The sequence below is a fragment of the Candoia aspera genome, chromosome 4 (genome assembly GCF_035149785.1).
Source record: "Candoia aspera isolate rCanAsp1 chromosome 4, rCanAsp1.hap2, whole genome shotgun sequence".
Taxonomy (NCBI): Eukaryota; Metazoa; Chordata; class Lepidosauria; order Squamata; family Boidae; genus Candoia; species Candoia aspera.
The window spans coordinates 97,234,727-97,451,192 of record NC_086156.1 but is presented as its reverse complement, the minus strand read 5'-3'; the positions used below and the strand labels follow the sequence as shown (position 1 = coordinate 97,451,192).

The 216,466-nt window shown below is 43.1% G+C and overlaps 9 protein-coding genes, 1 long non-coding RNA gene and 1 pseudogene across 13 annotated transcripts in view; 6 read left to right on the top strand and 5 right to left on the bottom strand.

Annotated features, from left to right (window-relative positions):
- Window positions 1-23,100: 23,100 nt before the first annotated feature.
- On the top strand, window positions 23,101-36,189 carry LOC134495573 (ADP-ribosylhydrolase ARH1-like). Its single transcript, XM_063301093.1, has 8 exons — window positions 23,101-23,207; window positions 24,358-24,587; window positions 25,853-25,951; window positions 27,425-27,530; window positions 27,638-27,717; window positions 28,305-28,488; window positions 35,396-35,610; window positions 35,853-36,189. Exons 1-8 carry the CDS (start codon window positions 23,197-23,199, stop codon window positions 36,014-36,016), a joined length of 1,089 nt encoding a protein of 362 aa, XP_063157163.1. The 5' UTR covers window positions 23,101-23,196; the 3' UTR covers window positions 36,017-36,189.
- Window positions 36,190-40,910: 4,721 nt separating this feature from the next.
- LOC134496768 (ADP-ribosylhydrolase ARH1-like) lies at window positions 40,911-44,983 on the top strand (annotated as a pseudogene).
- Window positions 44,984-61,888: 16,905 nt separating this feature from the next.
- Window positions 61,889-68,725, top strand: LOC134496767 (calcium-binding protein 5-like). Its single transcript, XM_063302478.1, has 6 exons — window positions 61,889-61,987; window positions 63,233-63,263; window positions 63,991-64,134; window positions 65,105-65,214; window positions 67,679-67,826; window positions 68,700-68,725. Exons 1-6 carry the CDS (start codon window positions 61,889-61,891, stop codon window positions 68,723-68,725), a joined length of 558 nt encoding a protein of 185 aa, XP_063158548.1.
- Window positions 68,726-74,922: 6,197 nt separating this feature from the next.
- Window positions 74,923-84,180, bottom strand: PRODH2 (proline dehydrogenase 2). The gene is made up of 10 exons (XM_063303032.1): window positions 83,922-84,180; window positions 82,979-83,172; window positions 81,020-81,140; window positions 79,181-79,264; window positions 78,967-79,047; window positions 78,252-78,398; window positions 77,931-78,097; window positions 76,903-77,013; window positions 75,375-75,463; window positions 74,923-75,265 (listed from the first exon to the last, which is right to left on the bottom strand). Exons 1-10 carry the CDS (start codon window positions 84,171-84,173, stop codon window positions 75,096-75,098), a joined length of 1,416 nt encoding a protein of 471 aa, XP_063159102.1. The 5' UTR covers window positions 84,174-84,180; the 3' UTR covers window positions 74,923-75,095.
- A 10,023-nt stretch (window positions 84,181-94,203) lies between these two features.
- Window positions 94,204-112,888, bottom strand: LOC134495572 (eukaryotic translation initiation factor 3 subunit C). Its single transcript, XM_063301092.1, has 21 exons — window positions 112,771-112,888; window positions 111,702-111,843; window positions 108,960-109,025; window positions 108,532-108,721; window positions 106,857-106,982; window positions 106,566-106,620; window positions 106,336-106,445; window positions 105,959-106,086; window positions 103,465-103,618; window positions 103,262-103,365; window positions 101,966-102,107; window positions 101,679-101,804; window positions 101,249-101,342; window positions 100,133-100,320; window positions 98,576-98,800; window positions 97,817-98,180; window positions 96,723-96,882; window positions 96,399-96,464; window positions 95,969-96,056; window positions 95,322-95,484; window positions 94,204-94,385 (listed from the first exon to the last, which is right to left on the bottom strand). The coding sequence occupies exons 2-21, from the start codon at window positions 111,800-111,802 to the stop codon at window positions 94,300-94,302; spliced, it is 2,736 nt and encodes a 911-aa protein (XP_063157162.1). The 5' UTR covers window positions 111,803-111,843; window positions 112,771-112,888; the 3' UTR covers window positions 94,204-94,299.
- A 2,927-nt stretch (window positions 112,889-115,815) lies between these two features.
- CLN3 (CLN3 lysosomal/endosomal transmembrane protein, battenin) lies at window positions 115,816-132,827 on the bottom strand. 2 transcript variants are annotated; one of them, XM_063301084.1, is made up of 16 exons: window positions 132,716-132,827; window positions 132,496-132,580; window positions 132,332-132,416; window positions 131,459-131,561; window positions 129,144-129,218; window positions 128,975-129,054; window positions 128,267-128,352; window positions 127,494-127,566; window positions 125,091-125,234; window positions 123,268-123,398; window positions 122,695-122,744; window positions 121,281-121,349; window positions 121,126-121,181; window positions 120,725-120,818; window positions 118,776-118,916; window positions 115,816-116,387 (listed from the first exon to the last, which is right to left on the bottom strand). In XM_063301084.1, exons 2-16 carry the CDS (start codon window positions 132,542-132,544, stop codon window positions 116,268-116,270), a joined length of 1,356 nt encoding a protein of 451 aa, XP_063157154.1. In that variant the 5' UTR covers window positions 132,545-132,580; window positions 132,716-132,827; the 3' UTR covers window positions 115,816-116,267. The 2 variants fall into 2 exon arrangements, with proteins under 2 accessions (XP_063157154.1, XP_063157155.1); XM_063301085.1 differs by lacking the exon at window positions 132,496-132,580 and having other exon boundaries at window positions 132,716-132,826.
- Window positions 132,828-137,031: 4,204 nt separating this feature from the next.
- On the top strand, window positions 137,032-144,130 carry APOBR (apolipoprotein B receptor). The gene is made up of 8 exons (XM_063301079.1): window positions 137,032-137,364; window positions 137,509-137,698; window positions 137,830-137,963; window positions 138,099-138,153; window positions 138,232-138,370; window positions 140,918-142,545; window positions 142,625-142,812; window positions 142,920-144,130. The coding sequence occupies exons 2-8, from the start codon at window positions 137,654-137,656 to the stop codon at window positions 142,981-142,983; spliced, it is 2,253 nt and encodes a 750-aa protein (XP_063157149.1). The 5' UTR covers window positions 137,032-137,364; window positions 137,509-137,653; the 3' UTR covers window positions 142,984-144,130.
- Window positions 144,131-149,264: 5,134 nt separating this feature from the next.
- LOC134495560 (uncharacterized) lies at window positions 149,265-173,913 on the bottom strand. Of its 3 annotated transcripts, none has more exons than XM_063301075.1 (5): window positions 173,394-173,913; window positions 161,540-161,742; window positions 151,554-151,652; window positions 149,916-150,080; window positions 149,265-149,824 (listed from the first exon to the last, which is right to left on the bottom strand). In XM_063301075.1, the coding sequence occupies exons 1-5, from the start codon at window positions 173,512-173,514 to the stop codon at window positions 149,603-149,605; spliced, it is 810 nt and encodes a 269-aa protein (XP_063157145.1). In that variant the 5' UTR covers window positions 173,515-173,913; the 3' UTR covers window positions 149,265-149,602. The 3 variants fall into 3 exon arrangements, with proteins under 3 accessions (XP_063157145.1, XP_063157146.1, XP_063157147.1); XM_063301076.1 differs by having other exon boundaries at window positions 173,189-173,483; XM_063301077.1 differs by lacking the exon at window positions 151,554-151,652.
- Window positions 161,713-189,602, top strand: LOC134495563 (uncharacterized). Its single transcript, XR_010067830.1, has 4 exons — window positions 161,713-161,799; window positions 162,975-163,071; window positions 172,825-172,942; window positions 189,481-189,602. It is a non-coding gene; the product is annotated as an uncharacterized LOC134495563 (long non-coding RNA).
- Window positions 185,496-201,725, bottom strand: LOC134495561 (phosphatidylinositol transfer protein beta isoform-like). The gene is made up of 12 exons (XM_063301078.1): window positions 201,607-201,725; window positions 197,924-197,954; window positions 197,585-197,730; window positions 197,417-197,508; window positions 195,897-195,904; window positions 195,554-195,628; window positions 192,527-192,610; window positions 192,007-192,084; window positions 190,103-190,213; window positions 189,596-189,718; window positions 188,612-188,693; window positions 185,496-186,494 (listed from the first exon to the last, which is right to left on the bottom strand). The coding sequence occupies exons 1-11, from the start codon at window positions 201,624-201,626 to the stop codon at window positions 188,646-188,648; spliced, it is 816 nt and encodes a 271-aa protein (XP_063157148.1). The 5' UTR covers window positions 201,627-201,725; the 3' UTR covers window positions 185,496-186,494; window positions 188,612-188,645.
- Window positions 201,726-209,843: 8,118 nt separating this feature from the next.
- Window positions 209,844-216,466, top strand: part of LOC134495568 (sulfotransferase 1B1-like) — an 8,897-nt gene continuing 2,274 nt past the window's right edge. Inside the window, exons 1-5 of the mRNA XM_063301086.1 lie at window positions 209,844-210,213; window positions 211,445-211,573; window positions 211,669-211,766; window positions 211,863-211,989; window positions 213,434-213,528. Of these exons, the coding sequence (XP_063157156.1) occupies window positions 210,033-210,213; window positions 211,445-211,573; window positions 211,669-211,766; window positions 211,863-211,989; window positions 213,434-213,528 (630 nt within the window). The 5' untranslated portion in view covers window positions 209,844-210,032. The remainder of the gene's footprint in view (window positions 210,214-211,444; window positions 211,574-211,668; window positions 211,767-211,862; window positions 211,990-213,433; window positions 213,529-216,466) is intronic.

Sequence of the window (216,466 nt, the reverse complement as noted above, 5' to 3'; positions counted from 1 at the left end):
TGAAGTTTCAAGTCCACAAAAGTTGCTGATTCACAACATGAGTGCCCTTCTTTAAAATCTTTTCTTTAAATTGGCTTGTGTCTTTTAAAGAAATTTTTATATTGGGTAGAGATTTACTTCTACAGAAGTACCTTTATACCCAAAATATACCTATCTGCTGAAAAAATCTCCCAAAAGAAGAGTAGGAGGATGCATTTCAATATAAATTGTTACTCTCAAGTTTACAAGTGCCAGGTTTTGGTAAGTTCAGTAACGCCTCCCCACCCCTGATAAGTATCTGCCCATCTTATGCTCAAATAGGTGAAAGATTCAGGAGTCCCTAGAAACTGGTGACTGGGATGAAATAAGTTTCGAAATCACCCCTTTATGACCGTGTATATTCCTAAAACTTCTGAATATAGTGTTCTGATTCCTCTTCCCCACATGTCGTGCTTTAGCGCATCTGCCCTTTGACTTCCTGCTGGTGGCTGTAGCACTTCCTTCCTGCTGGAGTGATCAAACAGCACATCATCTCTGCCGCAGCAGACAAGACTTCATCCAGATGTGGAAATAGAGACCCTAGATGTGAGTTTGCACAAGGGGGAATTGAGAAAGGGTTGGAGGGGGGAGGAACCGCTGCTGCCAGAGTCATGTCAATTACATGTTCTATGACATCCGGCTGTAATTTCTTGGATTGTTTCGGAGAAAGTAGCACAATCTCACCAGCTGAGGCTTACAAAATGAATGCCGGCTAGGAGGTAAGAAGGTAGAAATCATGGAGGAAATGCTAAAGCGAGATACCATATAGCAGAATGGGGGAAAGGGGGTGTGTCTTTTCCATGTGGGTCTGTGTGTTTCCCTACATTTTCTCCCTTGCTACCGTCTTTTTTTCCTACTTGTATCTCATATGCTCCCTTAATTCTCTTAATCTGGTCAAGGTTTCAGAGTTGGGATATGACAGGCTGCATTACAGGAGAGGCTGAAATAAATGAATGATCCCCTTCAAATTTTAGCCTGGGTGTGGGTTTCCCAGCTATCCCTCCTATGTTATGATTCATCCCAGTTTCCCACTAACAAGCTTTCTTTGTTATGCCAGGGGTTGCCTCGGAATGGACCCCCAAGACCTAGCCACCTTGCCAGAGCTCCAGTCAAGTGCATTAAAAGCGTGGGGGCTGAGTGGGTGTTTTAAAGCATGGCATTGTATAGAGCAGTTTTTCTCAACCTCTGCCAATTTAAGACGTGTGGACTTCAACTCCCAGAAATCCCCAGCCACCATGCTGGCTGGGGATTTCTGGGAGTTGAAGTCCACACGTCTTAAAGTTGCTGAGGTTGAGAAACACTGGTATACAGTAACAGTAGTCTCCATTTCAGACGTCTTCTGTCTCTCCACACCCCCCTTCTTTTCCCCATTCCAGTTACTGAGTTCTCCCTTTTGAATAGGTTGCCTCAGTTGCTTTTAAAATTTTCTCCCAAGTAAGGCTATCTGATCTTGCAGCTGCACGGCTGTAACTGCAGTCTCTCCCACGACAGCCACAAAACTCTGCAAGACTTTCTTTGCAGGCACCCAAATCCGGTGTTGGTTCAGTATTACTGATGTGACTCACCTCTGTGCCTTCTGCTGCTCCCATACTTTTTGATTTTTGAAGTGAATAGAGAGGATAGAGATCCTTTCTAAACAAATAAGCAGTTCTGGCTTCTTCCCAGATTTTTTTAAAAAATGTTCTCTCTGTGTGGATTGGAATATTTAGTATTATGCAAACCTCTAGAAAATTAGGGAAATTACCTTGAGGGAAATAGGCAAGAACCTGTACATAAGCAAAGGGGGCTAAAACATTCCCTAAGCTTGGGAAACAAGATATTATTTGGAAGAGTGTCAGGCAGGCTCTTCCCTGATTCACTGGGATGTAAGAGAAAGGGGAGGTAAAGCACAATCAGGCTTCTGTTATTATAGCCTATCCCAATAAAATACAGCTCTAGTCTTCCTGTGGAGTTTGTTTCTTGATCTAGTTTACCTCAGAGGGCTGAGATAAATCTTGCAAGCCTCAGTGTGCTTTACCTCCCCTCCCTCTTTGCTTGTTCTTGGCTATTTCCCCCAAGGTCATATCCCTGATTCTCTACATCTTCAGCATCCTTTTGTCTTTCAGCTGTATTGACATGTAGCTATCGCTGTCCCCACCACCCTGAATCAACTTATCAGGTTTCAGAAAGCCACACACACACACATCTGGCATTTTCTTTGGGAGCTTTTATCTTCAAGCCTTGCACAATTTCATGGTTACAGGGAATAATAGTTCAACAGTAGAGCACGTAGTTTGCATGCAAAAGGTTTTAGATTCCATCCTTACCTTCTCCGGTAGAGAATATTTGGTAGTTGGTGATGCCAAAAATTCTAGAGAATAACAGCAGCCATAGTATATCATCAGATGGGTGAACCAGGCGCTTAGGAGCCTGTTTCTAAGTGCTGGTGTAGGCCTAATCAAATATAGGCAATTGTGACCATTCATACCAGCAACTGACCTTTAGGTTCATATAATGTCTTAAAACAGATAAGGTAACAGATAAGCTCAACATAGTAAAAGCATGGTTAATTGTAATCTTAATGTGTTTTTTGTGGCTTCCCCCCAAAATTCTCAGGACCCCTGATCAAGATGCAAAGCTCCATTCATAGAAAATTAGCTGTGTTCAAGTGAAGTTTTTTCCCTGAGGCTCTTACGGAATCCTCATGGAATTCTTGTGGAACCCTAATTTAGTCAACCCCTTGCCTAATGCAGGTATCCACTACTATAGACATCCAAATAGATGGTCATCCACTATTTTCTTCAATACCTCCAGCAAAGGAGAGCCCATCGTATCCTGAGGCAGTCTGTTCCATTGTTGAACAGCACTTAACCACTGGGAAATTTTCCTTGATGTCCAGTTAAAATCTATTTCCATGCAATTTAAACCATTAGGAACAATTCTGCCCATCTTCTATAAGACATCCTTTCTGTTACTTGAAAATAGCTACATACACGGCACTTTCAACTACCCTTAATAGGTTTTAATTCCAGGCCTGTTATTATCTTGGTTGTTCTCCTATGGACATGCTGCAGTTTGTCAGTGTCCTTCCCAAAATGATATGCCAAGAACTGGATTCAATATTCTTGGTGTGATCTTTTTTTTTATAGTGATTTTATTAAAAGTTATAATTGCAACAACTAATACAAACTAAAAAATAAATAAATAAAAAAACAGAAGGTGCAGAAAAGAAAAAGAAAGAAAAATAGAAAAGAAAGAAAAAGTAACATAGTAAAGAAAAAGAAAAGAAATATATAAAGAAATGCCTTCCCCCTTCATCACAAGTATAAACAATTTTAGTAACTTACTACTTTCTCTTAAAATACAACAAATGATCTCTTCTTCCCATATACCATCTCTTATCTATAAACAAATCCTTAAAGCTTCCGTCTTTCAGTCCTGATTTCAGCAAAAATCCATTAAGGGTTTCTAGAGATAACAACCTATCTATTTGAATCTCTATCAAATAAATCAGCTTTATATTCCTTCCTTTTATTTCTAAAAATCTTGATCTTTAATCCCTTCAAATAATGTCCTAGAACTTGATTTCTTTTCATTTTTTCTTTGTCCCTTCTCACAAAATTCTTCAAAGTTTTAACAAGCCTCCTTTGTAAATCCAATGTAGGAAAATTATCCAGGTCACTCTCTTGGTTTGTTATTTGTATATCCCTTTTAATTATTAAGACATCAGCCAGTTTCCTTTGTATGCCCAGTGTAACATCTTTTTCCATGTCATTCTTGTGGCTTGTAATATTTAAATACACTATCAAATCATTCTCAATCTTGTCGGGTAAAACTTGTTCCTCTTCCATAACATCTTTTAGACACAGTGTATCCATAGAGGCAGACACTCTTAAAATTAACTTCTGAGTCCATTGTTCCATAATACCTTTCAATATGTCCAATGTTGAAGTATTTTGCTCCATTCTATATTAGTAAGTCACATTTGTTCTTCTCCTTTAATTGTAATCTTCAGTTCCTTCCAGTTCCCTCTAGTGCCCAACCTTCAATGTCCCATCCTATCAAGTTTTTTTTTAAGAATTCAAAACAAAGCATTTTCCCATGGGAAAGTTTCTTTATAATTAATTCCAAAATTTTATTTCAGATTTAACTGGACTCTTAGTCTGTTTGTAACTTTCTAAAATCAAAGTTTTAATCATCCTTTTGCTGTTTATTCCAAAAAATATTTTTTTTAAGTCCATAAACTTGTATTTAAAACTTCTTTCACTAAGGATTGAAGGAAACTCACCTGGTGCTCTAAAACTTGTCAATCCAAAGGTTCCTAATAGCTGAAAAACAGTTAACAAGCAATTTCTGAAAGTGATTAGAAAAGGAAGTGTGCAAACCCAGTGTCCTTTCAAAGGTGCCAACCCTGGTTTGAGAAAGATGGCTATTCCCTCATCTCCCAGAGCTTTAAACCCGCCAGATACTGCAGAGAGCTGTCTTCAGTCTGCCATTTCTTCCCTGGAAGTCCCTTCTTGGTGTGATCTGATCATAGCAAACTGAGAGAGGATCAATGAGTTATCTTGATCTTAACACTATATTTCTGTTAATGCATCCTAAGATTCCATTTGCTTTTTTTGCAGCTGTGTCATACCATTGAGACATATTCAGCAATGATACCCCCTTCCTATTCTCCTGCCTTTGACTTTTTTTCCTGCCCAAATGTAGAACTCTGCATTTGTCTGTATTGAAATTCATCTTGCTGTTTTGCTATCCCTGCTACCTTTGTGTCCTTTGCAGTTTCATACTAACAAATCTTCCAAGACATTTAGAAATATGCAAAGAGCCTAGGACAGAGCCCTGCTGTAAGCGACACACTTCTGTCCAGCTTCATGCAGAGCCATTGATATATAGTTGTTTGGCACAATTGTACATCCAGTTCTGTATCCACTTAATGGTAGCATAATACAACCACATTTTGCCATCTTCTCTACTAGAATCTTGTGGGAGTTTTTTGTCAGATGCTTTGCTGAAGCCAAGGTTTGCTATGTCCACTACATTCTTGTGTTCAACTGAATTGGTCATTCTGTCAAAAAAAGAACAGACTGGCTTGATTTATCAGATAAACTAGGCTGGTTCCTGCCAAGCAATGCATTCTTTTCCAAATCTTCGCAAAATGTTTAATAATAAAATAATAGTTTTTCAGGCCAACCCTTTTCTACTGGGAGATGGTTGTGGAAGGAAATGGAGGGGAGCATGTGATATACATACTTTGAACTACTGGGGAAATGATGGATTGAAGTCTAGTTCTAAATTTTTTTGGGAAAACGCCAGATTGGAGAAGACTTCCTGTCTGGCAGACACATCCATGAAAATCCCTAGTTCTTGACAAAGGAGTATTAGCCCATCTACCTAGACGTATTTTGAGGATTTCTGCTTTTTTAGTGATGTTTTGCTTTCTTCCATGGAATGACAGTGGAGTACACCAAGTTATTTAGGTAGCCTCCCACCTTGTTGTAATGGAGACCCAGAGCTACTTAGCTACAGCAAGATGACTCTAATGGCCCGGAAGGACAACTGGATGTGCTTATGTGTGTGGGTGTATATCCAGGAGTAAGAATAATTATTTCTCAGCAAATTTCCCTGGAGGGGAAATGTGGCAAAGCTTTGTACTGGTAATCATGTTCATTGGCCACTATGCAAATCTAGACCAGAATACCTGTCCTTTCTTATTGAGAACTGCATTAATCATTTGTTGTCAATCCATTGTGGGGGTCTCCTCCATTTTAAATATACTCCATTTTCAAAACAGCATCTCCCGATCCGTGCCACCTGTTATTTTAGAGATACATTCTGTTGCAGAAGAAAATATTTCTTTGCTGTTTACAGTATTGTGCGGTTGGCTATGTTAGACTGTTTCAGTTGGAAAACCACTCCCTCATTCACTCTCCTCCTTTGTTGCACCTGGTTATGTGGTCTCCCTGTCTGCTGTAGATAGTGTGGGGAGCTCTATGATCTTTCAGTGATGGTGAAGTATCACCTTTTAAAGACAGCAACCCACCACTCCTTCCCAGTGTTGACTTCCTCCTCTGAAGATGAATAGCTGCAAAGCAATGTAGTGTGTGCGCTCAAGGACCCATTTGCACTTTGTGCTGTGGCGAGGCCTATTACACACTGGTGCAGCCCGACACTTCAGAACCTCATGTAGCCTTCAGAGTCCTCAGGATGCAGCCCCCCACCCCCGAGCCTCTCCAAAGCTTGCCAGTGAAATGCGCAGATGGTGGAAATTACTACATATACAGGAATGGAGCAGACTCACTGCTTTTAATTTCATTTAATTGTAGTCATATTGAAATTTTGTCTTGACTGACTATTGTACAGGTACAGTTCCCCTAGCATGCCCCTCTGAAGTCATGGTCTGCCCAAACATTGCATGCTTACAGATTTTAGTGCTGCCCTAAGAAGATAATTTCCTCAGAAATACTTCCCTAAGACTGGCCCAGACATTGGAAGAAATTAAGGAACTACATGCAGCCTTTGCCTGAGAACCATGGGGAAGAAATAATTTCTTTCAGCACTTCGAAAATTCCTCCTTTCTCCCCTCAGTTAATGCTTCTACTGGCATTTGTTCATAGGCACCCAGGAATCTGGGACTGATACTTAATAGGTTTGTGCAGTGCTTCAGATTCAAAAGCAAAAAAAAAAAAAGCTTTGAAATGCACAGGGCTGCTCACATAGCACCAGTCTGCGTCTCCTCAAACCAGCTGCATCTTCTCTCCTTCGCCACTGCAGTGCAGTCTCAGGAAAAGATACATTTGGTTTAAGAAGTGGCAGACAGATGTTATAGGGATGCTGCATGGTGCTCTGAAGTCCTTTTTTGCCTTTGAATCCAGAGCACTACCCAGCCCTGACATTTAATCTAGTTCATCTGCTTTTAGATTTGTTGAATTACAACTGCCTTCATCCATGCATGGCCAGTGGACAGGACGGGAGCTATAATGCAATGTATCTGGGAGGGACTTAGTTGGGAAAGGCTGGCAAACTGGAATGCTTTCTTATTCATCTCCAAATTAGTGCCTTGTTATTACAGAATTATTATGGGATTTTAACTGTTGAAAGCTGAAGAGTCAGGAAGACTTGATGATTTATTGTAACTTACCACCTGTGTACAAATTCCAGTTTGTCTTCTGTTGAAAATTGGCAGGGGTTTTTTCCACATTTTGAGATAAGAAATACCAAAGCAACAGGATAAGCCCTAAAGTTCTTAACATGTCTTTTGAAAAAGAATCCCTCAAAGAAACATTGCCCCTCTTCCATCCCCTCCCCTCCCCCCATCCCCCAAAATGCATACAGTCCCACTAATTTTGCATCACTGTCTCATCCTCTGAAGCCTGCATGTTCCCAGATACGTTAAGAGCATATTCTGGCCACCAAAAGATTGCCCGTCCTGCAATTAATCTGTGCTGCACTTACTGAATTAACAGTTTCTGTTAAAACTCCAAATGCTGTCCAAACTAAAATTCTGAATAAGGAATATTAAATAGACCGAATGCCAAAGAGGATATAGGAGAGAAAAATGTTTGTATTTGCTTTATCAGCTTAACCCTAATTTGGCTATTTTTCACAGGGCTGTTGACGTGTCCCACTAGTTTGCTCAATGCTGTGTTTCACTCTGGAGTCTACACCCATCCCAAGTCTACAGTATCTACTGTCCATTTGCAGGTGGCATGGATACCTTCCACATGGGTGATTTCTTCTGGATGTTGGCATTTGCAGTCCCGATCCTTGTGGTTCTACTGGTACTTTGTACTGATTGCCGTGACCCTGGCTTAGACAGTTAAGTCTTGCCCTCCCTGTTCCTAAATGTTTATTTTTGGGAGGAACCTCTGGTTCCTGAATCCTCTATTACTCCTCTCACCCCAAGGCAAATTGTAGGGATCTCCTAATTCCATTGGTGTCTCTCTTTCTCTTTCTCAACAGCACCCTCTATTGACGACTACCAATACAAGTGAGTCCATGACTATCTTACCTTGGGGAAAAATAAAGGATGGGGAACCAGAATTCAGGCAGGTTTAGAAAGCAGAAGTGAAATGTGGTCTTGGGAACAATTTCTGCCCCTGGGGAAAAATGCAGGGGGGGGGGGTTCCTAAATGTTCTCTTCTGTGCAACTAGGAAATAACCTACTTTTATATCTGCTGTCCCCCATTAAATGCACATTCCAAATGTTATCAGGCTATCCAGAACTAGGTAGCAATCAAAGAATCTAAGGTGGGAAAAAGAGAGGCCATAGCTGTTTGGTGCAGCACATGCTTTGAACATTCTGTTTGATCCTTGGCATCTCCCAATTTAAAATGGAGGAGAGGATGAGGTAGCAGGTGATAGAGAAGATAGCTGCTTGTCACCCTGAAAGCTGGTGCCATATGAACCACTAGTGTGTCTTCAGTTTTTACTTTAGCACTTCCACAGTTGAACTGGTTTGAAGATATTCTGAGTGTTCCAAATTTTGAATGCTTAAAGCTTGGTTGGCCCTGATTTAATCTGATCTTGAAGTACCTTACAGAATAAACAAACTAGACACACAAAGGCTTGGCCCATATGCAGGCTGACAAACTCAGAACTTACCTTGTCAGCCACCTGGCCAAGCTAGAATTATTGACAGTCTTCACTCTGAAAAGCAAGGTTATAAACATTATAAAATCCATACAAAGCAATATTAATTAGTTACAAAAGCAAAATGCATAATCAAACATACAATGTATAAAGCGTTTCAGTAATAATGTAACAGAGAAAACTGCAGCAGTGAATAAAACTTTATGTCAAGGTTGAATGCAGTTATGTTGGAAAAGACCCTAGAAATGCAGTTTACTATGACTGTTCTGGGAAATAGGTATTAAGGCTGTCAACTCTTATGAATTGGTTCATGTACATGCAAAGCCACAATGTGGTTTGTTTCGCTTAGCACCTTGTGTGGACCCTGTCACTGTGGTTGTGATCCATGGTTTATAGTTTAGCATGTTGTAAAAACCCACTCAATTGTTATTTAGGAAACCATATTAAGCAAGCATGGCATAACAGTATGTGTGAACCCTGTCATAAGTTGATGTATTCATACCAGCAATATAGAAGATGAGACAAGGAAGTGTTTGGGCTGTACCATTCTGTAGCATCTGTATGGAAATGCATAGTTAAATGGCTTGTCAAAGATATTACACAGAAATATCTGAGTAGGAGAGAGTTGTATTTGTCTCTCTATCCATTGTCCTTGCTTTTTCTTTTTCTTTAAATATTAGCAGCATTCTGTAATGTGATACATTAAAGTGGTACAGCAGTCTAGGAACAGTCTTCGGATGTATTCTGATGGATAAGCTGCTGTTGTAAATGTATAATTTGATTCACTTAACCATATTGCAACACCAGTAAACTTGCTCCAGGAGTGTCTTTTTCTCTTAGTTGCACAGTACTTGGAATGAATGTGTCATTATATGAGATCCCTTGTAGCAACACTTACAAGGCCTACAATGGGTCAATGTAATTCTTATCACTGGCAGCTGCAGGGTATGGCTCCTAATTTGCTATTTCAAATCAAACTACTGATATTCTGACGACATTCCTTTGAGCAATTACTGTTTGTGTGTATATGCATGCAGGGAACCAGGACTGATTTGGTTATTTGTCCTGATAAGTAAAGAACAAGATGGTTAAAATTTAACATTCTTTCAAGGACATTCAGTGCAGATACTTTTTGTACTGTAACTCTTATTTTTTTAAAAAGTTCAGAGAACTTGCAAGACCTCAGTGCACAAGCTTAAATGGTTCTTGAAGAACAGTGTTCAACAGTCATAGAGGAAAAGTGATAGCTGTGTTAAAATAGGAACATTAAAATATTAATTTAAGCAATTGACATTTCCAACTTGCTTAGCTTAGCAGCATAAGCAGTACATGTGGAAGTATTTCTCTGGCTTAGGCAGAGAGAGGCTGGATTCACATATCACATTATAGCATGATCTTATTGTATAAAATAAATCACATTGGCTGGCTTCACACAACACTCATCTATCAATCAAGGTTTATAAGTTGCAGTGGTTGCATTTATAAAACGTATGATGGGGTTTGATGATTGGGATATCTGCTTTTATTGTCTGTTTTTAATGTTTTGTTAACTGCTCAGAGTTATTCTGGGAAGCAGGCAGCTATATAAATTGATCAAAGGAATAAAAAAAACAAGCAAAACAAGCAAAATTTGCTTGTTAAGCAAAATCAAACAAACCCTATTTTGGCTCAGCATGATATATGGCCTGAGAGTGGCACCATATTAGAAGATCTATAGCTCAGCGAAATGGTGTGTGTGCTTCGCATGTAGAAGCAGCCAAGTTTATTCCTTGGCTTCTCTGGATATTGCTGGGAAGGGCTTCTATTTTAAAGCTTTTGCAAGTAGAAGCAGCAGCATTGCCAGCTCATCTGAAGGGTGTCAGGTTTGCGAAGGCTTGCTTAGGTGATATGGAGTGATGAGCCAATCATTCAACACCGTCTAAGACAGCTGGGAAAAGGAGATTCTGGTGGTGACTGCTAAGCAAGACAGTTGAAAAATGATAAATGCACCTTTCAGACATATGTCCTTTACCCTCCAGAAAATAGGCTCTGAATGGTTTATTATTTTCACAGGCCTTCAACTAATATTCATTCCCAGACTTTCAGAGTGTTGAGGCGTCCTCCCTGTAAGTAGACCTCAAGTTTGCCATATTCCAAGCCTGACTGGTTAGGAGTATTTCAATATTACCTCCTCACAGCCATTGTTCTTTTTTTAAACTTATGGTTGAAGATTTTGGGAAGTTGATCCAGCCATGTGATGGTCCATCTCAGGACTCAGTAGCCCTGCCTTAGGTTTGAACTCTGAGCTTCATCATTCTCAAGCTATGCTGTCTTCCAATTGTAGCCTTCAGCATAAGATGCCACCTATTTCATGAAAGTGGCATGTTATGCTGAAGTATACTACGTATGAGGTATGCTAAGTATACTAACTTAGTAAGCTAGTATAGCATTTGAGAGTTGAACCTGGTTTTAATTTGGACAATCTATTGCTAAGAGGTTCAATCCAACATGTAGTATCACATTGTGTGGTTCCTCTACTCATGTGTACTCTTCTTGCATGTGAGTGTATGTATATGTATACACACCCCTGTTTATACTTATCACAGGAAATGTTTTTTTTAAAATACTGGCTTAGGTCTAAGATGAACTAAGAACTGTAATTTAAATGAATGGAATCAGTTAATGCTCAGTGGCTTCCAGGTGTAGCTAATAGTTTGGATCTTGCGGCCGGCCCTACCATTAGGTGGATTGTGTTATGCAGAATGAGATGGCTGCCTGAGGCAGTGGATCTTCAGCTTGGAGAGGGCAGCAAAATGGTCGACTACTGGGTTAGTTTACCATTATTGCACTGGCTCTTTGGGGGATAACCTGAGATCCTATCTCCCTGCCCTAAACCAGGAATGGTTAGAGAAGAAGCACTTCCATCGCTCTCTGTCAGTGTCTGCAGTTGCCTTCTTTCTCTCATTTAAAAAAATATCTCTTAAGGACAGAGAGATGAATGAAATAGTGAGAGAATGTGTGAGTTGATATGTTGAAGACGTTGCTGAGCTCTTGGTAATGTTTTGTAAATAAGCCCAGATTCCTCATTTGGAAGCACCCTGGTTCCAGTTCAACTCCTACTTTCCCCAGAAGAAAAGAGTTGCGTGGCTATAAGATGAATGAATGAATGGCCATGCACAACAACACTCTCAGCTCTTAATCCGTAGCTTTTAAAAATATGGTTTAGACTTGGCTGAGCCAGGCATTCCCTCATGCTGCTTGTTGCTTTGAGCCACCAAAAGTAAAAGAGGAAGCCGGATTCTGCCCAGTCCTACCTGAGATTGTTTCTTTTTTTCCCCTATCCCTGTTTGCAGCTCCACCTTGGTCTGCCATCCAGTCCCAGCCAGATTTGCAGAGGTGAGCTGCTCTCCTTCCCACTGTTCTGTGTGTGTTACGTGTGTAAGACGCCTGCTGAAGATGAAGGACCCTGGGAGGTAGGGGGTGGCAGCAAGACATTAAAGCAGGGTTTCTCAACCTTGGCTACTTTAAGATGTGTGGACTTCAACTCCCAGAATTCCCAGCCAGCCATGCTGGCTGGGAATTCTGGGAGTTAAAGTCCACACATCTTAAAGTGGCCAAGGTTGAGAAACCCTGCTTTAAAGTGTACAGCTTTGTGTCCTTAGTCACTTGCCACATGCCCTCCTAAACTAGCTGGCTCCACTTAGCTGCACTGCAGGAAGCTGTCCTGCCTTCACAGTTGAAATTGGGTTCAGTTGTTAATGCAGGAGTTTTTGTACTTAGTACAAGGAGAAGGGCCATCTGGATTGCTTTAGATAGCAAATGCTTTGTCCCATTTCTACTGCCTCTTATTCCTCTAACTCCCTCCCCAGCTGCTTTTCCACGGGGAAATCAAGACTTCGGCCGCCTGTGGGATACACCTGCCACCTGCCAGAATAGTGAGGGATGGTCCTGTTAGAAAGTGTTGATTGCTTCCTTGTATCCAGCTTGGGTGGACTGGTGTGAGGGTTTGTAGGTTGGAACACTTGAGGGAGTGGGTGGGAAATTCATATAAGCTTCACATTGAAAGCGACGAAGTCTAGATCAGGAATGGATAATCTGGAGAATGTATATGTCCCAGCATCCCAAGGTTATGCTTTGAATTTTAGTAGCAAACCACTGATTTATGGAAGTGTGAGGGTTTTTTGCTCTTAAAGAAAAAGAGTCAGAATAGATGTACAACAACCTACATGTTTGAATTAACATTCAGTTAATAGCAAAAAAAAAAAAGAGGCCACAATTTCTCTCTTCCTCCCACTGGTGATATCACAGCATCATTCTTATTCTACTCAGTGACTCTTGGCAGTTGAAAGAAATGATTAAACATAAAAAGTTAAGAAAATAAAAAGGGGCACCCTATCCCTGTGGTAGATCACATTCTTCAGGTATTTTCACATGTATTAACCCCTTTCTTCCCCCTCCCTCCTTTGGCTTGCAGCAGAGGCCCTGCTTACAGCTTTACTAGTCAGACACCTTCGTTCATCAAAGTGGGGGACAATGGTAAGTTGTAAAGACTCGTATATTTATGTGAGCTCTTACATAGACCTAAACAATACAGTTGATCTCTGTCTTCTGCAGAGATGTGCGCAAGAAAATGAGCGACTGTCCATGTCATAGCGGCTCTAGGATTAGAAATCCTAGCTGTTGGAATAAACAGCCTTCTGAAAATCTGTTGTGAAATGGAACAAGGATAGAGGTCAAAATGTACTTTTGGGAATCCACTGTAGGCACTCTGACTTATTATTTATTACATCATATTTATATAGCCACCCATCTCATGGAGAGTGGCTCTGGGCAGTGTACAACAATCAGTTAAAAAGAAAACCAATAAATACATATAAAACAACCATCATTAAAAACTTACATAATCTCCCTTAAAAAAATTGTCTCTTTTCAGAAAGTGTTCCCAGTTATGAAAATGAAGGCGAGTAGCAGCCGTGATCAATATTCTTCTCCTCTTCCCCTTCCCACAACCTTTGCCTGGAACATGCAGCTTGCCTCACTTGTATTGAGTCATCTCTACCTTTTGATCTGGGCGTGTGTTCCGTGCACATGGCCCTTTTTTGGATTCTGGGAGCTTCCTTATAGATTCAGTGGGTTGCGTTTTCAGGATGGGGGGCGGGTAGAACTCATATCTAAAGAGGGGCATCTAACCCTTTTGGATGTTGTCTTTCCAGAACAAGCTTGCATCACTGATGATGATGAAAATTATTTCCCTGGATACATGTAAGTCTGTGGGAAGGATGGGAGACAGGGGAAGAGCCTATTTAGGTCAATATAGTGTTACTTTTAGACTCCAAATAGTTTAGTCTTCCATGATTCCCAGCTTGCACAGACAGTAGCCAGGGAATGTAGAATTATGGTACTGTAGTTGTATTGTAATGGATCTCCTTCTTTGAAATGCTCTCCCTGGCCTCCAATATTTGGGAGATGCTACCATTGTGTGTTTTAGGCATCTGGGTGAAGAAATGACACATACCTTGTGTGAAAGCTAATGCAGGATTTTTTTCCCCATTCCTCCCTGTATGTGTGTATGTGCGTAATGTTGAATTTTAATATGTAGTTATTTTCTTTGCCTCTGAACATTTTAGATGTTTTACAATATAGAGTGTAAAAAAAGATACCAAGTTGTTTTACTGTAAGAATATAATCTAGAAGAAGTTGAAATAAAACATCATGAATCATAGACATGTGGGATGGATCATAGTGGTTTCTTTATTAAAATATCTATTGTATTTATAGAATTTCTTGAATCCACACCTGGGATTTCTGTGTCCTGGATTTTTTTCATTGTATAACATTCCTTGCCAATTATTCAAGGCAGCTCACCAATTTAATAACTGTGGCATAGCAATTAAAGAGAGGTAATACAAAATGCAAATGTGAGTAAATAGGTACCGCTCTGGTGGGAAGGTAACAGCATTCTGTGACTGTCATGCTGGCCACATGACCGCGGAAGTGTCTTCGGACAACTCTGGCTCTTCGGGCATGAAACAGAGATGAGCACTGCCCCCTAGTGTCAGACACGACTAAACGGGAACCTTTACCTTTACCTTTAATACAAAAAAGAGGGAAAGAACGAGCAACAGAAATCAAGTCTAGTACTAATTTATAACTGTTAATGAAGGCAGTTCTGGGAGAGGACAAGCAATATTGATTCCCCACATTGAGGAAGTCTGATGCAAGAGCAGCTTATGTGTTAATTCTATTCTTATTGGGTCTCTCTTGTCCTCAATAGAGAGGTGTTGCCTGATGTTCCGATCACAGAACAGAGGAACAAGGACCATGCTTCTTCTGGTGAGTTGGCAACTGGGAAGATTCTCTTGTCCCTTTGTCATGGCCTCTTTAGTGTTGTTGGATTAAGCTGCCTTCCTTTGCCTTTGGTTTCTCATATTGCTCTCACATGATTTGTTGATCCACATAGTGATAGAATTAGGAGAGGCACCTCCAAACCCAGCAAGATTTAAGAAGAACTAAGTGCAAAAAGGAAGGGAACCCTTAGAAGGAAAGGAAGTTGAAGAAGGAAGCAGTCTACCCCAATACACATACATTCCTTCCATGTTTATGCGGCTGTTTTAAAGGTCTTTCTTTAAGGAATTCAGCAAACACTCTCTTCGCTTGATCTTAGGGAGACAGACAGACAGTCAGAAGCTCTATTTCGGTCATTGATCAATAAAAATACATTCTATAAAACAAAGCAAAATTATCCCCTAACATCAATAACTGTTGGCAACCATTTGTGGATGAAGCTTACACATAATGTAGCAGAACTTTGCTACTTTTAGAGAAATAAATCTATCTTGTTGGCTTAATAGGTAATGCAAATAAAAATTATCAGAGTGCCCTGGAAATTTAAATAAAAGGGGGGTCATTAACTGGTGGTGAATGTCCCTAGAACTGACAATACAAAAGAACATGGGCTGTGGTTGCTATGGCAGCCATGTCATACGTACTTGGTTGGGGAGATACCTTCATCTTAGGGATATGCAAAATGTTTTTTGGGGGGGGCTGTTGAGCATTTCAGAGGTATAACCTCACATATTACTTGAAGCAACCCTTATCATACTTGAGGCAACAGTTTTGCCCTCAGATACGGGGGTTTGGGAACGTTTTGCCCTGGAAATCAAACTACCTTTTTGATTTACCCTCCACTGTTGACATGGCATTCATAACAATGATGAGAAATGTAGGAAATCTAGATGATGTTTAAGCTTTCCCCTCTGTCAAAATATAGTTCAATAAAAATATCACTGAATGTTTGTAAATATTTGAAAGATTATTTTTTTTTTAAGATGAGAAAGCAGCAGTAGAAATAACATACAAAAACTTTTTCTGGGATCTTCAGAGAAACCATGTAAAAGCTGAGATCTCTTTCTGAGGTTCCATGAAGAGAAGGGCATAATCTCATAACTGATCTGTTTCTGCTAGATGACTGTGGAGATCTTCCACTTCTCAGAGTTTGGAGTATTTTCAGCAACTAGTATTGGGTACTTTGAGAGCTTTACTCACTTCAGGTCGGTGCCAATCATCTCAGAAGTAAATCCCACCATGTTCAAAGATTTTATATGTAGATAAGCATACAGAAGATGAAAATATTTGATGTGTTTTAAACTTTGATTTTTCTAAAGAAGATAATTTATTTTGCAATTACTGTAGAAGATTTGTATGTATATCACCAATTTAACATAATTGTTTCTTAACAACCCTGAGTAATATGTATTGCTTTATCCCTTTTAAGCACATTCTCCTCCACCCATTTTTTTTTCTTTTGTAGAGTCCATAGTGGATCAATATGAAAATGTGCCAGAGTCTCAACGGCATTCACCTGGTGAGTGGTAAAAGTGAATTGATAAGAGGGACAGGACTAGCAAAAAGAATACTTGGTACTGGAGTTGAGTCTAGTGCAGGGTTTCTCAACCAGGGTTCCGTGAGAGCTCCCTAGGGATTCCTTGGGAGATCACGATTTATTTAAAAAATTATTTCAAATTCCGATAACTTCACATTAAAGAGGCAAGTTTCATTCTTTATTTTTAGTTTAAGAACACTGTTAATGCATATATACAGGCCTACTCACGAAATGGATAGAATAATTTTGTAACTTCTGGCCTATACTTGAGCCTGAATGGGCAGGGGTTCCCCAAGGCCTGAAAAGTATTTCAAGGGTTCCTCCAGGGTCAAAGGCTGAGAAAGGCTGGGCTAGAAGATGGTATGGTTGGCATATATGACAACAAAGCATGATACAATGGTCTTCTCATCTATGAGCAAGCAAATATTCTTTGGAATACTGCCCTATAATTTTAAAAAATAGTTCTGCAAGACCCCTTTTTCCAGTTCTGCTGGTAGGGTATTTGTTTTTATTATTTTTATTTATTAAATATTTTAAAGCCACCCAATAGCCAAAGCTTTCAGGCAGTTTATAACAAAAGATATTAAAAGATGCAATTTGAAAAAAGAACATATATAATAAAATCAAATGAAATGCAAAATGAGAACACCATACAAGGTAGGCAGCAAAAAGGCATTCAGGATTAAAAACAATGCAAATTAAAAACCAATAAAATAAACCTGGTAAAATAGAAGTCTTTGCCTGGTGCTGAAATGACACTAATGGAGCAGCTAATAAAAGGGGAAAGAAAGCAAAAAAATTATCAAATGGGCCATAGTTGCTTTGTCTGCAAGACTTATTCTAGCTTTTTCCACAAACCATGCTGGTTAGGAATGTGGGTCACTAACACTTGGGAAGGCTGTTCTCCTACACTGACATCAACATGGGACTTACTGTCACTCTTTCTCATTTTTCCTTTCTCCTGCAAAGGTGAATATGTGAATGTACTAGAGCCAGAACTGATCATACTAGATCCTTGTTTTGGTGAGTGAGGGAAGCTTAAGGATGGGCAAGGGAAGAAGTCCTTATTCTCAGCAGTGCATTCATTTCCTTTGGTCTATCGGTAAACAAGCAGCCATTCTAGTTGCAAGAACAGCATGCTTTGCTGGATGGTGGGCTGGAGAGGGTGTCTTATTTCTACCCAGGAAAGTATACAGCATGTCTTGGGCCCTCTCCCCCAAGCTTTTCAAAGTAGCCATGGGCACTAGAGAAGGAAAACTAAAGTTTTTCTTATTTGTCAGTCCCTCATTGAGTTGCATTGCAGCTGCTGTTGACTTTTGGGAGAGCTGTATTCCCGTAGTATCTGTAATGGTAGTTTTCTCAGTGGCTTCTGCACTAGAGAAAACTCCATGGTCATCACATTTTGCAGAAATGATCTTTGGTTGATTGCAACATTAAGTCAGGAGAAGGTGATAGTCACCTGTGAAAGGCAGCATCAAATGACCTGGAAGGCCACTTGTGGCCCTGGGCCAGGAGTTATTGATGTCTGGTTTAGTCCCTCATTAACCAGTTATCCCCCAAGAGCTATTTAAAATATACGCATAGACCCGCACACACTTTAACCCATTTTATTGTTTCTCATGTCCCAGCAGTTGGCACCAGTGATCGGGAAAGTGAAGATGATGCTCCAGATTATGAGAATGTCTGTTCTGGACTTTGAGGTATCTAGACCCTGGGAAGGGGATTGTGGTGAAAAAGGTTTGAACTGCGATAGCAGATAATGGTGTGCACTACTCCCAGCATTGCCTTTGTTATGGCAGCACCAAGTCAACTTGGCTGACCTTGCAAAAGCTAACCTTGATTGGACTTGGTTAACACTATCCCAGAGTTGTGGGCTAGACTGGGTAGTCAGAAGAACATCTTAGAGGTTACTAAGAAAATAATATGGATGTGTCCAAACAGTTACCAGAAGTTGAGCTGACTTACAAGACTTCATTATTTTTTATACATTTAAACATTTCTAGTATATCTGTAGTAATGAGGGTAAATTGTAGTACTGAATATAAATAGGCTGCTGAGTGGAGGTGCTTGTGATACTGCTAGGCTATGCATGTTGACCTCTATTTTAAAAAAAAAAACTAAAAATGGCTGAAATCTAAAATTTGGTCATTTTTTAAAAGCTTTGATGATAATGTCTCATGGCTGCTGTATGAAGTCTAAAGTCCCATTTCCTTTTTTCTTCCTTTCTCCTAGGTTGAAGATTTCAAAGTACCATTCCTGCCTTGGTGGATCTAATCATCTTTGTGCAGGATGGATCACCATCGATCGTGTTGGCCCAAGGACACCTCCTGAGCAACCCCCAGTTTTGCCATGACCTATTTTTCCCCCTTTGCACTTTGGATGACACATCCTGAGAATTTCTACCAATCATCAGTAGCAGTACTTTGATGGACCTTCCCCAAAACAATTTGGTTTTGTCTTTGTTTTAAGTTTGGTTGGCTAATAAAGAACCAAGAATTCCATTATTATTCTACTTGAGGGATGATTATCTAGGGATTGGAGAGAGGGAGAGAGAAAATTAATTTAAATTGATTTAAATGATGATGCATATTCCTTTGCATACTTCAACACAATACAAGCTGTCCATTGCTGTTTGAGGACCTTTGTGGTCATTGTTCCTGAGTGGGCATTTTCCACTAGTCAACAGCAGCAAAAGTACATGTGAACAAAACAAGACGTCCACAAGAGAAGAGGACAGACACTAAAGGAGGGCAGTAGAAGTTAACACAGAAACATGACCAGTGAAGAACCTGCAACTTCTGGAATGCGTGGCTAGTATAATCACGGTATCTGGAGTTCTGGGAGTCGTTGGTCAATACATCAGGAGGGTACTTGGGAAAGCCTGCTAAGATCTGGCTTCTTTCAATTAAATCCCAAGGGAAGAATCATGAAGGAACTTTTTCTTTGGTGCTTTTCCAATAAAAGGGAAGGAACAAGTTAAGCGCTCCCATAATTACAGTATCATAATCCAATGCCTTACACTGTCTCTTCCTTGCCAATATAACACATGCAATTTCAGTTCTGGGGTGCCATTATTTTTACACACTTCAGTGCTGCCTGTGTCTTCTGAAGCTGAGTCCAAAGGGCACATGGAATCGCAGCACAGCAACCGAGAACCCTGGGATAGCTGATGTGCATTCTTGTGGCTAGGATATGTAGTTAGGCATCAGTGCTGTTTTCTTCTGACCCATTCAACCTCTACTTTGCCTGGGTATCAGCAGTCCTACCACAAAACAGGAAAGGCGAACTCGAGTTTCTTTTGCTAGTGCACAACAGAAAACCGAGGAGGGAGGGAAGGAGTTGATCCCATACTGAGAATGGAAATTATCTCCACATTTTGAGATTGAACAGCCCCTCTGGAAGGTGGTTAGCTGGATGATGGAAAGATGAGTTAATTAGGCTAATTATTTAAATGGCGTAAGGTTTTGACTTACACAAGTTTGGCAGACATATAAATTTCCTAAATAAACAAAATCCTGTAGTTCCTTAGGTGGTATCATTGACATCCTCAACATCTTAATTATTATTTTTAAAACTTTTAAAAAGAGATTTAAAAAAAAGTCTTGCAAAATTTCTACTCCAAAGAAATTTTTTTAAAAAGGGCCATATCTGTTACTATTCCTAAGTTTTTTAATTGATGTATCAGGAGGCACCTACCACATACAAAATTATGAGTGATGCCTACTGCCTGGGTAAACCTAGCCAGTGTTTCATAGTTTGTTATGTTCTCAAAGCCTAAATGAAATGTAGTTTCTTCAACAAACCATGGTTAAAACATGGCTTAGCACAATATGCAAAGCTAGTTTTTGCTTTTATCAAGAGAAACAGGAAAAAGGGAAGGTCTTAGCCAGTTACAGCAACCTCCCTGGCTAGTTGCAATAGGGGGAGTGAGGCATTGAGCATGACCCTCTCAGTAAGTCAGTCTCCTAGTCTGTATGTCACTATCACCTATTCATTCAGTGGTGCTCCCCAGGTTGGTGAGTCCTTGGGCAAAAGGCCCACTGAGAACCCCCATATATATTCTTGGGAGCTCCATACTCAGCAGTTTCTCTCCTTGGTAGTTCTGTATCAACTCTCTTTCTTCCATCCCAGCACTCTTGCTGTTCTTCCTCCCCTTCATGGGGTAGTGACCTTGGCATCTTTTTTCCCCTTCCCCTTTACTGCCTGGCTTGTTTGGCCAAGGAATGGGGTTGGTGTGAGGGCTGTGAGAGAAGCAGGCAGAGTTCTCTTCTCAATGCCAGTTACTGCAGGAAGACAGCACAAGAGAGCTCTTGCCCAGGCAGGCCTCTCCCAGTGGAAGCTGCAGCTGGGGATGACGTCCACCTGAAATGCATGTTTCCTGTGGGTGGGACTGTGATGGACCTTCGGCAGCTCGCAGTCCTCTGGTTCCACCAGGGCAACCAGCTGGTGGAGTCGGAAGATGATGTGGCAACCACATTCAGACTGGGTCAGGCTGAGCTTAGCTGGCTGGGGAGTTCTGGGAGTTGAAGTCCACACATCTTAAAGGTGCTAAGGTGCAGAAACACTGGTCTAAAGAGTGATGACACCAGTTACTGCCATTTTCAGGTTCGAAATCATGAAAGTACAGTGAGACCTTAAAACAAGAATACAAACTAGGGGAGGGGCATTAGCAATTCATTAGTTCCTTTGAGGGGTGGGGTCAGGGTTTTTTTACTCAGGGACCAATGATAGCTCAGGGGTGGAACTCTCTTTGCACTCTTGTATTGCTCACCTGGAGGGAAAAAGGTAAGCATTAGGGATGTGCAAAACCAGCCATTCAGGGAACAGCATACTCCAGTGGATTCTGGAAGGGTCTATTCCTCCTGGACCACACCAATCAAGCTGTTTGATGACCACCCAGCAAGTTATTTTTGGAAACCCACCAGTGCCTTTCCAGAGTAGCCAGCTCAGTGTGACCCACAGGAGGAAGGTAGATTTTCCCAATCCTTAGGGAGCACTGATTGGCTCATGAAGCTTCAGCCTTTCAAGACAGAATGCTGTAGAAGTGGCTACTATTTTCTCTTACCGTTAAATAAATAGATTTCTAGTCTTAACACTCAGCACTAATTCTCCTTGACTGCTCTGTAGGTGTCTCAGCGAAATCTGAGGATGACTCAGAAGATTTATTTTCACCTCCCTGGTGTGGGAGTATTCCAGCATCCTGAACAAACTAGATCAGATGTCAAAGAGTTGAAACAACTTGAAGCAAACCTTCAGAAGCTTGCCAACCAGACTCCCACAAAATGTTCTAATGTGGCTTCCCAACAGCCCTTGCACTATTTTTATACCACCTCATACTTACATTGGATTCAAAGCCATTCATCTGCATCTCCATTCCATTAAAGGGAAACGATGGGCATTATAGTTCTGTGACAGGACTTCAACAGCTAACAAACTATTAGCCATACAGAAATCCAGACTGGAAGAACAAAATATGATTCAGAATGTGCATAGCCATGCTTTTTAAAAAACTTATTTGTCTCAAATGTTTGCACACATCCAGGAGAGTACAAGGAACTGTAGTTTTTCAAGAATAATTTGTAAGGCTGTGCAAAGATCTGGATTCAAAAAGCAAAATATGATTCAGTGCATGCAGCATCTGTCAGGTACTCCTTAAGTCAAACATCAATTCCTGAGATTGCACATCTAGTGACTGGTGCTACATACATTCCACATTCTGAACAATTCTTTGCTCTTTGGATGCAGATCTCTGCACAACCCAACAAATTATTCTTGTAAATCTACAGTTCCCATGTTCTAATTGGTATGTGGCCATGTTATGATAATATCAAATCAGTTTTTAAAATGGCTAAAGTATGTGTTGGCAGAGTGCTTAGAAAGCATTTGACCCAGGAGAGATCAGGAAAGTCACACACCAGGCATTTCTATAAAAATAATTTTATTTACAGAAAGCAAACATATTTAAAAGCTTCTGCATTCTGACAGGCTTTCAGTGAGAGCTGCTTAACTCTCTACATGCCTACACAGAAGGGAAACAAACTAAAACAAGTCCAGGCAAGTTCTTCTCCCCCCCAGTGCAACAATTAACAACTGGAAAGGGGACAATCAAATTCAACCTCTTCACCAGGCCAAAATGATTAGTTACCATAGTAACCTTAATCTGTAGTAGAAAACATTAACAGTATGTACATAAATTTTGCATAATAGATATGATGAATGCCAACCAGGAGAGTAGAGCAGTGTTTTTCAATCTCAGCAACTTTTAAGATGTGTAGACTTTAACCCTCAGAATTCTCCAGCCAGCATGCCGGCTGGGGAATTCTAGGAGTTGAAGTCCACACATCTTAAAGTTGCTGAGGTTGAGGAACACTGACCTAGACTCTCCTTACTTCGCACCCGGCCTGAGGAATATAGAAATCCCTAGAGATCTGATAGGAAACAGACCCTTGAACCCCTTCCTCGCACATCCAACCTACAGAATGCGAAAATCAACTCCAATGCAGAAAAACCTTCCGACCAGCGAAACGAAATCTCAGCAGGCGCTGCCAGTTCGGAACGTCTCATCGCTCGGCGGGGTGGGGGGTGGGGGGTGGCAGTCGCAACACGGCTAGGCGGGGCGAATTTGTAAACTCTTTCGCTTTAAGACCCTCCCATTGGACGAGTAAGGAGGGTATGACCAGCCCGTCGCCTGGCTTTTCAAGTCGTGCGGACAGACGAGGACGGAGCGGTCCCTCTGCCCCGCAGTCATGGAAGGCTCGTAAGCAACTGCTCGCCCCTCTCTACCACGCCTATTACTAATCAATAACCAATCGACATGTAAATGTACTTGACGCCTGTGACCTTCTAGCAATCTGCAGGGCCGTTGCTTTAAGACTACGTCGTCGTCCGCCGCACCCTTCTTTTTCAAGTTTTCACCTCGTCCCCCGCCTTCCGTTTCCTTGCCTTTTTGCAGCGCGGTTCATTCGCCTGCAGTAGGAGAAAGGGCGTGAGAGAGGGTCGGCTAGTGCCTAATACCGAGGCATTCAGAGGGGACCGGAACAATAGCAGTACCGTCCGATAGCTTTCTCCGGCGGGTTGCAGTAACATTCTTCTTAGGGAGCCGTAATAGTTGTAATACAGCGGCATCCCAATAATAGCCATATTAAGCGTTTGGAAGCGGCGCTGCACATCCGTCAAATGGAGCTCCTTTTTAACCCCCTGCTGTTCAGCGGGCTCTCTCTTGCGTCAGCGTCCGTAGGCTCGCAATTGCAGACTTCCCAGATTCTAAATTTAAATTTCCCTTGGGTTAAGCTTGCCTGCTGGTTATTTTATGGATGCACCCATGGGCAACAGATCACAATATAGTTCGTTATTACAGGATCTTAATTTGGAGAGTGTTTTTATTGCAACTTTCAGTAATCAACCATAAAATTAGCTAGTAGGATTCTTACTGGGAAGTTTTTACTTCTCAGAGAAACAACCCACTTCAGTTCACGTCTAAGCCTCCTTGTATAGCAACTTTTCCATTTTTATTACAGTACTCTGATCTGTGGTTACTAATTGCTAATAAAATGTCAGTCTGATGAAGTGGCCACTGGTAATATCACAATATTGAGTCCTTTTAATCTTAATTGTAATTTTTATTTTGTGCATGTCAATATCAGGTTAACCCTGGTGAAATCTTGCTTTGTGGCAGGCAAGTATCAAAATACTAATTCATATGGACTGATCAGGCTATTGGGGAAACAAGGTAGGATATGCAATAGAAGCGAATAGATGCTAATGAATTAATACAAGTTGCAGGTTTCAGAGGGATATTTTTTATACAGTGTATTTTAATACAGTGTATTCTGCAAAGCTTGCACATGAAAGTTTTACTGTGTCGGTGCAGCCTTGTGTAATATTGACTTTGCACCATCTCACTGTAGCCACCACACTCCTTCCAAAGAAGCCTATCGTGCAGCAATGGTGCTCTCTGGAGCTGGTGATGCCCTTGGATATCGCAACCAGCGCTGGGAATACTGTACTTCAGGGCCCCAGATCCACCAAGAGCTCCAGGAAATGGGGGGGCTTGGCAAGATCTGTGTAGCCCTCCCTGATTGGCCAGTCAGTGATGACACTGTGCTGCACCTGGCAACTGCTGAGGCCCTGGCCACAGGTGAGCAGTTGGGAGTGATCAGCTGACCCACAACACTCTGGTTCCCCCCAAAATAACACTTCTCTCATGTGGTGCTTTATAGGGGTTCGTGGTTTATACAACTTAGTAAGTACTCTTGGTAAAATGTTTCCAGGTGCATCTGTCTCCTATGTTAAATGGTCCTCCCAGACTTATCCAATAGTAATAACTCCAGCTCTTAAACTAGCAGTAGGCAACAGGTCACCATTTTAATTTTCAATTGCAGCCCATGGCAGCACTTGGTTAACCTTGAAAAAGCTAAGCAGGGTCCAAGCTGGTTAGTACTCAGATGGGCAAACAGCAGGAAATAACACGGCTATAGGCTAGATGTCCAGAAGTCCAAAAAACATCTCAGAAGATGTCCAATTCAAGGTGTTGGTTATCACCTTTAAAGCCCTACATGGCATGGGTCCAGGTTACCTGAGGAACTGCCTCACCCCCACTACATTGACCCATCCCACCCAGTCAGGCAGAGAGGGCATGCCACGGAGCCTGTCCGTGAGGGATTGCTGATTGGGTGGCAGAGAAATTTGACAAAGGCAAACCATTCCTGCATTGTTGCCAAGAAATCAGCATGAACACGGGCATGAAGTCAACAGGAACAGCAGCTATCTGGGATGGATTGGCGTATCTGGATCACATGACCTAATAGATCTTCCTGGGATGTTGGCATGCAGCTGGTGCTACAAGGCTCCTCCATCTAGATTTTGCAACTAGGTTTTCATTTCTTTTAGCTCCTTGTTCAATTTCTATAGCCAGCTATCTCACATTTGTGACTCTGGGCAGCTCACGTAATTATGGGGTACTCACACCCTTGAGGTGGTTTATTCAACATGGCGTTGAGGTATGGTGGCTCACGTTCTTAGCAGGGATGGCATGAGCGTTCTCCTCAACAACCTTTCCTGATTTGATGCAGTAAAATTTGGTTGCCCTACAAGTTTTACCTCTACAGTCAGCATTGCCAACAAGATATATACTACAGGAGAAGGACTCCTTCAGAATGTCTCTGGATTAGTGTTTCTCAACCTTGGCAACTTTAAGATGTGTGGACTTCAACTCCCAGAATTCCCCAGCCAGCTGCCAAGGTTGAGAAACACTGCTCTGGACCTAGAAGTTTTGAGTAAGCTCCTATTGGTGATAAAATGAATCAACAGCAGCCCTGGGAGGAAGACAATAGCAAAATGGATTCCAGCTTCAAGTTTAAAAACAAAAATTGTCCTCTTGTGTTTCCCATCTTCTTTGTGTAGGGAAATCTGGGGAGCCCTTGTTCCAGGAGCTGGCAAGATGCTATGTAGAAGCTATGAAAGATATGGAGGGGAGGAAGCCTGGGCCCACCAGCATTCTGGGTAACACAGCATTGTTCTTTTTTGCAACTTGAATCAGATTCTGCTGCAGAAGAATTCTTTGAGGCGTGTTAGAAAATACTGCTTTTTTCCAGTTGATTTCTGCATTGGGGTGCCAAACATCTATACCTGCATAAGGAAGATTCCCCCCACCCCAGGATACTTTATCAAGGATTTTTTTTCCTGTTGATCTTTTTCTCTCTTAAGAGACTGAAAAAGTGTAATGATTGCCTGAACCCAAATAAAACGCTCAGACTCCAAATCAAAGTTTAGGTTCTGATTTTATTTAGAATAGAGTGCAAACAGAAAGAAAGCTGAGAATGAGAAAAGCGCGCCCAAAGGCAAACTAAATAGCCCCGCTTCAAACGACGTCCCACCCCCCCTTCAATCATACAATTCCACATTCCCAGGTGCTCCTAACGAGCTCTGCTGATCCACGGGCGGAAAGACCTTGACATTAAAGAGAGAACCCAAACACACTCCTCCGCGGCTGAGGCAAACAGAACTTTCTATACAAGGTTTATCAGCAGCACCCTCCCAGTCAGGAACGCGCATCAACACTCTGGCATGCGAACCGTTACGATGTTCAGCAACATTGAAACAGGGAACGTGACAAAAAGCTGCTCATTTATGGGATTAGCTCTTTGCATCTAAGTTTCCTTTTTCTCCAATCTGGTTATTTTAATCATAAAATAACATTTTGTTTTAATAGCTTTTTTTTAAAGGCCTAAACACTGCAACTTTTGGAAAGTTTAACCACCAGCCTGACGGGCAGACCACTGTTACTGTCCTCACACTGTACGTGCCACTATAAGTTGTGTTGCGCTGATGATACAAGACTAGCAGCCCTTTGAGCTACAGTGGTCTAGTTTTTTAAAAAGGCATGTTAGAGATTCCAGGAATACTCTTTATTGTAGTAAGATAGAATAACAGAATCTTGAAAACCTATCAGAGTTTCTCTCTACACCACCTTATACCAAACAAAATTAAGGTGGGTTTATTCTGAGTTTCTCACACTTCCTTCTTTCTCAGGATTGTGGTCTTTGCTGCCTTAATGACTCATTCATCCCTTCCTCCCTTAATAGCTTGCTCCTTCCTTCCCCATCTCCAAGGTCAGCTCTAAATTCCTTACAGTGAGAGTGACTGATGGCCTAAGGCTACACAGCAAGTATACAGGACAAACTATAACTAAACTACAGATTTTCTTTATCACCACTCAGTCAGAGCCACGATTTACACCAGACACATCACAATTGTATCTTGCTCACTTTCAGGAAGGGAAAAAAACAGTAGTGAAAAAAAAAGTAGTCAAATTACTTTTGCCATACACAAGTCTTCTACTTTAGATCAAAGCCTCTATTGTTTTGTTTTGCAAAACAAATGAAATGTCCAGGACAAAGGATGTGTAACTGAAAGTCCAGTGTCATTTGGCCTGTTAAACATCTCAATGTGTGCTTTTCCCCCACCTGCCTGTAGGGACATCTCAGTTACATCCAGGAGAGCCAGGTGGATATCGCATTCCCTTCAACCCTAATGCGACTGGTTGTGGTGCAGCTATGAGATCCATGTGCATTGGGCTCAGGTAGTACATGATGGGGCAGGGAGAAGAAAAAAGTGAAAAGCAGAGTTAGCAGAATGATCAAAGGCCAGCACAACACTATCCTGTTGCCCAACCAATATCTCTTCCAGGTATCCTCACCCCTCTGATCTCAACACCTTAATCCAAGTCAGCATAGAAAGTGGAAGAATGACACATCACCACCCCACAGGTAAAGGGATATATGGGGCCATTGTCACATGACTGGCTGACTTCAAGGCTTAGGGAAAGCAGAAAAGATTATGCTTATGCTGGGCAGCTTTTCTGCAATCCAGAAAAATTGTCCTGGGGCTGCAGTAATGACACATAATTGCTCTCTAGACTGGGCTGGCTTCTCTCCATGTAGCAGGATGGGGTGGTGGGATTCTGAAGCAGTAAAATGGACTTTTTTGATGTGTAAGTGGAGGATCCTGTTGGGTCATTAGAAAATTTATGGAAAAGTTTTGTGGAGAAAATCTCTGCTGTCACTAGGAGTCAAAAACAACTTGATGGCACATCAATCAATCACAGTAGCTTATGTTACACTTTTATAACAGAGACTCCTTGTTATGTTGGTTTTTTATCTCACCCATTGGATTTTACTTTTGTGTTGTATCTTTTGCTGGTCACTGACTGAATAAAGTTGTTATTCAAGCCTTATCCTTGGATAAATTTCAGTAATTCAGTCTAATCTAATTTGTCGAATGACTGAGAAGAAAAAAGAAAGGGAAGATACAGAGTCCTGAAAGACACATCCTTTCTCCACTTCCTCTGTTGTAGGCTACCTGGGGGCTTTGGCCTCAGCCCTCTTCACTGCGTATGCTGTACAGAGGCTGCCCCTGGAGTTCTGGGGATCCGGGTTGCTGAAGACGCTGCCCCTGGCCCTGGAGTACGTTCAGGCTGCTGGGGTCGAGAGTGAAGCGAGTGTGGGAGCCTGGACCTATTTCCAAGAAAAGTGGGAATGGTAAGTCGTTTGGACAAGAGGGGAACAAGGAACACAGGGCTTGTGCATCAAATCCGGAAGCAATATCAACATTAATTCAATACAGTTTGAAGAACCATTTTTTCCCCAGGATCTACTTTCCTAATTCCTGGATCTATTTCTGCCTTTCCAAGGCTGGAAGTGGTCAATTAGTCCATCAGATCCAAACTTCTCTCAGTGAGTAAAGGTAAAGGTAAAGGTTTCCCTTGACGTAAAGTCCAGTCGAGTCCGACTCTAGGGGGCGGTGCTCATCTCCGTTTCAAAGCCTTGGAGCCGGCGTTGTCCCTAGGGACACTTCCGGGTCATGTGGAAGGAATCCAAATTATAGTTAAATGTCCAACCGCTGCTTGAACTCATCCTGTGATGGGGAGCTCGCCCCCTTCCTCCATAATTGAATCAATCGGCTCCTACTGTTAGAAAGTTTGTCCCAATTTTCAGTCAAATCTATTTTCCTTGCTACTGAACAAGGACTAGTTTGCAGTAGCCAAACTCAGTAATCATAAGAGTCACTGGCTCTTACGGAGAACTTGCACTGCTAGTGTTTTCTTCAATACAAGCTTCTCCCCTTCCTCCATGCTGCACGTGCGGATGACCTCTGCATATATAGTTGTTTGGTGGGACCCAGTGTCATGTTCACTGATTCAATGTAGTTTATACATCGTAACGTTTCACATGCCGTGGTGCTGACGCGCGTTTCTGTTTGGGAGGGAGCTGCTGTGAAACCTTGTGCCAAGCTCTGTATGTGAAATCAGTACAATGGAATGTGTTTGGGTTATGTTCTCTGTTCAAGGCCTTTTCCTGCAGACCATCAGAAGCCGTTAGGAGCACCTGGGATTGTGAACTTGAGAAGATTCTACGGGGGGAGGGATTTCATTTGCACTGAGGGTTTTTAGTTTGCATTTGGTGCGCTTTCATCATTCTCAGCTTTCTCTGTGATCCTGCATACTATTCTTTAATAAATCAGATATCTTTGAATTCCTGTTCATGAGTCTGATAGTGTTTTAGAATAGGCAACCATTACATAAAGCTGGGAATCCCCAAAGTTGTACCGTTAGCTCCTACCAAGATCAGTTTCTTGCAAGGGAAAATAGTTAATGATGGCTGAGTCCAAGCTCACGATCGGGGGACTTGAGGAGACAGCTAGCTTGATGCCCGAGTCGACGGTCAAGAGTGGAGAACTGAACCTCACCCCAGAACCTTCAGACTCCTGGGATGGATCGAGTTCCAATTCTTATGTGGAGGAATCTAACAATGGGGAAGAGCCAGAGCAACCGGCACCCAGCGAATAGCTTGCAGAGTTGATCACCTTGGATGAAGTAGAGGAACCCCAGCCAGGGATGTCAGGGGCGTCCTGGAAGTATTGGTTCCCGCGAACCCCAGACAAAGGATCTACTACGGTGTCAACGGAGAGAAAGCCGAACACACGAGAGAGGGAGGACTCTCAAACCCCTGAAAGGCTAAGAGTGATGGAGGCCAAAATAGAATCGATAGAGTACATGCTAAGAAACCTGTCTCTGTCATTGGAGGGGCAGGAGAGGCGCGGAGGAGATCCCAGCTTCCCGCAACCATCCCCCATCCTCCCATCTGGACTGCCGGCAGAGCGGGGCCAGAGACTGCTCTGGGATGAATCCCCACCTCGCAGGGCTCGATCACCAGTGTCCCCACCCTGAAGAGGGAAAGCTACTGTAACCTGGGGCCCAACCACTCAAGTAGCTGCTGATTCCGCTCCAACCGGAGTGGGGGTGAGAGACTTTTCTGTCAAGTTTGATGGGGATCCAACAAAGTTATCTTTCTTTTTAACTAATGCTAAAAGTTACATGAGGCAGTTTGGAGCATACTTCCCTTCTGAAGAGGCTAAGATAACTGCCATTGCCACCAAGTTGAAGGGTCGAGCGGCTGACTGGTATGTTCAATTAAGTGATGCTGACTCCCCTGCACTTGATTATTTCGATGATTTCATGTGGGCGTTAAAGCTGCATTTTGAGAATCCTCTGGCCAAGGCAAGAGCTAAGAAGACGCTGAAGGATCTTACCCAAGGCCAAATGTCCATAGCTGATTACGCCCTAGAGTTTAAGGCTCTAGCTGGGAAAATCCTTGACTGGTCTCAGTCAACCCTAATAGAACAGTTTAAAGAGGGACTCAACCAGGACATCCTACGGTGGGCGTTGTATAGAGATGACCCAGAGTCATTGTACAACTGGATCTGTCTGGCAGGCAAGGCTGAGCATGCTCAGCATACCTTCATGCAAACTAGAAAATTTGAAAGACCACCTGCCACCATGAGGGGACCCCGAAGTGCTACAACTGCTGCCTGGCCAAGCTATAGAGCTTGGGATGAGGAGAGAGATCGGCGCTACGCGAGGGGTCAGTGTCTCCAATGCGGAAAGGAGGGTCACCGAGCAGCTGATTGCTCAAAAGCCAAAGCTGGAGAGCGAGTGGGGAAGCCGCCGGCCAAATCGCCCCCCCCACGGCGGATGACAGCAGCCAAAGGTACAGCCGACGCTGAGGAAGTAATCTACTTTTCGGAAGAGGCTGAAGATGACTCTAAGGAGCCAGCGGGAAACGCCAGACACCTGCCATGAAGAGCGCCTGCGGGCAGGTGGAGGAGGATGGGCGCGAAGATGCTATGGTGAGTGCTGACTGTCCCACTTTAGCAGTGAAAGTGAAATTGGGTTCCTGCACAAAAACTACAGAGGTATGGGCTTTAGTGGGCTCTGGGTGTTCCAGGTGTTTAATTCACCCTGATCTGGTTGCTGCTTTGGACCTGCCTAGCTTCCCCCTCCAGCAGCCTTTGATCTTCACACAGTTGGATGGTTCAACGGCGGCGGGGGTGGGGGGGGTGCAGCCCTGCAACCCATTTCACTGGAACTGTGGAAATGCAAATGGGCAGCCACCGTGAGACTTTGAAATTCATGGTGGCACCTGTTGGCAACCCCTTGGTAATCCTGGGGATCCCCTGGTTGACCTATCGAAGCCCCTATATAAAGTGGGAGCACAGAACTGTGACTTTTAAAGATGGATTTTACCAAGCTCCTACAGCGGAGATAGTTGCATGCGCGGGGGTTGGAAGGGCTGCGATTGCCACGCCGTGCTCTAACTTGGCACATTTAGAAAGCTTGCCTGATCAATACCAAGACTTTGCAGACGTATTTGGGGAGATGGAAGCAGATCAGCTACCCCCCACTGGAAAACTGACTGTGCAATAGAGTTGGTCCCCAATGCTCAATTGCCCAAGCCAAAAATTTATCCGATGACTCAGAAGGAGCTTGATGCATTACAGGACTTCATTGACAAAAATCTGTCCAGGGGATTTATTGAACCTGCTAATTCCCCAGTTGGGGCCCCTATGTTATTCCGGGAAAAGAAAGATGGCACACTTCGACTCTGTATGGACTATCGTGGGTTAAATTCCGTCTCTATTGTCAACAAGTACTCTCTCCCTCTCATGAAGGACATGTTAGTTCATTTGTCAAAGGGCAAGATTTTCTCCAAGCTCAATCTTCGTGAAGCCTATTTCCGCATTCACATAAGAGCTGGGGATGAGTGGAAAACTGCTTTTAATTGCCCACTAGGATTGTTTCAGTACAAAGCCCTCCCTTTTGGGTTAGCAGGGGCACCCGGAGTCTTCATGCAGTTGATTAATGAAGTTTTACATGCTCATTTGTTTAAAGGGCTCCTGGTTTACTTAGATGATGTTCTCATTTACACTGAAACTGAGGAGGAACACGAACGCCTCCTCAAACAGGTGTTACGCAAACTTAGAGATGCCAAACTCTCCAAATGTGAATTTCACAAAACCCAACTTGACTATCTGGGCTATCAAGTGTCTGACAAGGGCATTGAGATGGACCCTGCAAAAATTCAGGCGATTCTAAGTTGGGAATGTCCCCACACCTGGAGGCAATTGCAAAGTTTCCTAGGGTTCAGTAATTATTATCGCCAATTTATCCAGGGGTTCGCTGAGATTGCCTTGCCCCTCACTGATTTACTCCGTACCAAGGGCTTGGGGGAGACACACAAAGTAAAACACCCTGGAGCCATGCTGAGTTGGACGCCTGAATGCCAGGCAGCATTTGAAAAGTTGAAAACCCTTTTCACTGCTGAGCCTATTCTACAGCACCCCGATCCTGAATGCCCCTTTGTGGTCCAAGTTGATGCTTCTGACTCCTCAGCTGGGGCTATATTGTTACAGAGGGATTCTGAAAATCACTTAAAACCCTGTGCTTATCTGTCCAGGAAATTTTCTAAAACCGAACGCCGTTGGCATGTTTGGGAAAAGGAGGCGTTTGCTGTAAAAGCCACTTTAGAAACCTGGCGTCACCTCCCTTTTGAAAATGCCCTTTCGAGGTTTGGACCAATCACAGGAATTTGGAAGCCCTTCACACCCCCGGTGTCTCAGTCCTAAATAAATTTGCTGGGCTCAGTTTTTCAGTTGTTTTAACTTCCAGTTAAAATTTATCCCAGGAAAGAAAAATTTTCTGGCCGATGCTTTGTCATGTTTACCTCAGGACCATGACCAGGTGGCAGATGTGGTTGGGACTGTTCTCACTGAACCACAACTGGGCTTGGTTGCTGTCACTCGGAGCCAGACCCATGCACAGGCAACCCCGCCCCCAGCCCAGCCTGGGAAGCGGAAAGTGCAAGTTCCTTGTCAGTTACAGAAGGACTTTCTCCAGGCACTGAAATCTGACACTTGGTTGCTAGCTAATAGAGACACTGTTTCTTTTGAAAATGGTCTGGCATGGGTGCAACATCGCCTTTATGTGCCTGAAACATTAAGGGCTGCTATTTTGCAGCGTTCCCATGATGATAAACTTGCTGGACACTTTGGTTTTGTCAAAACCTTACATTTGGTTCGCCGCCAATTTTGGTGGCCAACACTGAGACGTGACGTAAAAGACTATGTTGCTTCCTGTCCTGTTTGCGCCATGTCAAAATGGAAAGGAGGGAAACCACAGGGGCTTTTACAGCCAGTGGCCAGTCCTACCCATCCTTGGGATGAGATTTCTATGGATTTTATTGTGGATCTTCCTCCCAGTCAGAAGAAAACTGTAATTTGGGTTGTAAAAGATTTTTTCTCCAAGCAAGCGCATTTCATTCCATGTGCATCCATCCCGTCAGCCCCACAATTGGCGCGCCTATTTCTCCTCCATATCTACCGCCTCCATGGTAGCCCCTCCTGTTTGGTCAGTGACCGCAGGACACAGTTTACTTCCCAGTTTTGGAAATCGTTTTTGAAATTGATTGGCACTAAACAAGCTCTGTCCACGGCTTCCCATCCCCAGACTGACGGCTCTACTGAGATTTTGAACTCCACTCTTGAACAGTTTCTTAGAGCATACATTAACTACCATCAGGATGACTGGGTGGAGTTATTACCTTTTGCTGAAGTTGCTTACAACAATGCTGTCCATCAAAGTACCGGACAAACCCCTTTTCGCGTGGTTTCCGGTCATGACTTTGTTCCCATCCCTGAGCTGCCACAACCCACTTCCCAAACATGTTCTGCATCTGACTGGGCTGTTAAACTGTCTGATTCCTGGCCGGTAATTCAACAAGCTTTGGCTGATGCCCAGGCTGCTTACAAGTTGCAAGCTGATAAGCATCGTTCCTTACAGCACGACTTCAAAGTTGGGGATCAGGTGTATCTATCTACTAAATTTATCAAATCACCTCAACCCTCTAAAAAACTTGCTCCCAAATTCATTGGTCCCTTTCCTATTGTTCAGCTTATCAATCGAGTTACTGCTAAATTGGACCTGCCTCACAATTTGAAACGCTTGCACCCTGTTTTCCATTGCAGCTTGCTTAAGCCTATGCACCACTCCTCACGCTGGCACCCTCAACCTCCTCCTCCTGCTCCAATCATGATTGACGGCCAACAACACTTTGAAGTCAAGGACATCGTTGATTCCCGCAAACTTCAAGGCACCCTGCAGTATCTCGTCCGATGGAAACACTTTCCTCATCCTGAATGGGTGTCTGCTCACCATGTTAACGCTCCTGATTTGGTTAACCGTTTCCACCTTGCTTATCCTTTAAAGCCTGCTGCTTAATGTAATCTTTATTTGGGGGGGGGCAGTATGTCATGTTCACTGATTCAATGTAGTTTCTACATCGTAACGTTTCACATGCCATGGCCCTGACGTGTGTTTCTGTTTGGGAGGAAGCTGCTGTGAAACCTTGTACCAAGCTCTGTATTTGTGTTCATTACCATGGAACGTGTTTGGGTTATGTTCTCTGTTCAAGGCCTTTTCCCACAGACCACCAGAAACTGTTAGGAGCACCTGGGATTGTGAACTTGAGAAGATTCTACAGGGGGAGGGATTTCATTTGCACCAAGGGTTTTTAGTTTGAATTTGGCGCGCTTTCATCATTCTCAGCTTTCTCTGTGATCCTGCATACTATTCTTTAATAAATCAGATATCTTTGAATTCCTGTTCATGAGTCTGATAGTGTTTTAGAATAGGCAACCATTACACCCAGGAAGTGGGCTTTCTCGGTTGCAGCAGCACCTGCCTTTGGAACTGCACTCTCTTTCCATCAGGATCCAGATGTCTTTGAGCCATAAGCCTTCCACACCTGTTTTTTTCCCCCCAAGCATTGGGCCAGAGTGTTGAAAGAACCTGCCTGGGAATGATTTTGGGATTGGAGTTTGTTTACAGTTTGTGCTATATTGTGCTGTGCTCTTGTGGTTCTGGTTCTTTCGTTTTCAGCCCTATGTCACCCTCCCAGAATCCCTATTTGTGAGCTGGGCAGCCATATAAAACATTTAAATAAAATTTATTTTATTATTTAAATAAAATAAATAAAATTTATTTCATTTAAATAAATTTAAATTTAAGTAAAATTTATTTAGTTAAATTTATTTAAAATGTCCCCCGTTTAGGTACCTCTCAGAAAGGGGTCTCATCGATGGTCGGGGCCCAGTTCGATTTCCTCCTGCCTACGGTCCTGCCGAGCGGGATATCATCTACAAAACCTTCAGCCTGGATGGGTGGGCTGGGCGGAGCGGCCATGATGCCCCCATGATTGCCTATGATGCCCTGCTGGGTGCTGGGAACAGCTGGGAGCAGCTCTGCGGATGGTCCATGTTCCATGGTGGTGAGTCAGGAGCCAAATGAGAACCTTCCCCTATAAAAGGCTTGATCCTAGAACAGTATTTCTCAACCTTGGCAACTTGAAGACGTGTGGACTTCAACTCCCAGAATTCCCCAGCCAGCATACTGGCTGGGGAATTCTGGGAGTTGAAGTCCACACGTCTTCAAGTTGCCAAGGTTGAGAATCATTGTCCTAGAACTAGCTGCCACTCAAGTTTTTTTCTGTACGTTTCTCTTGTCCCACAGGGGACAGTGACTCCACAGGAGTGATTGCGGCATGCTGCTGGGGCCTCGCGTATGGTCTCAGAAACGTCCCAGATGGAAACCACATGGAGCTGGAATACCGAGACAGGATGGTGTCTGCGGCCGACTCTCTCTATCACCTTGCTTGGGAGCAGGTGCCTGTTTGAGGAGCCGTTCCCATATCTAACATCCTCGATTCCTAGGAAGGTGTGAGCTGAAGACTTGTAAAAGACTGAAAACTGCTGCTTTCAAAATAAATTGAAGCTGTATTCTGCCTTGGTTTTGTGGGCTGGAGGAGGGATCTGTGTCAGATTCCTGAGATCCTGTACAGAGGTGTCCACAGGGAAGCGATAAAAAAGAAAGTGGTGGCACAATCATGTGATTGAAGCCCCATCCTTTTTGGGGGTAGAGCTTCGACCACATGGTTGTGGCTGCCATCTTGACTCTTTTGACCTATCCATGGACACCCCTGACCCTGTAGCTCAACTGTTTCCTTTGACTTGAGAGATTATCCACCAGCATTGGGATTTCACAGAGGAATGTGCATTATATATTTCTAGAAGCGGCACTATTACTTCACATGTTCTATGGCTGAGCCGAGGCATTGGGTGCAGAAATAATTCCTAGGCTTAAATCCTCAACAGTGGTTGAAGAATCGCTGAGTCCCTCCGTGCAAGACAAACCATTGTTTGTAACCACATGCTGGCTGGGGAATTCTGGGAGTTGAAGTCCACACATCTTCAAGCTGCTGAGGTTGAGAAACACTGGTCTATAGAGTATCAGGTGATGAGCATCAAACAATCTCAACATCCATTCCTATTCTGACATGGGAGTGCCAGCAACACTTAAAGAAAACCTGTAGTATGTATGTGTGTGTGCACACACACACACACACACAAAGTGATGAGCAGCTGGCTGGACATGTGTACAGCTACCCCTGCTATTATTTTTTTTACTTTAAAAATAGATCATACTGTTCTTCAACTAAATGGAGTTTTGTCCAAGAATTGCATGCAAGGGCCCAAGAAGTGGGCCAGTAAATGCAGACTGAAAGTAGAGGGCTGCTCCTCTGCCTGGACCTTTAGGACTAGGCTGTTGAGCAGACCAAGGAGGTAGCAGATCCAGCCCTGTAAAACCAAGCCCAGGCTACGGATTGGCACCTGAGCCATCTGACTGCATGGAAGTTGGATAAACCTGCATAACAACTTCCACTGGAAAGGTTTCGCTTGTGAGAGCTTCCCACCGGACTTTGGCATTGGTTGGACTCTGGCATAGTCAGGGCATTGGCTGGCATGGAAAGTGCTGAGGCAGCAGTAGGTGTGCAGAAGGGGACAGGGCAGTTGCTGCAAAAAGCTTGAAAGAGCTGGGCAGAAGATGGGAAGCCTCCAGGATGGAAGATCTGTAAAGAACAAATTGCTCACCTCTCCTTTCCAATACCATAATGCTTTATGGTCTTGAATCTGAACAGCTGTTGCTGAAGGGCATCCTAAAATTCTTTGTAAAATAAAGCAATGCCATAAAATGCAACAATTTAAAAATATTAAAAAGAAATGCTACACACCGAACCTAAGGTTTTTACAGCCTCCTTTTTAATGCCACTGCTTACCTCTGCTGTATTTAGGGGCTCCCTTGTTTATTTTTCCAGTGGTGTTTTTCTCCAAAATCCTGTTCAAATGTCACCATTGCAAACCGTTTTAATATTTTCTCCCACCGCCATCCTTCAGACTGCTTACTTTTTGCTATGCATCTCAGTGGTGTGCACAAGAATGAAGTGTACATGGCTGTAAGTTGCACCATGCAAAGTATGCCAACAAATATCAAATATTTTTTTCCTCTCCCTTCCATTGTATGAACTGTGTTTCCCAACAGCTCTTGCAATCCACATCTGTAGCCAGAGATGCAGTGGGTGGGATGGGCTCCCCCTGCCCTATTTTCTTAACTCCGCCTCAATTTTAAGGTTAGAAGTCTAGATAAGCCCTCCTTTACTAAGACAGTGTTTCTCAACTTTGGCAACTTTTAAGAAATGTGGATTTCAACTCCCAGAATTCCCATGGCTGGCTGGGGAATTCTGGGAGTCGAAGTCCATGTATCTTAAAGTTGCCAAGGTTGAGAAACACTGCTTTAAGGGATTACCTACCTTTCTTGAGCTCCTGGTTACAAGCCTTTGAATAGTGCAATGAACGTATTATGCGGGCTTCTCCCATCTACTGAAGCTAAAATGATTTTCTGGAGTGTGGGTTAAACTAGATTTCCAAATGGAGGGGAAATCAGCTCTTCCATCAGTGAAAACATGATCTACAAGGATCAGATTTATCATCTGCTCATGCTGGCAAAGCAGCCGGTTTGGTGTGGTGATTTTGGTGCTGGGCTAGAAAATGGGAGATCGTGAGTTCTAGTCCTCCCTGAGGTGTGAAAGCCGTCTGGGTGGCTTTGGGCCAGCCACTCTCTCAGCTCAACCCACATCACAGGGTTGTGGTTGTGAGGGAAATAGGAGGTAGGAGCATGATGTACACTGCCTTTTGTACAAATAAAAGTGGGATATAAATCTAATAATACATTAAAAAAATGGTACTGTTTCAAGCAAAGGCACACTTCAGTGGACAAGTTTGTTAACACTCACTGGTGGGTTAGTCATGTCAGAAATGGTGGAGAGAGTGTGGTGCATTGCCTCCCTATTTTAGTTTTTTTGATAGATTCTTGGGTCTTCAACAGATGCACAACAGGCAGCCATTCACAAGGTGCAACTTTCTGCAAGTAATGATAGCAGTGGTGGTTTTTTATTTGTTGTTGCACTTACGGTCCACCTTTCCTTTCAGAGATTACATGGAGCGTGTTTCACTTGCTTCTGAGGATAATCTTGTGAGGTCTGCCTTATATATATCTGTAAAAAGGAGAGGAGATTTATCTATGGGGAAGAAAAATGGGGCGGGGGGGAGAATAAGGACTATGGGAAAGAACATTTTGGAAATAAATGATGGACTGAGGACATTTACAACACAAGCTTTTTGTAACATGCCTATCCCACTTTAGACAAAGCATAGTTATGAGCTCCATGTGATTTACATGAAATAAATGTGGCAAAGTTTGCAACAGGTAAACCTCTGAAAATAAATTGCATTAAAGACTCCTGAGGATAAGATACACTCTTGAGCTATGTTAGCATTAAATACTACATACTGTTCTTACATCTCATCATCTGTGATTCTGTGTTTTACTTTTTTCTCCCTCTCCATACCTACTATCTATCAAACTGAGGCTGACACATCAGGCATAGGTTCTGATGCATGAAAGTAAATCTTGTAACAGGCAATGATACATTCTCCATTTTGGAATCCTTTCTGAGAAAGCACTGGCATAGAGAAACAGTTGACTATGTGTCCTTCTGATAAGCTTGTTCTTTCAAAATGGTGCCCTCACATGTGTTTGACTACTCCTCCTGTCAGTCACAGCTGACAACACAACTGCTATACAATGAAGGAAAGTGCCTTCAGAAAGGAATTGGCTGCATGGCTTTTGAGTAAGTTTCCTTAAGTGATAGGGCTGAGCAAGGTGAGGATGGGGAGAAGGCTGGGATGAAGTGGAGAGGGGGGTGAAGGCAAAACATGATTTTAATTTGTCTTCCTCTTCCTTTGCCCAGGAAAAACTGGGGAGCCTTTGTTCCAGGAACTGGCCAGATGCTATGTAGAAGTCCTGAAAAATATGGAGGGGAGGAAACCTCGGCCCACCAGCACGCTGGGTAACCAACATCAAAACTTTGGACCTTAAAAGAAATTAACTGTGTGGGAAAATAACCCTTTGAAACTTGGTATGTTTTTTAAAAGTTAGAAAGAAAGGGGGTTGGGGTGGAGGGTTGTTCAGGTATGAAACTCAATATTCTAGTATTCATACAAGAAGATTTTTCCCTGTTTTTCTTTATCAAGATTTATTTTCTTCTCTGTTGCTTCCTTTTTCCTTCTTTAATGAAAGGGTATATAAAATGAGCCTTCCTTCCCTTATCAAAATTGTCTGCATTTCTAAAATTCTTTCCTTTCCTCCCTTGGATCTCATTAAAAATAAAACCATGGAATTTAGCATTGTAATAGAAAGTGCCTATGGTTGGACTGAAAGCATGTTGAACTCTTGGTAATGTTACCAAAGATGCTCCAGAATAGGCCACTGTTATTTTCTTCAAACTAGATATCCTCCAGGAATGACTGTATATTCTCTGCGTACGTAGGTGTGTGCACCCTGACCTTCTGATGCTGAAAGAGAATAATTAGAGGCACTTGGCCTGAGAACACCGAGTGAATATATGACAAAGCTGACATTTGAGCTTAGGGCTTCCTTTTACAACTTCTACCCATATTACTAATTTAATCAGCTCTACATGGAGAAACCAAATTATAAGTGATACTCAGTGGTCTCTAGTTCACTGCCTGTTTTTTTCTTTAAGCAGAAAATCAACCAACAAAGAAAAAAGAAACCAAATTTCTTTCTTTTTTTAACACAAGTCTTTTGCTTTAGATTGCAACCTCTCACTCCACTTTGTGAAATAAATAGTATGCTACAGATAAATATGTTAAGAGCAGAGACATCACACTGACAACAAAGGCCCGCATAGTTACAGCAATGGTGTTCGCCGTAGTAACATATGGCTGCGAGAGCTGGATCATAAGGAAGGCTGAGCGAAGGAAGATCGATGCTTTTGAACTGTGGTGTTGGAGGAAAATTCTGAGAGTGCCTTGGACTGCAAGAAGATCCAACCAGTCCATCCTCCAGGAAATAAAGCCAGACTGCTCACTTGAGGGAATGATATTAAAGGCAAAACTGAAATACTTTGGCCACATAAGGAGAAGACAGGACACCCTGGAGAAGGTGCTGATGCTAGGGAGAATGGAGGGCAAAAGGAAGAGGGGCCGACCAAGGGCAAGGTGGATGGATGATATTCTAGAGGTGACGGACTCGTCCCTGGGGGAGCTGGGGGTGTTGACGACCGACAGGAAGCTCTGGCGTGGGCTGGTCCATGCAGTCACGAAGAGTCGGAAGCGACTAAATGAATAAACAACAAACAGATAAATATACATGGGGCTGAAAAGCAGATGCCATTTGGCCTGTAAACATCTCAGTGTGCTCTTTTCCCCCCACCTGCCTGTAGGAGCATCTCAGTTACATCCAGGAAAGCCAGGTGGATATCACATTCCCTTCAACCTTGACACAACCGGTTGTGGTGCAGCTATGAGATTCATTTGCATTGGACTTAGGTAATACATGATGGGGAGCAATAGAGATTGCACAGTCAGGCTAGCAAAAGGGCCAAAGACAGGGATGACTCCATTATGACTCCTGGCTGACCTCTTTCTCAGGTATCCCCATCTTTCAGTTCTCAATAGCTTGATTCATGTCAGCATCAAAAGTGGAAGAATGACAGATCACAACCCCACAGGTAAAGAAACATGGGGCAACGGTCTTTCAAGGCTTGAGGGAAGCAGAAAAAATGATGATGGGATGGAGAAGTCTTCTTCAGCACCAGTAAGCCCTATATATGCATGCAGAAGCAGCCCCCATTTTTTCTGAGGTGGTGTCTTTCTATGCAGCAGGATGAGATGATAAAATCCTGTTAGTAGACCTTGGTCGCACCACTTAAGATGAAAGATCTCATTTTTGAATGCTCCTACATCTGTAAGATTGCTTTCAATAATAAAATCAACATATCAGGCGAAGAACTTGGTTGAAATCTTCCCCCTTGATGTATTAGACTTCTCTTTGCAAATAATTTCATAGACAAGGAAGCATTTAAAAAAGCAATTTTCTGTCTCCATTTTGGGCAGATATATTCCATTCTGACACTTCATTCCTCTTGCATGGATTACACTCTGCTTTCTCAATAGAGATCTGAAAGCAGACATGACCTTTTAAGAATCAATAATGTAAGTCGTATCTATAATTGTGATTCTTTTTTTTAGATACAGTATCTATCAGCAAATGATACGCTAGTTCAGCCAGTGATTTTTCCTTTCCTTTCATGCAGGTTATCTGCTGTCATTTACATTTTATTGATTAAATCAGCATAGAAATATTTATAGATGTATGTATTTGAAATATATTATTCTTCATTTTATGGTGATATTGGCAAATATTTTCAGATAAATTGCCGAATTATTTTAAGAATATGAGGAGAGTGGTTGTGGATGTGCTGATGGCATCAGAGATACTGTGCAATAAGTTCTGTCCACAGCCACCTTCCCTGTGGTAAACTGGACCACAGTTTTAAAATGCACAGAACAGACTTTTTCAAAAGCTGCTCTCTGGACAAAGTAAGTCCTGCTTGTTTCAATCAAGTTTTCATTCAAATATTTCTTTAAACTATAGGGACTTTTGGGAAGCCTTGAGTAAATTTTAATAATTCAGACTAATTTATAGAATGAGAAGAAAAAAAAAAGGGAAGATACAGAGACCTGAAAGACAGGTCCTTTCCCCACTTCCTCTGAAGACACTGACCCTGGCCCTGGAGTACGTTCAGGCTGCTGGGGTCGAGAGTGAAGCAAGTGTGGGAGCCTGGACCTATTTCTAAGAAAAGTGGGAATGGTAAGTAATGAAGGAAGATGACCTTGATGGAGATATGCAAGCTCCATTGCCAAGGCAACAAGGAGTAAAACATATTTTAAGTCCACAACAGCCAAATAATGTTCAGAAGCGGATCAGGAAGACATCTCCCTGATTCACTAAACTATGAGGAGGAGGAGGAGGAGGGACAACACAGTCAGGCTTGCATGATTCTGTTATTATAGCCAATCTCAATAAAAGTAGTTTTGGCGTTCTTGTGGAGTTGATTTCCTGGTCTGGTCTACCTACTGGGGCTGGCATCACTCTTGCAAGTCTGATTATGTTCCACCTCTTCCTCATGTTCAGTGAATTAAGGAGATTTTTGTCTGAGTGGCTTCTGAATGTTATCTGGCTGTTGTGGACTTGAAATATGTTTAGACCTTTGTCACCTTGGCAATGGAGCTTGCATGTCTCTGTCAAGGTCATCTTCCTTAGTCTCTGAAGTAATTTCTGGGGATGAGGGGGATAGAACCTTAGAATAAAATTGATATGGGCAATTCTAAGGCTACATATACGGTTATTTTGGACTCTTATTTCTCTAGCTTCCCGTGAACCATGAGTTCTAGAAATGTACATTTTGGGGGATTCAAAGCTAATGGAACAGTCTTCAGGGGTGGGGTCAAAAAAGTCAAGATGATAGCTACAACCATGTGATTGAAACCCCGCCTCTTTTTTATGTGTGTCACAATATATGTTTGGGGGGGCTTTGACTGCATGGTTGTGGCTACCATCTCGACTTTTTTGACCCCGTTCCTTGTGAGTAATCGTAAAACAGAATGAGGGAATACAGATGGAATTTAAGAAGAATGTGGCTTTTACTCCAGACTTTTATATTATAGTTTATCCTTTAGCCCCTAACGTGTGGTTCTCATCCCCCAAATTATGCGTATTCAAGTTCTAGATCGTAGGTAAAGGTAAAAATGGTAGTTGTATATCTTCTGGACTTCACATTCTATGGATTCCAGTCACTATAGCTGGTGCAAGACATGATAGGCATTGTAGTACAAAAAATCCAGGCACAACATGATTGCGTATCTTTAATATCCTCCCACCCTATTGATTCTCTCTTGGCCCTTGAAAATACCACTTCCCTTGCAGACTACTTCTCTTCTTTCTGTGTTTAGGTACCTCTCAGAACGGGGCCTTGCTGATGGCTGAGGACCTGTTCAGTTTCCTCCTGCCTACGGTCCCACAGAGTGCAAGGATATTTACAAAACTTTCAGCCTGGATGGCTGGGCTGGGCAGAGTGGTCATGATGCCCCCCATGGTGGCCTATGATGCTTTGCTGGGTGCAGGGAACAGCTGGGAGAAATTCTGTGGATGGCCCATGTTTCATGGGGGTGAGTCAGGAGCAAACACCTCTCCTGGTAAATGTGTCACCCCAAATCTAGCCAGATCTCACTTTTTCCCTGCGGTTGCATTCACACATACTTGAATTAATCCATGTCCTGGGTTTGCACCATACACTGGACCATAAAATACAAAATAGGCTGGGTTTGCATAACACACTAAGCCGCATAGAAAACCAAGGTTAGAAATAACCAAGCTTAGGTTTTATGGAAGTCAAAGAATGCCAGGAGAAACATAAAAGTACGTAGAATGCAGTGGGAATGGGGCACTTAAGAAGTGTATTTGCTTAAGGAAGAAACAGAGTCAAGAATGAAGGGATGCTGAAAGAATGTGGTCTGAATGCAAAGTGCTGGCATGAAAGAAACATTTAAGAATGCATAAGGATCAAATTGCAAAAGAAATGTATCAAGGAAAAGGGAACAAGTCAAGAGGAAGGGGAAGACCAGGAAACAGGTAGTTCAAAAAAGTTGATGAAATCTTCAAAAAGAGAGGGGTGAGAAGCTTAAAGAAGAAAAGGCAGCATATGAAGTTGTGTTTGGACATGGAAAGCAAGGAGAGAAAGGTGTGGAGAGGTATAGTGTATGCTGTTGGTGTAAGGTAGATTTACCTTATTTCCTTTTCTTTGATCTCATGCCTTTAAAGGTAGTCCTTGTTTAGTGACTGTCTCATTTAGTGACTGTTCACAGTTACAACAGTTATGAAGTAACTTTGTGACCAATCCTCGCATTTACAACCTTCACAGGTCTGTAAAGCAAAGGAAAGCTGAAGTAAGATCGTAGGCACAGTTGTGGTTTCACTTAGTGATTGCTTTGCTTAACAACCAAGTTGCCAATCCCAATTGTGGTCACTAAATGAGGACTACCTGTAGTTTCTTTGGCTTACTATTTCTTTTTTGCACTTTGCATAACATTGCTTACACACCTGATGGGTACATCTATTTGTATGCTTAGTATGATGTGCTAATGTAGCCACTAGGTCTTTGACAGAAGAGGCTAAGTACATTGGGTGAACACAACCTGTGTGCTTGTGTGTGTCCCCTTATCCCACAAGGGACAGTGACTCCACAGGGGTGATCGTGACATGCTGCTGGGGCCTTGCGCATGGTTTCAGAGGTGTCCCAGGTGGAGCTGAAATACCGAAACAGGATGTTGTCTGCTGCTGACTCTCTCTATTGCCTTGCTCAGGAGCAGGTGCCTGCCTGAAAAGCCATTCCCATATCTAATATCTTTGAATCCTATGAAGGTATAGCTGCAAACTTCCAATAGATTGAAAACTCTTCTCTGCAAAATAAGCTGAAGTTGTCTTAGAAGTTTTTCCTTTTGCCTTGATAAGTTTTCAAAACACAAATGTCAGATGCTTGATTGTTAAGAGCGTCTCCCTCCCAGGTTAAATACTCCCTTTAATCTGGGACACCTTCTCTCTAATCCCCAAGATGTGGATGAGTGCTGTGATTACTCAAAGGGGAGGGAAATACCCAGAGGCACTGTACTGGGCATGTACTCTGCACATGCCCAGAGGCACTCTCTTCTTTATTATTGTTTCATATATGCCATGGCTTAGCCCTGCAACTGGGGGCAAAAATAATTCCTGGGAATAAAATCCTTGACCGTTTCAAGGAACTCAGGAGCCTCAGATCCCCTTTGTTGCATTCCTGTTCAAATTGATCCCATTTTCCTTCCCAAAGACACAGGAGCACTGGACACACACAAAGGCCCAGCCAAGATGTTTTAATTTGGCGCCAAGGCACTGTTTTAGGGCTGGGAGGAGGGCATGAAAAGAGAGAAAGAAAGCTTAGAAAGCTTAACCCCCAGGCAGGATGGCAACTTAAGGCAGAAGTACCACACAGACCCCTTCCCCTCCAGGGATTTGATTAGAAGGCCGTTCAGAGGAGGATGGGATTCTCTGCAATATGGGGTTATGTGAGCAATTTCAAACCCCACATGGTCCTGAGAACAGCCACTGTCACTTCAACAGGAAGTGTTCGACAGTCGTGGCCAAGCACAGGTTTGGAGCAGCAGGGCATGATGGGATTGCCTGCAGCAGCAACAGATGGAACACGCTGCAGAGCTGTGGGGATAACCCAGTTAGTCACAGTCCCAGGCAACAAAGTCTAAAGATAAGATCTCATCCATGGAAGGAAAGAATGTGGTGAGACTCCCGGAGAATTTGGCAGAAGATCAAAATGAAAGTTCTCTGCAAAAGCAAACCATGATGAGATGATTCCAGCAGAGCAATACCTCCAGACGATCATGCTGAGAAGGGATTAACCTCAGCAGAGCATGATGAGATTGGGCGCATCCAACCAAGCAGGACTCTCTCTAGCAGACCATGATTCTGTTTGTCCACAGAGAAGCAGAAGATGATGGGAAGATAGCAGGCCTATCAGGGTGACCTGGTGCATGATTTTGACAGACACTGGGGTGCTAGGAAATTGCCAGGCTGGTAAGACTCATGATGATCAAAGGCACTGGTGATATCTTGGTGGTGGCAAAAGTTCCTTTTTTTCACAGGAAGACTTCAAGGTTTTACTGGAGTCTGTGCAAGATACAGGACATTGTTGGAAGCCGCAGCTAGGACTCCACGGCAACTGATATGGGTACTATAAACACCTCCAGGCAGGTCATTAAGTACCCCCGTGCTCTGGAAAATAGAAGAAAATTGAGGATTAGAGGAGGGTTTAACACAGGGTTTTTCAAGCTTGGCAACTTTAAGTTGTGTGGACTCCAACTCCCAGAATTCCCCCAGCCACATTCTTCTTACATCCCACCCTGTCCTCCCTTGCAAATTAGCCCTTCAGCCCTTCATTTAGTCTTGTAACTGAAGGATATCAGAAGTTTTTGGGAATTCTGAAAATTCCTGCGCCAATGCATGCAGAGTGCAAAGTTGAGTGGCAGAGGCTGAAATAGACCGACAGGAACAGACTATGAGCAGAGCCATCAAACTGGTAACCTTCTGCATTCTTCAGGCCACTTACATACATGAAGTTGCCTCCTAGAGAATCAGGCCATTGACCCTTCAAACCCGGCACTGTTCTCTCTGATTGGCAAACTGTCATCTACTGACCAAAAAAGGGGGCAGAAATCAGCTGTTACCACAAGTTTCTTTTCTTTGGATGTTCCTGGGGACTAAATTTGGGGTGCAAGATGCCCTGCTACAAAGCCAAGCCCTTCCCCACTTTATTACCATGAGAATTCTTCGGTCAATGAGTCGACACAAGTTGTTCCGACTCCCACCAGCTATTAAGTAGTCAGTGCCAAGGAAGTGGCAAGTATATATCTGGGGGGGAAAAGAAGAGAAGGGTCCCTTAATTAGACTGACCAAAAAGGGACCCTAAAGGAATTGTCCTTCTTTGCCAAGAATGATCAGCTTTTAGTTGGCCAATGTGCACCAATAAAATCACATTGAGTAAGACAGACAATCCAAGTAAGCAAACAAGACCACATGTTGGGTCTACAGATAAAGAAACCATAGCTGTTGAATTCGTGGCAAAGAATAAAACTCAGGCATTATCTCACTTTCATTCCCCAATCCCTGAAAAGAGTTTTCCTGCAATCATCTCCAACCTTCCTGGTCTTGCAGGACCAAGAACCAACAGCAGGAACAGTCCCGCCCCAAGCCTACCCAGACTCTGCAGCAACAAATATCCCATTCCACACAAAAAGGAAAATAATAATAATAATAATAATAATAGCAGCATAATAATAATGGCCAAGTTCTTTTTCCAGTAGAAGAAAAGATAAAAATTGATTGGACAGTATTAACTGACCCCTGCTCATTTCTCCTGGAAAATGGAGGTAGAAATGGAAAGCCATCAAGCCAGTATTCCAGAAGCGAGGAGAAGGGGTGAGGGGACAGTTCCCTCCAAAGAGGAAATGGGCTATAAGAGCTCCACATGAAAGTTCAGAGCACTTCATCTTGCCCCACAGCTGAACCAAAAATGAATAGGCTCGTTGCTGAAGAAAGGTGATGGTGTCAGATCACAGGATTTGGAGAGCTTGAAGCTTCTTGGGTGGAAATGCTTGGAGTCTGGTTGCAGTGAGAAGATAAGAGAAGGGATTCCATGCATTTTATAGGTTTGATGGTTGTGTCTCTGATTTCAAGAAGGAGCCCCACTGAAAAATGTATGGTGGGTTACTTCCACCCTTCTCTATGCTGGCTGGAGCTTATGGGAGATAAAGTCCAACACTTCTGGAGGACAGCAGGCTTGGGGGAATGTTGGCTTTGTCTGAGGTTTGGGAATTATAAGAAATATGGTTCTTCAACCTGTGAGTGACCCCGGAAATCTTCTGGAATGTCCATTATCTTGGCACACGTTTCAGCATCCCAAATCTAAGGTAGAGGCAAAAAATAAGCACTTGTGTTTATTGGCTGGTTCATAGACTGTATTTAGCCCAGATTCTTTAGCAATGGTTTCTCAGAGAAACCTTCATGTTCTGATTACATGTAACGCTAAGCCATAAATCATGTCTTACAAAGCAAAATGGCAGGTTTTCACATCTTACTAAGCTTAGTGTGATATTTAAATCCAGTGAATGTCTGGCTCTGTAAACTATTTATTTATTTAATCCCGCCTTTATTATTTTTATAAATAACTCAAGGTGGCAAACATACCTAATACCCCTTTCCCCTCCTATTTTCCCCACAACGACAACCCTGCGAGATGAGTTGGGCTATGAAAAACTGAATTTAAAAACCCAGGGCTCAGGGAATTACCAGAAACATATGTATAAATATGTATCTTTTTAAAGGAACATTTTAATGATTCACATCATATCACACCTCATTTATCTCAAGCATTAGAGTCAACCAGCCAATTTTTTACTATATAATGCAACAATAGCAAAGTGCTCTGGGAGCATTCTAGGATTCCTTGTAAATTTGCTTCGCTCTGTGCAAGGAAATCTGCATTATCCTCCCAAATTTTACAGATAGGAATAGAAATCTGGTCTACTTCCAGATGAATACCTCAGAGCAATAACCAATGCAGAGTTGCAATGACTTTGCACAGCAGTAACAACACTGCACTTTCCCCCTGTGTATATTCTGTATTCCATCCAGAGTTGTCTGATTTCCCTGAACTATTTGGAAGTCCACACACATTTGCCATAACCTTTGCAGTGATCACAGTTTTTTTTCTGTTTCATTAGTTGTCATTCTCCTGCAATCTTTTAATTTGACTCTGAGGGACACATATCAAGCACCACTAAAAAGTTTCATTTTGGCTACAGCTTCATAGCACTACTTGCTCTAAACTCTTTAAAAACAACTTTGCCCTTTCTAAGTGCTGCCCATGACCACGTGGCCGTAAGGATGGCAATGAGAAAATCTTAACATCTACTTTTAATTAGGATTGTGACAGGCTGGTATTGTGGTGCTCTAAAGTTCTTTCTGTTAAGTGGTATGATATGAACACTGCCATGTTTTAAAAACGGGAAAAGTATAATCAAAATAAAATAAAATGGTGACAAAATCATGCCTACCACAAAAGTTTATTGTGTGCTGATTACACAATGAGCCCTCATCTGGAAATAGCCCTGGATACTCTCACTGAACAGAACAGTGTTTCTCAACCTTGGCAACTTGAAGCTGTGTGGACTTCAACTCCCAGGATTCCCCAGCCAGGTTGAGAAACACTGGGGGAATAGAAGATATTCCTAAAACATCCCACTGCTCAATTAAAACACACACACACACACACACACACACAAGCAATGCTTTTCTTCTCAGTTGGGCCATGCTCCTCTGTCAAAGGAAACAAATGGGTTTAATCCAAATTATCTGTGAAACCCCTCGATCAACCTTGGAGCTTCAGAGGTGTTTCCTTGCCAGCTCTTACCTGCAGGGTACTATGCCGCCTCCAGGATCCTGTCAGGATCTGTGACCCGGTTTTGTCTATTGACATGGCATCCCCACAGATGTGGGGCCCAGAGATACGCCTGCAAGAAGGGCAGGGTAAAGGTGGGAAACACGTAAGGACAGAAGTGTCAGAAGAAGAATCAGTATGGTTGGAGAAAGCAAAAAGCAGAAAGGGAGGAGGGTGGAGAAGGGCCCAAACAAGTGAAGTAAGAGAACTGGATGGAGAAGTAGGGGGAGATACGATACGTAGGCATACCGTTGGGAATGTGGCATTGATGCAGTCCAAAACTAGAAGGACAAAAAGGCAGAAAAATGAAGTTAGATGGGTTCACACCCTCCAACTCCCAGTTTATAACATTTCCCTTGCCTGGCCTGTCTCCTATCGAAACTATCAATGATGCCAGCAATTCTGAGATGCATTTTAGGGAGTGCCTCTTGGGACAAATCACACAATGCATAAAATACCTATCATGCAGCCACCCTTCTGATCTTTTTTTTTACTCCAGTGCAGGAGGGGGCTCCCCAAAGCTGACAAGTCCCCTGTGACCTGTAGGGATCTTCCTACCAAGATTGCAAAGCTAAACCTCAAGCTAAGTTACCTACTTTGGGCAGCATGATTTAAATAAAAACAAAAACAAAACACCTCTCTCTTTTAATAGTGTAACATGTCTGTTTGGAGCAACCCAGCCAATTCAAATCCCATCCCCAGATTGGCTGAAAAATTCAGCCTCATTCCCTTCAGGGATGGCACCACGTCACTGCCCATCTGCCTCTAACCTGCCCCTTATGCCATTCAAAGACGAAGTAAAATAAAATGTTCTAAAGGTGTGGCTCTAGTCTGAAATGTTGGCCACCCATAGCCCACAGCTTTGGACCATTAAACTGGGGGTAGGGAAGAGGGGACCTAACCTTTTCCTTCAGCCACTTCATTAAGAAAAATCCCCCCATCCTTCACCCCATTTATGGAGACAAATGCATTATTTTTTAAAAAAGGCTGGTGAAGGTGGGCAGGGGGGAGATTAAGTTCTACCAGCAAGCTTCCTATTTTGGATCAAACCACCCTGTGTTCACATGAGTGGAGGTGGAGCGGTGCCAACAGGTATTTTCTATACCTAACAGGTTCCCCTTCGGATTGTGCAAAATAGTGGTCATCCCGGTTGAGGTTCTGGGTTGCTCAAACATGCAACTTCAGAGGCAGCTCTGATATTTGGGGCTTGCAGGATAAGACACTATAAGCATTTCTCACGGGCCATTTGCTATACTGGGTCTGGAAATTTCCACTGCCAATTCTCAACCCCCACAACTAATGTTCCTCACTGAGCCCCAGAGTTTCACCTGCACTGTGTCATCCCATCCTCCAGAAATGAAACGTTCATCATTTTCTGGGAAGAAGACCAAAGCATAGACACGGGACGTATGCCCATCCATCATATGTGGAGAATCGCTGGAGGAAAAAGATGGCTGTTGTCAGCCCTTCAAGATAGATCAGTTTAGGAAACCAAAGTCATGCATGCTAATACTACTTTTATTATAAGGTTACAGTAAGAGAATCTTGCAAGTCTGAATGCGCTTCCTCCCTCCCTTTATCTTCATGAGGACTAGAGAGGGTCTTGTCTGAGATGCTTACTCAGGTTACAGTTCTAGCCCAGACTCAGATTTCTTTTATCTGACTGTTCTCCTGGTTGCAGCTCTTCCTCCTGTTCCTTCTGCCCATTACAGCGTCACTTAGAAGCCAAAAGCCATCCACAAAGTTCCCACAAAATTCAGCCCATTATACAGTTCTTACAATTTCTGACCCTGACAAGAGCCGATGTCCTAATCTCAACAGCATACCTTGGCAGAAAATTTTGCAATCTATCCCAGGTCTGAGTATCATACATGTAAATTCCAGGTCCTGATCCACCTGTGACAAACTTGGAGCCAGAAGGATTGAAACAGGCTATGAGGGTTTGGCGGTCCTCTGTTATGGTGCGCACGCAGGTGTGAGAAGAGACATGCCATAGTTTCACTTTCCCACCGGAATCTATGGTTGGGAAAGAGCCCAGAGATTTAATTACATTATACAAGGTAGATAGAAAACATTATTTTTCATGGGGCAGTAGAAGTCAAAATGGGACAAAATGATCAAGGGTCCTTTTCTGACTTGAACAACTTTGTAAAACTTCCAATGTGCGGTGAGTTTTGTTTGTTGACGCTTAAGGATGCAGCCAGATTTAGAAGATCAGAAGTACAAATGGCAATCTAAATAGCTCCATTCACGTATCAGACTAAACCAAAATGCAGTCTGTTTGGTTTTGTCATGTGCGCCGTTTCAATGTCTTTGATGCATCGTAACGTTTCGCATGTCATTAATTGGATGCGTGTTTCATTTGTCTAGGGAGGATGGGAACGCTTATATTTTGGCTTTGCTTTGGAATGTGTTTCTGTTATCTACTGCGCTCAAGGTTACTTTCCCAGGCTAGCAACTCTGACGATTGCTAGCACCTGTGCCGGGCGGGGCTGTTACGAGGGAGGCGGGATACGTTTGAAGCAAGGGTTTAAGTTTGTATTTGGCGCGCTTTTGCTCATTCTCAGCTTTCTCTGTATTTGTCTCTAGTACTTTAATAAATCAGATTTCATTCAGCATCCTCTTGTGAGTCTGAGTATTTGGGGCTAGGGCAATCATTACATAAAGCTGAGAATTGATGTTCCTAACTCCGCTGGCCCCTGTCCAGGGAAGACACGCGTCTAACCTGTGAGGGAGAGAGCCCGCGATGACCGAACCCGACATCTTGATGATGGAGGAAGGGGAACCGGACTCGACCGTGAGACAGTCCGGCCGCCCGTACCAAGGTGGAGAGCTGTCCGCCATCAGAGAGGAGGCGAGCTCCGAGTCGGAGAGCGAAGCCGGGGGGCTGGAAACGGCCCCGGAGACCACCCTCAACTATCCGGGTGAGCTGCTCACCTGGGATGAGACCCGAGGAGATGCCACAGCAGAGGGGGGCCCATCCTGGAAGCAGAGATACCCATTATCCCCCAACGTGGTGCAGGTGCAGCCAACGGAGGGCTCACCCACTCCGGATCGGATCCGAGTGTTGGAGTCCAAAATGGATTCGTTGGAGGCTATACTGAAACAGCTGAGCTTGGATGTGACCTCGTTGCGAGAGGTCCGGGAAGAGTCTAGCCAGAGGCATTCAACCCCTTCTTCCCAGGGGCTGACCCCGGAACGGCGACGGGTGGTGCGGAGGCGTGAAGGGGACCAGTCGGTCCAGATGGAAATCGCAGCATCGCCCGGGCGATCGCCCCGGGGCCCCGTGCCGCCCCGCGTCAGGGAAGCACCCGCCGCAGCAACACCGGTGGTGGGGCGCAGCCCGGCGGGAGGCGGCATGCGAGACTTCCCTGTCAAGTTTGATGGGGACCCGACCAAACTCTCGTTCTTCCTGACGAATGCGAAAGCCTATATGGAAGAATGGGGGGCGTTTTTCCAATCGGAAAAGGCAAGAATCATCACCATTGCCACCAAACTGAAGGGGAGGGCGGCAGACTGGTATGTCCAGATGTGCCAGTCGGAAGCGCCTGAACTGGAAAGTCTCGAGGAGTTCCTCTGGGCGTTGAAGCAACACTTCGAGGACCCCTTAGCCAAGGAGAGAGCAAAGCGAGCCCTGAAGGAACTCAAGCAGGGGTTCAGATCAGTGGCCGATTATGCGTTGGAGTTTAAAGCGCTCGCTGGGAAGGTCGATGACTGGTCCCAAGCAACTATAATCGAGCTCTTCAAGGATGGCTTGAATACAGAGGTGCTGCGCTGGTCCCTGGGGAGGGACGACCCATACACGTTGTATGAGTGGATCCTGCTCGCAGGGAGGGCTGAACATGCCCAGGAGATCTTTGCCCAGCGAAAGAACGCCAAGGCGGGACGGGAGGTGAAGCCCAGCCGCCCATCGACCACCGGGGGGAAACCGGGACAACGACCCTGGGACGAGGAGCGAGAGAAGCGGTACGCCAAAGGCTTGTGTCTGAGATGTGGTAAGGAGGGGCATAGAGTGGCAGCATGCCCGAAGGCAAAGGTAGAGGAACGGCCCGGAAAACCGCCGGCAAAGTCCCCTGCATTGCCGAGGAAACAGAAAGCTGCGGTGGCTGAGACCGAGGGAGACGATGTGATGTCCTACGAAATGGAGGGGGAGACCGAAATCCCGCAGCCGGCGGGAAACGCCAGCCACCTGCTCTAAAGGGCGCCGCTGGGCAGGTGGTAGAGAATGGGCGCGAGCCTCCAGCGGTGAGTGGCACTTACCGCATACTCATGGTCAAATTGAAATTGGGCTCCCAATCCAAGACTGTGGAGGTATGGGCCATGATTGATTCGGGGTGTTCCCGGTGTCTTATGCACCCCGACGTGGTGGCGGCTTTGGAGCTCCCCACTTTCCCTTTACAAAGACCCATCGCTTTTACTCAATTGGATGGGTCCCTGGCAGGGGGCAAACCGGTCACCCATTTTACAGGGCGGGTAGCCTTGCAACTGGGCAGTCACCAGGAAGGGTTGTCTTTTGTCGTGGCTCCTGTAGGGGGACCATTGGTGGTGTTGGGGGTACCCTGGTTGGTGCAGCAGAACCCCCAAATAAACTGGGTTTACCGAACCATCACGTTTAGGGATGGGTTTTATCAAGCGGCAGAGGGCAAGGGTGCCCCAGAGGAGATGGTGGGGGTTGCGGCAGCTGCGACTCCGCCTTACCCGGCCTCTCCTCTGGAAGGCTTGCCGGCCGAGTACAGGATGTTTGCTGATGTATTCGGTGAAAAGGAAGCTGACCAGTTGCCCCCTCATCGAAAGACGGACTGTGCCATAGAACTGCTGCCCAACACCCAATTGCCTAAACCAAAAATTTATTCCATGACGCAGAAGGAACTGACTCTGTTGAGGGAATTTGTGGACAAAAATCTGGCGCGCGGATTCATTGAGCCGGCGAATTCACCCGTGGGGGCGCCGGTTCTCTTTCGCCCGAAAAAGGACGGGACACTGAGACTTTGTACGGATTTCCGCGGATTAAATGCCGTCTCAATTTCCAACAAATATCCCTTGCCATTGATAAAGGACATGTTGTCACATCTGGCCAAGGGAAAAATCTTCTCTAAACTTGATTTAAGAGAAGCCTACTATCGTGTACGAATCAAGGAGGGGGATGAGTGGAAAACTGCATTCAATTGCCCGTTGGGAGCCTTCCAGTATAAGGTGTTACCGTTTGGGTTGGCTGGGGCCCCTGGGGTATTTATGCAATTAATCAATGAAGTTTTGCATGAACATCTGTTCAAAGGTGTATTGGTGTATTTGGATGATGTGTTGATTTATACTGAAACCATGCAAGAGCATGTAGCTCTGGTAAAAAAAGTCTTGTGTAAACTCAGATCTGCTGAATTGTATGCCAAGCTGTCCAAATGTGCTTTTCATCAGACCCAAATTGACTACTTGGGGTATAGGATTTCAGATAAAGGCATAGAAATGGACCCTGCCAAGGTGCAGGCTATCGTGGACTGGGAGAGTCCCCGCACCCGCAGGCAACTTCAAAGTTTCCTGGGGTTCAGCAACTATTACAGATTGTTCATAAGGGGGTTCGCTGAGATTGCCTTGCCCCTAACTGAGCTGCTTCGAACAAAAGGGGTGGGAGATACTAGGAGAGTCAAGAATCCCGGAGCGCTGTTGAGGTGGACGCCTGCTTGTCAAACGGCGTTTGAGCGGCTGAAAGCAGCGTTCGTCAAAGAGCCCATTTTACAACATCCTGATCCCTCCAAGCCTTTCGTGGTACAGGCAGATGCCTCCGATTATTCTATTGGGGCATTATTGATGCAAAAAGATGAGGCAGGATGCCTCAAACCCTGTGCCTATCTATCCCGCAAATTCTCCGAGACTGAGAGACGTTGGCATGTTTGGGAAAAGGAGGCATTTGCAGTGAAAGCTGCATTAGAAGCTTGGCGGCATCTATTGGAAGGGGCAAATCATCCCTTTGAGGTATGGACTGATCATAAAAACCTGGAGGCTCTTAGTACCCCTCGAAAACTGAGCCCTAAACAGGTTCGTTGGGCTCAATTTTTCAATCGCTTCAACTTTCAGTTCAAATTTATTCCAGGGAAAAAGAACTTCTTGGCTGATGCCTTGTCCAGGCAACCTCAGGACTCTGGGGCGGCGCCAGATGTGGTGAGCACCCTCTGGACGGCGCCCCAATTGGGCATGCAGGCTGTGACGCGAAGCCAAACGCGCGCGCAGCAACCGCCTACCACAAGCGCTGCTCAGCCAAGCACTTTGTCAATTCCCTCCCAACTACAACAAAAGTTTCTAAAAGAGCTGAAAACTGATACTTGGTTGCTTGCGAATAAAGATACTGTTACTTTTGACAGAGGCTTCGCTTGGAAATCCGACCGCCTCTACGTTCCTGAAACCCTCAGGAAAGATGTGTTAACACGTTCCCACGATGACAAACTCGCAGGTCACTTTGGGTTTGTGAAAACCCTGCACCTCGTTCGGAGGCAATTCTGGTGGCCCACATTACGCAAAGATGTCAAAGACTACATTGCTTCCTGCACTGTCTGTGCAATGTCCAAGCGCAAGGTGGGCAAGCCCCAGGGACTGCTGCAGCCGGTAGCAACCCCCTCTTCCCCTTGGGAAGAAATTTCCATGGACTTTATTGTAGAGCTCCCACCCAGCCAACGCAAAACGGTCATTTGGGTGGTCAAAGACTATTTTTCCAAACAGGCTCACTTTATTCCTTGCGTGTCCATTCCGTCGGCACGTCAATTGGCCCGCTTGTTCCTTGTACACGTGTACAGGCTACACGGATGTCCCTCCCGCTTGATTTCGGACAGGGGTACACAATTTACCTCACAGTTTTGGCGGGCTTTTCTCAAGCTGTTAGGCACGAAACAAGCCCTGTCCACGGCTTGGCATCCTCAGACGGACGGGGCCACTGAGGCTGTTAACTCTACTCTGGAGCAGTACCTTCGCGCTTTTGTGAATTATCAGCAGGACAATTGGGTAGACCTCCTACCATTTGCTGAAGTGGCTTACAACAATGCAGTGCATCAAAGCACTGGACAAACCCCGTTTCGGGTGGCTCTGGGTAAAGACTTTGTACCTATCACTGATCTCCCACAACCTCCTGCCGGTGCAGTCACTACAGATGATTGGTCAACACAACTGGCTGACTCTTGGCCAATGATTCAACAGGCATTGGCTGATGCACAAGCAGATTATAAACTGTATGCTGATCGGAAGCGTGCCCCACACCCTGCATTCCAAGTTGGGGACTCGGTCTACCTTTCTACCAAGTTTATTAAGTCTGCACAACCTTCAAAGAAACTGGCACCTAAATTTGTGGGTCCTTTCCCAATTGTTGCTCAGATTAACCCTGTGACTTTTAAACTTGACTTACCTCATAACCTAAAACGCTTACACCCTGTTTTTCATTGCAGCTTACTCAAACCGACTATTCCTTCTGATCGCTGGCATCGCCAACCTCCACCCCCCACCCCCATCATGATTGATGGTCAGCAACACTTCGAAGTTAAAGAAATCCTCGACTCTAGACGCCTTCGCAATACTTTGCAATATTTAGTTCGTTGGAAACATTTCCCTCATCCTGAGTGGGTCGCTGCACCAGATGTGGCTTCCCCGGTTCTGGTGGCCCGTTTCCACTCCGCTTATCCCTCGAAACCTGGTCCCTAGGGGTATTTTTAGGGAGGCGGTATGTCATGTGCGCCGTTTCAATGTCTTTGATGCATCGTAACGTTTCGCATGTCATTAATTGGATGCGTGTTTCATTTGTCTAGGGAGGATGGGAACGCTTATATTTTGGCTTTGCTTTGGAATGTGTTTCTGTTATCTACTGCGCTCAAGGTTACTTTCCCAGGCTAGCAACTCTGACGATTGCTAGCACCTGTGCCGGGCGGGGCTGTTACGAGGGAGGCGGGATACGTTTGAAGCAAGGGTTTAAGTTTGTATTTGGCGCGCTTTTGCTCATTCTCAGCTTTCTCTGTATTTGTCTCTAGTACTTTAATAAATCAGATTTCATTCAGCATCCTCTTGTGAGTCTGAGTATTTGGGGCTAGGGCAATCATTACAGGTTTATTAAGAAGGCTTAATAATATTCAGGGTCTTGCATACCCCAAACAAAAAGAAATAAGTACTCTGTGCCAAGAAGCTGAATTCAAACGTCATCATATCAGAAAAGCATCACTCACAGGTAGTAAGTATGACATCTCCATTGTGGGCAGGCCCACGGGGCATAAAGTGCAATGAGGTGGTGGGTAGTCCGAGAGATGTTGTCTCATTGTCAACAAGAACGTGATGAAGTGACCCATCATTGACCGAATAAACCTTGAGCACAGGGGAGAAGACAAAGAGATATTGGCACAACAGGAGGATAGCCATCTACCGGATGTTCCATTAAGCGAAACTCCATGGGAATGTAGGTGGTTCCCATGGAAAATATCATGACATGAAATTGTAGCTTTGGAGCTGAAGCTGATAATATGGCACAGAGCTCTTTGAAGAGCACTTTGACTCCATTTCTGTGCAACGTAACTCAAGTGTACAGCATATACTTTGCAAATTTCCCAAGGTATATCAGTACCCAGATTCAACCCTCACCATCTAGGGATATAGCCAGGGAACAAATTTGTCTGGAGTCCTGGAGAGCAGTTGCCACAGTCTAGGTTTAATAGCACTTTTTGTGGCTAGAGCTATCCTTTCCTTGTTTGTGTGTGTGTGTTTGTTTTAGCATATAGGTTGAGAGTTATAAGTGGAATATGTTTTAGAGGAAGGAAGGAAGGAAGGAAGGAAGGAAGGAAGGAAGGAAGGAAGGAAGGAAGGAAGGAAGGAAGGAAGGAAGGAAGGAAGGAAGGGAAGGGAAGGAAAGGAGAAAGGAAAGGAAAGGAAAGGAAAGGAAAGGAAAGGAAAGGAAAGGAAAGGATTACACTGACCAAAAATCAACAGGCGTATTGCCAAATGTTGGTGGCATAATTCAGCAATGCTATGGCAGCCACAGATTATCTATCCCTGATGAATGGAGATAAATGAATAAGTGGGGCTCCCTGATATGAGACAGCTTGTGGTATATAGTATTAGTTAGAGATCTAATTGTAATGGTAACATGAGCACGTCAGATCACCATTCACTGCAGTTCTATGTGGGTCTACCTAGATGCAAGTCCTTTGGAGCCCCATGGTTTTGCTCTTTGGTGAATATGTTTAGGACTGCAATTCTCTGATTAGTATAATTTGTTATATGTATACTCTGTCTTTCCTTTAGGATCTCAGAGTGGCATATGTGGGGATCTCCTTTCATTTTGATCCCCTGTGAGCTGGGCTGAGAGGGAGGGGCTGGCCCAAAGTCATCTAGTGAGTTTCCATACCTGAGAATGGACTTGCACCCGGTTTTCTCCATTCCTAGTCTAACATCCTAATCACTACATCACATGGGTCCTATGTTTGTTGTAGATTATCCTTTTTCTCAGTTCTGTAGATGCTTTAGTATGTCCATGATTTTATTTTGAACCAAGCCTCATACAGAATGTTTTGAGCTTACTGAAGTCTGTAATGATGGATCAGATGCTAAAAAGTAAAGGGCAAAGAATTTTGTGGTCTCCGATCCCGCTGGTCCCTTGCTTGTAAGTGATGGCCTCTTGGATTCCTGGCCTGTTGCCTTTCAGATGAACCACAACCCATCTTGCAGCCTCTTGGAGTGTAACATACCTGGGAGGGAGCCAAGTAAGGTAGGACTGCTGAACATTGAGGCCAAGGTCAGTACGGTGCCTATTTGTGGCAGGGGAGTCAAAAGAGTCAAGATGGCAGCTGCGGCTGTGCAATTGAGACCACACTCATATATGTGTAACATATAGGACACATATGAAAAAGGGGTGGGGTTTCATGGTCATGGCTGCCTTCTTGACCTTTTTGAGTGCCCCCTTGTGGACAACCTGGTTTCTGAAACTGTCCTCTTTTCCTCCCTGACACTGACCTTAATGGCTCCAGTACGCAGTCCTGCTGCAACCCGCGTCCCATCGTTATTGAACTGGCAGCAGAGAAGCTGATCTCCACAGTCTCTGTTTAGGAAGGATGATCAAAGTATCCTTATTTATTAGCTTTCCTCTTTCATAGCGGATGACAGTAATGACGATGAAACCCTGCAACTTCACATTTATAGAGCTTCAGATTGTGGATGTTGAAAATCCAACCTATTTACAAGGTACCGGGCCTTCACACCAAGTAACAGGGTCATACTTTATTAAAAGGATTCGAATAGAAAGCCAGACAGAAAACAAAAGAATACCCAAGCCATAAATATTGAAGATATAAACCAGGGAATCAGACAGGATATAGCTGGAAGTCTAACAATAATCAAGGTCAAGCTGAAAAGCCTGCCGTGTCATAGCTGTAGGAATTGCCAGGAAGAGATGTATTGTAGCTGCTTCTAAAACTGCTCTCTCACAGTAGCAGCATCCTGGTCTCTGTTGAAACATGTGAGCCAGCATCAGGCAGCTTTGTATGGGAAAATACGGTCCTTGCCATACTGACACCCCCACCCCAGCTCCACCCATCAAAAGCTTTAAACAACCAGCACTTTGAATTGGGCTCAGCCAGCCAGAAGAGCAGCTGAGCTTTTGTGGGGAGAGGGAAGCATCATCACATCTTTCACCTCCTTCCCTTGGTTACCTACATCGTGTGGATCAGCCGAAGATCACCAGATATGGAGGGGCTGCTGGTAATGCTTTCTTGGGTGCTTGTCCCTGGCACGGACAGGCGGCCCTTGCGTCCAGACTGCATGGCCTGGGGGGTGCAGGTCTTCAAGAAGGAGGGCAAAAGAGGAGGTTAGAAATTTTGGGGGTGGTGGTGGTTTACATTCCTATCTTCTTAGTTGCTTCCCAACATTCTAGGGGAGATTTAAAAGTTCAGCCTTAGAGCACACACGTTGCATGCTGGAGTCGCCATTCAAATCACAGATCTCTCCTGAGAACCTGCAATGCCACTACATTTAGTATAAAATCCTGAGTTAGATGGGCAAATGTCTAATGTGGCACCAAACAACTACTACGGTTCTTTACATTCCGTTCCCCCCAGACGACTTGCTCCAAATGCCCTTTCCCCATGCATGTCTTTAATTCCACCTCAATCACTTGCCAACTATGCAGAGTTCCTCCCACCCTACCATCCCCATATCCCACATTCCCAGCTTCCCCACAGCCTCCTGCCCCTCATCCCTGCACCAGCCTTTCTCTCTCTTCCTCTCTCTCTGGTTCTACTCTGGCTCCTAGCAACCAATGAAGGAGAAGGAAGAACCTACCTGGTTACCATGACAGCTGCAAAAGGAGGCTGAAGGCTCTCAAGGACACAAACCCCACCCTGCTGCCTTCTCCTTCCTCTATGACTGCTATCCCACATCAGGAGATCTGAGTAAGAACGTGGGCACCCTAGACTGCACTCATCTCCTTTGAGATAACTTGCTTGATCCAGATTTCCCACCTTCCTTTCCATACAAGTGTTTATGTTAACGCAGTGGTGGGCAGCCTTCTGATGGCTGGAGGCCATGTATTTACATTTTTTGGGTGGGCTGAAGGCTACAGTTGGCAAGGCAGCCATTATGCATTTAAGGCTATGTCAGTGAAGTGAGTAACACTTATTTCTGTGGGGTTTTCCCCTGAGTTTTTATTCTTTAAACCTGTTAAACTTTTAAAAATGGCTTATAGCGTGGTAGGGGTTTTTGGGTGGGGGAGGTGCCTTCAAGTCAGTGTTGACTCCTGGTGACTGCCTGGAGAAGTCCCTGCAGTTTTCTTGGCAAGGTTTTCAGAAGTGGTTTGCCATTGCCTCCTTCCTAGGTCTGAGAGAGTGGCTGGCCCAAGGTCACCCATCTGGCTTTGTGCCTAAGGCGGGACTAGAACTCACAGTGTCCGGGTTTCTAGCCTGCTGCCTTAACCACTAGGCCAAACCTGCTCTCTATCCTTTTCTACTCCATTTTAATGTTGTGGAAGCTTCAGTCCCTTCCATACTTCCTGAGAAGCCAAGCTGGTTCAGGCTGCCAACTCTTACCACGTGGCAGATGTTAATCTGGGCAGAGAAGGAGAGATTTATTCTACAGATGTCATAGCCAGGAAGAGAGCAAAAAGGCCTGGATGGAGGAGGGATCAGAAGTGAGGAGAGAGATGATCCCTTTCTCCCTCTATAAATCAACCTCTTCCTAAGATCCGTTTTTTCCGCTGATGAAAAGATTGGGTGCCAGGCAGATTCTGTCAGGGGACATGGCTACTGGACTGGGAACCACATCATTCAGCACCCTGCAGAACAGCCTGGGACCGGCTTGCATCTTCTTGCGCAAGAGCATTGCTAAGAAGCAGGGGGTATGGGCCATCTAGTGGTGGCTGGGTCATGGGCATTGGTGGTGTAGCCCTACAGGGCACGGGAAATGTGCTGGGCTGGACTTCTATTTTTTTCAGTGAAAGCAATTAATCAAAAGTGGTCCAGGGCAGGATTGTAATGTTCACAGATCTGTCTCTGCCCTAGGAAGGCTTGTTGTTTTTTTTTAAAATTCGGGATAGACAATAGAAAAGGATCAAGAGTTCAAACTCTGGGCAGAAGAGATAGAAAGTGGGGTGTGAGAGGTAGATTCCTGGGTTCTCTCCAAAAGAAATCTAGAGAAACATTCCCCAACCAGATATTTTCAACATGTATTGGGCTCCAAGGTCCAACTAGTATGCCCAGTATGATGGATATTGTAATTCAACTATACTGTAGTTCAACATCAGGAAGACAATAGGTAGGAGAAAGTTGACCTAGAGAATTAGATTTTACAAGTTGTTGTTAGATGAAGGCAGTTGAAAAAGACCTTACTGCCCGTGCTCTTATTTCCACCTTCACCTCTGGCAAATAGCACAGGTTTACAAACAGTGGCACTCAGTGTCTGTGACCCTGAGATGACAGGAATATAAGTATGCTCCATGTGAAGTGATGCCTATCTTGCAACTTCTCTTTGCCTTTCTAGCTGGAGGATTTGCTCCAGTTAGTGAGCTTGAATACCAGCAAAGTCTACAAAAGAAAAGCTGAGTCTTTTTGGCCTCTGTTGTGAGCAGCTTGGTCTAGGCTGTCTTCTCAGATGTTCTTCTGTATTAATCTTAATCAAAGCATCCATTGTCTATCTCAATCTGTTCCAGAATCAGTAGCTGGCAGGTATCTCAATTATCCATAAGACTCACTCTCTATTGTACTTACTCTTCAATTGAGGAAGGATCTCTGTGGGATCCAATGAATCAAAAAGGCCAGTGGTCTTAGCCTTTCCATCCCCAGATAGTTATTTGGGTTATAACCTGTCATTTTGGAATACTGATTTCTGGTCATTCAGTGCAATAGTTTTCACTGGCCCAGGACAAGAAAAGGCTTTGTTTAATGCTCAAGTTGAGTTGTTGTTGTTTTTGCTGGGTTCACTTGGGTGGAGAGTTAAGTTTGGAACTATGGTGACTAGGTCCTGGATTTCTCCAGTTCCAGGAAAAGCAGCAGTTTTCCCTGGGTTTGGAATGTGAGCCTTGGCTTCTGAGTTTCTTGTTTATGTCCCTGTACTGCAGTGAATGTCTTTGCCACTTTTTTTACAGCAACGTGAACTGAGTGGAGATGAAATTGAAGGTAAGTGCAAACTTCTGTTTGTACACATGTATACTGAGCAGTATATTAAGCTAGTGTTCCAAGATATTCTGAAGTCCTTTGGAAGGTTAAGAAAGTTAATTAATGGCACATCAGTAGCAGATAATCTTCCCTGAACAAGTTTGCCATCCCCTATCAATGTTCCCCTGGAGACTGCTAGAAAAGAGAAACATCAATTGTGGGCTCACTGAATTTGTTAAGAGGGATAGTGATGAAACTGCCTTTCTTGACCTGCTATTTGTAGTCCAACTTATCAACATAAAACCAGAACTGGTTTAATTGTTTTCTCAGTAAATGTAGCTTCCATGGGAGGAAACTGATATAGAATGCATGGAGCAGAAGCAAATTAACAACAACAACAACAACAACAACAACAACGTTCAAAATAATGAGACTCATTAGCTAGGTTCATACTACATGCTTGCTTGTTAATCAATCAATCAATCAATCAATCAATCAATCAATGGCATTTCTGTGCCATTCTGCTCCAAAATGGCTTCAAGCTAAATGCTAAATCCAGGTTAACAAAACACAACTGATATGCCCAAACAAGCAAATCATATTATGGCTTATGTGGTAACCTGGTTCACACAATATGCTAAGGGCTGAGCATCCACAACACACTGAAGCTTAAACTAGTCAAGCATGTTGTGGAACCCAGCCATGATTTCATTTGATTCTTCATCATCTCATCATCATGCAAAAACAGAGCTCCGGGAGGCCTTTCAGGAGTTTGACAAGGACAAAGATGGATATATCAGCTGCAAAGATTTGGGCAACCTCATGAGAACAATGGGGTACATGCCAACTGAGATGGAACTCATAGAATTGTCTCAACAGATCAACATGAACCGTAAGTGCTTGCTGGGGAGAATGTGGGAAACCTAAATCTGAGATTCTCCAGATGTCTCGGGACTCCAACCTTATCAGCCTCAGTAATCATAGCCAATAGTGAGTGATGGGAAGTATACTCCAACAACTGTTGGAGGTCTGTGGGTTCCCAGTCACTGTTTTAGCTTGGTGTTCAGTTGGCTATGAAGAGAAAGCTCCTAATTCTGAAGGAAGTTGGATCTATCATTAAGGGGAGTTACTATCAGCTTTTGGAAACCATGGTGTAAATTGGTAAAGATTTAAGAGTCTGGTTCAGATTTACTGGACAACCTTGGCCAGTGATTGCCTCTTAGGGACAAATTACACATGATGCTAAATATATCTTGTTTAATTTGGACCTTTTTTAAAATGCGCAAAGATCAGCCACTAAAGGTGAGATGATTGCAGCAGAAAGGAGAGTTTCCCCTTTGCCGCTGTACTACAATCCTAGTAAAAATCTTCTCTTTTGAAACAGCTATTTGCACTGGGAAGAAAGCTCCCTTTGTTTGGTTTCCAACTTAAAATAACAGCTAAAGGAAAATGTTTTTACAAGGAGTATAACAAGTCAAAAGGCTGATGTTAATTCCTTCTCCCCCTAGCCCTCCCCATTTTTCAGGAAAGATAATGGGAAAGGACAAGCATCCTTCTTCTGAGCTCTTTGCAGAAAAGTAGGAATTAGGACATCACATCATTTCAAAAATAAAGTATATTTATTACAATTATGCCATTCCTCCTCCTGATATAAATGATCTCATACGGTCTCCTCTCCAGATATTTACCAAATCCAGAATTAAATTATTTAAATGATGCTTTGGGACTCACCCTGGTCAACAGGTAGGAAAGGGGTGGGTGTTTCAGAAGGGAACTGAAGGGGACGCAAGATATCTAGATTCTCTTGGTAAGTTTGTTTTTCAGTCCACTTTAAGCAGTAAACTTCTCTTGTCTCATTGCAGTTGGGGGACATGTAGCTTTTGAAGACTTTGTGGAGTTGATGGCCCCAAAACTGCTGGAAGAAACAGCGGGCATGATTGGCGTTCAAGAGATGAGGGACGCCTTCAAGGAGGTAAAAACAGACGGCAGGGCACGGGAGTTGGGAGTTAGATCTAGAACAGAAAGGTGGATTAGACGGGCTGTTTTTATGTTACATTTATACCTCAATTTCTCCATCTGAGCAAAACCCTTCCGGGACCAGCATCTTCTATATGGAATTACCAGGTCCCACAAACAAAACGCAAGGACAATCTGGTTTCTGCCCAGTGTCTGGTTCTCTGTAGGATACTGCCTCCTGTAGAGAGTAAAGAAAATGACCTTGACAGAGATAAGCCAAATCCATTCCCAGAAAGACAAGGTGAGAAGCACAACTCAAGCCCAAAAGAAGCTGAGGGGAGGAGGAAATAGCTCAGACAGACGCCTCCGTAATTCACAGACGTATGGGGTGGGGGTGGGAGTGGGGCAGGAATAAAGCACAATCAGACTTGCAAGATGCTGTTACTATACCCAATCTAACAAAGTAATTTGAATCTTCCTTTGGAGTTACTTTCTTGGTCTGGTACACATAGTGGGGCTGGCATCTCCTAATGTGTTTACTGTATGTCTGTAGATATTATAAACATGGACACATGATATAGACTAAGGGTCAGGGCACATCTAAACACCCTCTGTAGATGTCTCTCTAACCATTAAGGACAGGTCTACATGATGTACAGCAATCTCCTTTTATTCCCAGACCATTGCTGAGGCTAGTTATCTGGCTATTTCTGATCCAATGTGAAAGTAATGTCTTCCATGGGGATGACTGAGCTGATGACATAGAAGGGGGTAGAATATGTCCAGCTTGTGTTGGTTGTTTTTGGCTGGTATGAACAAGCTCCTACCCTTCCAATCACTCGTGGTGGGTAGTGGCTGACAAGTCTGGATGTCATATTTACTCTCCCCTCCCAGATCCCCTGTAATGCATGTTGGCAGGTGGGATGGTGAGTCACATAGGGTGGCAGCATTGACTGAAGTGGGAGGACTCTCTTCAACCATTTCTGCAGGTCCCAGACCTTCCATGTAGCTTGTCAGCAGGTTATATGGGATGTGGCTTCCATGGAAAGCAGGAGGAAAGAATCACTTCTGTTTCCTGCAACTCTACTCCCAGGGTTTGATCCACCAAATGGGGTCATAGAGGCTGCCTTTGGTACAGGTGATGATGTGGTCACATGTGGGGGCTGTGCTGGCTGACATGGGCAACTCTTTTAATTCAGCCAGAGATGCCACTCATGATGTGTTGACAGCTGTGGTGGCACTGGCTGAAGCAGGAGGCTTTGTTGCAGCAGCCTCTTGCTATCCATCCAAACTTACCATCTTCCCTGGTCCCAACCAATGTTAGACAGAGTGATTGTTAGACCTTTTGGTCCCATCAGCACAGGAATCCTCCAATCTCTGCACATTAATTGCCCTGTAGTAAGCTGCCTTGTTATGAGAGCCAGTTTGATGTAGTGGTTAAGGCACCAGTCTAAAAACCAGGAGAATATGAGTTCTAGTCCCACCTTAGGCACAAAGCCAGCTGGGTGACCTTGGGCCAGCCACTCACTCTCAGCCTCAGGAAGGAGGCAATGGCAAACCACTTCTGAAAAACCTTGCCAAGACAACTGCAGGGACTTGTCCAGGCAGCCTCTGAGAATTGGACATGATTGAACAGATTAAAAAAAAAAGGCGTTTTAACAAGGACAAGTAGCAATTGGCTGTGTGTACCAAACAAATTAATGCTGGCATACTTTGTGCTGTCTTGTGGACTGGACAACAGTGCATTCGATTGGCTGCTGGGGTAGACATGATGCTCATGATGCCCAAAGATGCTGATAGGCCTAGCCTCCTCCTCTCTTCCTCAATAAAACCTCCTCAAAGTTCCCATTCAGAAGAAAGAGAATTCTGGGAGTTGCAGTTCCAACAGATTTGGAGGAGACTAACTGGAGAAGGATGGTCTAGCACCCTGGGAGCTACCTTGGAGGCTATAATCTTGTGGTAGTGAAATTAAATTGGCAAAATTTAAAACTTTCCCATTCAGCACAGGAAATGATCATGCTAGCTAGATGATGAGATTTGTAGTCCACACCTGGAGGGTACAAATGGTCTAAGAAAAAAACTCTTATCAGGCCTACTAGAATCTTGATAATTAAACCTGTAGTGTCACCTATGGAGAGTTGAGGCTTAGAAATTAGTGCTCTTCCAGATAGGATAAAGGCACCTATTTCCAAGTGGCATCTCTACTTTCACCTATTTATGAAAGCTGTGTCCTTTCTAAATCAAACCAAAGGGTCTTGTTGTTAATATAAGGTGGGAGATGATCACAGCCATCCATGCACTCTGGCAGGGAGTGATTCCTGCACGGGGGATTGACGGCTTGCCCCGTAATAGGTTCTGGGACCTGAGAAATGGTCCTTGCTCTCTCAAATGCCAATAGTGGTCCGCAGCTAATCCTCCCTTTTGTTCTAGAATAGAAAAGGTGCATGGATAGTCCTCATTATTCTGGGTCTTCTTTCCAGTTTGACACAAATGGGGATGGCAAGATCACTCTGGATGAGTTGCATCAGACCATGCAACGGCTGATGAGCGAGAGGCTGACCCCGCGAGAGATTGCCGATGTGGTGAAGGAAGCTGACGTTAATGGAGATGGGACTGTGGATTTTGAAGGTGGTATCTGGCAATATAAGATTGATGGAGAGAGATTACAGTTTTAGGGAAATCAGGGTGAGAGATTAAAGCATTAAAGCTCTAGGGAGATGATAGGATTTAGAAGCACAGAGTGACAAGATACAGGCTTAAATGGGTTTGGATAATAGATTTAGAAAGTTATTACATTGCTCCGGTTTCATGGAGATTGAAGCTCGACTGCAATTTTCCCCCATCCAGAGGAGATACTTGAGGTTTGAAAGGCTAAGGCAAATATTAGAATAATATTTCCCATTAAGCTGTGTATTTTCCTTTTCTTTGAAGACTTTAATGTGTTCCACCTTTAAAAGTTAAAGAACAGAGACACACTGGTGGCTCCCCAATTCATTATTTTCCCCATTCCCTTTGCACTATTATACCGACTGACATACCAATAAGATATTTGTTGCAAGAGACTGAGATAGAAAAAAAAACCTTTTGAACTGACTGCTGAATGAGGGGTGATATGAGCTGGAGATAATCAGTTTGGAAAGATTTGTGTAGCCTCTTCTAGCAGAAACCAGACAATACCATCTTAGGATGAAGACTATGCATGTGGCAGTTCCATAGTTGTATGACATGGACATGGGAAATTTTATCTGTGCCTAATCAGACAACACATTACATTTAATTTTCTGTTTTTAGAATAACATTCTAGTCCTTAACAGATGCAAAAAGAGACCTCCAACTGCCTTCTTTTCCCTGTTATCCCATTCCTGTCAGTTAAGTTCAGATCAGAGACAGAAACCAGTCCAAGCATTAAGCAAACTTCATGGATGGAGTATGGATTTGACATTAAAACAGCCAGGGCTAGCACAAGCATACTAATGCTATCTCATGAAATTTCCCTTACAGAATTTGTCTGGATGATGTCACGCTGATGCAACCATCCACCTCCCTCTGCTTCCAAGGACTGAAAATACACACTGCACTTTAAAAGAAAATGTGCGTGGATCAATTATGTTGAGTCAGTATAGTGTGGTGAAATGGCTGAACTGGGGGCTCTTCCTCACAGCCCAATCATGTGCATTCCTCCATTCCTTGAGTTGGAAAAAAAAAACATATCCTGGCATAATTTGCCCTGCCCCAATTCTAATCTGCTTCAGTAAAGAGGCTTGTGAAGATCCTGCCTTTACAGCTTAACTGGATGGGCAGCAATTAGTGGATTCCCCTGGCTTTGTCTCCCATCCCACCCAATGTCACAAGCCAGAGGGGGGAAAATTGCTCTCCTTAAAATCCAGAGAGGCAAGGTTAAGAGTGTGGGCAGGTGCTTGGCAGAGTGGCTTTAGTCACCTTTCAAGTTGCCCAAATGACGGGTCCCTTGAGTGGAGATGCTCCCTCCTGGTAACCTGACACTTGGGCTATTTTTGAACACCGGTCTACCGATCTTCTGGAAGACCAGGGGACTGGTGTTAAAAAATGGCCCAGCTGAAAGGTTGGTGGGATGGAGGAGAGGTGCAGGATGAAGTGGGAGAGAATTTGCATGGTGCATTGAGAGAGCTTCCTCCTGCTTCCTCCTGGGCCAGCTCATCCCACCCAGCTCATCCCACCCAACCAAGTTATTTTTGGACATGGCTCTACCAGTTTTCTAGAAGACCTGTAGACTGGTGTCCACAAATATCTCAGTGGACTGGTCAGTGGGACAGAGGAGGGATGTGAGTTGAAGAGGAAGGGAGCTTACAAGGCACATCAAAGGAGCTTTTTCCTAGTTCAACCATCATCCATCCCACCAACCTATCAACCAGGCTACTTTTGGATACAGGTCTACCGATCTTCCTGTCACTCAGGCTAGAAGGGGAAACTTGCAGAACTCTTCTCCATTTCACTTCAGCTACCAAATATCCCAAAGCGCTAAGTGTTGCAAGGTAACAGCAGTGCTGGCAGCATTTGGCCACTGCTGGCAGCCCCTACAAGTATCCCATAGAATACCCAAAATGGCTTTGAAGATGCAGAAGGAGGCCTCCATTCCTCAGAGGAATGAAGACAGCAGAAAGCATGGCTGTGGAAGACCCCTTATTGGCAGGAGCTGCGGAAAACCTGTAATGCATTTATTTGGAACAGCACCAGCAACCCATAACTAGCAAAACCCAGCTCTCATTTCTAGTTTAAATTGACCTTGTAGATGGTGCTAGCCCTATTTTTTTAAACAGAGATTTATCACTTTTCCCAAAGACTGATAAATATATATTAAAACAGAATCCAGTGGTGTTCCAGAAGAATGCTAAACCTGTGTATACATATAAGAAGTTCATGTAATGCCTGACTGGTACTTTGCAAAACACTGGTCTGGCATCAGTAGGCAGATTGATGCCTCTGGGGAAGCCAGGTGCCCAGTCCTTCTTTCAGCCCCAGTCAGAATGTTCAAGGAACACATTGGAAAGAGGGAGCCAGAGGAAAGGGGCCCAAGGTTGTGTTCATAGCACCTGAGAGTGACCAATAGGAACTAGGTAGATCCAGCCCCTGACACATCATCAAGGAATCATCATAGAATGTTCATACAAAAGACTTGGGTCAAAAGAATTAAAACACTACTGATAAACTGGAATTGCTAAAGACAAATGCCTTCACAGTAGGCTGGGGATGAGATGAAGACAGCATCATGAAAACATGTCCTCTGAAAATGGTTAGCAGAAATCTTCATGCCGCAGTTAATCATAATAGTATGGATGAGCCCAAAGACTGGGGAGACCAAGGTTCATCTACTTGTGGCCATGGAAATTCAGCAGGTGACTCTGGCTGTCACACTCTCTCAGCCCAACCTAAGCTGCCTTGAGCTCTATAATAAGAACAACAAACCCCATCTGAACTGGGAAGTGAGGTTAAATAACTCAGTTTATAAAGGAGACTGTCATGAGTAAGGATGGCGAGCCGCATTTCTTGGTTTTCTGAAGACATTTCCAAACGTCTCTCCTTAATTTCTTGTTCCTCCCTCTTTCAATGGGAGTAGGAGTTTGTTAGGATTGATGTCCTAACAGCCAGGAAACACGCTGAGACAAGGAAGTGGTCTCTAATGTTTTATTGCTAGTACATAACAGGAATCCTAACAAACTAAAGAAGCGTGGGAAAAACCCAGACATATAAACCCCAAAGGTTAAGGCGGTCCCGATCTGTGTCTCTTTGAATGGCTGACCAATTCCTCAGTGCTACGCATGCGCTTGACAGTCTGGATGGGAGCCCCCTGCTCGCCATCCTTACTCATGACAGAGACTAAGTAGAGGAGGAAATGGGTAGATTTCTTAAATTCTTCCCCAAATCATGGATGGACAACTTGAAATTCACATGTGCTCCCCAACCACCCTTTTTTTGTAGCTCAAGACTACTTTGCTTAAATTCAATGAAACATCGATTTTCAGAGGTGCAACTGAAAACGGGTTTTAAGTCTTCACTAAATGTAATGCAGCCATTTTCAATTAGCATCCATCCAGATCCCTACAGAAAATGGTATTTCAACATCACTGCCACGTCCCTATAACTGTTCAAAATAAAGTGCAGCCCCATCTGAAAAAGATTCCTCCTCAACTCCTGCTTTGCAAAACCTGTCAGAACTCAGGGTCCCCTTTTCTCATTTATCATCATTCATTCATCAAATCTGCCCCCGGCTCTCCCAAATAATGTACAATAAAATCTTCCCTATACAGAATTCTCTCAGGCTGTGAGTGGTAAATGTCTAACTGTCCAGCAACTGCAATCATCAGTCAACATGTGCAGAGGTCAGAAAATTAGTCCAACAGCTCAGACTTGACCCAGACCAAAGCGGTTTTGCTTTAATCACTGCCTGGAAAAAAAGCATATCGGCAGGAATAAAGAGATTAAATGGCAAACTGGCAGCTCCTGTACTTGAAAAATATGGAAACTTTGGAAAAGCTGTGCTGAGAACTGGAGCACCTGTATTTGAGTGTCACTGCCCAGGAAAGGCACGTGGGCCGGCTGAGGTGCCCAGCTTCTTGGTTGACCCAGCCTGTTCCAAGAATTACAACTCCAGGCTGGCTGGCTTCCACCAATAACCTTTTGCAGATTAAGAGATTTGGGAACCAAAACAGCTGCTGCCAGTCCTGAATGAATCACAGCGGAGGCCCAGAAGAAAAGCTGATAATATCAAGGGCAAGCCAAGGTATTTCCTGTCCCTAGAGCAGTGTTTCTCAACCTTGGCAGCTTGAAGATGTGTGGACTTCAATTCCTAGACTTCCCCAGCCAGCAGTGCTGGCTGGGGAATTCTGGGAGTTGAAGTCCACACATCTTCAAGCTGCCAAGGTTGAGAAACACTGCCGTAGAGATTCAATTATGCTCCTAAATACTTGCTTTTGAGCTTGGTCATCACTCCACTCTCAGATTATGAGGGATGCTCATGAAAAGCAAGGGAGGATTTCTCAATGACATCTTCAAGGCCTACACTCAACTCTTCTCTATATCTCCCCTTATCTCTAAAAAAAGAGCTAGGGGTTTTCAGAAAAGGAAAAGGGACATGGCCAACCTAATTTCAATACTGCTGTGGCACCCCATTCTTCCTACTCTGCAAACTGTTTTCCATTGTAGCCCACCGGCAAGAGAAAATCCCATTTGCCCTGATTGCCTTTAACCACTTTTAGCAGGACAGCTGGTTTTAATCCAGTTTAGTGCTGCCTGCCTGTGTGGCAGTCCAGTTTGCTAATACATGAACTTCATTAAGCCCATTACATAAAGCCACAGCTCCAGTGTTTCTTCCCCCTCCATTCTGCCTGCAGTTCTGCCTTGCTTAAACAGGTCAGCACACATTTAAGCTGCAATTCATGCCAGTTGGGAAGCAGCTGAAAGGAGTTGGTGACAAACATACAAACATGTTAAGTCTTCGCTGCAACTGCATAAGGTGGCCTGGGAAACTGCAAGAATCAGATGGCAGCTATCATTGCTTCATTCTCAGAGCAAAAAGAAAAGAAAAAGCAGATATAAAATGAGGAATCAGCCGTAGGATCAAGAAGACAAGGGAACAAAAGTTTTCTTGACAAATTCCACTCTCCCAAATGATACAATGTGCATCCTGTAGTAGACGGTAAAACTTATGGAAAGTTTTGGAATTTGGGAAAATGGGGAGATCAGGACGATCAGGCAAATTATTTCCTCCCTCTCTCTCTTGCGGATTGCTTCCTGTAGCACATCCGATCAGGCTGTGACCTTGGTTGTGTCACTGGCAATTAAAAATTCACCTGGAAGCCAACCTAAATGTTGTTCTTGGGAGGGGGAAATGGATGATTGCAGAATGATTGCAAGTGGGCTGTTTCCATCTCTGTGCAAGCAATGAATGGCCATCATAGAGTTTATATGTCTAAGATAGATAATCATATCTTGTAGATAGTGATTGTTAAGAAGAAAACATGCAGCTGGGTTGCATCAGCTTAGTATACAATCCTATTCAAAAGTATGGGGTACTGAAATTTACCCAAGGACTCCAGAGTTGAATGCCATGCCCAGGTAGAACCCTTGGCCAGGAAAAGGGTGAGGATTTTATTGCAATTTACCTCTTTTTCCGCTTACTTAAATGCGCATATACTCCTAAATCATGCTGGCTGGGGAATTCTGAGAGTTGAAGTCCACACATCTTAAAGTTGCCAAGTTTCAAAAACACTGATTTAAAGGAAGCAAAAAAGGGCCTAATTCTCAGGATACACCAGTGTTTTCAGAGGCTAGATTCTGTCAATGCAGATTTGCTCTCTCTAAGTTTTGGGAGGATTTTATAAAATGAAGGACTCAGTTCCTGCTGGTTTTTATTTCTTGCTGGATTGGCACTTAACCAGGGAAACTTAGGGCATTTCCTCCCTATCTCATTAATATTTAGTCTTCCTGTCCTTGAGTCAGCAGAAAAACACATTATCACAATTTGTGCTGCTCCCATGGCCAAGCTTTATTGTGCCTCAGCAACAAGGCTGAGGAGTGGTGCTGTCCCTACAGATTTAATGGAGGACAGTTTCAGCACAATGATTGGTGGATTTCCTGGCTTCCTTCCCGCCCTTCCAGCATCATCAATTGGTTGGAAAAACAACTAGCAGTGGGGCAGATCATGGTAGGAGGAGTGGTCTGTCCAGTTTCATTCCAGGCCCATTCTATGTCCCACTGGCCAGTCAAATGGATTTGATTTGATTTGATTTTAACTTTTTGCCATACAACTATCAGTCTCCTGGGAGGACAATAGTCCATGTCAAGTCTGAACAACAAAACAAAACCCAATCTCTCAACTGGGATGGATTTGGCATGCAGTTTGACAACCTCTTCCTACATCATGCCTTACATGTTCTAATGACTGATCAGCAAGAACCTTTCTTTGGCTATAGAATTATTATACTACTATAATTCTCCTGGAAGACTGATCATCTTATGGCAAAAACACACAGGCACAAGCCTCATTCCCAGCTGGCAAGTCTACTCCAACAAACTAGATGTCCAGTCTCTCTTGCAGTCCAATCCAATGTGGACATAGAGGGTAATGCCAGTTAAAGAACAGGAAATTAATATTCCTATGTTAAAAAAAAATCAGTCTTCCAGGAGATTCTAGAGCTTGGCAAATCTAGGAGTGAGTTTTGACAAAGCCTTCTGGTCCTGCCATCCATCCAAACCCAGGTCATCCCCAGCACAAACTCACATTAAGAAGAGTGATTGGTAGATGTTTTCCTGCTGTTTGGTTGATGGGAAACAAAGCTGGGGTACCCATCAATCCCCCTTTTAAGGAGTCCTGTATATGATAAATAAAGGCACCACCATTTGGTAGCATCATGCCTGTGGAAGAATAAGGATCAGCAAAGGGTTGGCAAATTCTATGCTGGTTTAGTTTCCTGCCAGTTTAAGGACTGATAGATAGCAGTTTAACCTGGCTATAAGCAACAGCCTTCAGCCATTACTGAAAATTCTTTTGAGAAAGAAAACACGAAAGGAGCTAAAAAGCCAAGATGATATAAGCTAACCTACTGAAACCCAACTGGGATTTGGAGTAGGTCATCAAGGCTTTCCAAAACCCAATAGTTTAGACTATTATTAAATAACTGCACTTAAGAAAGCTTGAGATAACCAGGAATAGACCAACGCTGACAATGAATAAAATACTAGGTACCTATTCCATCTTTCCCTTTTTAATGGATCTCCTGTGATAGTGGAAGCCCCAGTAGGAAAGCACAGGAGGTTTAACAAATGTAATACAATAATATCTAGACCTCCTGTTAGATCCTGATCTGGAAGCACCTATGATTCTGGAAAAAATGGGATGGTCTTTAATAAATGTAAATTCCATCAAGGCTGCCTTAAAATCCGCCTCCACAGCTCCATGCGAAGCAGATCTCGCTCTTTTCGGATCCCGAGTAACACACTCTGGTTCTCATGAGCACGCCGGATCAGGTAAGGGATAACCTCTTCCACAGATCCATACGGGATAGATTTGTAGATGGCATAACCTGCTTGACCTACACTTGGCCAGAGAATAAAAACCAGATAAGAGAAAGGAGGTGAATATATTACAGGAAGAAGGGAGAAAGTGGGAAAGAGTCATGAAGAGCTTGGGACAAGACTCACCTAGTGCCAAGGAAACCTGGTCACACATGCCCAGCAGCTGCCCAAAGCTAATTGATCCAGTATTTTTGTTGATGCCCAGCTCTGACATCCTTAAATGGATAAAATAAACACAGACAGCAACAGGCATAAATTTAATACAGAGTGGAAAGCATCAACTGTAAGCTAGAAGACAATTCCAGCTTAAGCATGAGTTCATTGGCAGGTGTTCATCAAGGTGATGGGCATCCTAACATTTTCCAGATATCATCATCATCATCATCATCATCATCATCCTGCCTGTTTCATATATAACTCAAGGCAGCTTACATACCTAATATTCTTGTCTCCTATTTTTCCCACAACAACAACCCTGTGAGGTGGGTTGGGCAGAGAGTGACTGGCCCAAAGTCACCCAGCAGGCTTTCATGCCTAAGAGAGGCCTAGAACTCACAGTCTCTGGTTTCTAGGCCAGCACTTTAACCACTACACCAAACTGGTCCTCATGTTCCTGAACGTCAACTCCCAGTAGCTCAGCCAGCATGGCCAAAGGTGAGAGATTCTGTGAATTGTGACTCAACAAAATCGGGGGGGGGGGGCTAGCCGCCCCTCCCCACTGCTCTGCTTTATGCAAATCACTTACCCAAAAATATCAGTTTCATTTTTTTGCCCCTTTATATCTAATCTCCCACAACTTTGGGGAAAACAAATGAACATTTGCCTATACTTGTGCACTAATTTTTCTAGGCCTCCAGTCATTTTGACCTTTCCTTCCCAGTTGTGTTAAAATGGAAAACATGCCATCTCTTGAGCATGAAGTGTGTTGGTCAACTGCATATGAAGTCTGAGACATGGATGAAGATTGTAATGCTGCTGGCTGAGTCACAAAAGTAGCAGTGTCTCCCTACAGGAGTGTTTCTCAACTTTAGCAACTTGAAGATGTGTGGACTTCAACTCCCAGAATTCTGGAAGTTGAAGTCCACACATCTTCAAGTTGCTAAGGTTGAGAAACACTGCCCTGGAGCAAGGTAAAACAGTTCTGTTCCCCTGCCCCAAGAGTGGACAGATAGGGGTTGCCAGACCCTTTCTTGCAGTCCCTAGGTTTCTCCTTAAAAAAACCCAACCAACCTGTGCCCTCTGGCGCGAAGTGTTGTCTGCTTTTCCTTTACATGTTCCATAGAGAGAAGGTATGGAAGACCTTTTATCTAAACCAGTGTTTCCCAACCTTCTCGGCCTTCAGCTGTAGAGACCAACTCCCAGAATTCTCAGCAATGTCACTATTGACTAAATGCTCAAAGTTGAAGTTTACATATCTGGAAGGTACCCAGCTTGGGAAACACTGATCTAAATGAAAGTTTGCAAGGTTCCCAGCTTATTGCCTTATAGTTTCTTCCTTCTGGGCTTTCAGGTGGCAGGTTTTTAGGTTGCACCTTCTATGTGTAACCTGGAGAGCATTTAAGGAGGTGGTAGGGATTTGTTCACAAAATCATGCAACATTTTAGTGGAGGTTTTATTACTCAGTCCCTCCTCACCCCTTTTGCACCTACTATACCTTTGCACAGCATGCGTCACAGAGTCTTCATTGTGTGTGGCCACAATCATCTCAAATCTTCCCTTGACTTGAGATACTTGGTCCAAGCCAAAATCCAGACAATGCCGGTAACTGTTTGCCAAGGAAAAGGGAAGGGGCATTACTGCGGAAGGAGATTCCCCACAGAAAGCTTACAAGTAGCACACAGCAGCACAAAGTTACAGTTTGTAGGCTCTTCTGAGTTTTCCTCCTTTGCTACTTTTCCACAGCGGCTTTCATGCCAATAGGCTGTTTTTAATTTAATGCCTGTGGATATATTAAAATAGGCACTCCTGTCAGTCCCACTAGGTGGACCAGACTGTGAAATCAACTCCTCAGGAAGGCTGAAATGACTTTTATTGAGATTGGCTATAATATCAGAATCTTGCAAGTCTGATTATGCTGTACCTCCTCCTCCTCCTCCTCCTTATAGTTTAGTGAATTAGGGAGGAGTCTGTCTGAGACGCTTCCAAATGTTATCTGGATGTTCTGGATTTAAAAAATGTTTCAGCCCCTTTTGCTTAGGCAACAGCTTCTGCCTAAGTCCATCAAGGTCATCTTCCTTATTCTCCACAACTCCATATGAACAACAGATAACAAGATAACAACAACAATAATAAAAGAGATAATAATCCAGATAGTAAGAGGATTCTTCCTGTCCTTTTATTCTATACTGCTTTCTTTCTTCCTTCTCATCCATCCACAACCAATGTCACAGACTTCTACCCAGTTATCAATAGTTGTTTTTCATTTTTGAGGTAGTCTTTCAAAGGTCCCAGCCACTAAGCCATTGGATTGTTCTGGGGATGTCCACCTGAGGTTTTATTCATCTCTACCAATCTCATGGTACCAAAATCTGCAATACCTTGGTCTCTTGGTCATGAGTGATGCAGCTGTGGCTATACATCAGTACCAGTAAAGAAAGACTTGAATGAGGAGGACTAAGCTTTCCCCGTGTCATATTCAGGGCCTTCCAAACGGAACAACAGTTCTGTTGAAAAAGTCCTCACCTTTCATTGGTAGCCTCCCAGCTGGGCTGTACAGGATCAGGGTACCCTTTTTCCTTTGCCAGTTTCCGTTCTTTGTTCAGATAAGCCCCCCGGACCAGCTTCACTCCAAAACTGACACCCAAGCGTTCTGCAAGGGCCACATCCTGTTTCAGGCGCTCCAAAGTGTCCTGGAAGAAAACAAAACTAGTCAACAACAAAACAACTGCTATGGAATATTAAGAGAGTCCCCTCAGTTGTTATGGTTAGAGTGGATTTTTTTTTTGATTCCCAGGAAGTGTGATGAATAAAATATGAGAGGGGACTCTAGGAATGAAGACCCACCTTGAGATATGCTTGATATGTGTTCCAAATCCATGGCTGTTGGGTGTTCCAAGTAGCCATCATTGTCATGGTGACTAGTGTCAGGGCAGGGTTGATATAAGTGTATTCTGCATCTACCAGAACACGGACTCCTTTTTGTACAGCATACTATATGGGGAGAAGATAGGCGACATGATTCATCAAGAAGACAGGTTAGGGATGATCTAGCCTTCAGGTACTTGGGTTGCTGAAGATTTTACTTAGTTCCATTCAGTCCTCCAGAAACCACTGAGATTTAAGAATATACTACAGTCAACAACTACAGATTCCTCAAAGTCCCTTCTCCAAATCCAGCAGTGGTACAGACATCTGTAAGGCACTTTCCCCCAACTATAGAGATGTGGAGCATTACAACTTCACATTAAAGAGGTAAGCTTCATTCTTTATTTTTAGTTTAAGAACACTGTTATGGCATACATACAGGCCTACCCATGAAACAAATATAATAATTTTGTAACTTCTCTCCTCTATTTGAGCCTGAATATGCAGGGGTTCCCCAAGGCCTGAAATATATTTCAAGGGTTCCTCCAGGGTCAAAGGTTGAGAAAAGCTGACATAGGTTATAACTTGGGACAGAAATTCAAGCTTTAACATTGTTGCCAGAACAAGTTTTATTTTCATTTCACTGCCTAAACCAATGTAAAAGTCACATGGGAAACTTCAGTTAGTTTGGTACCTGTGCTACAGAATTCAGCCGCCTCAGTGATTTTTGGAAATGCTGGTTTTCTTCTTGGGTCAAGCAGCTGAAGGACACTTTCTGGTGGTAAGGGAAGAGGACAGACAACACATACATTTAAAAAACAAATCATTCTCCATAGAGTGAGTGAAAAGGGTAGAATCAAAGCAAACACGGAAGCAGAAAGAGAGAAGGTAAAAGGGAATCTGCTCACGTGTCCTGTCATGACGGCCACAACTCTTTCTATGCTGAAGTCTGACATTCCCTCCTTCTCTTGTAAACACAGGGTAATTGTTTTCTGTGGAGAGAGAAAATAAATGTATCCCAAATAAAATCAGAGTATGTGTCCTCATTCTCATCCCAAACTGCAGAATTAGGAATCAGAAGGCTGGCTGCACTTTTTTAGACCCAAGGGAGTGTCATAGCTTTGCAGATTTTCCACTTATGCTAGACCTTCCCTGTAAGCAGAAATCTAGCACGCTTACAGCCTCTCCTTGTTTAGTGACTGCAATTCGTTCCAGCCAAATGATCACTAAGCGAAATGCTCACTAAGTGAACCATGAGACTGAGAGATGCTGCGAAGATTGCTGGCTTCTGCTGTCTCATTTAGATAAAGTTCTCTTGTGCAGCAGCACCAGCATTACTCTCTGGCGTGTGTTGTTGTTAGGCGGAGAAATTTGGGTGTAAGTGGTTGGAAAAGACTTTTTTTACTACCGTTTACTACTGTTTATTACCACCGTGTTTGCGAAAGGTCGCTGTCTGAGGTAGTTGCTAAAGATGATTGGCTGTTTTGGATTACAGGTAGACCTTGCTTGACAACTGCCCTGTTTAGCGACCATTCAAGGTCACAATGGCATTGAAAAAGTAACTTTACGACCAGTCCTCACATTTACAACTATTGCAGCATCTCCATGGTTATGTGATCAACATTCAGGCACTTTACCGCTGACTTCTGATAAGCAGAGTGAATGGAGAAGTCGGCAGCAAAATTGCAAGCCGTGGTCACATGATGTCTTACTTAATGACCCATTGTGACTTGCTTAACGACCAAATCAGAAGTGATGTCATAAGTCTGTCGTGATCATGTGATGTTTGGCTTAGCATCCACATCATTTAGTGACAGAGTTGCCAGTCTCAAATGTGGTCACTAAGCGAGGACTACATGTACTGTGGATTGAGCTAGAACAGGGCTTTTTTTTCTGAAGTTCTGTCTGAATTTAGTTTGACCAGGAAAAAAAAATTCTTTCATGAACTTTCAGAGATTGCATTCTTCACTTGCAGTGCAAAGTGGCAGTCTAGCATCATTCTATTCCATGCACAAGGTGGGTCTTATTTTACCCAGAGTCCTCCATTCTAGGCAAAGCTACGTACATATCTATCATTAGCAAAATAAGCATGCTGCATCATGTGGTGACTTCGCAACTTTATTGTAGAAATAAAGTTCATAGTTTATAGTTTATAGTAGAAATGGGAGGGCAGGGTATTTGTTAATTGTATTTTGCAGATTATGTTTTGTTTTGAGTTAGTTAGGAGAATGAACAGAGATACAGACACCATTCCCGTAACATGCTTAACCCATTTAGCTGCTAATCCTGTTAAATCTCCTTTCTGGTGGTACAGTAACTGAGTCAAAGAGCACAGTTAGGGGGAATACCATGTCCCCATCCACTTCTTTAAAGAAGTACCTAGTATCCCATGAGCCCTTGCACTACAAGAGCAGTGTCTAGGCTCCATGATAATGATAGTGCCTTCCTGGCCAACCAGGCCACAGCAGGCGTGGCTAAATTGGCAACATCAGCCAATCCATGTTTGGGAGGCAAGTTCCAGGCTGGCAAGCCTTAGCTGTGAGTGCTGCAATGGAGAATCTTGTATTTTCAGCTTTTCTTTCATTTCCGGTCATTTTCCTGGAGGGAGGAGAACAAGGTAATGCCAACTGCTTGGGTTTGGTTGTTCACACGGCACAACTAATTAGGTTGTGTTAATATTGTCCTCAAATATAAACTAACTTCTTGCTCCCAACAGTTACTGCTTGACGCCATCCCACAGTACTCACACAGAGTTCAGCTGCCATCAGTGCCGTCACCTTCAGTTGCATCATGGGATTGGGAGCACCCCCCACTGAGAGATCCAGGCAGGTAATCATGGATTGGGCATTCTTGTCATACCACCCTTCCCTGGTGAGGAGAGAGCAGAAGGATGGCATTGGAACCCTTTCATATTTGGGTTTCAGTACTTCTGAAGGACTTGTTGATTGCTCATCAGTTTTTATCTATGTGATGCCACCCTTCCCTTTGGATTCAGTTCCATATGTTTGTCATGCTAGAGTGTGATGGTATGTTTAGTAGCTGTGGAATAATGGCATCTTTCCAATGGGTCAAAACAGTAGGTCCCCAGAATTTCCAGCATGCATGCCCTGTTGGCTGACATTCTGGGAGCTGTGGTCCCATCACCACCGGGAGAGTGCCATCTTGGGGATAGTTATTTATTTATTTAGGTGCCTTCAAGTCAAGTCAAAAGACTTCTGGTGATTGCCTGGACAAGTCCCTGCAGTTATTTTGCAAGATGGGCTGAGAGAGAGTGACTGACCCAAGGTCACACGGTTGGCTTCATGCCTAAGGCAGGACTAGAACTCACGGTCTCCTGGTTTCTCGCCTAATGCCTCAACCAGGCTCTCCTTGAGGAAATGCTGGCGAGGAATTCTGGAGATGGGGCCCTCAGACCTTGAGAGGGAAGCCGGTTGGGGAAACCTGGCATATGATGATAGTGGTGATCTCAGAGGGCTTTATGTTAATTAATGGAGGATCAGACTGTGAGTAACACGTAACCAGGAAAATTCAACAGAGCCTCCAAGCTCCCAGCAAAATTCCAATTGCTGGAGGAAGACTAGGGTATTTCTGCCCAAAAGACAGACTTTACTTGGCTGGCCATCGTGGCTAGGTGGACCTTCTTTTCAGTGGACTCAGCAAAATCACTTCCTCTTCTCACTTAAAACTTTTTTCCAGGGTTCCATGTATTATATCAAATCTTGCTGCAGTTAAAGTGTGAGAAACTACCCTTAACACCTGATAACCACTTCCTCAAACCCAAAGCCAGGGCTGTAGATAGCTTTGTATTGTCTTAATACATACTGGAAACATCGGAAGAGGATGTATGAATCATGTTTCCCTTCTTAAGCTGTAAACTTGTGTGACTCTTTTCACCTTTTCAGCAGATGTGTGAGCTCTCCATATCTCTGTAACACACCCCCTCATTGATTTGCAAGCCACAAACTGCCAGCTAGCTAATTTGTTGTAAAGCGACCTTCCCCCACTCCAATGCCCACCAGATGGGTTGGAAAACGTCTGGCAACATCTCCCAGCTAGCAGATCCAGGAGATGATGACTGATAATGTTTGAAGAAGGTTGTAATACTGGGATTGAAATTCACTCTTAGTAGAATAGTTATTATACACTTAAATTAGGGGGGGGATACAGGCAAGGTTAATGCATCCATGAGCACAACTTTTAGCAACTTTAGTCAAAATGCTATGCCTGTCATAGCCTGCAAAAATTCCTAGCTGCCGTGGATACTCTTCCCATGACCAAAACATAATCCCAAAGATTCTAAAATAAATCCACATTTAGGATCACATAAAATATTCTCCTAGTCCCTTAATTTACTCTCATTCTGAAAATTTATACCCTCCCAGACACCATCTCTCTGTCCTCCAATTTTCTCCAGGATCACCTCCACTGTTAGGCAGGGTAAGATGGCTGTCTCAAGTAACATATGCTGATAAAAGCAAAATGAATAGAACTCTGTGTACCACTTCAGTTGTTATTTATCTCCCAAAGCTATATAAACCTCAGGTGTAGTGAGAAGCATATCCTGTAATAAAGTTGAAATAAGATTCAGTGGTCATCTGGTCAAGCATTGGCAGATGTGTCAGACCACTGTCTTGCACTTTTTCCATCTGTGCAAAAACTCCTCTGCTGCTAGACTATCTACCAGCCCTTCATTCACCTATACTCACCCTTCTTTTTCCTCTCCTACATCTTCCTCTATGGGGACAGCAAGGAGAGGCCGGACCCCCAAATGTTGGAGTCGTTGCAGTGTTTCTTTGATCTCTTTGTGGGTCTCACCAGCCACAAATTGCCCATACAATGTAAGACGAAGCGCAGAGCTCCAGAGACGTCGCCCCAGAATGCGTCGAGTGAGGGAAAGGAGCTTTGAGGGCAAAGAAAAATATCGGATATGTGGGCAATTTCCAGATGGGAAGCTGTATTTACTTGGAAAGAGAATCTTGAGTAGGACTACCAGATTTGGTCAGAAAAAATGCAGATGACCACTACATGGAAACAAAGAGAGTTTTCTGTATCCCTTTCCCACCATCTAGTAATTATCTGGATTTTTGTAGTCTCAATATGGTAGTCCATCTTGAGATACCTAAAAAATTAACAGATTAACTATAGATTAAAAGTTAACAAATTAATTACTACAGATTATTTCTTCCAATAAGAATACAATTCATGTATCTGAGACAATGGACTTTAGTCCACCAAAACAATGTGCCCAATTGCCATCTGTCAATCTTTACACCACAAAACCACCTATTAACCTGCAATCTATACAAGATATCAAAACTATCTTTAATCATTTGTGCGAGTGCCATAAGACTTATTTTGCATAAATTAGTCCATGATTTATTCTAAAAACTCTTATCACCTGTCCAATCAATAGTGCAGTCAGGTTAAGTTATTGGGGCAACTTCCAGGGTCAGCATGAAGATATTAGAAGGAGGCTCCCAAAACTTAATAAATTAAGATACACATTCATCATTTAAAATGACCTTCTCATGAGATCATTAAAATTACTCTCTGGCACATACTTCCAACCGAACATCATGGAAACCCAAGATCAGAGATGATGATTGAGAAGAAATGGGTTGTAGGTTATATTAGGAGTCAAAGTCTCACCTTAGGTGCTTTCTGCACCAGCCATGGAGAAGAGCAGAGAAAGAAGACCAGCAGTCCACGAGTGAGTTCCCATTTGCTCTTGAGGCGGAAAACCTTCCCATCATCCAGGTTTAGTGAACTATAAGAAGACTGGGGTTTCTCTGAAGCAGTTTGGGGGGCTGGTTTGGAAGATGAGGATTTCTGGGTTGCCACCTGGGGGGCCCAGTGGGTTACTACCCTCCGGTGCAAGAAACGAACCCCACAATGCAGCATGCCACCAGCTCGGTCTGAAGGTCACAGTGCCACCTCTGAGAATGTAGCATCTGGCGTCTGTCCCATTGTGCATGGGAGCAAGCTTGAAAGATGGGGAGGGTGGAGGAAAGAGTGCAAGTACAGGCCAGTAAGGTGCAGCTTCAGCAGATTATTGGGGGTAGATGGGAAGCAATTCACTAGGGCAGAAAACCTGCCAACAAGAAGTCATTCATTAACATCAAGATTCCTGGCATTTCGAACTCATTGGCTTATTCTATTCTTTTCTGCAATCTGGTAGTTTCCAGGTCTGTTCAATTTCAATTTCTATAATTCCCAGCCATTATGTTAGCTGGGAGACTATGGAAGGTGAAGACCAAAACATCTGAAGGCCACAGATTAGGGAAGGCTGCTCCATCCTGTAAGATTCTAGTTTCTTTAGAACAGAAGTGGGCACTGATGTTCCTCCAGATATAGCCGAACTATATTCCAGAGCATTTCTCACCATTAGCTAGGTTACCAGGGCTGCTAAGAATTGAAATCACTCCTTATGTGTTGGTCCTCACACATTTATTAGTATTATTACTAGGTTCCATTTGTTCTCCTTACACTGACTTGAACCCCACACATTTTGGATTCTGTGCTGTACCTTAGTTCCCTTAATTTCCATAACAGATGCCCCCAAACTGGTGTCCCTCCAAATATGGCAGATGAGAACTAGTGTCAGCATCTCTAGCCAGCTGGGAGGAGTGCTCAGGTACTTTTTGCAGTGCACAATTTCTATTTATCTCATTTTGCCAATTATCCATGCAAACCAAAACTGAAACTGTCATGTACACACAACCATTTAAAACTGAATATGTTTTGAACCTGAAAGAGCTGTTTTGAGTTTGAAACAGCTTGCTTTGACCTTGCTGGAAGTGTTCTGTTCTGACCATTTTTGAATTGTCCAGACCCTGTTTCAAGCTCAGAACACTTCTAGTAAGATCAAAAGAGTTGCTTTGCACTCAGAACACAAAATGTTTGAATTCAAAATGTTTTGCTCACTAATATTCAACAGAATTGCTGGGCAAAACATTTTTTTGAGAACCAGGTTGGGAAAGGCTAGCTGCAAGCAGAGAGATGCTACCTCTAAGATAATTTGCTTTGTAAGTCTTCCCTGTCCTTACAAATATGGATGTTTATGCATCTCTATTTCTCTAACAGCTTTGCTTTGTTCAGTGCCCTGACACCTCACTCCCTTTTAAAAAGATGATGTCTTTTGCAATAATTAGTACTGGAGTCTATACTTCTGGGATGCTCACTTCTACCACAGATAAATCTTAATAGGTTTGGGTCTGAACATCCCTAAAGAATCCGATCACTACATCTCCAAATCCCTTCATCTTACACCTTTGCTCTTTTATCAACTCTCTCTGTGGAGGATTTTAAAGATTAATATACAGTTGAAACCAGAGATTTTCTTTTGGGATTGATGGACAAACAGTTGGAAAAGTCTTGGAACTTTGTTTTGTATATGATAACGGCAGTGAGATTATTGTATACCCAAAGATGGAAAGATTCGGCATTACCCACAATGGAGGAATGGTTGGTGAAGATGATGGAACTTGCTAAGATGGCTAAATTGATTTCTTTGATCAGAGAAAAGACAATATTTATGTTTATTGCTGACTCTAAACCCCTTACAGACCTTTTGCATGAAACATAAAAAAGTGAACTTACAATTTATGGTTTTGATGATTAGACAGAATACAGAAAGAAGAGAGTTATGTTGTAACCATAGAGTAAGAGGTAGATTTATAATTGTATTTATACAATTATAAAGGAAATGGGAAGCCACTTCTTTGCATCTTTTTTCTATTTTTCTTTTACCTTTCCCCCCCCTTTCTTGTACTTTTAGCTTTCTCTTTGATTTCTTATTTTTTATATTAGTTTGAATTAGTTTTTATCTTTTAAAAAAAATCTTCAATAAAATTATACAACCCCGCCCCATTCCTTCTGTGCTATTACTTGAAAAATTGGAAGGCCCTGCTTGAAAATGGGGCAACACAAAACGGAGAGTGTGATTTTGATATTCCTCTATGGCTAAATGCTGTGACTTCCAAGATCTCTCAAAGACCAGCTAAGTGCAGTTCAGAGTTAGTGAGATGTTGAGTTTGTAATTGATGGGTTTTCTAAATCTCTTCTCCAGGTGTGCTGCGGCTGCAGCTCACAGAATTCTCAATCTGTAATACCCATGTTGGTTGAAGAGTCCAGGTATTGTAATCCCACTGTGTGGACGAGTGTTTTAGTTACCTTCCAAGGTTAGGAGAAAAATGTTCTCTTCCTTTAAACTAAAATGGAAGAAATGTGTTCTTAACGGACACCTCCACCCTCAAGAGGTGAAGTGGTATCCATGACAGGATGCTTTCTTGGTGGTGTCCATTAAGAAAACATATTGTCCCAAGCAGGTCACTCTGCACAGATGTTCTAGAAGTTTTTTGGCATCTGTTGAATACTGTCATTGGAGCCTCAGGTTTTTAGTAACATGATTTTAACACATTTGCTATTTTAGCTTTAATTATCCTTTCCTTTCCTTTTTAAGGTTTAAAATGTATTTTAAACAGCCTTGGCTGACTTGCCATTCGTAACATTACATAGATAATTTTTAAAAATGTTATTGGGGAATGTATTTTGGGTTTTATTGAATTCTAAGTTTGGTGACTGCTGAAGAACTTGGTTAAAGAGCAATACAAAAATGTTACAAATGATCAGAAATAAATGGCTGAAATATAGACCCACAATCTTCTCCAGGATCAGTTAGTGCAGGCCTTGGAAAGGCCTAGTGTTTGCATGGCTAGTATGGTGTGGCAAAGGCAACTGAGACAACAGGCAAGTTAGTGGCCCTTTGGAGTAGATGATAGAAATACAAAGCCTGTCACAACTTTTTTTCTGCACTGTACAAGCATGTGTGTGGAATAAATAAACTAGTGGTACTTAAAAAAGTAATGTGGATGAAGTCTAATACTCTTGACTGTTGACTTTGACTGGAGAGATTCCAGTTTAAATCCCCATATGAACGAGGAAAGTTACTGGATGACTTTTGAGTTCTACCAGCAGATGACTCCCCCCCTCACAAAGCTGTTGTGCTGTTACTGAATCAGCCACTATCACCCAAGTAACGTAAGGCTGTGAATTTCAAGGGACTTGCAGAGGGTGAATGTCTACATGATGACAAATTGCAGATGTTTTCTGAATACAGCCTTGCTGTCCTATCCATTTTATCAAGTTGGCCCTAAAACCTTGGAAAATGGTTACTGTCTTACTCATCATGTAGACACTCACCATTTTCCCAAGGTTTTAGGGCCAACTTGATAAAATGGATAGGTGTGATGGTTGCCTTATTCAGAAAAAACACAGACTCACCAGCCAGGGCTAAGGATATCTGGTTTATTAAGAATAGAATGCAGACACGGAGAAAGATGGGAATGAGCACATGGCGTGCGAGGTAGCCGGTAAATACCCGCGGTGTGGACCTGATCCTACCCCACCCCCCATTGTCCCAAAGTCCTGACCGACGGTGAACCCGGAGTCTCGATGGGCGATCAGGGGGTGGTTCCGGAGTCTCGATGGGTGATCAGGGGGATTAGCGCTGATTACCTCTGTCCTCTTCCTGTGTCCGGAGCAAGTGTGTCCCCCATGGTAATGCAGAGATGTCAGGGAGATAGGATGATGGCTTCCCGGGTCAGGGCAAAGGCTCCTTTGTCCTTTATCTGTATTGTCTTTCAGTGCTTATGGGATTAGCACTGATTCTTTCCTCCCCCCTCCCCTTCACCGGAAAGGCATGTTCCCCGTTGTGATGTATGTATACATCACAACGGGGAACATGACATACTGCCTCCCCAAAAAAACTTCAAGGCGCCAGTTTGGAAGGATACGCTGCATGGAAGCGTGTGACTAGCCATTGCGCTGAGACATCCCGGGCATGCACCCACTCAGGGTGGGGGAAATGTCTCCAGCGGATCAGGTACTGAAGGGTGCCCCGTAGCCTTCGGGAATCTAGGACCTCCTTTATTTCAAAGTGCTGCTGCCCATCGATCATGATGGGAGGAGGTGGGGGGGTTTCGTTATGCCACTTTGAGGAGGTAGCCGGTTTCAGTAAGGCACAGTGGAACACCGGGTGTATGTGTTTCAAGTTGTGTGGCAATTCTAACTTAAAAGTTACTGGGTTGATTATTTCCACTATTGGAAAAGGGCCAATCAACTTGGGGGCTAACTTCTTTGAGGGCTGCGGAGACTTAATGAATTTAGTGGAGAGGTAGACCTTATCTCCCACTTTGAAGTCTGGCTGCGCAGCCCTGTGTTTGTCCGCATAATGCTTGTAGGTTGCTTGGGCTTCGGAGAGAGCCAGCTGAATGATTGGCCAAACGTTGGCTAGCTGAGCAGCCCAGTCATCTGGGGAGCAAGGCGGGGTAGCTGGCTGTGGCAACTCCGGGATCGGGACGACGTCTCATCCATAGAGTACCCGGAAGGGGGTGTGGCCCGTGCTCTGGTGCACTGCATTGTTGTATGCCACCTCAGCAAAGGGGACTAAGTCTACCCAATTATTTTGCTGGTAGCTTATGAAGGAGCGCAAAAATTGCTCTAGGATGGAGTTAAGGATTTCCATAGAGCCGTCCGTGTGGGGGTGCCAAGCAGTGGACAATGCCTGCTTGGTGCCAATCAACTTCAAAAATGCTTTCCAGAATTGTGAAGTAAATTGTGTACCCCTATCTGTGACCAAGCGGGAGGGGGTACCGTGTAATTTGTAAATGTGATTTAAAAAGAGGCGTGCCAGCTGTTGAGCGGAGGGAATGGAGGCGCATGGAATAAAATGGGCCTGTTTCAAAAAGTAGTCCTTAACCACCCAGATGACCGTTTTCCGCTGGCTGAGTGGTAAGTCTACGATAAAATCCATCGAGATTTCCTCCCAAGGGTGGGAGGGGCTTGCCACCGGCTGCAATAGTCCCTGGGGCTTACCCACTTTTCCCTTGGCCATAGCACATGTAGGGCAAGCAGCGACATAATCTTTTACATCCCTCCTAAGTGTAGGCCACCAGAATTGTCGCCTTACCAGATGTAACATTTTTACAAAGCCAAAGTGCCCTGCCATTTTGTCATTGTGAGAACGTCTCAGAACCTCTGCTCGCAATTGCTCCGGCACGTACAGGCTATTTTGTTTCCAGGCCAAATCATTTTCAAAAGAAACATTGTTTTTATTGGTTTGCAACCATGTATCCGTTTTTAAGGCTTGTGCGAACTGCTGTTGCAATTGTGATGAAATTGACATGCGTCTCCCCCCCCTTGCGGGCGGTTGTGCCGGAGTACGCTGCGTTCCAGTTTGGCTGCGCGTGACAGCTTGGCAACCCAGCTGTGTGTCGGTCCACACAGTACCTATAATGTCTGATGCCTGACTGGCATCCTGGGGCTGCCTAGAGAGAGCGTCAGCTAAGAAGTTCTTTCTTCCCGGTATGAACTTCAGCTGAAAATTAAAGCGGCTGAAAAATTGAGCCCAGCGAACCTGCTTGTGGCTGAGGCGTTTCGGGGTACTGAGCGCTTCCAGGTTTTTGTGGTCCGTCCAAACCTCAAAGGGGCAAGTGGCCCCTTCCAGGAGGTGTCGCCATGCCTCTAAGGCAGCTTTGACAGCAAAAGCCTCTTTCTCCCATACATGCCATCTCCGTTCTGTTTCAGAGAACTTGCGGGAGAGGTACGCGCAGGGCTTCAGCTGATCATTTGGATCCCGTTGAAGCAAGAGCGCCCCAATTGAGAAGTCAGAGGCATCTACTTGGACTACAAAGGGCTTGGTGGGGTCGGGGTGTTGTAGAACTGGTTCGGCTGTGAACAGGCTTTTGAGATGATCAAAAGCCCTTTGGCATTCAGGTGTCCAGTTAAGTAGTGCTCCCGGGTTTCGTGCCTTGCGCGTGTCTCCCAAACCCTTGGTGCGGAGTAAATTAGTTAGGGGCAAAACGATTTCCGCTAGTCCCTTGATGAACCCCCTGTAAAAATTAGAAAATCCCAGAAAACTTTGTAGTTGCCTCCTAGTGTGCGGGTGCTCCCATGCCAGGATGGCCTGGACTTTCCCAGGGTCCATTTCGATGTCCCTCTCAGAGATTCTGTAACCCAGATAATCTAGCTGAGATTTATGAAACTTGCACTTAGAAAGCTTGGCAAATAGCTCGGCTTTGCGGAGTTTCCTGAGCACCTGCTTAACCAAGCGTTCGTGCTCCTCTTCAGTCTCCGAATATATCAATACATCGTCTAAATACACAAGGACCCCCTTGAACAAGTGTTCGTGCAAGACCTCATTGATCAATTGCATAAATACCCCTGGTGCCCCTGCCAAACCAAATGGTAATACTTTATATTGGAATGATCCCAGTGGGCAATTGAAAGCCGTCTTCCACTCATCCCCCTCCTGTATGCGTATGCGGAAATAGGCTTCTCGCAAGTCCAGTTTAGAGAATATTTTCCCCTTTGCCAGATGTGCTAATATGTCTTTGATTAGGGGCAAGGGATATTTGTTTGATATGGAAACCGAATTCAATCCGCGGTAGTCCGTACAGAGTCTTAATGTCCCATCCTTTTTTTCTCTGAACAACACTGGGGCTCCAACTGGCGAGTTTGCGGGCTCGATGAAGCCTCGTGCTAAGTTCTTGTCCACAAACTCCCGCAATGCTGCGAGTTCTTTCTGGGTCATTGCGTAAATTTTTGGCTTTGGCAAGGGTGTGTTGGGGACCAGTTCTATCGCAGTCAGTCTTTCTGTGGGGTGGGAGTTTGTCTGCTTTGTTCTCCCCGAACACATCTGCAAACTCAGTGTACTTGTCCGGCAAGCCTTCCAGGGCCGCTGCAGCCAGATGTGTGGTTGTAGACGCCGCCCTCCCCACCGCAGCACGGGAAATTCGGTCCCCTGTAGGTGCTTGGTAGAAGCCGTCTGCAAACGTGATCGTCCCGGTTTCCCAATTTATGTATGGGTTCCTTCGTACCAGCCACGGAATGCCTAAGATGATTAAAGGGTGGCCCACCGGTGCCACGACAAATTTCAGTCTCTCCCGGTGGCTGCCTAACTGCAGCGCCACTTCTCCAGTGAATTGGGTGACCGGGCCCTCTCCCGCTGCCAAACCATCCAATTGCATGAACACTATGTGGTGCTGAAGTGGAAAGCAGGGGAGATTTAAATCGGCACCCACGTCCGGGTGCATTAGGCACCTAGAACAGCCTGAGTCTATTAGGGCCCAGACTTCAACCGACTTCTCAGTGGAACCTAACTTAACTTTTACGTACAGGGTGGGACAGTTGGCACTCACCCAGACGTCGCTGCGCCCATTCTCCTCCTCCACCTGCCCTCTGGCGTTTCTCAGGGCAGGTGGCTGGCGTTTCCCGCCGGTTCTTCCTGGTCGCTCTCCTCCTCTTCAATGGAGTAAGGTAGTTCTTTTGCTCCGATCTCTCCACTGGCCACTGGCATCTTTTTGGGCCCTACAGGTGGTTTGCCCGGCGTTTTTCCTGGCCTGTCAACTACCTTTGTTTTTGGGCACGCCGCCGCTTTGTGGTCCTCTTTCCCGCATCGAAGGCACTGCCCCTTGGCGAACCGTCACTCCCTCTCCTCTCTCCAGGGTTGGGATGTTGTCCTCACCGGTCCTGCAGCGGTTCGGGGTCCCTTTACCGTCGCCGCTTGTTGCGCTGCCCTCTTGGCTTGTAGGAAGGTTTCCTGGGCATTTTCTGCCTTACCGGCCAGCAGTATCCACTCATGTAGAGTGTTTGGGTTGTCTCTGCATAATGCCCACCTCAGAACGTCCAAGTTCAGGCCGTCTTTGAAACGTTCAATTAGGGTAGACTGCGACCAGTCCACCACCTTTCCAGCCAGTGCTTTAAAATCCATGGCATAATCTGCTACAGATCATTGCCCTTGGCTGATTCCCCTTAGGGATCTCTTCGCTCTCTCCTTTTCTAAGCGGTCTCTGAAGTGCAGATTTAGTGCCCAGAGGAACTCGTCGAATTCATTGAGCTCTGGGGCTTCTGCCTGGCATAGCTGCACATACCAGTCAGCCGCCCTTCCTTTAAGTTTGTTCGCAATGGGATTAATTTTGCCCTTTTCTGAGCGGAAATATGGCTCAAATTCTTCCATGTAGTTCTTGGCATTTGTTAGGAAGAAGAATAATGTTGCTGGGTCCCCGTCAAATTTGACTCCGAAGTCTTTCACCCCCGCTCCTGGTGGGCTCCAAACCACATCTGGTCGTCTGGGCGTACCTCGGGCTGCTGGGGTTCTCCAGTCTCGGTGTGGGGATTCCCCAAGCCAGACTCCGGGCGGCGTTGCCTCAATGTCGTGCCAGCTCCAGCCTCTTACCAGCGGTCGCGTCTCCAGGGTGGGAGGGGGGGAAGATGACCTCCTGGCGGATTCCGCGAGGTGAACTCTGCCCGGCGCTGCCTCAGCCTCCTGCCATCTCCTTCCTCTCCCCGGCTGTCGCGTCTCAGGGGTGGGAGGAGGGGGGTGATGAACTTCTGGTACCTGGTTCCACCTCACCCCTTCCTCGGGATCCCCACGCCACCAACCATCTCAGGAACAGCTGTTCAATTGACTCCAGCCTCGCCTCCATTATCCTCAGCCTCTCAGCTGTCTGGGAGCCTTCCTCGGTTCGTCCGATCTGGCGCCTTCCCTCGGCTCTTGCGATCGTCGAGGACAGCAGGTCCTGTGGCTTCCTAGACGCCCCGAGTGTCCCTGGCAGGGATCCCGGCGTCTCGTCCAGGGTGACCCACTCACCCTGCAACTCTCTGGTGGCTTCAGGTGTCCTGCTCCTTCCGGCCTCCTCCTCCTCCGAGCTTGATCTCGAACCCTCCTGGATTTCGTACCGTCTGGGAATAGTGTTCTCACCGATCGCCTGTGCCGTGGAGTCAGGTGCCCTGTAGCCGGTCCTCTGGTAGCCACCTCGTGGGTTGAGTCTTTCCATCGCCAGCTTTGATCCCTCACAGATGAAATCTGGAATGGTGCTAGCGGAAAAAATTTTTTTGATTCCCGTCTTTATGTGATAGTTGCCTTATTCAGAAAAAACACAGACTCACCAGCCAGGGCTAAGGATATCTGGTTTATTAAGAATAGAATGCAGACACGGAGAAAGACGGGAACGAGCACATGGTGTGCAAGGTAGCCGGTAAATACCCGCAGTGCGGACCTGATCCTACCCCACCCCCCATTGTCCCAAAGTCCTGACCGACGGTGAACCCGGAGTCTCGATGGGCGATCAGGGGGTGGTTCCGGAGTCTCGATGGGTGATCAGGGGGATTAGCGCTGATTACCTCTATCCTTTTCCTGTGTCCAGAGCAGGTGTGTCCCCCGTGGTAATGCAGAGATGTCAGGGAGATAGGATGATGGCTTCCCGGGTCAGGGCAAAGGTATGGCTCCTTTGTCCTTTATCTGTATTGTCTTTCAGTGCTTATGGGATTAGCACTGATTCTTTCCTCCCCCCTCCCCTTCACCGGAAAGGCATGTTCCCCGTTGTGATGTATGTATACATCGCAACGGGGGACATGACAATAGGGCAGCAAGGCTGTATTTGAAAACATCTGCCATTTATAATATGGTTTGCCTCCCTGCTATTCCAGAATCAATGAAAGGTCGCAAAACTGTGTATTTTAAAGCCAGAAAGGCACACTTCACACAGATGCTTTATATACTTCCAGAAACATTCAACACAAGAGCTGTTTAGAATAATGCTCCAATATGGGTTACTTGGAGTTGTTTCTTCACATCTGATTTTTGAGAATACCACCCTGATTAAACCTCCTCCCAAGAGAAGTTCCTTGTTTCTGCATTTCTGGTCCTGTTAAGACTGAAAACTAAAAGAAACTTGACTCCTAAGATTTCCCAGGATCCCATGCTAGTCATTCCTCCATCTGAGGGCCGCGGGGGCCGGATAGCAACCACTGAAGGTTGGGAACGCAGCGGAGCCTAAGCTTAGCTCAGCCTGATGATTCTTGTCTTTCTCCTCTCCAGTTAATTTACCTGGACACCCTCTTTGCCTGCTCCCAAGGACACCACATGCACTTTCTTTTCATTAAGCTTTTTATTTGACATATTTAAAATATGATAACTGGATAACCTCTCCCCCTCCAAGTCAGCTGAATGGAAGCAGCTCTAGGTTTAGTAGTTGCTCTGACGTTCTTGCTGCCGATATCCTCCGCGCCGCAGGTAGCCCCCTTCGTTCTTACGGTAGCCATCTTTCTGGTCTGTAAGATAAGACGAAAGTGGATTAGGAGTCTGGTACTGGCAAAGGAGACAGCAAGCAAAACAGAAAGACGGGTTGTGCTAACAGCAAAATATGGATCAGAGAAAAGGAAACAATACATGCCACAGAATGAATATCGGTCCATTAAAGTATCATTTTGGAGTGAAATCTATGTATTTTGGTGTTGCAGAATTCATTGGCAGTGGCGGGGGAGGGGGGAGCAGTGAGAGAGCAGAAATGGCCAATTAATTGTAGTTTCCCTGGCTGGAGGGATTTTAGAACAAGATGGACTTGAATCCTGTAACAAGAAAGGCGGCTTAGTGGAGATCAGGAAAAAAGCATCAAAGTAATGGAAACTTTCAAAACACTGGCAGAGATGGTGAAACTGACTACATTGATTAAATGAAATAATTTGTCTAACTTTGTTTCTACTTGGAAACCACTTTTGGACTTTTTGCTTGAAACCGAAAAAGATGAAGCATTGATTTTGGGATCTGACGATTAGAATTGTATAAGAATACAGAAATAATGTGTTCTATAGTTAAAAATAGAATAAGAGGTTAATGTATTTTAAAGTTTTTATCTGTACTGAAGAGAATCAGAAGTCACTCTTTTTTCTGTTCCTTGTTATTCCTGCACTTTTAAGATGGTTCTTTTTTCATTCTTTCCTTCTTTAATCTCTTTCTACTCTTGTATGTTTTACTTATATTTTGAAATTTAATAAAGTTTAATTAAGAAAGAAACTTTCAAAACATTTTCAGATTTTGTTCCATAGCTACTGGTACATTTTCCCTTTTATTAAAGGGAAATACAGACATCAGCACCTCGTGTGTGTGTGTGTGTGTTGTGCCTGTATTTTAACAGTTAACAGAATGGAGGAGAAGTAAGAGGGCAGCAAAAAACAGCAAGCGCCAGAGGCAGCTGGGCTGTAACTTACCCCGAAAGTAGCCCCCGTAAGTGCCTTGTTTCTGGTCAAAGACCCTCTCATTGTTTTCCACGAGGCTGCCCAGCTTTTCAGCCAGCTGCAATGCCAGATTCTGCTGGGTGGTGGGCTCTGTTCGATGCATCACGACTGTCTGGGTTGGCTGATCTAAGGAGGCCTAGAAAGGCACAGCACAGCTTGTACACACTGAACATTTTTTAAAAGAAAGAGGTTCCCTTCCCATGTTCTATGGGACCTCCTAGTTCTACCAAGCTGAAATCTCTACACTCAGGATCAAACTGAATCCGACCTGAACCTTGTGCTCCTCCTGCCCACTACAAGGTTCTGGTTTGGTCTCTCCTGTTCATAATAATCCTGGTTTCTTCCACCTTGTTTGAAGGGCTATTTGCCAATATAACAGTTGTTACAGATGACAGAAGATTGGGCTAGATCAAGCCTGTAGGCCAGAGATTCTCTGCTTATGCTTTAACTCTTACATATCCTTGCCTTTTTGAAGTTGCTGCAAAAACTGCCTGTGGATGGCCCCCTTCCTCTTATTCTTCAAAGCTGGTCAGTGCAAGAGCAACATTCCTCCTGCCCCTTCCTGGCGGTGCAACTAATTTCTCTAGCCACTCCTGCCTGCCTTACACGAAGGTTCTCACCATCAACTCTTCATTGATGATCATCTTGCTAATGATACTGTGCACGGTGGGTAGGTCCAGCTCAAACATATCGGACAGGATCTCCATGCTAGGAAGATGGACCAGAGAAAGCAGAGGATTAATTGTGAGAGTCAGCTATTTAGGAGTGATGCATTAGCATCTTGCCAAGAAGAAAGTTTACTGAGAAAACAGTGGCTCAGAAGGCTTTGAAACTAGGGACCAGAGGAAAAGTGCACCAACCACCAAGTACAGATAAATCTATCAGTCAGATAATTCAAAGGAAATGCTGAAACCCATTATCCACAGTCAAGCCCTCAACTGTATCTATAAAATATGTGCGGTCCCATATTCAGGTCAAAACATTGCTCTGCAGGAGTATCACCACTGTTAAATGTGGGCCTCTCCTCTACAGCCACACCCCCCACAGTACCTGATTGAGTCATAAACACTGCTGTAAGTGAAGAGATAGGTTCGGAGCGATTCCTCCTGGATCTTCCTGTTGGGATGGGGTGGAGAGAAACAAAGCAGCAGCAATGAGAATGAGGCACAGGACCCTCTCTCAAATTATCCAAACTTCTGTCCCCAAGCTCTTGCTATTCAAAAGTACATGGATACATTTCACATCTCCAATTTTCCGTCATACAATTATCTTTGCTGGTCCAGTTCCAGCTATGTGCTAGAGCAAAACTGGAAATAGTCATCTTTTCTTGGCTCACCACCACTTCCCTCACAACATGCCCCCCTTGCAACTGACCGGACAAGCATGCTGCGCACTTTGTCAGCCTCAGGAAACAGATCCCAGACTTTTCCATTCATTTTCTCGTTGACAATGAAACGGTGACATGTCTTCCAGTCACCCATCTTCATCGCCTTGGATGCTGCTACTACATGCTCTCTCATCGACTCGGGGGGGCCTGAAGCAAGGAGAAAGAGAGAGGCAGGGAAGGATGGGATATTCCTCTAATCCATTAGAAAGGATTTTGATTATCCAAATGAATAAGCCACAATCCCTTAGAAAAAATGTAGTACTTCGCTATTGCAGAAAATCACAGAGTTCATCTGTTATAACAGAGCAAAACCATGTCTTTAACTAGAGGGAATAAGTGGACTGTTTTCCCGTTAAAAGAAGCAGTTGAATTCCTCAAATTTTAGTTGGTTTATAGAGATTAAATAATTTACTAGAGGAAAAAAGGTATTTTTAAAAAATCACGCTTAATTCACCAAGGTAACATATTACCAATCGAAGTGAGTATTTGCAGCTCAGGGTTGAACTACGGAGTCCTTGGTGCTCTCTGAGCCTTGTTGTTTTCTTGCAGACGCTTCATTGCCAGACTAGGCAACATCTTCAGCGCCCAATGCACGGAACATGTTGCCTAGTCTGGCAACGAAACATCTGCAACAAAACAACAAGGCTCAGAGTGCACCAAGGACAAAACATCACCAGTCAGAATGGCTAAATATTTCTTCCAGTATCAGATCATGACTGAGTTCACACATTATATTACAGTAGAATATAATTTGTTTGGTTTTGGCTTCACATACTGCATGGTAAGCTGTGGTTTATGGGCTAGCATTCTGTCTGAACTTAGCCACCCTGGTTATTCATACTGTAGTTAAGTCATAACTAGAGAACCTGTATCTCTCAGTAGTACTTGCTGGGGAACACAAACAGGATGACAATGTTGCCTTCATGCCCACCTGGTTGGTTTCTACCTGCTTCTAGCTGGCAGAACCAGATTCCCTTTAATCTCATCCAGCAGAGCTGTTGTGTTTTCTGATACCCTAGACACAGATAATGGCCAGAACTGCCTCTTTGGGGCTAAAATGAGCAAACTCTGGACCACTTACCAAGAAGAGGCTGGCGCTCACCCACCCGCAGCTGGTGGTGGAACTGCTTGCTGATCATTCGCCGACGGGCATCAAACTCGTGAGCAGCCATGTAAGGGATCTCAAGCAGCATGGCAGAAACCAGGTAGACACACTCGAGGAGTTCCAGGTTGATGTGCATGTGGAAGGGAACTTGCCGGCGCTTCTCAATCTTCTCTTGCTCCTGGTTGCGCTCTTGCATGCTGCGCATCAGGAGACCCTGCCCCAGCAACTCCTTTGCTCGTCCACTTGACTGAATGTCCAGCAAAGCATTATGGGCATCTTTGATCAAGCCCTGGCGGAAAGCACAGATCCCCAGCTGTACCATTGTCCGGTTATATAGGATCTGTGGAAAAAAAAAATCAAGAGTGTTTGAAAAGGCAGAACTACCAGCCCCTCTTTCCTTATTAACTGCTCTCAGACCCCATGAATAATGCCAGTTCAGTAACTGCCCCAAATAACTGATTATTTTTGTCATTTCACAGTACAGATAGGTCAGGCAGAACTTTAAGCTTCCCCCCCTACTAGGTTGCATAGTTGATTAACTTGGACGTCCTCCATTTTGTTTGCATGAAGCTGTGGCTTGCCCCATTGGAGGTGTAGGTTGCCTCCAAGCAGACAAAAGAGGATAGGGCAGCAGAAAGTCCAAACCTTGCACTATCATCATCATCGTCGTCTAAACAGGCAATTTAAAGTTTGTTGGTTTTCCCTGACCACCAAGCTGCTTGTTTCCTCTCTCACCTGCACTGGAGGGTCTGCATGCTGGATGTTGTCTTGGAGGTGGCTCATGAGCATGAGGTCACGGGCCTGGTACCAGCGATCGTGCAAGGCATGGTGATAAATATGGCAGAGAATGGCACAGGTGCGGATCCGGTCTGTCCGATCCTTGGCGTAGATGAATTTGCTGAGACGCTCCATCAGCACTGCAGAGTCTTCCCCCTCATTTTCTGCTTGGTCTTGTTCAGACTGAGACAAGCAGGGAGTGTAACATAAACAGCCATAAGATTAGCACCAGTATCACTAAATCACCCTGGTGTATAGCATTCAACCTACAGTCTCAAAGCTCTATGCAGCCTTTTAAAGCAGCTCTGAAGGTTCAGCCAAACTGTAATTTTTAATGTAACAGGAGAAAAAGCATCTATCTTTAATAGTGTGATCCTTGGCCAAAAAATACTGCACGGGTCTGCCCTAATGTATCAGTCTCTCCTCAACTTTTGCTATCTTCTTGAGTTCTTGGTGTTGTCTGAGCTTGTCCTGATGTTGGTACCTAGCCTGGTAATGAAACATCTGCAGGAAAACAAACAAGCTCAGAAAGTACCAAGAACCTAACAGTTCAACCCTGAGCTACGTATAAGCTCTGCTATTTGCTATCTTCTTCTGCCAGTAAATACAAATAGTGCTGTTTACAACAAACTACTTTACATCTGTTTAACCTTCTGGATTCCCAACAAAAGAAATTATTTATTGGTTTATTTTATCAATTTCTATCACCGCCCATCTCCCCCCAAAAGGAGGGACTTTGGGTGGTTTACAATAAAAGCAAAATATAAAATTCAATACAATTATAAATACCATAAATATAAATCAATAGACAATAAAAATATAAAATGTGCTAAAATCCAGATGGCTAAAGATTCTGTATCAATCCATGCGTAAAGGGCCATTGTAGGGGGCAAGCCATCCCTGGGGATGACTATTCCCCTTCCCGCCCCTGGCATGCTGGCAGAACCAGGTTTTTAGTTGTCTTCAAAAGTCCAGGAGCAAGGGGGCTTGTCTCACCTCCGGGGGAAGGATGTTCCAGGGGGCGGGGGCTACTGCAGAGATTGGAGGACTATTCTCCTCAAATGCTGGGAGTTGTGGTTTTGTAAAGGAAAGTTAAATTCTCTACACAGCTACATCTCAACAGGTGGCTGCATCTGATCAACCTTGTTTGGGTTCAGAAACTAAGCAGCACTGGATCAGATTAGCACTTGGGTGGGAGACTCCTGTAAATTTCAGGGCTGTCAGTCAGACTGGGAAGTAAAAATGCATCCTGGAAGACAGCAGCAACCTATGACATGGCTGTGTCTCCAAAGTCCCCCAGAAGTTGATTTGAAGGAGATGTTACCTTTATTTTATAAAGGTATATGCTTTGCAGATAGTAGCTCCCAAGTCCAATCCCCAGGATCTCTTAATCAGAAGGAGAAGGGGATGGTAAGGAAGCACTGGTCTAGACAGGCAAATGGTCTTTCTCTGGAGACTGAAGAGCCTTTGCAAGCCAGCTACTGATGCCCTTGACTATTAGAGGGGCCACCTTACCTTGCTATCTCCTGCTGGGCCTTGCTGGCGCTGATGAGCCTTGTAGTCAAACTTGTAATATGTATGGAGGATGCAGCGCAGGTAAATGCGGCAGATCTCCTCTGTAGTTCCCTTGTCCTGCAGATAGGTCTGCACCCGTTCTATGATCTTGCAGACTCGGGCCTCATCCTTCAGGTGATCCACATATTCTAGCAGAAACAAGCCACATATGCTTAGCTTTGTCTTTTATAAGAGATGATGGTGGGCTCCCTTGTTTGATTAGGTGGAATCTGACAATGCAGTCCTGCAACGCGTCCCTTCCCCAACAGCTTTCATTTTGGTGGTTATGGGGATGTGGTCAAAACATCTGTTGTTTCATGTCCTTACAATTACACAATTCAAAATGTAAAAACATGAAGGCCCTTGCCCACCAGGACCTGTTTTTCAGGTTGTCCTATCACTTTTTGTTATCTATACCTCTTTTGTAAAATAATGTAAAAGAGCTGAACATTATGCGTTCTTCTGTAAGCAGGCATGAAAAGATAAGTGTGAATAGGATTTCTTTAACTTTGTTTAGGCTCCAAATTTCTGAAGAAGCCAATCCTTCTCTGCCTGGCCTAAAGAGGCAATTCTGCTGGGAATAACATTCAAATAGGAGCTAAGTATTCCTATTATCAGGCAAAGTACACCCTCTCCCAACCCACTGCCCTCCATTACCTCCACCTTCAGTAGATGTCCATCTTCCCCCAACTGTACCTCTAAGACACCACTTTATGATACATGTAGGTAAAGGTAAAGGTTTCCCTTGACGTAAAGTCCAGTCGTGTCCGACTCTAGGGGGCGGTGCTCATCTCCGTTTCAAAGCCTTGGAGCCGGCGTTGTCATAGACACTTCCGGGTCATGTGGCCAGTATGACTCACGGAACGCCGTTACCTTCCCGCCGAAGCGGTACCAATTAATCTACTCACATTTGCATGTTTTCGAACTGCTTGGTGTGCAGAAGCTGGGACGAGCAACGGGAGCTCACCCCGCCGCGCGGTTTCGAACCGCCGACCTTCCGATCGACAGCTCAGCGGTTTAACCCGCAGCGCCACCGCGTCCCTTATGATACATGTACTGACATACAAACTCACTCACCTTGAGAATGGGGGTCTGTGTTCTGCATGATTTTGGTGAACTCTTCATCCATCCGCTCCACTAAGGTCAAGATGCATCCACGTATGCGAAGGGGCTGGCCATGGCAAGACAGAAAGGTAGGAGTGGGATCAAGACTAACAAACTCAGCTCAGCTTTCTCCAATGTGGGACTTGCCTAGTACACGGAGTTACAATCACCATTACGCCCAACCACGAGGATAATGGGTTGATGGGGCTGTAATGCTGTAATGTGACATTCTTGGGGTAGTGGCATAAATAAAATAAAAACACTCACACATTTTTTCTTGGCCTGCCAGTGCACCAATATCCTGTCTGATCCTTGCAGATTTCAGCCAAGCCCACCCTATAGCATGTGGCTGGATGCCTTGTTGGCAGGGAGGATCTGCAGACCCTCTATCAGGCACACTCACCTGCTCGGTGTTGGCCAGGTTTTCAGAATCCTCTGCAATGTTCTGTCCAATGAAGATGTTGGGGTGTGCAAAGAGGATGTCCAGAAGTTCATTGATGCAGTCGAGACACTTCTGCCACATCTCTGGCTACAAACAAGGAGGGGGGGAAATCATTAGCAACCTTGATATTATAGGAACGAAACAACCAATTTTCCATGCCACATATCTCACAGCCAATGCAGGGAAGGAACAGAATCTTGTGCCATGACAGAATAACCCAGCTTACCCTCCTTCTTATTACACCATACCTTCATGTATGTAGCTAAGTTGGGGTTATAGTCATATAAAGAAGCAACAATATTGAACTTGATTTTGATATCAATGGCCAGCCCCAGGTTGTTCTCTGCTGCAATTCCAACCAAAAGCTGTAGAAGATCGATCTGGGCAGCCCTGTGGACGATCATAGAAAGGGTAGAGATCAATGTGACAAGATGTGTGGAGAGATGGCAAAATATTATTCTGAGCTACTTCCTCAAACTCAGCACACTCTACTTCAGGGTTTCCCAACCTTAGCAGCTTTAAGATGTATAGACTTCAACTCCTAGAATTCCCCAGCCAACTTACTGGCTGAGGAATTCTTGGAGTTGAAGTCCACACATCTTAAAGTTGCTAAGGTTGAGAAACCCTGCTCTACTTTGTTCTAAAGCCTTTAACCACCTGTGGACCAGCCTAACCTAATTTTCATAAGCCTTGCAGGGGTCCAAGAGTAGAAGATTTCAAGCATCCTAGTCAGAGCTGCATAGGGCATCCCAGCATCCCATCTGTAGCTCCTAGAACCCCATGAGATCATGCCACCAAATGTCAATTTTTTTTTTGCTCGATTTTGAGGTTGGGGAGTAACTTTAAGACTGGACATTGGAATCCATGAAGCCAAAATTCCTGTTCGCATCCTTAAAGCTTCCAAAACTGAATGGAAAAGAGGCTAGAAATGTTTGGCCATGCCCAGTCTTGTGCAGAGGTCTTTCTCAAATCCTGTCTGACAGGTCAAAACACTGCATTACAACCTCAGCCTGGAACATGTTGCTCATTCCGGTCTAGTCTGGCCTAGATGCAAACTAGACACAGCAAACTCTAGACAAAAGCCTTTTGCCCACTTCCATGGTGTGGTGGTGAAAAGTTCTGAAGGGTCGGCTCCCCGTTTCAATTAGCCATAGTTTAGCACATCATGTGAATAACTCAAGGCTATAAGATTTACCACTGTTTCTTGAGGTAGGCTAATGGAATAAGCTGGGATCAGTCTAAACCAGAAGCAAGTGTTGCCCATTTCCTCCTTAATATCACACTGGTGAAAGAGGAGTCTGCTTCAATGCAAAAGATGCTGCATCTTGTATTAATGTCCACATGTAGTCCAGAACTGACCAGATGCTTTCAGAGGAAAAGATTTGAATCTGAGGCAAGGTGGACATTTTCTTTGAACATACTTTTACTGCTATCTCAGATTCACTTTCTTTTAGTAATGACAGCCTCCCAGAAAAGCAAGCAGTCAATCTGAGAATTCTCTCACAGTTACCCTTGCCCAGCAATTTTAATCTTATTTGTCTCACCTATCAGTGCCTTTCTTGCCACGAGCCTGTAGAATCTCATTGAGTTTCTTCACTACCACAGCGTGGTTGATCTCTGTGCCCTTAGCAAACATTTTTGGCTTTTCCTACAGGAGATAAGAAAGAAAGGATAAACTTCCAATCCTTTCCATTCCCCCTCTGGCTAATCTTCCAGCTGGAAAGAGAGGGCACCGGCAATGCCTCACCTTAACCAGAGGGACGCCCCCCTTGACTTTCTCCCACTCGCCACCTTCGTCATCATCCTCATCCTCATATTTTTTGGATTTCCGGTCTTGTTTTTTCTTCGCTTTCTCTTCTCGTTTCTTCTCCAGAACCCTCTTTTCCTCCTCTGTGCCAATTCTGATTTTGGAGGATTAAACAGATCAGTTTCTTTTTTATGCTGGGACTCTAAAATCTGAAGCTATCTATACTACTTAATCCCAGAAACACTATTGGCTTCAAATACTACAGATCAAACCTGCACTAATGAAAGCAGCTCCCCTTTTTTCCATCCCACAAATTGCATCTGAATCCAAACCTTCACAGGCAAAATTATTTTACCCAAATATACTAAGATTCCCTTGATGGCTATCTACCTTTTCACAGAACACTGGTCTGTTAAGATTGGAGTCAAACGCTAATATGCCAATTGATAACACAACTTTCTACCTACAGTATAGGGCAGTGTTTCTCTACCACGGCAACTTTAAGATGTGCGGACCTCAACTCCCAGAATTCTCCAACCAGCCATGCTGGCTGGGGAATTCTGGGAGTTGAGGTCTACACATCTTAAAGTTGCCAAGGTTGAGAAACACTGGTATAGGGCATGCACACTAGTTAACTCTAAAAGTTAAGATATAAAAACCCTGTAAAAAGAGCTAAAGTTATCAATAGTCCAGCTCATAAAGTATGGCTAAAGGTGGTGTGGATTTCTTTCTTGGAAGTAGAAAGGGTGAGAACCAAGCACAAGAGTTGCCATAGTTTGGCAACAATAAAAGCCTTTCCAGGGTGCCCAACAACCAGGTCTCTGAAAGCAGAGGCATCTTTAAGTGGGCCTCTCCTGTTGTCTGCATGATAAGAACAGGCACAATGCTGTCTGTAGAGCAGATCTACATTTTAGGTTCTCAGATGTCAAAACCATCGTCTTGCCTTGCGATCAGAGAGCAATTGTCAACCAATATGGACCTAACTCTTTCAACATAGCCATAATATGATCTTGCTTTTTTGAACCAATTAGTAGGTTAGCTGCCACCTGTGTCTTTATAAGATTTTGGATGCTCTCCAAAGGTAACTCCTGGAAAAGCAAATTACAATAGTTGGACCATGATGGAACTATGGCATAGATAACTACTGCCAGGTTTAACAGCCTAGAAATCAGAATCATAACTACTGTCTTGATCTATTGATACAAGTACCTCCGAGGTGTAAAATATCAGTCACTGAACTTGGAATTTCACATTCCATCACAGGAGAAACCCCAAAGAAACAAACAAAAACTAATTAAGCTTTTAAGATGCTTAGTTCATACATGACAGCTCAATATAAACCACTGGGGCTGCTGGTTATAACCCAGAACAAAATCTGCCCTCTAGAGCAGTAAGCACAAACACAAAGGATTAAACACAGAAGATTAAGACACAAGATAAAAATTATCTGCTTAGCCTGAAATTTGAGGATCGCAGCTATACAGGTAGTCCTTGCTTAACCACGATTCATTCAGCGACCATTCGAAGTTATGACAGTGCTGAACGAATGGCACATATGCCCAGCCCTCAAACTTATGGCCATTGCAACATCCCCATTGCCATGTGATCAAAAATTGGGCACTTCGCAGCCCTCCCACATTTACAACTGGAGGGTGCGCTTCAACTTCCCCCTGCCTATCTCCCCATCTCTGCCCTTTTGGCTGCCCTGCACTCGAATGCCCCCAGCTGACTTTCACTGTCTTCTTCCTCCTGCTGATGACAAGGTGCACCCAGCCTGGCCCTTCACAAGGCAGCTGCTGGCCATGCAAGGCCTTCTTCCCAAAGCTGCAGGTGGCCTTCTTGTGGGGCTTCAGGAAAGTTCCATGTGGCCTCGGGAAGGTGGTCTCATGTGGCCAGCAGCTGCCCCACAAAGGGCCAGACCATGCTTGCCTCGTCAGTGGTAAGAGGGAGAAGGTCAGTTGGGGGTGGCAGGGGCAGCAAAGTGCAGGGCAGCTTGCACGCCTTCCAATGCCTGGCAGCAGCTGCCCTCAGCCCAGGTGCACTTGTGCGGCACCACAGAAGCTGCTTGCATGCCGTCCTGTCCCCAGCAGCAGCTGCCCCTGGCCCAGCAACCGCTTGTGTGCCCTCTTGTCCCTGAGGGCAGCCACCCCCAGCCTGGTTGTGCTCACACCGTGGTAGTCACTTGCCTGCCTGGGACTTGCAACTTCCTGCCAGCTTCCCCACTGACTTTACTTGTTGGAAGATGGCAGGGAGTCACTTGAAGGTCCTTGCTTAACAACCTCTGGTAATTGCTTAACAACAGCAATGGGGACGGCTGTGACTGCTGTTGCGAAGCAATGCGGTCACATGACGTCATGCTTTACGACTGCATCGCTTAGCAATGGAAATTCCGGTCCCAATTACCACTGTTAACCGAGGACTACCTGTAATGCATGATGGATGGTGTTGCACAAAGGTAAGGTTCCCACCTCCCATTGCCTACAACTTTCCTTACTTCTTAAGAAATTTCGAAGCCAACGAGGTGTATTTGCCCTCATCTTCATCTGACTCTGAATCAGATTCTGAATCCGATGAGCCCCAGTCTTCATCATCATCTGACTCCTCCTCTTCCTCATCTTCATCCTGCCAGAAAAAAATTTACTCCAGCAAATCATGTGCCAGAGGAATTCTAGCTGAAAACTTCTTTGTCCCTAATAATCTGACTGCCATGGAAAATCTGGCTGAGAAAATGTGGGAAATTGCCTTACATTCACAGGGAGGCTTGGGTTCTCTACACTGAACCCTCCTGAGGAGCCCTGAGGAGGCTGGCAGTGAAATCTTTTCTGGCAGAACTTTGAAGTTGCAGAAGCACTTCTTTCCTGGAACTCTCACCTCTATCTTTTTGAGAAACTTGCTGCGACTCTCAACTACTCCCTCCTTCTTCTTCAAGAAGGCTGCTGCACTCATTCCGTCAACATCATCTTCACTTGAGGAAGAGGATCCTGAAGGCAGAAAATGGGGGGAACCACTGAAAGGGGAGATTTCACACATCGAACCATACAAACACCTACCCAGAACAGAGGACATCCTTCAATTGCCATGGCTCTTACATCATCACTCACCCTCTGAGTCATCACTTTTCTTGTCCTCATCTTCATCAGCTGACTGCTCAGGATTCTAGGAGAACAGGGCCAATATGCTGGGATCATGATACAGATATATTATCCTACCCGCCCCCCCGGGCATTACTCATATGGCCTTCCTTGGTGGTTTCAAGCCCTCCTTCAGCCTTAATCCTGCATGTATGTTTGCTGTTAGTGTTAATATGATGGACAACACAGCTAAGCCATCAATACTGCACAGCAACTGCTATAAAATATTTCTCTGCAGCCTCTCCCGTGGTAGGTCAATACCTGGCGGTAAGCAGTTATCTGGGTTTCATAGTCTCGGTTGTACTTCCGGATCTTCTGGCGGAGAGTACTCAGGGCTTTGGCATTGTTCTTGTTCATTTTTTTCTTGCCTTCCTTGTCCTCCCAAAGCTACAGAAGACAACAAGATTATATATGGTGAGCAGCATTAGTTGCCTCCTCAAACTGCACAACTGGAGGTATACAGAACACCTATTCCATTCACTAATTACTCCCTCAGGATCCAGTAAACATTGTGCATACAGCACTGGCTTACATACCCTCTTACCCTCAAGGTGCTGCAGAAATAGCAAGTACCTTGCTTAACAACCACAACTGGGACTGGAATTTTGGTTGCTAAGCAAAGTGGTCATTAAGCAAATCCAACTTGATTTTACAACCTTTTTTGCGGTGGCCGTTAAGCGAATCACCACAGGCATTAAGCAAACCATGAGGTTGTTAAGCAAATCATGTGGTTCCCCATTGATTTTGCTTGCCAGAAGCTGGCCAGGAAGGTAAAAAATGGTGATCATGTGACCACGGAACGCTTCAACAGTCATAAATGTGAATTGGTTACCAAGCGCCCAAATCATGAACAAGTGACCACAGGGACACTGCAACAGTCGTAAGTGTGAGGACCAATCATAAGCTGTTTTTTCCAGCACTGTCATAAGTCTGAACCATAACTAAATGAATGGTTGTTAAGCGAGGACTACCTGTATCAAACAATGATTAGGGAGATACATCTTCAAATTCTCACTCAGATACAAAGCACTGAGCTCGTTATACTTTTTAAGCCTCATTTTTAAGATTGGTTCTTTCAGGCCAGAACAATGACCACAAAACGCTTAAACTATGAAAAAAATCTCAGAAAACAAACAAAACTATCTACAACATACCAGTTCCAAAGTCCAGATAGTTACTGAGACTATCGTTAATGGATTAGTGTTAAATGAACATGGAGGAGGGTATGGAGCGATATAAATGAGCCATCACTACCAAAAAGGTCCCATCTCTTGTTGCAGCTACATAATCTCTGAAAGCAGACCTCAGATGATGACCTTATCTCAACCTGATGTCCATCAGATGCTTGTCTCCAAATCCCATGATTTCCAGCAGCACAGCTGATGGTCATGGTGGTTGAGGATCATACAGACAGTAGACCAAAGCATTGGTATATAAAGGGTGGAGGGACTGATAACAATAATTCGGTCCTAACGAACAGGAAGGTTCACATACAAGTTGGCAGCTATGAGCACACACCCCGTTGTACAAGAGGTCTAAAATGCTGGGAGGATCCAGCAAAGGATCTAAAGTTTGAACAGAAGAACTCTTTTTTTAAGAAAACATGCTCACCAGGAAGTTTTCCTTCCCAAGCGTTTGTGTAGAAAGGCTGGAATCATTTACCACGATTACTTTCTTGAGCGAACAAAATGCTTTATAAAAGCAGCTTTTAGCTTTAGCTTTCAAACTGTGTAGCATAATGCCCCGCCCCTTTTTACATCAACCAATGTGACTTTCAGATGCACCAGTTCCCACTCCTATGATCCCCATCAGAGGAAAAAGTGATTTGAACACTATAGTTTCTACACTTCTGGAACAGAGTGGCTGTGTAATCCTTTCTAACCAGACAAAAAAATAATCAGCAATTTTCTTGCCTATCATTCTCTACAGCTCATACCTCATTGAGATAGTCCTCAAGGTCTGCCAGGATGCGGATATAGAAGTGGGGCACCCCTTCCTTGTCAACGATACTCTTGGCCTTCCCATAAGCCTTGCCCAGCAACTCAAATTCCTCCAGACATTTGGTGACATCTCGGATCTTCATAGCATTCCGAATTGTTTTGATCAAATTGGTTAGTTCCTCAAACCTGGCACACGGAAAAGAGGACAAGGAACAATTAAACCAGGGAGCAAGGGAGAGGCAAAAGAAGGAGATCCATCTAGGCAATGAATAAAGGCTATTGCCTCAGAGAAGACAATGCCACTAAGCCCAATGGAAACCAGCCAATAGGCTAAGGAGCTTTCCAGAGATTGAAAAATTTAATTTTGGTCCCATCCTCCAAAATTTAGGTGCCCTTCTTCCTCCTGTAGCAACCTATACATCACCTTTTGTCTTTTGCACTGCGCACAACTCTCTTTGTATCTTCCTCATCCTCACTCAGCAACAGAGGCCTACAAGAAAAGAAGGGAATCGGCTGATGGATATCTTTAAGTAACTGTTAGAGGAAGCTGGAAGTCAGAGGGGAGTAGGTGCAAGAGGGAGATACTGTGTCAACAGTTATTGGAAAAAAATTACCAAGAGGATGATTTTGTAAAATATATGTATGTATCTGCACAGGAAGGCATGAACAAATAATACTAACACCTGAATGCTTTTTTCTCTAGCCTATTCTTAACTGTGGACTTGAGATTAGCTTCTAGAGTTCTGAGGCTAATGCTACTCATAGAGATTAGACAAGAAATGCAATCTGCAATATTATACATTTTCACTCGATAGCCTGAACCAATACGCAAAATTTGCATCATACAAATCCCACTCCACAGAAGTGAAGAATGAATAAATTTGGGCACAACTTCCTGAAAAGTGTTGAACAATAGTCTGAAAATAATTCAGAGAGAAGAGGCATCAAATGCAAAGAATCTCTTCACATAGTCACAGGAGTGGATTCTGCTTCTTCATGTTCTCTGCTACAGTAAAATGGAATGGCATCTCTATGATGAAACCCCTAAATACTTTGCATTAATTGGAAAAACTGGCTCTGTAAAGATAGTTTTTTTCAATAGTGTAAAGTAGAACTTATTTATCTTCTGAAACGTAAGATCTCCAGGAGTTTTTTCAATTGATGTGAAAGGTACAAATGCTGCTCTGCTCTGTGAGCTGCACTGGCCCAGTAGGCTTCAAGGTGCTGATTACCACCTATAGAGCCCTTCAGAGCACAGGGCTGGGTTATTTGTGAAACCACCTTTCTCCAATTAAATCCACCCATCCCATTAGATCCTGCAGGGTCAGTATGCTCTGGGTCCCTCCGTTAGGCAGTGTCATTTGGTGGGACCCAGGAAGGGTGTTTTCTCTATCATGGTACCTGCTCTACATAATAGCTTACCCACCGAGACTGGAATGGCCCCAGTCCTGCTGGCCTTCTCTAAGGCCTTGGTTTTGGCTTTTCCCCTGGGCATTGGGTCAGGCAAGCAGATGATCCTATCAGAAATGATTTGGTATGGAAGTATTGTGGGCTGGCCTCAACTGTGTCATGTCTTTATTTTGTACATTGATTTCACATTGGTTTTAACCCTATGTTAGCCACTCAGAGTTGCAATTTGCAAGTTGGGCCGCCATATAAATAGACAAAGAGAGAAAATGATGCCGTTTTAATTCAAGAAGTATGGCCAAGAAAGGATTCAGTTCAAGACTGGAACTTCAGGCTGTGTTTCAGTGTGCAGAGAGTGCTTGTTGCCCATAACTTATTTGTCAGAAGCAAATATTATTATTTAATATTATTATTAATTAATAATAAACTATTAGGAAGCAAAGAGTGTAGGAAGGAAAACATAGGAAAAATTGGAAAGGAGAGGAAGAAGTCATAGGATTATAAACCAACTGATGGGGGAATCCAGTGTTCTTAGGCTCATATTCCCAGCTCTATTGCATTTATGCAAAAACAGACCAGGTTTGTCGGATCCACTTTTTTGTTTGTTTTACTAAAACATCATAGACATATTTCCAAGAGCCAGTTGAACAGTATATGTGCTGATAATTAAAGAACAGGCTGTCTGACCATAGGAAATTTTTCCAGTATAAGAACTGATCTTACAAGAAATGTAAAGATACTGTCAAATGAAGCCTGAACTCCCTGGGGACCTTATTCATGCAGTATTCTTGGCAGTGCTACAGAAATGGTTATTTCCTGGGATGATTTTTTGGCACTCTAGTCTAGCCAAAAATTTCTATCCCAAGAGCTAACAAAGGCTGACTTTGCTTCATTTCTGAGATCACCCAATTTTGGCCATACATTTATATAAAAGTAACTTTAGGTAAGCAACCTGATATGTATGGAAAAATTATTTCATTGTTGCTCTTCTTAAGCAACCAGGAGTCAAAACCTTGATGATTTACTGCAAATCACATAGAATCTACTCACAGATCCTACTCTCTTGAGGTCCGTAGAGCCTAGCTTACAAAACAAAGTATAGACCATTTATTTATTTATGGTACAATATCTGTAGGCCATCCCAAATGTGAAAAACTGGGTGGTATTCAACAAAGCAATCAAGTAAAACAATAAAATTAAAAATGCAAGCAAAAATAACAAAACAGAACGTAATTCCATCAATTCAACTGGGGCGAAACCCTGGTGGACCAAGAATGCTTTTCTTGCCTAGTAAAAAGCAAGGAAAGCAGGCACCACACAGAAGAACATTAAAACAGAGTACGGATGGGTGACACGTTGCTTTAGGCTGCTGAGGTCAATTACTGTAAAGAAATAAAAAGCTCCATTCTCTGAAACCCACTTGTAGTATTTGCTTGAAGAATAGGAAAAGTATAGTACAACTAGAGCAAATAAAAATATTATTTATGGAAAATAAAGAATGTGATCCAGAAATGGAAAAAGAGCTTTCTATTTGGAATATTTAAGTGGAAAACAGAGACTAGGGTTCTAAAAGAAATGGACTGTAAGGTCCATGGATAAATTAAAAGGGCTGAACATGGAGTTTTTACTCTCAGTTTTAATTTTTAAGTCTGCAGGATCACAATATGTTCCCTCCCATACTTATTTTATCCAACTCTAGTTACGTTCTAGGAACCTTTGATCCCATCTGTCCAATCCTTACCATCCCTACCATACTTACTGCTTCCCAAAGTTGCCTCCAACAGGTTTGGCTACTAATTCATCTCCAGAAAGCGATGATTCTGACTCACTGTCTGAGCCAGTAGTAAAGAAACGTGACATGGCAACAGCTTTGGATCGTCAGTCACGTACAATTCCTGATCCTAGAGGATTAGTATAGAGATTAAAAAGTCCAGTAAGTATATTTTCATATTCATACATTTAGTTCTACTGATCTGAAAAATGACGTTTGGGATATCAATTATGTTTGCACTCTTCGATAAACAGAAACTTTGATTCCTGCACAGAAATGAAATGTTAGATGTGATTGAAACCATTATACAGATGAGAGATTTCTGATCCTTGAAATCAGGTATGTAGCCTGTCCAGCCACTCCATTGTCTTTTGATACAATTGATAAAAACAGCAGATTTTTCCACATTTTGAAGTGGAAACACTCCATATCTATTATAGAAGGCCTAATACAGACTTAACGTAATTTAAAAACCAAAGACAACCCCTCCCAGTCTCCCTCTACAGATCAAAAACAAACAAACTAACAGAAAATCCTGGTGCATCCACACACACCTGATGTGCTCCTGCTAATTTTGCGGCATCGCAATTCCCACTGCACCTCCTTCAGAAAATGTTAAACGCTGCTTCCCCCCAACACAGGCTCCCCCACCCTTGTGCCAGATGTTGCTGGAATGTGCTGGGAGTTAATGACGCGCTTTTATACAGCCTTTCTCCAGGCAATCGCCTGATGCCCGATGCAATCGGCTGCATTGGACTTCCTCAGCCACCATGGGAACTGGAGACCAACACACCTGGAGAACATCTGGTTGGGGAAAGCTGATACGTAATATTTAACAAATACAACACCCAGTACTATATATAAACTTTAATAAAACTCGTGTCCAAAACTCAACTAAATAATATTTAAAATTAACCGTCCAAGGAAAAGCAGACATACGAGAAGATGGCCTAATTACTCTACTGCCGCTTCCCTCCCCCCACAGCTCTTCCATTCACCTTCCCCTCAGCCTTCTCCCGCCTCCACCGCCGAGCAATCGGCCCCAACACACGCTCACCTCGACCCGAGCCGAGCAAGAAGCCTCGCTCCACGCAGCCACTGGGCAGGCGTAGAGCCTTCGAGCCGTCGCGTCCTAAGGCGGAAAGGAAACGCTGCAGGGAATCTCTGTCGCAGTACTGATGACTCTTTCCGCTCCTCAAAGATTCCCCCTCCCTGGCAAATTCCGCTGCCGAAGGATCACAAAGTTTTTATCACAGAGTTGCAAAATCAACTCTAGCGCCCCCTTGGAAGATGACGACTGCAGGGGCGGCTTTCAAAGTTTACCGGAAGTAAAGCGTGTTCATCTACTGCGGTGTTTCTCAACCTTGGGAACTTTAAGAGGTGTGGACTTCAATTCCCAGAATTCTCCAGCCAGCCATGGAGAATTCTGGGAGTTGAAGTCCACACCTCTTAAAGTTCCCAAGGTTGAGAAACACTGATCTCCTGTATCTTTTCCAGTAAGAAACAACTCGACCGTATTGGTCTCCACGCATTACCGCATGTTGTGGTTAATAATTCCGATCATTCTTCACATGGATTGTCTAAGAGTAATTGAATCGGAATCAACCTCTCCGTTGTCTTCAGCCGCATCACACCAGTTTTTACTTATGTCCTCAAAAAAATAGGTACCGTATATTCACTGATATCCGTGCACACAATCAGTAATTTATGACAAGAAGTATTTTATCAGTTTATTCAGTTTATCCCGACAAAAGTAATAAACGTCTACTAAACACAACATTTGTTAAGTAGCAAGAAAATATATATATATATATATATATAGAGGCATATTTTGCAAGTCCCAGATCTACATAACTCCCTTCCATTGGAAACTGAGAAAAAACTAAGTAAAATATTAAGAGTACACCCCACAAATCCAGTAAACCCGCTCTGCTATATGGGGGGTGGGGGGTGGAGGGGCAGGGTAAGACCAAATAATAATTACATATATTTAAATTTTAAAAATGCAGTTAAGACGATTAATTCCAATGTATTTAATTTTCCCTTCCCTTCCATGAAAAATATTTATGATGTGCCAACCCCCCTCTTCAGCAAAGGATCGTTACCTTGTCGTGGTGCTGGAGCTTGAGCACCTCAATGATGCCATGAGCTAAACCGTGAAGGGCCACCCAAGACGGGAAGGTCGTGACAGAGAGGTCAGACTAAATGTGATCCCTGGGGATGGTAATGGCAACCCACCCCAGTATTCTTGCCGTGAAAACTAAATGGATCACATAATGAGAAGACAGGACACCCTGGAGAAGATGCTGATGCTAGGGAGAGTGGAGGGCAAAAAGAAGAGGGGCCGACCAAGGGCAAGATGGATGGATGATATTCTAGAGGTGACAGACTCGTCCCTGGGGGAGGTGACAACCAACAGGAAGCTCTGGCGTGGGCTGGTCCATGAAGTCACGAAGAATCGGAAGCGACTAAACGAATAAACAACAACAAGCCAACCCCCCTGGGATATGATCCAATCACAATTAATTAAGCTAAATTAATTAAGCTAAAACAGAAGAGTCATTATCTTCAGTGGCATTTAAACAACCTATATTGTACACAACAAAATCAACATAGCTATGGGGGGGATTTCAGCCCCTCCTTGCTGAAACAGATTTGAACACAACAAATGTTTATTTTATTTTATTTTATTTTTCAAACTTCTATTACCATCCATCTCCCCCCAAAAGGGGGTTGTTTTTGTTTGATTCTCATATGTACATTATATAATTTATAGAAACAATATATCCTTCAGCGTTTGAGCAAATTAAAGCTATTAAAAATAGTTTTCAAACAGATATCTAGGAATCTTGTGTTGCAGTTAGATTCTATTTACAGCATCCTTTGTTGCAATTAGTGAATATTACAATCTAATAACCAATTTATAATCTCATTTTTAACTGGTAAGGTTCTCGAGAATGCTATTTTACTATTATAGTGCAGCTGGAGAACTCCACCAAGTGTCGTGTCCCTGGGGTTAAAAAATATCAGTTCTTGTGGTGCACTATTTACCTGTTTATTTACAGAAAAATGTGCAAAGAACAATAACACTTACGCATAGCACTCTAGAAGTTGTTGGTATATAAAGGATACAAATTCCATAGAGAAACCAACATCCATAATCCAATAAACGTAGTCCAGTGTACAGTAAATCCAATATCCAAATACAGCAGTCAAATTGTCAAACAAACCGGCAGAGTAACAGGAAGACTTTTCACAAATGAGAAAGAGAATGCCCATGCTTTGCTTCCATATTTATGTGGGTGCTAGCCAATCAAATGTCACCTTGCATCAGCCTGCTCTGTCATTGTCTTGTGACTGTTTTGTGCTGGATACTGCATCAGACATTGCTGGACATTGCATCAGACAGCACTTTTTCTCTGCCTCGCATTCTTACATTTCCCAGACTGCTTTGCCATGGAAATAACATCCCTGACAACATGTGACTTTGGTTCTGGAATATTATTATTTTACTCATTTATTTACAAGGGGTTATAAACTGTTCCAGCAGGAGTTGACTCTGTGCAATGTAAAATTCCCATCTTTGTACATTCAAATTAAAGACTAAATTAAACATAACAGTATAAATAATTACATAGGCCAAATCAATAGGAAAAAAGGGGGGAAATGTTAAAAACCAGGAATTCTACACTCAGTGAATTATCTGTAATAAATGGTTCAGAGTGTTAGGAGGGAACTCAGACGCTTGTGCAACCCCAGTGGGTTGGAAGGATGATAATATTGTATTTAATCTACTTCTTTCTGAAGTTTAACCAATAAACCAGCCCTTGGAAAAATGCTAGTGTTGTTAAATGATTATCCTACTGTATGTCAAAGAGACCAAGTGTGATAAAAGCTGGTAAGTTTAGGTTTTGTGTGATCATTTGAAATGATTGAGACAAGAATTAGAAACAGAGATTGGAATTAAAGGCAGCAGTTACACAGGAGCAAATTTCAGCTAAGTATTGAAGAAAACTGTTCTGCTAGTAAGAGCTGCTCAAGACATTAGAAGACATTTGCTGCTGGATTCTTGTAATTAGTAAGGATGGTGTTAGGCTAAATCTTCCTCCTAAAGTGGAAGGATAAACATAGCATCTCTTTTCTCCATCTCTTTAATCCAGTTATGGAGAGAGGCATCTCCTGAAATGCTCCCATTTCACCTTGTGCTATGGTAAAAGTGTTACATCTCTGAGGACTCTTTAACGTGATTCCCATCCAACAGCAACTGCTTCTTCTCCCCTTAACCGTGCCAATTCCTATACAATATGAGGGGAAAAAAACAAAACCTCAGCTGGACTCAGTTAAAACCACCTAATTCCCTAAATCAAAATGTTCAGGGAATTTAAGCCAAGAGGATAAATCCCTAGCAGCTTCTGATGTTCCTTTCTTCTTGCACTTGGAGGTCAGCCTATACTAAAAATCCAGCATTTTTGCCTCCTTACGACGGTGTCATACCATTCAAGAACAAAGGTGTGGTGTGCCAGAACATCTGTTGATCTCTCTGGAAAACAGACATCAAGGAAGGTGACAGAAATAGTTGTGGACAGGGATGGCAACGGCCCCTGAGAGTGAGATGCCCAAAGTGTCAGCTATGCAAGCAACTCCCATTGCAAATTCCCGATGTTCCGGCTTGCTCTGCATGGAGGAGAAGAGGAAAAAAATTCATCATATTTCTCTGCCATGACACCGGACGTGGGTTTCTGATCTCTCTTCACAGTGGAATGCACAGCCTACCTCTGGCTGTTCTGTGTGTAGCACATCATTGGCCTTATGTGGTGTGTCTGACTAGGGTTTAGCACAAAATGTGAACCAAGCCACTGTGGCTTGCAAACCATAGCATGTTTTTAACAACCCATGGCTTAGTATACATGAAGCCAACCACAGATGCTAGTATTCTGTGTAAGTGATTGCTGGAGTCCCACCTGTATTCTCATCACTGGAAGCATGATAACTATGTTACCTTCTGAATACATTCCCAGGACTGGATACCTCTCAGAGCAACTACTGCAATGTGCTTAACATGGAGCTGCCTTTGAGGACTATCCAAAAGCTGTTGATAAAGTACAGCATCATGCCTGCTGATTGGCAAAGCCCCAGCATCCTATGACATTGGTCTTGTTGTTATTCTCTAGTACACATTTCCTTCTGGGCTTTGACTGGCGACCTCCCTGGCCATTAATATCCTTAAAATAAATGCTTGCAATTAATATCCTTAAAATAAATGATTGCAACTGCTTCTAACGATGCAGGCTCCATTCCAGGTCAGCAATCGTCTGCTTCTTCTTTCTGCTCTTCCCCCAAAGACCTCTGCAGTACAAAATGCCTGGGTTTGGGGGGACAGGTTGGTCTGATGCAAGACTGACCAGCAGAACGGGGTGCAGTTAACCTTCGTAGGCAGCAATCTGAATATTCCTGTAAGCGCCAAAACGAGACTGCCCACTGTGACCTGCCCTTTCCAACACATTGTTCTAGCATTGGGTCAGCTACATGGATAGGCAGTCTGTTTTGTAGTCTTAATCAAAGTGCAGATGTTGATCTTTAAAGTCCTAATCAATTTAGCAGCAGTCTACCTGAAGGAAATCACTCCTGCTTAGTTATTAATATCACCTTGAGAAACTTTCCTCTGGAAGGCAACTACCCAAGGCAACCACAAGGTGGCCCTCAGGGAAACAGCAGCAGCTGCCCTTGTATAAACTACCCTCCCAAGAAAGACCTGTCTGGCATTTTCGCTGCCTATATAAAAAAAAATCTGTGTCTTCCAGGAAGGGATTAATTTTTAGTACCTTGATCTGTTTCTCTAGCTTTCTAAGTACATCAGCTTTATTGTTACTGTATTATTGTTCATTTGATTTTGTTTGATGCTTATCAACTCCTCTAAGGACATTTGGGATTGGGTGATATATAAACACTAAGCAAATTAAACAGGACAGGATTCCTGCACTAGTCTGAATAAATATTTCAAAAAGGAAATTTCAATAAGTATAGCTCACATGATGAAGGACAAAAAGGGTGATAAGGGAACAGGAAACTAAGGCCTAGAAGGAAAAGTATGGGAAATGGTTTTGTTTAGACTTTAAAAGAGAAAACTGACAGGCGATATGACCTCATTTTTCGAATACTTGAAGGTATGTTGATATGTTATACAGAAGAAAGCTGAACTAAAAATGCAGGACCCAGAATAAATTGTTTTAAATTATGGAAATACAGATTCTGACTGAAAGTTAGGAAGGGTAGTATAAGAGTGTAACCAGTTACCTAGGGAGATGTGACATTAATAATAATAATAATAATAATAATATATTAAACTTGTATGCCGCCTGACTCTCAATGATTCTTCATTGGAGTCATTCATTGAGTTATTCCTTCAAGATCTTCATTGAGTAATTCATTCAAGACCTCCATTTCATTCGAAGTATTAAAGCAGAGGTTGGTAACCAAATATCAAAGACTCCAAGAAAATAAATTGCTCCTTCCAACTTGAGAATTGTCCCCCTGCTGAAATGCCCAATTTTCCCCATTTGCATAACAAGTGGTATAAATATTTCTTTGTTTCATCCCATACTGAGGCCCACTGAGTTTATCTGTTTGTTTGCAGAGAAGTCCTGCAAATTCTTGTGCTGGTCCCATCTTTTATTCCAGGTGTGGGTAACCTTCTGGTCATCAAGAGCCACACTTACCATTCTTTGGCCAGCTGATGAAAAGGCCTCTATTGCAGTTATGGAACAGACTTAGATCTGGGAAGTTGTTTTGATGGGTGGTTAACTGTAAAAGGCTGTATTTAGGGCCTATGCTTTAGTTTTCAGGTGTTTCCCGCTCAAAATGGGGTGGGGTGGGCACTCTGTGGCCAGTTTTAAGCTATAATGGTCAGCAGGATGCCAAGGATCATGAAAAAAGACAGCAGGATGGTCATATTTGTTCTACACATTTGAGCATGAGACTCTGTTCTCTACCCACCGAACATTATGACTGATCTAACATACTTCCAATTCCGCCTTTTCCTGTTGCTTCTTCCCTCAAACTCACCTCTTCACTGACACAATGGAAAGTGTTCACATAGCCAGCTCCTCCCAGCAATCCTTCATACAATATCAGAGCAAAAGCCACATAGATGCTAGGTAAAAACATGTAGTTCACGGCAGCCAAGAGAAACACCATGTTCAGGCACTAGTAGGAGAACAAAAGATAATTAGCCTGGCAGAGCAGTAGCAATTGCCTGGAAGCCAAATCACAGACAAGAATATTTTAGAGTGGCAGGTCACAGATTATTAGAATAGAGGCTTAGTAATGCCATTTTGTTTTTATCAGCCCTTGCTCTCATGTTTTTAAAAGCAAATGTCATTGGCAGGTATTAGCAGCTGATGCTCCTGCTGAACAAAATCAGCAGGAATTTGTTTTCTGATGCTCAGTGTTCACTCACTTTTAAGTTGCAAGCCTTGTGTTATAAAGACTGAATATGTTTAACCTGGCCTTTCTGCTAGACCTGAATTGGTGTATTTCCAAAAAGCCTATGTTATTACAGAATATATTTTATTCAGTTGTTGTTGGTATTTTTAGAAAAAAGTTATATTGAATTGTTGTTCTTTGCCTTGTAGAAGTATTTCTTTGCTTGATGCATTTGGTCATGCCCAAGTATTGGATTGTCCCAACAGAAGTGGTCATCCCATTTGAAAGCCAAAAGACTATAATTAGACTTAACATAGTAAAAGGTTCAGCTCTGTGACTTTAGAAGCAGAAAGCTGGATCTTGCTGGCCAGGATCAAAGATGGGAAAGATGAGAATGAAAGTAGATTATGTAAGATGCTTCAGGCCATATTTCAAACCAGATTCTAAGTGATTTTTGATATTCCTCTGTTTGTTTTCAGGGTTCAACATTAATTAAGCTGCTTAGTACATAGTACTTTGTTACTTTTACAAAGTTATATATAGAAAAATAAAACCTCTAGTAGGCTTTGGTTCATATATCAGAAGCTGCTGAACTACAATTCCCAGCTTCCCTCACTTTTGACCGTAAATCCTTGTGCGCTGGGAACCAGGGCTCAGCAACACCTTGGAGCAGGGTTTTTCAACCAGGGTTCTGCGGGAGGTCACTAGGGGTTCCCTGAAAGATCATGATGTATTTAAAAAATTATTTCAAATTTGGGCAACTTCACATTAAAGAGGTAAGTTTCATTATTTTTAGTTTAAGAACACTGTTAATGCATATATACAGGCCTACTCATGAAACGGATAGAATAATTTTGTAACTTGTGGCCTATACTTGAGCCTGAATGTGCAGGGGTTCCCTGAGGCCTGAAATATATTTCAAGGGTTCCTCCAGGGTCAAAAGGTTGAGAAAGGCTGCAATTAATGGCCCTTTCCAGAAATGCCTCTGCCACCATATGGGATGCAACAGTTTCTGTACAGAATATCTGAAAGAAAATGGCCTGGACCTTACATAAACAAGCAACAACTGCACGTTGCTCAGCACTGTTTATGAAATAGGGACAACTGCCTGTTTAACTAATAATGGTTAAAACTTGGCTTAGCATATTGTGTGAAGCCAGTCATGGAATATAACAAGTAAGTTGTAACACAACAGAAGATTGCAACAATGAACTATATTATTATTGCAAAAACCTGCAAGAGGCAGGAGAAACTCTTTCCACTATGCACAAAATCATGTAATCACTAACAGGATAGCTGGGTACCCATTGGTTGATTTTTACAGATATTTATGATGTTAAGAGGATGTTGAATTGTTTATGGTAGTCAGATTTTGTGATTTTATTTTTTTATTTGCTTGCCTGTTACAATCCTCCTTGAGCCTATGAAAGTGGGCAGAATGTAAACAAACTGTAATATATAAATACAAAGGAAGTGGGAGGGGTAGAATAAATCTTACAGTCAAAATGGAGAGATGACATGTTTTAAGCAGATGGGAAAGAATCATTAAATGGAGAAGCAGGGGAAGGGTTGGGGAGGGAAAATTTTACCTGCAACACAGCCAGAAGCCATATCTTTCGGATCCGTATGCAGCTGGCAGAGGAGCGGGAAATAAAAACCCCTGCCTGGTAGAGCATCTGATACCTGCAAAAGACAGTAGGAATTCAGTTCAGCCACAATATGGTTGGTTAACTTGTTTGTTTGGCCTGCTACTATATATGAATACAGTAATGGTAGATTTAAAAAAATCCTCCAAACATAGCACAAGAGTTTTCACATCTATCCCCTTTCTAGCCTACCAACCCTCCTCACTCACCTAGTAATTCATTTTCCCCCCACCAAGTAACATCCAGACATGTTAATCAGTGTTGGATGGGGCTAATGGGGGTTATAGTCTAACATCTGGAAAGCACCAAGCAAGAGATAGCTACTTTATCACTTCCCCACTTACCAGCGATATTGTTGGGGGTGACTTAAAGCTGCTTTTCGAAAATACAACAATTCAAACTGGGAAAGAACAACACAGAGAGTAAACATTAAGAAGGAAGAGCCAGAAGGTGAATTAGCACCATCCCCTATAGAGGAATAACTACCCATTACACTCACCAGCCCCTGGTTGATGAAGTATTCAGCAAAATACACTACAGACAATGGGATGAGGTATTTCAAAAGACCCTGAAGGAGACAAGGTGAGTGAGCACACTGTGTGAACAGCCAAATTGTTCAAGAAACCATCAGGTCCTTCTTCCAACAAGTAATACCATCATTTACCTAATCATAATTTGGAAACATCGTATTGTTATATGTGAATATTTGCATATAAATAAAATGCAGATAACACAGCTGCTTCTGAAAACCCTTATAAACTAAAGCACCTCAGAATTAAACCCAAAAAGTATCTTAAACCACCTAATTATGTGGGTTAGTTGAAGTTCCAGGGAGAATATACTCATCTGATACAGATCATGGAGCAGGTTGAGATGATGAAGAAGAAGAATTTGTATACCGCCCAACTCCCAACATCTCTGGGTTAGCAGAAGCAGTTGCAGCTCAGAGTCATAATCATTGTGAAGTACATTATTTATTTTTGTTGTGATCTAGGCCTACTGTGCACAAAGGTTGCAATATGCATAATGCACATACACAGGATGTTGCAGCCTATGTCATAACAGAAGATTGCAACTATGAACTATAACAGAGCATTACAGCTTAAACATTTTTGATGATAGAGATACGGGATAGAAATTGTGTAAATAAAAGGCATCATTTTTTTTTAAAATTGAGTTTGAAAGGTGGGGGGTGTATTTATAGTTGATTTCTACTATTAGTTACTTATTTGCAGATTGCCCATCTACTGTTCCCAAAATGTGTTTTGATCCAATCTCTGTTTATTATTAGATTTATATCCTTTTTTGTTCAGAAGCTCAAGGGGGAATATGTTGTGCTCTTTCTCCTCTATTTTTCCTCACAACAACCAACCTGTGAGTAAGTTGGGCTGAGAGAGAGCAAGTGACCCAAATTCACCCAATGAGCTTTCATGGCGGAAGGTGGACTAGAACCTGGGTCTCCCTCCTCCTAGCCCAGCGCAAGGGAGCATTCCTGTGAAACACTTTTCTTTCAGGTTCCCATGCCTCTCTCCTATGTTTTTATCCTCTCTCTCAAAATTAAGATACTTTCAGGCTTTTACTGCCCAATTGCCCTGCCTTATTCACTAATATTTACAAAATATATGTAGATAATACATATACTGTTATAGTATTATCTACATATATAATATTCTCTCTTGTCTTTTCCTGCCATGTTTCTTAATCCATCTCTTTCAAGAGAAAATCTATCAAGAAAAGATTAAATAGCTAAACAATATGCCTTTGACGGAACCTTCTGGAACCACCACATGTATCGACCCCTTCCCCAGGCGCACTTAACATTGATCCCCACATCAGTTAACCTACCACAGGAGCACTTTTACACTTGTGCAGCTCAAAAAATTATTTCCACCTACTCTGAGCAAGCTTCTTACCTTGACCACTTGTTCTTTTTCCTGCAAGGTGAGCTGAGGTCTTTGTGTCACTAGAGAAGGGAAAGAACTATTGAAATTATAAAGAATGGCATTATATTTTATTCTGAGAAGTGTTGCAGAAACATATAAAACGGGGGTGGGGGGGAGGCAGCCAGAGGCTACCTCAAAAAAGGGTACCCTGATGTCAACTGAGTGGTTGGGGGAAATGTTTGGTTTATTTGGGACATGGGGGCTTTAAGGGACAAAATAGTGGCCTTAAGCTGCAAAGGTTTAAGGCCCCCACATTGTGCATTAAAACCTACTGCCTCCCTCCCAAATACTGGGGGCACTGGGGTAGGGCTTCAAAGCAGGCTTCACTGTGTGGCTGCACGCAGTCTGGCCACCCTTAATACAAAAGATTGCAAGATTCATGATAAAATCTTCCCTGTCTCTGGCCTGAGCAGAGGGCATCACAGTTAAGGATGCAGCAGGAGCATTTTTCAGGGATGAAAGTCTTCAAGAGAAAAAGATGCGTTATGGACAAGGATTTCATCTTCTGAGCTCATGGGAGTCATTCACGCAAGAGTCACTTACCTTGGGGAAGTGTCATTTTGCCCCCGAGGAGAGGCTGTTGAACCACAGAAGGGGCATGGAGCGATTTTGGCTTGCAGACCCCCCAGCCACAGCGAGGGGCCTGAGGGGGGGGAGCCAGCAGGAAGCAATAGCTACGGAGGCAGAGAAACAGGGAGCTGCTCAAGGGCTGCAGGTGCACTGTGCCATAACTAGTTCCTACTACCTGGATGTTAAAGTTGTTATCCCCTGCAAAAAAGATAGCTTCTGGCTAGCAAGGACACATTACTTAAAATTACATCAGATTCTACGATCCTCATTAGCTAAAACAATGTCAGGCATTGTGGCTTTTGGAGAATGATGTCACGCTTGGAAACCAAATGGCAGGCAAGAGATGCTCAAGTGGCATCAATAGAGGAGTTAAGGGAGGAATTTCTGGCCCATTCTTTCTCTTCACCCCATTTTCTGGGGCAGGAGTGGGTGAGGATCCTTAATGCAGTTACTAAGCACCTCTCCCCTTACTTTCCCTTAAAAATGGATGCTACGTTCTTGAGAAGGTCTAGGAGCTGGGGACTATCTGCAGCCTCGGCCTTGCTGGATGCCCAGTCCTCGTGTGCAGAATAATTAGAGCAACTGCCTAAAGTTCTACAATCTTAGGAACACTAAGTCACGTGGAGCTGTTGGGGAAGGACTGAAGAATATTCAAATGTTAAAAAACAAGAGTAGAACATAGCATCTTCACAAACGAAGATGATTGCTACTACAAAGTGATTGCGCTTTTCTGTTTCTTCTTAAAATAACCTTTCTTTATAATAACAACTCAATTTTATGACAGGCTAATACACTCAACAATATAAAATTCAAATAAAATTAGGTCACATAATCTGGAATAACCGTACAAATTGTTTTTGCTATTTAATTACATCTCATTCTTCCCTAAATGGAAATATTGGGTCCAAGCAAGCATCCAGACAAAACTTTTCAACTTGCTGTGAGATTCTAGAATCTGGGTCGGCAAATAACAGCTAACAGAATAATCATTTCAGTGACCAGGGATTTTGTAAGTTGTACGATGTAACAAAGTACTACAAAGCAGCAGAGAAGGGAAGCGAAGCAATGTGAGACAGCATGTTTATCACACTCTCTCCACAAGCGCATTGGGACTTGCAAGATTGCTGTCAGCCCTTCGAGGCGGTCCAAACCAGGAAATCCAAATCATGAATACTGATACTACTTTTATTATAAGGTTACAGTAACAGAACCTTGCAAGTCTGAATGCGCCTCTTTCCCTCCTGCCTTTAGATTTTTTTAGACTTCTTTATCCTGCCTTTATTATTTTTTTATAAAAAACTCAAGGGGCGAACATACCTAATACTCCTTCCTCCTCCTATTTCCCCCACAACTACAGCCCTGTGAGGTGAGTTGGGCTGAGAGTGAGCGACTGGCCCAAGGTCACCCAGCCGGCTTTCAGGCCTAAGGCACATTTTGGAGAACTAGGGAGGATCAATGCTGAGATGCTTTCTCAAATTACATTCCTGCTTTGGACTCAGATTTCATTTATCGGACCATTGTCTAGGTTGTGACTCTTTATCCTGCCTCTCAAGGTTATTCTCGTGGCCCTTTACAGCTGCTGATAGATGTGGTACTGTGTGCCCAGGCCTGCTTCAAAGCACCTTTTTGGCTCTGGATCCAAAGTGCACCACAGCCATACATTTCATATACAATCAGTATCCCGCTTCCTGCTTCCTTTTATGCTCTCCTAGCCACCATCTTCATGACATCCATTGCCTCTCCTTTTTTTGCATCTGCAGGAGGCTCTCTTTGCAGGTTCCATCTTTAGACCTCACCTGGCCAGCATGATAACAGGAACAACTGTCATAAAGAGGAGAGAATCCTGAGGACTCAAGCCTGCCTGTGTCAGCCCGAGGTAGGAAAGGGCCCCGATTAGGCCAGCCCCACCTGTTCCAGACGACCAGGCAGATATCACAGCACTTGCAGAAAGAGAAGCAAAGGGAACAGAACATGAGTCACAGTGCTTTTGGTATAGAACTTCCACATACAGGTCAAACTGAATTATCCATTCAGTCGTATCCGACCCTTGGCGATTCCATAAGCCAGCTCTCTCCATGGTTTCTAGTCGTGCACAGCTTCTTTCAGTTGTTTTATATTTTGGCCTGTGTCTGCTTTGATTATAGCCAACCAGCACGTTCTTTGGCATCCTCGTTGTCTTTTGCCACTGACCGTTCCAAGCATAATGTCTTTCTCGCCAAAGAACGCGATGGCTGGATATAATCAAAGCAGACACAGGCCAAAATATAAAACAACCGAAAGAAGCTGTACAAGACCACATACAGGTAGTCCTTGCTTAATGACAACAATTGAGACTGGAAGTTTGGTTGCTAAATGAAGTGGTCATTAAGTGAATCTGACCAGATTTTATTACCTTTTTTGTGGTGGTCATTAAGTGAATCACCACAGGCATTAAGCGAAACATGTGGTTGTTAAGCGAATCATGTACTTCCCCATTGATTTTGCTTGCCAGAAGCCAGCTGGGAAGTTTGAAAATTGCAATCAGGTGACTGCAGGATGCTGCGATGGTCATAAATGTGAACCAGTTGCCAAGCACCCAAATCGTGATCATGTGACTACGGGGACACTGCAATAGTCATAAGCTTTATTGTAAACCACCCAGAGTTCCTCTTTTGGGGGAGATGGGCAGTGACGAAATTTGATAAATAAATAAATAAATAAAGTGTGACCACCAGTTGTAAGACGGTTTCTCAGCATCGTTAAGTCTGAACTGTCACTAAATGAATGGTTGTTAAGTGAGGACTACTGTAATCACCCCCCGTCTAACCATCCTGTACTTCAAAAAGATCAGGACTGATGTACTTGCAAGCAAGTCAAATACTGAATTGCTTGGCATTAGACATCATTTTAATGTAATGCATATATGTACTTTTAGATGCTCGTCCTTTGCTATGCAAATAGAAAAAGTACTGTTTTTAAGTCAAAAGCTGCTCAGCAGCTCTCATGAGTATATGCTGGTATTACTCAGATGCTAGCCAATAAGAACTCTGTCCAGCTCACACCTTTCGAAGCTCAGCCTAACTAGGCTGGATACATACAGCCTACGTTTTTTTTCCAGAGTGAAATACACATCTTAAGACTGTTTTCCAACCAGATATACTGCTCAGTACAATATTATGTTTGTCTTCTTTCCACCTTATTACCCAGAACCAGCATTAAGGCAGAGAAAATGTCACCTGTTAACTTGCAGAAGGGTATTTAATAGTCTCTGAAGCTCAGTTCAGCATCACAGCAGATGCAATCATTCTGTTGACCCAGTGACTTTTACAAAAACGTAACCTACTGAGTTCTGGTGGCTGCAAAGTGTATCTGTAGCTTCCCTCCCACTTCCTTTCCACCAAACGCTTCTGGGCCCCAAGTAAGCACAGAACTTTCTTCACAGAAAAAAAGGAAGGCTGGGCAGCGACCGCTGAACTCCATTATGCAGCCTATCCAGCCAGTTAGTGAGAATTATTTTGTTTGGCTCACTGTGTGTATTTTGTCTGAGTAGTTATGTTTTGACTCTGTACAGTGTATTTTGTATGTTTATAAGCTATTGGAATGGTACATATTGTGAGAATTTCTAGATAAAACTCTTCCTGCAATTTCTGCGCACCAAGCCCTGGATGCTCCTAAAGCTAACCCACATCAGTGTTTCTCAACCTTAGCTACTTTTAAGACGTGTGATCTTCAACTCCCAGAATTCCCCAGCCAGCAAGGGAATCTGAGGAGTCCCAAAAAGGGCAAAACTGGTCACACGGTGCCTCCTGCTGGTCAATGTAATGGTAACTACCATATAGGATATACTGTGTGTTTATATGTGTGAAGAGTTTTGTCTATTTACTGGTGGGGGGTGGGGGCTGCATTTCTTGGACCACCGACACTCTTCTTTCTCTGTTTTGTCAGGAAGAATATATGATTTGGGATTCCAAATCCAGTTTCTGCCATCGTGCTCAGTTTTTTAGGAAGTTACTTGGTCTTACAATGTGGCTGGCTCCCTCAGCCATCACTTTGTAGAGTTGTTGCTCACAACAGTTTCTCAGATTTCTAGTTGTGTCCGTGAGCTCGGAAAGGTGGGACACCCCTACTTTTCTGTTAAGCAAACAGGAGCCACACCAAACCCTACTGTAAGGTGTCAACCGCCATCCCAAATCCTGCAGCTGCCCTCCTCGGTGTTTTACCTGCTGAAAAACGATGTGAGCGCCAGGAACGTTATTTCTCCCAGACCAGATGATATACTGGCAAGCACAACACCTACAGTGTTGAGGAGGAAAAAGGAGACATCACACATAAGCACTCTGTCCTCTTGGTAGCAAATCTCTGAGGCAGACCGGGACTGGGCCTGGCTTCTTCCATCAAAAATGTATCAGTCGTTTATGTTCATCTCTGTGCAAGTTTTACAACTTCAGAAGCTCTGGCACAAGTATTTAAAATACACACGCTGCATTATTTTACTGAATATTTGTTTTTGCCTTCTAGAAGGAATGCTTCTACTTAGAATTCCAGTCAGCTCTCCCCTTCTCTGTCATACTCTGTTCCATCTCCACAATCTGTTGCCTTTTTCAGGTAATGTTCAGCATTAATTAGCCACCGAGCATGCTCCAACTTGATATTTTGGCTCCTTTTAAAGAAATTATATAAGCCTTATGATTTCTCCAAGCAATGCAATAACTCCTTTTTTACTTTTTACTTTGGATGGGTAGCAAGCAATAATATTCTTGATAAACTGTAATTCTGGCATATCATGACAAGCAAATTAGGGCTATGAACAGATCAAAGCTAAGTCGGTTGCATTCGATTCTAAATATAATCAAAGGGACTTTGGTCCTGAAAAAAAAGGCTGGGTTGAATGGCAAATGCACTGCGTTTCCTCCAAAATTTGAAGGACTGTCTGTTCTAAGATCACACACACACACACACACAAATCACACACACACATCAAAATGGCACTCACCCAGGAGGCTTTGTGTTGTGCTGGTGGAGAAGGCCACTAGCAAAAAGCTGCCCCAAGCTGAGATGACACAAAGGCCAACACGCAAGCTGTGGATTGAGGGGAAGAAAGAGAAAGAGAGAGAGAACAGGATCAGATCAAACTACTGGGCACTAAGCAAAGAGACAATTTCTTATGTGAATGCATTTTCCTTTCTCCTTGACTGGAGTCTCCTAATTCCACTGATGTCTTACCTTGATATGAACATACAGCTTTCTCCAATAGAAAAAAGCACCTACAAGGACATGTTCTTCAAAAGGCAAAGCAAATACAAGCAAATCACACAATAGGTCCACACTCTCTAGAGCAGTGTTTCTCAAGCTTGGCAACTTTAAGATGTGTGGACTTCAACTCCCAGAATTCCCCAGCCAGCACTGCTGCTGGGGAATTCTGGGAGTTGAAGTCCACACATCTTAAAGTTGCCAAGCTTGAGAAACACTGCTTTAGACTGCTGGAATACCACTTTTCCAGGTTGGAAAAGAAAGCTTAAGGCACTGATACTTTTGAATCCAAAGCATGACAAAATTAGACAGCTTTTCCCAGACATCAAGTGAAGAGATAAGGATTTTTTTATGCAAAGAAAGATCCCATGAGGAGTCCAAGTACCATATACCTTCCATTCTCTTATCTACCAGTGATACGTTAATTAGTTTTGCACCAGTGCAAACTTACCCATATGGGAACAAGTGGATGCAAAAAGGAGCACTGAATTTGATGAAGAGAGTAGGCAAAATATCCGCCAGCAGTACAGCCTATACAGGATGCCAAAAATAAGCAGTGGTTGGTATCAAAACCCTCAAAGCAGCTCCCCACCTTCTCCTGATCTGGCCTTTGCACTTACCCCAGTAGAAATGGTGTTGCAATCATAACGAGAAGTATTGGTGCTGGTATTCTCTGGAGAATGGCTGGGGGGAATCTGAGTGGGAAGCGAAACACAGGAAGCAAAACTCAGGTGTGGGATCAGCAACCTTTACAGGTGCTGCTGCCGTGCGTATGTGTGATTGGACAAAGTCCCATGAAATCAGCAAATCTCTGATCAACACTCTGAAATCTCATTAGAGATGACAATCTCAAATGGAACCCATGTTTAAATACTGTATGTATAAGTAAACGCACACATGCACACATACATAAAAGGGGGTTTTTTTAGTCTGTTCAACTGTGTCCAATTCTCCGAGACTGCCTGGACAGTTCTCTTGGCAAGGTTTTTCAGAAGTGGCTTGCCATTGCCTCCTTCCTAGGGCTGAGAGAGAGTGACTGGCCAAGGGCCACCCAGCTGGCTTCATGCCCAAGGCAGGACTAGAACTCACAGTCTCGCAGTTTCTAGGCTGGTGTCTTAACCAGTAGGCCAAACTGGCTCTGTGAGAGATATCTAGATAGTAAAAAAAAGGAGGGGGGAACTTTCTGTGGATGTTATCACTGGAAGCTTTGAGTGAGATCTTCCAATTTGGAAAACTCAGCAGTGGCCACAGGATTGGAAAAGGTCAGTTTACATTCCAATTCCAAAGAAGGGCAATGCCAAAAAATGTTCAAACTACCGTACAATTGCACTCATTTCACATGCTAGCAAGGTTATGTTCAAAATCCTACAAGCTAGGCTTCAGCAGGATGTGAACCAAGAACTACCAGAAGTACAAGTTGGGTTTTGAAGAGGCAGAGGAACCAGAGATCAAATTGCCAACATTCGCTGGATCATGGAGAAAGCAAGAGAGTTCCAGAAAAAATCTACCTCTGCTTCATCGACTATGCTAAAGCCTTTGATTGTGTGGATCACAACAAACTGTGGCAAATTCTTAGAGAGATGGGAGTACCAGACCACCTTACCTGTGTGTGGGTCAAGAAGCAAGTTAGAACCAGACATGGAACTCCGATTGGTTCAAAATTGGGAAAGGAATACTACAGCTGTATACTGTCACCCTGCTTATTTAACTTATATACAGAGTACATCATGAGAAATGCCAGGCTGGATGAATCACAAGCCAGAATTAAGATTGCCGGGAGAAATATCAACAACCTCAGATATGCAGAGGATACCACCCTAATGACAGAAAGTGAAGAGAACCTAAAGAGCCTTTTGATGAGGGTGAAAGAGGAGAGTGCAAAAGCTGGCTTGAAACTCAACATTAAAAAACTAAGATCATGGCATCTGGTCCCATCACTTCCTGGCAAACAGAAGGGGAAGAAATGGAAGCAGTGACAGATTTTATTTTCTTGGGCTCCAAGATCACCGCAGATGGTGACTGCAGCCATGAAATTAAAAGGCACCTGCTCCTTGGGAGGAAAGCTATGGCAAACCTAGACAGCGTATTAAACAGCAGAGACATCACCTTGCCGACAAAGGTCCGTATAATCAAAGCTATGGCTTTCCCAGTAGTAATGTATGGCCGTGAGAGTTGGACCACAAGGAAGGCTGAACGCCGAAGAATTGATGCTTTCGAACTGTGGTGCTGGAGAAGAATCTTAAGAGTCCCTTGGACTGCAAGGAGGTCAAATCAGTCAATCCTACAGGAAATCAACCCTGACTGCTCATTGGAAAGACAGTTACTGAAGCTGAGGCTCAAATACTTTGGCCAGCTAATGCAAGGAGAGGACTCACTGGAAAAGACCCTGATGCCGGGAAAGACTGAAGGCAAAAGGAGAAGGGGATGGCAGAGGATGGGATGGTTAGACAGCATCACCAATGCAATGAACGTGAATTTGAGCAAACTCTGGGAGACAGTGGAGAACAGGAAGGCCTGGCGTGCTATGGTCCATGGGGTCACGAAGGGTCAGCCACGACTTAACAACCACAACTCTCATCACCTTTCACATGCTGCCTCCCTTCTGGGTTTGCTCTGTTTGCTATTAACATTTTCTCCTCTTCTGTATGCACAGATTAATATTGTCTTAATTGTTAGAGATAATCTAATAAAATGAACTAAGCTTTCTCAATCTCTGGCTGTTGGCCCAACTGATTGAAACTAATAGGACAAAACGTCCACAGACAAGCAGGCCGGCATCATTTCACACTCACGTACTTCTTTGCTTAGTAAACCAATTTCCCTTATTTTCTACACACCTCTTTCTTCCAGTAATTGACATTTTCTCTTGACCTGTTTCTCCTTCTGCTCTTGCATACAAACACAAATATACACACACTCTGCTTTGCACACCCACCGGTCCAGTCCCATTATGCTCTGGCACCTTCTGATGGCTGAGAATGTCATGGGCTGCACTCAGCATCACTACGTAAGCAAAGTTGTTGCAGAGTCCGAGCAGCCTGTGAGGGGGGAGGAGGCAATTTAGGAAACACGGAGGTTAGCCCATATGCATACATCAGTGGCTGGGTTCCTAAACTGTGTTAAGCTATAATATGGATATTTTCTTTTGGCTTAGTGGATTGTATGAACCCAACGATTGTGGTTTATAAACTTGGTTTACAGCTTAATGCAGTAAATCCAGCCAACTGTGGCTTTTTGAAGTGCTTAGTGAACCATGCTTTACCATGGTGTGAACCATATCAGTGTCATTACCATTATGTTCATTTTTTATTGTAATTACATCCCATGTTTCTTTCCCAACAGAGCTCAAACGCATGTAAGCAAGGTTCTCAGTTCCCAAGCAGTCTCCCATTCGGACACCAATTGGGTCCAGACCAATTTAGCTTCAAGTTGTTGTTATCACTCATAGTCCCTTCAGGCTACATAAGACACCATCACCAGGCTCAGAATTCACCAAAGCAACATACGGCATACAAAAAATTGTACAGATTGGGCTGCAAAGGAGTAGGAGAGAGATCCAGTCTGATGGCAGAGGATATGTAAAACTATCAAGTTTGTAGCAAAGGAAGAAGCTCAGAGAACAAAGCACAAAACTAACAATGGGCACAAAGCAGAAGGCCTGAAAGCTGATGTGCTAAAGCATAAAAAAAGAGGCGAGTTATCACACAGCAATGGAGATGTGAGAGGAACTACACGCAGAACAATTGAAGATGAGATGTTGAACATCCAGCATAGCCTTGAACCAAAGCAGCAGCATAAAGAACCTCACCAGAAGCCAGCATTGTTTCTCCGCTGGCTACAGGCATCCAAGGGGTCTTCGGACTCCCCAGAGGGAGCCGCATCTCCATCTTCCCCTGTTTGTGGGGAGAGAACAAGCGCAGCTGTCAGAGAGGGGAGACAGCTGGGGGAGAAGGGAGATGGGAGCAGACTCACCCTCAGAATCGCCCGAAGCCTCCTGCCATCTACCCCCAACATGCCCCATGGCAGGTGGCAGAGAACGGGGTACCGGAGGGATTACCTAGAACAAAATGGGAGGGATCAGGAGCATGAATGCACAACAAATATCGGGAGCGTCATAGCCACCCTGCGATGCTCCCTCTGGCGCTCGCTCGCCCGCCCCCGTTCATCACTCTGACTAACGCTCCGCCGCTACCTTTAAGAAATCGTTTCGATTAGACTTCTCTGCAAATCTGGGGGCAGAAGATCCGACACACTGAAACTGAAGTCGGAGGAACTGTCGCGCTCCCTGTCACCCTCCCACTGATCCTACTTCCTGGTTTGGTAGCACTTCCTCCTCCCCACGCAACGTCCGCAGCTGGGCTTCGCGGTCAATGGCGAAGCCGGGAGCTCACGCGAGAAGACCAGGGAAGGTCGGTTGGGCGCGGGGTGACTTCACCGGAGAGACCGCTTTTCTTCCGCTCGAAATCCCCGTCAGTGTTGTTTAAAAGGGTGGTTATCGAGGAGTTCCTCCAGGTGTTGATTCTTTTAAACACTTAGCAAGTTGCAGGCATGCTTATTTACTTTAAACCAGTGTTTCTCAACCTTGGCAAGTTTAAGATGTGCGGACATCAACTCCCAGAATTTCCCAGCCTGGCTGGGGAATTCTGGGAGTTGAAGTCCGCACATCTTAAACTTGCCAAGGTTGAGAAACTCTGGTTTAAAAGATGGGTGATGGTGGAAGGATATGAGTTTCTCAATGTAGTTTTTCAGTGTAGCTATTTCATTTCGCTGTTTTATTGCTGGGCATTCAAAGTGGCGACGGGGGGGGCGGGGGGGAGGAGGAGAGCAAAAGTATGCAAACTTAACTTGCAATACAAATCATCATCATGGAATCTGCTGCAAAGCCTCAACCACCCAATGAAACTATTAGAAAGTGAAAATCTTCCCGTTGGTTTTGCAGGCTGGGAAAAAATTGAAACCTCTAGTTGGCTGAGTCAGAAATAAGTTTATTAGTATACAAAGCAACTCAGAATAACCCTTTACGCGGCGGCCATGCAACACAAAGAGATCATTTAGTATTTATACATCTAATGACACACAAATATGTTAATTTCATTTGCCAATCTGCTTTAATCTAATTATCATCCTAATGTTTTATGTAGTAATTTCAGGGTAGGTTGAGTTTGAACTAAAACACAGTTACTTATCAATAGAACAGAATGTACTATTCATTAGTTCTAGTCTATTTGTGTGAAGCTAGCCTTGAATGTATTATTTCAATGGAACAGCACGTTCCTTTTCTCAAATGCTTATCTAGTCTCTAGCATGAGAGAAAGGCTTGTTCTGAAGAATTTCTAATGCCTCTTGTTTCTATCAGCTAAAAATTCTTTAAAAACAGTAACTTCCACCTGGTGTAGTGATTATAGTATGTTGGACTATGGAAGGTCTGAGTTAAATTCCACTCAAGTGTGAAACTTTACTGGGCAATTTGCGATACTGAGATCAGAATTGTGCAAGCCATGGTATTCCCTGTGACACCCTGGAAGCAAAAGTTGGTCTCTGAAGAAGCAGGACAGGAAGAGTATTGACAGCTTTGAACTTTAGAGTTGGAGAAGACTCCTGAGAATACCACGGACGACCAAGAAAACAAACAAATGGATCATCGAACAAATCAACCCAGAATTCTCACTCGAGGCCCAAATGACCAGGCTCAAATTATCCTACTTTGGGCTCATCATGCAAAGACCCAGCTCTCTGGAAAAGGTAGTAATGCTGGGAAAGGTGGAAGGAAAGAGAAGAAGAAAATGACCAGCAGCAAGGGGGATGGACTCAGTTACACTATGGTGATGGGTGCACCATTGGGAGACCTGAAGGATCAGATTCAGGACAGATTGTCATGGAGAAAATCTATCTATGTGGTCTCTAGGAGTTGAAAAGGACTTGATGGCACATAATCAATCATATGCTTTTAGGGGAAACGCAGGATAAAAGTGTAATTCATAACCTCCAGTATAGAGTCTAGGTTGAAATAAGCTATTCAAGAAAAAGTCTTCTGATGTAATTGTAAACAAGCTTACACATCAGTTTAAGGTTAATCCAGGTGAAACAGAGCCATCTCAGTTTTATTAAACAATAGATCAACTATAATATCCACCAACAATGGGATAATTAACAAACAGTGATGGCTGTCTGTCTATACATAAGTACGAATAACATCTTTTGTAGAAGAGGATTACCAGCCTTTCCAATACTGAAGTGGAAACTATTCTAACCATTTCCAGTTGGGCAGTAGACCATGTTTCTAAGGTATCCTGGAGCTAATTAGTTAGGAGTGTTCATATTCCCACAGTATTCATGTAGGTGTGCTGCTGCCATATGTTGTTATAGATTTGTCATATTTTTGATGTTCTAACCCTATGTTAGTTGCCCAGAGTCACATGGCGAGCAGGAAGCTATATTAATTGAAATATATAATATCCCATTGTTTTCACAATGTAGCTGGTGTTACTTGATGGTTTTTGAGCTGAGATCAGCCTTATAGCAAAAGTATGACACAGAGGACCAACCACTCTTGGTACTTTGCTGGAAGCTGATTAAACAACACACTTATGTCAGAAAAAATCCACTGCATTGTCAAAGAATTCAGAATAATGCATTCCCCAAAAGTTCAGCAATTTTTCCTATGACTTATTCAACTCTTAAACGGTTTCTTTTTTCTCAATAATTTTGTGTGCATTTCCATCCAATAACATAGTATAGCACCACTTTGGGATCAGCTCTGGATCTGATCTCACAATGTCTTGAGGAACTGACTCAGACTGTTTCTGACTCTTTGGTTTTACAAGAAACCACAACAATGTTGGGATTTTATTATGAATTGCTGCAGTTCTGCAAATCCAGTATCTTGGCAGGAACTCATGTTTCTCTCCCCGCACCCCCACCGAAATTCAGCATCCTGTTCCTGGAGTTTGTATCTTCTGTATGTGATGTTCAGAATTTATCCATCACCACCTCCAATCTGTCAAGATCCTGTCCCAGTGCCTGAAGGTTGTTGGGGTCTGGATGGGAAGGAACAGCTCAACCGTTGCAAGACTGATTGTGGATATTTGGATCATCTGGATCTGGGGACTTTTCAGGTTTGCCCCGAATAAAGAAGTTGCATGCCCATTTGGGATTGTTCTGGTGCGCAATTTCAGGATTGTTCTGGACTGGCCAGTCCTGCTGAAATAGCAGATGATAGCTGTGGCCAGAAAGGCCTTTGCATGGATTCATCTTGTACACCAGTTATGACCATTCTTGGACTGGAAGGCCATGCTCACAGTCACTCATGTATTAGTCACCTTTTGTGTGGACTATTGCAACTCTACATGGCCTTGGAGGTCACTTGGAAGTTCCATCTGGTTTAGAATGCAGTAGCACAAGCAACTATGGGCATTTTACATTATACCTGGATAGCATCTCTACTTCCTGAGCTGCACTGGTTGCCATTAGGCTTCCGTGTGCAATTCAAAATGCTGGATATCGCCTATACAAGCCTTCATGGCATATGACCTGGTTATTTGAGAGTCCGTCTGTCTTCTCTGATGTCTGCCCATCCTATGCAATTGGACAGAGTTGGCATACTTTGGGTCCCATTGATTAAACAGTGCCACCTGATGTGACCCAGGAAGCAGGTCTTCTCTGCCATGGTGTCTGCCCTCTGGAACAGCATCTCCCCCAAAATTTGAAGGGCCTCTACCCTGACTTCGTTTAAGCAAGCTCTGAAGACCTGGCTCTTCTCCCAGGCCCTGGGTTAAGCAATGTGGTGGGTCCCTTTTAGAGAATATGGCAAAATGGGAGTGATGTTTCCATTGTTCTCTCAGATGTCTATCTTTTTGTTATTGGTGCTGCTGGTGGTTATGAGGTTTTGTATTCAATAATGTATGCCGCCAGGGTCATTATGGAATCACGTGGCTTTGGAAATTTGACAAATAAGTGAATAAAACTAGTGGCCATAATAAGATACAACGATGGTCAGAGCTGTTGGGAAAAGCAACCGGTCACACAACGTGATCATTGTATTTTCACAAGTTACAGCGTCAACAGTGTCTGTGGGGGCGGGGCAGGGGCTGTTCGGGTGGTGAAAGCAGCATTGTGATGTCACGATGCGGGAGCCCCGTTCCTTCTTGAGGTGTGGCATGACCACCCAACTGCCAAATGCATACAGATGAAAAACGTGTCCACGGGAGACTGTTCGGCCATTTATTTAACTTTCTTTTTGCGTGAGTAGGAACGAGGAAATGTTTGTTATTCCAAGGCCAGTGATAGTTCAGAATACAGATTGGAGATGTTCTTTGCATGCTACTATTGGTCAGCTGAAAAGAGAGAAGGTAAATATTAATGCTCTTACTATAGTCTCTACATCAGTGTTTCTCAACCGTGGCCATTTTAAAGATGTGTGGACTTCAGCCCCCAGAATTCCCCAGCCAGCCGTGCTGGCTGGGGAATTCTGGGGGTTGAAGTCCACACATCTTTAAAATGGCCACGGTTGAGAAACACTGCTCAACACGTTCTCTTTGTTTCAAGGTCAGAAGTAAAGCCTCTCTTCAGTATGGGCTTCGACTACTTCACAATAAAACAATTCATTAATTAATCATCAGGTTTGACTCTAATCACTGATAGTTTGCTACTAGTCCATTCTTTGGATTAAGATAGAACATGGTGTGTTCTATTTTGGCCAAAGATTATCACCAGGTTTATTCCAGCCAGTATAAATTAGGCTTGTCACTAAATTTCAGAGGAAAATAGAACGGGAAGAAAAGAAATTGGTTCAACGCTCCACTTGTGGGAGATTTTGAAGGAGGTTTAAATGATTTGAATAATGTAAATACAACTTCATTATTAGATTTTTTTTTTTTTTTTGCACTCCTCTAGTTTGGGGCTGATTTTGCTGGTGCTTGATAGTGAGTGATTGTCCACGCACTTCTTGTTTCTGTAGGATATGGTATGCTTTTGTTTCTTTCACAGTTGTGCAAAGCCAGAACAGACTATGGCAAAGTACAAGGCGGAGGAAGAGAAGGAAGTGGTCAAATACTTTAGCGACGTTACTTCCCTCTCTGAGGAGAAAGGGGAAGCCACTGTGTACCTTCTGTCCAGCTAACCCAGCAGCCCGATGGAGCACCTTCGATCATTCTTGGGGAGCCTGCAACAGGCTTTGGTTAGTGTCACCCCTGTCATCTGCCAGGCTTGGGTGGGACCCAGAATCTCTGGCTTATCTTGAGGGGGCTTGTTGGCTTCCTAAACTAGAGGTCCATATTCAGCATTTCCTTCTCTTCATCCCATTTTCAGGATTTTATTTCCTCATTCGCTACTTACCTCCTTGGAGATGAACCTCATCCAGGAGCAGAAGAGCCAGAAAGCGGAAGGGAGATGAAGAATTACCGAACCCACCATGGCTCTGAAGTGGAAACAGCACACTCTGGGTAACAAGAATCTGATGTGAAGCAATTGTTTCTATTGGAGTTTGCCTAGTAGCTCTGAGGTGCAGTGTCCTCTGGAGTAGAATGATCTCCCCTGCAATTGGATTCACTTCCCCTCCCCACTGCCTTCTTCTGCAGGGACGTTTCTCCACGGGAACATCTGAAGGTCACTGAAGGTCCTTTTACAGTGGAGGTAGGTGTCGGATGAGAGGAGGTGGAGCAAAATTCTCCTATGCTCCACCTTTCCTTCAACAAGGTCCTTTCTTTTCAGATAAACCCACTCAGTCAGGAGATCCAGGGAACATCAAAAACTGCAGTTACTGGTGATCAGACAATGGAGTCCATTCTCAGATCTTCCAAATTTCCCAACAGATGTGAGGGACAGGAAGAATCTGAACAAAAGTTCTCAGGTGACTGAAACTTCTGGAATGTTGGTGATACCACATTGTGAGCAATGGTGGATGCCTACAGCAGGAAATCTTCCACAGATTCATTTGGGAGTGGATTTTTGTGATCCTTTCCCTATGGACTTTACACCAGCATAGGTGTTAGCATTAAATTAAACTAGCATCCATCTTTCTCCATTCAAAAAACTATGGAGTCCTTGGTGTTCTCTGAGCCTTGTTTTCTTGCAGATGTTTCATTGCCAGACTAGGCAACATCTTCAGTGTGAAGAGGGAGAGGGCCTTGCTCTCAGTTTATATACCGTGGCTTGCCCTGCTTGTGCTGGTGGGGGTGTTGTTCTCTCCTTGGGAGTTCTTTGATTGGGCTGTTGTTTGCTGCTTGGTTGATTGACTGAGTTAATGGTTCCTTGATTAAGGTGTATTGTGCTGTTTGATTGTTAATCCTAGTGTTAATTTTTGCATATCTGGGTGTTGATTGCTGGCAAGGGAGTGTACTGGTCTTTTGGCTTTTCTATTGTCTCTTTTGAATGGTATGTAAATGTTGTTTACCTCTATGTGTCTGTTGATGGCCTCCAGTACACTCCCTTGCCAGCAATCAACACCCAGATATGCAAAATCAACACTAGGATTAACACCAGATGAACCATCAAACAGCACAGTACACCCTAATCAAGGAACTATTAACTCAGGCAATCAACCAAGCAGCAAACAACAGCCCAATCAAAGAACTCCCAAGGAGAGAACAACATCCCTACCAACACAAGCCACAGTATATAAACTGGGAGCAAGGCCCACTCCCTCTTCGCACTGAAGACGTTGCCTAGTCTGGCAATGAAACATCTGCAAGAAAACAACAAGGCTCAGAGAGCACCAAGGACTCCACAGTTCAACCCTGAGCTACAAATATTCGCTTTGATTGGTATCAAAAAACTACGTCAGACAAAAGTGTACACTTCTGAAAGTCACAAAGTGCAATAGTTATTAAAGAAATTGGGGGAATATACATTTAAAAATATTTGAAAAATTAACCTAACTAAAGGTAACATCAGGGAAAGTTGTATTCAAACACCTCTAGCAATTTTAAATTATGGGAAGACATGGGCAAAGACATATATTAACAGAATTTGCCAACATTTTCCTACAATTTTTCTACAGTTTTTACAAATGTGTTCAAAAGGCTGTTGAACTGAAAGAATGTCTTGTTAATGTGGACTGTAAAGCAAGTTTGCACAGTCGACAGAGCTGCATACCCCTATTTCCTGTCCTTGTGTGTGTATATAGGAAGTAAAGTTGTTTGTTCAGTTGTGAGTGTAAGAAATTCTGCACATGAGCTGAAGTATGTCTGCCTCTGTTGGCAAATCCCTGTAACTTGAATGAGGTGCCAGGCTGAGATCTCAACTGCTTTCCGATTAGTTTGTTATTATCCTATTTTATAATGCATAATTTAATAGGAGAGGAGGATCTAAATCTCATAATTTTCACTTGTAATCAGCATCTCATGTTTTCTTTTCTGCCATCATTTTCTGAGCCCTCCCTCACACAAAACCTATTAAAGAGGAAACAGTTAAACCACTGAATGTTTCTTCACAGATAACAGTAGGAGCTGGGAGTACTCCTCTTTATTTAGAATCTCATTTATATTTATCTGGGAGCTCAGGATGCCATAAATGAAGGTCCCCTCTCTTCATTACACAACAACTGGGAGATCGATTAGGCTGGGAGAAAAAGACTGGATTAAAGTCTCCCAGTGAGCAACATGGCCAAGTAGGGGCTTGAAACTGAGTTTCCGCGGTCGGAGGCCAACTTCTTAACCACTGTATCACATTGATTCGTAGGCTATGTGGTTCGGCTTACACTGAAAAATGATGAACATTCACTGAGAGAGAAGAAAAATATAATTATACTGGCCAATGTATATGTTTGTGCGCGTGTGTGTCTCTTTATGTGTCAATGATTCTGTTTTTTTTATTGACAAAGATGTTGACTTTAAATGGTTCTCTGTAGTTTCAGAGTACCTTGTGATTTGTTAGGATGAGGTCTGTTTTTCTCTCTCACTCAGCTGGTTTTGACATTTGTATTTATGTGTAATTTTTAAAATGAATGTGTTAGCTTCCTTGAAAAGCAGAATAAAACCTTTTTTTTTCACACAGAGCAAGAAAAATATGTGAAGGTGATGATTCCTATCCTTGGTTGCCCTTCTCCATGCTATATACTTCAGATTCCCATAGTTCCCAGCTAGCATGGCCTTTCATCATGCTGGCTGTGAATTAGGTTAAAGGTTAACCCAGCTAGAGGGTATTGGGGTGGGAAAGGCTATTATAAGAATTACTGTTGTCCTGCTTTTTAATTGTCCAGAGATATGAAAACATTTATCCTATACTCTGCTCCATTAGGACAGCTTTCATTGGCCATTCCCACTGAGGATGATTGGAACTGTAGGTGAACAGAGCAGAGCACCATCTTGCAGAAAGCTGCTTTTAATTCTCAGGTGCTCAGTCTCGGGGAGGAATCTAAGACCAATGACAAATGTCCTTCCTCACTGTTGTCCCACAGTGTCTTCTGCATCTCTCAGTGACACCCCTGGACTAGGGTCCATGGCACCTATGACTGGCAGCATCCAGCAGACACGCTTGGAGGAGCCAACCATGACTGGGAGACTCTATCAAAGAAAGTCTGAAGAATCCAGCTGGAAGGGGGTTGCACAGGAAGATGTGACAGAGGAGGTGGCAGATGCAATATGCAGTCAGTATTGGAAGCCAGATGCACTTTTGGCAGAAGGAAGAGAACTTGCGCAAATGGAAGAGTCAGGAAAGCCAGGGATGGGTCAGGAAACAGAGCAAGACAGATCTGTATTAGCTGAGGGGACTAAGCAAGGAGCACCAAGTTGGTCAGCGTTTGTAGGAGAACAAAAAAGAGGGCCTGAAGGGGCAGATTGGACTAGGGAAATTCCTCAAGGTGGCTTGGAAGAGATGGTCAAGATTATGGGTAATCAGCCATTAGAGGCTGAGAAAGAACAGGAAGAAGCAGGGATGGGTGAGGAAGAACAGGGAGAGATCAATACAGCAGTGCTAGACAGGGCAGAGGATGAGGGAGATCAGGTAGATGGGCTTGAAAGAAAGACTAGGAAAAGCCAGACGTGGGAAGGAGAGGCAGAAAGAATCACAGAAGACCAGGACAGAGAGGTGGAAAATATATTGTGGAATGAGGGAGTTCAAGAAAAGCTACTTGATTGGGCACAATGTAGAGCAGAAAAGCAGAGAGGACAAAAAGATGCAACATGGGCTGGAGGGGCTCAACAAGATGGGTTGGAGGAGATGGCCAGGATGGCAAAGGACCCGCAGTTGGAGGTTGAGAAGGAACAGGAAGAAGATACAAAAATGGATGGGAACCAGCAGATAAAAACAGGTGTGACAGCAGAACCTGAAGGAGACCAGGTGAAGATGCTAGAAGAGAAAGAAAAAGGTGACAGAATCTGGAATTTGGAAGAATGGATAGGAGGAACTGAAGAGGGGAAGGAGAGGAAGCTGGATGAAAAGGAAAGAGGACTAGAGGGAGTCACATGGACAGAGAAACTTCAGTGTGATGCACTAAATGTTAAAATAGTGAAGACCCACCAGCTGGAATCTGGGGAGGAACAGGGAGAAGGCATAGAGATGGCCACGGAACAGCAGGTAAAGAGAGAGAGAGCACCAGAGAAGGAGGGAGTTCAGCAACCACTCCTGGTCAAGGCAGAGATGGAAGCAAGCCAGAAGGAGATGTTAGCAGGGGAAGAAAAGGACAGAGATTTTCACTGGGAGCCAAAAGATGCTGTGATTATGACAGAACAGAAAGGGGAGGCACCAGAATTGGAAGAGGGTGGGAATGGTCAGCAGGGAGACTTCCCTGAGAAAGGAAAGACAGAAGAGAATCTGCAGCAGGAAGTAGAGGAATCTGTAAAAAATGAGACACAGGCTACAGGGGAAAAACAAGAACAGCAAACTCTAGAAGAATGGTGGGCAAGTGACCAGGAAGAGCAGCCTGAGAGATTGGCAGATACTAGTGGTATTAGTGAAGAAATGCTGGAAATGGCTGAGGCTGCAGAGGGCCAGTCAAGTCAACTGGGAGAGACTACAAAGAACCTGGTGTACACAGCTTCTATTGATACAGACCTCCTGGCTGGGCCCAGAGCTTTTCCAGATGACGTAAGCATAATTAAGAAGGAACGTGGAGTGTGGAAGTAGTCAGGAGACTTAAGTAATCTTATCCATCTCTGTTCTGCAGGTCACAATGCTGGATAGCAGTGTCCAAAAGGAACGGGTGTTGCTACGTCGTAAAAGCTCCATTCGACGAGCACCCAGCTTGAAGAAATCAAAACCATCGACAGAAGCTCCAGCGCAAGAGACACATATAGCTGAAGATGCTCCATCTCTACTGGAAGTGCCAAGGAGACAAAACCTAAGATTTTCTGGGTAAATAGGAATGTCTCATCACCACATCCAATAGTAATTGAAAAGTAGACATTAGCTTTGCCTTCTTGAATTTTGTCCTAATCTACCCATTTATTTTGCTTTCCCAGGTTTGCGCCTATGCACCCTAATATGATGGCTGAACTTCAGATGCGTCTGCAAAAGCCAAAGTGATCTGAGGTTCGAAGAGCTTTATCAAGCAATGAACCTGCATGTTTTCTGCTCTATCCTGGATCAAAGCACCGTGGCCAATAATTTTGAAAGCAATGAGGCACCTTCTCTATTTTCTCTAAAAACTGAGTAAATTAGATGTCCATTCTAGATTTAAATGGTTAGTGAGGAAACAATGTGTACAACATGAATAGAAAATCTGGGAAGTACTTGCAGGGATGTCTCAACAGATCTGGTATCTTCATCTTGTCACCTGAAACAGTAAACTCCAGCTTGGCTCTTTCATTCTAATCATATCATACTTTGAAGAAAAATAATTAGATGGAAAACCATGCCAAAGAAAACCACCCAACAATTTTGGAAGGTTATCTTTAAATTCCATATTATGGTATGGAGTCTATCCCTACCACTCCATCAATTTAATCTCATTATTTTACAAGAATCCAATGAAACTGAAACATCTCTGAAGAGGTTACTGTACACACTGAAGCCAACAGGTGTGTGCTGGTAAGGACTGGGCTACAGTTACAGAGGAGAATTGCCAGTGGATGGGAGGTACTGTACTTAATCTTTTCCCCATCTGTCACCATTTTCCTGTATTGCCCCTTCCCCCACAATCTTTCTCCTTACCCAGATTAGGATTTAGGCAGCAGATTGAAAAGATAACAAATGTTTGATTGATCTACTTTTACTTCCAGGAGAAGATAGAGATGCTTGTAGGATTTTCTCCCTGCAAGTTATCATCCAGATAACTTGGCCTAAGCTCGAACGTAATGGACTTCTGTGAAAACGGCTCCACCTGAGATAACTAAATATCTTGGTTGGTCTTGCAATCATTTATTTCTCCAGTGTGGAAATGCTGTTCTTACGCCAATGGCTACAGGATCACTTTCTTGGACCCAGATGAAGACATTTTAATATTTTCAGGCTTGGAAATGATAGTTTTATTTTTGCTGCACCTATTTTATTCAAGTTTAATTGCTACTTTTAATTTTGTTTTCACTATAGGTTTTTTATTTTTAATGGGTTTAAGAATAAGGTAATGTTATTAGTATTTAAGCTAAGTTGTTTTGTTATCTTTTATTGTATTGTCTTGCTAGCTTTGGCAGACAAGTGGCCTCAAACTCTTAAATAAATCAGTAAAATGCAATTACTGGTTGTCAAACCATGTGCTTAAAATCTTATCAGTGTTATTTCCTCACAAGAAAATAATAAATGAGCTGTTTGTTACTTGCACGTAAGCATAGGACAAACAGGTCCTAGCAATTTTTTTAATGCTGCATCCCTATGATGCCTTCATTTCATCTCCAACCCCTATCTGAAGCAGCCTGAAGTAATACTTAGGTGTTCCAATGTTAAAGGACGTTGAGTGCAGTCAGGTGCTCTTCATCAATCATTCTGGTGGTGATGGTGATTCTGGAGGTGGGATCATCTTGGCACCTATTGGCCATTTTAGACTGGTGAGGGTACTCCCCATATCCTATGATTCTTCTACAATGTCCTCCAGAATTGTTCTGGTTTGGGCAGTGGGAGAGCGCAGTTCTTTCAAACTGTACTTTTCCCCTTTAGCATCCACCTCTTTAATCCCAGAGACTGATGAATCTCCAGGTTGGGAGAGGTATTGGCTTCCCAGGATTGGAGACCTATGGTGGCTCTGAAGGAACTGTCTCTTCCTTTTCACCTGAGGATTTCTTTGAAAATTTTCATTTGTTATTAATTAGAGAGTTTTTATTTAAATTTCCTATCTCAAAATTGAATCTAGCTAGATCAGTTGCTAGATTCAATTTTGAGATAGGAAATTTAAATAAAAACTCTCTAATTAATAACAAATGAAAATTTTCAAAGAAATCCTCAGGTGAAAAGGAAGAGACAGTTCCTTCAGAGCCACCATAGGTCTCCAATCCTGGGAAGCCAATACCTCTCCCAACCTGGAGATTCATCAGTCTCTGGGATTAAAGAGGTGGATGCTAAAGGGGAAAAGTACAGTTTGAAAGAACTGCGCTCTCCCACTGCCCAAACCAGAACAATTCTGGAGGACATTGTAGAAGAATCATAGGATATGGGGAGTACCCTCACCAGTCTAAAATGGCCAATAGGTGCCAAGATGATCCCACCTCCAGAATCACCATCACCACCAGAATGATTGATGAAGAGCACCTGACTGCACTCAACGTCCTTTAACATTGGAACACCTAAGTATTACTTCAGGCTGCTTCAGATAGGGGTTGGAGATGAAATGAAGGCATCATAGGGATGCAGCATTAAAAAAATTGCTAGGACCTGTTTGTCCTATGCTTACGTGCAAGTAACAAACAGCTCATTTATTATTTTCTTGTGAGGAAATAACACAGATAAGATTTGAAGGCAAGATTAGATCCTTTTATTTTAAATAGTTTTTATTAAAATATTTTACATAGTTAATAAATACATTCAAAGAAAAAAATATATAGTAAAAGAAATGTGAAAAAGAAAAAAAAACAAAGAGAAAAGAAGATAGAAAAAAAAATAAAACAACAGAAAACATGAGTACACACACACACACACACACACACACACAAAGTGGCTTCCAATCTTCCTCTCGGCAGTTATACCTACAATTCTAATCAAACATTTCTAAGATTTCATCATAATACCTTTCTTTCTATAACCTATTCTTTCTAATCATCAAAACCCTAAGTCACAAAATCATTTTCTTTCTTACACAAAAAGTCCATAAGGGATTTCCAGTCATTGATGAATGTCACCAATGACCTTTCTCTAATCAAGGAATTCAGTTTCTCCATCTCAGCAAGTCCTGTCATTTTCACCAACCATTCCTCCATGGTGGGTAGTGCTGAATCTTTCCATCTCTGTGCATCTAGTAATCTTGCCGCAGTAATTATATATTGAAATAATATTCCCTGGCTCTTTTCTAACTGTTTATCCGTCAGTCCTAAAAAGAAAATCTCCAGCTTCAATTGAATATCAATCTTTAAAATCCTCTGTATCAATGTATGTATTTGAATCCAAATATTTTTAGCTTTTTTACATGTCCACTAAGCATGATAAAATGTCCCTTCATGTTGTTCACACCTCCAATATACATTTGAAATGCATTCCAGACAACTTCCCTGGCGTCATGCACCAATTATACATTATTGTATAAAAACTCTCTTTAAGATCATGACATAGTATACATTTCAACCCCCCTAACCACATATTTTCTCCTTGATCCCTCTGCATACCACTACCAAAACTCTTAGCTCACTCTATCACACATTCCCCAACCTGCTCTTCCTCTGTTTCAAACCTCAACAAAAGTGCACCCACTTCAGCAATTATATGTTCATCATTGGTACACAATTGCACTTCAAATTCTGTTTTACTTTGCTCCATACCATAAGTCTTTTTAACCATTTTAAATCTGATAACTGTAAATGGGAAAACTACTGACGACCACATCCTTCCTCTATCAGTTGCTCCCTTGATTTAATTTTATATTCCCCTTGGTGATTTTCCAATCATTTCTGGTAGCTAGCCATTTGTCTTTGCCTGCTGCCTCTCCTCTATAAAATGCTTCCCATGCTGAGATCCATAGAGGTGTTCTCAGGTACCACCTGGGCCTATATCTACTCCACATTCTCCATATGGCATGTCTAATAAAATGTTTTTTAAAATTCACATCAACTTCATTGTACCATAAAAACCCATGCCATCCAAACCTCAGGTCATGGTCCTCCAACTCTAAAAGTCTTGTGTTTCTCAGCAACACCCACTCCTTCATCCAAACCAAACAAGCTGCAAAATACAATTCCAAACCCAGTAAATCCAATCCTTCTCCCTCCCCTGCATTTTCCCCCTGCCATATAAACCTAGACATACCCCTTGCCACTGCCTAAACAGTACACCAGTCATCAAAACAAAAACTGTCCAAAACAAAAACATCGCCCTAGCCAAAACATTCATTTTCGTCACAGAAACCCTCCCCAACAGTGACAATTTCAATTTCTCCCATTCTAACATGCCCTTATCAATTTCATTTCATGTCCCAGCATGAAAAAAGGTGAAAGGTGTTCTGTGCAAGCACCAAGTCACATCTGACCCTTTGGGGGGATGCCACTTTTGCAACGTTTTCTTGGCAGACTATAGCGGGGTGGTTTGCCATTGCCTTCCCCAGTCATCACCTTCCCCAGCAAGCTGGGTACTCGTTTACTGACCTCGGAAGGATGGAAGGCTGAGTTGACCTGGACTGGCTACCCGAGAATCCAGTTTCCACTGGGATCGAACTCGGGTCATGGGGAGGGTTTTGGTTGCAATACTGCCGCCCACCACTCTGCACCACACGAGGCTCTACATATGCATATATACATATGCATACATTTACCTTTATGTCCCAGCATAATTATTTTGAAATAACATACATCTCATATCCATCACAATAATACCCAAACACTTCACCCCTCTGTCAATCCTAAATCAGTCCTCTCCATCAGTTCTACCTGATCCTCCAGCCTTACATTCCCAAAATCATCATTTTATCACTAATCCTAAAACATGCCAACATACCAAAGTCCTTTAATTTTTCCATCAGTGTTTCTACTCCCTCTAATGGATCCTCCAAAACCATCACCAGGTCATCCACAAATGCCCTTAGCCCATAAGTTTCCTTTTTAATCTTAACTCCCACGATTCTCTCATCCTGATCCTCAAGAACTAAAATCCTCAAGTACTAAAATGAACAAGAGTGGAGACAGTGGGCATCACTGTCTTGTCCCTTTTTGAATCTCACAAGGCTGTGTCAGTTGTCTGTCAACAACCATTTGTACCCTCTGCGAGGTATAAACCAATCCCACCCAGTCAATAAAATTATCTCCAAGCTTCTTATGTTCCAGAACTCCAAACAAGAAAATCCAGTTCAAATTATCAAAGGCCCTCCCTGCACCTATGAAGATCAATGAAGCTTGTCTTTCATTGTGCTGCTCCAAATACTGCAGAATGTCAAAGACATTTCCAATATTATCTCACAACTGTCTTTTAGGTAAAAACTCACATTGATCCTCATGAACAAAGTCTTGCAAGATTATTTTCAACCCTTCAGCCAAAATCATGGTAAACAATTTATAATCATTATTCAATAAAGATACTGGTCAACAACTTCCTGTCAAGGCCTGGGCCCTTCCAGGTATTAATGCTATATTAGCCTCTTTCCAGCTGTCAGGAATCTCCCCATTCTGTAAAATAATATTCATCGTTTGTTGTAAAGGTTGTAAAAGTTCATCCTCAAAACATTTACAGTAAGAGGCTGGGAGACTGTCCGGACCAGGCGCCTTCCCCATGTTAATCTTTTTAATAGCTTCACAAACTTCCCCCACTGCCACAGGTCTATTCAAAATTCATCTCTGATTCTCTGTGATCTTCAGTAAATTCTGTTTATGTAAGTATTCATCCATTTTTTCCAAGGAAATTCTTGACCTTTATATAAAGTAGAATAATACTGGTGAAACACTTTTTGCATATCTGCATTACCTGTTATTACAGTATTTCCTTCTTGTAACCTTACTATCACTTTCTTTTCTTTTTCTTTTCACAACGTATATGCTAACAAGGCAAAATTAGATCCGAGCAATGAAACTCTTTTTGAATGTTTTAATAAGGTCAATCTTAAAGGTATCAAGTCATATAAGTGTAGATCCTAGCACCAGAAGGACAAAATCTACTGATTGTATATAAGAGCTTATCATATTTTCCTGATTATGGAAGGGAATTCTAAAGGGGGAGGATAAAGCCTGAACAAAGGGGTCAAGATAGAGGCCTTGGAAAAGGGAGTAGGGCTTCACAATGGAACTGGGGCCAAACAGGTAACCTGCACCAGCAGCTGGAGATACCCTTTCCCTGATGAATATGGATTGAATAGGTATAACACAACGTTATGTACTGTTTAAATACATTGGCATCAGATTGCAGGTTTAATTGCTGAATGATTGATTGATCACTTGTATGAATTGACAAACCTTCTTTTGATCAGTAGAGATACCACCAATTAATCAGGCAATCAAATTTTAACTAAAAATAATACTTTTATTAACATAATTTTTAAAAACATGAAATGAGTTCAAGCTGAGAAAGGCAATTTCACTCAAAAACATTTGTTTTATATAGCATGCATATTCACTCAGATCTGTTTTAGAAAACTGTCAGAATACTTTCTACATAATCCACTGGGGGCACCTATCTGCCCGTAGATACCCTCAAGGGTCTCTGGCCCATTTAACTAAAAAGCCATTGAAAAAATAATGGGGGGATGGTGTACACCCACATTTTTATGGATAAACACTGAATATTTAAAATTTCCTGCAAACTAGCTGCCAAACCTTTCTGACCTCTGAAAAATATTTTACTTTGCTTTCTTTTTCTCTGTCACATTGTCATGAGTAAAGTGCATTCACTAAACAGTTGCTTATTTGAACATGGCCAAAACACGGCTTTGACAAATAAGTTAAAATAAGGCAAACACATATAAAATACTTAGAAAAAAATAAATAGATATATAAATTAGATAATTTAGATAATTTACAAAACAGTATTGGTGTTGATATACCAGGATGCCAGCATGCCTTAGCAGTTTAGAATAGGTGGGTGGGGATTAAAATAGGAAATGGTGAGATTGGGAAGTCTTGGGAAATGAAGCTCCTTTGGCCACCCTCATTCTGAGCATCAGAAAATCTCGTGCAAACCGGGCCAGGAGATTCTTAAGAGAATGAAGGACAATATATACTTCTTGGCGGTTCCTCCACTGACTATGGTGTTGAAGGATCTGAGGAATTGGTTCAGGCTGGATTTTAGGTGGCAGGCCCCAAAGTGAAATCTATAGGAAAAATGAAAGATGAGTAACACAGCCCAAAACAAAGGATCCCTTTCCCTCATCTGTGCCCCCTCGCCCAAAATAGGTAAACTACCTGGTATTTCACTTGATGACCAAGATCTCGGAGGGTAACATTAACATCTTCAAACTGAGGGGTGAATTTGGAATTTTCTTTGACTGCTTCAAAGTTCGTCAGCTGTTGTACCAACCCCTGATAAAATGAAAGGGTCTCAGCTATCTGGGACAGGCGCTTGGCATCCTAGAGGGAAGAAAGTGTAGAAGTCAAGCACAACAAGGTCAACCACTGAGATATTAAATAATTATTGTCAAAAATGGGCAGCTCTGGAATGCCTGCAAAACATTAAGGGAGTGATTCTTCTCCCTTCCATCTCAATAACCGCATTAAGAATTGGAAACAGGAGGAACTTCACTGTAGGAAAAATATGTTATTTGTGGTAGTTTACCATGCCCTGGCTGAAACTAGTTCCTTTAGTGCCATATCTACAGTATATTGCATGGTGAAACTGACCAGACAATTCACTAAGCAGTTTTTGATCCAAAAAATTTCACTCCAAACAAAACTAGTCAATACTAGAATAATTTACAACAAAGGTGTCCATGACAGACCATAATAACATCAAAACGTTAACAAGTGCATCAATACATTATTCTGCAAATGACCCAACTGTAATTGTGTCATGACATCTGTTGCAAGTACACTACATGTCACAACATTTGCATGATGATACCACAACCACAACATGTTGTCTTCCTTGGTCCCCCTGTGGATGCCTGTGGTTTACAAGAGTGCATTTACTAAGACACAACCATAGTAACTGGAAGGTTCCAAAAGCTGGGTGAACTGGAGCTGTGAAGTTGGCATTGGTATTATCCAACAAGCACCCACCATACTGATGGAGGCTAGTTGTGACTTCTCTAACATGTAAAATGAAAACAAAATGTTTTAACCTTGGTCGTACACGATGTGCAGACCTTGCAAGCAACTTAAAAGCATGCAGCACTCTTGACTTACGTATTCTAGTATCAGAACTCACATTCTCTGCGAGGGTTGCTTAGCCTTAGCAAGTTACAATTGTTAGCATTCTTTGGAGAGATCACAAGAGAGGGATTGATAGGAAAACAGTTTAAATTGGTGAATAGATATTGCCTTGTTTCTGTTGTCATTATCTTCTGGTATCCTGTCTTTCTAGTTAATTGAATCCATTATTTCTGGCTCCCAACCATCAAGTTGCCGTATTAAAAGCCTATGACATTATCCTATTGTCCATGCCACTCTAGATTACTTTTGCTTTGAGTCTGGTGGATGATTACCAGTACGAGAGGACCTTTTCAGTGATACTTTAGTTGCCTTCATTCAAATGCCTTGTACCAAACTTGGACCTTGGGAGCACCATGTTAAAACTGGTTTGCTCAGAGTTTTGAAAGGTGATGAGATCTACCATATCTAGGCTTCAAAAATCCACAAGGCTGATATATGTTAATAGAGATCTGGAAAACTAATTCATTGCTGGACATCTAGCAGTTGTCTGAATTTTGGCAGCACACATACACCGACCCTAGTTGAGTAGTTTCTATGCGATTTTGGGCTCCACCTGATATATTTGGTGATTGGTGCTCTTAATAAATGCCATTCTTTCTTTTATTAGTCTTTGGAGCCACTTTGAGGATTTGATTGAAAAATACAAAATGCGAAGGTAAAAAATATTCTTACTGGAAGAGAGATCCATGTGCGAAGATCAAGGTTGATTGAGGGAAGAAGCCTCAGGTGGGAAATAAGAATGACTTGAACTCCAGGTAAACGGTCAGAGAGCTGGAAAAAGGAGAGCAAGTGTGACTCTAAATACATTTTCAATTAGCTGGGGAATTCTGGGAGTCAAAGTCCACACATCTTAAAGTTGCCAAGGTTGAGAAACACTGTTCAACTACCTCACTGTTACACCTTAATTGCCTCCCTGACTTCACTAGACACACAACTGAATATATATAATCAAGTCTCTTGCTGCTGTATCCAATCACATGTATACTCTAATCTGCATACATCTATTAAGAGAGAATAGACCACCCTCTTTAGGCTGATTTTTGCCTCCAGTGCTGTCAATAAACCAATGTGTCCCTTTAATGCAATGTGTCCTGGTTTCCATTTGGGAAATCCTGGGAAAATTCTCCTACAATAACAAAGCCTAGGACGTTGCGTAGGTCGTCTATGCCAGTGTTTCTAAACCTCAGCAATTTTAAGAGGCGTGGACTTCAACTCCCAGAATTCCCCATGCTGGCTGGGGAATTCTGGGAGCTGAAGTCCACACCTCTTAAAATTGCTGAGATTGAGAAACACTGCTCCACACTTTAAAACTGGCAAGTTTTCTCAGTTATAGAAATGAGGTGGGGAGAGAGGGGGGAGGGAAGAGAGCAGAAAAGGATTGTGGGACAAGAACTGGAAATGATGAATGGCTTGAAAAAATCACTCTGGCTGTGAGGGGACATGAATGTAGAGACAAGAAAATGAAGAATTCCTGTGCAAGAAAAGAAGCAAACGTGTAGAGTTCCTTTCTAAAGTGTTACATCAATGGCCCCTAGAGGTCAATTGATTATCAACTGCAGAAAACCTTTGCATCCAAACATTGAAGTTTTCAATAGAAAGGACTTTTTCACAGTAACACTCTATGAAACAGCAAACTTTTTTTATTCACCTAAATGTCAAATTACCTCCCAGCTTGAAATCAATATTTCACTAATTACACATTAGTAGTTGGTTTTAATACATAACTCTGTAACCTATTTTAATATTGTGTTTGTTTCGTTTTGTGAGTCAGATACGGCTACAGCAATGGAGGAAATGAATATTTTTTACAATTAAGTGTATACATCATAGCACCTCTCTCAGTCAAATCTTGTGAGAAAAAAAAAAACAGGCACAAAATTACTCAGCCACAGGAGATCACTGAATGACCCTTGGCCAGTCATTCTGTCTCAGCCCACCTCACAAGGCTGCTATTGTGGGTCAGAGAGGAGGAGGGAGCGTGGCATATGCCACCTTGAGCTCCTTTACAAAAGGCAGGATGTAAATCAAATCGTTAGAAGGTGGAAATCTTCCCGTTCGTTTTGCAAGCCGGGAACCAACTGAAACCTCTAATTGGCTGAGTCAGAAATTAGTTTATTAGTATACAAAGCAGCTCAGAATAACCCTTTATGCGGCGGCCATGCAACACAGAGAGATCATTTAGTATTTATACATCTAATGACATATGGATACATTAATTTCATTTGCTAATTTGCTTTAATGTAATTATCATCCTAATGTTTTATGTAGTAACTTCAGGGCAGGTTGAGTTTGAACTAAAACACAGTTACTTATCAATAGAACAGAATGTACTATTCATTAGTTCTAGTCTATTTGTGTGAAGCTAGCCTTGAATGTATTATTTCAATGGAAGAAGCACATTTCTTTTCTCAAATGCTTATCTAGTCTCTAGCATGAGAGAAAGGCTTGTCCTGAAGATTTTCTAATGCCTCTTGTTTCTATCAGCTAAAAATTCTTGCAAAGCAAATAAGCCCAGAGCCGTGTGTAATGATTGCCCTAGCCCAAATACTCAGACTCACAAGAGGCTGCTGTGTAAAATCTGATTTATTAGGGAACTAAAGGCAAATACAGAGAAAGCTGAGAATGAGCAAAAGCGCGCCAAATACAAACTTAAAACTCCTCCAGTGCACACGTATCCCACCCCGTTACATCAGCCCCGCCCGGTCCAGGTGCTAGCCAACGTCAGACGTGCTAGCCTGGGAAAGGAACCTTGAACATAACAGATAATAGAAAAACATTCCAAAGCAAAGCCAAAAGATAAGCAGTACCATCCTCCCATGAGAGATGAAACACGCAACGCATTAATGACATGAGAAACGTTACGATGGCTCAAAGGCATTGAAACGGCGAGCATGACATACCGCCCCCCCAAAAAAATTTCAGGGCCCCGGTTTTGTGGGATAAGCAGCGTGAAAACGGGCAACGAGGATAGGAGAAGCCACATCTGGTGCTGCGACCCATTCCGGATGGGGAAAATGCTTCCAACGGACCAAATACTGCAACGCATTGCGAAGGCGTCTGGAATCTAAAATTTCTTTAACTTCAAAGTGTTGTTGTCCATCAATCATGATGGGGGTTGGAGGTGGGGGTTGGTCATGCCAGCGGTTAGAACGAATAGTCGGTTTGAGCAAACTGCAATGAAAAACAGGGTGTAAGCGTTTTAGGTTATGTGGCAAATCAAGTTTAAACGTCACAGGGTTAATTTGAGCAAGAATAGGGAAGGGACCCACAAACTTAGGCGCCAATTTCTTGGAAGGCTGTGATGACTTGATAAACTTAGTGGATAGGTAAACCAAGTCACCAACTTGAAAGTCCGGCGGAGGGGCACGTTTTCTGTCAGCAAACTGTTTGTAATCCAGTTGGGCATCAGCAAGAGCTTTTTGAATCACTGGCCATGAGTCTGACAGTTGCGTGGCCCAATCTCCCGGTGAGGTAGATGTCGTAGAGGATGAGGTAGATCCGGTAGGGGGTTGTGGCAAATCCGGGATGGGTACGAAGTCTCTGCCTTGAGCCACGCGAAATGGGGTTTGGCCCGTGCTTTGGTGGACCGCATTGTTGTAAGCCACTTCAGCGAAGGGGAGAAGGTCAACCCAATTGTCCTGTTGGTAATTCACGAAAGCTCGAAGGTATTGCTCCAGAGTAGAATTCAAAATCTCCGTGGCCCCATCCGTCTGGGGGTGCCAAGCCGTGGACAGAGCTTGCTTCGTTCCCAACAATTTGAGGAACGCCCGCCAAAATTGTGAGGTAAATTGTGTGCCCCTATCCGAAATTAAGCGGGAGGGGCATCCGTGTAGCCTGTACACGTGTACCAGAAACAGGCGGGCCAATTGACGTGCCGACGGAATGGACACACAAGGGATGAAGTGGGCTTGTTTTGAGAAATAGTCTTTGACCACCCAAATGACCGTTTTGCGTTGACTGGGTGGTAATTCGACAATAAAGTCCATGGAGATTTCATCCCAGGGGCAAGAAGGGGCAGCCACCGGCTGCAGCAGTCCTTGGGGCTTCCCCACCTTGCGCTTAGACATCGCACAAACAGTGCAGGAAGCAACATAGTCTTTGACATCCTTACGTAATGTTGGCCACCAGAACTGCCTCCTAACAAGGTGCAAGGTTTTTACAAAACCGAAGTGCCCTGCCAGTTTGTCATCGTGTGAACGTAGTAACACCTCTTTTCGGAGGGTTTCAGGGACGTAGAGGCGGCCGGATTTCCAAGCGAAGCCTCGGTCAAAAGTAACATTGTCTTTATTTGCAAGCAACCAAGCATCGGTTTTCAGTTCTTTTAGAAACTTTTGTTGCAACTGGGAAGGAATTGACAAAGCGTTCGGCTGGGCGGCGTCCGCCGCGGGTGGCTGCTGCGCGCGCGTTTGGCTACGCGTCACAGCCTGCATACCCAATTGAGGCGCTGTCCATAGGGTGCTAACCACTTCTGGCGCTGCCCCCGAATCCTGAGGTTGCCTTGACAATGCATCAGCTAGGAAATTCTTTTTCCCCGGGATAAACTTCAAATGAAAATTGAACCGATTAAAAAATTGAGCCCAACGGACTTGTTTCGGGCTCAGTTTTCGAGGGGTGCTGAGAGCCTCCAAATTTTTATGGTCAGTCCACACCTCAAAGGGGTGATTGGCCCCTTCTAACAGATGCCGCCACGCTTCCAACGCGGCTTTTACTGCGAATGCCTCCTTTTCCCATACATGCCACCGTCGCTCAGTTTCGGAGAACTTGCGGGACAAATAGGCACATGGCTTGAGGCATCCTGTCTCGTCTTGTTGCATCAATAATGCCCCGATGGAATAATCGGAGGCATCCACCTGTACCACAAAAGGTTTGGAGGGATCAGGATGTTGCAAAATGGGCTCTTTGATGAAAGCTGCTTTCAGGCGCTCAAACGCCGTTTGACAAGCAGGCGTCCATCGCAGCAGCGCCCCTGGATTCTTTACTCTCCGAGTATCTCCCACACCTTTAGTTCGGAGCAGTTCCGTCAGTGGCAAGGCAATTTCAGCGAACCCCCTTATGAATGATCTGTAGTAGTTGCTGAACCCCAGGAAACTTTGAAGTTGCCTGCGGGTGCGGGGGCTTTCCCAATCCGTGATAGCCTGCACCTTGGCAGGGTCCATTTCTATGCCTTTATCTGAGATTCTATACCCCAAATAGTCAATTTGTCTCTGGTGAAAGGCACATTTAGACAGTTTGGCATACAGTTCTGCTGACCTGAGCTTACTCAGCACCTTTTTCACCAGAGACACATGCTCTTCCATGGTTTCAGTATAAATCAATACATCATCCAAATACACCAATACCCCTTTAAACAGATGCTCATGCAGTACTTCATTGATCAGTTGCATAAATACCCCAGGGGCCCCAGCCAAACCAAAAGGTAACACCTTATACTGGAACGCTCCCAACGGGCAGTTGAAAGCAGTTTTCCACTCATCGCCCTCCTTGATTCGTACACGATAGTAGGCTTCTCTTAAATCAAGTTTGGAGAAGATCTTTCCCTTAGCCAGCTGTGACAACATGTCCTTGATCAATGGCAAGGGATATTTATTGGAAATTGAGACGGCATTTAATCCGCGGAAATCGGTACAAAGTCTCAATGTCCCATCCTTTTTTGGGCGAAAGAGGACCGGCGCCCCCACTGGTGAATTCGCTGGCTCGATGAATCCGCGCGCCAAATTTTTGTCCACAAAGTCCCGTAACAGAGTCAGTTCCTTTTGGGTCATGGAATAAATCTTGGGCTTGGGCAATTGGGTGTTAGGCACCAGTTCAATGGCACAGTCCGTCTTTCTATGGGGGGGTAGCTGGTCGGCTTCCTTTTCGCCAAACACATCCGCAAAAGTCCTGTACTCCGTCGGCAAGCCTTCCAGAGGAGGGGCTGGGACATGCGGAGTCGCAGCTGCCGCAATTCCCACCATCTCCTCTGGGGCATCCTTCCCCTCAGTCGCTTGGTAGAACCCATCCCTAAACGTGATAGTCCGGTAAACCCAGTTTATTTGGGGATTTTGCTGAACCAACCAAGGTACCCCCAACACCACCAAAGGACCCCCTACTGGAGCCACGACAAAAGACAAGCCTTCCTGGTGGCTGCCCAGCTGCAGTGACACCCGCCCTGTGAAATGGGTGACTGGTTTGCCCCCTGCCATGGACCCATCCAGCTGTGTAAAGGCGATGGGGCGTTGTAAAGGGAAAGTGGGTAGCTCTAGAGCCGCTACCACATCAGGGTGCATTAGACACCGGGAACACCCCGAATCAATCATGGCCCATACTTCTATAGTCTTGGACTGGGAGCCCAACTGCAACTTCACCGTGAGAATGCGGTAACTGCCACTCACCGATGGAGGCTCGCGCCCTTCTTCCACCACCTGCCCTGCGGCGCCCTTTAAAGCAGGTGGCTGGCGTTTCCCGCCGGTTGCAGGATTTCGGGCTCACCCTCCTCCTCGTAGAACATCGCATCGTCTCCCACGGTTTCAGCCACCGCGGCTTTTTGCTTCCTCGGCAGGGCAGGGGACTTTGTCGGCGGCTTGCCGGGCCGTTCCTCTCCCTTTGCCTTCGGGCACACCGCCACTCGATGCCCCTCCTTACCACATCTCAGACACAGGCCTTTCGCATACCGCTTCTCTCGCTCCTCATCCCAGGGTCGTTGTCCTGTTCTCCCCCCGGTGCTCGATGGGCGGCTGGGCTTCACCTCCCGCCCCGATTTGGCGGTCTTTCGATGGGCGAAGATCTCATGGGCATGCTCAGCCCTCCCTGCCAGTTGGATCCATTCGTAAAGTGTATATGGGTCGTCCCTCCCCAAGGACCAGCGCAGCACCTCGGTATTCAGGCCATCCTTGAATAGCTCGATGATGGTGGCTTGGGACCAGTCATCCACCTTCCCAGCCAGCGCTTTAAACTCCAGTGCATAATCAGCCACGGATCTTGACCCCTGCTTAAGTTCCTTCAGAGCTCTCTTTGCCCTCTCTTTCGCCAAGGGATCCTCAAAGTGTTGTCTCAATGCCCAGAGGAACTCATCGAATTTCTCTAATTCAGGCGCTTCCGACTGGCACATCTGGACATACCAGTCTGCCGCCCTCCCCTTCAGCTTAGTGGCAATGGTGAGGATTTTTGCCTTTTCCGATTGAAAAAGCGCCCCCCATTCCACCATGTAGGCTTTAGCATTCGTCAGGAAAAATGAGAGTTTGGTTGGATCCCCATCAAACTTTACAGGGAAGTCTCTCATCCCGCCCGCCGCCGGGCTGCGCCCCGCCACCGGGGCTGCGGAGGTTGGCACCTCCCGGGCTCGCGGCGGCGCGGGGCTCGGGGACGGCCGCGCCGGCGATGCTGCGATTTCCATCGGGACCGACGGGTCCCCCTCGCGTCTCCGCGCCGGCCGCCGTTGCTCCGGAGACCGCCCTTGGGACGAAGGGGTTGAATGCCGCTGGCTCGATCCTTCCCGGTTGTCTCTCCACGAGGTCACATCTAGGCTCAGCTGCTTCAGTATAGTTTCCAACGAGTCTATTTTTGACTCCAGTACCCGGATCCGATCCGGGGTGGGGGAGCCCTCCGTTGGTTGCACCTGCACCACGGTGGGTGATAATGGGTATCTCTGCCTCCAGGATGGCCCCCCTGCCACCGTTACATCCCCCTGGGTCTCATCCCAGGTGACCATCTCGCCCGGAGAATTTACGGTCGTCTCCGGGGCGGTTTTCAGACCCTCGGCTTCATCCTCCGACTCGGAGCTCGCCTCTTCTAGGATGGCTGACAGCTCTCCCCCCTGGGACGGCCGGTCGGGTCGCCTCACGGTCGAGTCCGGCTCTCCTTCTTCCCTCATCACGATGTCTGGTTCGGTCATCGCTGGCACTCTCCCTCACAGGGCGAGACAACTTGTCTTTTCCTGGACAGGGGCTAGCGGAGTTGGGATCTTAGATTCTCAGCTTTATGTAATGATTGCCCTAGCCCAAATACTCAGACTCACAAGAGGCTGCTGTGTAAAATCTGATTTATTAGGGAACTAAAGGCAAATACAGAGAAAGCTGAGAATGAGCAAAAGCGCGCCAAATACAAACTTAAAACTCCTCCAGTGCACACGTATCCCACCCCGTTACATCAGCCCCGCCCGGTCCAGGTGCTAGCCAACGTCAGACGTGCTAGCCTGGGAAAGGAACCTTGAACATAACAGATAATAGAAAAACATTCCAAAGCAAAGCCAAAAGATAAGCAGTACCATCCTCCCATGAGAGATGAAACACGCAACGCATTAATGACATGAGAAACGTTACGATGGCTCAAAGGCATTGAAACGGCGAGCATGACACGTGTGCTGGGGTGGGGCGGAGGGGAGCAAAGAGAGAACTAAGGTTCTATTCCACTCTCTGATTAAAATTGGAATTTTCAGGAAGAAGAATTTTCCAGGTAAAAAATTGGCACAAGGGTAACATCTATTCCAAGGTAACATCTATTCCAAGGGTTCTGGTCTCTAGAGGAAGGGGAAAAGTTAGCTAAGAATTATGCAATTTTTTTTCTCTGTGTTTTAAATCTAATCTTTTTCCTCTGGAGATCATTGTTTCTATACAATGCGCTTTATGCAGATTGGCACTTCTTTACATCTGGAGCGACTCGGTCATTAGCATTATCTTGGGATCTTCTCAGAATCTTTTCTTTTCCTGTAAAGTTTTCTCTTGCAGGTTTTTCTAAGATGGGTCTCTGATCTGAGTGGCCCTATATTTTTATCTTCCCAACCGTTGAATGTTTCTTCATATCACTCTGACCTCCCTTTCCCCTTTTTAAAAAATAAAATGTGGTTCTGTGTATTTATTAAGAGACTGGCCTATCTCCCCACAGAGAAGGATGGACTGATTTCCCTAGCAGTATCCCACAACACTGCTAAGCCAGGTGGTGGTATAGAGTTTATTTCCTTTTCATGATTTTTTTTTCCCAGTAAAGTACACATGGTGTGGGAACCCATTTTTCTCACCCACTGGAGTTAGGGTAGAGGATGCCAAGTGAAAGCATCCCCCAAAATCATAAAGTAATAGAGTTGGAAGAGACCTAAAAGGTCATTGTTGAACCCCCTGCACACTGTAGGATTCACTACCCATCCCCAATAGATAACTATCCAGCTTCTCTTTGAAAACCTCCAGAAAGGGAAGAAACCACTCCATTGGTTTGACAGCTCTTACTGCCAAGAAGTTCTTCTTAATATCTAATCTGTATCTACGTATTGTTTGTAACTGAAGTTTCATCCCATTAGTTCTAGTCTTACCTTCTGGACCAAGTGAGAATAAGTCTGAACCCTCCACAGTGTGACAGCCCTTTAGATATTTGAAGACAGCTATCATATCCCTCATTGGGGGAGAGGGGCAGTAATATAAATCAAATAAATAAATAAATACAATATCCCCTCTCAATTTTCTCTTCTGAAAGCTAAACATACCTGGGTCTTTTCACCATCTTGGTAGCCCTTCTCTGGACTTGCTCCAGTTTAGCAATGTCTTTTTAAAACTGGGGTGTGCAGAACTGAATGCAGTACTCCAAGTGAGGCCTGATCAAGGCAGAGTAGAGTGGGACAATTACTTCCCACGATCTGGACTCTATGCTCATCTTGATGCTCGTCAAGATGTCATTGACCTTCTTTGCAGAAGATAGCTGGTGGCAGCAATAACTCCCAAACTGCATACTAAGGCAGAAGGCAGAGCTAGTGTCTGGGGGCCTCTGAGAGAAGGGATTTGAGAACTCCAACCTCTTCCCTGGAGGTACAGCCTTCCCTCTGATCAAATCAGTTTTTATCTGTCATACAAGTGACAGAAACAACCAGTATTCCATCCCATCCTTACTGACATTTATTGATCGATATTTTAATTTATTTATTTTTCACATTTCTGTCTGGCTACAATCCAAAGACTCTCGGCAGCTTACATAGATAACAAAATCCAAGTAAAACTAAGTAAAACACCCATGGTACAACGTCCATAAAAACAGTAAAACAATACCACCCAAACATGATACTATGAACAATCAGAAGAAAATAAAGATGGCATGATAAAATCAGGGGAAGGCTCCCCAAAACAATCCCATCTTTAAGAGGCTTCCAAAACATTATGACAAGGATGGGTCCTAATTTCTACTGGGAGGCTGTTCCACAGCACTGTCACTGTCACAGAAAAGCAGCACTTTCTCGCTTCAGTCTTCTGAATCTCCCCAAAATAGGGGATCAATAACAGATACTCTCTGATCTGACTGGCTGAGCCTGTACTCATCGGAGTAGGCAGTCCTACAGATACCCAGCTGCCAAGCCATAAAGGGGTTTGTAGGTTAAAACCAACATCTTAAATTGTACCCAGAAACTGATCAGCAACCAGCACAGGTCCACAAAATCAGTGTTACATGCTCCCAATGATGGGAATCAGAAAATACGCTGCAGCATTTTGGACCAATTGTAGTTTCCGAGTAGTTTTTAAGGGCAGCCCCAAGTAGAGTGTATTATAGTAGCCTTAAAAAGTTTGGTGATTGTTTAATAAATTGGACACAGAAAAGAGAATGGAGAAACTAATTTTAAAATAGGAGCTGCCTTCTCCCTGGGGTATCTTCCAATTCCTGTCTCCTAACTTACAGTCTTTGAGAAGAAAGAGTAGTAGACTTACATAGTATTGTGTAAGGTTCTTTGTTTTGTGGAGAAGTTGCCGTGAGAGTTTTAAGCTGCTGCTAAACTCATTTTGCAGATTCATCTGCTTTTGAAGGATGGTCTCAAACCCAGATCCTTTCTCCGCTTGGAATCCAGTTGAAGTGGCAGCAAGAAGGATGTCAAAGTTGAGAAGAATTTGGAGGAGGAGGAGGAGAACTGCACCTAGAAAAAAGATTGAGACGGTTACAGAGAGAAAGGAAGTAACATTTAGTGGGAAAGGTAGAAAATTGGATGCTAGTGTATCTAAGCCAGACCTGTGTACTTATAAAATACTGGTGGTACCAGACAATACCATTGTGGGGAAAATAGGTGCACTTCCACATTGTATGGATGAAGACCCCTCTTTTTCTGCAGATAGTTAAACTTCTGTGTTTACATCAGTGTTTCTCAACCTTGGCAACTTTAAGATGTGTGGACTTCAACTTCCAGAATTCCCCAGCCAGCCATACTAGTTGGGGAATTCTGGGGGCTGAAGTCCACACATCTTAAAGTTGCTGAGGTTGAGAAACACTGGTTTACATGTTTACCATACCTGTATACTGAAGCAATGGAGAAAAAAAACATAAAAGTTGGACCCCCCCTCCCCGGTAAATCATTAAATCCATAATCTAAAGTTAACTAATGCACCCTGTGTTGGGAAGGAAGTTAATTTTTCCCATAACATTCCTGCTACAACTTCTCAGGAATGTTTATTCCAGATTTGGTCTGCAGACTGGTCATGGGGCCATCTCGTCATTTATACTGGGGAAATCCATTGGAGGGGAATTTCATTTTACGGAGGTCCTACCATACTGAGATCTTTTCAGTTACCCTGAGGTTTAAATTTATGCCTAATAAAACCCATAACTGAGATATTAATAGGCTGAGATTGCATATGCCTCAAAGCAAAGTTGAGAATCTGCTAGGTAAGTAGAGGGAACCAAGAAAGGAAGATGTAACTCAAGGCTGAGATGGTAGCAATAATAGCCACAATGAAGACACTAGTCCAGCCTTCCCCAACCTGCTGATCAAAATATATGAATGACTACAAGTCTCATTAGCCCCAGCCGGGATAAGCATGTTGGGAGTTTTGATTTGAGGCAGCTTAGGAAAGACTTGGGTTATAGCACTGGACACTGGTAGAAGGTACTTGATCAAGTGTTCTTGGGCCAGTCCTTTTCTGATGCCCAGTTGTGTCTTTATTGTTTTCAGAAGGAAATGGGAAGACTATACCTCTATCATTCAATCAATTACAGTACCCAGATCATTTTTTGTAGGATCCTCTGTCGCATATGATAGAAAATCCAAATGTTCTTTTTTCCTTCCCTAAAGGTAAACTTTAGTACAGTAGTAAAGTAAATATGCTTGAACAGGTATCTATCATTATATCCTTCCTTTCCTCTACCAAAACTTAGTTGTGCACATGGAGACCACTGATAACCTCCCATCAAGACCAGCAGTGACATCAGAGCAGGACTTTGGGACAGACATCTGGCTCACATCTTGAAGTAGGTGGAGTAATGCACATTATCATCTAAAGAGGCATCTCTTCTAAAACCATTATGTCCAGAGGCTAAGATTATTTAACTGCTCAACTTTGGTGTTGGAGAAGACTCCTGAGAATGCTGTGGACAGCCAAGAAAACAAACCAATGGATCATCAAACAAATCAACCCAGACTTCTCACTCGGGGCACAAATGACCAGGCTCTATTTATCCTACTTAGGATACATTATGCAAAGACCCAGCTCTCTGGAGAAGGCCCCAAAACTAGGAAAGGTGGAAGGAAAGAGAAGAAGAAGACAACCAGCAGCAAGGTGGGTGGACTCAGTTACAGTGATGATGGGTGCACCATTGAAAGACCAGGTTAGGGATAGATTGTCATGGAGAAAATCTATGAGGTTGCTAAGAGTCAAAAACAACTTGAAGGCACATAATCAATCAATCAGTCAGTCAATCAATCAATCAATCAATCAATCAACTAATCCAGGAAGTTACTGAACCCAAATCTGTGTCCCTTTAGGCTTGAAGTGTGTATCAGAATTTGCAGTTCAGACTATGCCAAGCTATGTCCTTTCAAATGTAGCATAAAATTGCAACCTTGGGTGCTCTGTCCCCTTCTAGCTAATGTGACCCTGATGATACCTCTTCTTGTTACTAACTCATCAAGCCTTCACATATGTTCCTAGCATCCATCCCAGGAGGCATGACTAAGCCTCTTTTCACAAAAGAACACAGCTAGAGAGCAATATTTTTTTCTTATCTTACCGCGTTGACACATCCTGAGGCTTTCCAGTTCGTGGGGGATCTGTCTGCCTGTTTGAGAAGTCTAATCCTGCAGCCCATTCTGGGGCCTTTTGAAGAAACGTAGGTTTCATTTTCGTGGGACACAAAATGTCCAAGATTACAGGCTTCTGATTATCTGGTTTCAGGGGCAAAAAATCTCCCCCCCCCCCCGTTATTTTTACGACTGATTTCAGGGCGGAAGAGTAACGAATGGAGCAGCAAGTAATTTTTCTTAAGTTCCTCTTTTTTCTCTCTGAGGAAAAAGGAAATAGGGTCACGTGAACAAGGTCTCCCTTATCCTTCAGATTTCTCTCTCTCTCAACGTGGACTTTTCCAAAACCTCCTACGTATTTCAGTTTTGCTCTCTGTTTGCTCCCAGGGCCTCCCTCCTTTCTAACAGAATATTATGAAAAGTACCCTTAATCAAATGCCCTGTGATCCCTACTTCAAGTTTCCCCAAAGCAAGTTTTCCATCCCATGCTAAGTAGCTGCCATAGATCCTTTTCAGTTCTGACTAAAATTAACAAAGGCCTGCCTTGGCACTGCACATTTTACTATTCTGATACAGCCCTAAACTTTCAGTATAGCATTTTGATGTTGAAAGTGATCTCAGATGTTATCTAAACAATCTCCCTGGCCAACAAGCATCTACACCATCCTAACAGATAAGCCCCTGACCTCTGCTGATGTTGTTTAAACAAAGGAGGAATGTATTCTTTTCAAACAACAAATAATATTTCAATGGCACTGAGGTGTTTATCTTCCGTTTGGTTGGATTTTTAATTCTTCATCCTGCAAAAATATTATAAAGGACAAAATTGGGATCCTGGGAAGAGTGGAATATTGCCTGTAACAAAACCCCATGATGTCAGAACGATGACACAACTGTGATTATGTCATCATGCATATGTCATCATTTACTTCTTCTTGCCGCTGCCTGTGGCCTATGTGGGTCTTAGCTTTTGTCATTATCTAGGCCAAAAAGATTATGGATGCTTCCAGATGTCTTCTAGGTCTATGCGCTAACGTCACTGTGCACCTAATCCATCTTTTCTGCCTTATATTGATGAGATCATTGGGCCATCTAGCACCTAAGTTCCTGTCCTTTGGCTGAAGAGAAAAATGCGACTCACTAGGAGCTTAGGCGTGGCCTCCAACATTCCTGCAGATCCTGTTGCTGACCATCAGCAAACCTCAGATTGCTTCTTTGCTTTGCTTTCTCTTCTCTTCTCCTCTAAATATGAATATGAGACTATTTGAGTGAGCATATATGAGAGAATAAAAGATTTTTCGCTCTCTTACTAAACCTGAGAATCAGTTGAGATGTGATGTGATGGGCTTCACTATGTATGTATATATTAATGTTGAAATGTAAGAATTAAATGATTAAATTGATTATAAGGTAAAAATTAATATCTAATTCATTTAATTTTCACCTCTGTTCACTTGTATGGTTATTTTTTGTAGTTTTCTCTGTGACGATTTGTCCCTGACCTGGTCCCTCAGCTCTTCCAATGGTTTATCTATTGCCATTGTAACTGAGTCTACTCATCTTGCTGCTGGTCATCCTCTTCTCCCAGAGCCTTCTCCAGAGAGCTAGATCTTCTTGTAATGTTTCTGAAGTACAGGTAGTCCTTGGGTTGCAACGGCAACTGGGACTGGAATTTACGTTGCTAAGCGATGCGGTCATAAAGTGTGATGTCATGTGAACGCATCACTTAGCAATGGCAATCCCAGCAGTCCCAGTTGCCATCATTACCCCAAGGCTGTGTAGATCGTTGAGGACCTCATGTGACCACGACATGGGAAGAGGTGGGAGTCCCAGGCAAGCACATTGGTGGGCAAAAGCTGCAGGTGAGAGCTACAGGTGGATGGGTGGATGCCACAGGAAGGTGCTATGGAGCATGGGCAGGTGTGTGGGTGCAGTGGGCAGGTGCTCTGGAGTGTGGGCAGGTTAGTGGGTAAAAAAGTGATGGAAGCGGGAGCAACTTGCGACCTCCTGCTGGCTTCCCCATTGACTTTGCTTGTGGGAAGCCAGCAGGGAAGGTCTCAAATGGTGATTACATGACTGCAGGATGCTGTAACCATTGTAATTGCGAGCCAGTTGCCAAGCAGCCAAATTGCAATCGCATGACCACGTGAACACTGCAATAACCGCAACTTCGTGGACTGGTAAGTCCTCCTTATTCAGCACCATCACTAACTTTGAATAGTCACTGAGTGAGTGGTCGTACCCCAAGGACTACCTGTGGATGATTTGAACCTGGTCATTTGTGCCTTGAGGAAGAATTCTGGGTTGATTTGTTCGATGATCCATTGGTTGGTTTTCTTGGCTGTCCATGGTATTCTCAGGAGACTTCTCCAACTCCAAATTTCAAAATCATCCATACTCTTCCTATCCTGCTTCATTAAAGTCCAACTGTCGCTTCCATAGAGTGTCATGGGGAATACCATGGCTTGCACAGTTCTGATCTGTGTAGGTGTAGACACATCACGGCATTTGAATATCTTTTCCAAGGCCTTCATGGCCGCTCTACAAAGTGGTAGTCTGTGGTATATTTCTTGATTGCTTGTTCCTTTAATGTTGATGGTTGATCCTACGAGGCAGAAGCTATCTACCAGTTCAATATCTTCATTGTCAATTCTAAGGCTTGTTGTTCTACCTGTTGTCATTAGTTTGGTCTTCTTTATATTTTATTTTAGTCCCATTTTTTCACTGTGCCCCTTAACCTTTATTACCACAGCTTATAGATCCTTTGCATTTTGGGGCTATCAGGGTAGTGTCATCAGCATAGCTCAGGTTATTGATGTTACTTCTTCCAAGTTTAAAACCATGCATACAGCCTTCTTGCACTCTTTTGCCAATCTGGAGCCAGTCAGTTTCACCATGTTCTGTCTGTACTGTGGCTTCCTGAACTGTATATAAGTTCCTCATGAGGATGAGATGTTCTGGGTTTTCAATTTTTCTGAGCCCGTTCCCCAGCTTGATGTGATCACTGCAAAGGAATTTCTCTAATCAATGAAGCACACAGTAACTACTTTTTGGTATTCTTTGGCTTTCTCAATTATCCAGCATATACCAGCAATAATGTCTTATGTTCCTTGTCCTTTTCTAAAGCCAGCTGGAACATCTGGCATCTCTTTTTCCACATAGGGCTGGAAAATCTGCATTGGATGATTCTAAGCATTATTTTGCTAGCTTGTGATATACAGTGTGCAAACTATTGTACAATAATATTGTACAATAGTTTGCACACTCTATATTAGAACGTAGACTGACCTCTTCCAATCTGTTGGCTAGTGTGTTATTGTCCAGATTTGTTGGCAAGATTGGTTAGAATGTTTACTGATTCTTCTTCTGTTGCTTGTGATATTTCTGTGGTATTCCATCACTTACTATAGCCTTCTGAGTTGGTAATGACCAGAGTGCTGAAATGACTTCCTTTTCTAGAGGTTCTTGTAAGTAGGGAATATATTCTGAGGTAACTTGGATGTTGTCATCTGTACTGAACAGTATTTCAGTATACTCCTTCCAGCTTCCTCTGATCTTCTTTGAATCCTTTGACAGAATTAGTGTCTGTCCATTGGCATCTTTTAGCATACCAGTGTGAGGTCTGCTAGTGAAACACAGATCCCGCGTTTATATGGCATGCCGGCAGTCTTCGTTGCCATCTTTAAGAACTTGTACCAATGATCAAGCTGTTGTGTTAAGACTGAGAATGGCCATATGGACTTTTTCAAGATTACCACCAGGGTTAGACGAAGTTGTATCTTGTCCCCACTCCTCTTCCTTGTGGCCCTTGACTATGTCATGCAGCGAGCTGAAGTACACACTGGGACAGGCATCCATTAGACTGACCAAAGTTACCCTGGTGACCTGGATTTTGCTGAGAATATCACCTTGCTTGAGGAAGACAAGTTGAAACTACAACATGCCACAACTGTCTTGAACAATGAGGCAAATAAAGTTGGCCTCAGAATAAGTGCCGAGAAATTGAAGATCATGCACATGAGCTCCACGGCCCCAGTACGGGGAATTGTACTTGGACTGCAGCAGTTAGAGGAAGTGGAGAGGTTCACCTATCTGGGTAGTGTGATCGCCTGGAATGGAGATGCAGAGGTGGACGTTAAGTGCCACATTGGGAAGGCGATAGCTGTTTTTCGGAGGATGAATAAGTTCTGGTCCTCACCGTCCATATTGCTGAAGGTTAAGCTCCATCTGTTCACTTCTATCGTGATCCCAACAGCTATTTATGCCAGCGAGACTTGGAAGGCATCAGCAAGTACCAACAGGAGGCTCGATGTCTTCCAACAGAGATGCCTCTGCCGAATTCTAAAGATCTGATATTTTGATCACATCACTAATGAGGAGGTGCTCCAAAGGATAGTTCGTGTGAACTTTATAACATTGTTGCCCATAGAAGACTTCAACTGGCTGGTCACATCTTCCACATGGAGAACAACTGAATCCCTAAAGTGGCAATGAGTTGGACTTCTTCTGATGCTAAACGACAATGAGGATGCCCTCAAATAACATGGCGAAGAACACTGACGCAAGACCTGAAGGCATTGCATATCACATGGAAGGATGCCGAAACACTCGCCCAAGACCGAAAGAGCTGGAGAACCCTTACTGCCTGATTTGCCACATAGCATGGACTCAGGAGAGAGAGAGTGAAACTGACCAGAACCCAACAACTGCCAGGGGCAGGATAGGGAGAGGATGGGTCTATCTTTGCTTCCTGGCAGAAATTATTGGTCATGAAATGATTATTTTTTTTAAAAAAACTATATGAAATTTATAGAAGAATTGTATCTGTGAAGAAAGAAATTCTGTAATGGTATGTGGGAATGACCTTGGGAGACTGGGCCCAGAGACACTGCCTAGGAAATGGTCAGAGAAGAGACAGCATAGTCTGCAGCTGGATAGTGAGTGGGACAAGAAGCTCAGAAGGGACCCTCCCTAATTTCTTGGGGGTAAAGGAGATGGCGGGAGAATTGTACTTCAGACTTGCAAGATTCTGTTAATGTAGCCTTACAATAAAGTAGAATTAGCTCAACTGGTTGTGTTTCCTGTCTGGTCTGCCTGGTAAGGCTGACATTAATCTTGCAAGTCTCATACTCTCTTCCAAAGAGAGGAATTTCAGGAATGGCCTCCAATCCTCAAGGAACTCCATTATCCAGCTATGGACTACGCTGTCTCTTATCTGACCATTCCCTAGGCAATGTCTCTGGGTCCAGTCTCCCAAGGTCATTCCCACATACAGCTCCAAATTCAGGTAAAAATGACTCTACAGATAGCAACTACATTCTTCATTTTGCTGACTGCCAATCACCCAAGACCTTTCCTCTAGTATCTCCTAATCACAGACACTTCAGTCCAATCCCATGCTCCATGCAGGAACCTAGTTTAAAGCAAGCAGAATCTGCCTTCTTGCAGCTTAGACTCTGTGTCCTGTACAATTTGATTTTATGTCCCGTACAACAGAGAACAAGTTCCTTTCAGATGGATGCAGCAAAAAAGTGGGGTAGGGACCATCTCTTATGTATGAAACAGAAGTACTAGAATGCTACAGTATCATAACTTTTCCCCACATGTATGAACTCTGCTGTGTTCATCTTATAAACACAATTGATATTTCACTGTATTGTTTGTCATATGCCCACTGAACAGCAATTGTATTTCACAAAATTACTTTCAATGTAGTGCCTTATCTCTGTGTAGATCTGCCTCCGTATGTGACTCTGTTTGGAGGAAGGATAGGGTTAAACTGTATCACACATTGTTTATTAATAGAATTGTCTTAGCTATGCAAAACCTGGAGCTGGTTATCTCAATCAATGATATTGTTGCTGCATGATGATTCAGCACAGAGCTGAAACTGGAAGCTGGGTTTCCCACACGCAACTCAAAACTTCTAGTAGCTGTACTGCAGAGGTTTATAAATAATCACTATAAACCTACAAAGAAAGTTAGAAGCAGGACATTGACTTGGAGAACTTTGTACGTATCATTTCAGAACCCTGTTGCTAAAAAGGTTGTTCACAAGAATTACGAGCTGAGACCATGAGTTAAAATCAGTCCAACAGCAAAAGGCTGCCACAGGGGAGTTTTCCCGTTGCATCTCTCCATTATAACCACTGATGTTCATACAGGAGGCTAAAAGCATTGCTTGAGATGTGCTCAGCACTGGAGTAGTTAATAGATGTTTGCAGCATGAATTTTTCAGGAGGACCAGTGCTCATGAGAAAAGGTGTTAATTTTTTTCTTTTCAGCTGAAGTCCCAACAAAAGTTGTCCTTCTGAAGACATTTACCCTTTGTTGTTTATTCGTTCAGTCGCTTCCGACTCTTCGTGACTTCATGGACCAGCCCACGCCAGAGCTTCCTGTCGGTCGTCAACGCCCCCAGCTCCCCCAGGGACGAGTCCGTCACCTCTAGAATATCATCCATCCACCTTGCCCTTGGTCGGCCCCTCTTCCTTTTGCCCTCCACTCTCCCTAGCATCAGCATCTTCTCCAGGGTGTCCTGTCTTCTCATGATGTGGCCAAAGTATTTCAGTTTTGCCTTGAATATCATTCCCTCAAGTGAGCAGTCTGGCTTTATTTCCTGGAGGATCGACTGGTTTGATCTTCTTGCAGTCCAAGGCACCCTCAGAATTTACCTCCAACACCTCCAACATTTCCTCCAACATTTACCCTAGAAATGCTAATAGCAGTTGAAGTTTTAGTTTTCATCAGGATAGTATCCCAGCCAGCATAACCAATGATTTAATATGACACAATCTGGTTAGGAAAGGCTGTCCTAGAAGTAGCAGCACAGCTAACTGCTATTAATGCCAAATAAATCTTGATTTGACCCTTAATAAGGGTAAAAATCCTGCTGATAAAATCTTCTCCCCTGAACCTATGATTCAGGAGATTCATGTGATCATGAAACTCCCTCATATATATGTCATCAAGAAAGACTTCAATCTAATTTTCAGTTTCTTTTTGAACTCAAATTGGCAGCTTATTCATTTCAAATAATCCATTCTATCAAAAAACATTTGACTGTACTGCAACTATTACTCACCAAGTAGAGTTGTACTAGTATTGTGTACATTAGAAATACATGTTTATTTTCAATGATGTCTTAGGTCAATGTTTCAGTTGTGCATCATCCAGAATCTTTGGTGTGGGCGATATAAAAATGATATAAATAAACAATACACCTCCCCCCATTTACCTATTTTGACTGCAATTTTCAAAAACAAAAGCCTGATCCCTCCAGAAGAATGGACCACTGTTGCAAAGCTCTGGATGCTGAAGTACAGTATGAATCAGATATTTATCTACCACTTCAATGAATTTACCGAAAGACGTGAACCAATCTGCACCTGAGAGATCAATCAGTATCTATATCAGGGTCATCCCTTTGCTCATTTCTTTGAAACCACTTTCCTAGCTGGATCTTTAAATAAATAAATGGAAAAGCTTTTAGTTCCTTTGCATTGATGCAAACGTCTGGAATCTGCTCCGTAAACTCAAGCCGGTCTTCGTGTGTGCTAGTATGAAGGATTTACCCAAGCCCTGGGCTTTCTCCAGGACTGAACCTTCTTTTCTGTTGTAGCATTGTTTCCACCTTTTGTTCCTTGCATAGCTTCAGCATAGTGTCTAACAACTTGCTTCTTTTATTTACAGTCCAAGACTAATATTTAAAAGAAGATATTATGATACATTAAATATAAAACAATGATATAGTTTTCTTAAAAATAGTACGTATACAGAAAATCTCTGAAAGCCATGACTGTTGTTAAAAATTTAGCAGACTTATTAGAGATGCAGCCTAATTCCAGCTGAATAAGGAAATTAAGGGTGGAATAAGGAACTCGGATTATGGCCTTCAAACATTTGGATTGGATAGCTTCTGATCTAGAAGCATCTTTATAAATCCATAATGGGGCCCCATTTAGCACTGAGCCCAGTAATTTACCTTGAATAATTTGACAGCTGTTGCTTCATAGTTAACACACATATTCAGTAATGGCAAAAATGCTTTTTATAACAAGGTCCTTTGCTTGATTGATCTAGCGAGTAGATGGTTGAAAATGTATGCCTCAGTACTTAAAGGTCATGACTTGCTCAGTAGGTCTATTGTTAATCTTCCATCACGGACTTGAAAAAGCTTTCTGGAAAATATTAAGACCGCTGTTTTAGAGTAATTGATCTCATAGCATTCTCTATGTCAATAGGAAGATAATGCTTCAAGGTATCTACACAGGCCCATCTGGGTTATGGAAAGAATAGCTGCATCACCAACACAGAGAAGGATGGGAACAGGGCGATGGGCAGAGAGGGACAGTAAAAGTCTGGTTTAGCAAAGACTTCAACCATATCATTAATTTATAAATCAAACAATAATGGGGATAGAATGCAGCCTTGTTTTACACCTTTTGGTATAGGGCTAGGTCTAGTTAGATCTCCTTTACAATTCGTTTCTTTTTTATTATTGTGAAGAAACTCACTGTAGCCCATCCACACTAATGAGAGGTTATGACTGAACATGCACGGACTTCTACATATTTCACTAGCCCACCTCATCCCTCCCCACCCCAGTACTGACATTTGCTTCCTCCAAATACACAAATAGTGAACGATTTGTACAGGTGTTTTGCCCAGCTGTGAATCACATTTCATTATAAATTTTCAGCACCGTAATTGTAGAACTACAAAGTGTTTCTCATTGCTATGCTCTTTGATAAACTGTACTGTCAAAATATCAGAAATCCCTTGTTTTCTAACAGGGAAAGAAGTCAATTACAAAGGCAGGATTCATGAGAACAGTTAAGGGAGATTAAGGTATAATGGAATTATCCCAAGAGAGCAATGATTTAAACATGAATTGCTTGGCATTCCCTTACAACCCACTCTGAACAAACACAATCCCGTAGCACTTCCACGCATTCAAAGATTTATGTTTCTGTTCTTTCTCCCTAACAGATTCGTCCAGCTGAGAGAAAAACAAGCTATATAAAACAAGAACAGATTACTCTGTGCACATTTCAAGGAAGATCACTCTGAAAGCAGACTAGACTGAATAAAGGCAGTTTGCAAAAAGGTAGCACAACAGTTTAATAAGTTACAAAGTCTTCATTAAGTTATGATTTATTTTCTTTACAGGTCAATCTGTATACTATATGAATATTCAACTTACTTCAGTGAGAGACTTGGGGGAATACTTTTTAATCAAAAAAAGAGAGATCTGACAGCACTATGCCACATCTAGGTCTTTGCTCAAGACTGTAAACATTTATTTTCCTTTTTCTGCTAATTAAACAAAATGTATACATAACTTATTACTTACTATTCTGTATGGGCTGTGTTACAGACACCTTCATATTTTTAATGATGCTGTTTCTGGTATCCCTGGCTAAAGCATCTTCCAGCAAACAGAAGAAAATTTAAATAGCATAATCCATCCATAACAAAATTGAGGGTTCAGATCCAGCACCTTCCTGTGTTCTCAGGACACCCAGCACCACAAGTACCAAGAAATTCACTAATCTTACCATGGACCTTGACACAATCCAAAAAACATTCAACCTTCTTAGTTTCTCTTTCTTTCTCTCTGTCTCCTTGGACCTCTGACTTCTTGTTTGTCGGACCAGCTTCCATTCCAAAAATCTCCATGTTTCTTTTGCTGATGGACACTCATTGATGAAATGATGCATCATGTTTTTATGTGATTTCCATCCCATGCAGGATTTAAGTTTAATCGAAGACCCCATCAGCATCTCCTAGAGTCATTCAACCATTGCGCTGCCAAAAGAACATGGCTTCACCCCAAAGCCCGCCCCAGAAGTGGTGTTGCACAGACTTACAGCTTGTCTCCTGCGTTACTACACATAACTACATGAAGCCAAAGGCTGCATTTCCCTTCATACTGCTAGCTTGAGAGTGCTCTTTGATCCTCTTCTGTCCCCAGATTTTCAGGTGAAAGTGGAGGCAAAGTGTGTGTTTACACAATTGCCTTCAGTGCTCCAGCTACAGGTTTTACTCAAATGGTCCAGCTTGGCTACAGTAACCCATGCCCTGATTACATCATACTTGCACTATTATATTACAGGAACACGCAGAACTTTCAACTGTTGTAAAAAGTAGCAAGCATCCACATTACATTGGGCTACAGGTAGCCCTCGTTTAGCAACTGCCTCGGACAGCAACCATTTGCAGTTATGATGATGATGAAAAAGTAACCTTTGCAGGTCCGTAAAGCAAAGGAAAGCTGAAGTAAGATGATAAGCACAGTTGCGGTCATGTGATTTTCCACTTAGCAGCCGCTTCACTTAACGACCAAGTTGCTAGTCCCAATTGTGGTCTCTAAATGAGGACTACCTATATTATGGAACATCTTGCCCTGGCTCCCAATTATTCCTGGGCACAATTCAAATAATTGATTTTGACATTTAAAACCACTTAATTTTTAAGGGTTAGTGCCTGGCTATCAAAGGGACTACTTATGTCAATCTGGATGGTAGAAGTTACTGAGATTTCTTCTAGGAAACTTCCCCAGGGCAATGTTTTCCAACTTGGGCAATTTCCAGATGTATAGAATTCAACTCCCAGAATTCTCAACAACAGGAAATTCTAGGATCTGGAGGTGCCCAGCTATCAGGAGGGTGCCCAGTAGGGAAATGCTACCATTGGGCTACCACACCTCAGCTGAAATATCTGAATGACCGCTATGTGACCATAGAATGTTAACATTCCTGTATCTCTTTGTTACCATCCAGTGGTATTCCAGATTTTTGCAATCCAAATACCTTATCCCTAATACAAGCGCTTGCAGAAAAGGTCAAAGAAAGGGCTTTTCCCTGCAAAATATATCTCTTTCAGAGCTGCAATTGCCTTCCAAACTGCATTCTCTGAATTCATAAAGCAAGTTTCTTTTTAACTTGGACTTTTAAATTATCTTGAACATTTTATTAGTGCTTTTATGTTTTTATGATGGCTACAATGCCACATTTATAGTGCATTTATTATTTTATTTTTTAGATCTATACGCTGCCTTCCCGCAGGGGTATTAGGTGGTGTACATATTCCTTCCTTGGCATTTTCCCCATAACCACAAGCTTGTGATGTTGACTGGGTTGAGAATGAGTTTCTGGTTCAAAGTTACTAAGTTTCAGTCACTAACAGCAGATTTTAACTTGGTTCTCCCTCGGTTAGGGAGATTAGTCTTCTGTAATGATGATTAGAAGGACAGAATAAAAATATGAACAATATACATGGGGAAGCCACAAATTATTACATTTTCAGGAGAAGGATGTTTGAGTTGGCTGTGAATTTTCTCTTTTTTCATTGATGAAAAAAAAATGCTTTCCCAGAATTTCAGGCATCAGCATGATTGCCTGCAACATGCTGGCAGCTTTTCCTTTGTAATTTGGAATGCAAAATCCCAAGCCAATTATGCCACATTGGCATTATTCAGTCTAGTGCCCTTCCAAATATTTATCTCATAATTCTTAGCCAGCATGGTCTTGGTTCCCACACTGTTTAGCTATGTTGGTTGAGTTTCCATCCCAACGCACCTTAAGGGTTCCATACTGGGAAGCAAGGAAATCAAATCCATTACTTTAAAATAAGTTTGAGTGTCAATTTTCACATCAGATGAGATCTGCCACATTCCTGGAATTTTACAGAAAGTCCAGTTGTTGCCATTTTCCCCTGTGAAGTCCCTTGTGCTGTTTTATTTCTTTCCCCATCATTTTCTCATCACAAAAATTTAATTAAGATGGGGAATGATAACATGGTTATCACATGAACTGATAGTGCCAGGTATAGGCATCTGTTCCTAACCACAATGATGCCAAAATAATAGAATGTGCTTTGTGACATCATAATGCAAGTTCCACCCTTTCATAATTGCATTGTAATGTATGCAAGCACAATACAGGCAGTGTGTGTTGTGATGGTGCATGTCTCATCACTCCCCACTCCAGTGCCACCTATGGTGTTAGAAATGTTTAGCTAGCGATAGGCATGCACTAATTTATTTCTTTATTTAATTTTTATTCTGCCTTTATAAATTTTTATAAATAACCCAAGGCGGCAAACATACCTAATACTCCTCCTCCTATTTTCCCCACAACAACCCTGTGAGGTGAAATTGCTACAAAGCAGATGACTTTAAATGAAGTTGTGTACACATGGTTCGTTTAAATTCTGTACCCCATATACTTTGCTTTCTTCAGCAAAGGATCGTTACCTTGTCGTGGTGCTGGAGCTTGAGCACCTCAATGATGCCATGAGCTAAACCGTGAAGGACCACCCAAGACGGGAAGGTCATGACAGAGAGGTCAGACTAAATGCGATCCCTGGGGAAGGTAATGGCAACCCACCCCAGTATTCTTGCCATGAAAACTCAATGGATCAGTACAACCAGAGATATGTCGGTATACCATCGGAAGATGAGACCTCCAGGTCGGAAGATGGTCAAAATGCTACTGGGGAGGAACAGAGGATGAGTTCAACTAGCCCCAGACGTGATGACGCAGCTAGCTCAAAGCCGAAAGGATGGCTAGCGGCCAACGGTGCTGGTGGTGAATGGCGAATCCCATGTTCTAAGGATCAACGCACCATTGGAACCTGGAATGTAAGATCTATGAGCCAGGGCAAATTGGATGTGGTTATTGGTGAGATGTCAAGAGTAAAGATAAGACATTTTGGGCGTCAGTGAACTGAAATGGACTGGAATGGGCCACTTCACATCAAATGACCACCAGATCTACTACTGTGGACAAGAGGACCACAGAAGAAATGGAGTAGCCTTCATAATTAATAGTAAAGTGGCTAAAGCAGTGCTTGGATACAATCCAAAAAATGATAGAATGATCTCAATTCGAATTCAGGGCAAGCCATCTAACATCACAGTGATCCAAATATACGCCCCAACCACAGATGCTGAAGAAGCTGAAGTACAGCAGTTCTATGAGGATCTGCAGCACCTACTGGACAACACGCCTAAAAGAGATGTTATTTTCATCACAGGAGACTGGAATGCTAAGGTGGGCAGTCAAATGACACCTGGAATTACAGGTAAGCATGGCCTGGGAGAACAAAACGAAGCAGGACATAGGCTGATAGAATTTTGCCAAGACAACTCACTCTGCATAACAAACACTCTCTTCCAACAACCTAAGAGATGGCTTTATGCATGAACTTCACCAGATGGACAACACCGAAATCAGATTGACAACATCCTTTGCAGCCAAAGGTGGCGGACATCTATACAGTCGGTAAAAACAAGACCTGGAGCTGAATGTAGTTCAGATCACAAACTACTTCTTGCGCAATTTAGGATCAGACTAAAGAGATTAGGGAAGACCCACAGATCAGCTAGATATGAGCTCACTAATATTCCTAAGGAATATGCAGTGGAGGTGAAGAATCGATTTAAGGGACTGGACTTAGTAGATAGGGTCCCTGGACAGAAGTTTGCAACATTGTTCAGGAGGCGGCAACAAAATACATCCCAAAGAAAGAGAAAACCAAGAAGGCAAAATGGCTGTCTGCTGAGACACTAGAAGTAGCCCAAGAAAGAAGGAAAGCAAAAGGCAACAGTGATAGGGGGAGATATGCCCAATTAAATGCAAAATTCCAGACGCTAGCCAGAAGAGATAAGGAATTATTTTTAAACAAGCAATGCACCGAAGTGGAAGAAGACAATAGAATAGGAAGGACAAGAGACCTCTTCCAGAAAATTAGAAACATTGGAGGTAAATTCCAGGCAAAAATGGGTATGATCAAAAACAAAGGTGCCAAGGACCTAACAGAAGAAGAAGAGATCAAGAAAAGGTGGCAAGAATATACAGAAGACCTGTATAGGAAGGATAACAATATCGGGGATAGCTTTGACGGTGTGGTCAGTGAGCTAGAGCCAGACATCCTGAAGAGTGAGGTTGAATGGGCCTTAAGAAGCATTGCTAATAACAAGGCAGCAGGAGACGACGGCATCCCAGCTGAACTGTTCAAAATCTTGCGAGATGATGCTGTCAAGGTAATGCATGCTATATGCCAGCAAATTTGGAAAACACAGGAATGGCCATCAGACTGGAAAAAATCAACTTATATCCCCATACCAAAAAAGGGAAACACTAAAGAATGTTCAAACTATCGAACAGTGGCACTCATTTCACATGCCAGTAAGGTAATGCTCAAGATCCTGCAAGGTAGACTTCAGCAATTCATGAGGCAAGAATTGCCAGATGTACAAGCTGGGTTTAGAAAAGGCAGAGGAACTAGGGACCAAATTGCCAATATCCGCTGGATAATGGAAAAAGCCAGGGAGTTTCAGAAAAACATCTATTTCTGTTTTATTGACTATTCTAAAGCCTTTGACTGTGTGGACCATAACAATTGTGGCAAGTTCTTAGTGGTATGGGGATACCAAGTCATCTTGTCTGCCTCCTGAAGAATCTGTATAACGACCAAGTAGCAACAGTAAGAACAGACCACGGAACAATGGACTGGTTTAAGATTGTGAAAGGAGTATGGCAGGGCTGTATACTCTCACCCTACCTATTCAACTTGTACGCAGAACACATCATGCGACATGCTGGGCTTGAGGAATCCAAGGCTGGAGTTAAAATCGCTGGAGGAAACATTAACAATCTCAGGTATGCAGATGATACCACTTTGATGGCTGAAAACGAAGAGGAACTGAGGAGCCTTATGATGACGGTGAAAGAAGAAAGTGCAAAAGCTGGCTTGCAGCCAAACCTCAAAAAAACCAAGATTATGGCAACCAGCTTGATTGATCACTGGCAAATAGAGGGGGAAAATGTAGAAGCAGTGAAAGACTTTGTATTTCTAGGTGCGAAGATTACTGCAGGTGCTGACTGCAGTCAGGAAATCAGAAGACGTTTAATCCTTGGGAAAAGAGCAATGACAAATCTCGATAAAATAGTCAAGAACAGAGACATCACACTGACAACAAAGGCCTGCATAGTTAAAGCAATGGTGCTCCCTGTAGCAACATGTGGCTGCGAGAGCTGGACCATAAGGAAGGCTGAGAGAAGGAAGATAGATGCTTTGGAACTGTGGTGTTGGAGGTAAATTCTGAGAGTGCCTTGGACTGCAAGAAGATCAAACCAGTCCATCCTCCAGGAAAGAAAGCCAGACTGCTCGCTTGAGGGAATGATATTAAAGGCAAAACTGAAATACTTTGGCCACATCATGAGAAGACAGGACACCCTGGAGAAGATGCTGATGCTGGGGAGAGTGGAAGGCAAAAGGAAGAGGGGCCGACCAAGGGCAAGGTGGATGGATGATATTCTAGAGGTGACGGACTCGTCCCTGGGGGAGCTGGGGGTGTTGACAACCGACAAGAAGCTCTGGCGTGGGCTGGTCCATGAAGTCACGAAGAGTCGGAAGCGACTAAACAAATAAACAACAAATATACTCGCTTTAACAAAATATCCAAAGGGTCCTATGAATTTCCCATAGCTATCTAGTTCTGTTATTAATTATATTGACTGTGAGCTATGACAAAAAGGCCTTTTGCATAAGCCACTTACCCATGGTTAATTTAAAAGTGGTAAGAGAATTAAGCAACCTTCTGTGTTTGTGAGGCACACTGAATCATAAACTGACCAGATGAGCTTGATTTGCACAACACACTAATCTTATGTGATTCAGGGTGTTGGGCAACATAGCCACAGAGCTACAATAAAGCTGTAAAACCAAATAAAATACAAATTACATGATTTAACGTAGCCCTAGTTGGAGGTAGGTACTGGGCTGAACTCAGTGCTAGTTGCATGCAATGCAATGAGCTAGACTAAAAAAACTGCTGTACCTCCTATCACTTTGTCAAAATTTAATCAAATAAATGGGCACATAGAAAATATTTTTTTAAAAAATTAAGGATTTAGCTGCATTTTCACAGCCAGTAACTCCTCATCCCAGATAGCAGTTAATATGTTTTGACAAATAGATGTTCAGATAAATAGACAACACTGTCTCATGTGTACTCCACCAACAGATGGATTGGCATTGGTGACTTCCTGGGAGAATTACGATCACAGAGTTTCTGGAGAAAGCCAGGCTAACAAGAATCAGAAAACACAACAGATGCGAAAACTAAACAATTATACACATTTAAAGGGGACTTTGACACTGTGGTACAGAGACTGATGATGTTATATTTCTCAGAGAACAAATCCTGCAAGGTATGAAGAGTTGGGAGAATTAAGGGGATTTTAGTTAAGTAATGCCAATGGAAAATCCCAGAGACAGCAGAAACTAGAGGCAGCTGCTGTTGCTGTTTAAGTATTACTGACTCATGGGCAATGTTTTTCTCAGCTCATCCTTGACTGACTCTGTTCTTTATTCTAGCATAAGTCACTCTCACCTGGAAGATACAGGGCCACCCACTCAACTTCCAGCATCCAGGATGTGGCTACCCCGTTACTGTTTTTTTTAAAGGTTGGCCTTGCAACATCTTACAGCAGGGGTGCCCTTTGCGGGCACTGCTTGTGGCTGTCTCTGGGGAAGCAGGCAGAACAGGGCTGAAATACACACGGGCCACTTCGCCCAAAGCCGGTGCCCTGACATTTTTTCTTCTTGTTTTACAAGCGGAGAAATTGAAAGTAAAACCTGCCACAGTCAATAACCGTTTCCTAGAGCAGCCTCTGTTTCTGAGCAGAGGTGTGAAGAGCCCCTACAACTCCACCCACAGAGCTTACCGTCAACTGAGGCTCGAGTGGGAATTGGATGGTTGGGTTCTCCCTTCTGGTTCTAACAATGTTGGCGGGTGCAATCCTCAGCTGGGGGATTTTTTTTTTTTTTTTAAAGGAAATCAGGTTTAAAAGAACTGCGTAACACAGAGCTGCATTTCGAAGATAGACACTTCAGTTGGCAGAGTGCCAGTTCTGCAAAACCTAGTGGAGCGATTTAATCAATAGGCTATAGTGGGGGAAAGAGTACTGTGGTGCAACGTGGTCCCCGTCAGCGGCACAGGAACAAGACCTATCGGCTAGAACAACATTTGCGCCTTTTGCCTGAATGGGTGAAGGGTATTTAAAAACCAGGCAACCCAATTGCTCTTTAGAAACATACCAGCATAATTAGATTGCAGGCATTACATTAGGAGACACATGCTCTGTAATGCAGGTGCCTGGAAGCGGTAAATATTTAGGGCAATATAGATTTCGTGGAGAACAGTAATACACACAAAGCAAGCTTTTGAATTTAAAGCAGCCACCCAGGGCAAGCAAACACACACACCAGGCTATTTCTTTCCAGAGTAAACGATGTTGTTATAGTTTAGAAAGGGAGTAAGTAGCAGTAAGCCAAAGAAATTAAAGGTGTAAGGTAAGAAAACAAGAATACAGCTAAATCTTGTGTATATCAATACCACTCCTTGTATCTTTCTATCATGGCAAATCATCCGTTTCCACCATCTCTTTGTATGAATACCCTGCCTTTTCTTCTTTAAACATCTTACCTCTTTTTGAAAATCTAATTAATTCTGTCCAACTATATCTTTTCTTCCTCTTGATCCATTCACACTTCATTTATCTGCCTGGTATTTCAATCCTCATTCATACTTTCTGTATGAGCAAACCATTTCTGAGCAGCCATGTACTTCTGTATCCAGTCCACATCCATGTAGCACCCATTAATTTTTGCCTCTACCTCTTCTTGATCTACCATACATACTTCTTAAATACCCTCTTTCCACACTGCATTGAACTTACTTTGTTTCTTCCAACAAACCCAACTCTAGCTTCCATATAATAAAGTGATGGAAACATGTTCTTCTAGATGGCTAATTTAGGTTTTTTCAACACACATTCATTCCTTAGAACAGACCACATACTACCCATTACCGTACTACCCATTACCAGCATTTACACACATTTTCTCCATTTTACCATCTTTAGTAACCATTCCACCAAAGGGCTCTACTTTTTTGCCATGTATGTATAAGTTGCAACTATTCACTCCATTATCCTTGCAAATACAACTACTTTCACCTTTAATACATTAATCTTCGAACTTTCCTGGGAAGGAATGGAGAACTGAAGACAGCTCCACTAAAAGCAGAGCCGACGACTGCAGTGGAACGAAGAGCTGGTGAGTAGACTGGCTCTTTGTAATTCCTCTCCAAACAAGGAGAGGACTTGAGATTACCCACAAGTGCTCCAGATAGCTGCTCCTTGTGAGAAGACTGCAAGATATTCCCTCTGGAAGATGAGGGAATAGCCATTTTCCTCAAACTGCAGTCAGCACCTTTAAGGACATTAAGTTTGCTTAGTTCCTTTTCTAATCACTTTCAGAAATTGCTTGTTAACTGCTTTTCAGCTGTTAGGAACCTTTGGATCGACAAGTTTTACAGCACCAGGTGAGTTTCCTTCCATCCTTAGCAAAAGAAGTTTTAAATACAAGTCTAAGGACTTAAAAAAAATTTTTTTTTGAATGAACAGCAAAAGGGTGATTAGAACTTTTATTTTGGAGAGTTACACATGGACTAAGGATCCAGATGGATTTGAAATAAGATTTTGGAATTAACTATAAAGAATCCTTCCTGTGGAAAAATGCTTTTGTTTTGATTTTTAAAAAAAAAAAACATGATAGGATGGGACTTTGAAGGTTGGGCACTAGAGGGAACTAGAAGGAGCTAAAGATTACAATTAAAGGAGAAGAACACTCAGACTTGACTTACAAATACAGAATGAAGCAAAATATTTTAACTTTGGACATATTGAAGGATATTTTTGAACAACAGACCCAGAAGTTAATTTTAAACACAAAAGGCTGATGTCTTAATAATTAAAAGGAATATACAAATAACAAACCAAGAGTGACCTGGATAATTTTCCTATATTGGATTTACAAAAGATGCTTTTTAAAGCTTTGAAGAATTTTGTGAGAAGGGACAAAACAAATGAAATCAAGTTCTGTGACATTATTTGAAGGGACTAAAGAGCAAGATTAGGGAAGGAATATAAAGTAGTTTTATTTGATCAATGTTAAAACAGATATGTTGTTATTTCTGGTAACACTTAATGGACTTTTGCTGATTAGGAATGAAACGGCAAGGTTTTAAGGATTTGATAAGAGATGGGATATGGGAAGAAGAGATCATTTGTTGTATTTTAAGAGAAGGTGATACATTACTAAAATTGTTTATACTTGTGATGAAGGGGGAAGTCACTTCTTTACATATTTTTGTTTTTATTTTCTGTGCCTTCTAATTTTTTTATTAGTTTTTTAGTTTGTATTAGTTTTTTATTGTTGTAATTATAGTTTTTATTAAAATTACTATGAAGAATCTTTAATACATTAATCTTTATAGCCATGGTCCTTGTTGTATCACACAACCAATCTAATGTTTGCTGCAAATCATTTGCTGCATCATCATCTGCATGCAAAAGCATGAATATTGTCACATGCCAACCAACAAATTTCTGATGTTACTACAAGCCCTCCTTATGCATTTATTAGTAACTATTTTAAACTGCCAAAGGACATTTAAAAAAAAGTGCCTTACTCCCTGATCAATGCCCAACCATTGTGTAGGTATTCCATTTACTTTCACATATGCATTACTTCTCTTATCTACCAACTTTCACACATTCATGCATTTCATAATGATCTGTTGAATAGCAAAACTCTGTTCTGCTCAACCCCTGCCTGGCATAAAGGCACATATATTGCAAAGGCAGGATATACAAGTGCAGTGCCACTTTTTGTCCCCAATCTTGTAACTGAGGAACAGAAACACCAATTGATAGAAAATATTACTAGCAACATCAACATCCTCAGTCCCAGAAATGCTGTTAAAATAGACTGAAAATGTGTAGAAAAAATCCAACATATCTTTTTAGATCCGGATTTGGTAAGATAGCTAATGCCTGTTTGCTCACTGACTAACGTACTTGCATACTCTTGCCCACAAAGCCTTTGCACATCCTCATTTTCTCTCCCACACCCACTCAGTTCTCCCACCCATAAAATCCAGCCTGTAGCCATACTCTCACACACATAGTCCATGCAGACATTGCTGTTCCTAGCTTATATAAGATGTACCAAAAGTCAGGCCCTATAGAAAATGTATTATATAAATTACATTAAATGTTCCAGTTGGTTGCCATTTTCTTCTAAACACTTCCTTATTTGATGCATGACTTTTGAACATTCCTAAGTACAGTAACATTTTTTTTCTCCAGGAAAAAAAATTAATAAAACATATTACAATTAGTCTATGGGGGCTGACTTTGGCATACCCTGTATATCACATTCCTTCAGGATGGTCTATACAACCCACCCCAGGATTGGTAGTGGGAGGAATAATCATTACTTTCATCTCCTTCCAGCATCATCAAATTAAATCTCTTTTCCTGCAACAGAATAGCAACTCAATGGTTCTGAGCCACGAATAAAGCAACATTATACAATTTGCAACTGAAGAGAAGGGACTTAACAGTTAAAGGTACTTCATGAGCCTCTAACTTCTAGGACAGACCGTGAAAACAGAATAGTTCCACTTGGTATTCAGGTGGTTTGGGCCCACACAGAACCTGAATGCCAAGATTTAACGTGGCAGCAGAATGCTTACAATTATTGAGGATGGCTCCAATAGAAGAGAATATCTGTAGCTCAGGGTTGAACCGCGGAGTCCTTGGCAGTGCTCTCTGAGCTGGGTTGTTTGCTTGAAGATGTTTCACTGGCCAACTAGGTAACGTCATCAGTGCGAGGGAGTGTGGGGTTTGCTCCCTGTTTATACACAGCAGATTGCCCTGCCAGTGTTGGTGGGGGTGTGGTTTTCTCTTAGGTAGTTCCAACACTCAGAGAAGCATGGATTAACACCAGACAAACAATCAAGCAGAAAACAATGCCTAATATAAGCAGGGAGCAAATCCCACACTCACCTGCACTGATGATGTTACCTAGTTGGCTAATGAAATGCCTGCAAGCAAACAGCCAAGCTCAGAGCCCACCAAGGACTCCATTAATTGGGGATGGTTCTGAGCATGTGTGGACAATGTTCACATTTAGAAGACCTGCAGAGAGGGGGTCAGAAAGGGTGGGGAAGTAAAATAGAGCAGCTGACAAGCATTTAAATGTTCTTACTTCTGCAGGATAGGGATCCTGGGCAGTCAGGCAATAGATGGGTGTTTCCTCAATTGTCCCAACTGTCAGCCATCCCTACCTGCAAATATTATTTCAGCAGCATGCCAAAGCTTGTAGTTGTAAAGTCACTGAATTAATCACCCAGAATGTTTTTAATTGGACAGTCCAAATTAAAACAGATTGTGACAGAGCACTGATAAAGCTGTGACTCTCAACTTCTTGCAATCGTGCTTTTTGAACCGTACTTTTTTGGAATTGCCTTGTTTTCCAAGCAAGGGTAAGGAACAGAATTCCTATCTTCTAGGGTGTGAAGCCAACCTGCCAGAAAAGAGGATGGAGCACATTTACACGTGGGATTGTTCTGAGAAAAGTCTAGAATAATCTGGGGTGCAAACGAGTAACGTATGAAATTGCATAAAACGTCCCACTTCAACCTTCAGTGCAGCATCAAGAGAACACAAATTACAATAGGACTGAAATACCACACAGCAGCTGTTGATCCTCACCCAATATAAGAATTAAACAAGAACTCAGTTTCAAGTTTATTTACTGTTTTACTTTTTAAAAAAGATTTTCAGTGTTTTCTTTTTTAAAAAAAATACTGTTCAGATCCTTGTACTACAGCCCAGGGCGTCCAAGTCTTTTTCCTTCTTCTTAAGCCCCAGAAGGCTTAAAATGCTTCTATGTGCCTCTCCCCCAAACGGAAAACCACCTGCTTTCCCACTCCCCTGAGGTGGGGATGAGGGAAAGCAAGGTAAAGGACCCTGGATCAAAGAGAATGTCCCAGTGCTGTTTCCGAGCAGAAACGTATGGCAGGAAACTGTCCCATCAAATTTTGATGACACAGCTTATGCCATGTCTGGAAATCGGGTCAAGTGGGGAGACACATTTCTGCCTGTAACTGGCCTGTCTAGTGGCATGTTTGACGCTATCGTGTGGCATGCATAAGAGGACTCCTGGAGCGAAAACCTCATTTTTTCCTACAGCTTTGGAAGCTGAATGTGGTTTGAAAGGAGAGAAATCGTTTTCACGTGGGACTTAAAAGGGTGCATTCCAACTCTCCACCATGAAAGAGAAACTGACTATATTCCTAACTTTAATTTCCCCCCACCCAACTCAAACATTCTTATTTTGCTTTCCCACTTCCTATAAATTTCCCACCCACCCACCGACCAAAGTATGATCTAAAGAATATTAAGATTAATGTTATTAATAGTCATGCATTCCTGACCCTGCAGTGTGAAAAAAGGGAGACGCCCCCCCACCCCTGAAAAGTCCTTGCCCCCCTGGATATCCCATTCATGCGGTAAGGACACCTATTAATCCATGATCAGTAAGTAATATGCAGCAGTTTCATGGGGCTCCCCAGGCTGGTAAAATCAGGGACAGCTTGGAATATTTCTGGACCAAAAGGATGGAATGAAATAAAGAACCCCTCTCCCTCTTCCAAGGTGACGAGAGAGAGGAAGAGAGAGAAGGAAAAGTCCCACAAGGATAGGTCCAATCTCAGGTCAGAATGGGCACTGCATCTAGGGTAGAAAAGAGACAGAGAGGAATGAGCAAAAAGTAGTATTTTCTTATAGGGAGCAAACTTTAGTCTAAACCTAGACAAGTTTACTTATATTTCAGCCTTCTTTGACTCACACTTGCATAAACAAGAAGAGAGGGGATGTGCAGACAAGGCCCCAGAGATGGGCAACTGCTTGTGTGCCTTGCTTTCTATCTCTGGAGGCTCAGATGATGCATTTGAAATGTCACACCATGTGAAACAGAAGAGGGCCGACTGTAACATGTGAAATCTACCTCTCTTTTAACTAGAACCTTGAGTTCCATTAATCAGGGCCAACTGTGAAATAATTGAGGGAGGGCAGGAGAATCAGCCCCTGCTTTCCCTGAGCCGGACACCAGATATAATACTACCAAGTTACGTTATAGTTTGCATGGATCAGGAATTCTAATGTAAATCCTTCGAACACTCTGTAGAGCTCCAGGAAGAGCATCAATTAGCATCCCTATTACAGGAAATAGGTACCGATGTGAAAATATACACATTTAGCACAATTCTGGCTATGGCATTTTTTAAAAATTAAAAATATTTTTCTTGCTTTTGTTAAACAATAGGAAATCAGAAATGTTTGCTTCTCGGTTATAGTCACCAAGGGGTTATATGCAATCCTAATTTAACTTCTGCCCAGTTTAGATCCAGAGGATTCTAACTGTAAGAGGTACCTTTGGACATGAGGTCTTACCCCGTGGGGGATGAAGACAATGAAAGGGGTGTATTAATAAGTACAAACTATTCCTAATCTGCAAAGCTGTTTTTTCTAAACTTCGCTTGAATTTAAGAACTACTTAAAGAACCAGAGGCCTTGCTCTGAGTCTTCAACTTGCTAAAGTACAGTAAGTCTCAAAAGTAAGGATTTCTTAATTTCTACCAGTGAAAAAGGCTCCTGGGCCCCAAATTTGTTCTTTTGGACACAAAAATGAAATCTTCAAAGGAGGTCTTTCGATCAAAATGCCTGGCATTCTACTTTTTAAAGCAGACTGCTTGTGGCTGGGTTGCTTACTGCAACTGCGTTTACATTCCTCATTTTTAAGTGGAATTTATACTATAGATTAATTTAGCGTTCTTTAAAAAGAATATTCTGTGAGCTGCTTTGGTTTTATAATTACATAAAGCAATTTAGGCATACAAATAAAGTTTAAGAGGAATGCTAAGTGAAAGATTTAAGCCAGCCTTCCTCCATCAGATGTCTTTCAGATGTTTTGGGCTATAATTCATATGCTGGCCAGGAACAAAGGGAGCCGGAACCCCACACATCTGAAAGATATCAGATCGAGGAAGGCACTTTATGCTTTGTTGATTAAAAATACAGCAACTATGAGTCTGCCAACCCTATTCTTTATCTGAATTTGTATCTCTAATCATAAGAAAGTTGTGACAGTAATGCAATGGAAGTTATCAGAAGTGGCTTTAGAATATCCCTAATTTTAGCTTTATATGCTCATTTCCCACAAAGATTATCTATACCCTGTTGACCACATCTGTACAGCTGGATCTCAGCTAAATAAGATGTGACAAATCTTTTCCTGTGCATGCAGCCCTCTCACAGTTGATTCAAGTAAGCCAGGAAATCAACAATTAGCTGTAACTTCCTGTTCAACCCAAGCCAATTTTTAAACCTTGAATTAATATCCTAGCTTGCACTAAAACAGACAAATTATGGCTAATTATTTTTTATTCTTTTTCTTTTTTGGTGCCTTCAAGTCAGTGTTGACTCCTGGCAACTGCCTGGACAAGTCCCTGCAGTTTTCTTGGCAAGGTTTTTCAGAAGTGTTTGCCATTGCCTTCTCCTTCCTCAGAATGAGGGTGACTGGCCCAAGGTCACCCAGCCAGCTTTGTACCTAAGGCAGGACCAGAACTCAAGGTCTCCCAGTTTCTAGCCTGGTGTCTTAACCACTACACTAAACTGGGTCTCTGTGGCTAATTATAGTCTTCTTTTTTTCATTTACTTGCACTGTAGTGGGAGCAGCAGAGGCTGTGTGTGGCAAACATCTTGCATCTCTGTTGTATTAAGCTGGGACATAAGCTTTTGAATCAACTTCCCGCCTTTTTCCAGCATGCTATTCATTCTGTTTTTCCAACCTTGTCACTTCTTGGCCTAGGCAGCAGGGGGCACTCATTCATCCCCGACAGTCATGCCTCTCACTGTACCCTTCTGGCGGATCTGCAACAGAACATGGAATTCCTTGCTGAGTGGCTTTCTTGCAAGAATAATCTCTTAATGGAGCTGGCCTGCTTCAAGTTTCTCCTAGCCTTGATCTTGCTTGTCAATCAAGTCAAAACAGTTTTGTGTTTCCTAGCAGTAATCAAGTACAACTGAATTTAAATGCATCCACATATTTCCATACTTTAATCATAGGTGGCTGTTTATGAATATGGAGCAGGAGCAGACAACCCTATAGAAGCAAGGGGCTGTCCCTTCTTTTTAATTATTTGCCATTGAAAGGACCCAACAGACATAGCAATTGCACAGCAATGTCACTAGGGGAGACAGGCAGGCCAATTTTTTTTTACACTATTTGAAGGGTTTGGGATCTTTCAAACTTGAAACAGATAATGAAGCCCAACACAACATAGTATCACTAAAATCTGGTGGTTTTGCTACTACTACACTTGATTGTAGCTAAAAGGCTGAGAAGTGACGTTTTTGCTACTAATTTCAGCAACCTTATCTTGGAGAGAGAGTGCGGCATACACAAAATGGGTTGGAAAGAGGCTGCATATGGATCACAGATTTCTCTTCCACGTTATAGATCAATAGTGTAATCTTTTTACATCTTCATACTATAAAGATAAAAGCCACTTTTATTTTTTTTAAGTGCGCTCTCTCTCGCTATTTGCAACCTTTTAAGAATAAAGCATGATTTTGAAGAAAACAAAGCAACCTTGTTTCATTTTTAGCTAGGATGCTTCATTTTAAAAAATACTGTTATATTCATTTCCTCCCTTAGGAGAATAAAGGGCTCGCCCCCTGTTAAAGCAGAGACTTTTCTTGGGGAAATAAAGCTGTTCTACCACCCCACCCGGTACATATGCTACTCCCAAACTGGTAACAATCCTCAGTACCTCATCCAGCTCTCTCTGCGTCTCCTCCTCCATCCGCCGGATGTCAGCCATGCTTAAATCCACCCATTTATCCAACCAGCAGAAGAGCTGCCTATGGAAGTTGGTAAAGAGACGTCTTTCTTGCTGTCAGAAGAGAAAGAGAAACTTTTAAGAAACTGGGATGCTGAGAATACAGGATGCCCAACGTGGGAACAGAAGCGAGCTTTCTAAGTCTTCAGACCTCAAAGCCATAGGGGTAAATCCAGGCTAGGCTCTTCAGACAGAAAAGCAAGACGTTGTCATTTTGAACTAGCCAACTCTAGTGCTTCTCCTGAGAAGACGGGCCAATCTTTATGGGGTTCAACCTCTCTATCTTATTAATCCACAAAGAGCTACCTCAGCTTGACGCTACTGGTGTGGGGGGCGTTCCCCCTCAGACAGAGGGGGGAGAGAGCCTCGGATTCCACTTCTGTTCAAACCAGCAACTTTTCCCAAAGCAGAGCAAGCAACTGCCCACCTTGAGCTTACCTTCTGGATAAACTTTTCCACCCGGCCCTGAAGGCCCCACCAGCGGAACTTCACGGTCACGAGTTTGTAGGCACACATGTGGGGACAATCTTCATTATTGGCTAGTTCCCGCTAACAGGAATTAAAAAGGGTAGCGGGGAGGGGGAGAGAATAAAATCAGAAGAGTTAGGGCAAGGCCAGGATGCACTACTTTTTCTAGACCAAGGGTGCACGTGGCCTTTGAATGGCATGCCAGAAGATAAATTCCCCAAAACAGATGGGCCAGAACACAAATGAAACTTGATTTCAGAGAAGTGGTTTATAATTAAATATAGTTACAGGTAGTCCTCACTTAGTGACAACAATTGGGACCAGCAACCCTGTCACTAAACGCCGGGGTCATTAAGCAGAAAATAATGGGACCACAATGGGCTTACAATGTCACTTCCCATTCAGTTGTTAAGTGAATCACTGTGGTCATTAAGTGAGCATCTTGTGACTGTGACTTGATTTACTTCCGCATTCTCCATTCACTCTGTTTAAGCACACAAATGGCGATCAGGTGACTGCAGGATGCTGCGATGGTTGTAAATGCGCCTGAATGGCAATCATGTGACTGTGGGATGCTGTGACAGTCATAATTGTGAGAATTGGTTGCAAAGCTTTTTTTTTTTTACATTGTCATAACTTTGAACGGTTGCTAAATGAGGCAGTTAGTAAGCAAGGGCTACCTGTACTATAATCTCATTTCAGTCATGTGTTTGAGTTCTCCTTCTGTCACAGGAAAGCATGCAGAGCACAGCTTCTGGAATTTCTCCCAACTCTTTTAAAATAACTGCTTTAGATCACCTGACCAGGAAGGAGGGAAGGGAGGCCTTAGGATGGAGCATTCAGCAACATGCTGAGCCGCTGCTCAATTGCCTCTCCCATTGGGAAGTGTGGGGGAAATTTTCTAGACTTTTTGCTCCACAGCCCTTGGCTGGATCCAGCCCATTTTTAAACTCTTGCTGGTTTCTCCCCACATACCAAATTTGACCCAGTTCTGTTCAGAGAGCTTTCTGCTCAGACAGGTAGACTGGAGTTGCAAGCCCCTTTACACCATTTCCTTCTGTCATTCGTATTGGGTTGGAAAGAATTTCTAAAAAATGGTAACAACACCCAAGGCTTGGGGGGGTGGGCACAGGTGCCCCCCCATCCTGGAATTTTAAAGTAATATTTCTCTTGGGTGAAGTATCTTAATTTGAGAGAGGCAAAGAGCAGATAATACTATATCGAAATTTTTCACATGAATTTTGCTTATCCTGTTTCCATTTCTCAACAAATAATGTACTTGAAAAAACATTTACTCCTCAGAACAATCTTTCGAGTGAAGAAAGCAAGATGACTTTTCTCTAAAGAGTTCATGTTAGGCTGAGAAAGCAGTGGCTGGCTTGGGACCACCAGATATATCTTAAGGACAGAGGCAATCTGAATCTAGATCTGCACACTATCAGTCTGTCACCCCCACCCTGGTGCTCTCCAGACATGCCCAGCTACAATTATGCAGGCTGGGGATGATGGAGCTGTAACCCAACATTTTCAGAGGGTGCCAAATTGTGGAAGGCTACTCTAGCGTATCAGATGAATTCTGTGGCGTAACAACACCTCTAAAATGCACAGGCAGCTTAAGTCAGCCCAGTGTGACAGCCCAGTGTGTGAGCAAGCTTTATAGTTCTATGGGAAAAAGCAGGACTGACCTCCTATTTTGGATGAGAGATCCTGATCACCACAAACACTTGGTTGGTCAAACCAAATTTTGGGGGCTCTAATGAGGTTGCTTCCCATCAAGCCTCTCTTGGAATCTAGAATGCCTGAAAGTTAGAAATGCTGGGGGGAGGGCAATCAAAGATGTACAGAAAAGCCAATTGGGGGGGGGGGAGGTATACCTTCCAGTCAGGACCAAGAGGGCCTCTGCCCGTCTTCAGAGATTTGAAAAGAGCTGGATCTTCATCTGGCTTGTAATCCTGAAAGAGAGAAGAATTGAGAAAGGTGGCAGCATGCAGGACAGAAGCCCCACCAAGCTGTGATGTGAGGAAGGATCTGGATATCTAGCATGAGGATTTTTTTTTTCTCCATTCAGTGGATGAGAAAGAAATCAGAACCGTAGTCAGAACAAGTCAGTAAATCTCCTGCTATAGCTTGAGCAGAAAATGACTAACCTAATTACAGAGGAAGAACAAAAAAGGCAATGTTTAACATCCAAAGAAGACAAAGTATCACACCAGAACTTTAGCAAGCATTTGGTGGAACTGGTAAAAGCAGTCATCATGGTTGCCACCAGAAGTGGACTATCCAGCCCACAGCTGTCTCCCAGTCCTCTTTTCATGCCCCAGAACTGCCCTGCCTTCATCTCAGGTCACCCATCTTGCCAACTGCCAAGGGACAGTCCAGGCAGCATCTTCTTACATCATCTGATACTTGTGTCCGATCACCAATGTCTATGTGAACAACTTCCACATCTTTCCAGGTTTCTGCATCAAGTCCATGGACCTGCAAAGGAGAAAGAGTTAGAATCCCTGCATTATTTCAGAAATCACGTATAGTATCAAATGGATGTGATTTTGGAGAACTTCTCAGCTTATGTTTTATACGCATTGGTAATATATTAGATAGGGACTGAGTTCACAACTCACAGTAAGGCAAGAGCAGGCAACTTTTTATGGTCTGGCTTTGGAGTAGCCTGTCCAGAATTGCATTCCAAAAAGAAGTGAGTAGGATCAGGACAAAACAATTTGATTGAATTTTAATTATAATTAAAATTATCAGCCTGAGTGTTCTCCTCTCATTAATTGAATGGTTTAAGAAACCCTTATTAAATATTTTTTTAAAAAGTGAAATATTTAATAATTTCCATCTTGTTTGATAACAAGTTCTGGAGGGCCATATGGATCACCCAGTGGCCACATATGCAGCACCAGCGAGCTACTTTGGTTGGTTTTTGCTCAGCTTGTGGCTGTATATAGATCAGATAATCATGGTTTTAGAACATCCAACTGGTTTGAAACTATGTTTTTGTTGGCTCACTGACTACAAGTGTAGCACAGTATGATGTGTGAACAGGGCAAGTATTTGTGATTTCCTGACTCAGTCCTAGTTTGCTATAAGGCCTTTCCCAAGCATCTAACCGAGGCATAGATATGTAAACCAAGAGTTGTTTTTAAAAAGAAAGAGAAAACTTGGAATTAGACAGGAAATTATAAACGAACCATGGAAACTTGGCTTGTCTGAAAGACTGCCCCTCTAATGTCTCTGGCTTCTTTAACAAAAGAAATATGGCTAGCATGTGTGAATGCAGCCCGTGTCTAAAATTGCTGCCAGCTCCCTTTTAATTTCTTAGAATCCCCAGAGACCCTTTTCCAGCTGCCCTCCTTTAAGGAATGGGTGGGCTGCATATGGAATGCTGTCTTCTTTGGGGCCTCAACCCTCCTTCGGAACACGTTCTCCAGGTCTTTCTCCAATTTCTCCTATGACATATTGTCATCAAGCTAAAGCCTTTTTCATTTGCTTGGACTTTTTAATTGTTGATAATTTCAATGCTAGCCTGTTTAAGACTTAGGTTACTTCTTTTTGTCTGTTGCCCTGTAGAATCTTGTTTCATTGGGCTAGTCTGTACATCATGATTAAACAGAATTGTTTTGATTTAGGGCTACAGGAGTCAAGCAAGCTTTTCCTCCAGCTGGTTTCCTCTTTTTTAAAATCTCTTTGCTATAAGAGCTTTATTCCCTATTAAGTGCTTCACACTAGCTGCATGAAAAACTCAGTGTTGAGGGACTTCCAGTGGGGACATGGCAGACTGAGCAGCTGTGCCCACGGGCTTAGCGGGAGAAACTGACAACATGGCAATTTTTTTCGGGCTCAGGCGGGTTTTCCTAAAGCCCAGGAGTGTTCTCCAGATAAAGGAAAACACCTGGAATCAGCCCATCTGTCCTCTGGATGGCTGCTTGCAACCAGAAGATCACAAACAGCATTTCGCATTCGACTGGTAAAAGCTAGCTGGGAGGTAGGGATGTTATCATTTTCCAAGCCGCACTGTAGCCTTGAAGGGACACTAAGACTGGCCACCCCATTTCTAAATCACCAAATTTATATATATATTTTAAGTATGCGTACCCTAAGAGAGGCTTTCTACAGCGAGGAGAAGCTGGCTCTCTTAGTGCTTATTTGTATATTTTTAAGGTTTTGGATTAAGTTTATTAGGGTATTAAAAATGTTTATTTGGATGGTTTTAAGGATTTGATTTAAGGTTACTGTTTCAAATTGTTTTTCTTTTTTGGGTTTATTAAGATTATTAAAACTGTTGTACTATTAAGTATAATGGCAGACAATTTATGTGCTTTTTAGTATGATTTTTATTATAATAGACAGAAACATATAGAATAGTAGTAGGAAGGGAATAATTAAATAAGTGTTATCTTTTGGGGGGCGGAAGTTGTTTAGGAGGTTTATATGATTTTTTTTTCTTTATTTTAATATAAAGGGAGGGAGTAACTGTACTTAGTGATTTTTATCATGTGCTAAAGTGGAATGATTTATAGAAATAATGTGGTTTTGGTTTAATATAGAGTAAGAGAATAATTATGGAAAATTTTTGTATATCCCTGCTGTTAAAAGTCAGAAGTCACATCTTTCTGTAATGTTGAAAAAAAAACCTCTTTTGTTTTCACATCTTTTTAGTTCTTTTTTCTTTTTTTGTAGTTTTTTTGGGTTTTTTTGTAGCTTTTATCTTTGTCTTGAAACTTAATAAAATTCTTTTTAAAAAAAGAAAATAAAAACTCAGTGTTGATACCCTGCCTAGATACCACAAGCCATTTCTGGAGAGGTAGATTTATTTCTGGAAAACCGGAGCCACTCCCAAAAAACCAAATCAGCCTCTTCCAGAAGACAAAAAGAGAACACAGGAATGTTCTATGCCTCAAATGTTGAGTTTTGCACATCCCTATTTCACCTATGATGATTAACTATTAATTTAACCATAAATAAACTAGGCTTGCACCATGTTAAATCCAACATCATACAAACCATAATGGCTGGATTTGAACAACATGCCAAGCCCCAAGGAAATAAAGCAGTTTAATTTCCCATGTCACACGAAGCCAATAAGCACATAATCTTAATGATTCAAAACCTCTCTTCTGGGCAATTAGCTGCACAAGTAAAAAAATGCTGATAGGGATATATAAAACCGAATTCTCTGAACCACAATGATTCAGCTGTTCCAACAGTTTTCTGGAAGCTAATTCTCCAGACCAGAACTAGTCTGTGGTGTTCTGGATGTTCCCTAAACACTGATTAACAACAATTTTACTTCTGAGTAATAAAACTTGAGCCCAGCAATACAAGGCCTTTCTGTCTACAAAGAACAGAATTCAGTAGGATTTAGGCACCCCATTTCTTTGTATGAACAATCTGTTAGATTCGCATGCTCCTACTTACATTTTCTTGTTCGCCTAAATCCGGTTTGTGCCACGTTTCAATTTTGACAAAGAAGTCATCCTTCATGTACTCATTCTATAGAAGAGGAGAAGGAAACAAGGTTACCCAGAATTCTTTGTGCAGACAATAGAACCTGCAAACACTAAGGCCACATAGCATTTGTCAGGGCTATGTTATCCTGAAGGCTCTGAGTGAATCCATATGAATCACATAGAACCCATAGGGTGTGGGAATTAGAGGACAAAGATGTGCTCAAGAGGCCAGGGAAGTTTTGTGGATGGGGGAAAAGACCTGGGAAAAATGGCCCACCCACCCACAGCTGCCAACTTCCAAAGTCACTCACCGTAATAACTGCAGCAGGTAAGACCAAAATAAAAGAAAAGATAGAAAGCGCATTAGTATGGCAAAGCAAAACAGAAAATCTTTCTAAGTCACATCTTATTATTCTGCCCCAACAATAATCTTAATTAAGGTTAGATTACAGGCCTATCCAGCAGTTCAATTAGAATCGGGATGGGGGAGGGAGGAAAAGATAAGCCCACTGATCCTGGCCTTTCTACCTTTGCAGTACATCTTCATAGCCTTCTGTGTAACTAGGTGTCTGAAACATGGCACATATGTGGATATACTCTATATCAGTGTTTCTCAACCTTGGCAACTTTAAGATGTGTGGACTTCAACTCCCAGAATTCCCCAAGGCTGGCTGGGGAATTCTGGGAGTTGAAGTCTACACATCTTAAAGTTGCCAAGGTTGAAAAACACTGCTCTATACTATTTAGAGCTCTAAAAGTGCTATACTAACCATGCATGACTCAAAATGTCTCACATTAGAATCCAGCACCCAGCAAGCAGAATGCTACAGGTATCAGAGCTGAGGAGGAGGTCATGTCCTAACAGCCAGGAACCACGCTGAGACAAGGAACTAGTCTCTAATGTTTTATTGCTTGTACATAACAGGAATCCTAACAAACTGAAGAAGTGTGGGAAAAACCCAGACATAGAAACCCCAAAGGTTAAGGCGGTCCCGATCTGTGTCTCTTTGAATGGCTGCCCAATTCCTCAGTGCTACGCATGCGCTTAACAGTCTGGATGGGAGCCCCCTGCTCGCCATCCTTACTCATGACAGGTCAAAATGTAAAAGTGGGCAACATTTTCGTGGCCAAGCATTGCATTTAACTTTTGGGGGGAGGACTGAGGGCCACGGTGGCCTGAATGATGATGCCAAGTGAACAGGGCTATGTGACACAGGGCCTGATTTTCAATTTTTCTCTAGGTTATGGAGCACAATTTGGGCATTTTTCTTTCCTTTTAAAAAAACTATGCTAAACTTATTTTAAGTCTTTTGCTATGGATTTCATGTTTCTGATTTCAGGCAAATGGATCTGGAGGAGGCCATAGGCTGCCAATACCAGCTATGGAGGAAGCGGGGTCAGCTCACTCTCATGCGATGCTAACCACATAGAAGGTGAATCGGAGAATTGAATAAGAAAGATCTCATGGCCTTCTAAAGGCTCCGTTGCCCTGTGACTAATTTTCTAGAGCTTTGGTATTTTCAGATTGCATTCGAGGAAAGTAATAATAATAAACAGAGATCTGCTGGCAAACTATGCCAAGCTCCCCCCACCATCTGCAACTGCCCCATTCTCAATTCCAGCATGATTATAGCAAATGGGCGCTCCCTGATCCCTCTGTCAAGACGCTGCCTATTCACTGCTGGGAACCTCTAGCGAAAACAAAATTGCTTCAATGACATATGGACGTTTGAAAGCTTTCTTGAACTATGGAGCTTGAAAGACACCGTGCTGGTCAATAATAGCTTCTGCCAATAACAATCAGGTCTCTTTTCCCCTCCCGCAGGCTCACCCGTCCGACAGTAGGGATAGGCATTCCAGGCTCTTTCGTGGACAACAAGGGACCCTTCGGGAGCAAACATCTTGATGAACCCTGGAACTTTGCTGCAAGAGAAAGAAGCAAGGGAAGGCCTCAGACCCTGCCCGGCCCTCAGCTGCCCCCACCCAGGATGGTTCTTACCTCTGAAGGTGGTAGATTTTGTGGGTGTACTGTCCCTGCTCCCCCTCATGTTCATAGGGTTCATTTGTGAGCACCTCAATTCCTTCACCACCACCAGTGTTGTTCTTACTAGCCTCAGCCACGGAAAATAACTGCCCCACTTTATACTGAAGAGGACAAAAGGACAGAGGGGTTAAAACGCTGCTTTCCCTGGGGCAGGTCACCAAAACCCATTCATGAGTGAAAGGCAAAGCAAGCCAGAATCTGGACTGTTTTATAGCAGCCCATCATTACCCACACTCTTTATCAAGGGGGCTCATAAGATTGTGAATTCCCTCAGAACAGGGTTTTAGAACTTACCTCTTCTACAGAGCAAGGTAGTACCACCCGGCTGGTTTATTTTTTGGCAGAGGAAGAAAAGAAAGAGAAGGAAAATGGTTAGATAGGTTTCCCCCAACATTCATTCCCTCCCACCTCCCTACTTCATGTGCTACATAAAAAGAGTGCATGGATGTGCTCATACAAATATTTAGGCAGAATGGAACAGATTTCATAGACAGCTCAACTGTGATCTCCTAGAAAAGGCTACTGAATTATCTGAACTAAAAAGGATTCTTTACAAGCCTGCTGACCAGACCAGACAGAAAAGATTCAGATTAGATTTTAATTCTCAATTTGTTTTTAGTGGATCCCACAAGAAATAAAAGTTGAAAAGGATATGATTCTCTTGCTTGGTCAGCAAGAAACATTCCCATTCCATGAAGAAAAATCACTAGAATATTTATTAACACATCTTTCCTGCCTAAAGAGACCTGAAATAAGGACCTTTCCCAATCACTTTGCTTCAGCCACAGAATTTTACAGTGGATACAGATAACAAAACTTTTCCACCTTTTCTTACCACCAACTCTTTTTTTAACTCCCTCCCTTTTTTGCTTTAAAAAGTCATGGAGAAAATATTAAATAGCCATAAAGAAATACAATTTTGATTTCTAGCACTAGAAACTATTCATCTGGAAACATCTTAAGAGATTCGACTGTGTTCAGTGGATAAAATCCATAACAATGTTAAGTCATAAAGCAATTTATACTGGATACTGCAGTTTAATTGATTGACATTATTTATTTAAAATAGTTGTACATAGCTTCCCATTTTAAAAAAAAAGTCTCAAAGCAGTTTACAATTAAAAACAAAACATGCACGCAGAGCACAATTGGTTTCCATTATACTCTGAGCAGGAGGCTTATTTACATATTACAATTATCATGTACTAAGCTGGTCAGCAGTCACTTATCTATGTTTATTTATTAGATTTGTAAGGCCATCTAACTGCCAAGCAACTCAAGGCAGAGTACAGAAGGAGGTTACAATTAACAAATAAAAGAACAGAAATAATACATCATCCCCATTCCACCTGAGCTAAGGAAAGTTGCTGCCCCAAGTTTCTTTTTAAGTGGTAAATAATACACTTTTTGCTTAGAGTTTTATGGGGGGCACAAATGACTTGGGCCATTATGAATGAGCAGACAGATATCTGTGGACCATAAATTGTGTAGACTCTGTATTTGCAGAGGTAACACAAAGATATTGGTACCCAAGAAGCACAACAGATCATCAAAAGCTTTGCAATTTGAAGCATACATATTTAAATATTTATTCATTAGATGAGTTAACGCCACCTGTCTTTTTTTGACCTAATGCAAAAAAAGACTCTGGGCAGCTTACAAAATATCAAATATAGAATGAAAACACAGCTAAAAATGTAACATAATACAGATGCCCAGACAAGACAACAATAACAACATTCAGAAAACACAGCAGAGGGTCCACAGGCAAGCTAAGCCCCTAATTTAGCAATCTAAATTAACCACTCCTATATTAACTGAGTATGGAGAAAATCCCAAATTATTAACTAGTCAGGAACAAAGCTATTTACAAAAAAAAAATAGCCTCTATCAGCCCACAGAATAAAGGCAAAATCTCTGAATCAGACTTGAATCCTAGTGATTTCACAGCCATATCCATGTAGTTTTCTTGGCCATGATAAGGAGGTGGCTTGCCACTACTTTTGCCATTGCTTTATTCTGCGATGTCTTTTTAAATTTTCTAATCTAGCATAAAATACTGATATTTCCTGTTGGTCTCTCACCCAAGCGCTAACTTGAGTCACCCAGCATAGCCTTTTGAGAATGAAAGCAATTAAATAAATATATTTCTGCAATGAACTGTATTTAGAGCATCTGTCTTTTCCACAGGCAATCATGGACAGCAATTCCTACAATCAGCATAAGATTATGGAGTGAAGGTTGAAGCATACTGTGTTACATCATCTAGAGCAGGGTTTCTTAAACTTTTTCCTCACAGGACCCCTTCCCACTTTTAAAAATTATGAGGGACCCCAAAAGAGCTTTTGTTTGTATGGGTTATATTTATCGATATTTACTGTATTAAAAATTAAAACTGATGCATTCGCTGCTGCTACTGTTTCTCATGACAGTTTGATGGGATTTTAATATTGTATTATTTTTCAACATAGGCTGGCAAATAATTTTGATTTTGTGGACCCTTGAGAGGGTCTTGGGGGACTCCCAGTGTTCTTGGACCACACTTTGAGAAACACTAATCTAGCAGAATCTATAGAACACAACATTTCAGACTGAGATCACAAAGTGTTTGCTTAACCATGGTTTATTGAGTAACTTACGATTTGCTGAATTCACACAAAATGCTAAATCAAGCCATTGGTTTATAAACAACAATGGCTGAGTTCATGTAATACTAAAACCAAGAAATCTAAATTAATGTGTTGTGTGTGAATCACACCTCAGTGTACATATCTGTCAGTTGAAATGTGTGACATATCTGTGAAGAATACCATTTGTTATAAAAACAGGGGTAAGAAACTATGGTTCAAATCTTGCTAAATTAGACTCCAACTCCTATACAGTAATCCCCAACCAAAATAGCCAGCAACTGAGTTGATGGAAAACACAATCCAGTATCATCTGGAAGTCACAAGTTTTCAGTTCTACTGTAAAACACAACACACATATTATTCAGAAGCAAGACCCATTGGGTGGAATGGGGCAAACACCAGGACTGCAATCTTCCTTAAATAAAGTCCTCTGAGACCCCGTTACCTGAAGATGAAACAGAAAAGTAGAATACCATTCTTGTTATCTCAAATGCCTTCTCTCTTAGGATTTCCTGCTATTATCTGTCCTGACTTGTTAGCAAAGAAAAATCTGTTGCAAACTTCCCCGTGTACTGTGCCTGAGCATGATTTGCAGTGACAGTTCAGATTTGCAAATGTCTGTGTTTATTCTAATTAAGTTCCACTAAATCTTTTCCTAAAATACAGCAGCTTCTAGATTGGGAAAGGTAGCCAAGAAACCATTGTGATACTCATTAATGACCTTCCCCATATTTCTTACTGAGCATTAACAAGAAATTTGATGTGGGGGGGGGAGATTATTAAGAAGAAAATGTCTTCTATGAAAACAAGGAATGAGTCAGTTCTAAGAAGCAGACAACAGGCTTTGTGGCAGTCAAGTGTGTCAATCTCAATCACCCCAACTGGGTGCCATCTGTGAGCAGGAAAGAAGTGGGAAGAAATGTGGCAGCACTCACTTTCATGCACACATGTGGTGCTTTCAGAAGTGCTGGGATACAACAAGCATGGGGGCTGGGAATATGGAAGTTGTGATCCAACACCCCAGTCAAGATTGTTTAGAAAACGGGAAAAAGTGCTACCTTGACTTAAAATAGCCAAAGGAGCCACTGCATCCAAACGCCAGACCTAACCTAAGGGCGGTTATATTTTCACAGCACCCAAGATACCCAAGAAAATAGTTGTGTACTATGAAATTGCTAGGTGCTGCATAAAATAGCCAAATAAAGAGCGGGGAGGAGGTAATCATTTACAGCGGGTCCTGTATCTCTCTATTACCTACCCCTTTTCTATAAGAGCCCCTCCCACCTTCCCGTTAACCTTTCAACCGCCCGCGCACCACTCACTCACCCCTGCCCCTCCAGTACTTACAACTCTTTAATGAGCACCATCCCTCACACCCTTCCAGCACCTCGCACGCCCAAAGCACCGAGCCTTCTCTTCCTGGTCCCCCTCCCCGGCCATTGACGCCACTTCCGCCCTCACTCCAGCGGTCACTTGCCCAAACCAGCCCCTTACGACGCCACTTCCGCCCTCAACGAGGCTTCTTTTTCCTGCAGAAGCCGCTGAAGCAATGAATGGATTGCCGCTTTGGGTTGCTGCGGGGAGGGGGTGGGTCTTCCTTTCGGGGAGGTAATTGCCGCTTGATTGACAGGACGGCGAATTCCGGACTGGAACACAATAGGTTGCGTCGCGATATAAGCTGCGCGGAAGAGTGTTTCCGAGGCATGTGAAGATTTCACTCTGAAATAGAAAGGCAGCAAGCTCCGGCGCCTTTATGTCTAGGAAGATGTCGCTTTTTGGAAACACTGAGCCCCGTAGTCTTTGTTTGGAAACTAGATCGTGGTAGTCTCAGGATGTGTTGTACGACCATGTTGGTTATCCCCAGATGGCTTCGTCCTCCCCTTTGAGCCCCATAACAAGGCAGAGGGTGATGCAAGAAATAGTGGCTGTGTTTGTTGTTGTTGTTTATTCGTTTAGTTGCTTCCGACTTTTCGTGACTTCATGGACCAGCCCACGCCAGAGCTTCCCGTCGGTCGTCAACATCCCCAGCTCCCCCAGGGAGGAGTCCGTCACCTCTAGAATATCATCCATCCACCTTGCCCTTTGATGGCTGAAAGTGAAGAGGAACTGAGGAGCCTTATGATGAAGGTGAAAGAAGAAAGTGCAAAAGCTGGCTTGCAGCTAAACCTCAAAAAAACCAAGATTATGGCAACCAGCTTGATTGATAACTGGCAAATAGAGGGAGAAAATGTAGAAGCAGTGAAAGACTTTGTATTCCTAGGTGCAAAGATTACTGCAGATGCTGACTGCAGTCAGGAAATCAGAAGACGCTTAATCCTTGGAAGAAGAGCAATGACAAATCTCGATAAAATAGTTAAGAGCAGAGACATCACACTGACAACAAAGGCCCGCATAGTTAAAGCAATGGTGTTCCCTGCAGTAACATATGGCTGCGAGAGCTGGACCATAAGGAAGGCTGAGCGAAGGAAGATCGATGCTTTTGAACTGTGGTGTTGGAGGAAAATTCTGAGAGTGCCTTGGACTGCAAGAAGATCAAACCAGTCCATCCTCCAGGAAATAAAGCCAGACTGCTCACTTGAGGGAATGATATTAAAGGCCAAACTGAAATACTTTGGCCACATCATGAGAAGACAGGACACCCTGGAGAAGATGCTGATGCTAGGGAGAGTGGAAGGCAAAAGGAAGAGGGGCCGACCAAGGGCAAGATGGATGGATGATATTCTAGAGGTGACGGACTCGTCCCTGGGGGAGCTGGGGGTGTTGACGACCGACAGGAAGCTCTGGCGTGGGCTGGTCCATGAAGTCACGAAGAGTCGGAAGCGACTAAACGAATAAACAACAACAAACCTTGCCCTTGGTCGGCCCCTCTTCCTTTTGCCCTCCATTCTCCCTAGCATCAGCATCTTCTCCAGGGTGTCCTGTCTTCTCCTTATGTGGCCAAAATACTTCAGTTTTGCCTTTAATATCATTCCCTCAAGTGAGCAGTCTGGCTTTTTTCCTGGAGGATGGACTGGACTGGTTTGATCTTCTTGCAGTCCAAGGCACTCTCAGAATTTTCCTCCAACACCACAGTTCCAAAGCATCTATCTTCCTTCTCTCAGCCTTCCTTATGGTCCAGCTCTCGCAGCCATATGTTACTACAGGGAACACCATTGCTTTAACTATGCGGACCTTTGTTGTCAGTGTGATGTCTCTGCTCTTAACTATTTTATCGAGATTGGTATTGCTCTTCTCCCAAGGATTAAGTGTCTTCTGATTTCCTGACTGCAGTCAGCATCTGCAGTAATCTTTGCACCTAGAAATACAAAGTCTTTCACTGCTTCTACATTTTCTCCCTCTATTTGCCAGTTATCAATCAAGCTGGTTGCCATGATCTTGTTTTTTTTTTGAGGTTTAGCTGCAAGCCAGCTTTTGCGCTTTCTTCTTTCACCTTCATCATAAGGCTCCTCAGTTCCTCTTTGCTTTCAGCCATCAAAGTGGTATCATCTGCATATCTGAGATTGTTAATGTTTCTTCCAGCGATTTTAACTCCAGCCTTGGATTCCTCAAGCCCAGCATGTCGCATGATGTGTTCTGCGTACAAGTTGAATAGGTAGGGTGAGAGTATACAGCCCTGCCATACTCCTTTCCCAATCTTAAACCAGTCCATTGCTCCGTGGTCTGTTCTTACTGTTGCTACTTGGTCGTTATACAGATTCTTCAGGAGGCAGACAAGATGACTTGGTATCCCCATACCACTAAGAACTTGCCACAATTGTTATGGTCCACACAGTCAAAGGCTTTAGAATAGTCAATAAAACAGAAATAGATGTTTTTCTGAAACTCCCTGGCTTTTTCCATTATCCAGCAGATATTGGCAATTTGGTCCCTAGTTCCTCTGCCTTTTCTAAACCCAGCTTGTACATCTGGCAATTCTTGCTCCATGAATTGCTGAAGTCTACCTTGCAGGATCTTGAGCATTACCTTACTGGCATGTGAAATGAGTGCCACTGTTCGATAGTTTGAACATTCTTTAGTGTTTCCCTTTTTTGGTATGGGGATATAAGTTGATTTTTTCCAATCTGATGGCCATTCCTGTGTTTTCCAAATTTGCTGGCACATAGCATGCATTACCTTGACAGCATCATCTCGCAAGATTTTGAACAGTTCAGCTGGGATGCCGTCGTCTCCTGCTGCCTTGTTATTAGCAATGCTTCTTAAGGCCCATTCAACCTCACTCTTCAGGATGTCTGGCTCTAGCTCACTGACCACACCGTCAAAGCTATCCCTGATATTGTTATCCTTCCTATACAGGTCTTCCGTATATTCTTGCCACCTTTTCTTGATCTCTTCTTCTTCTGTTAGGTCCTTGCCATCTTTGTTTTTGATCATCCCCATTTTGGCCTGGAATTTACCTCCAATGTTTCTAATTTTCTGGAAGAGGTCTCTTGTCCTTCCTATTCTATTGTCTTCTTCCACTTCCGCGCATTGCTTGTTTAAAAATAATTCCTTATCTCTTCTGGCTAGCGTCTGGAATTTTGCATTTAATTGGACATATCTCCCCCTATCACTGTTGCCTTTTGCTTTCCTTCTTTCTTGGGCTACTTCTAGTGTCTCAGCAGACAGCCATTTTGCCTTCTTGGTTTTCTCTTTCTTTGGGATGTATTTTGTTGCCGCCTCCTGAACAATGTTGCAAACTTCTGTCCAGAGTTCTTCCGGGACCCTATCTACTAAGTCCAGTCCCTTAAATCTATTCTTCACCTCCACTGCATATTCCTTAGGAATATTAGTGAGCTCATATCTAGCTGATCTATGGGTCTTCCCTAATCTCTTTAGTCTGATCCTAAATTGTGGAAGAAGAAGTTCGTGATCGGAACTAAAGTCAGCTCCAGGTCTTGTTTTTACTGATTGTATAGATGTCCACCACCTTTGGCTGCAAAGGATGTTGTCAATCTGATTTTGGTGTTGTCCATCTGGTGAAGTCCATGCATAAAGCCATCTCTTAGGTTGTTGGAAGAGAGTGTTTGTTATGCAGAGTGAGCTGTCTTGGCAAAATTCTATCAGCCTATGTCCTGCTTCATTTTGTTCTCCCAGGCCATGCTTACCTGTAATTCCAGGTGTCATATGACTGCCCACCTTAGCATTCCAGTCTCCTGTGATGAAAATAACATCTCTTTTAGGCGTGTTGTCCAGTAGGTGCTGCAGATCCTCATAGAACTGCTCTACTTCAGCTCCTTCAGCATCTGTGCTTGGGGCATATATTTGGATCACTGTGATGTTAGATGGCTTGCCCTGAATTCGAATTGAGATCATTCTATCGTTTTTTGGATTGTATCCAAGCACTGCTTTAGCCACTTTACTATTAATTATGAAGGCTACTCCATTTCTTCTGTGGTCCTCTTGTCCACAGTAGTAGATCTGGTGGTCATTTGATGTGAAGTGGCCCATTCCAGTCCATTTCAGTTCACTGACGCCCAGAATGTCTATCTTTAATCTTGACATCTCACCAATAACCACATCCAATTTGCCCTGGCTCATAGATCTTACATTCCAGGTTCCAATGGTGCGTTGATCCTTAGAACATGGGATTCGCCGTTCACCACCAGCACCGTTGGCCACTAGCTGTCCTTTCGGCTTTGAGCTAGCTGCGTCATCACATCTGGGGCTAGTTGAACTCATCCTCTGTTCCTCCCCAGTAGCATTTTGACCATCTTCTGACCTGGGGGTCTCATCTTCAGATGGTATACTGACATATCTCTGGTTGTACTGATCCATTGAGTTTTCACGGCAAGAATACTGGGGTGGGTTGCCATTACCTTCCCCAGGGATCGCATTTAGTCTGACCTCTCTGTCATGACCTTCCCGTCTTGGGTGGCCCTTCACGGTTTAGCTCATGGCATCATTGAGGTGCTCAAGCTCCAGCACCACGACAAGGTAACAATCCTTTGCTGAATAGTGGCTGTGCTCACTAATGCTTAATGCTTCACTGAAGGCTTGGCAGCAGTCTTTCTACCACGTGCCAAGCTTGGTCACTTTTGATTGTACAATACTTTGTTTCTTTGGCTTAGTACTTTCAGGGGTTATAGTTCAGTGTATTATATAAACACAAAAAATGGGTTGATTAAGAGTGCTAGTGAGCACAATCAATAACTCTTGGTATTTGAACTTTTTTGGTTGTAATCTGACCACTCTGGAACCGTACATAACTCTGGCTCTCCTCCAAGGCAGTCAGTGCTGGGAGTGACACCGTGGCTAGAAATGGCTGTTATCTTGCCTCCCTCTGCTCTAAGAAGCACTTGGTGCTCTTCTTGACATCCCCAAGGATGCAAGATGCTTGAGCAGGCAGGCTTGGGTGCCATACTTAAGCCTGGGGGACCCTGTATCTCTCCAGGCGCTGGACCACATTTCCTAACATACTTGTCTGTCAGCCATGGGAATTGGAATCCAATATTACATTTGTTAGGGGTTTTCAAACTTTTCCAGGCCATGGAACCTGTTTGTTAAAAAAAACCCCAAGAATCCCTGATTGAGGAGCAAGGCTTCTGAGTATCAACTGATAAGCCGCACACTTCTACATCAGTGACTACAGGGGAAAAAACACAGGGTCTTTTTTTTCCCCTTAGTCCCATGGAATCTGATGCCAAACCTTTGAGGTAGTCCAGACTAGGAAACCAAAGTTAGGAATGCTAATACTACTTTTATTATACGGTTAGAATAACGGAATCCTGCAAGTCTGAATGCCTTCCCATCTACCTTCCTTTGTGAGAACTAGGGAGGGTCTTGTCGAGACGCTTTCTCAAAGTACATTTCTGTCTCAGACTCAAATTTCTTTTTTCTGACTGTTGTCTTGGTTGCGTCTCTTCCTCCTGTTCCTCAAGCTTACTCTTACAGACCATTACATCTCTTTAAGTCTTTGCAGAACCCTAAACTTCCATGGAACCCAGTTTGACAAAAATTTGTAGATGACAGAGCCCCAAAACCCTCTTATTGGTTACATTTTCATCCAATGCCTGGCTTGCAAGTTCTGTCTCTCTTATTGTAGCTTTGTACTTTACTGATAGGGAGCTGAAAAGATTTTACTGCCAAAGGTTCCTCTACCAACCGGTCACCTATCATCTCTTCAGCCTAGGAATGAATAATAAAATACCACCTGATTTCATAACCCCTTTCCATAAATCTAGAATAGTAAATAGGATAGAACTAGTAGTTAGGGACTTGGAGAGAGCTGCACATTTGTTTGGAATGCATATGTTCACATCAGGCTTTATTAAGAGATGCTGAGGTAAAGGTAAAGGTTTCCCTTGACATTAAGTCCAGTCGGGTCCGACTCTAGGGGGCGGTGCTCATCTCCATTTCAGAGCCGAAGAGCCCGCGTTTGTCCATAGACACTTCCGTAGTCATGTGGCCAGCATGACTACACGGACTGCCGTTACCTGCCCGCCGAAGCGGTACCTATTAATCTACTCACATTTGCATGTTTTCGAACTGCTAGGTTGGCAGGAGCTGGGACTAGCAAAGGGAGCTCACCCCGTCACGTGGATTTGAACCGCCAACCTTCTGATCGGCAAGCTCAGCAGCTCAGCGGTTTAACCCGCAGCACCACCACATCCCTTTTAAGTAAGTAAGAGATGCTTACTTACGATGTTTTTGAGAATAAATACAAGTCTGGAGAAAAAAAATGTGTAAGTGCATACAGGTAGTCCCTGCTTAACTACGGTAATTGGGACTGGAATTTTTGTTGCTAAGTGATGCAGTCATAAAGCACAACGTCACATGACCATGCCACTTAGCAACGGCAGTTCCGGCAGTCCATTTACCATCGCTAAGTGAGGACCTCACATGATCCCAACTTCCGACTTCCTGCTGGCTCCCCCACTGACTTTGTGGGAAGCTGGCAGGGAAGGTCACAAATGGTAATCACGTGACCACAGGACACTGCAATGGTTGGAAATCCTGGCCAGGCCAAGCTCCCAGATGGTGATCACATGACCATAGGGGCACTGAAATGGCCAGAACTTCAAGGATCAGTTTTAAGTACCACTTGTTCAGCACCATTGCATTAAATGAGGTCCACCTATAAAGCTATGCTATGCTGACTTAGAAAAGAATGCAAAAGAATTAGTGAGACTTGTAACCTGCAATGTGCATACATTGCTGACTTCAAGTTTCACTTATTGTTTTGCATTCTTCTCTAGGCCTGCACCTCAATGGTATATCATACCTCAGTCAGATCCTAAAAGCTGTGTCTCTGCATCCCTTGCTGATACAGAATACACGGCTTGACTGCTTTGAGAAGCCCATAACTGATGTCTGTCCTTTTACAGGTAGTCCTTGTTTAGTGACTGCCTTGTTTAGCAACTGCTCACGGTTCTGACAGTGATGAAAAAGTAACTTTGTGACCAGTCCTCACATTTACGACCTTCACAGTTCTGTAAAGCAAAGGAAAGCTGAAGTAAGATCATAAGCACAGTCACGGTTTCACTTATTGACTGAGTTGGTGGTCCCAATTGTGGTTGCTAAATGAGGACTACCTGTAGTTTTCCTTAAGGGCATTGTGTAAATTATAACAGCAGCTAGATCCAGACATTGGAAATTTTTCAGGCACTATTGCTGCAACTGTCATATTCAGATATGCCCTCAGGGGCTGCTCCTAAGGGCATCTTCCCACAGCTGCACAATGCGATCTTCTCAAAACCAAAGGAAAGTAGAAAACTACTGCTCCCACAATGATCTTTTTGCCCTACCCCTAACCCTCATCCCTGTCCAAGCAGGGATCCCTTACAATCTCTCACCATGGCTATCCCTCCGTAGCTGCCTCTCTGCAGTTTCTGGAGGGCGCCACAGACATCCCCATGGTGGAGAAATCTGCTCTCCACCACAGAGATCCCCATGGAAGTAGAACATGGTGGAGCTTACACTGGCTGGAATATTAGCCTTGTGGCATACCTTCCCCAAGGTTGGTACAGGGAATTGGGAGAAAGCTAGTTGGATTCTTGCAGGTTGTTGACCTCCCTCTGGTTCCTCCTCCATATGAATCAGAGTGTTCACATAGGAGATTTTGTTCGATTTTCTAATGGATACCACCCTTTTTCTGCTGGACTGTATATTGTCTTCAGTGTCAATGGCAGGTTGGTCCTAAGACGGAAGCTCCAGCACAAAGACATGTCCTCCGTGGCCAATAGGGCAGCCATCTCTGTGCCAGAGCCATCCTGAAGTTGGAGTTGTGTGAGAGGTTAGGGCAAATGCCGTGTTTCTTGTGAGGCTGGCTGCAGGAGTCTTCTGCTCCAGCAGCAGGAACAACTGCAGAGAATTGGGGGCGGGGGCAGAGTTGCTTCCAGATAGGAGGCATCTGTCAATTAAAAAGATGTGTTGAAAAGATACTAGAGGATTCCGAGTGGTAAGTATGTAATCTGGAGCTCTTATAAGATCCTGGAACAGGTCAATTGCTCAGGAAAAGACTTCATGAAAACATCCTGAGATTAAATGCTCAGAATTCCAACCTCCCTGGGTGTATCCCTGCTCTGTCACTCCAGATGGCTTGTAAACAATGGGCTGGGCTGAAATAACAGAGTGAAAGTACTGCTAAGTGCTGAACTTTCCTGTATGAGGCAATATTTCTCAGAAGAGTGGAACTTTCTGGAATGAGATAAAAAGGCTGCAAAGCAAACTGTGTCTACAGATCAGAGGAGTGAGTGGAACTTTCTTCTCAGAGAATAACTTCAGAAAACCTTCAAAGAAGGAGCTCTTATTTTCTTGGAGAAGAACTGTACAACTTTCAACCCTGAAAAGGCACCATGGCTGAAGAACTGGACTACAATGATATCCTACATAAGCATTCACATCTCTTTTGGAGGTATCCACTGAAGCTGGTCCATGGAATCCCCCTGATGGAACCTATTGCAGATCAGTGGGATCCCATTGAAAACTTCCAGGCACGACCAGATGACTTGATCATCTCAACTTACCCCAAAGCAGGTGAGATGCTATGGGGCAATATAGCAGGTGGAGGGTTGCAAGAACAAAATTCAGAAAAAAGATGAGGTTAGCACTGATCTCACAAAAATGTAACAAGTGAATCTTAGATACGGAAGCTCTATTCTGAAAATAAAAATGAAAATTCAGCTGCCTGTGACAAACAGTATCTTGGATCTGGAACACGTGCATGTGTTGGAAAAACTGAGAGCAGTGCATTTTTCCTTGCACCTTTGGAAGGCTGGTTTCTTGCTTCGCTGTTCTTGTTTCTTGGCTGAAGGATTGCCCACCTGCAGGTAGATTTTTTGTGAGCACTTCCAGAGTTCAGCAGACTGCACACAAGAGAGCCAGTCTGTGCTCCTGTTTTGGTAATGTTGGAATTGCACATTGGGACGAACTAGAACCAACTGTCCTGCACTTGAGTTTCAAAAACAAGTTGTTGGATGGATGAAATGTCTTGGGAAGAAGCAGATGAAAAACATGATATTTCTCAAAGAAGAAATCCTGTGATTTTATAGAAATATAACACAGGTTTGATTTTTTAAAAAGTAGCTGTCAAGGTTTTGCTTTTCAACACATTGCATTAACTTACTGTCTCAGAAGTGAAGAGTAGGCTATAAGTGAAGGTCTTCAGTAGGTAACTGTATAACTGTAAGTGGTTTGTTTGTTAACTTGTACAGTACTGTCTCAAAAAACCTGAATAGAGGTATGGGAAAATAAGGAGCTGTGGGAACCAAGAGACATGTTTCTGTCTTGTATTCTGCACTGTATTCTGTCCTCTAAGATTACTTACAGGACCTAAAATGAAATGTATGCTTCCATTCAGGAAACTCCATTCCTCATTCTCATTTTTCCATTTCTACTCCCCAGCAAAGTATATTCTGTGGGCAAGAACATGCTAAGTCCTAATTGGGCTGTTTGGTTCCCCACCACCATCATCTATGTTATTTTTCTAAAAACTATTTTTGTTTCCACAAATCTTGGATTTCCCCCAATTCTGCTGATACTTTTTTGTTATGTGCAGGTGATGCTGTTTTAATTCATATGAAATGGTATGTATATTTGTTCTGCTACATGCAATATTGCATTTGTTGTGATGATAAGTATTAGTATTGCCCCATCAGTACAACTTATTATGTAGGCAATATATAAAGGGGGCCACTGTAGTTGGGAAGAAGGGCTTGGGAGGTCACCAAGCAACTGTCCTAATTGCTTCCATCCTCTGGGCTTTCAGGTACCACATGGATGCAAGAAATTGTTGATCTGATACAGAACAGAGATGATTTAAAAAAAGCAAAACGGGCACCCACGCACGTCCGGATCCCATTTCTAGAAATCTGCTCTCCATCTCCTATACCTTCTGGTAAGACCAGGAAACATAGCCATCTTGATGTCCCGCCCTACTTCTTGAACATATAGACTGTTGGACTAATGTCTTCTTCTCTGATTCTTCCTCAGGAGTTGATAAATTGGTGACTGCTCCATCTCCTCGTGTGATCAAGACCCACCTCCCCTTCCAGCTCATCCCTAAAACCTTTTGGGAAAATAACTGCAAAGTAAGTTCATTCAAGTCCTTCTCGTATCCCTGCCCCACTCCTCAGTCCTATTCTACCACCTCATGCACCATCACCCTCTTTTCTACCCCATTACAGATGATCTATGTTGCTCGCAATGCCAAGGATAATCTGGTCTCCTATTACTTCTTTGACAAGATGAACTTGACCCAGCCAGACCCAGGGTCCTGGGAAGAGTACATTAAGAAATTCATGGAAGGCAAAGGTACGTTGACACCGGCAGGCAGCCCGTACCCAATGGATTTGTTGGGATTCAGAGAGAACAGGCTCAAACCACAGTGAAATGCCCAAAAGGATTTTATTGAATAAATGTTAAGGAAATAACGGAGAAAGGTACACCATATCCATTCAGTTTGCCAGGAACCCTCCCTCAAAATAACAGGAGGTGGACCTCCTGCGCCCGCATTGCACATCAACTTTCAATTGACTAAAAAGCATGTTTCTTTTTTTAATTCTTAAAGGTAAGCACTTTTGGAAATTACAAATTACAATCCGCATCCTCAGTTCCATGCCTCTTCTGAGGTGATGCTATTTACTTACAATATGTGCAGGTACCCTTGATAAAAATATAAATTTTTCCAAAGGATTATATTCACGTATGCAGATTTAATTGATAGAATGATAAATCAATTAAGACGCCAGTGTTATATGTGCATCAGAGAGGGGGAGGATTTTTTTCAACCTGAGGGCCTACATTTCCTTGTAGGTATTCTTTGGGGGGTTAATGTGGCAGCTGAAGGTGGGAAGAGTAAGAGCCGTATGCACACCTCTCTTGCATAAATTCATTCGTTTACACTCCCCTCGCACTCTATCAGCCAACCATACTCATTGTAATCCCTCACCCATTACTTCATCATCTCCACTCATCCATCCATTCATGCTCCTTCCCTGCAATGCCATTCACTTGTCTGCATCCCATTCACATAAATCCATCACCTTTTCATTCTTTTTTCAATAAAACTTCATTAATTTTCAAGATATAACACAAAATACAGAACAGATAAATACAAGTCTAAAAAAGAAACAAGGGAAACTAAAACAGTGCAATAACAGACAGAAAAACATAAAGACAGGTAACTTCCAACCCTCTCCAACACAAATATAAAAGCACATAAAAGTTAATCTCCTGCTATTAATTAAACATTTAATAACATTATTTCTTTAAAATCAAACCATTGAATCATCAAAACCCAAAATCAAAACCTCATTTTTTTTGTTACAAGCAAAAAGTCCAAAAGTGGCTTCCAAATAGAAACAAATCCAGTTACAGTATTTTCTCTTATCACTTTTTTCATTATTTTTCATGCATCCTGACACCCTCCATCCCTTCCATAGAAACACATTCTGCACATGTACCCCAAGACTGCTCGCCTTTCATTTTCATGTCCTTACCTTCTGTCCTGCCTACTCCGTCCATCTCAAAGCCTAATTCCCATCGCTTTCCCAATTATTTCTCCCCCACACTCTTTTGCCGCATTTGCTTTTAAAAGCCAAGGGAAGCACACGCTTATTGGGATGTAAATGCCATTGATCCCTGTGGGATTGACTGGTAAGTGACCCTACATTATTGCACTGCTTTTGATTAATTGATTTTATTAAATGAATGATGATCCTTGTTCTTTTTCCATCTTACTTGATTTGTGACTTAGTTCCCTGGGGATCTTGGTATGACCATGTGCGGCGTTACTGGGATGAGAAAGATAATCATCGTATCCTCTATGTCTTCTATGAAGACATGAAAAAAGTAAGTTCCAAGTGGTGGAGAAATCCTTTAAGTTCTGTAGAATCTTAAGGATTACCAAAAGTCCTGAATCACGTTTTCTTAATAGCATCAGTAGATTATTGCTCTAACGTCCTGCTTAAGGGGTTTAAAGGTACAGTATTTTATTGGCTGTTGTGGAAAACAGGATGATGAGCTAGTTAGGCCAGCGGCCTGCTACATAATACCCATAGGTGCCAAGATTCTGCCAGTCCTTGTACAATGCCTAGAGCATCCCACAACATTTAATACACACCCACCCATCCCAGTGAAATCTCATGAAGCACCTAAACCTAGCTTCTTGGGTGAGAATGAAAGATCTTCAGTAAGAATGTTGAAATCTTATGAGATCTTAATGTTTTCACACAAAATGAGATTTTACTTTCTTTCTTTTTAATAGTAATTTTAGTAAAGGTTGTAATTACAACAGTAAAAGCTAATACAAACTGAAAAAAATAAAAGAATAAAAAGAAAGATGCAGAAAAGAAAAAGAGGAAAAAATAGAAAGAAAAATAGAAAAGAAAGAAAAGTAAGAATATAGTAAAGAAGAAGAAAAGAAATATATAAAGAAGTGACCCCCTTCTTCACAAGTATAAACAATTTAATAACTTACCACCTTCTCTTAAAATACAACAGTTGATCTCTTCTTCCCATATCCCATCTTTTATCTATAAACAAATCCATAAAGCATCTTCATTTCAGTCCTGATGTCAGCAAAGTCCATTAAAGGTTACCAGAGATAACAACATATCTATTTTAACTTTGATCATATAAACCAACTTTGTATTCCTTTTACTTCAAACAATCTTGATCTTTAGTCCCTTCAAATAATGTCATAGAACTTGATTTCTTTTCATTTTTTCTTTGTCCCTTCTCACAAAATTCTTCAAAACTTTGACAAGACTCTTTTGTAAATCCAATATAGGAAAATTATCCAAGTCACTTTCTTGGTTTGTTATTTGTATATCCCTTTTAATTATTCAGACATCAGCCAGTTTCTTTTGTATGTCCAGTATAACATCCTTTTCCATGTCATTCTTGTAGCCCGTCATTTGTAAATCCACTTTCAACTCAGTTTCAATCTTGTCAGGTAGAACATGTTCCTCTTCCATAACATCTTTTAGACACAGTGTAGCCACAGAGGCAGACACTCTTAAAATTAACTTCTGGGTCCATTGTTCCATAATACCTTTCAATATGTCCAATGTTGAAATATTTTGCTCCATTCTGTATTAGTAAGTCACATTTGTTCTTCTCCTTTAACTGTAATCTTTAGTTCCTTCCAGTTCCCTCTAGTGCCCAACCTTCAAAGTCCCATCCTGTCAAGTTTTTTTTAAAGAATTCAAAACAAAAGTATTTTCCCACAGGAAGGATTCTTATAATTAATTCCAAAATCCTATTTCAAATTTATCTGGACCCTTAGTCCATTTATAACTTTCGAAAATCAAAGTTTTAATCACCCTTTCGCTGTTTACTCCAAAAAAATATTTTTTTAACTGAGCTGCTGAGCTTGCCGATCAGAAGGTCGGCAGTTCGAATCCGTGTGACGGGGTGAGCTCCCGTTGCTAGTCCCAGCTCCTGCTCACCTAGCAGTTGGAAAACATGCAAATGTGAGTAGATTAATAGGTACCACTTCGGCGGGAAGGTAACAGCGTTCCGTGTAGTCATGCTGGCCACATGACCACGGAGGGGTCTACGGACAACGCCGGCTCAGCGGCTTAGAAACGGAGATGAGCACCGCCCCCTAGAGTCGGATACGACTGAACTTTACGTCAAGGGAAACCTTTACCTTTACCTAATCTTGTATTTAAAACTTCTTTCACTAAGGATTGAAGGAAATTCACCCCGTGCTGTAAAACCTGTCATTCCAAAGGTTCCTAAAGCTGAAAAGTAGTTAACAAGCAATTTCCGAAAGCAGTTAGAAAAGGAACTAGGTGAACTGACTGCAGTTTGAGCAAGATGGCTGTTCCCTTGTCTCCCAGAACTCTAAACCTGATGGAGACTTGTTTAGCAATCTTGTGGTCTTCTCAAGAGGAGCTCTCGTCTGGAGCACTCGTGGGTGATCTCCTCTCCTTGTCTGGCTACTCACCGGCTCTTCATTCCGTTGCGGTTGTCGGCTACACTTTTTGGAGCTGTGTTCAGTTCACCGTATCTTCCTCCAGAAGTCTAAAATAAGATCTAACATGAAGTGAAATCTCAAGAGATGTCAGGATGAGGTCACCAAATCGATGTGATCTGGTGATTTTTATGAATCTACTGAATTCCAGCTCCATGGCCTCTGTGGGCTACGTTTGGGTGCTACCAGCCATGAGAATAAGACTTAGTTCCAACACTGTTATTCCTTTACAGTACTAGTTAAGAGGGAGCTTGCTCGTTACTGATCACTCACTTCAGCCCATGCCCCTCTACACATCTGTGACTTGTTGGCCTGGCTTCCTTTGGACATGGTTTAGGCAATTTCAGAAGGCTAAACACGCTATTCCAAGCACCCTCCTCAAACATCCAACCCTGTCCCTGTCCCCCCACCCCCCAATTTAAGGTGAGTGATTGGTGGCTACTTTTCTGCTGGCAAGAGACACTTGGTGGGAGAGAATCAAAGCCAGAGAAAACCACCAATCACTGTCCTCAGTTTGTCTCACATTGAAACTGCAAGAATAGCACCAGTTCGAGCCTTGTTACTGAAGCCATTCAATAGCAAATATTGTGCCTGCAGACTTTCCTGCAGTTGATTCATGGGCTAGTGGACTGCAGTCTGTCTGGAGGTTCTAATGTTACTTCATAGCATTGGGTAACTAATCCCCTCCCCCCATTGTCTCTTGTAGACAGAATAGTTCCAGAAAACCTGCAAATTTCATAGCAGTTATAGCTGAAATAATGTGTAAATAGGGAAGTATCACTGAGAGACAAAGAATGACTAAAATGA

Excerpts from the sequence above, each read along its gene's own strand:
- LOC134495573 (XM_063301093.1), top strand. Across the intron at positions 24,588-25,852 it reads TGCTGAGGCCCTGGCCACAG|GGAAATCTGGGGAGCCCTTG; the intron begins GTGAGCAGTTGG and ends TTCTTTGTGTAG. Across the intron at positions 25,952-27,424 it reads TGGGCCCACCAGCATTCTGG|GGACATCTCAGTTACATCCA; the intron begins GTAACACAGCAT and ends ACCTGCCTGTAG.
- LOC134496767 (XM_063302478.1), top strand. The coding sequence starts at position 61,889 with ATGGCTACTGGACTGGGAACCACATCATTCAGCACCCTGCAGAACAGC. Across the intron at positions 61,988-63,232 it reads GCATTGCTAAGAAGCAGGGG|CAACGTGAACTGAGTGGAGA; the intron begins GTATGGGCCATC and ends CTTTTTTTACAG. Across the intron at positions 67,827-68,699 it reads TGGGACTGTGGATTTTGAAG|AATTTGTCTGGATGATGTCA; the intron begins GTGGTATCTGGC and ends TTTCCCTTACAG.
- PRODH2 (XM_063303032.1), bottom strand. The coding sequence starts at position 84,173 with ATGCTGCATTGTGGGGTTCGTTTCTTGCACCGGAGGGTAGTAACCCAC. Across the intron at positions 81,141-82,978 it reads GTAGGAGAGGAAAAAGAAGG|GGAAGGGTGGTATGACAAGA; the intron begins GTGAGTATAGGT and ends TCTCCTCACCAG. Across the intron at positions 79,048-79,180 it reads TGGCCGTCATGACAGGACAC|AAAGTGTCCTTCAGCTGCTT; the intron begins GTGAGCAGATTC and ends CCTTACCACCAG.
- LOC134495572 (XM_063301092.1), bottom strand. The coding sequence starts at position 111,802 with ATGTCACGTTTCTTTACTACTGGCTCAGACAGTGAGTCAGAATCATCG. Across the intron at positions 102,108-103,261 it reads GGCAAGAAAGGCACTGATAG|GGCTGCCCAGATCGATCTTC; the intron begins GTGAGACAAATA and ends GATCGTCCACAG. Across the intron at positions 94,386-95,321 it reads TTACGGGGGCTACTTTCGGG|ACCAGAAAGATGGCTACCGT; the intron begins GTAAGTTACAGC and ends CTTATCTTACAG.
- CLN3 (XM_063301084.1), bottom strand. The coding sequence starts at position 132,544 with ATGGGGCATGTTGGGGGTAGATGGCAGGAGGCTTCGGGCGATTCTGAG. Across the intron at positions 129,055-129,143 it reads GCAACACCATTTCTACTGGG|GCTGTACTGCTGGCGGATAT; the intron begins GTAAGTGCAAAG and ends CATCCTGTATAG. Across the intron at positions 118,917-120,724 it reads GGCTTCTGGCTGTGTTGCAG|TGCCTGAACATGGTGTTTCT; the intron begins GTAAAATTTTCC and ends TTCTCCTACTAG.
- APOBR (XM_063301079.1), top strand. The coding sequence starts at position 137,654 with ATGGAGCACCTTCGATCATTCTTGGGGAGCCTGCAACAGGCTTTG. Across the intron at positions 138,154-138,231 it reads AAGGTCCTTTTACAGTGGAG|ATAAACCCACTCAGTCAGGA; the intron begins GTAGGTGTCGGA and ends CTTTCTTTTCAG. Across the intron at positions 142,546-142,624 it reads CCAGAGCTTTTCCAGATGAC|GTCACAATGCTGGATAGCAG; the intron begins GTAAGCATAATT and ends TCTGTTCTGCAG.
- LOC134495560 (XM_063301075.1), bottom strand. The coding sequence starts at position 173,514 with ATGGAGATTTTTGGAATGGAAGCTGGTCCGACAAACAAGAAGTCAGAG. Across the intron at positions 161,743-173,393 it reads GGATTGTGTCAAGGTCCATG|GTGCAGTTCTCCTCCTCCTC; the intron begins GTAAGATTAGTG and ends TCTTTTTTCTAG. Across the intron at positions 151,653-161,539 it reads AGAACCTTACACAATACTAT|CTCTCTGACCGTTTACCTGG; the intron begins GTAAGTCTACTA and ends TCCTTTTTCCAG.
- LOC134495561 (XM_063301078.1), bottom strand. The coding sequence starts at position 201,626 with ATGGTGCTCATTAAAGAGTT. Across the intron at positions 197,509-197,584 it reads AAAATCTACCACCTTCAGAG|CAAAGTTCCAGGGTTCATCA; the intron begins GTAAGAACCATC and ends TTTCTCTTGCAG. Across the intron at positions 192,611-195,553 it reads ATTTAGGCGAACAAGAAAAT|GTCCATGGACTTGATGCAGA; the intron begins GTAAGTAGGAGC and ends TCTCCTTTGCAG.